Genomic DNA, 288,358 nt, shown 5'->3' with positions numbered 1-288,358 from the left:
TTCAATAATAATAACAATTCTTAATGATAATGGTAATAATAATAATAATATCTAATAATAATACTAATATTAATCATAATAACAAAAATTAAAGTTTTACTACAAGCTAAAATAATAATGATATATAGATTCATTTTTAAATAACAACTTTATTATATCGTTTACTATTTTACAATTAAATCATATATCATTTTATATTTCGAATTGGTATATATATTTATATATATTGATATTTATAAAAGTATCTATTTACAATTGGTTGTTCGTGAATCGTCGAGAACAGTCGAAAGTCAATTGAATATATAAAGACAGTTCAAAAATTTTCGAGATTCAACATGACAGACTTTACTTATCGTGTCGAAATCATATAGAGATTAAGTTTAAATTTAGTCGAAAATTTCCGGGTCGTCATAGTACCTACCCGTTAAAGAAATTTCGTCCCGAAATTTGAATGTGATCGTCATGGCTAGCAATAAGAATGTTTTCATGAAGAATATGAGTTGATAGATAGAGCTTTATCACCATCAAGTAAAAAGGATAAAACAATTCGATTTCGCGATGAATACAAGTGAAGTTATCACAAAAAAAAAATATATGAAACGAACAAATGCAGGTTTGTCTTAATCAGTGACGTAGTCACGGTTGATTTCTGGAATTCAAGGAATTTAAAGAAAATCTTCGAAATCTAAAAGATTTGATTCTTCGGTGAATAAGGAAATTAAGATCTCTATAATTAAATACGGTGATCTGCCTCGATTACTCTGTCTGATATTTCCATTATAAATTAAGCTCTTCCGTTCTATTATTCTCACCATTCCTATACTTTCTTTCTTAGTTCATATATACAAAAGATTGTGAAAATGCTTAATTCCGTTCTAATCCTTGATATTTTTCTAATTAACATTTCTGTCATCCCTCTTTTCAATCTTCCACTAGAAAAATCTGTTTACTTCTACTATTACCTTGGGGTGATACTATTCTTAATTATACCGGGTCTTTATATTGCTATTCGTATTAACATCCGCGGTTTATAACCTCTGTGTTGTTATCGGGCTTTATATTTTCTCTCATATTTTGAAGCTCTTTGCCTTTTTATTATCTTCTCAACCTCTAGTAAAGCGAGTAATAGTCCAAAATTCGTAAGTATGGAGTTTCGAATGATTATAATGTTTTAAGTACGAAGGAACGTATTCTCACGATTTGACTTGCCAAATTACCAGAATTACTGAGAATAGAACTATCAATAATATATTTTCTTGATATGTTTATAAGTTAAGCAGAATGAAAGAGTTATGTAACATGACACATGATAATGGTATGATCTAATGTGAACCATTATCATGTTTCATTAGAAACTCAGCATGACTTACTGTAATATAATCACGTTGGTCAAGCGTCATTATATTATACTAACTCATACTTCAATTCCCAACACTTCTCCAGAAATCATTCATAATTCAAACTCAAATTTTATAGAAGTTTAGAAACTAATATACTTTCTTTTATGATGTAACACAGATAGCACGAAGAGATGAATAATTTCGGACAAGAATATTTATAAAAATATCCTCAGAAATATCGAAGATATTTATGATGATATTTTTAGAATTTCTATGATCGAAGGTTGATGAAGAAAGATTTTTCACAAGATTTAACATGACTTCGGGGCAAGATATACGCTGAAGACCTCATTGGATATAGAATTACCTGGATTCTTTAAATATAGGGTATGATCCTTGTATTTGTCCTTGGTCTCCTTCATGGTTTGCTTAATCCGTTTTTCAGTACCAAATTTTTCTATCGAGTGTTCCCAACACTCCATTCTTTTATCATCACTTTTGGCCATTAAGACCATTTACTACATGCTGATTCGTCAGTATTTTCAAAGTTAACAGCTCTAGATCATTGGTTATCAAACAGAGGGGTTTTAAGATAATTGTGTTTTTAGATGATTAAACGCTGAATTCTGGTAATTGGTATGGCAATTCTCGTTACAAGGTACGGATGAGTTCATGATAAGACTTCAATAGGTAATATAGTGATTTGTTGGAGAGATTTAAGCCAAGGAGCAATGAGATTGCTGGTACGTCTGCTGGTGATGTGGTGGAATATAAAAGGTTCTCCGATAACAATAAAAGAGCACGCATATATATCAAGGTTATAATAAGGTTGTTTCGAATGAAAAGTCGAAGTTGACTTGCTGGAGCTGTGACAAAATTGGCTAATTTTGGAAAGGTAATGTAAAGTTATTTTCGGTAATGTCACGCCAATGGATCTGGCACAGTTTTGAATTCAAAGTATGGCTTTGAAAGATGTAGGAATCTAAAAGTGATGTCTTCTGTTAAATCTTGACTTGGATTTTGATCGGTCAAAATCCGAATTATGAAATTAAATTTGAATGAAAATCGTTGTTCTTTGGTGAACGGATACGTATATGTGCGGATTTGAGCAGTATTACTATTGACCGCTGAATCTGAATTGAAGAATGTACAGTGTAATTTTTAATGTGAAAACTAAATATTCCTCGGGTATTACCTACCCGTTAAAATATTTTCACCATTAATAGTTTGTACAAAAGAACTTTTAATTACAATCTTTATGAAAAAATATGTACATATATATTTTCTTCAGGTGTAATCATGGATTTAATGAGTTAATATGATATTAAACTCATATGATTTTCGGTTTGAGCTAGAATAAGTAATCTCTAAAACTATTAGGAACCACATATTCTTCGCAAAATATTTCTTCAATGAAGTTATGAATCAATACTTCATCGTTAACTATTAGGAATCACATATTCTTCGCAGAATATTTCTTCAATGAAGTTATGGATCAATACTTCATCGTTCATTATTGTTGGTACTACTTGGTATCTATGGTGCGTAAGATGTTGATGTTCGAGGTATAGATTGTGATGTTAAGGTGTGGGATACAGATGTTGTTATGATGGTACTGTTGATGTTGTTGAAGCTGGTAAGTTTTGCACCATATTCTCCAAATTTATTGTTCAAGCGCGAAGCTGGTTGACTTCTTTTATTACTCTGGGATGATTGGTGATTGAAACGAGCGGATGAATAAGGTTTAAAATTGTAGATATTATGTAATCATTGAGAATTATTCTGAAAATGAGAGTGAAAATGGTGGTTCGAACAGGTTTGCCAGTAAGTGCTTCAGGTTCTTTGCCAATAGGGAAATATGGTTGGTGGGAGGGATCACTTCTTCGCATCTCCATTAATTAAGTTTACTTCGTACCCATTCTTAATTCATCCTGAATTTATGATGGTTAATTGGTTGACCCATTCCGGTTACACTGCTTTCGGAGCTCGAGTGGGAATCCATATCGGAATCCGAGGAACTTGAACTGGTTGCAGAATTCATCTTACACGGTTAGATAACGGATTTTCGATATGAATGATTCTCGGATATCGGATGATATTCTAATTACATAAAATACCTAATACCTATATATAGTATAGAGTATCCCGTAGATTACGGAGGGAATTAAGAAAACGTGTCAGACAAAGTCTATTGTGAACGAATATGACTTCATCTGTACAGCATCTATGCAATAATTGCAATAAGACATGTCGAGACTGAAAATGATAGGTAGATATTTTTCGACAAGGAATGATATGCAAAGTTTCTAACATGCATACAAGGTTTAATTCCAGACTTATTAATATATCCTAACAACTACTAGGTCGAAGTCCAGACTCATTAATGCATCCTAACAACTACTAGTTAGACACACTAATGTAAGACCTGGTTCGCTAAGACCACCGCTCTGATACCACATGTCTTACCCCGTCCAAATCCTTCTGAACGAATAAAATAACATCTGGTACCATTGCAATGAATGGACTACTATATGCCATGAATGACTCCAAGTAATGTCTCTTAAATGAGCAAATGCACAGTGGAAGATTTCTTTCATACCTAAGAATAAACATGCTTTAAAGTGTCAACCAAAGGTTGGTGAGTTCATAGATTTATCATAAAACAATAAAATTCATCATTTTGATAGACCACAAGATTTAAATGCTGCATGGTACAAATGGGCCCGAATACTATACCCACCTGTAATGTACATGCGATATCTTTTAAATACAGTACACCTTTCTCGTGTACGAAATCTATTTTTCATAAATCATAGTAACCGTACACATATCTCGTGCACAAAAATAACATACACATAACCTGTGTATAAAATCATTCTCTCGATATATAACATTCACTTTGCTTTCATAGCTTGGCTTGGTAACCGACCTTAACATATAATGCGCATCAATAATATCCCCAAAACATAACATCTCGTCTGTATAATAATCATATAAACTTCGAAGTACTAAACACCACGCCCACTAGCTCTTCTGTCTAGTGAACATTCTGGGTGGGGGTGTCAAACCCGGTAGGTACCTTTAGGATTCGCGTGAATTAAGGCCATACCCGTTTCTAATTCTTAGGTTACCAAGCAATAATAATCAGGGGAAAAATATTCACAACAATTAGTGGCAATTATCACGTCCAACTAATTCAATAATAATCCACAGAACTTCTGTCTGCATAATAATTTATTCGAGGAATGTTTTGCTTGTGTCTATCTCGTCAAACATTTATAAAAGCATTTCATGTATTCGCAGTTCAAAATATATTTCAAAAGCATTTAATAAAGTAGTTGTAAAAACAGCGCATGTATTCTCAGTCCCAAAAATGTAAAGAGTAAAAGGGAGCAAATGAACTCACGCATATAAATATTGTAAAACATTTAATAAAGTATTTGCATGTATTCTCAGCCCAAAAATGAAATGAGTAAAAAGGGATTAAATGAACTCACCATACGATACTTTGTAGTAAAAATATGAATACTACAGAACTGAACAAGGCAGGGTTGGCCTCGGTTTCACGAACCTATATTCAATCGTGTATATTAATACATGTAATGGTAATTGAAAAATTATATATATTATTAATGATTTTATTTGTTATTTTATATTATGTTTTATTAATAACTTAACTAGATATATTTATCTTCATATAGATAATTAACATTTATTACAAAAGTATTAATATGGTTAGGTTTTTATGTCATAAATATATTTTTATATAGAAAATATTCATTTGATATATTAATAATACTAATAGTAATAATGGATAAAATAATACTAATTATGATAATAATTATGATAATTCTATTAATAATAATAATAATGATAATTTTAATATTACTGATAAAAATAGTACTAGTAATAATAATGTTTGTAAAGATAATTGTTTAATGGTAATACTAATAATTATGATATAAATTTTAGTAATAATAAGTAATCTGATAATAATAATAATAATAATAATAATAATAATAATAATAATAATAATAATAATAATAATAATAATAATAATAATAATAATAATAATAATAATAATAATAATAATAATAATAAGTAATCTTAAAAAAAATGCCCAAGTCCGGGTTTGAACCCGCGACGTCCCGCTAACCCGATAACATCCTTAATCATCCAAGCTAATCCATTTTTTCTAATCACCATTTATCATCAACCGTTTCCTTCACTGAATCGTCTAATCCCATCGACTTATCATTATCTAATCGTCATATAACTTCATCACCATGTGACTATTATTATTATTATTATATCATTATCATCTTCAAATCGTAATTATCATTCTAATGAATCATACGATATCATCGTACGATCTTCATTATCATTATCACCCATCGTACGTCCTAATCATTATCATCACTATACTATCATATCATCTTTTTACTTCTATCATCATCGTTCTCGAATCAATAATCATCATCTCCATTACCAATATTAACATAATCAATAAATCATTTTATCATCCTTTTCTAACTTAATTTTCATCACCATTTCGATCACCATATATCATCATAAAACTTAAACTATCCTTATCATGTATTCTTTATTACCATTACCTCCCAACCTGATTATCTACGTCTCTTAAACATTGTAAAGTTGGTTGTTGACGTTGATTAAGAAAACAGAAATTCATAGATTGCAAATCGTGGCCTATGTTGCCTCAATAACTCCATAGTGGCCCGATACAAAACAGGCTTGTTGGCCCAACAACAAAATAAAAGCTTCACGACCCAAAATAGTAAAACATGAATTGAACCTGGCCCAACGATGTAATAATATTCGGTATCCAGGTATACTTAAGAAGTAGAAGTCGAAATTTATAGAAAGATAAAAGGTTTCAGTAATATCATCATTGTCTTTTTCTGTATTCGCTAATCCTTTTATAATCCCTTCATCCTAATAAACTAACATTATCATCGACCCACCATTATAACCAAAGTATCAATGACATTCGATAAAATGATTGTGTTGATTTGTTTTTCATCGAATAGGAACCTGTGGCATAAAAGTTTAACAAGTCGTGGCCCATCAATTCATCCCCATTAATAAAGTCATGCCAAAGATCTTGTGATTTGAATTTGGAACAAACGAATCGGTATTAGATTAGGAACAAAGTAAGTAGCCACCTAATCACTTTCATACCCTCACTTTTATCCCTTTCTTTTTCTTCTATAATGTCATCAACCACTACCCAACTTTATGAAATTGCCTCTTAGCATTTGTGTCCCATTATTTTATGCGATAGTGGGTAATGAGGCCCCATAATCATTCTGTTTTAAATCACTAGTTGTAATTCTAATCAATTTATATCTTCATAATAATCAAGTGGGTCATGTTATGGTGACTTTCGATCAATAAAAAACAAACAGCCGTGTATATATACCTGATTAAAGAAAACAAGATAGCTGCACAAGTAATCCTTATCTTTTATCACTAAAGGTCGTGGCATAAATAAAGGAAAACAGTTGCAGCAGATAATGATGGTAGTGATCGTGAGTTGTGGCACTTAAACTGTACAACGTTTGATGATGGTTTAGTGTGATGGAACTGCAGTTCAAAAGTGGTATTTGAGTTGATATTTGAAGACAAAACAACTCGTTAGCAGTAGTAACGTAAATATGAAAGTGATGGGTTGTTGGTGGTTTGTGGTGTTGATTATGTGGTGATGGTTGCTGTCGTGAGCAAGTCCAAATAAATAAAAGAGAAGATGGTTCACAACTGTAGAAGGGTTCAAGTGACGGTAGTAATATGAGTTTGTAGCGGTGCTCGATGGTTGTTACAAGGGTTTGGTGAAACAAAAATAGAAAAAGGAAATCATAACAGGTTATAGTTTTTATACAGAGATGGAGGAAATATTATATATATACACGTTGTTTTTCGTTGGGTGTTCGAATAGTACAAGAGAAAATGAAGGTGGCGTACTATGGTTGTTTCATGGTCTCGGGTGTGATGAAGTCGAACAGGAACAACTAGCAACGCTAGGGTGTTTGGTTTGTAAATGAAAGCAAAACAGAAAGATAGATGTGCATGTGGGTTTTTGTTCTTGATTACGAACGAGAACGGTACTAGTATATGGGTGAGGATTCTGGTTTTAACACGTTATAATTATAGTAGTATTGTGGAGTTAGTAAAGGTGATTTGATCAGTTTTGCTGGCATTGAGATATTTATGCCATCAGGTATAATTTCACAGACAGGAAGGACAGATGAAATAGCAATTGATATGGTAAGCCTAAATTAATCTCTGTTGTTTTGTAGTGTAATGGAAGTTGACAGGTTCATCCATCAAGAACAGAAGAGAAAGAAAAGATTAAAACAGTTAGATATGTGTAACAGATTTGATTGTATTATTATTGAATTCGATGCTTAAACAAGAATAAAGACAGGAGAAAGAATGAAAAGTAGGAATTGAAATTCAACAAATTTGTACGAATGAAGTTGATGTCTAACAGATTCTTATTTTGTAATTAAGAGTTGGGTCACAGAATCAAATAGACTAAAAGCAGATAGTTGGATTCCATTTTATCTGTATTATGTATTATTATTAATATAAAATAATAATAAAAAAATAATAATATTAATAATAATATTAATAACAATAATCATAATCATAAGATAATAATAATAAAAATGTCAATAACAATATTATTAATGTAAAAAAATGTATTATTTTCTAATAAAATAATATTTTAAAATAATAATAACAATTCTTAATGATAATGGTAATAATAATAATATCTAATAATAATACTAATATTAATCATAATAACAAAAATTAAAGTTTTACTACAAGCTATAATAATAATGATATATAGATTCATTTTTAAATAACAACTTTATTATATCGTTTACTATTTTACAATTAAATCATATATCATTTTATATTTCGAATTGGTATATATATTTATAAATATTGATATTTATAAAAGTATCTGTTTACAATTGGTTGTTCATGAATCGTCGAGAACAGTCGAAGGTCAATTGAATATATAAAGACAGTTTAAAATTTTCCGAGATTCAACATGACAGACTTTACTTATCGTGTCGAAATCATATAGAGATTAAGTTTAAATTTAGTCAAAAATTTCTGAGTCGTCACAACCAAAGCCATAAGGTGGACTTTGGACTGGTCTTTTAGTAGAAGACCTTTCAGATCCTTTTTCGGTTGGCTTGAAAAGATCCATTTTGTTCGCTTGATGAGAGTTAGGCATCCTAACATTAGGAAAGAGATTTTGATCAGTTTTAAGATAAGGTTGTAAAGCATATGTTTTAAGATTCAAGGCAATCCTAAGTGCTTTAAAGTCTACGGCAGGAAAGGTTATAGTTTCCTAGATTACTAAGGCACCCTAGCTAACAAGTAAGGCACACATAAAGATGCAATCCTGATTCTCTATTGTAACATCCCACCTTTTTCCGTTAAATCATTTTAATGCCCGTCCTTTTTTTATATAATACATTTCGTATCTAGATTCGTATCTTCCATTGACTAGCGTTTTAATATTTTCATTATTTAATTATAAAATCTCTCATTTACTCTAGCGTATTTAAAATAATTCATTTGGTTAATTCACGCACCTGCTTTCAAACTGGAGGGACTGAGGTTGCCAAAGGACCAAAGTGGTAACTAGGTCAAAGGGTCAAACCCTCCTCCCCACCACTCATTCAAATTTCTTTTTTCGTTTCCATTTTTCTCTCATTTACTACTTCCATCTTTCACCATTTTCATCTTCAACAAAGATTCATCATCTAAATCTAAATCAAGAAGCTAACATCAAAACAAATCGTACTTTTGGAATCCTCTCTTCATCCTCTACGTTTTGGTACCAATTTCACTACTTGGGGTAAAGTTTCTAAAAACTCTAGATTTCTCAATTTCGTTTTATAAAATTGAAATGGTGTTAATTAGTGTCTATGGCTCAAGTCTAACATGAATATGTGATTGGTTTGTTCGATTTTATTGTTTTGAGTAACTAGCATGAACACTTGAAATGGGTGTGTTTAATCTTGAGTTTTGGATGATTAAATGTTGTTTAAATGTTAAAGTTCATGTATTAAATGTGTTACTAGCATCGTTAGCTTCTTTTTGGTATGTAGGTTGACTTGGAAAAACATCACTAACATGATTATTGATTTTGCGATTCTTGGTTAGGGTTTGATAGCTTTTAAAATGAAATTTTGATGATTTGAATGCTATGAAATATTGTTAGTAAGTGTTTAGTTGCATTGTATGTGTAATTACCTTCGAAACGGCATATCATATGTGTAAATTGGATTTCCGAATCATCTTATGCATTTTATGAACTTGAAACTTTGATAATGAACTTTTAACAATCATTCGATAGGGATTTTGTTATTGTAAATGATGAATTGGATTGATGATATGTGCTTAGTTGTATTACTCGTTAAAATACCTTTCCAACGATATATGATATGCGTTTTGAGTGTTTACGGTTCATAAATTGTGGTTGAAAGAGTTTTGGTTCGTGCACTTGAAAATTTCAGCACTCAGGTTGCACAAGTGTGCAAGAAATTGTGCATTTGTGCAGATTAGTGCATTTCGTGCTCAGCATTTTGTTCACGCTTACTAGCAACTCCAATTAACATGAAACTTGGCCAACATGCTTATATATGACTACTTATTGATGTGAACAATAGTCGGATACTTGACCGACCCCATTGACTTTGACTTTGACCAAAGTTTGACTTTTAGTCAAACTTAACCAAATACTTATGCAATCGTTCTAATCTTCTTTTTTACTTGATTCTTGCATGAAACTTGACAACGCGATTCACATGCTATATTAATCAAGTCGTAACGAGCCATAGGACTAATTGAACACATTTCGCCCGACCTTGTGTCGTAATCAGTTAATTGATACAACTTACTTGTTTAGGTCAAGACTAAACAACTTTTATGCACACGTTTACTTTTTGAAGTACATTTATACTCGTGCATTTAAGGTGAGATCATAGTCCTACCTTTTCAACAACGTTTATTCTTTAAATCGTGGGCTGAGAAACATATACGTTGTTTACATTCTGTACTACTTACTTTTATACTTTGAACACAAGTACGGAAACAAACATTCCACAGCGAGTTAGAATAAAAATCCTCAATTCGATTATTATTAGTTACACTTGCAGGGTTTAAGCGAGAACTTATATTTTGTGCCCATACGGGTTTGACAAACCCTTATTCGGACGGTTCGCTACCGTTATGCGGATGAAATATATTTTTGAGAAACAGTGTACGTTCTAACACTATTGTGATGGGGTTCTATGTAAGGAATGTTAAGTCTTGATAATTGGGTGCTCGCGAACATACTTTTGGAATGCAAACGATTGGGATAATCAACTTTATGGAAATACTAAATCTTGTGGTTTAAAATATAACGTTTACAAACACCTATGATTTCACCAACGTTTTTCGTTGACAGTTTTCTATATGTTTTCTCAGGTTCGTACTTGGCTACTTGATACATGCTTTCGCACACTTTGATTACTTGCTTGGAGTCAAGCATACATGCATACGCTAGTGATAGCACTTTTGGATTCAAACTTAAAGCATATATACTTACGCTATTTATAGCAACCGTGATTTTAAACTAATTATGTCGCAAGTTATTTCATTTATACTTTATAACGTTTCTAAACTTAAACTTGGTGTCGAACCGTTTGGTAAACTAAACTTTGTATGTCTTGTACGTTTCAAATGAATGCGACATAATTTTGGTCAAACGCATCTCATTTAGGGACTATGACCACGTTACGGGACCTAAGTTAACGGCACCGTCAATGATGATTTTTCGGGTCGTTACGGATGGTATCAGAGCTGGTTTAACCTTAGCCGTAAAGGTAGTCATGCGCGCCGGCTGTCACGCCAGACACCCAAACGGACTATGCTTTTTGGCGGGTTAATTGTAGAGGGGGTTCTCACAGTGTAACCTGTGACAAAGCATTGGCTCTTATCCCTTGCGGTCCCTTTGTAGGAGGGTTGGCAGTTTGGTAGAAATGTGGGCGGTAAAATCAGTGTCTGAGGTACGCTCAGTGGTCACCAAGAGGTTAGCTGGAAAGGCACTGAGTGGGTTTCTACCCCATCTGTCGTTACAGATGGTATTAGAGCGTTGGTTGTAGGGAACTAGGATATGCATTAGTGTGTCTGACATAGTCGTTAGGACGCATTGGTGAATCTAGACTACAACCGGATAGTTAACCATTGCATTCTGACTTGCATTTACTATAGATAGCACTTACTTGACTACTTGTGCATATATGCTTGAATCATTCTTAGGCAACCTTTTTAATGGTACCAAATTTTCATCATACGAATCGGTATTCTGCCACTTTCTGGTAACCCATGTTAATTTCAAGATTCATACATGTAAGGATGACAATGACTTCATTAGTCACACTAGTTCGGGAACTTGGTCTCCCAGATTGTTATTCGCCACCGTCTCAACTTACTATCGGTGTCACACCGGTGTTCCTTACTATCTACCACTTCTTGTTACTACCATCACTACTCTAGATGAGTATCGTCATCGCTACTTATCATTACGGTTATGTACTACTTGTTATCATAATTCGTTACTCCTTTCGTACCTAAAGACATTATTGTTTGACTTGAACCGCATTGACGTGAACAATTGTTTATACACTTCCCTCGAGAAACGCTTCTTCAAGATTTGCACTAATTCTTTCGATTCAATACGAGTCACGTTAGAGACGTCGTTACACTTTGTTCATTTTAAAACTTCACGATCACACTAACTTAGTTCTATGGAGTGATGTGAGAATGGAGGTATGAGATAGCGTAATATAACGACACTCTATCAATGTGGTTATATTATGGTAAGTCATACCAAAGTTCTAATGACTTGTGATGGTGATTGGACTCGATCAACCTAATCACCACCATGTGCCATGTACACGACTTCATTTTTCTTGTTGGACATCCAAAAACTCCGAGAATATCGATGTCGACCATACCAAGGACACACCTTTGGCTATTGCGAAACCATATTGATGCTTCTGAATAAACGACTAATTCTTTCAACCTCAAAATACATGTTATACGTGTACACTACCTCGCTTTCGCACAATTTTATCGACGAACTACAGAATGCTTGATATACTTACATCGAGGCAGAAATTTCTCTCGCATTACACTCGTACTTCTGTATAAGGAAATCTTTTATCTAAATTCTCAATGGAGAGAGAGAGACTCTTCACGTTATACTAAGTATTCGCCACGAGGGTGAATAGTCCTAACGAACGTTTTCAGAAACTGATAAGAAACTTGCTCTAACAAATGTCTTCAAGTCCTAACAAACTTATTCAAACATATTTTAAAGAGATTCTATCTCGGCACGGCGTGCCATTGCCATTTAAATTTCGGATCGAGATACTTGTTTCACTTCTATATTTCAGAGTGCCTTACAAGAAACCTCGGGGACCCATTTAAACATGTGTACCGCGTATCATCTGCAAACCGACAGACCGAGCAAACATACGATTCAAACCTCGAAAACCATAATACGAATTTATGTTATCGACTTCAAATTTACTTGGGAAAAGTCCTTGCCTTTAACCGAATTCTCTTACAACGATAGTTATCACACGAGTATTAACGCCGCACCTTTTCGAAACTTATATAGATGCAATTATCGTTTTCTTAATTGTTGAACCGAAGTAGGTGACAAGCAAACCACCGGACCCGAACTCATTCATGAAATAACTGTTATGATCGTTCAATTCCAAGAAGGGCTCAAGACGGCCCGTAGTCGCCAAAAGAGCTACGCCGATGTTAGACATAAACCTCTCGAATTCCTAGTGGGTGACCGCGTAATGTTAAAAGTCGCACCTTGAAAAGGTGTAATCCATTTCGGGAAACGTAGAAAGCTAAATCTGCAATATTTTGATCCTTTGAAAATCTTGGAGCGTATTGGACCCGTTGCTGACCGTTTCGAACTCCAAACTCGACAGAATTTCGTTCATTCTAGATTCCTTGTATCAAACTTAAAGAAGTGTCTTGCCGAACGAGAACTTGATATTCCTTTCGATGAGCTTAATATCGATGAAAAACTTCACTTCATGGGAAAACCGGTTGAAATCATGAATCGTGAAACCAAACTTTAAAACAACATAAAATCTCGATCGTCAAAGTTCTTTGGAATTCCTAAGGAAGTACCTTCACTCATTCGTAGAATTGGCAACGCAAGATTTCGAGGAAGAAACAACGACTACTACTTCCAATTAAATTTCGGGACGAAATTTCTTTTAATGTGTAGGTAATGTAATATCTCGCCTTTTTCCGTTAAATCATTTTAACGCCCGTCTTTTTTTTATATAATACATTTTGTATCTAGATTCTTATCTTCCGTTGACTAGCGTTTTAATATTTTCGTTATTTAATTATAACATCTCTCGTAGACTCTAGCGTATTTAAAATAATTCATTTAGTTAATTCACACACCCGCTTTCAAACTTGAGGGACTAAGGTTGCCAAAGGACCAAAGTGGCAACTAGGTTAAAGGGTCAAACCCTCCTCCCTACCACTCATTCCATTTTCTTTTTTTCCATTTTCTCTCATTTACTACTTCCATCTTTCACCATTTTCATCTTCAACAAAGATTCATCATCTAAATCCAAATCAAGAAGCTAACATCAAAACAAATCATACTTTTGGAATCCTCTCTTCATCCTCTACGTTTTGGTACCAATTTCACTACTTGGGGTAAAGTTTCTAATAACTCTAGATTTCTCAATTTCGTTTTATAAAATTGAAATGGTGTTAATTAGTGTCTATGGCTCAAGTCTAACATGAATATGTGATTGGTTTGTTCGATTTTGTTGTTTTGAGTAACTAGCATGAACACTTGAAATGTGTGTGTTTAATCTTGAGTTTTGGATGATTAAATCTTGTTTAAATGTTAAAGTTCATTTATTAAATGTGTTACTAGCATCGTTAGCTCGTTTTGGCATGTAGGTTGACTTGGAAAAACATCACTAACATGATTATTGATTTTGCGATTCTTGGTTAGGGTTTAATAGCTTTTAAAATGAACTTTTGATGCTTTGAATGCTATGAAACATTGTTTTTAAGTGTTTAGTTGCATTGTATTCGTAATTACCTTCAAAACGGCATATCATATGTGTAAATTGGATTCCCGAATCATCTTATGCATTTTATGAACTTGAAACTTTGATAATGAACTTTTAACGATCATTCGACGGGGATTTTGTTATTGTAAACGATGAATTGGATTGATGATATGTGCTTAGTTGTATTACCCGTTAAAATACCTTTCCAACGATATATGATATGCGTTTTAAGTGTTTACGGTTCATAAATTGTGGTTGAAAGAGTTTTGGTTCGTACACTTGAAAATTTTAGCACTCAGGTTGCACAAGTGTGCAAGAAATTGCGCATTTGTGCAGATTAGTGCATTTTGTGCTCAGCATTTCGTTCACGCTTACTAGCTACTCCAATTAACATGAAACTTGGCCAACATGCTTATATATGACTACTTATTGATGAACAATAGTCGGATACTCGACCGACCCCGTTGACTTTGACTTTGACCAAAGTTTGACTTTTAGTCAAACTTAACTAAATACTTATGCAATCGTTCTAATCTTCTTTTTTACTTGATTCTTGCATGAAACTTGACAACGTGATTCACATGCTATATTAATCAAGTCGTAACGAGCCATAGGACTAATTGAACACATTTCGCCCGACCTTGTGTCGTAATCGGTTAATTGATACAACTTACTTGTTTAGGTCAAGACTAAACAACTTTCATGCACACGTTTACCTTGTGAAGTACATTTATACTCGTGCATTCGAGGTGAGATCATAGTCCCACCTTTTCAACAACTTTTATTCTTTAAATCGTGGGCTGAGAAACATATACGTTGTTTACATTCTGTAATACTTACTTTTATACTTTGAACATAAGTACGGAAACAAACATTCCACAGTGAGTTAGAATAAAAATCCTCAATTCGATTATCATTATTTACACTTGCAGGGTGTAAGCGAGAACTTATATTGTGTGGCCATACGGGTTTGACAAACCCTCATTCGGACGGTTCACTACCATTATGTGTCATACCCCGTCCTAATCCTTCTGGACGAAGTCACCAACATCTGGTTCCATTGCGATGATCGACTCCAAATAATGTCTTTACAACGAGCAAATGCACAGCAAAAGATTTTCTTTCATACCTGAGAATAAACATGATTTAAAGTGTCAACCAAAAGGTTGGTGAGTTCATAGGTTTATCATAAAACAATAAAATTCATTAATCATGCATGGTACAAATGGGCCCGAATCCTATACCCACCTGTAATGTACATGCGATATCTTTTAAATACAGTACACCTTTCTCGTGTACGAAATCATCTTTCATAAATCTTAGTAACCATACACATATCTCGTGCACAAAAATAACATACACATAACCTTTGTATAAAATCATTCTCTCGATACATAACATTCATATCAATTGGTGGCAATTATCATGTCCACATAATTCAATGAGTGCAATTATCATGTCCACATAATTCAATGGTGGCAATTATCAGGTCCACATAATTCAATGGTGGCAATTATCATGTCCACATAATTCAACAATAATCCGTAGAAGTTCTGTCTACATAATAATTCATTCGAGGAATGTTTTGCTTGTGTCTATCTCGTCAAACATTTACAAAAGCATTTCTTGTATTCGCAGTTCAAAATATATTTTAAAAGCATTTAATAAAGCAGTTGTAAAAACAACGCATGTATTCTCAGTCCCAAAAATGTAAAGAGTAAAAGGGAATCAAATGAACTCACCTAATGTATTTTGTAGTAAAAATACATATGACTATTTTGAACAAAGCAGGGTTGGCCTCGGATTCACGAACCTATATCAATACTACATATATTAACACATATTATAATATTTAAATAAGTTTAATATTATTAATATACTTGTTACATTAATAATTTTTATGTTATGTTTAATAAATAAATTAATTTTAATTATTTTATATATTTTAGTATTTATATATCGGATTCTTAATAAAGTATTTTAATTAGAATTATTATATAATATATGTTATTCATTATACATATTATACATTTATGCTTAAAATAAAATTACTATTTATATATATATGATTATGTTAAAAATATGTTTTTATATAACTAATACTTTATTTGATAAAATAATATCAATAATAGAAAGTTGTAATATTAATAATGCTAAAATAATAATAATAATACTAATAATAATAATAATAAAAGAGACTACCTTCAAGTCAAGACAATCTTAAAAGAAATAAATGTCATAGCCTAGGCTCGAACTCGCAACCTCCCAAGACCCCAACACCACATCAAACCACCCTTCCACTTCTATTTTTCTGATTAGATTTGAAGACAGATTTTATTTAACCCGCTTGGCCAATCTTTTTCGGCCCAACAGCAGGAAAGTTACGGCCCAACAACAATCATAAAATGGGAATCTTAGCCCAAGCGTTCAATACAGTCTTAAAAAAAAAATATATGTAGTGGCCTAGATTCGAACTCACTATCGCTCGTCTACTCCAAAACTCCTTAACCACTGAACCGTTCTATTCTTTCTATTTTAATTTCTACACCATTTCTTATATAGCTCGTATTTAGTTTCCTCTTCCATCTTTATTTCACTATTGTGATTCATTATCTTCATTCTCCTAACGAATCATCATCATACCGACACCATCAACATAATAATAACACATCATCATCGTGCATGTATCATGTATCATCATTTAATACCATATATCATAAACTTATCTTAACCTCATAAAATTATCATCATCGTCATTTGTTGCAGGTTTGAGTTTTGATCTTCTTGGGTTTCGATTGCACAAAGAAACCAAACGTATCCTCGAATAATTGTGGGCTGGGTTTCGGTTTGTATATCAAAACAAAAATAATGGTACTAGTGGTGTATGGCTTGGTGATTATACAGAAGACGTAATGCAGCAGCAGCCCACTGGAAATTGAATTAACTTAACTCACAAATAGCTTGGATCTTGGCCCAAGAACATGGCTCACGCACAATACAGAAAAACAGTAGCCAACAACATTACTGCTCATTAATATATTTTTTTTTTCTTAAAGAAAGCTAGTGGATTTCCTTTGTGCTGGTCGGCCAATTGGAAAAAGTAATAGCCTCCACTTTGATAAAGCTTTGATCCTAGTCTTCCCTTTTATGGTTGGCAATAGAATAAATACGTGCTCTTCATTCCCTTAACATAATACCTTCATTTTTTTTTAAACTTACCACAGCATTATGAAAATCGAAATAGAAACACTAGTAGTTGAGCTTTTCGTTTGGGCAAGAAAATATGCAGAAAGTTTGTGAGTTGCGATGTTCTTTATGAGACAGGAAAAGAAAATAGATGCAATAGTAGCTGAAGGGCTTATGTAGAGTTGATGAATCGGTTTCATGGTAATTTGGGTGGTTTGATTCAAGGTCGAAGATAATGGTGATAAGGTGACGGTTGATGATGATTTGAGGTGGTGTTGGAGTGGTAATATTGAAGTGGGTTTAACAAAAGTGGTGGTCACTGGTTTGATCTAAGAGATTACATAAACAAGAACTAAAGATAGGGATGGTTCGTGTGTCGGTTAAATGGTGGTACTTGACCACAAGAGAGAAGCAGAGAAACGAATACAGGGGTGATGTTCAAAGATAATCCAATGTGAAAGATGGTGGTTGATTGTTGTAGTTGATTCTCGATTCTAAAACAGAAACAAAGATGAGAAATGGGTGCGTGTAGGTGTAACTCATGTAATGTATACATATGTATATATAAATATAGAGAAGGAGTAGTTTGATTGTTCTTTGATATTGTTAAGAGCCAAAATAGAAGAAACAGAAGAAACGAGTGGTCGACAGAGATATTCGAAACCAAAAGAAGAAAACAAGAAATTTAAAAGTGGATAGGGACTCTTAACAAATTTTGTTCTTATTATGGTTTAATTTGTATTGGTATTAATTTAAAATAGGAACGAATCATATGCAGTTAGATTGGTACATTAACTGAATCTACAATATTTTGTGAGTTTATAGAATTTATATTAATAACTAATATATATATATAATTATATTAATAATATTAACTCTATGAATATTAATAATAATAATTGATATTAATATTTATTAATAATAATATTAATAATGATAATAAATATGAAGATATTGATAATATGATAATAACAATAAAGCTAATAATGATAATAAATAAAATGATAATAATAATATTATTAATGATAATAATAATTTTAATACAATAGCAATATCACAATTTATACATCTCAAATTTCATATCTATATGTATATGTATTAATAATACAAATATTGATATTTATATTAATATTAATAGTAATAGTAATAATGAGAGTAACTAGAACAATTATATATTTTTTATAATCTGTAATCAAACTTATTATTTTAATATATATAATAACATATATTGAACATTTATTCATATATTGCGATATAGTAATAATTATATATTGAAATCATATAGATATTTATTTTAATTATAACTTATATATATATATATATATATATATATATATATATATATATATATATATATATATATATATATATATATATATATATATATATATATATATATATATATATATATATATATATATATATATTTACATTTTATATACACACAATTGTTCGTGAATCGTCGGGAATAGTCGAAGGTCACATGCAGTTATGAAATAGTTCAAAAATTTTGAGACCCAACATTATAGACTTTGCTTATTATGTTGAGATCATAATGAGATTAAGTTTAAATTTGGTCGAAAATTTCTGGGTCGTCACAGTACCTACCCGTTAAAGAAATTTCGTCCCGAAATTTGAGTGAGGTGGTCATGGCTAACAATAAAAATGTTTTCATGATGAATAGGAGTTGATAAATAGAGTTTTATTACTGTTGGGTAATATGGATAAGATAATTCGATTACTTGAAAAGTACGAGTGAAGCTATCACAAAATAGTGAAATGAATGAAATACAGATTCGTCTTAACTTTTGACGTAGTCATGGTGGAATTTAGAAAATAAGGTGCGTCTTAACTTTTGACGTTGTCTTGGTTGAATTCTGGAATTCAAGGGATTTAAAAGAAGATCTTCGAAATCTAAAAGATTTGATTCTTCGGCGAATAAGGAATATTAAGATCTCTATAATTAAATACGGTGATCTGTCTCGATTACTTTGTCTGATATTTACATTATAAAATAAGCTCTCCCGTTCCATTATTCTCACCATTCATATACTTTCTTTCTTACTTCATATATCCAAAAGATTGTGAAAAATGCTGAATCCAGTTCTGATTCTTGTCCTTATCCTTACTATCTCAACAATCATTCTCCTTTTCCAACTTCCACCAGAAGATTCTGCTTACTTCTACTTCGCCCTTGGGGTTATAGTATTTTTAATTCTCCCGTGTCTTTATGTTGCTATACACATTGATATACACGGTTTGTGATTTCTGTGTTTGTGATAGGCTTTATATTTTCCTTTATATTTCGGAACTCCATGCTCTTGTTTTCTCTTCCCGACTCCAAGTCAAGCGAATAATGGTCCATAATTTGTAGATATAGAGTTTTGAATGATTATAATGTTCTAAGCAGGAAGGAACGTGATAGCACAATTTGATTTGTCAAATTACCAGAATTACTGACGATAGAATTATCAAGAATATATTTTCTTGATATGTTCAGAAGTTAAGTAGAATGAAAGGGTTATGTAACATGGCACGTGATGACGTTATGATTCTGTGAATCTTCACGTCCCATTAGAAACTCAGCATGACTTACTGTAATATAATCACGTTGATCAAGTGTCATTATATTATACTAACTCATACTTCAGTTCCCAACACTACTTCAGAATTCATTCATAGTTTATACTTAGCTTTTACAGAAATTTCCAATATAACGTATTACAGATAGCATGAAGAGGTATATAATTTCGGATGAGAATATTTATGAAAATATCCTCAGAAATATCCAAGATATTTATGATGATATTTTGGAATTTCTAAGTTAAATAGTTGATGAAGAAAGATTTTCCGCAAGATTTTAACATGACCTCGGAGCAAGATATTCTCTAAAGATTTCATCGGATCCAGAATTACCTGGATTCTTTGAATATAGGGTTTGGTCCTTCTATTTGTCCTTGGTCTCCTTCATGGTTAGCTCAATCCATTTTTCAGTGCCAAATTTTCTATCGAGCGTTCCCAAAACTCCATACTTTATCATCAAACTCTTGGCCATTTAAGCCATCTACAATTTTACTATTTCGTCTTCATTTAATGCAGCCATATTTGAATTGTCGGTTATCAATTTGAGGTGTTTTTAGGAGAATTGTGTTTTTAGATGATTAAACGCTGATGGTACTATGGTGGAATATGAAAGGTTCCCCGGTAACAATAAAAGAGCATGCATATATATCAAGGTTATAATAAGGTTGTTTTGACTGAAAAGTCGAAGTTGTCTTGCTGGAGCTGTGACAAAATTGGCTATTTTGAAAGAGAACTGCAAAGTTATTTTGGGTAATAATAACACTAAAGGAATTAGCACAGATACGTGTTTAAACGTTTAGTCAGGTTTCGAAAGTTTTTTGGATGCATAACTATATGCATGAGTTCTTCCTTTTGTAGATAACGTGTGGTTGGATCGTCCTCTCGATTGAGGTGTTTTCAAGAATCATGAAAGGTTTGAACGCAGATTGTAATCGCAAAGATACAAATGAGGTTTATGATGAAATCAAGTGACAAACTTGAAGAATTGTTTAGTTTCATATTTTATAATCAATATTTTAATTCATTTTAATTGTCCAATGTTGGTAGCCCTCAGTTGATAGTCCACAGTTAGCAATTCAATAATTCATATATAGTTTAATATATAACATTCGAATTAATTAATACGTATCGTGACCCATGTACATGTCTCAGACTCGATCACAACTCAAACTATATATATTATTGTAGAATCAACCTCAACTCTGTATAGCTAACTCCAGCATTACTGCATATAGAGTGTCTATGGTTATTCCAAATAATATATATAGATGCGTCGATATGATATGTCAAAACCTTGTATACGTGTCCCGATATTTAAAGTGCGTAAAATAAATAACAGAAATTAAATGACGATAAATAAAGTGCGTAAAGTAAATAACAGAAATTAAATGACGATAAATAAAATTGCAAGAATATAAATTACGATAATTAAATTGCGATAAATAAAATGTAATCAATTAGCTAGGAGCAGTTAGCTAGGAACAGTTAGCGTGGATTCTTAACAATTTTTTTTTTTTCATAGTTAATTTATTTGTTTCTAACAAATTTTATTTTGTCCAATGTTTTCTTCATTATGCCACTTGTTGGATTCTGATAGGTCAAAATCCAAATATAAAATTGAATGAAAATGGTTATTCTATGGTGAACGGATTCGTATTTTTGTAGATATAAGTAGGATAGTAAATGAATGTTGAATCAGATTTGAAGAATATACCGTGTAGCTTATTAATGTGAAATTTAAATATTCCTCGGGTATTACCTACCCGTTAAAATATTTTCACCATTAACAGTTTGTACAAAATAATTTTTAAATACAATCCTTATGAAAATATATATACATATATATTTTCTTCAGATGTAATCATGGATTTAATGAGTTGATATAATATTAATCTCATTTGATTTACCGTTAGAACAAGAGTATATAATCTCTAAAATATTAAAGATTATATAATCGCCATGTCGAACGAAGATAAATGATGTAGAACGATTCGTAGAACGATAATTATACTCGAGGTACAGAATGAGATGTTGAGGCGTGTGATGTTGAAACTTAGGTTGTTGGTGGTACTGGTATTGATGTTGATGGTACTGTTGGTGCTGATGATATTGCTGAAGCTGGTACGTTTTGCACCATATTTTCCAAGAATACAACTCGGGCGCGAAGCTCGTTGACTTAATATATTATTCCGGGATGATTGTCGGTAGGAACGAGCGAATGAATAAGGTTTAAAATCTGAGTTGTGATATAGTCGTGGCGAGATACTCTGGAAATGAGAGAGAAAATGGTGTTTCGGACTGGTTCGCCGTTAAGTGCTTCAGGTTCTTTGCCAAGAGGGAAATTTGGTTGATGGAAAAGATCACCTTCTTCTCATCTCCATTGAATCAGTCAACTACGAACCCAGACCTAATTCGTTCAGAATTGATGATGGTTGATTGGCTGATCCATTCCGGTTACACTGCCTTCGGAGCTTAGGTGAATATCCATATCGGAATAGTTGTTGGAATAACTATCGAAATAGCTACCGAAATCTGAGGGACTCGAAATAGTTGAGGGATTCACCTCGTACGATCAGATGAAGGATTTTCGATAAGAAATAGATTATAGGATGTAGATTAGTACCCTGTAATACATAATTTACATATGCATATATAATACTAAAATCCCATAAGTTACGGAGGAATCTACGGAAGCTGTCAGGCAAAGGTAACAATAACAGATATGCTAAGATACGAATTTATCTATACACTGTCTATGCAATAGGGGCAGTAAGATGTGTCTAGACTTTAAGGATGATAAGCAATTAATTTTTGACACTAAATGATAAGCAAAACTTTTGACATGCAGACACGGTCGAAGTCCAGACCCACTAATGCATCTAAACAACTATCAGTTAGATACACTAATGCAAGACCTGGTTCGCTAAGACCACCGCTCTGATACCACATGTCATACCCCATCCTAATCCATCTGGACGAAGTCACCAACATCTGGTTCCATTGCGATGATCGACTCCAAATAATGTCTTTACAATGAGCAAATGCACAATGGAAGATTTCTTTCATACCTGAGAATAAACATGCTTTAAAGTGTCAACCAAAAGGTTGGTGAGTTCATAGGTTTATCATAAAATAATAAAATTCATCATTTTGATAGACCACAATATTTAAATCATGCATGGTACAAATGGGCCCGAATCCTATACCCACATGTAATGTACATGCGATATCTTTTAAATACAGTACACCTTTCTCGTGTACGAAATCATCTTTCATAAATCTTAGTAACCGTACACATATCTCGTGCACAAAAATAACATACACATAACCTGTGTATAAAATAGTTCTCTCGATACATAATATTCATATTAATTGGTGGCAATTATCATGTCCACATAATTCAATGGTGGCAATTATCATGTCCACATAATTCAATGGTGGCAATTATCATGTCCACATAATTCAATGGCGGCAATTATCATGTCCACATAATTCAACAATAATCCGCAGAACTTCTGTCTACATAATAATTCATTCGAGGAATGTTTTGCTTGTGTCTATCTCGTCAAACATTTATAAAGGCATTTCATGTATTCGAAGTTCAAAATATATTTCAAAAGCATTATTAAAGCAGTTGTAAAAACAACGCATGTATTCTCAGTCCTAAAAATGTAAAGAGTAAAAGGGAATCAAATAAACTCACCTAATGTATTTTGTAGTAAAAATACGTTTGACTATATTGAAAAAGCAGGGTTGGCCTCGGATTCACGAACCTATATCAATACTACATATATTAACACATATAATAATATTTAAATAAGTTTAATATTATTAATATACTTGTTACATTAATAATTTTTATGTTATGTTTAATAAATAAATTAATTTTAATTATTTTATATATTTTAGTATTTATATATCGGATTCTTAATAAAGTATTTTAATTAGAATTATTATATAATATATGTTATTCATTATAAATATTATACATTTATGCTTAAAATAAAATTACTATTTATATATATATATATATATGATTATGTTAAAAATATGTTTTTATATAACTAATATTTTATTTGATAAAATAATATCAATAATAGAAAGTTGTAATATTAATAATGCTAAAATAATAATAATAATAATACTAATAATAATAATAATAATAATAATAATAATAATAATAATAATAATAATAATAATAATAATAATAATAATAATAATAATAATAATAATAATAATAATAAAAGAGACTACCTTCTAGTCAAGACAAGCTTAAAAGAAATAAATGTCATAGCCTAGGATCGAACTCGCAACCTCCCAAGACCCCAACACCACATCAAACCACCCTTCCACTTCTATTTTTCTGATTAGATTTGAAGACAAATTTTATTTAACCCACTTGGCCAATCTTTTGTGGCCCAACAGCAGGAAAGTTACGGCCCAACAACAATCATAAAATGGGAATCTTAGCCCAAGCCTTCAATACAGTCTTCAAAAAAATATATATATATATGTAGTTGCCTAGATTCGAACTCACGATCTCTCGTCTACCCCAAAACTCCTTAACCACTGAACCGTTCTATTCTTTCTATTTTAATTTCTACACCACTTCTTATATAGCTCGTATTTAGTTTCCTCTTCCATCTTTATTTCACTATTGTGATTCATTAACTTCATTCTCCTAACGAATCATCATCATGCCGACACCATCAACATAATAATAACACATCATCATCGTGCATGTATCATGTGAAATGTCTCGTTCTTATTAATTAAAAACGTTCCATATTAATTGATTTCGTTGCGAGGTTTTGACCTCTATATGAGACGTTTTTCAAAGACTGCATTCATTTTTAAACAAACCATAACCTTTATTTCATCAATAAAGGTTTAAAAAGCTTTACGTAGATTATCAAATAATGATAATCTAAAATATCGTGTTTACACACGACCATTACATAATGGTTTACAATACAAATATGTTACAACAAAATAAGTTTCTTGAATGCAGTTTTTACACAATATCATACAAGCATGGACTCCAAATCTTGTCCTTATTTAAGTATGCGACAGCGGAAGCTCTTAATAATCACCTGAGAATAAACATGCTTAAAACGTCAACAAAAATGTTGGTGAGTTATAGGTTTAACCTATATATATCAAATCGTAACAATAGACCACAAGATTTCATATTTCAATACACATCCCATACATAGAGATAAAAATCATTCATATGATGAACACCTGGTAACCGACATTAACAAGATGCATATATATAAGAATATCCCCATCATTCCGGGACACCCTTCGGATATGATATAAATTTCGAAGTACTAAAGCATCCGGTACTTTGGATGGGGTTTGTTAGGCCCAATTGATCTATCTTTAGGATTCGCGTCAATTAGGGTGTCTGTTCCCTAATTCTTAGATTACCAGACTTAATAAAAAGGGGCATATTCGATTTCGATAATTCAACCATAGAATGTAGTTTCACGTACTTGTGTCTATTTTGTAAATCATTTATAAAACCTGCATGTATTCTCATCCCAAAAATATTAGATTTTAAAAGTGGGTCTATAACTCACTTTCACAGATTTTTACTTCGTTGGGAAGTAAGACTTGGCCACTGGTTGATTCACGAACCTATAACAATATATACATATATATCAAAGTATGTTCAAAATATATTTACAACACTTTTAATATATTTTGATGTTTTAAGTTTATTAAGTCAGCTGTCCTCGTTAGTAACCTACAACTAGTTGTCCACAGTTAGATGTACATAAATAAATCGATAAATATTATCTTGAATCAATCCACGACCCAGTGTATACGTATCTCAGTATTGATCACAACTCAAACTATATATATTTTGGAATCAACCTCAACCCTGTATAGCTAACTCCAACATTCACATATAGAGTGTCTATGGTTGTTCCGAAATATATATAGATGTGTCGACATGATAGGTCGAAACATTGTATACGTGTCTATGGTATCTCAAGATTACATAATATACAATACAAGTTGATTAAGTTATGGTTGGAATAGATTTGTTACCAATTTTCACGTAGCTAAAATGAGAAAAATTATCCAATCTTGTTTTACCCATAACTTCTTCATTTTAAATCCGTTTTGAGTGAATCAAATTGCTATGGTTTCATATTGAACTCTATTTTATGAATCTAAACATAAAAGTATAGGTTTATAGTCGGAAAAATAAGTTACAAGTCGTTTTTGTAAAGGTAGTCATTTCAGTCGAAAGAACGACGTCTAGATGACCATTTTAGAAAACATACTTCCACTTTGAGTTTAATCATAATTTTTGGATATAGTTTCATGTTCATAATAAAAATCATTTTCTCAGAATAACAACTTTAAAATCAAAGTTTATCATAGTTTTTAATTAACTAACCCAAAACAGCCCGCGGTGTTACTACGACGGCGTAAATCCGTTTTTACGTTGTTTTTCGTGTTTCCAGGTTTTAAATCATTAAGTTAGCATATCATATAGATATAGAACATGTGTTTAGTTAATTTTAAAAGTCAATTTAGAAGGATTAACTTTTGTTTGCGAACAAGTTTAGAATTAACTAAACTATGTTCTAGTGATTACAAGTTTAAACCTTCGAATAAGATAGCTTTATATGTATGAATAGAATGATGTTATGAACATCATTACTACCTTAAGTTCCTTGGATAAACCTACTGGAAAAGAGAAAAATGGATCTAGCTTCAATGGATCCTTGGATGGCTCGAAGTTCTTGATGCAGAATCATGACACGAAAACAAGTTCAAGTAAGATCATCACTTGAAATAAGATTGTTATAGTTATAGAAATTGAACCAAAGTTTGAATATGATTATTACCTTGTATTAGAATGATAACCTACTGTAATAAACAAAGATTTCTTGAGGTTGGATGATCACCTTACAAGATTGGAAGTGAGCTAGCAAACTTGAAAGTATTCTTGATTTTATGAAACTAGAACTTTTGGAATTTATGAAGAACACTTAGAACTTGAAGATAGAACTTGAGAGAGATCAATTAGATGAAGAAAATTGAAGAATGAAAGTGTTTGTTGGTGTTTTTGGTCGTTGGTGTATGGATTAGATATAAAGGATATGTAATTTTGTTTTCATGTAAATAAGTCATGAATGATTACTCATATTTTTGTAATTTTATGAGATATTTCATGCTAGTTGCCAAATGATGGTTCCCACATGTGTTAGGTGACTCACATGGGCTGCTAAGAGCTGATCATTGGAGTGTATATACCAATAGTACATACATCTAAAAGCTGTGTATTGTACGAGTACGAATACGGGTGCATACGAGTAGAATTGTTGATGAAACTGAACGAGGATGTAATTGTAAGCATTTTTGTTAAGTAGAAGTATTTTGATAAGTGTATTGAAGTCTTTCAAAAGTGTATAAATACATATTAAAACACTACATGTATATACATTTTAACTGAGTCGTTAAGTCATCGTTAGTCGTTACATGTAAGTGTTGTTTTGAAACCTTTAGGTTAACGATCTTGTTAAATGTTGTTAACCCAATGTTTATAATATCAAATGAGATTTTAAATTATTATATTATCATGATATTATCATGTATGCATATCTCTTAATATGATATATATACATTAAATGTCTTTACAACGATAATCGTTACATATATGTCTCGTTTAAAAATCATTAAGTTAGTAGTCTTGTTTTTACATATGTAGTTCATTGTTAATATACTTAATGATATGTTTACTTATCATAGTATCATGTTAACTATATATATATCCATATATATGTCATCATATAGTTTTTACAAGTTTTAACGTTCGTGAATCACCGGTCAACTTGGGTGGTCAATTGTCTATATGAAACATATTTCAATTAATCAAGTCTTAACAAGTTTGATTGCTTAACATGTTGAAAACATTTAATCATGTAAATATCAATCTCAATTAATATATATAAACATGGAAAAGTTCGGGTCACTACAGTACCTACCCGTTAAATAAATTTCGTCCCGAAATTTTAAGCTGTTGAAGGTGTTGATGAATATTCTGGAAATAGATGCGGGTATTTCTTCTTCATCTGATCTTCACGCTCCCAGGTGAACTCGGGTCCTCTACGAGCATTCCATCGAACCTTAACAATTGGTATCTTGTTTTGCTTAAGTCTTTTAACCTCACGATCCATTATTTCGACGGGTTCTTCGATGAATTGAAGTTTTTCGTTGATTTGGATTTCATCTAACGGAATAGTGAGATCTTCTTTAGCAAAACATTTCTTCAAATTCGAGACGTGGAAAGTGTTATGTACAGCCGCGAGTTGTTGAGGTAACTCAAGTCGGTAAGCTACTGGTCCGACACGATCAATAATCTTGAATGGTCCAATATACCTTGGATTTAATTTCCCTCGTTTACCAAATCGAACAACGCCTTTCCAAGGTGCAACTTTAAGCATGACCATCTCTCCAATTTCAAATTCTATATCTTTTCTTTTAATGTCAGCGTAGCTCTTTTGTCGACTTTGGGCAGTTTTCAACCGTTGTTGAATTTGGATGATCTTCTCGGTAGTTTCTTGTATAATCTCCGGACCCGTAATCTGTCTATCCCCCACCTCACTCCAACAAATCGGAGACCTGCACTTCCTACCATAAAGTGCTTCAAACGGCGCCATCTCAATGCTTGAATGGTAGCTGTTGTTGTAGGAAAATTCTGCTAACGTAGATGTCGATCCCAACTGTTTCCGAAATCAATAACACATGCTCGTAGCATCTCTTCAAGCGTTTGTATCGTCCTTTCGCTTTGCCCATCAGTTTGTGGATGATAGGCAGTACTCATGTCTAGACGAGTTCCTAATGCTTGCTGTAATGTCTGCCAGAATCTTGAAATAAATCTGCCATCCCTATCAGAGATAATAGAGATTGGTATTCCATGTCTGGAGATGACTTCCTTCAAATACAGTCGTGCTAACTTCTCCATCTTGTCATCTTCTCTTATTGGTAGGAAGTGTGCGGATTTGGTGAGACGATCAACTATTACCCAAATAGTATCAAAACCACTTGCAGTCCTTGGCAATTTAGTGATGAAATCCATGGTAATGATTTCGGGTTGTTGAAGTAGACCTGATGGTTTCTGATGCTCAGCTTTGACCTTAGAACACGTCAAACATTCTCCTACGTATTTAGCAACATCGGCTTTCATACCCGGCCACCAAAAATGTTTCTTGAGATCCTTGTACATCTTCCCCGTTCCAGGATGTATTGAGTATCTGGTTTTATGAGCTTCTCTAAGTACCATTTCTCTCATATCTCCAAATTTTGGTACCCAAATCCTTTCAGCCCTATACCGGGTTCCGTCTTCCCGAATATTAAGATGCTTCTCCGATCCTTTGGGTATTTCATCCTTTAAATTTCCCTCTTTTAAAACTCCTTGTTGCGCCTCCTTTATTTGAGTAGTAAGGTTATTATGAATCATTATATTCATAGATTTTACTCGAATGGGTTCTCTGTCCTTCCTGCTCAAGGCATCGGCTACCACATTTGCCTTCCCCAGGTGGTAACGAATCTCAAAGTCGTAATCATTCAATAATTCAATCCACCTACGCTGCCTCATATTCAGTTTTTTCTGATTAAATATGTGTTGAAGACTTTTGTGGTCGGTATATATAATACTTTTGACCCCATATAAGTAGTGCCTCCAAGTCTTTAATGCAAAAACAACCGCGCCTAATTCCAAATCATGCGTCGTATAATTTTGTTCGTGAATCTTCAATTGTCTAGACTGTAGTGACCCGAACTTTTCCATGTTTATATATATTAATTGAGATTGATATTTACATGATTAAATGTTTCCAACATGTTAAGCAATCAAACTTGTTAAGACTTGATTAATTGAAATAGGTTTCATATAGACAATTGACTACCCAAGTTGATCGGTGATTCACGAACGTTAAAACTTGTAAAAACTATATGATGACATATATATGGATATATATATATAGTTAACATGATACTATGATAAGAAAACATATCATAAAGTATATTAACAATGAACTACATATGTAAAAACAAGACTACTAACTTAATGATTTTTAAACGAGACATATATGTAACGATTATCGTTGTAAAGACATTTAATGTATATATATCATATTAAGAGATATTCATACATGATAATATCATGATAATATAATAATTTAAAATCTCATTTGATATTATAAACATTGGGTTAACAACATTTAACAAGATCGTTAACCTAAAGGTTTCAAAACAACACTTACATGTAACGACTAACGATGACTTAACGACTCAGTTAAAATGTATATACATGTAGTGTTTTAATATGTATTTATACACTTTTGAAAGACTTCAATACACTTATCAAAATACTTCTACTTAACAAAAATGCTTACAATTACATCCTCGTTCAGTTTCATCAACAATTCTACTCGTATGCACCCGTATTCGTACTCGTACAATACACAGCTTTTAGATGTATGTACTATTGGTATATACACTCCAATGATCAGCTCTTAGCAGCCCATGTGAGTCACCTAACACATGTGGGAACCATCATTTGGCAACTAGCATGAAATATCTCATAAAATTACAAAAATATGAGTAATCATTCATGACTTATTTACATGAAAACAAAATTACATATCCTTTATATCTAATCCATACACCAACGACCAAAAACACCTACAAACACTTTCATTCTTCAATTTTCTTCATCTAATTGATCTCTCTCAAGTTCTATCTTCAAGTTCTAAGTGTTCTTCATATATTTTACAAGTTCTAGTTACATAAAATCAAGAATACTTTCAAGTTTGCTAGCTCACTTCCAATCTTGTAAGGTGATCATCCAACCTCAAGAAATCTTTGTTAAATACAGTAGGTTATCATTCTAATACAAGGTAATAATCATATTCAAACTTTGGTTCAATTTCTATAACTATAACAATCTTATTTCAAGTGATGATCTTACTTGAACTTGTTTTCGTGTCATGATTCTGCTTCAAGAACTTCGAGCCATCCAAGGATCCGTTGAAGCTAGATCCATTTTTCTCTTTTCCAGTAGGTTTATCCAAGGAAATTAAGGTAGTAATGATGTTCATAACATCATTCGATTCATACGTATAAAGCTATCTTATTCGAAGGTTTAAACTTGTAATCACTAGAACATAGTTTAGTTAATTCTAAACTTGTTCGCAAACAAAAGTTAATCCTTCTAACTTGAATTTTAAAATCAACTAAACACATGTTCTATATCTATATGATATGCTAACTTAATGATTTAAAACCTGAAAACACGAAAAACACCGTAAAACCGGATTTACGCCGTCGTAGTAACACCGCGGGCTGTTTTGGGTTAGTTAATTAAAAACTATGATAAACTTTGATTTAAAAGTTGTTATTCTGAGAAAATGATTTTTATTATGAACATGAAACTATATCCAAAAATTATGGTTAAACTCAAAGTGGAAGTATGTTTTCTAAAATGGTCATCTAGACGTCGTTCTTTCGACTGAAATGACTACCTTTACAAAAACGACTTGTAACTTATTTTTCGACTATAAACCTATACTTTTTCTGTTTAGATTCATAAAATAGAGTTCAATATGAAACCATAGCAATTTGATTCACTCAAAACGGATTTAAAATGAAGAAGTTATGGGTAAAACAAGATTGGATAATTTTTCTCATTTTAGCTACGTGAAAATTGGTAACAAATCTATTCCAACCATAACTTAATCAACTTGTATTGTATATTATGTAATCTTGAGATACCATAGACACGTATACAATGTTTTGACCTATCATGTCGACACATCTATATATATTTCGGAACAACCATAGACACTCTATATGTGAATGTTGGAGTTAGCTATACAGGGTTGAGGTTGATTCCAAAATATATATAGTTTGAGTTGTGATCAATACTGAGATACGTATACACTGGGTCGTGGATTGATTCAAGATAATATTTATCGATTTATTTCTGTACATCTAACTGTGGACAACTAGTTGTAGGTTACTAACGAGGACAGCTGACTTAATAAACTTAAAACATCAAAATATATTAAAAGTGTTGTAAATATATTTTGAACATACTTTGATATATATGTATATATTGTTATAGGTTCGTGAATCAACCAGTGGCCAAGTCTCACTTCCCGACGAAGTAAAAATCTGTGAAAGTGAGTTATAGTCCCACTTTTAAAATCTAATATTTTTGGGATGAGAATACATGCAGGTTTTATAAATGATTTACAAAATAGACACAAGTACGTGAAACTACATTCTATGGTTGAATTATCGAAATCGAATATGCCCCTTTTTATTAAGTCTGGTAATCTAAGAATTAGGAAACAGACACCTTAATTGACGCGAATCCTAAAGATAGATCTATTGGGCCTAACAAACCCCATCCAAAGTACCGGATGCTTTAGTACTTCGAAATTTATATCATATCCGAAGGGTGTCCCGGAATGATGGGGATATTCTTATATATGCATCTTGTTATTGTCGGTTACCAGGTGTTCACCATATGAATGATTTTTATCTCTATGTATGGGATGTGTATTGAAATATGAAATCTTGTGGTCTATTGTTACGATTTGATATATATAGGTTAAACCTATAACTCACCAACATTTTTGTTGACGTTTAAAGCATGTTTATTCTCAGGTGAATATTAAGAGCTTCCGCTGTTGCATACTAAAATAAGGACAAGATTTGGAGTCCATGTTTGTATGATATTGTGTAAAAACTGCATTCAAGAAACTGATTTCGATGTAACATATTTGTATTGTAAACCATTATGTAATGGTCGTGTGTAAACAGGATATTTTAGATTATCATTATTTGATAATCTACGTAAAGCTTTTTAAACCTTTATTTATGAAATAAAGGTTATGGTTTGTTTTAAAAATGAATGCAGTCTTTGAAAAACGTCTCATATAGAGGTCAAAACCTCGCAACGAAATCAATTAATATGGAAAGTTTTTAATCAATAAGAACGGGACATTTCAGTTGGTATCAGAGCGTTGGTCTTAGAGAACCAGAAAATTTGCATTAGTGTGTCTTATCGAGTTTGTTAGGATGCATTAGTGAGTCTGGACTTCGACCGTGTTTTCTTTAAAAATGATTGCTTAACATTTTTGTTGGAAACTATATATTTTTAACATATGAATATTATGTGATATATTAATCTCTTAACGTGTTTGATATTATGTGATAGATGTCTACCTCTAGAACAAGTTCCATTGACTCACTTAATAATAATGAAGAGTCAAATGTAAATTGGAATAATTTGTGGACTGATTCACAAGTTCCCGAAGAGGAACCGGAAGAAGAGTCGGAACCGGAAGAAGAATCGGAACCGGAAGAAGAATCGGAACCGGATGAAGAAATAGAACCGGTGGGGGAAATAATAAAACGGTTAAGTAAAAGAAAATCCTCAACCAACCGACCAAAGTTAATTATGGTCAATGGTGTTTCCGTCAAGGAAGCAAAATATTGGGAGGATTACCAATTCTCCGATGAATCGGATTCCGACGAGAATTCTGATGATGTTATAGAAATTACCCCAACTGAATTTAAAAAGGCAAAAGAAAATAATAAGGGAAAGGGCATAAAAATAGAGAAATCTAATTCCAACACCGATGAACTTTATATGTATCGTCAACCCCCGAAGTCCTTAAGTTGTAACAATGACCCGGGAACCTCTAAACCACCAGGTTTTTCTAAACCAATGTGGACAACGACGGCTCGTATTAGGGGAACATCATATATCCCTAGAAACTTGGCAAAACGAACCAAAACCGAAGAAGAAGAAACGAGCGAGTCGGAATAAGATAGTTGTATTCGTGTGGTGTAATATATGTAATATAGTGTTCTTATGCTTTATGATATATGTAAAAATTGCTTGTATTAATAAGTATTTTTTTATGAATCTAACTCTTGTCTATTTTACAGTTTAAAAACACAAAATGGATAGACAACCCAATATTTTAAGAGACCTACCCGGAGACATGATTGATGAAATCTTGTCTAGAGTCGGCCAGAATTCTTCGGCACAACTATTTAAGGCGAGATCAGTTTGTAAGACATTCGAAGAACGTTCCAAGAATGTCTTGGTTTATAAGAGACTTTCGTTTGAAAGATGGGGGATATCACATTGGGAAACCCATAAGTTACGATGTGTTTACTTTGACGCATATATTGCGGGGAACCCAAATGCTATTTTACGCAACGGGTTAAGAAATTATTTTGACTCAATATATCCGAATATTGGACTTCGTGATTTAGAAAAAGCGGCTAACATGCAACATAAAGAAGCATGTTATGCTTACGGGTTAGTAATGTTCGCTTCTCACCAAAGTGAGAACAAGAACATCGGGCTACAACTATTAAACAAAACGTTTCCACAAGTGACGGAGTCGGTAATTGGGGTAAGAAATGAGGTTTTTAGATTATTACGGGACTGTTGGACATTACGTAACCCTCGTCCCTTTGATGACGTTACAACACGCTGTCTTATCAACGGCCATAACGGTTATGTTGCACAAGACCAAGGATGGGAAGTAGTCCTAGTAAAACCAGAATGCATGACTTGTTTCTGGACGTATGAATTACGTGTCTTTATTGCCTTTGCTGAACGACTTGTGTACTAGCTAGAATTGTCTTCACAACTATCTTGTATCAAAGTTATTGTGTGCTATATTTCATGCTTTATGTAAAATAAGCGGTATTGTAAGTTTGTAAAATATTGTATAAAAGTTTGAACGCGAAATATTATTATAATCAGTTTTTCATATAGAATTGTAGTAGTTGAATTGTATATTAGCTACTAAGTATGAACTTAACGGGTAGGTACTACCCGAATTTAAACTTATAAAATGCTAATATGAAGAAAAAGCTTTTATAAATGAGTTCATATTATGCTACGAAATACTATTAACTACTCTTAATATTCTGTATGATTAACTTGTTCCATTTAACTATTTTGAAGGAAATGGCACCGACTACTCGACACACCGTGAATATGAATGAAGAGGAATTCCGTACTTTTCTAGCTTCAAACATAGCCGCAGTACAGGCTGCGCTACATACCAACAATAACCTTGGATCTAGCAGTACAGGAAATCGTGTAGGATGCACCTACAAAGAATTCACTGCCTGCAAACCTTTGGAATTTGATGGAACCGAAGGACCGATCGGATTGAAACGGTGGACCGAGAAGGTTGAATCGGTGTTTGACATAAGTAAGTGTACTGAAGAGGACAAAGTGAAGTACGCTACGCATACCTTCACAGGTTCTGCGTTAACATGGTGGAATACCTATCTAGAGCAAGTGGGACAAGATGATGCGTACGCACTACCGTGGTCAGCATTCAATCACTTGATGAACGAGAAGTACCGTCCCAGAACCGAGGTCAATAAGCTCAAGACAGAACTTAGAGGGTTACGAACCCAAGGATTTGATATTACCACGTACGAAAGACGATTCACAGAATTGTGCCTATTGTGTTCGGGAGCATTCGAAGATGAGGAAGAGAAGATCGACGCGTTTGTGAAAGGATTACCGGAAAGAATCCAAGAAGATATAAGTTCACACGAGCCCGCCTCCATACAACAGGCATGTAGAATGGCTCACAAACTAGTGAACCAGATTGAAGAAAGAATTAAAGAACAGACTGCTGAAGAGGCCAATGTGAAGCAAGTCAAAAGAAAGTGGGAGGAAAACGGTGATAAGAATCACCAATACAACAACAACAGCAATTACAACAATAATCGCAACAATTATCCCAACAATCGCAACATCAATCGCAACTACAACAAACGGCCCAACAACAACAACAACAACAACAACAACAGCAACTACAACAATCATCCCAACAACAATAATAACCGCAACAACAACAACAATCAGAAGCAGCTATGCCAAAGGTGTGAAAAGAATCACTCGGGGTTCTGCACCAAATTTTGCAACAAGTGTAAAAGAAATGGTCATAGCGCGGCGAAGTGTGAGGTCTACGGACCAGGGGTTAATAGAACGAAAGGAATAAATGGTGTCGGAACGAGTAATGGCGGAGCAAGTAGTGTCGGAGCAAGTTATGCCAATGTAGTTTGTTATAAATGTGGAAAACCAGGCCACATTATTAGAAATTGCCCGAACCAGGAGAACACGAATGGACAAGGCCGTGGAAGAGTTTTCAATATTAATGCGGTAGAGGCACAGGAAGACCCGGAGCTTGTTACGGGTACGTTTCTTGTTGACAATAAATCTGCTTACGTTTTATTTGATTCGGGTGCGGATAGAAGCTATATGAGTAGAGATTTTTGTGCTAAATTAAGTTGTCCATTGACGCCTTTGGATAGTAAATTTTTACTCGAATTAGCAAATGGTAAATTAATTTCAGCAGATAATATATGTCGGAATCGAGAAATTAAACTGGTTAGCGAAACATTTAAGATTGATTTGATACCAGTAGAGTTAGGGAGTTTTGATGTGATAATCGGTATGGACTGGTTGAAAGAAGTGAAAGCGGAGATCGTTTGTTACAAAAATGCAATTCGCATTATACGAGAAAAAGGAAAACCCTTAATGGTGTACGGAGAAAAGGGCAACACGAAGCTACATCTTATTAGTAATTTGAAGGCACAAAAACTAATAAGAAAAGGTTGCTATGCTGTTCTAGCACACGTCGAGAAAGTACAAACTGAAGAAAAGAGCATCAATGATGTTCCCATTGCAAAAGAATTTCCCGATGTATTTCCGAAAGAATTACCGGGATTACCCCCACATCGATCCGTTGAATTTCAAATAGATCTTGTACCAGGAGCTGCACCAATAGCTCGTGCTCCTTACAGACTCGCACCCAGCGAGATGAAAGAACTGCAAAGCCAATTACAAGAACTTTTAGAGCGTGGTTTCATTCGACCAAGCACATCACCGTGGGGAGCTCCTGTTTTGTTTGTCAAGAAGAAAGATGGTACATTCAGGTTGTGTATCGACTACCGAGAGTTGAACAAACTTACCATCAAGAACCGCTACCCACTACCGAGAATCGACGACTTATTTTATCAACTACAAGGCTCGTCTGTTTATTCAAAGATTGACTTACGTTCCGGGTATCATCAAATGCGGGTGAAAGAAGATGATATTCCAAAGACTGCTTTCAGAACACGTTACGGTCATTACGAGTTTATGGTCATGCCGTTTGGTTTAACTAATGCACCAGCTGTGTTCATGGACCTTATGAACCGAGTGTGTGGACCATACCTTGACAAGTTTGTCATTGTTTTCATTGATGACATACTTATTTACTCAAAGAATGACCAAGAACACGGTGAACATTTGAGAAAGGTGTTAGAAGTATTGAGGAAGGAAGAATTGTACGCTAAGTTTTCAAAGTGTGCATTTTGGTTGGAAGAAGTTCAATTCCTCGGTCACATAGTGAACAAAGAAGGTATTAAGGTGGATCCGGCAAAGATAGAAACTGTTGAAAAGTGGGAAACCCCGAAGACTCCGAAACACATACGCCAGTTTTTAGGACTAGCTGGTTACTACAGAAGGTTCATCCAAGACTTTTCCAGAATAGCAAAACCCTTGACTGCATTAACGCATAAAGGGAAGAAATTTGAATGGAATGATGAACAAGAGAAAGCGTTTCAGTTATTGAAGAAAAAGCTAACTACGGCACCTATATTGTCATTGCCTGAAGGGAATGATGATTTTGTGATTTATTGTGATGCATCAAAGCAAGGTCTCGGTTGTGTATTAATGCAACGAACGAAGGTGATTGCTTATGCGTCTAGACAATTAAAGATTCACGAACAAAATTATACGACGCATGATTTGGAATTAGGCGCGGTTGTTTTTGCATTAAAGACTTGGAGGCACTACTTATATGGGGTCAAAAGTATTATATATACCGACCACAAAAGTCTTCAACACATATTTAATCAGAAACAACTGAATATGAGGCAGCGTAGGTGGATTGAATTATTGAATGATTACGACTTTGAGATTCGTTACCACCCGGGGAAGGCAAATGTGGTAGCCGATGCCTTGAGCAGGAAGGACAGAGAACCCATTCGAGTAAAATCTATGAATATAATGATTCATAATAACATTACTACTCAAATAAAGGAGGCGCAACAAGGAGTTTTAAAAGAGGGAAATTTAAAGGATGAAATACCCAAAGGATCGGAGAAGCATCTTAATATTCGGGAAGACGGAACCCGGTATAGGGCTGAAAGGATTTGGGTACCAAAATTTGGAGATATGAGAGAAATGGTACTTAGAGAAGCTCATAAAACCAGATACTCAATACATCCTGGAACGGGGAAGATGTACAAGGATCTCAAGAAACATTTTTGGTGGTCGGGTATGAAAGCCGATGTTGCTAAATACGTTGGAGAATGTTTGACGTGTTCTAAGGTCAAAGCTGAGCATCAGAAACCATCAGGTCTACTTCAACAACCCGAAATCCCGGAATGGAAATGGGAAAACATTACCATGGATTTCATCACTAAATTGCCAAGGACTGCAAGTGGTTTTGATACTATTTGGGTAATAGTTGATCGTCTCACCAAATCAGCACACTTCCTACCAATAAGAGAAGATGACAAGATGGAGAAGTTAGCACGACTGTATTTGAAGGAAGTCGTCTCCAGACATGGAATACCAATCTCTATTATCTCTGATAGGGATGGCAGATTTATTTCAAGATTCTGGCAGACATTACAGCAAGCATTAGGAACTCGTCTAGACATGAGTACTGCCTATCATCCACAAACTGATGGGCAGAGCGAAAGGACGATACAAACGCTTGAAGACATGCTACGAGCTTGTGTTATTGATTTCGGAAACAGTTGGGATCGACATCTACCGTTAGCAGAATTTTCCTACAACAACAGCTACCATTCAAGCATTGAGATGGCGCCGTTTGAAGCACTTTATGGTAGAAAGTGCAGGTCTCCGATTTGTTGGAGTGAAGTGGGGGATAGACAGATTACGGGTCCGGAGATTATACAAGAAACTACCGAGAAGATCATCCAAATTCAACAACGGTTGAAAACCGCCCAAAGTCGACAAAAGAGCTACGCTGACATTAAAAGAAAAGATATAGAATTTGAAATTGGAGAGATGGTCATGCTTAAAGTTGCACCTTGGAAAGGCGTTGTTCGATTTGGTAAACGAGGGAAATTAAATCCAAGGTATATTGGACCATTCAAGATTATTGATCGTGTCGGACCAGTAGCTTACCGACTAGAGTTACCTCAACAACTCGCGGCTGTACATAACACTTTCCACGTCTCGAATTTAAAGAAATGTTTTGCTAAAGAATATCTCACTATTCCGTTAGATGAAATCCAAATCAACGAAAAACTTCAATTCATCGAAGAACCCGTCGAAATAATGGATCGTGAGGTTAAAAGACTTAAGCAAAACAAGATACCAATTGTTAAGGTTCGATGGAATGCTCGTAGAGGACCCGAGTTCACCTGGGAGCGTGAAGATCAGATGAAGAAGAAATACCCGCATCTATTTCCAGAAGATTCGTCAACACCTTCAACAGCTTAAAATTTCGGGACGAAATTTATTTAACGGGTAGGTACTGTAGTGACCCGAACTTTTCCATGTTTATATATATTAATTGAGATTGATATTTACATGATTAAATGTTTCCAACATGTTAAGCAATCAAACTTGTTAAGACTTGATTAATTGAAATAGGTTTCATATAGACAATTGACTACCCAAGTTGATCGGTGATTCACGAACGTTAAAACTTGTAAAAACTATATGATGACATATATATGGATATATATATATAGTTAACATGATACTATGATAAGAAAACATATCATAAAGTATATTAACAATGAACTACATATGTAAAAACAAGACTACTAACTTAATGATTTTTAAACGAGACATATATGTAACGATTATCGTTGTAAAGACATTTAATGTATATATATCATATTAAGAGATATTCATACATGATAATATCATGATAATATAATAATTTAAAATCTTATTTGATATTATAAACATTGGGTTAACAACATTTAACAAGATCGTTAACCTAAAGGTTTCAAAACAACACTTACATGTAACGACTAACGATGACTTAACGACTCAGTTAAAATGTATATACATGTAGTGTTTTAATATGTATTTATACACTTTTGAAAGACTTCAATACACTTATCAAAATACTTCTACTTAACAAAAATGCTTACAATTACATCCTCGTTCAGTTTCATCAACAATTCTACTCGTATGCACCCGTATTCGTACTCGTACAATACACAGCTTTTAGATGTATGTACTATTGGTATATACACTCCAATGATCAGCTCTTAGCAGCCCATGTGAGTCACCTAACACATGTGGGAACCATCATTTGGCAACTAGCATGAAATATCTCATAAAATTACAAAAATATGAGTAATCATTCATGACTTATTTACATGAAAACAAAATTACATATCCTTTATATCTAATCCATACACCAACGACCAAAAACACCTATAAACACTTTCATTCTTCAATTTTCTTCATCTAATTGATCTCTCTCAAGTTCTATCTTCAAGTTCTAAGTGTTCTTCATATATTCTACAAGTTCTAGTTACATAAAATCAAGAATACTTTCAAGTTTGCTAGCTCACTTCCAATCTTGTAAGGTGATCATCCAACCTCAAGAAATCTTTGTTAAATACAGTAGGTTATCATTCTAATACAAGGTAATAATCATATTCAAACTTTGGTTCAATTTCTATAACTATAACAATCTTATTTCAAGTGATGATCTTACTTGAACTTGTTTTCGTGTCATGATTCTGCTTCAAGAACTTCGAGCCATCCAAGGATCCGTTGAAGCTAGATCCATTTTTCTCTTTTCCAGTAGGTTTATCCAAGGAAATTAAGGTAGTAATGATGTTCATAACATCATTCGATTCATACGTATAAAGCTATCTTATTCGAAGGTTTAAACTTGTAATCACTAGAACATAGTTTAGTTAATTCTAAACTTGTTCGCAAACAAAAGTTAATCCTTCTAACTTGAATTTTAAAATCAACTAAACACATGTTCTATATCTATATGATATGCTAACTTAATGATTTAAAACCTGAAAACACGAAAAACACCGTAAAACCGGATTTACGCCGTCGTAGTAACACCGCGGGCTGTTTTGGGTTAGTTAATTAAAAACTATGATAAACTTTGATTTAAAAGTTGTTATTCTGAGAAAATGATTTTTATTATGAACATGAAACTATATCCAAAAATTATGGTTAAACTCAAAGTGGAAGTATGTTTTCTAAAATGGTCATCTAGACGTCGTTCTTTCGACTGAAATGACTACCTTTACAAAAACGACTTGTAACTTATTTTTCCGACTATAAACCTATACTTTTTCTGTTTAGATTCATAAAATAGAGTTCAATATGAAACCATAGCAATTTGATTCACTCAAAACGGATTTAAAATGAAGAAGTTATGGGTAAAACAAGATTGGATAATTTTTCTCATTTTAGCTACGTGAAAATTGGTAACAAATCTATTCCAACCATAACTTAATCAACTTGTATTGTATATTATGTAATCTTGAGATACCATAGACACGTATACAATGTTTTGACCTATCATGTCGACACATCTATATATATTTCGGAACAACCATAGACACTCTATATGTGAATGTTGGAGTTAGCTATACAGGGTTGAGGTTGATTCCAAAATATATATAGTTTGAGTTGTGATCAATACTGAGATACGTATACACTGGGTCGTGGATTGATTCAAGATAATATTTATCGATTTATTTCTGTACATCTAACTGTGGACAACTACTTGTAGGTTACTAACGAGGACAGCTGACTTAATAAACTTAAAACATCAAAATATATTAAAAGTGTTGTAAATATATTTTGAACATACTTTGATATATATGTATATATTGTTATAGGTTCGTGAATCAACCAGTGGCCAAGTCTCACTTCCCGACGAAGTAAAAATCTGTGAAAGTGAGTTATAGTCCCACTTTTAAAATCTAATATTTTTGGGATGAGAATACATGCAGGTTTTATAAATGATTTACAAAATAGACACAAGTACGTGAAACTACATTCTATGGTTGAATTATCGAAATCGAATATGCCCCTTTTTATTAAGTCTGGTAATCTAAGAATTAGGGAACAGACACCTTAATTGACGCGAATCCTAAAGATAGATCTATTGGGCCTAACAAACCCCATCCAAAGTACCGGATGCTTTAGTACTTCGAAATTTATATCATATCCGAAGGGTGTCCCGGAATGATGGGGATATTCTTATATATGCATCTTGTTATTGTCGGTTACCAGGTGTTCACCATATGAATGATTTTTATCTCTATGTATGGGATGTGTATTGAAATATGAAATCTTGTGGTCTATTGTTACGATTTGATATATATAGGTTAAACCTATAACTCACCAACATTTTTGTTGACGTTTAAAGCATGTTTATTCTCAGGTGAATATTAAGAGCTTCCGCTGTTGCATACTAAAATAAGGACAAGATTTGGAGTCCATGTTTGTATGATATTGTGTAAAAACTGCATTCAAGAAACTGATTTCGATGTAACATATTTGTATTGTAAACCATTATGTAATGGTCGTGTGTAAACAGGATATTTTAGATTATCATTATTTGATAATCTACGTAAAGCTTTTTAAACCTTTATTTATGAAATAAAGGTTATGGTTTGTTTTAAAAATGAATGCAGTCTTTGAAAAACGTCTCATATAGAGGTCAAAACCTCGCAACGAAATCAATTAATATGGAACGTTTTTAATCAATAAGAACGGGACATTTCATAGACGCATAAGCAATCACCTTCGTTCGTTGCATTAATACACAACCGAGACCTTGCTTTGATGCGTCACAATAAATCACAAAATCATCATTCCCTTCAGGCAATGACAATATAGGTGCCGTAGTTAGCTTTTTCTTCAATAACTGAAACGCTTTCTCTTGTTCATCATTCCATTCAAATTTTTTCCCTTTATGCGTTAATGTAGTCAAGGGTTTTGCTATTCTGGAAAAGTCTTGGATGAACCTTCTGTAGTAACCAGCTAGTCCTAAAAATTGGCGTATGTGTTTCGGAGTTTTCGGGGTTTCCCACTTTTTAACAGTTTCTATCTTTGCCGGATCCACCTTAATACCTTCTTTATTCACTATGTGACCGAGGAATTGAACTTCTTCCAACCAAAATGCACACTTTGAAAACTTAGCGTACAATTCTTCCTTCCTCAATACTTCTAACACCTTTCTCAAATGTTCACCGTGTTCTTGGTCATTCTTTGAGTAAATAAGTATGTCATCAATGAAAACAATGACAAACTTGTCAAGGTATGGTCCACACACTCGGTTCATAAGGTCCATGAACACAGCTGGTGCATTAGTTAAACCAAACGGCATGACCATAAACTCGTAATGACCGTAACGTGTTCTGAAAGTAGTCTTTGGAATATCATCTTCTTTCACCCGCATTTGATGATACCCGGAACGTAAGTCAATCTTTGAATAAACAGACGAGCCATGTAGTTGATCAAATAAGTCATCGATTCTCGGTAGTGGGTAGCGGTTCTTGATGGTAAGTTTGTTCAACTCTCGGTAGTCGATACACAACCTAAATGTACCATCTTTCTTCATGACAAACAAAACAGGAGCTCCCCACGGTGATGTGCTTGGTCGAATGAAACCACGCTCTAAAAGTTCTTGTAATTGGCTTTGCAGTTCTTTCATCTCGCTGGGTGCGAGTCTGTAAGGAGCACGAGCTATTGTTGCAGCTCCTGGTACAAGATCTATTTGAAATTCAACGGATCGATGTGGGGGTAATCCCGGTAATTCTTTCGGAAATACATCGGGAAATTCTTTTGCAATGGGAACATCATTGATGCTCTTTTCTTTAGTTTGTACTTTCTCGACGTGTGCTAGAACAGCATAGCAACCTTTTCTTATTAGTTTTTGTGCCTTCAAATTACTAATAAGATGTAGCTTCGTGTTGCCCTTTTCTCCGTACACCATTAAGGGTTTTTCTTTTTCTCGTATAATGCGAATTGCATTTTTGTAACAAACGATCTCTGCTTTCACTTCTTTCAACCAGTCCATACCGATTATCACATCAAAACTCCCTAACTCTACTGGTATTAAATCAATCTTAAATGTTTCGCTAACCAGTTTAATTTCTCGATTCCGACATATATTATCTGCTGAAATTAATTTACCATTTGCTAATTCGAGTAAAAATTTACTATCCAAAGGCGTCAATGGGCAACTTAATTTAGCACAAAAATCTCTACTCATATAGCTTCTATCCGCACCCGAATCAAATAAAACGTAAGCAGATTTATTGTCAATAAGAAACGTACCCGTAACAAGCTCTGGGTCTTCCTGTGCCTCTGCTGCATTAATATTGAAAACTCTTCCACGGCCTTGTCCATTCGTGTTCTCCTGGTTCGGGCAATTTCTAATAATGTGGCCCGGTTTTCCACATTTATAACAAACTACATTGGCATAACTTGCTCCGACACTACTTGCTCCGCCATTACTCGTTCCGACACCATTTGTTCCTTTCGTTCTATTAACCCCTGGTCCGTAGACCTCACACTTCGCCGCGCTATGACCATTTCTTTTACACTTGTTGCAAAATTTGGTGCAGAACCCCGAGTGATTCTTTTCACACCTTTGGCATAGCTGCTTCTGATTGTTGTTGTTGTTGCGGTTATTATTGTTGTTGGGATGATTGTTGTAGTTGCTGTTTTTGTTGTTGGGCCGTTTTTTGTAGTTGCGATTGATGTTGCGATTGTTGGGATAATTGTTGCGATTATTGTTGTAATTGCTGTTGTTGTTGTATTGGTGATTCTTATCACCGTTTTCCTCCCACTTTCTTTTGACTTGCTTCACATTGGCCTCTTCAGCAGTCTGTTCTTTAATTCTTTCTTCAATTTGGTTCACGAGTTTGTGAGCCATTCTACATGCCTGTTGTATGGAGGCGGGCTCGTGTGAACTTATATCTTCTTGGATTCTTTCCGGTAATCCTTTCACAAACGCGTCGATCTTCTCTTCCTCATCTTCGAATGCTCCCGGACACAATAGGCACAATTCTGTGAATCGTCTTTCGTACGTGGTAATATCAAATCCTTGGGTTCGTAACCCTCTAAGTTCTGTCTTGAGCTTATTGACCTCGGTTCTGGGACGGTACTTCTCGTTCATCAAGTGCTTGAATGCTGACCACGGTAGTGCGTACGCATCGTCTTGTCCCACTTGCTCTAGATAGGTATTCCACCATGTTAACGCAGAACCTGTGAAGGTATGCGTAGCGTACTTTACTTTGTCCTCTTCAGTACACTTACTTATGGCAAACACCGATTCGACCTTCTCGGTCCACCGTTTCAATCCGATCGGTCCTTCGGTTCCATCAAATTCCAAAGGTTTGCAGGCAGTGAATTCTTTGTAGGTGCATCCTACACGATTTCCTGTACTGCTAGATCCAAGGTTATTGTTGGTATGTAGCGCAGCCTGTACTGCGGCTATGTTTGAAGCTAGAAAAGTACGGAATTCCTCTTCATTCATATTCACGGTGTGTCGAGTAGTCGGTGCCATTTCCTTCAAAATAGTTAAATGGAACAAGTTAATCATACAGAATATCAAGAGTAGTTAATAGTATTTCGTAGCATAATATGAACTCATTTATAAAAGCTTTTTCTTCATATTAGCGTTTTATAAGTTTAAATTCGGGTAGTACCTACCCGTTAAGTTCATACTTAGTAGCTAATATACAATTCAACTACTACAATTCTATATGAAAAACTGATTATAATAATATTTCGCGTTCAAACTTTTATACAATATTTTACAAACTTACAATACCGCTTATTTTACATAAAGCATGAAATATAGCACACAATAACTTTGATACAAGATAGTTGTGAAGATAATTCTAGCTAGTACACAAGTCGTTCAGCAAAGGCAATAAAGACACGTAATTCATACGTCCAGAAACAAGTCATGCATTCTGGTTTTACTAGGACTACTTCCCATCCTTGGTCTTGTGCAACATAACCGTTATGGCCGTTGATAAGACAGCGTGTTGTAACGTCGTCAAAGGGACGAGGGTTACGTAATGTCCAACAGTCCCGTAACAATCTAAAAACCTCATTTCTTACCCCAATTACCGACTCCGTCACTTGTGGGAACGTTTTGTTTAATAGCTGTAGCCCGATGTTCTTTTTCTCACTTTGGTGAGAAGCGAACATTACTAACCCATAAGCATAGCATGCTTCTTTATGTTGCATGTTAGCCGCTTTTTCTAAATCATGAAGTCCTATATTCGGATACATTGAGTCAAAATAATTTCTTAACCCGTTGCGTAAAATAGCATTTGAGTTCCCCGCAATATATGCATCAAAGTAAACACATCGTAACTTATGGGTTTCCCAATGTGATATCCCCCATCTTTCAAACGAAAGTCTCTTATAAACCAAGACATTCTTGGAACGTTCTTCGAATGTCTTACAAACTGATCTCGCCTTAAATAGTTGTGCCGAGGAATTCTGGCCGACTCTAGACAAGATTTCATCAATCATGTCTCCGGGTAGGTCTCTTAAAATATTGGGTTGTCTATCCATTTTGTGTTTTTAAACTGTAAAATAGACAAGAGTTAGATTCATAAAAAAATACTTATTAATACAAGCAATTTTTACATATATCATAAAGCATAAGAACACTATATTACATATATTACACCACACGAATACAACTATCTTATTCCGACTCGCTCATTTCTTCTTCTTCGGTTTTGGTTCGTTTTGCCAAGTTTCTAGGGATATATGATGTTCCCCTAATACGAGCCGTCGTTGTCCACATTGGTTTAGAAAAACCTGGTGGTTTAGAGGTTCCCGGGTCATTGTTACAACTTAAGGACTTCGGGCGTTGACGATACATATAAAGTTCATCGGGGTTGGAATTAGATTTCTCTATTTTTATGCCCTTTCCCTTATTATTTTCTTTTGCCTTTTTAAATTCAGTTGGGGTAATTTCTATAACATCATCGGAATTCTCGTCGGAATCCGATTCATCGGAGAATTGGTAATCCTCCCAATACTTTGCTTCCTTGGCGGAAACACCATTGACCATAATTAACTTTGGTCTGTTGGTTGAGGATTTTCTTCTACTTAACCATTTTATTATTTCCCCCACTGGTTCTATTTCTTCTTCCGGTTCCGATTCTTCTTCAGGTTCCGATTCTTCTTCCGGTTCCGACTCTTCTTCCGGTTCCTCTTCGGGAACTTGTGAATCAGTCCACGAATCATTCCAATTTACATTTGACTCTTCATTATTATTAGGTAAGTCAATGGGGCTTGTTCTAGAGGTAGACATCTATCACACAATATCAAACATGTTAAGAGATTAATATATCACATAATATATACATGTTAATAATATATAGTTTCCAACGAAAATGTTAAGCAATCATTTTTAAAGAAAACACGGTCGAAGTCCAGACTCACTAATGCATCCTAACAAACTCGATAAGACACACTAATGCAAATTTTCTGGTTCTCTAAGACCAACGCTCGGATACCAACTGAAACGTCCCGTTCTTATTGATTAAAAACGTTCCATATTAATTGATTTCGTTGCGAGGTTTTGACCTCTATATGAGACGTTTTTCAAAGACTGCATTCATTTTTAAACAAACCATAACCTTTATTTCATCAATAAAGGTTTAAAAAGCTTTACGTAGATTATCTAATAATGATAATCTAAAATATCGTGTTTACACACGACCATTACATAATGGTTTACAATACAAATATGTTACAACAAAATAAGTTTCTTGAATGCAGTTTTTACACAATATCATACAAGCATGGACTCCAAATCTTGTCCTTATTTAAGTATGCGACAGCGGAAGCTCTTAATAATCACCTGAGAATAAACATGCTTAAAACGTCAACAAAAATGTTGGTGAGTTATAGGTTTAACCTATATATATCAAATCGTAACAATAGACCACAAGATTTCATATTTCAATACACATCCCATACATAGAGATAAAAATCATTCATATGATGAACACCTGGTAACCGACATTAACAAGATGCATATATATAAGAATATCCCCATCATTCCGGGACACCCTTCGGATATGATATAAATTTCGAAGTACTAAAGCATCCGGTACTTTGGATAGGGTTTGTTAGGCCCAATAGATCTATCTTTAGGATTCGCGTCAATTAGGGTGTCTGTTCCCTAATTCTTAGATTACCAGACTTAATAAAAAGGGGCATATTCGATTTCGATAATTCAACCATAGAATGTAGTTTCACGTACTTGTGTCTATTTTGTAAATCATTTATAAAACCTGCATGTATTCTCATCCCAAAAATATTAGATTTTAAAAGTGGGACTATAACTCACTTTCACAGATTTTTACTTCGTCGGGAAGTAAGACTTGGCCACTGGTTGATTCACGAACCTATAACAATATATACATATATATCAAAGTATGTTCAAAATATATTTACAACACTTTTAATATATTTTGATGTTTTAAGTTTATTAAGTCAGCTGTCCTCGTTAGTAACCTACAACTAGTTGTCCACAGTTAGATGTACATAAATAAATCGATAAATATTATCTTGAATCAATCCACGACCCAGTGTATACGTATCTCAGTATTGATCACAACTCAAACTATATATATTTTGGAATCAACCTCAACCCTGTATAGCTAACTCCAACATTCACATATAGAGTGTCTATGGTTGTTCCGAAATATATATAGATGTGTCGACATGATAGGTCGAAACATTGTATACGTGTCTATGGTATCTCAAGATTACATAATATACAATACAAGTTGATTAAGTTATGGTTGGAATAGATTTGTTACCAATTTTCACGTAGCTAAAATGAGAAAAATTATCCAATCTTGTTTTACCCATAACTTCTTCATTTTAAATCCGTTTTGAGTGAATCAAATTGCTATGGTTTCATATTGAACTATATTTTATGAATCTAAACAGAAAATTATAGGTTTATAGTCGGAAAAATAAGTTACAAGTCATTTTTGTAAAGGTAGTCATTTCAGTCGAAAGAACGACGTCTAGATGACCATTTTAGAAAACATACTTCCACTTTGAGTTTAATCATAATTTTTGGATATAGTTTCATGTTCATAATAAAAATCATTTTCTCAGAATAAAAACTTTAAAATCAAAGTTTATCATAGTTTTTAATTAACTAACCCAAAACAGCCCGCGGTGTTACTACGACGGCGTAAATCCGGTTTTACGGTGTTTTTCGTGTTTCCAGGTTTTAAATCATTAAGTTAGCATATTATATAGATATAGAACATGTGTTTAGTTGATTTTAAAAGTCAAGTTAGAAGGATTAACTTTTGTTTGCGAACAAGTTTAGAATTAACTAAACTATGTTCTAGTGATTACAAGTTTAAACCTTCGAATAAGATAGCTTTATATGTATGAATAGAATGATGTTATGAACATCATTACTACCTTAAGTTCCTTGGATAAACCTACTGGAAAAGAGAAAAATGGATCTAGATTCAATGGATCCTTGGATGGCTCGAAGTTCTTGAAGCAGAATCATGACACGAAAACAAGTTCAAGTAAGATCATCACTTGAAATAAGATTGTTATAGTTATAGAAATTGAACCAAAGTTTGAATATGATTATTACCTTGTATTAGAATGATAACCTACTGTAAGAAACAAATATTTCTTGAGGTTGGATGATCACCTTACAAGATTGGAAGTGAGCTAGCAAACTTGAAAGTATTCTTGATTTTATGAAACTAGAACTTTTGGAATTTATGAAGAACACTTAGAACTTGAAGATAGAACTTGAGAGAGATCAATTAGATGAAGAAAATTGAAGAATGAAAGTGTTTGTAGGTGTTTTTGGTCGTTGGTGTATGGATTAGATATAAAGGATATGTAATTTTGTTTTCATGTAAATAAGTCATGAATGATTACTCATATTTTTGTAATTTTATGAGATATTTCATGCTAGTTGCCAAATGATGGTTCCCACATGTGTTAGGTGACTCACATGGGCTGCTAAGAGCTGATCATTGGAGTGTATATACCAATAGTACATACATCTAAAAGCTGTGTATTGTACGAGTACGAATACGGGTGCATACGAGTAGAATTGTTGATGAAACTGAACGAGGATGTAATTGTAAGCATTTTTGTTAAGTAGAAGTATTTTGATAAGTGTATTGAAGTCTTTCAAAAGTGTATAAATACATATTAAAACACTACATGTATATACATTTTAACTGAGTCGTTAAGTCATCGTTAGTCGTTACATGTAAGTGTTGTTTTGAAACCTTTAGGTTAACGATCTTGTTAAATGTTGTTAACCCAATGTTTATAATATCAAATGAGATTTTAAATTATTATATTATCATGATATTATCATGTATGCATATCTCTTAATATGATATATATACATTAAATGTCTTTACAACGATAATCGTTACATATATGTCTCATTTAAAAATCATTAAGTTAGTAGTCTTGTTTTTACATATGTAGTTCATTGTTAATATACTTAATGATATGTTTACTTATCATAGTATCATGTTAACTATATATATATCCATATATATGTCATCATATAGTTTTTACAAGTTTTAACGTTCGTGAATCACCGGTCAACTTGGGTGGTCAATTGTCTATATGAAACATATTTCAATTAATCAAGTCTTAACAAGTTTGATTGCTTAACATGTTGAAAACATTTAATCATGTAAATATCAATCTCAATTAATATATATAAACATGGAAAAGTTCGGGTCACTACATCATGTATCATCATTTAATACCCTATATCATAAACTTATCTTAACCTCATAAAATTATCATCATCGTCATTTATTTCAGGTTTGAGTTTTGATCTTGTTGGGTTTCGATTGCACAAAGAAACCAAACGTATCCTCGAATAATGGTGGGCTGGGTTTCAGTTTGTATATCAAAACAAAAATAACGGTACTAGTGGTGTATGGCTTGGTGATTATACAGAAGACGTAATGCAGCAGCAGCCCACTGGAAATTGGATTAACTTAACTCACAAATAGCTTGGATCTTGGCCCAAGAACATGGCTCACGCACAAAACAGAAAAATAGTAGCCAACAACATTGCTGCTTATTTATTTATTTACTTGTGATTATTGTTATTAATATATTATTTTTTTTAAAGAAAGCTAGTGGATTTCCTTTGTGCTGGTCGGCCAATTGGAAAAATTAATAGCCTCCACTTTGATAAAGCTTTGATCCATGTCTTCCCTTTTATGGTTGGCAATAGAATAAATACGTGCTCTTCATTCCCTTAACATAATACCTTCATTTTTTTTTTAAACTTATCACAGCATTATGAAAATCGAAATAGAAACACTAGTAGTTGAGCTTTTCGATTGGGCAAGAAAATATGCAGCAAGTTTGTGAGTTGCGATGTTCTTTATGAGACAGGAAAAGAAAATAGATGCAATAGTAGCTGAAGGGTTTATGTAGAGTTGATGAATCGGGTTCATGGTAATTTGGGTGGTTTGATTCAAGGTCGAAGATAATGGTGATAAGGTGACGGTTGATGATGATTAGAGGTGGTGTTGGAGTGGTAATATTGAAGTGGGTTTAACAAAAGTGGTGGTCACTGGTTTGATCTAAGAGATTACATAAACAAGAACTAAAGATAGGGATGGTTCGTGTGTCGGTTAAATGGTGGTACTTGACCACAAAAGAGAAGCAGAGAAACGAATACAGGGGTGATGTTCAAAGATAATCCAATGTGAAAGATGGTGGTTGATTGTTGTAGTTGATTCTCGATTCTAAAACATAAACAAAGATGAGAAATGGTTGCGTGTAGGTGTAACTCATGTAATGTATACATATGTATATATAAATATAGAGAAGGAGTAGTTTGATTGTTCTTTGATATTGTTAAGAGCCAAAATAGAAGAAACAGAAGAAACGAGTGGTCGACAGAGATATTCGAAACCAAAAGAAGAAAACAAGAAATTTAAAAGTGGATAGGGACTCTTAACAAATTTTGTTCTTATTATGGTTTAATTTGTACTGGTATTAATTTAAAATAGGAACGAATCATATGTAGTTAGATTGGTACATGAACTGAATCTCCAATATTTTGTGAGTTTATAGAATTTATATTAATAATTAATATATAATTATATTAATAATATTAACTCTATTAATATTAATAATAATAATTGATACTAATATTTATTAATAATAATATTAATAATGATAATAAATATGAAGATATTGATAATATGATAATAACAATATAGATAATAATGATGATAAATAAAATGATAATAATAATATTATTAATGATAATAATAATTTTAATATAATAGCAATATCACAATTTATACATCTCAAATTTCATATCTATATGTATATGTATTAATAATACAAACATTGATATTTATATTAATATTAATAGTAACAGTAATAATGAGAGTAACTAGAACAATTATATATTTTTTTAATCTGTAATCAAACTTATTATTTTAATATATATAATAATATATATTGAACATTTATTCATATATTGCGATATAGGAATAATTATATATTGAAATCATATAGATATTTATTTTAATTACAACTTATTTATATATATATATATTTACATTTTATTTACACATAATTGTTCGTGAATCGTCGGGAATAGTCGAAGGTCACATGTAGTTATGAAATAGTTAAAAAATTTTGAGACCCAACATTACAGACTTTGCTTATCGTGTCAAGATCATAATAAGATTAAGTTTAAATTTGGTCAAAAATTTCCAGGTCGTCACATTATGCGGATAAAATATATTTTTGAGAAACAGTGTACGTTCTAACACTATTGTGATGGAGTTCTATGGAAGGAATGGTAAGTCTTGATAATTGGGTGCTCGCGAATATACTTTTGGAATGCAAACGATTTGGATAATCAACTTTATGGAAATGCTAAATATTGTGGTTCAAAATATAACGTTTACAAACACCTATGATTTCATCAACGTTTTTCGTTGACAGTTTTTCTATATGTTTTCTCAGGTTCATACTTGGCTACTTGATACATGCTTCCGCACACTTTGATTACTTGCTTGGAGTCAAGCATACATGCATATGCTAGCGATAGCACTTTTGGATTCAAACTTAAAGCATACATACTTACGCTATTTATAGCAACCGTAATTTTAAACTAATTATGTCGCAAGTTATTTCATTTATACTTTATAACTTTTGTAAACTTAAACTTGTTGTCGAACCGTTTGGTAAACTAAACTTTGTAAGTCTTGTACGTTTCAAATGAATGCGACATAATTTTGGTCAAACGCGTCTCATTTAGGGACTATGACCACGTTACGGGACCTATGTTAACGGCGCCGTCAATGAAGATTTTGTCGGGTCGTTACATCTATAACGGCCTGGTTATGCTCTGATACCAATCTATCACACCCCCAATTAGGGCCTGGGTGAATGTGACATTAATATCAAACAAACCAACATATTATAATATACAAGAACAATACTAAATGATAAAAACAAACTTTGTTGAGTACGCAGCGGAAAATGAATGTCATTACAATAATGGAAATTACAATAAAGTAATTGTTTTAAATGCAAGAATAATAAATGCAATATCTCTTGATCGTAAGTCTAAGTAGCATCACATAAACAGTAAGTAATTCAAGCTTGATCAGTCGGCACCTGAGACAAACATGCTAAAGTGCCAACCAAAAAGGTTGAGTGAAGTTCATAGGTTTAAAAAAATGTTTAACCATTGTTTTAGACCACAAGATTTAGTTTATAAAGTTGATCTCGTAGGGATCAAAAAGTTATGCCAGTTCGTGATATTTAGACTAAACGTTCAAGTTTGCCCCAATGACAAGTTGTGTCTGTCCTTGTTGGTTTAATTTCATTATTAAGTAATACAATGACTTGGTCAAATGTATTGGGGACGTTACTCCCGATAGGCCTACCCCCAATAATTAAGCATGCATTCAACGAACAATTAAAAATATCACTGTAGGGACTTAGTCGGACATAGCTGGGTATATGTAAGACCCAAATATTTATTGTACATAATGTATTTATGGTGTACGATGCGTGTATGAAGTGTATGCAGCATGTACGTGTTGCTTGCTCGAACGTCGAAGGAAACTGGACGTTGTCTAAAGTGACAAGGTGTGTACATATCTTTTCAAACCCAAATAAAGTTTGAGTTAATGTTTCAAAGCCTTACCATTGGAAAGAAAATCTTATTACGTTTCCAACGATATTTGATTCATCGAAAATGGAGCTACGGTCAAAAAGTTATGGCCAAAACAAGAAACTGAAAACTGACCTGAAGGTTGGAGCGGCGCTCCACCTTATGGCGCGGCACTTCGATCGCGTCAGAAGAAATTTTTAGCTTTTTTTAAAGGTTTAAATGAGGGGTACTTTGGTCTTTTCAATTGGGGTCGGTTTAGGGTCACCAAAACTGATCTAGAACTCCATTGGAGCTCATTTCTCACCCACACAAACACTCTCATCCATATCTAGAGAGAGAGGAAAGGTTCTAGAGTGTGAGAGCTTGAATTGGAGAAGAAGGAGTTGGATTCTCACCAAAGCTCGGGTTTTAAAGTTGTTCATCTCGCTCCTAGTTATGTTTTGGTAGTATTGGTAAGTTCTAACTCCGAATTTCATTTGTTAGATTTGATATTCAAGTTAGGGTTTGAGATTGTTAGTTCTAAAACCCATTTGGTTGATGAAGAGGGTTTATGGAAACTTACTATTTTGATATTTGGCGGGTTTTGGGTTGGTTAATGATTTAACCATGTTTAAGACTTGTAAATGGTGTATAATCACTAGTGTTAGTGATTATTGGTGTTTTAGAAACCATTAGGGTTCTTATGGTTGACTAATTTTGACTAGAGTCAAAATTAGGGTTTGTTGATGATTATGACTCAATTTCCGATTTAATAAGGTTTATAAACTTAAAATGGATTAAGTTGAAGCATAGAACCAAGTAAAATATGTTTTGGTGTCAAAACTTGCTAATGGCGTGATATTAACTTCTTATGGGTCAAATTAGGGTTTAAGTGTCATTTTGGGCAAGATAGGTGTTTAACACCTATGATTGGGTTTGATTGGCATATTATGACCATTCTCACTTGTGTTAGTGATTATTGGTTAGTTTGGCCGCGGTTTGTGCTTGGAAGTGCATTTGGGTCGAAATTGCAGTAGTTGTCAATTTGGGTTGATTTGTATATCCATCCTAATTGTGTTACTTGTTATGTGATAAATGGATTAGGTACATTCCATCGGCAATTGCGGATTATTCGGTAGCATTCTTCAAGGCGACAAGGTGAGTGTTAATATCCTATATGCATATGTATGTATAGGATGGGTGCGGGTCGGGTGAAGGGGTTCTCGCTTATAGAGCTCGCTTCTCGTATAGGTGGAATTGTTGAACTTGTGTATGTAGTGACCCGAACTTTTCCATGTTTATATATATTAATTGAGATTGATATTTACATGATTAAATGTTTCCAACATGTTAAGCAATCAAACTTGTTAAGACTTGATTAATTGAAATATGTTTCATATAGACAATTGACCACCCAAGTTGACCGGTGATTCACGAACGTTAAAACTTGTAAAAACTATATGATGACATATATATGGATATATATATATATAGTTAACATGATACTATGATAAGTAAACATATCATTAAGTATATTAACAATGAACTACATATGTAAAAACAAGACTACTAACTTAATGATTTTTAAACGAGACATATATGTAACGATTATCGTTGTAAAGACTTTTAATGTATATATATCATATTAAAGATATTCATACATTATAATATCATGATAATATAATAATTTAAAATCTCATTTGATATTATAAACATTGGGTTAACAACATTTAACAAGATCGTTAACCTAAAGGTTTCAAAACAACACTTACATGTAACGACTAACGATGACTTAACGACTCAGTTAAAATGTATATACATGTAGTGTTTTAATATGTATTTATACACTTTTGAAAGACTTCAATACACTTATCAAAATACTTCTACTTAACAAAAATGCTTACAATTACATCCTCGTTCAGTTTCATCAACAATTCTACTCGTATGCACCCGTATTCGTACTCGTACAATACACAGCTTTTAGATGTATGTACTATTGGTATATACACTCCAATGATCAGCTCTTAGCAGCCCATGTGAGTCACCTAACACATGTGGGAACCATCATTTGGCAACTAGCATGAAATATCTCATAAAATTACAAAAATATGAGTAATCATTCATGACTTATTTACATGAAAACAAAATTACATATCCTTTATATCTAATCCATACACCAACGACCAAAAACACCTACAAACACTTTCATTCTTCAATTTTCTTCATCTAATTGATCTCTCTCAAGTTCTATCTTCAAGTTCTAAGTGTTCTTCATAAATTCCAAAAGTTCTAGTTTCATAAAATCAAGAATACTTTCAAGTTTGCTAGCTCACTTCCAATCTTGTAAGGTGATCATCCAACCTCAAGAAATCTTTGTTTCTTACAGTAGGTTATCATTCTAATACAAGGTAATAATCATATTCAAACTTTGGTTCAATTTCTATAACTATAACAATCTTATTTCAAGTGATGATCTTACTTGAACTTGTTTTCGTGTCATGATTCTGCTTCAAGAACTTCGAGCCATCCAAGGATCCATTGAAGCTAGATCCATTTTTCTCTTTTCCAGTAGGTTTATCCAAGGAACTTAAGGTAGTAATGATGTTCATAACATCATTCGATTCATACATATAAAGCTATCTTATTCGAAGGTTTAAACTTGTAATCACTAGAACATAGTTTAGTTAATTCTAAACTTGTTCGCAAACAAAAGTTAATCCTTCTAACTTGACTTTTAAAATCAACTAAACACATGTTCTATATCTATATGATATGCTAACTTAATGATTTAAAACCTGGAAACACGAAAAACACCGTAAAACCGGATTTACGCCGTCGTAGTAACACCGCGGGCTGTTTTGGGTTAGTTAATTAAAAACTATGATAAACTTTGATTTAAAAGTTGTTATTCAGAGAAAATGATTTTTATTATGAACATGAAACTATATCCAAAAATTATGGTTAAACTCAAAGTGGAAGTATGTTTTCTAAAATGGTCATCTAGACGTCGTTCTTTCGACTGAAATGACTACCTTTACAAAAACGACTTGTAACTTATTTTTCTGACTATAAACCTATACTTTTCTGTTTAGATTCATAAAATAGAGTTCAATATGAAACCATAGCAATTTGATTCACTCAAAACGGATTTAAAATGAAGAAGTTATGGGTAAAACAAGATTGGATAATTTTTCTCATTTTAGCTACGTGAAAATTGGTAACAAATCTATTCCAACCATAACTTAATCAATTTGTATTGTATATTATGTAATCTTGAGATACCATAGACACGTATACAATGTTTTGACCTATCATGTCGACACATCTATATATATTTCAGAACAACCATAGACACTCTATATGTGAATGTTGGAGTTAGCTATACAGGGTTGAGGTTGATTCCAAAATATATATAGTTTGAGTTGTGATCAATACTGAGATACGTATACACTGGGTCGTGGATTGATTCAAGATAATAGTTATCGATTTATTTCTGTACATCTAACTGTGGACAACTAGTTGTAGGTTACTAACGAGGACAGCTGACTTATTAAACTTAAAACATCAAAATATATTAAAAGTGTTGTAAATATATTTTGAACATACTTTGATATATATGTATATATTGTTATAGGTTCGTGAATCAACCAGTGGCCAAGTCTTACTTCCCGACGAAGTAAAAATCTGTGAAAGTGAGTTATAGTCCCACTTTTAAAATCTAATATTTTTGGGATGAGAATACATGCAGGTTTTATAAATGATTTACAAAATAGACACAAGTACGTGAAACTACATTCTATGGTTGAATTATCGAAATCGAATATGCCCCTTTTTATTAAGTCTGGTAATCTAAGAATTAGGGAACAGACACCCTAATTGACGCGAATCCTAAAGATAGATCTATTGGGCCCAACAAGCCCCATCCAAAGTACCGGATGCTTTAGTACTTCGAAATTTATATCATATCCGAAGGGTGTCCCGGAATGATGGGGATATTCTTATATATACATCTTGTTAATGTCGGTTACCAGGTGTTCACCATATGAATGATTTTTATCTCTATGTATGAGATGTGTATTGAAATATGAAATCTTATGGTCTATTATTATGATTTGATATATATAGGTTAAACCTATAACTCACCAACATTTTTGTTGACGTTTTAAGCATGTTTATTCTCGGGTGATTATTAAGAGCTTCCGCTGTCGCATACTTAAATAAGGACAAGATTTGGAGTCCATGCTTGTATGATATTGTGTAAAAACTGCATTCAAGAAACTTATTTTGTTGTAACATATTTGTATTGTAAACCATTATGTAATGGTCGTGTGTAAACAGGATATTTTAGATTATCATTATTTGATAATCTACGTAAAGCTTTTTAAACCTTTATTGATGAAATAAAGGTTATGGTTTGTTTAAAAATGAATGCAGTCTTTGAAAAACGTCTCATATAGAGGTCAAAACCTCGCAACGAAATCAATTAATATGGAACGTTTTTAATCAATAAGAACGGGACATTTCAGTTGGTATCCGAGCGTTGGTCTTAGAGAACCAGAAAATTTGCATTAGTGTGTCTTATCGAGTTTGTTAGGATGCATTAGTGATTCTGGACTTCGACCGTGTTTTCTTTAAAAATGATTGCTTAACATTTTTGTTGGAAACTATATATTTTTAACATATGAATATTATGTGATATATTAATCTCTTAACGTGTTTGATATTATGTGATAGATGTCTACCTCTAGAACAAGTCCCATTGACTCACCTAATAATAATGAAGAGTCAAATGTAAATTGGAATGATTCATGGACTGATTCACAAGTTCCCGAAGAGGAACCGGAAGAAGAGTCGGAACCGGAAGAAGAATCGGAACCGGACGAAGAATCGGAACCGGAAGAAGAATCGGAACCGGTGGGGGAAATAATAAAACGGTTAAGTAAAAGAGAATCCTCAACCAACCGACCAAGGTTAATTATGGTCAATGGTGTTTCCGCCAAGGAAGCAAAATATTGGGAGGATTACCAATTCTCCGATGAATCGGATTCCGACGAGAATTCCAATGATGTTATAGAAATTACCCCAACTGAATTTAAAAAGGCAAAAGAAAATAATAAGGGAAAGGGCATAAAAATAGAGAAATCTAATTCCAACCCCGATGAACTTTATATGTATCATCAACCCCCAAAGTTCTTAAGTTGTAACAATGACCCGGGAACCTCTAAACCACCAGGTTTTTCTAAACCAATGTGGACAACGACGGCTCGTATTAGGGGAACATCATATATCCCTAGAAACTTGGCAAAATGAACCAAAACCGAAGAAGAAGAAACGAGCGAGTCGGAATAAGATAGTTGTATTCGTGTGGTGTAATATATGTAATATAGTGTTCTTATGCTTTATGATATATGTAAAAATTGCTTGTATTAATAAGTATTTTTTTATGAATCTAACTCTTGTCTATTTTACAGTTTAAAAACACAAAATGGATAGACAACCCAATATTTTAAGAGACCTACCCGGAGACATGATTGATGAAATCTTGTCTAGAGTCGGCCAGAATTCCTCGGCACAACTATTTAAGGCGAGATCAGTTTGTAAGACATTCGAAGAACGTTCCAAGAATGTCTTGGTTTATAAGAGACTTTCGTTTGAAAGATGGGGGATATCACATTGGGAAACCCATAAGTTACGATGTGTTTACTTTGACGCATATATTGCGGGGAACCCAAATGCTATTTTACGCAACGGGTTAAGAAATTATTTTGGCTCAATATATCCGAATATTGGACTTCGTGATTTAGAAAAAGCGGCTAGCATGCAACATAAAGAAGCATGTTATGCTTACGGATTAGTAATGTTCGCTTCTCACCAAAGTGAGAACAAGAACATCGGGCTACAACTATTAAACAAAACGTTTCCACAAGTGACGGAGTCGGTAATTGGGGTAAGAAATGAGGTTTTTAGATTATTACGGGACTGTTGGACATTACGTAACCCTCGTCCCTTTGACGACGTTACAACACACTGTCTTATCAACGGCCATAACGGTTATGTTGCACAAGACCAAGGATGGGAAGTAGTCCTAGTAAAACCAGAATGCATGACTTGTTTCTGGACGTATGAATTACGTGTCTTTATTGCCTTTGCTGAACGACTTGTGTACTAGCTAGAATTATCTTCACAACTATCTTGTATCAAAGTTATTGTGTGCTATATTTCATGCTTGATGTAAAATAAGCGGTATTGTAAGTTTGTAAAATATTGTATAAAAGTTTGAACGCGAAATATTATTATAATCAGTTTTTCATATAGAATTGTAGTAGTTGAATTGTATATTAGCTACTAAGTATGAACTTAACGGGTAGGTACTACCCGAATTTAAACTTATAAAACGCTAATATGAAGAAAAAGCTTTTATAAATGAGTTCATATTATGCTACAAAATACTATTAACTACTCTTAATATTCTGTATGATTAACTTGTTCCATTTGACTATTTTGAAGGAAATGGCACCGACTACTCGACACACCGTGAATATGAATGAAGAGGAATTCCGTACTTTTCTAGCTTCAAACATAGCCGCAGTACAGGCTGCGCTACATACCAACAATAACCTTGGATCTAGCAGTACAGGAAATCGTGTAGGATGCACCTACAAAGAATTCACTGCCTGCAAACCTTTGGAATTTGATGGAACCGAAGGACCGATCGGATTGAAACGGTGGACCGAGAAGGTCGAATCGGTGTTTGCCATAAGTAAGTGTACTGAAGAGGACAAAGTGAAGTACGCTACGCATACCTTCACAGGTTCTGTGTTAACATGGTGGAATACCTATCTAGAGCAAGTGGGACAAGACGATGCGTACGCACTACCGTGGTCAGCATTCAAGCACTTGATGAACGAGAAGTACCGTCCCAGAACCGAGGTCAATAAGCTCAAGACAGAACTTAGAGGGTTACGAACCCAAGGATTTGATATTACCACGTACGAAAGACGATTCACAGAATTGTGCCTATTGTGTCCGGGAGCATTCGAAGATGAGGAAGAGAAGATCGACGCATTTGTGAAAGGATTACCGGAAAGAATCCAAGAAGATATAAGTTCACACGAGCCCGCCTCTATACAACAGGCATGTAGAATGGCTCACAAACTAGTGAACCAGATTGAAGAAAGAATTAAAGAACAGACTGCTGAAGAGGCCAATGTGAAGCAAGTCAAAAGAAAGTGGGAGGAAAATGGTGATAAGAATCACCAATACAACAACAACAGCAATTACAACAATAATCGCAACAATTATCCCAACAATCGCAACATCAATCGCAACTACAACAAACGGCCCAACAATAACAACAACAACAACAACAGCAACAACAACTACAACAATCATCCCAACAACAATAATAACCGCAACAACAACAACAACAATCAGAAGCAGCTATGCCAAAGGTGTGAAAAGTATCACTCGGGGTTCTGCACCAAATTTTGCAACAAGTGTAAAAGAAATGGTCATAGCGCGGCGAAGTGTGAGGTCTACGGACCAGGGGTTAATAGAACGAAAGGAACAAATGGTGTCAGAACTAGTAATGGCGGAGCAAGTAGTGTCGGAGCAAGTTATGCCAATGTAGTTTGTTATAAATGTGGAAAACCGGGCCACATTATTAGAAATTGCCCGAACCAGGAGAACACGAATGGACAAGGCCGTGGAAGAGTTTTCAATATTAATGTGGCAGAGGCACAGGAAGACCCGGAGCTTGTTACGGGTACGTTTCTTATTGACAATAAATCTGCTTACGTTTTATTTGATTCGGGTGCGGATAGAAGCTATATGAGTAGAGATTTTTGTGCTAAATTAAGTTGTCCATTGACGCCTTTGGATAGTAAATTTTTACTCGAATTAGCAAATGGTAAATTAATTTCAGCAGATAATATATGTCGGAATCGAGAAATTAAACTGGTTAGCGAAACATTTAAGATTGATTTGATACCAGTAGAGTTAGGGAGTTTTGATGTGATAATCGGTATGGACTGGTTGAAAGAAGTGAAAGCGGAGATCGTTTGTTACAAAAATGCAATTCGCATTATACGAGAAAAAGGAAAACCCTTAATGGTGTACGGAGAAAAGGGCAACACGAAGCTACATCTTATTAGTAATTTGAAGGCACAAAAACTAATAAGAAAAGGTTGCTGTGCTGTTCTAGCACATGTTGAGAAAGTACAAACTGAAGAAAAGAGCATCAATGATGTTCCCATTGCAAAAGAATTTCCCGATGTATTTCCGAAAGAATTACCGGGATTACCCCCACATCGATCCGTTGAATTTCAAATAGATCTTGTACCAGGAGCTGCACCAATAGCTCGTGCTCCTTACAGACTCGCACCCAGCGAGATGAAAGAACTGCAAAGCCAATTACAAGAACTTTTAGAGCGTGGTTTCATTCGACCAAGCACATCACCATGGGGAGCTCCTGTTTTGTTTGTCAAGAAGAAAGATGGTACATTCAGGTTGTGTATCGACTACCGAGAGTTGAACAAACTTACCATCAAGAACCGCTACCCACTACCGAGAATCGATGACTTATTTGATCAACTACAAGGCTCGTCTGTTTATTCAAAGATTGACTTACGTTCCGGGTATCATCAAATGCGGGTGAAAGAAGATGATATTCCAAAGACTGCTTTCAGAACACGTTACGGTCATTACGAGTTTATGGTCATGCCGTTTGGTTTAACTAATGCACCAGCTGTGTTCATGGACCTTATAAACCGAGTGTGTGGACCATACCTTGACAAGTTTGTCATTGTTTTCATTGATGACATACTTATTTACTCAAAGAATGACCAAGAACACGGTGAACATTTGAGAAAGGTGTTAGAAGTATTGAGGAAGGAAGAATTGTACGCTAAGTTTTCAAAGTGTGCATTTTGGTTGGAAGAAGTTCAATTCCTCGGTCACATAGTGAACAAAGAAGGTATTAAGGTGGATCCGGCAAAGATAGAAACTGTTGAAAAGTGGGAAACCCCGAAAACTCCGAAACACATACGCCAGTTTTTAGGACTAGCTGGTTACTACAGAAGGTTCATCCAAGACTTTTCCAGAATAGCAAAACCCTTGACTGCATTAACGCATAAAGGGAAGAAATTTGAATGGAATGATGAACAAGAGAAAGCGTTTCAGTTATTGAAGAAAAAGCTAACTACGGCACCTATATTGTCATTGCCTGAAGGGAATGATGATTTTGTGATTTATTGTGATGCATCAAAGCAAGGTCTCGGTTGTGTATTAATGCAACGAACGAAGGTGATTGCTTATGCGTCTAGACAATTGAAGATTCACGAACAAAATTATACGACGCATGATTTGGAATTAGGCGCGGTTGTTTTTGCATTAAAGACTTGGAGGCACTACTTATATGGGGTCAAAAGTATTATATATACCGACCACAAAAGTCTTCAACACATATTTAACCAGAAACAACTGAATATGAGGCAGCGTAGGTGGATTGAATTATTGAATGATTACGACTTTGAGATTCGTTACCACCCGGAGAAGGCAAATATGGTAGCCGATGCCTTGAGCAGGAAGGACAGAGAACCCATTCGAGTAAAATCTATGAATATAATGATTCATAATAACCTTACTACTCAAATAAAGGAGGCGCAACAAGGAGTTTTAAAAGAGAGAAATTTAAAGGATGAAATACCCAAAGGATCAGAGAAGCATCTTAATATTCGGGAAGACGGAACCCGGTATAGGGCTGAAAGGATTTGGGTACCAAAATTTGGAGATATGAGAGAAATGGTACTTAGAGAAGCTCATAAAACCAGATACTCAATACATCCTGGAACGGGGAAGATGTACAAGGATCTCAGGAAATATTTTTGGTGGCCGGGTATGAAAGCCGATGTTGCTAAATACATAGGAGAATGTTTGACGTGTTCTAAGGTCAAAGCTGAGCATCAGAAACCATCAGGTCTACTTCAACAACCCGAAATCCCAGAATGGAAATGGGAAAACATTACCATGGATTTCATCACTAAATTGCCAAGGACTGCAAGTGGTTTTGATACTATTTGGGTAATAGTTGATCGTCTCACCAAATCAGCACACTTCCTGCCAATAAGAGAAGATGACAAGATGGAGAAGTTAGCACGACTGTATTTGAAGGAAGTCATATCCAGACATGGAATACCAATCTCTATTATCTCTGATAGGGATGGCAGATTTATTTCAAGATTCTGGCAGAAATTACAGCAAGCATTAGGAACTCGTCTAGACATGAGTACTGCCTATCATCCACACACTGATGGGCAGAGCGAAAGGACGATACAAATGCTTGAAGACATGCTACGAGCATGTGTTATTGATTTCGGAAACAGTTGGGATCGACATCTACCGTTAGCAGAATTTTCCTACAACAACAGCTACCATTCAAGCATTGAGATGGCGCCGTTTGAAGCACTTTATGGTAGAAAGTGCAGGTCTCCGATTTGTTGAAGTGAAGTGGGGGATAGACAGATTACGGGTCCGGAGATTATACAAGAAACTACCGAGAAGATCATCCAAATTCAACAACGGTTGAAAACCGCCCAAAGTCGACAAAAGAGCTACGCTGACATTAAAAGAAAAGATATAGAATTTGAAATTGGAGAGATGGTCATGCTTAAAGTTGCACCTTGGAAAGGCGTTGTTCGATTTGGTAAACGAGGGAAATTAAATCCAAGGTATATTGGACCATTCAAGATTATTGATCGTGTCGGACCAGTAGCTTACCGACTTGAGTTACCTCAACAACTCGCGGCTGTACATAACACTTTCCACGTCTCGAATTTGAAGAAATGTTTTGCTAAAGAAGATCTCACTATTCCGTTAGATGAAATCCAAATCAACGAAAAACTTCAATTCATCGAAGAACCCGTCGAAATAATGGATCGTGAGGTTAAAAGACTTAAGCAAAACAAGATACCAATTGTTAAGGTTCGATGGAATGCTCGTAGAGGACCCGAGTTCACCTGGGAGCGTGAAGATCAGATGAAGAAGAAATATCCGCATCTATTTCCAGAAGATTCGTCAACACCTTCAACAGCTTAAAATTTCGGGACGAAATTTATTTAACGGGTAGGTACTGTAGTGACCCGAACTTTTCCATGTTTATATATATTAATTGAGATTGATATTTACATGATTAAATCTTTCCAACATGTTAAGCAATCAAACTTGTTAAGACTTGATTAATTGAAATATGTTTCATATAGACAATTGACCACCCAAGTTGACCGGTGATTCACGAACGTTAAAACTTGTAAAAACTATATGATGACATATATATGGATATATATATATATAGTTAACATGATACTATGATAAGTAAACATATCATTAAGTATATTAACAATGAACTACATATGTAAAAACAAGACTACTAACTTAATGATTTTTAAACGAGACATATATGTAACGATTATCGTTGTAAAGACATTTAATGTATATATATCATATTAATAGATATTCATACATGATAATATCATGATAATATAATAATTTAAAATCTCATTTGATATTATAAACATTGGGTTAACAACATTTAACAAGATCGTTAACCTAAAGGTTTCAAAACAACACTTACATGTAACGACTAACGATGACTTAACGACTCAGTTAAAATGTATATACATGTAGTGTTTTAATATGTATTTATACACTTTTGAAAGACTTCAATACACTTATCAAAATACTTCTACTTAACAAAAATGCTTACAATTACATCCTCGTTCAGTTTCATCAACAATTCTACTCGTATGCACCCGTATTCGTACTCGTACAATACACAGCTTTTAGATGTATGTACTATTGGTATATACACTCCAATGATCAGCTCTTAGAAGCCCATGTGAGTCACCTAACACATGCGAGAACCATCATTTAGCAACTAGCATGAAATATCTCATAAAATTACAAAAATATGAGTAATCATTCATGACTTATTTACATGAAAACAAAATTACATATCCTTTATATCTAATCCAAACACCAACGACCAAAAACACCTACAAACACTTTCATTCTTCAATTTTCTTCATCTAATTGATCTCTTTCAAGTTCTATCTTCAAGTTCTAAGTGTTCTTCATAAATTCCAAAAGTTCTAGTTTCATAAAATCAAGAATACTTTCAAGTTTGCTAGCTCACTTCCAATCTTGTAAGGTGATCATCCAACCTCAAGAAATCTTTGTTTCTTACAGTAGGTTATCATTCTAATACAAGGTAATAATCATATTCAAACTTTGGTTCAATTTCTATAACTATAACAATCTTATTTCAAGTGATGATCTTACTTGAACTTGTTTTCGTGTCATGATTCTACTTCAAGAACTTCGAGCCATCCAAGGATCCATTGAAGCTAGATCCATTTTTCTCTTTTCCAGTAGGTTTATCCAAGGAACTTAAGGTAGTAATGATGTTCATAACATCATTCGATTCATACATATAAAGCTATCTTATTCGAAGGTTTAAACTTGTAATCACTAGAACATAGTTTAGTTAATTCTAAACTTGTTAGCAAACAAAAGTTAATCCTTCTAACTTGACTTTTAAAATCAACTAAACACATGTTCTATATCTATATGATATGCTAACTTAATGATTTAAAACCTGGAAACACGAAAAACACCGTAAAACCGGATTTACGCCGTCGTAGTAACACCGCGGGCTGTTTTGGGTTAGTTAATTAAAAACTATGATAAACTTTGATTTAAAAGTTGTTATTCAGAGAAAATGATTTTTATTATGAACATGAAACTATATCCAAAAATTATGGTTAAACTCAAAGTGGAAGTATGTTTTCTAAAATGGTCATCTAGACGTCGTTCTTTCGACTGAAATGACTACCTTTACAAAAATGACTTGTAACTTATTTTTCCGACTATAAACCTATACTTTTCTGTTTATATTCATAAAATAGAGTTCAATATGAAACCATAGCAATTTGATTCACTCAAAACGGATTTAAAATGAAGAAGTTATGGGTAAAACAAGATTGGATAATTTTTCTCATTTTAGCTACGTGAAAATTGGTAACAAATATATTCCAACCATAACTTAATCAATTTGTATTGTATATTATGTAATCTTGAGATACCATAGACACGTATACAATGTTTCGACCTATCATGTCGACACATCTATATATATTTCGGAACAACCATAGACACTCTATATGTGAATGTTGGAGTTAGCTATACAGGGTTGAGGTTGATTCCAAAATATATATAGTTTGAGTTGTGATCAATACTGAGATACGTATACACTGGGTCGTGGATTGATTCAAGATAATAGTTATCGATTTATTTCTGTACATCTAACTGTGGACAACTAGTTGTAGGTTACTAACGAGGACAGCTGACTTAATAAACTTAAAACATCAAAATATATTAAAAGTGTTGTAAATATATTTTGAACATACTTTGATATATATGTATATATTGTTATAGGTTCGTGAATCAACCAGTGGCCAAGTCTTACTTCCCGACGAAGTAAAAATCTGTGAAAGTGAGTTATAGTCCCACTTTTAAAATCTAATATTTTTGGGATGAGAATACATGCAGGTTTTAAAAATGATTTACAAAATAGACACAAGTACGTGAAACTACATTCTATGGTTGAATTATCGAAATCGAATATGCCCCTTTTTATTAGATTTTAAAAGTGGGACTATAACTCACTTTCACAGATTTTTACTTCGTCGGGAAGTAAGACTTGGCCACTGGTTGATTCACGAACCTATAACAATATATACATATATATCAAAGTATGTTCAAAATATATTTACAACACTTTTAATATATTTTGATGTTTTAAGTTTATTAAGTCAGCTGTCCTCGTTAGTAACCTACAACTAGTTGTCCACAGTTAGATGTACAGAAATAAATCGATAAATATTATCTTGAATCAATCCACGACCCAGTGTATACGTATCTCAGTATTGATCACAACTCAAACTATATATATTTTGGAATCAACCTCAACCCTGTATAGCTAACTCCAACATTCACATATAGAGTGTCTATGGTTGTTCCGAAATATATATAGATGTGTCGACATAATAGGTCGAAACATTGTATACGTGTCTATGGTATCTCAAGATTACATAATATACAATACAAGTTGATTAAGTTATGGTTGGAATAGATTTGTTACCAATTTTCACGTAGCTAAAATGAGAAAAATTATCCAATCTTGTTTTACCCATAACTTCTTCATTTTAAATCCGTTTTGAGCGAATCAAATTGATATGGTTTCATATTGAACTCTATTTTATGAATCTAAACAGAAAAAGTATAGGTTTATAGTAGGAAAAATAAGTTACAACTCGTTTTTGTAAAGGTAGTCATTTCAGTCGAAAGAACGACGTCTAGATGACCATTTTAGAAAACATACTTCCACTTTGAGTTTAACCATAATTTTTGGATATAGTTTCATGTTCATAATAAAAATCATTTTCCCAGAATAACAACTTTTAAATAAAAGTTTGTCATAGTTTTTAATTAACTAACCCAAAACAGCCCGCGGTGTTACTACGACGGCGTAAATCCAGTTTTACGGTGTTTTTCGTGTTTTCAGGTTTTAAATCATTAAGTTAGCATATCATATAGAAATAGAACATGTGTTTAGTTGATTTTAAAAGTCAATTTAGAAGGTTTAACTTTTATTTGCGAACAATTTTAAAATTAACTAAACTATGTTCTAGTGATTACAAGTTTAAATCTTCGAATAAGATAGCTTTATATGTATGAATCGAATGATGTTATGAACATCATTACTACCTCAAGTTCCTTGGATAAGCCTACTGGAAATGAGAAAAATAGATTTAGCTTCAAAGGATCCTTGGATGGCTTGAAAGTTCTTGAAGCAGAATCATGACACGAAAACAATTTCAAGTAAGATTTCCACTCGAAATAAGATTGTTATAGTTATAGAAATTGAATTAAAGTTTGATTATGATTATTACCTTGTATTAGAAAGATAACCTAATGTAAGTAACAAAGGTTTCTTGATCTTTTATGATTACTTGGAATGGATTTAGAAAACTTGGAAGTAAACTTGCAATCTTGGAAGTATTCTTGATTTTATGAAACTAGAACTTTTGGAATTTATGAAGAACACTTATAACTTGAAGATAGAACTTGAGAGAGATCAATTAGATGAATAAAATTGAAGAATGAAAGTGTTTGAAGGTATTTTTGGTCGTTGGTTTATGGATTAGATATAAAGGGTATGAAATTTTGTTTTCATGTAAATAAGTCATGAATGATTACTCATATTTTTGTAATTTTATGAGATATTTCATGCTAGTTGCCAAATGATGGTTCCCACATGTGTTAGGTGACTCACATGGGCTGCTAAGAGCTGATCATTGGAGTGTATATACCAATAGTACATACATCTAAAAGCTGTGTATTGTACGAGTACGAATACGGGTGCATACGAGTAGAATTGTTGATGAAACTGAACGAGGATGTAATTGTAAGCATTTTTGTTAAGTAGAAGTATTTTGATAAGTGTCTTGAAGTCTTTCAAAAGTGTATGAATACATATTAAAACACTACATGTATATACATTTTAACTGAGTCGTTAAGTCATCGTTAGTCGTTACATGTAAGTGTTGTTTTGAAACCTTTAGGTTAACGATCTTGTTAAATGTTGTTAACCTAATGTTTATAATATCAAAAGAGATTTTAAATTATTATATTATCATGATATTATGATGTACGAATATCTCTTAATATGATATATATACATTAAATGTCATTACAACGATAATCGTTACATATATGTCTCGTTTCAAAATCATTAAGTTAGTAGTCTTGTTTTTACATATGTAGTTCATTGTTAATATACTTAATGATATGTTTGCTTATCATAATATCATGTTAACTATATATATAACCATATATATGTCATCATATAGTTTTTACAAGTTTTAACATTCGTGAATCACCGGTCAACTTGGGTGGTCAATTGTCTATATGAAACCTATTTCAATTAATCAAGTCTTAACAAGTTTGATTTCTTAACATGTTGGAAACACTTAATCATGTAAATAACAATTTCATTTAATATATATATAAACATGGAAAAGTTCGGGTCACTACAGTACCTACCCGTTAAATAAAATTCGTCCCAAAATTTTAAGCAGTTGGAGGTGTTGACGTATCTTCTGGAAATAAATGCGGGTATTTCTTCTTCATCTGATCTTCACACTCCCAGGTGAACTCGGGTCCTCTAAGAGCATTCCATCGAACCTTAACAATCGGTATCTTGTTTTGTTTAAGTCTCTTAACCTCACGATCCATTATTTCGACGGGTTCTTCAATGAATTGAAGTTTTTCATTGATTTGGATTTCGTCCAACGAAATAGTGAGATCTTCTTTAGCAAAACATTTCTTCAAATTTGAGACGTGGAAAGTGTTATGTACAGCCGCGAGTTGTTGAGGTACCTCTAGTTGGTAAGCTACTGGTCCGACACGATCTATAATCTTAAATGGTCCAATGTACCTTGGATTTAGTTTCCCCCGTTTACCAAATCGAACCACGCCTTTCCAAGGTGAAACCTTAAGCATAACCATTTCTCTAATTTCAAACTCTATATCTTTTCTTTTACTGTTCGTGTAGCTCTTTTGTCGACTCTGGACGGTTTTCAATCTTTGTTGAATTTGGATGATTTTCTCGGTAGTTTCTTGTATTATCTCTGGACCCGTAATCTGTCTATCCCCCACTTCACTCCAACAAATCGGAGACCTGCACTTTCTACCATAAAGTGCTTCAAACGGCGCCATCTCAATGCTTGAATAGTTGCTGTTGTTGTAGGAAAATTCTGCTAACGGTAGATGTCGATCCCAACTGTTTCCAAAATCAATAACACAAGCTCGTAGCATGTGTTCAAGCGTTTGTATCGTCCTTTCACTCTGTCCATCAGTTTGTGGATGATAGGCAGTACTCATGTCTAGACGAGTTCCTAATGCTTGCTGTAATGTCTACCAGAATCTTGAAATAAATCTGCCATCCCTATCAGAGATAATAGAGATTGGTATTCCATGTCTGGAGATGACTTCCTTCAAATACAGTCGTGCTAACTTCTCCATCTTGTCATCTTCTCTTATTGGCAGGAAGTGTACTGATTTGGTGAGACGATCAACTATTACCCAAATAGTATCAAAACCACTTGCAGTCCTTGGCAATTTAGTGATGAAATCCATGGTAATGTTTTCCCATTTCCATTCCGGGATTTCGGGTTGTTGAAGTAGACCTGATGGTTTCTGATGCTCAGCTTTGACCTTAGAACACGTCAAACATTCTCCTACGTATTTAGCAACATCGGTTTTCATACCCGGCCACCAAAAATGTTTCTTGAGATCCTTGTACATCTTCCCCGTTCCAGGATGTATTGAGTATCTGGTTTTATGAGCTTCTCTAAGTACCATTTCTCTCATATCTCCAAATTTTGGTACCCAAATCCTTTTAGCCCTATACCGGGTTCCGTCTTCCTGAATATTAAGATGCTTCTCCGATCCTTTGGGTATTTGATCCTTTAAATTTCCCTCTTTTAAAACTCCTTGTTGCGCCTCCTTTATTTGAGTAGTAAGGTTAGTGTGAATCATTATATTCATAGATTTTACTCGAATAGGTTCTCTGTCCTTTCTGCTCAAGGCGTCGGCTACCACATTTGCCTTCCCCGGGTGGTAACGAATCTCAAAGTCGTAATCATTCAACAATTCAATCCACCTACGCTGCCTCATATTCAGTTGTTTCTGATTAAATATGTGTTGAAGACTTTTGTGGTCGGTATATATAATACTTTTGACCCCATATAAGTAGTGCCTCCAAGTCTTTAATGCAAAAACAACCGCGCCTAATTCCAAATCATGTGTCGTATAATTTTTCTCGTGAATCTTCAATTGTCTAGACGCATAAGCAATCACCTTCGTCCGTTGCATTAATACACAACCGAGACCTTGCTTTGATGCGTCACAATAAATCACAAAATCATCATTCCCTTCAGGCAATGACAATATAGGTGCCGTAGTTAGCTTTTTCTTTAATAATTGAAACGCCTTCTCTTGTTCATCCTTCCATTCAAATTTCTTCCCTTTATGCGTTAATGCAGTCAAGGGTTTTGCTATTTTGGAGAAATCTTGGATGAATCTTCTGTAGTAACCAGCCAATCCTAAAAATTGACGTATATGCTTCGGAGTTTTTGGGGTTTCCCACTTTTCAACGGTTTCGATCTTTGCCGGGTCCACCTGGATACCTTCTTTGTTCACTATGTGACCGAGGAATTGAACTTCTTCCAACCAAAATGCACACTTTGAAAACTTAGCGTACAGTTTTTCTTTCCTCAATACTTCTAACACCTTTCTCAAATGTTCACCGTGTTCTTGGTCATTCTTTGAGTAAATAAGTATGTCATCGATGAAAACAATGACAAACTTGTCAAGATACGGCCCACACACTCGGTTCATAAGGTCCATGAACATAGCTGGTGCATTAGTCAATCCAAACGGCATAACCATAAACTCGTAATGACCATAACGCGTCCTAAAAGCAGTTTTTGGAATATCATCCTCCTTTACTCGCATTTGATGATATCCAGAACGTAAATCGATCTTCAAATAAACCGACAAGCCTTGTAGTTGATCAAATAAGTCGTCAATTCTCGGCAGTGGATAACGGTTTTTGATGGTAAGTTTGTTCAACTCTCTGTAGTCAATACACAACCTAAATGTACCATCCTTCTTCTTGACAAACAAAACAGGAGCTCCCCATGGTGATGTGCTTGGTCGAATGAAACCACGTTCTAATAGTTCTTGCAGTTGGCTTTGCAGTTCTTTCATCTCGCTGGGTGCGAGTCTATAAGGAGCACGAGCTATTGGTGCAGCTCCTGGTACAAGATCTATTTGAAATTCAACAGATAGATGTGGAGGTAGTCCCGGTAATTCTTTCGGAAATACATCGGGAAATTCTTTTGCAACGGGAACATCATTGATGCTCTTTTCTTTAGTTTGTACTTTCTCGACGTGTGCTAGAACAGCATAGCAACCTTTTCTTATTAGTTTTTGTGCCTTAAAATTACTAATAAGATGTAGCTTCATGTTGCCCTTTTCTCCGTACACCATTAAGGGTTCTCCTTCTTCTCGTACAATGCGAATTGCATTTTTATAACATACGATCTCTGCTTTCACCTTCTTCAGCCAGTCCATGCCAACTATTACATCAAAACTCCCTAACTCTACTGGTATCAAATTAATCTTAAATATTTCGCTACCCAGTTTAATTTCTCGATTCCGGCATATATTATCTGCTGAAATTAATTTACCGTTTGCGAATTCGAGTAAAAATTTACTATCCAACGGCGTCAATGGACAACTTAATTTAGCACAAAAATCTCTACTCATATAGCTTCTATCCGCACCCGAATCAAATAAAACGTAAGCAGATTTATTGTCAATAAGAAACGTACCCGTAACAAGCTCCGGGTCTTCCTGTGCCTCTGCCGCATTAATATTGAAAACTCTTCCGCGGCCTTGTCCATTCGTGTTCTCCTGGTTCGGGCAATTTCTAATAATTTCTAATAACTTGCTCCGACACTACTTGCTCCGCCATTACTCGTTCCGACACCATTTTTTCATTTCGTTCTGTTAACCCCTGGTCCGTAGACCTCACACTTCACTGCGCTATGACCATTTCTTTTACACTTGTTGCAAAATTTGGTGCAGAACCCCGAGTGATACTTTTCACACCTTTGGCATAGCTGCTTCTGATTGTTGTTATTGTTGCGGTTGTTATTGTTGTTTGGATGATTGTTGTAGTTGCTGTTGTTGTTGTCGTTGTTGTTGTTGTTGTTGGGCCGTTTTTGTAGTTGCGATTGATGTTGCGATTGTTGGGATAATTGTTGTGATTATTATTGTAATTGCTGTTGTTGTTGTATTGGTGATTCTTATCACCGTTTTCCTCCCACTTTCTTTTGACTTGCTTCACATTGGCCTCTTCAGCCGTCTGTTCTTTAATTCTTTCCTTAATCTGGTTCACTAGTTTGTAAGCCATTCTACATGCCTGTTGTATGGAGGCGGGCTCGTGTGAACTTATATCTTCTTGGATTCTTTCCGGTAATCCTTTCACAAACGCGTCGATCTTCTCTTCCTCATCTTCGAACGCTCCCGGACACAATAGGCACAATTCTGTGAATCGTCTTTCGTACGTGGTAATATCAAATCCTTGGGTTCGTAACCCTCTAAGTTCTGTCTTGAGCTTATTGACCTCGGTTCTGGGACGGTACTTCTCGTTCATCAAGTGCTTGAATGCTGACCACGGTAGTGCGTACGCATCATCTTGTCCCACTTGCTCTAGATAGGTATTCCACCATGTTAACGCAGAACCTGTGAAGGTATGCGTAGCTTACTTCACTTTGTCCTCTTCAGTACACTTACTTATGGCAAACACCGATTCGACCTTCTCGGTCCACCATTCTATATTTTTCCAATATTAAATGCCCAAACAATATAATTAAAACTTAATGATTAAACTTTAATCAACAATTGTTAAGTATTAAGAGTTAGAAAACATATTAATTAACTTTGTGCAATAATTGACAAGTTAATAAAAGATGAAAATAATAAACTGTTAGTCGACACTCACTGCTAATTAAAATTTATGCATTTATGTAATATTATAACTAATAACCTATAAGTAATAAATAAAAATTGACATTGATATAAATAATAAAACAATTGGGAACTAAATATATACAAGTCATGAATTAGTAAAAAGAAAATAATACTTATCATGTAGTAAATGTAAAAATAATAATAGTAATAATAATGAGACTAAAGAATCTTAAACAATTACATCCTTATGTTGACTAAAAATAAAGTATAAACTAGTACATCCTTATGTTGACTAACACTCTAATACTTGCACTATATAAACACTCCTAGACTCCTAGTTTCTCATTCACAAATCACACCAAAATCCTCTCTCAAAAACAATCTCTCCCTCTCCCTCTCTTATAGTATTCGGATCTTCAAGCTTGTTCTTGGTGTTCTTCAAGAATCTTCAAGGAGTTCTTCAAGATTTTCAAGGCTTTGATCTTCCATCTTCATCGTGTTCATCTTTTCTTTGTTAATTATCTTGAATCTTCAAAGGTATAACATAAACCCTAAACTATTTACATAAACTTTAATCTTTGTTAATTCATATTCATATTATAAACTTGTTATTCATAAGTATATACATAAACACACCTAGATTTATATATACATATATACATGTAAAAAAAAATATTTTTATATATATACAAATTATATATACATATACATATTAAAACCTTAAACACTAATACTACTTATACTAGTACTTAACATGTATACACTATTACTATTACTAGCACCTATAACCTACTACTTATATTGTAGCACAAAAACATTTTGGGATATGTATTAGAGATGTATAGATCTTCGAACTTTCTTGACGAATGGTTTCTATGAGATTCTAGGCAGAGGGTTTGGATTTCCGATTTAAAGGGTCCTATGGCTCAAGCCCCTAGATCTAAATTAGCCATTCAAAGGGAAAGGGGTGATTGGAAGCTTATCTAATACGGCAAGTATCCTAAAATGGAAAACACTCATAAAAGTAGAAACTCTCTAGTCATAGAAACTTAGTAAAATAAGAAACTTTCTAAAAATAGAAACTTTATAAAAATAGTAACTTACTAGGAATAGAAACTTAGTAAAACAAACTATACTTAAACACATACTTAAACTTAAACATGGGCAAAACACTTAACTACTCTTAAATGTCAATAGGTTGATTTTCCTGCTCACTCGTTCAACTCTTTATTCCGAGGAATAACTCTCTCTCTACTTACTAAGGTGAATTCATAGCCCCACTCTTTATTGCTAGCAAACTTATTTAACTTATTTGGGGTGAGACACATGCTGCTTTTACTATTTACAATTTAGACACAAGTACCAACTGCTAAAACTATGCTATACCCGGCTACGTCCGACTAAGTCCCTACAGTGATATTTTTAAGTGCTGCGGCATGCTTATTTATTGGGGGTAGGCCTATCGGGAGTAACGTCCCCGATACATTTGACTCAGTCTTTGTATTACTTGATAATGAAATTTAAACCGACAAGGACAGACACAACTTGTCATGGGGCAAACTTGAACGTTTAGTCTAAATATCACGCACTGGCATAACTTTTGGATCTGCGAGATCTACTTTTTGATCCTGCGGGAGATCAACTTTACAACTAAATCTTGTGGTCTAAAAACAACGATAACTACTTTTGTTAAACCTATGAACTTCACTCAACCTTTTTGGTTGACACTTTAGCATGTTTTGTCTCAGGTGCTGTTTGATTCAAGCTTTCTTATCTACTACTTATGTGATGCTACTTGGACTTAGGATCAAGAGATATCGCATTTATTACTTCTGCATATGAACAATTACTTTATCGTTATTTCCATTATTGTAACGACATTTCATTTTCCGCTGCGTACTCAATAAAGTTAAATTTTCTCATTTAGTATTGTTCTCGTATTATAATATGTTGGTTTATTTGATATTAGTAACGTTTCTTCCAGACCCTATTGGGAGGACGTTACAGATTGGTATCAGAGCATAACCAGGCTGTTATAGAGAACCAGGATTGCATTTTTATGTGTGCCTTACTTGTTAGCTAGGGTGCCTTAGCAATCTAAGAAACTATAACCTTTCCTGCCTTAGACTTTAAAGCACTTAGGATTGCCTTGTAATCTTAAAACATATGCTTTACAATCTTATATTTAAAACTGATCAAAAATCTCCTTTCTAATGTTAGGATGTCTAATTCTTACCAAGCGACCAAAATGAATCTTTTCAAGTTAACCGAAAAAGATACTGAAAGGTCTTCCACTGAAAGACAAGTCCAAAGTCCACCTTATGGCTTTGGTGGTCCTCTCTCACCAAACTATAGTCCGGATACTTTACCTAATTCTCCCAGTTACCACCCGACTCCAAGATCGGAAAGTAAAGGGAAACGCCCTGCTAATTTCAAAGAAGATGGCCCGTCAAAGAAAAGATCCCGATCTCCTTCCTACGATGAAGTTGATGCCAAGTACGAGCTCATGAATCTGCGAAAAACTACCGATGACCTAATTCGCCGTATTGCAAGGATCGATGTTCAAATGAAGGAAAAAGACCTAGCGATCAAGAAGCTCATGGAAGAAAATGCTGAACTAAAGAAAGAGATAAAGTTGGTGAAGTATGAAGGTGATAGAAATACCCGATGGGGAAAGCAATCTCTCTCCTACCTAAGAGAAGATGTTGACCTTAGATTGAAGATGGAGGAAAACCGCGTGAATAATCAACTTTCTATAAGGGACCACAAGTACCATGTAATCAACAATGAAGTTTCTAATCTTTATGATAATCTCGAGTTCCTGCATGAGAAACAAAAGGCGAAGAATGAGAAAGTTGAGAAGTTTATGAAGAAGGTTGAGGACGAGAAGAAGGAATATGAAGACTACTTCAATCTTAATATTTCCTAGTTATCTTTCCAAATTCTTATCCATGTAAAGGCTATGCCTTAACTATTCCTATTTTCAACTCGTGTAATAAAGGCTTATTTAATGCCTCGTTCTTAATAAAATAAAGTGTTTTGTTAATATCATATTCATCTTTATCTCGCTTAAAATTTTTTCAAACTTATGACCTATCAGATTTATCAAACTTCTTTACACCCTTATGTAGTGAAGAATCATGGTTCACCCAACTACACCAACTTTTACCACGATGTCTGACTATGTCCATTTCCTAACTTTCACGACTTCCATAACTTTCAAAGATATGAAGGTTGACCAAGTCTATAAAGACTGCAACTTAAAACTAGATAAGTTGGTAACTGTTTTCATGGATGACATTTCGATCTACTCCAAGAGTGAGAAGGAACATGAGCAACATTTGAAAATTCATTCTTGAACTCTTAAGAAAAAGAACAACTCTACGCAAACTTTTCCAAGTACAAGTTTTGGCTTAAAACCGACATGTTGTCGATCGAGCTAAGATTACTGCTATCCTTAACACACTATAAATCATCATTGATCACATATCCTGACCTTATGAAGTGATCTTGAAATGGAAATATGAATTAGTGAAATATAATGACGGTGGCCAACGTGATTATATTCTGGTAATTCATAGGAATATTCCAATATCATGACATATGGAATAAAAAGTGAATCAAGGAAAAAAATTCTCAAACTATCTGTTCAAAAACCCAAGGAAAAAAATTCTCAAACTATCTGTTCAAAAACCCAAATGCAAGGGTATTAAGGGTGAAAAATGATCATCTCAATATTTGTAGATATACGAAAATCTATCTCATACTCATTTAACGATCTTTCATATACCACAAAGGATGTGAACAATCAAACCTTGAGATTTTACGTTCATTATCCTAAATGAATACCCCCTGATCATTGATACTTAATTATCACTTGTTATATCCAAATCCTCTCTATTAATACACTTTTGGTGTAAATTTATATATGACATTCAAAAACCCACTTGAACCCTCAAACATCGATATTACAAACAACATGTCCAATATTACATTATCTATGTGGAGATGACGAATATCTCATATGCATAACCTTTTGAAGAAGGGAACCTCCATACGTGTATCGTTTTGACTATTATAGTCAAGAAACTTTTGCACTCGTGCATCTACTTATAATAGACTACTTGGCACCATGCAAGTAATGGTGTCATACTCAAACAATAATCGATCATTGTCAACTCGAAAATCAAAGGTGAAATACACTATCTCAAGTTGTGGCTGGAGCTAACCTCATCACATACTGCTGTAACAACTGAAATGATTCCATCATACTTTAACTCATCCTCCTCTCAGACCAACTAAGGCTAAATTCAGACGATCATTACATAGTTGATAGTCACTGCTATAGCATTTGTTTATACTTGTCTCTGCGACTGCCAGATTATTTATGCCGAGATCTCGAACTCTCACTATCACTCGAACGATTCAAAGTTTGCAAATCTTATTTGATGTTCCTTCATACATAACTCTAAATCCGAGGGATTTACTCAATTGATGATAATCACATTATCATCCTTCTTACTTCAACGCTAACATTCCGAGTCCAAAGACTCACGCCCTGATAAAAGCCAATTCATTAGTTTTCACTACCTCGAAACAATTATTACACAATTATCTCCGGAATTTTAAAATCTTCAATCAATTTTTCTCAAACAGATAAACTCTTAAATACAAGTACCCTGTTTTCCAAAGATTTCTTACACGAGTCTTTATTTTCAAACTATCTTGGAATTTATAAAAAATGATTTTTTCACTTATGCGATTTATAAAATCTTATACATAAATTTAACTTTACGTACTTTGACTAGTACATATTAAATAAATACTTTCGTTTCTACAAATTTTTACTTTGATTAAATCGAAATTACTTTACAAATTTTACGAAACCCTAGTTTTACTATGGACATCATTTCGTCACCTTCTCTAAAAATTACTTTCACTAACTATAAAAACACTTTCGCATTTGTATCAATTTACCTTTGTTTTATCAAATTAAATATTCTTTTAATCAACTCTTTTTCGTATTGGTCAAATTATTTCACGTAAATAGTACGTGATGTACATAACTCAAGTCTTACTAATAGCTCCGCTTCGTTTATATTGTTATATCGAATGTCACAACTTTTCAAAAATTACTTTGGCTCATTATTAAAACTTTCGTATTTCTCTCCAATGTGTTTGGATCACCTTTATTCTCATTCTCCATGCAAGAACGAGACTTACCTCTTTACATACGTCATCTCTTCCTTGCTATACTAATCATTAAGAAGTTTCTACTTCCAGTATTTCATGGATAAACTACAATGCACTCGTAAACATCAATTCTACGATCTTTCGAACAAAGAAGCAGAGGTTCCTTCATCCTATAAACAATGATTAACATTTATTCGAATCCGCGTTTAAACTCGTAAGTAAATAATAGACCGACTAGCCATTTGTGCGAAAACACTTTTCTTACTCTGGAGGAGTTACCTTAAACATTTATGAAGATACTCTACACATTTCTTCCTTCTTGGATTGCAACTAGATGTTATTCTAGTCAAGTCTAGATCTATGATTCGACATGAAGCTGAAATCATAAATCTTGAAGCTACATTCTGAAATTATAGTATCCTGAGGTCAATGGATCCTCAACTAATGTCTCATTTATCTATTAGACATCTCTTGAAAACTAAAGGTATCATGGTTACTTTTTGCAACTTGAAGCTGGTACTATCCCTAACAAGCACCAGCCATACATCAAACTACGTAACTGAAATCTTTACGTACTCTACTCTATTTTATCTGCCCTACTATTGCGGCATAAACACTCAAAATCTTAATGAGCTCAACGATACATTTCATGCTGATATAGCATCATCTTTCCTTTTAAAGGAAAACTAGTCAAACAACACTCTTGTTATTCCTTGGAAAATCTCCGCACCTAATGCACTTTGTAAACGACCTAATAAGGTTAAGGATCATGAGATCAAACATGTAAACAAAACAATATACTTATTGTTAACACTCATTGGAATTCACGAAAGGGCCCCGATTGTACTAGGGAACGTGAAAATCAAACTCTATTAAAATCCGTTGGGATTCGCGTAGCAGCCCCTAACATACATGGGAATGCGAAGACCAAACGATACGGAAATACCTCTATCTCTTCTCAACTACTGATGCAAACGAGAGCTTTACCTAAAACTTCGGGACGAAGTTTCTAATAACGGGGAGCTACTATAACGACCCTCATTTTTCCATTCTATATTTTTCCAATATTAAATGCCCAAACAATATAATTAAAACTTAATGATTAAACTTTAATCAACAATTGTTAAGTATTAAGAGTTAGAAAACATATTAATTAACTTTGTGCAATAATTGACAAGTTAATAAAAGATGAAAATAATAAACTGTTAGTCGACACTCACTGCTAATTAAAATTTATGCATTTATGTAATATTATAACTAATAACCTATAAGTAATAAATAAAAATTGACATTGATATAAATAATAAAACAATTGGGAACTAAATATATACAAGTCATGAATTAGTAAAAAGAAAATAATACTTATCATGTAGTAAATGTAAAAATAATAATAGTAATAATAATGAGACTAAAGAATCTTAAACAATTACATCCTTATGTTGACTAAAAATAAAGTATAAACTAGTACATCCTTATGTTGACTAACACTCTAATACTTGCACTATATAAACACTCCTAGACTCCTAGTTTCTCATTCACAAATCACACCAAAATCCTCTCTCAAAAACAATCTCTCCCTCTCCCTCTCTTATAGTATTCGGATCTTCAAGCTTGTTCTTGGTGTTCTTCAAGAATCTTCAAGGAGTTCTTCAAGATTTTCAAGGCTTTGATCTTCCATCTTCATCGTGTTCATCTTTTCTTTGTTAATTATCTTGAATCTTCAAAGGTATAACATAAACCCTAAACTATTTACATAAACTTTAATCTTTGTTAATTCATATTCATATTATAAACTTGTTATTCATAAGTATATACATAAACACACCTAGATTTATATATACATATATACATGTAAAAAAAAATATTTTTATATATATACAAATTATATATACATATACATATTAAAACCTTAAACACTAATACTACTTATACTAGTACTTAACATGTATACACTATTACTATTACTAGCACCTATAACCTACTACTTATATTGTAGCACAAAAACATTTTGGGATATGTATTAGAGATGTATAGATCTTCGAACTTTCTTGACGAATGGTTTCTATGAGATTCTAGGCAGAGGGTTTGGATTTCCGATTTAAAGGGTCCTATGGCTCAAGCCCCTAGATCTAAATTAGCCATTCAAAGGGAAAGGGGTGATTGGAAGCTTATCTAATACGGCAAGTATCCTAAAATGGAAAACACTCATAAAAGTAGAAACTCTCTAGTCATAGAAACTTAGTAAAATAAGAAACTTTCTAAAAATAGAAACTTTATAAAAATAGTAACTTACTAGGAATAGAAACTTAGTAAAACAAACTATACTTAAACACATACTTAAACTTAAACATGGGCAAAACACTTAACTACTCTTAAATGTCAATAGGTTGATTTTCCTGCTCACTCGTTCAACTCTTTATTCCGAGGAATAACTCTCTCTCTACTTACTAAGGTGAATTCATAGCCCCACTCTTTATTGCTAGCAAACTTATTTAACTTATTTGGGGTGAGACACATGCTGCTTTTACTATTTACAATTTAGACACAAGTACCAACTGCTAAAACTATGCTATACCCGGCTACGTCCGACTAAGTCCCTACAGTGATATTTTTAAGTGCTGCGGCATGCTTATTTATTGGGGGTAGGCCTATCGGGAGTAACGTCCCCGATACATTTGACTCAGTCTTTGTATTACTTGATAATGAAATTTAAACCGACAAGGACAGACACAACTTGTCATGGGGCAAACTTGAACGTTTAGTCTAAATATCACGCACTGGCATAACTTTTGGATCTGCGAGATCTACTTTTTGATCCTGCGGGAGATCAACTTTACAACTAAATCTTGTGGTCTAAAAACAACGATAACTACTTTTGTTAAACCTATGAACTTCACTCAACCTTTTTGGTTGACACTTTAGCATGTTTTGTCTCAGGTGCTGTTTGATTCAAGCTTTCTTATCTACTACTTATGTGATGCTACTTGGACTTAGGATCAAGAGATATCGCATTTATTACTTCTGCATATGAACAATTACTTTATCGTTATTTCCATTATTGTAACGACATTTCATTTTCCGCTGCGTACTCAATAAAGTTAAATTTTCTCATTTAGTATTGTTCTCGTATTATAATATGTTGGTTTATTTGATATTAGTAACGTTTCTTCCAGACCCTATTGGGAGGACGTTACAGTTTCAATCCGATCGGTCCTTCGGTTCCATCAAATTCCAAAGGTTTGCAGGCAGTGAATTCTTTGTAGGTGCATCCTACACGATTTCCTCTACTGCTAGATCCAAGGTTATTGTTGGTATGTAGCGCAGCCTGTACTGCGGCTATGTTTGCAGCAAGAAAGGTATGAAATTCCTCTTCGCTCATATTCATGGTTTGTCGAGTAGTTGGTGCCATTTCCTTCAAAATAGTCAAATGAAACGAGTTAATCATATAGAATATCAAGAGTAGTCAATAGTATCTCGTAGCATAATATGAACTCATTTATAAAAGCTTTTTCTTCATATTAGCGTTTTATAAGTTTAAATTCGGGTAGTACCTACCCATTAAGTTCATACTTAGTAGCTAATATACAATTCAACTACTACAATTCTATATGAAAAACTGATTATAATAATATTTCGCGTTCAAACTTTTATACAATATTTTACAAACTTACAATACCGCTTATTTTACATAAAGCATGAAATATAGCACACAATAACTTTGATACAAGATAGTTGTGAAGATAATTCTAGCTAGTACACAAGTTGTTCAGCAAAGACAATAAAGACACGTAATTCATACGTCCAGAAACAAGTCATGCATTCTGGTTTTACTAGGACTACTTCCCATCCTTGGTCTTGTGGAACATAACCGTTATGGCTTTTGATAAGACAGCGTGTTGTAACGTCGTCAAAGGGACGAGGGTTATGTAATATCCAACAGTCCCTTAACAATCTAAAAACCTCATTTCTTACCCCAATTACCGACTCCGTCACTTGTGGGAACGTTTTGTTTAATAGTTGTAGCCCGATGTTCTTGTTCTCACTTTGGTGAGAAGCGAACATTACTAAGCCGTAAGCATAACATGCTTCTTTATGTTGCATGTTAACCGCTTTTTCTAAATCACGAAGTCCTATATTCGGATATATTGAGTCAAAATAATTTCTTAACCCGTTGCGTAAAATAGTATGTGGGTTCACCGCAATATATGCGTCAAAGTAAACACATCGTAACTTATGGATTTTCCAATGTGATATCCCCCATCTTTCGAACGAAAGCCTTTTATAAACCAAGGAATTCTTGGAACGTTCTTCGAATGTCTTACAAACCGATCTCGCCTTAAATAGTTGTGCCGAGGAATTCTGACCGACTCTAGACAAGATTTCATCAATCATGTCTCCGGGTAGGTCTCTTAAAATATTGGGTTGTCTATCCATTTTGTGTTTTTATACTGTAAAATAGACAAGAGTTAGATTCATAATAAAAAAAAATACTTATTAATACAAGCAATTTTTACATATATCATAAAGCATAAGCACACTATATTACATATATTACACCACACGAATACAACTATCTTATTTTGAGTCGCTCGTTTCTTCTTCTTCGGTTTTGGTTCGTTTTGCCAAGTTTCTAGGGATATATGATGTTCCCCTAATACGACCTGTCGTTTTCCACAACGGTTTAGAAAAACCTGGTGGTTTAGAGGTTCCCAGGTCATTGTTACAACTTAAGGGCTTCGGGGGTTGACGATACATATAAAGTTCATCGGGGTTGGAATTAGATTTCTCTATTTTTATGCCCTTTCCCTTATTATTTTCTTTTGCCTTTTTAAATTCAGTTGGGGTAATTTCTATAACATCATCGGAATTCTCGTCGGAATCCGATTCATCGGAGAATTGGTAATCCTCCCAATATTTTGCTTCCTTGGCGGAAACACCATTGACCATAATTAACCTTGGTCGGTTGGTTGAGGATTTTCTTTTACTTAACCGTTTTATTATTTCCCCCATCGGTTCTATTTCCTCCTCCGGTTCCTCCTCTTCCAGTTTTGATTCTTCTTCCGGTTCTGATTCTTCTTCCGGTTCTTCTTCGGGAACTTGTGAATCAGTCCAATATATATTTGACTCTTCATTATTATTAGGTGAGTCAATGGGATTTGTGCTAGATGTAGACATCTATCACACAATATCAAACATGTTAAGAGATTAATATATCACATAATATATACATGTTAATAATATATAGTTTTCAACAAAAATGTTAAGCAATCATTTTTAAAGAAAACACGGTCGAAGTCCAGACTCACTAATGCATTCTAACAAACTCAATAAGACACACTAATGCAAATTTTCTGGTTCTCTAAGACCAACGTTCGGATACCAACTGAAATGTCCCGTTCTTATTGATTAAAAACGTTCCATATTAATTGATTTCGTTGCGAGGTTTTGACCTCTATATGAGACATTTTTCAAAGACTGCATTCATTTTTAAAACAAACTATAACCTTTATTTCATAAATAAAGGTTTAAAAAGCTTTACGTAGATTATCAAATAATGATAATCTAAAATATCCTGTTTACACACGACCATTACATAATGGTTTATAATACAAATATGTTACATCGAAATCAGTTTCTTGAATGCAGTTTTTACACAATATCATACAAACATGGACTCCAAATCTTGTCCTTATTTTAGTATGCAACAGCGGAAGCTCTTAGTATTTACCTGAGAATAAACATGCTTTAAACGCCAACAAAAATGTTGGTGAGTTATAGGTTTAACCTATATATATCAAATCGTAACAATAGACCACAAGATTTCATATTTCAATACACATCCCATACATAGAGATAAAAATCATTCATATGGTGAACACCTGGTAACCGACATTAACAAGATGCATATATAAGAATATCCCCATCATTCCGGGACACCCTTCGGATATGATATAAATTTCAAAGTACTAAAGCATCCGGTACTTTGGATGGGGCATGTTGGGCCCAATAGATCTATCTTTAGGATTCGCGTCAATTAGGGTGTCTGTTCCCTAATTCTTAGATTACCAGACTTAATAAAAAGGGGCATATTCGATTTCGATAATTCAACCATAGAATGTAGTTTCACGTACTTGTGTCTATTTTGTAAATCATTTATAAAACCTGCATGTATTCTCATCCCAAAAATATTAGATTTTAAAAGTGGGACTATAACTCACTTTCACAGATTTTTACTTCGTCGGGAAGTAAGACTTGGCCACTGATTGATTCACGAACCTATAACAATATATACATATATATCAAAGTATGTTCAAAATATATTTACAACACTTTTAATATATTTTGATGTTTTAAGTTTATTAAGTCAGCTGTCCTCGTTTGTAACCTACAACTAGTTGTCCACAGTTAGATGTACAGAAATAAATCGATAAATATTATCTTGAATCAATCCACGAACCAGTGTATACGTATCTCAGTATTGATCACAACTCAAACTATATATATTTTGGAATCAACCTCAACCCTGTATAGCTAACTCCAACATTCACATATAGAGTGTCTATGGTTGTTCCGAAATATATATAGATGTGTGGACATAATAGGTCGAAACATTGTATACGTGTCTATGGTATCTCAAGATTACATAATATACAATACAAGTTGATTAAGTTATGGTTGGAATAGATTTGTTACCAATTTTCACGTAGCTAAAATGAGAAAAATTATCCAATCTTGTTTTACCCATAACTTCTTCATTTTAAATCCGTTTTGAGTGAATCAAATTGCTATGGTTTCATATTGAACTCTATTTTATGAATCTAAACAGAAAAAGTATAGGTTTATAGTCGGAAAAATAAGTTACAAGTCGTTTTTGTAAAGGTAGTCATTTCAGTCGAAAGAACGACGTGTAGATGACCATTTTAGAAAACATACTTCCACTTTGAGTTTAACCATAATTTTTGGATATAGTTTCATGTTCATAATAAAAATCATTTTCCCAGAATAACAACTTTTAAATAAAAGTTTGTCATAGTTTTTAATTAACTAACTCAAAACAGCCCGCGGTGTTACTACGACGGCGTAAATCCGGTTTTACGGTGTTTTTCGTGTTTCCAGGTTTTAAATCATTAAGTTAGCATATCATATAGATATAGAACATGTGTTTAGTTGATTTTAAAAGTCAAGTTAGAAGGATTAACTTTTATTTGCGAACAAGTTTAGAATTAACTAAACTATGTTCTAGTGATTACAAGTTTAAACCTTCGAATAAGATAGCTTTATATGTATGAATCAAATGATGTTATGAACATCATTATTACCTCAAGTTCCTTGGATAAGCCTACTGGAAATGAGAAAAATAGATCTAGCTTCAAAGGATCCTTGAATGGCTTGAAAGTTCTTGAAGCAGAATCATGACACGAAAACAATTTCAAGTAAGATTTCCACTCGAAATAAGATTGTTATAGTTATAGAAATTGAATTAAAGTTTGATTATGATTATTACCTTGTATTAGAAAGATAACCTACTGTAAGTAACAAAGGTTTCTTGATCTTGGATGATTACTTGGAATGGATTTAGAAAACTTGGAAGTCAACTTGCAATCTTGGAAGTATTCTTGATTTTATGAAACTAGAACTTTTGGAATTTATGAAGAACACTTAGAACTTGAAGATAGAACTTGAGAGAGATCAATTAGATGAAGAAAATTGAAGAATGAAAGTGTTTGTAGGTGTTTTTTGTCGTTGGTGTATGGATTAGATATAAAGGATATGAAATTTTGTTTTCATGTAAATAAGTCATGAATGATTACTCATATTTTTGTAATTTTATGAGATATTTCATGCTAGTTGCCAAATGATGGTTCCCACATGTGTTAGGTGACTCATATGGGCTGCTAAGAGCTGATCATTGGAGTGTATATACCAATAGTACATACATCTAAAAGCTGTGTATTGTACGAGTACGAATACGGGTGCATACGAGTAGAATTGTTGATGAAACTGAACGAGGATGTAATTGTAAGCATTTTTGTTAAGTAGAAGTATTTTGATAAGTGTCTTGAAGTCTTTCAAAAGTGTATGAATACATATTAAAACACTACATGTATATACATTTTAACTGAGTCGTTAAGTCATCGTTAGTCGTTACATGTAAGTGTTGTTTTGAAACCTTTAGGTTAACGATCTTGTTAAATGTTGTTAACCCAATGTTTATAATATCAAAAGAGATTTTAAATTATTATATTATCATGATATTATGATGTACGAATATCTCTTAATATGATATATATACATTAAATGTCGTTACAACGATAATCGTTACATATATGTCTCGTTTCAAAATCATTAAGTTAGTAGTCTTGTTTTTACATATGTAGTTCATTGTTAATATACTTAATGATATGTTTGCTTATCATAATATCATGTTAACTATATATATAACCATTTATATGTCATCATATAGTTTTTACAAGTTTTAACATTCGTGAATCACCGGTCAACTTGGGTGGTTAATTGTCTATATGAAACCTATTTCAATTAATCAAGTCTTAACAAGTTTGATTGCTTAACATGTTGGAAACACTTAATCATGTAAATAACAATTTCATTTAATATATATATAAACATGAAAAAGTTCTGGTCACTACAGATACTCACCTAGAGTAGTGATGGTAGTAACAAGAAGTGGTAGATAGTAAGGAACACCAGTGCGACACCGATAGTAAGTTGAAATGGTGGCGAATAACAATCTGGGAGACAGAGTTCCTGAACAAGTGTGACTAATGAAGTCGTCATCATCCTTACGCGTATGAATCTTGAATTTACGTGTGTTACCAGGAAGTGGTAGAATACGGATTCGTATGATGAAAGTTTGGTACCATTAAGAAGTTTGCCTAAGAATGATTCAAGTATAATGCACAAGTAGTCAAGCAAGTGCTATCTATAGCAAATGTATGTCAGAATGCAATGGCTAACTATCCGGTTGTAGTCTAGATTCACAAATGCGTCATAACGACTCTGTCAGACACACTAATGCACATCCTAGTTCCCTATAACCAACGCTCTGATACCATCTGTAGCGACCCGACAAAATCGTCATTGACGGCACCGCTAACTTAGGTCCCGTTTCGTGGTCGTAGTCCCTATATGAGACTCGTTTGACCAAAATTATGTCGCGTTCTTTTGAAACGTATCATGCTTACAAAGTTTAGTTTACAAAACCTTTCGACAACAATTTTAAGTTTACAAAAGTTACAAAGTGTAAATGAAATAACTTGCGACATAATATAAGTTGAAAATCACGGTTGCTATAAATAGCGTAAGTATGTAAACATTTGTTTGAATCCAAAGGTGCTATCACTAGCGTATGCATGTATGCTTGACTCCAATCAAAGTAATCAAAGTGTGCAGAAGCATGTATCAATTAGCCAAGTATGAACCTGAGAAAACATGTAGAAAACTGTCAATGAAAAACGTTGGTGAGATAATAAATGTATTTGTAAAAGTATGTTTTTAAATCACAAGGTTTAGTATCAAAGCGTATACATCTACAAAGATGTGTTTGTATCAAAGCGTATACATCTCGAAAGATGTTGTTTGTAAACCATAAGATTTAGTATAAAGTGAATATCAAGCGTATACATCCCAAAAGATGTTTTCTGTATCACGAGCACCTAATTACCAAAACTTAACTGAATCTTACCTCTGCATAATAGTGTTAGAACCTACACTATATCCCGAAAATACGTTTCATCCCTTAGATGAGGGTTCGTAAAACCCGCATGGCCACACAACATAAGTTCTCGCTCACACCCTACAAGTGTAACTAATGGTAATTGGACTTGAGGATTTTTGTTCTAACTCGTATGCATCTTTGCTCTTGTATTCGTATTTGTGTTCAAAGTATGAAAGTATAAACCGTATAAAATGTATATAAAGTATATGTTTCTCAGCCCACGATTTAAAAGTATAAAAGTATTTGAAAGGGTGAGACTATGATCTCACCTCGAGTGCACGAGTATAAATGTACTTCACAAAGTAAACGCGTGCATGAAAGTTGTTTAGCCTTGACCTAAACAAGTAAGTTGTATCAATTAACCGGTTACGACAAAAGGTCGGCGAAATGTGTTCAATTAGTCCTATGGCTCGTTACGACTCGAATAGTATAGCATGTGAATCACGTTGTCAAGTTTCATGCAAGAATCAAGTATAAACGAAGATTAGAATGATTGCATAAACGTTTGTTTAAGTTTGACTAAAAGTCAAACTTGGTCAAGTCAAAGTCAACAAGAAGTCAACATGTTCGGGTCGGGTCCCGAACTATTTTTCTGTGCTAATTATACATATATAAGTATGTTAGAACAAGTTACATGTGAATCGGAGGTCCATAGTATAGCAAACATTTTGCGTGAAATTGAAAAGTGGGACAGATCCTGGAACACGGCAAACGCCACGCCACGACCCAGGATTGCCGCGCCGTGGCAATTAACGTGAGCTGGTACCTGGTCTGCTGAATTTGTTCAAGTCTCAAAACAAAATACAATTAAACGCAACTTGCAAACTGTAAACACTTAGGACTCGTATCTTATATCGTTGGGAAGCTCTTTTGATAAGGAATACAACTAACTACTTTTCACCAAGTAAAAACATCAATTACAATAACCGAAATCTCGTCAAGTGATCATTATAGGATTATTTTCAAAGTTTCAAGTTCATCAAATGCATTTTAAGTTTCGGGAATCCAATTCACACATATGATATGCCGTTTTGAAGGTAATGAAACATACATTACAACTATACATTTACAATTTACATTTCATGGCATTCAAAATATCAAAAGCTCGTTTTATGTCTATCAAACCCCAACCAAAATCCACAAAAATCAATATTCATATTTTTGAAGTTTTCTTAATCAACCTACGCATCAAAACGAAGCTAGTGATACTAGTAACACAATGAAAACATGAACTTTAACAATTTGACAATATTAACTCATCCAAAATCAAAGATGAAGCACACCCATTTTCAAGTTCATGCTAGTTACTCCAAAATAACAAATCGAGCAAACAAAACATATATTCATGTTATACTTGAGCCATAGACACTAACTAACACCATTTCAAGTATATAAAATGAATTTAGAGAAATCTAGAGTTTTTAGAAAGTTACCCAAACGAGATGAAATTGGTACCAAAATGTAGAGGATGAAGAGAGGATCATGAAAATGTAATTTGTTTTGATTTTTGCTTCTTGATCCGGATTTAGATGATGATTTTGTGAGTTGGGTGTTTAAGTTCTAAAAATGGAAGTATGAAGAGAGAAAGAGGATAAAGAGATAAGAAGGTGGGTGGAAATGAATGGGTGGATGAGGTGGGTTGACTAGTTGACCTAGTCAACTAGTTTGCCCACTTGGCACCTCGGTCCCTCAAGTTTCGAAGCGGGTGCGTGAATTAACCAAACGAATATTTTATAAACGCTCAAGTAAACGAGTGATGTTATAACTAAATAACGAGAATATTATGAACGTTTGTCAACGGAATCTACGAATATAAATAACGAAAGATATTATTAAAAAAAAAAGATAGTGTTAAAAATAAATTAAACGGAAAAACGCAGGATGTTACAAGTTCCCTAATTCTTAGGCCAGCAAGCTAAAAGGGGCATATTCGATTTCGATCATTCAACCATAGAATGTAGTTTCAATTACTTGTGTCTATTTCGCCAAACATTTATAAAAGCGCATGTATTCTCAGTCCCAAAAATATATATTGCAAAAGCATTTAAAAAGGGAGTAATGAAACTCACAAAACTGTATTTCGTAGTAAAAATACATATGACGTCATTAAACAAGTGCAAGGTTGGCCTCGGATTCACGAACCTATTATAATTATATATATATTTACATGTTGGTCAATATCTGTCTAACAATTTAGGTCAAGTCATAGTGTACCACTATCCTAATGCTCGAGTCTAATATGCAAAAGTCAACAAAAGTTATTTTGACCAAAATGACTTCCAAAATCTATACATGATTATTATATAGTTTAAATATAGTCATTTTATACATTTAAATATTTTTAACAGATTTTATTAGAGGAAAAATATAATTCATTTATTAATAAATAAAATTTTATATTAAAATATAATATACTTTTATATATCTTAATTAATAAAATTTATAAAGTTCATTTAATATCATAAAAATAATTAATGTAATTAAATTACACGTAGTAAAATATCTTTGTATCACATTTTTATTTGATAAAATAATATCGATAATAACAATAGTATGTAAAAGTTGTATTATTTTGTAATAATAATAATTATTATTCTATTAATAATAATAACAATATTTATATTTACTAAAAATGATATTATGATAAAATGATAATTTTATTAATAATAATACTAAAATGATAATAATAATGATATTTTATATTAACAATGATATTCCTATTAATGATAATTTTTGTAAAAAAAAAATGATAGTTTTAATATTAATAATACTTTTAATAATAATAATGATGAAAATGATATTTTTATATAAATCAATAACTTACAATATTTTTATTTCATCATGATACATATACTCAATGTTTCCTAATCGATTTGTTTAATAGTTTTTAAATCCTCTTTTATATCGCATTCATAATAATGATAATAATCGCAATCATATTAATTAGATAATTCGAATATTAGTTTTAAAACTAATGATACTAATAAGTATTGTAATAATATTAATAACAATACTAGTAATTATAATAATAATGATGATAATATTAATAATAATTTTTGATGATAATAACAATAATAATAATAATAATAATAATAATAATAACAATAACAATTTTTAAATAATGATACATATATTAATAATGATAATATTAATAATAATAATAATAATTATTATTATTATTATTATTATTATTATTATTATTATTATTATTATTATTATTATTAGATAATAATAATAATAACGGCGATAATAACGACGATAGTAATAATAATCATTTTAACAATAATACTAAAATTCAGTTGACTATAACTTCTAATCCGTTCATCGAAACTATTTGATATCTAAATGAAAAGTTCTTAATTTTTCGCAAGCTTCCCAACGACATGCATATCATATACCTTATCTTAGTAGCATATGTATCAAATTTCAGGATTCAACATAACCTATCTAGCGACCATATCAAACGTACAAGCATGCATAATCCTATATAGTCGAGCACTAGTCAGGGATACACTAATAATATATAAAAGTTAAGTTATGAGTGCTCACGTATCAATATTGTGCTTCAATATTGTAGGAAAGGTACATAGATGCAACGGAGATGATAAACACTAGTTTGACCTCACGAGCATACTCCCGAACCATACCCATAACCTCCATAGCTATAACTCATAATTTCCTTAGCCTTATCCCGCTCGAAAAACAATTTCGAAATCACTCAGACAGCACTCCGTCGTAATATTTTATGTATACTAATAATATCTTGAAATAATACGGAGTAAATATATATATGTAAATCGATTGAGAGAGTTTAGAGAAAAATATTTTCAAGTTTCTATGAAATAATAAAACCTATTGAATTCTATTTATAATAGATTTTTGAATTATTAAAGTGAATTATTAAAGTATGAATTATTAAAGTGAATTATTAAAGTATGAATTATTAAAGTGAATTATTAAAGTATGAATTATTAAAGTGAAATATTAAAGTATGAATTATTAAAGTGAATTATTAAAGTATGAATTATTATAGTTAAAGTAAAGTAAAAATAAAGTAAAGGTAAAGGTAAAGTATAGTAAAACTATAATATGTATAATACGCGTATGAATATATATAATATTAATTTAAATCGTGATATATATTTAATAAAATAAAATATAAATATCGTTATCTTTTTCATACTGGTTAAGTAATGAGTTGTCAAAAATGGTTCTAGATATTTATAAAAGTTATATACGTTTTAATAATAAAGTTCTTTTTAAACTGAAAACGTTTTTGTACATTTGAAACTAATCAAATAAATATGATAATGTTGTTTTCCAAAACTAAATATATTTAAGAGTCATTTTGTTAAAAGGTTAAAATAATAGAAATCATTATATCATAAAACATTTTTAGAAAAGTAGAATCATATATATTCATAATAGGTTTCAAGTTTTTAAATTACAGTCTGTTGGCGAAGCATAGGATAAAGTCCAAAGGTTAAATAAATGTATGAAATCATCTTAATGAAAAAAAATGTTGAGTTACTTAACTTGTCGATATCCAACATCTAAGTTATTTACACTCCATGTTCTTACTTTCATACTAAATAAAATGAAAGTTAACATAGTTATCTTATCAAGGTTACAAGGAAAATATTATAAAACATGAGTTGGAAATTAAACAGGAATTTCCTCTAACCCTTGTCTAGTTCCCGTTAATTGACACATTTGTTCTTACTTATAAATCACTTTACCATTTTCTAAATGTTGTCAAAAAGAATAGATTTCTTAAATCACAGTGGACCTCATAACATAGACCCTTAATCATATCACAATGTATCTGATAAATCAATCATTTGATATTATCTTCTAATTTCATCGATAAACATATTGAAACAAATACGTTCATGTAAAGTATTATACGTTTAATACTTTGTAAATATTCTCAAGTTATTATATATATATATATATATATATATATATATATATATATATATATATATATATATATATACATATCTATTTATATGTAACAGTTCGTGAATCGTCGGAATTTGGTTGAGGTTATAATGAATGTATGAATACGGTTTAAAATTCTTGAGATTTAACTTAACAAATTTTGCTTATCGTGTCGGAATAATATAAAGATAAAGTTTAAATTTGGTTGGAAATTTCCGGGTTTTCACAGTACCTACTCGTTAAAGAAATTTCGTCCCCGAAATTTGATCGAGGTCGTCATGGATAATAATAAGAATGTTTTCATTACAAATATGAGTTGATAAATAAAATTTTTATCATCATTGGGTAATATGGATAAAACAATCCGTTTATGTGAAGAGTTTGAGTGAAGTTTTCACAAAAGAGTGAAATGAGTAAAAGTAAGTTTCGTCATATCTTTTGACGTAGATGGGTTGATTTCCGGAGTTCAAGAGATTTGGAGAAAATCTTCGTAATAAGATTTGATTATTCAGTAATTAAGGAAATTAGGATCCGCTTTAAATGTGATCATCTGTTTTGATTACTCTGTCGGATATTTTACTATAAATCCACCCCCTTCGTTTCTTTACAACTCACACCTTTTATTTTTCCTTCCTCAACTCATACTTTAAAGCATTCGTCAATATGCTTCATCCAGTTCTGCTTCTTGATAAATTCCTAACTTTCATATATGTCATTCTTCTTTTTCATCTACCGCGGAAGAATCTAATTACTTCAATTATACTCTTGGTTTTATAGTGTTTTTAGTTCTCCTGTATCTTTACATTGCTATATGCATCGATATATACGGTTTATAGTTTCTGGGTTGTTGTTGGGTTTTATATCTTCCCTTATATTTCGATGTCCCTGCTTCTGTCTTCTATAATCATTGTCATCTCCAGTTAATGCTCTCTTTTATTTGCTGCGATTTATACCCCAATTTTTATTTCGGAGTTTTGTCCTTTCGTTTCTTCTTCTTGAGATTAAGCACCGCTTGTAATGGCCCAGAATTCGCAGATATGAATTTCTAAATGAACATTGTTAATGTTCTAAGAAGGAAATTGTAATGACACAATCTTGACTTGTCAAATTACCAGAATACCTCAGAAAAGGCCGAATCATCAAGAAATATTTTCTTGATATTTTAGAGGTTAAAGAGAATACAAGAGTCGTGTAACATAGCACATGATGACGTTTTGATCTGTGAATTATCACGTTCCATTTAGAAACTCAGAATGAATTACTGTAATATAATCACGTTGATCAAGTATCATTATATTATACTAACTCATGCTTCAGTTCGCAACACTACTTCAAAAACATTCATACTTTACACTCAAAGATTTCAGATGTTTAGAAACTAAAACAGTTTCCTTTAAAATGTGATACAGATAACGCGAGAGGATAAATGATTTCAGATAAGAATGGATGTGAAAATATCTTCAGAAATATGGAGGATATTTATAATGGAAGATACGGTAATATTTTAGAATATTTAAGATAAAAGAATGATGAAGAATATTGTCCGCAAGGGTTTTGGAGTAAGGAGTAAGGTATTCGTTAATGGCTTCAGCAGATACTGAATCATTTGGATTCTTTGAAGGCATGTTTAGTCTTTGTGATTTGTCCATAGCATCCTTCATACTTTTCTCAATCTGTTTTCCAGTTCCAAACCTTCTCTTTTTCTAAGCTTTGCCAACACACTATTCTTTAGCATCAAACTTTTTACTATTAATGTCATTTATAGTTTTTGCTGCTTCATCAGCATTTCGAGAACTATTCCGCAGTTCGGGGTGTTTTTCAGAAACTTCACATTCGAAGTATGTAACTCTAGGAGATAGACTTTATATGTACACATATATCTGTTGGCGTAGACATGCTGCGAGATTTCAAAATACTGATTGCTGATTCCAGTAATTGGCATGACAATTCTTGTTACAAGATGCGGATGAGTAAATCGTGGGGTTTCAATATAATGATTTTTCAGAAAGTCAAAGATTAGTTGTTGGTAAGTTTGTTACTAATGTGATGGAACATAAACGGTTTCCCGGTAACGATGGCAAAAGAGCAACGTATATATCAAGGTTATAATAAGGCTGTTTCGACTGAAAAGTCGAAGTTGACTTGCTGGAGCTGTGAAAAAACTGACTACTTTGGAGGGAAATTGAAAAGTTATTTTAGCTAATAAATGCCAAAGGGTCTGACACAGATACGTGTCGAAATATGACTTTGGTTTCGAGATCTTTTCAGGTACCTAACTGTGGGTAATATGTGGTTGAATCATCATCTTGATTGCTCATTATTTGAAGTGTCTTCAGGAATTTCAGAGGGTTTGAACACAAATTGTAATTGTTAATATACACATGATGTTCTAGCACAGTTTAAAGTCAAAGTATAGCTTTGAAAGATGTAAGAATCTAAGAGTGATGATTTCGGTTATATCTCGAATTGAATTCTGAGATTTCAAAAATCAGAATATGTAATTAGATTTGAATGAGTATGGTTGTCTTGATTTCTATACCAGAATGTATATTGTCGTGAAAGTAGGGAGTATAGTTGATGATTTGCTTAATCAGATTCAAAGAATGTAACATATTAATTGTGAATTTATATATCTCTCAGGTATTACCTACCCGTTAAAAGAAAATTTTCACAATTAATATTTTGTACTAAAGAATTTTTATTACAGTCTTTATGAAAATGTGTATATTTTCTTCAGATGTAACATAGATTTAATGAGTTAATATTAAATTAAACTCATTTAATTTACAGTTGAAACTAGAATTAAGCAATCCTTTAAACTTTAGAAATTACAAAAGTATTTCTTCAATATAATTGAAATTATGAATTAATACTTTGATTGATGTTGGTGTTCGTGGAATTCTTGTGAACTTCGCAAGGTACGAATGATGTTGTCTGAAAAGTTTCGAGTACAACGATGATGAAAGTATAAAATCAAACATATATTTGAATAATACACTTGATCTATTATGAAATAGAATTCATTGAATTGAAATAGTGATTGTAGTTATCGATGGTTAATTTGCTGACGAAAAATGTACATCATAGCATATTAGTAATATGAATTAACCGAGTAGTTAAGATTCACATATAATAGCTTAGTACAAAAATACTTATTATGGTTTAAAAATTTATATATATATAAGATATACATATAAATCCTTCAGTGGAAATGAGTTAATACTTCATAACTCGTTGGTATGACATACTTGTTGTTGATTTATAATGATGTCCACGGTGATTCTTGAACTATCGGAGCTGGTGATATTATAGGTGTTGCTAGTGCTGATGATGCTGACGGTACTGACGGTGCTGGTGATGCTAACGGTACTGTTGATGCTGCAAATAAAACAAGTCCAACTTGTAAATCATGCATCATTCTTGTCAGAGTTTCTATTCTTCCTTCTATCATTTTGGTTCATTCATCTGATTTTCTGGTTAAGGTTAGAATAGATAATCTATAAGACTTTAGAGATTACATAATCGCTGTAGAACATTTCTCCAATGAAGTTATGAATCAATACTTCATCGTTTATTGTTGTTAGTACTCCTTGGTATCTATGATGAGTATGATGTTGATGCTCGTGGGACAGATTGTAAAGTTGAGGTTTACGACGCGGTTGTGGTTGGAGGTCACTACAAGAAATATGAATATATAAGACCCCTATAAGTGTCCTAAAATGTGCCGTTTTAGGACCTTTCACATGAAAGGACGTCCCGAAATGGCGTCTTCTATAAGACGGTTGTATAAAGTGAAAAGGGTTCTAAAACTGATATATGATTATAAGACCTTTGTTTGAGTCATATAAACAACATAGAAAGGGTCCTTATAGAGTGACATACTAGGACACTTTATAATATTTTGAGATGCACAAAAGGGTCTTTAAAACACTATATACGACACTAAATTTGTATTGTTAGACCATATTAGGACCCCAAAAAGTGTTCTAATATAAAAATAAATTATGTTAGTACTAATAAAAGGGTCCTAAGATATATATATATATATATATATATATATATATATATATATATATATATATATATATATATATATATATATATATATATATATATATATATATAACTATTTAAGTACCAAAAAAAGAGTCGTATTATAAAAATATAGTACGTTAGTACCAAGAAAAAAGAGTCCTAATATAAAGGTAATTTACATTAGCACCAATAAAAGGGTCGTAAAATACCAACGAAGCATTGCTTCAATGGTACCGCAGTTACACTTGTGTACTCGCAGGGCTAGAGGTCTCGGGTTCGAGCCTCGTCACCCGCTCTAGGAATTGAAATATATTCCTTGAAGGTGGCCCAAAGGGAAGGTTTTACCGACCCGCTCCGGGACTAAGATCCGGCCCGCCTGCCCCTCGGGATGGTTAAAGGGTCGGATCCTCAGAGTGTGGTTCGGGTTTCCTGCCCGAAAGCGCTTGTGTGTGTGCAAATGATGACTAGGCTTCGGTCCGGACTGATGCAAGCTTGCCTTTCAAAAAAGAAAAAAATTGTCGTAAAATATCGATGTACTACTTACGACCACAAAAAGGAGTCCCAATATAGCTAGATGTTAATTTAGTACCTCAAAAAGTGTTCTAACAAGTCATATATATATATATATATATATATATATATATATATATATATATATATATATATATATATATATATATATATATATATTCTAGAAATGAATTTGGAAATCAAATTAATTAAAAATTTCATTAAATATCAAAAAGGATTTAATACATAGTATTGTTGCAAATAGCACTACACATATGTAACTTAAACAATATAATTTTCAACATAAGAGTAATGTAACAATTGGCGATTAATGAAAAGCATCAAGTCATGAGGCATAAGTTCGAGGTCTTCATTAAATCTTCTCAATCGAAAGGTGATAATAATATACTTGAATCCATGACTCTTAGACACATGTGAAAACTGCCACTTGAAACTGCGCTCTATAGTCAGTAATCTGCATAAACAAAAATGAATTACCATTAAATACAATACAATTTCCATAGGCCACAAATTTTAGAAACATAGAGAAATTACTTTGTAAAACAGATGTAAACGTCCTTTTTGTGAAAATGAATATAAGTAATGATAGTCAAAAGACTACAGGTGTACAATTCAGGTGACCTTTTTAAACAGATATAACCTTCAAATAAAGTCAACTTGTATCAGTATAAATACATATTTACTGATCAAATTGGTCATATATCGCAATGGGTCCAGATTGAACAATTCAATAACATATATATGGGTTTAGATTGCAGAAGTCAGTAAACTGATCATATTTTAAGTTGTTCTGCATGCATACTGCACCGTATAATGAAATGTCCCGTTCTTATTGATTAAAAACATTCCATATTAATTGATTTAATTGCGAGGTTTTGACATCTATATGAGACATTTTTCAAAGACTGCATTCATTTTAAAACAAACCATAACCTTTATTTCATCAATAAAGGTTTAAAAAGCTTTACGTAGATTATCAAATAATGATAATCTAAAATATCCTGTTTACACACGACTATTACATAATGGTTTACAATACAAATATGTTACAACGAAATAAGTTTCTTGAATGCAGTTTTTACACAATATCATACAAGCATGGACTCCAAATCTTGTCCTTATTTAAGTATGCGACAGCGGAAGCTCTTAATAATCACCTGAGAATAAACATGCTTAAAACGTCAACAAAAAAAATGTTGGTGAGTTATAGGTTTAACCTATATATATCAAATCGTAACAATAGACCATTTCAGATTTCATATTTCAATATACCTCCCATACATATGGTGAACACCTGGTAACCGACATTAACAAGATGCATATATATGAATATTCCCATCATTCCGGGACACTCTTCGGATATGATATAAATTTCGAAGTACTAAAGCATCCGGTACTTTGGATGGGGTTTGTTAGGCCCAATAGATCTATCTTTAGGATTCGCGTCAATTAGGGTGTCTGTTCCCTAATTCTTAGATTACCAGACTTAATAAAAAGGGGCATATTCGATTTCGATAATTCAACCATAGAATGTAGTTTCACGTACTTGTGTCTATTTTATAAATCATTTATAAAACCTACATGTATTCTCATCCCAAAAATATTAGATTTTAAAAGTGGGACTATAACTCACTTTCAAAGATTTTTACTTCGTCGGGAAGTAAGACTTGGCCACTTGTCGATTCACGAACCTATAACAAATATGTACATATATATCAAAGTATGTTCAAAATATATTTACAACACTTTTAATACATTTTGATGTTTTAATTTTATTAAGTCAGCTGTCCTCGTTAGTAACCTACAACTAGTTGTCCACAGTTAGATGTACAAAAATAAATCGATATATATTATCTTGAATCAATCCACGACCCAGTATATACACATCTTAGGCTAGATCACAACTCTAAGTATATATATTTTTAGAATCAACCTTAACCCTGTATAGCTAACTCCAACATTACTGCATATAGAGTGTCTATGGTTGTTCCAAATAATATATATACATGGGTCGATATGATATGTCAAAACATTTGCATACGTGTCTATGGTATCCCAAGATTACATAATATATTAGAATACATGTATAATACAATATAAGTTAGCTAGGATATGATTTGTATATAATTGTTAATATTTCCCGTAGCTACAAAAATAAAAAAATATCCAATCTTGTTTTACCCATAACTTCTTCATTTTAAATCCGTTTTGAGTGAATCAAATTGCTATGGTTTCATATTGAACTCTATTTTATGAATCTAAACAGAAAATATATAGGTTTATAGTCAGAAATATAAGTTACAAGTCATTTTTGTAAGAGGTAGTCATTTCAGTCGAAAGAACGACGTCTTGATGACCATTTTGAAAAACATACTTCCACTTTGAGTTTAACCATGATTTTTGGATATAGTTTCATGTTCATAAGAAAAATCAATTTCCCATAAGAACAACTTTTAAATCAAAGTTTATCATAGTTTTTAATTAACTAACCCAAAACAGCCCGCGGTGTTACTACGACGGCCTTAAATCCGGTTTTACGGTGTTTTTCGTGTTTCCAGGTTTTAAATCATTAGGTTAGCATATCATATAGATATAGAACATGTGTTTAGTTGATTTTAAAAGTAAAGTTAGAAGGATTAACTTTTGTTTGCGAACAAGTTTAGAATTAACTAAACTATGTTCTAGTGATTACAAGTTTAAACCTTCGAATAAGATAGCTTTATATGTATGAATTGAATGATGTTATGAACATCATTACTACCTCAAGTTTTCTGGATAAATCTACTGGAAATGAGAAAAATAGATCTAGCTTCAAAGGATCCTTGGATAGCTTGAAAGTTCTTGAAGCAGAATCATGACACGAAAACAAGTTCAAGTAAGATTTCCACTTGAAATAAGATTGTTATAGTTATAGAAATTGAATCAAAGTTTGAATATGAGTATTACCTTGTATTAGAAAGATATCTTACTATAAATAAGAAAGATTTCTTGAGGTTGGATGATCACTCTACAAGATTGAAAGTAAGTTAGCAAACTTGGAAGTATTCTTGATTTTATGAAACTAGAACTTGTAGAATTTATGAAGAACACTTAGAACTTGAAGATAGAACTTGAGAGAGATCAATTAAATGAAGAAAATTGAAGAATTAAAGTGTTTGTAGGTGTTTTTGGTCGTTGTTGTATGGATTAGATATAAAGGATATGTAATTTTGTTTTCATGTAAATAAGTCATGAATGATTACTCATATTTTTGTAATTTTATGAGATATTTCATGCTAGTTGCCAAATGATGGTTCCTACATGTGTTAGGTGACTCACATGGGCTGCTAAGAGTTGATCGTTGGAGTGTATATACCAATAGTACACACATCTAAAAGCTGTGTATTGTACAAGTACGAATACGGGTGCATACGAATAGAATTGTTGATGAAACTGAACGAGGATGTAATTGTAAGCATTTTTGTTAAGTAGAAGTATTTTGATAAGTGTCTTGAATTCTTTCAAAAGTGTATGAATACATATTAAAACACTACATGTATATACATTTTAACTGAGTCGTTAAGTCATCATTAGTCGTTACATGTAAGTGTTGTTTTGAAACCTTTAGATTAACGATCTTGTTAAATGTTGTTAATATTATGATATCAAAAGAGATTTTAAATTATTATATTATCATGATATTATGATTTACGAATATCTCTTAATATGATATATATACATTAAATGTCGTTACAACGATAATCGTTACATATATGTCTCGTTTCAAAATCATTAAGTTAGTAGTCTTGTTTTTACATATGTAGTTCATTGTTAATATACTTAATGATATGTTTACATATCATAATATCATGTTAACTATATATATAACCATATATATGTCATCGTATAGTTTTTACAAGTTTTAACGTTCGTGAATCACCGGTCAACTTGGGTGGTCAATTGTCTATATGAAACCTATTTCAATTAATCAAGTCTTAACAAGTTTGATTGCTTAACATGTTGGAAACACTTAATCATGTAAATAACAATTTCATTTAATATATATATAAACATGGAAAAGTTCGAGTCACTATAGTACCTACCCGTTAAATAAATTTCGTCCCGAAATTTTAAGCAGTTGGAGGTGTTGACGTATCTTCTAGAAATAAATGCGGGTATTTCTTCTTCATCTGATCTTCTCGTTCCCAGGTGAACTCGGGTCCTCTACGAGCATTCCATCGAACCTTATAAATTGGTATCATGTTTTGCTTAAGTCTTTTAACCTCACGATCCATTATTTCGACGGGTTCTTTGATGAATTGAAGTTTTTCGTTGATTTGAATTTCATCTAATGAAATAGTGAGATATTCTTTAGCAAAACATTTCTTCAAATTTGAAACGTGGAAAGTGTTATGTACAGCCGCGAGTTGTTGAGGTAACTCAAGTCGGTAAGCTACTGGTCCGACACGATCAATAATCTTGAATGGTCCAATATACCTTGGATTTAATTTCCCTCGTTTACCAAATCGAACAACACCTTTCCAAGGTGCAACCTTAAGCATGACCATCTCTCCAATTTCAAATTCTATATCTCTTCTTTTAATGTCGGCGTAGCTCTTTTGTCGACTTTGGGCGGTTTTCAACCGTTGTTGAATTTGGATGATCTTCTCGGTAGTTTCTTGTATTATCTCCGGACTCGTAATCTGTCTATCCCCCACTTCACTCTAACAAATCGGAAACCTACACTTTCTACCATAAAGTGCTTCAAACGGCGCCATCTCAATGCTTGAATGATAGCTGTTGTTGTAGGAAAATTCTGCTAATGGTAGATGTCGATCCCAACTGTTTCCGAAATCAATAACACATGCTCGTAGCATGTCTTCAAGCGTTTGTATCGTCCTTTCGCTCTGCCCATCAATTTGTGAATGATAGGCAGTACTCACGTCTAGATGAGTTCCTAATGCTTGCTGTAATGTCTGCCAGAATCTTGAAATAAATCTGCCATCCCTATCAGAGATAATAGAGATTGGTATTCCATGTCTGGAGATGACTTCCTTCAAATATAGTCGTGCTAACTTCTCGATCTTGTCATCTTCTCTTATTGGCAGGAAGTGTGCTGATTTGGTGAGATGATCAACTATTACCCAAATAGTATCAAAACCACTTGCAGTCCTTGGCAATTTAGTGATGAAATCCATGGTAATGTTTTCCCATTTCTATTCCGGGATTTCAGGTTGTTGTAGTAGTCCTGATGGTTTTCTGATGTTCAGCTTTGACCTTCGAACACGTCATAAATTCTCCAACATATTTAGCAATATCGACTTTCATACCTGGCCACCAAAAATGTTTCTTAAGATCCTTGTACATCTTCCCGTTCCAGGATGTATTGAGTATCTGGTTTTATGAGCTTCTCTAAGTACCATTTCTCTCATATCTCCAAATTTTGGTACCCAAATTCTTTCAGCCCTATACCGGGTTCCGTCTTTCCAAATATTAAGATGCTTCTCTGATCCTTTGGGTATTTTATCCTATAAATTTCCCTCTTTTAAAACTCCTTGTTACGCCTCCTTTATTTGAGTAGTAAATTTAGTGTGAATCATTATATTCATAGATTTTACTCGAATGGGTTCTCTGTCCTTTCTGCTCAAGGCGTCAGCTACCACATTTGCCTTCCCCGGGTGGTAATGAATCACAAAGTCGCAATCATTCAACAATTCAATTCACCTACGCTGCCTCATATTCAGTTGTTTCTGATTAAATATGTGTTGAAGACTTTTGTGGTCGGTATATATAATACTTTTGACCCCATATAAATAGTGCCTCCAAGTCTTTAATGCAAAAACAACTGCGCCTAATTCCAAATCATGCGTCGTATAATTTTGTTCGTGAATCTTCAATTATCTAGACGCATAAGCAATCACCTTCGTTCGTTGCATTAATACACAACCGAGACCTTTCTTTGATGCATCACAATAAATCACAAAATCATCATTCCCTTCAGGCAATGACAATATAGGTGCCGTAGTTAGCTTTTTCTTCAATAACTGAAAGGCTTTCTCTTATTCATCCTTCCATTCAAATTTCTTCCCTTTATGCGTTAATGCAGTCAAGGGTTTTGCTATTCTGGAAAAGCCTTGGATGAACCTTATGTAGTAACCAGCTAGTCCTAAAAATGGGCGTATGTGTTTCGGAGTTTTCGGGGTTTCCCACTTTTCAACAGTTTCTATCTTTGCTGGATCTACCTTAATACCTTCTTTGTTCACTATGTGACCGACGAATTGAACTTCTTCCAACCAAAATGCACACTTTGAAAACTTAGCGTACAATTCTTCCTTCCTCAATACTTCTAACACCTTTCTCAAATGTTCACCGTGTTCTTGGTCATTCTTTGAGTAAATAAGTATGTCATCAATGAAAACAATGACAAAATTGTCAAGGTATGGTCCACACACTCGGTTCATAAGGTCCATGAACACAGTCGGTGCATTAGTTAAACCAAACGGCATGACTATAAACTCGTAATGACCGTAAAGTGTTCTGAAAGCAGTCTTTGGAATATCATCTTCTTTCACCCGCATTTGATGATACCCGGAACGTAAGTCAATCTTTGAATAAACAGACGAGCCTTGTAGTTGATCAAATAAGTTGTCGATTCTCGGTAGTGGGTAGCAGTTCTTGATGGTAAGTTTGTTTAACTCTTGGTAGTCGATACACAACCTGAATGTACCATCTTTCTTCTTGACAAACAAAACAGGAGCTCCCCACGGTGATGTGCTTGGTCGAATGAAACCACGCTCCAAAAGTTCTTGTAATTGGCTTTGCAGTTCTTTCATCTCGCTGGGTGCGAGTCTGTAAGGAGCACGAGCTATTGGTGCAGCTCCTGGTACAAGATCTATTTGAAATTCAACGGATCGATGTGGGGGTAATCCCGGTAATTCTTTCGAAAATACATCGGGAAATTCTTTTGCGACGGAAACATCATTGATGCTCTATTCTTCAGTTTGTACTTTCTTGACGTGTGCTAGAACAGCATAGCGACCTTTTCTTATTAGTTTTTGTGCCTTCAAATTACTAATAAGATGTAGCTTCGTGTTGCCCTTTTCTCCGTACACCATTAAGGGTTTTCCTTTTTCTCGTATAATGCGAATTGCATTTTTGTAACAAACAATCTCTACTTTCACTTCTTTCAACCAGTCCATACCGATTATCACATCAAAACTCCCTAACTCTACTGGTATCAAGTCAATCTTAAATGTTTCACTAACCAGTTTAATTTCTCGATTCCGACATATATTATATGCTGAAATTAATTTACCATTTGCTAATTCGAGTAAAAATTTACTATCCAAAGGCGTCAATGGACAACTTAATTTAGCACAAAAATCTCTACTCATATAGCTTCTATCCGCACCCGAATCAAATAAAACGTAAGCAGATTTATTGTCAATAAGAAACGTACCCGTAACAAGCTCCGGGTCTTCATGTGCCTCTGCCGCATTAATATTGAAAACTCTTCCACGGCCTTGTCCATTCGTGTTCTCCTTGTTCGGGCAATTTCTAATAATGTAGCCCGGTTTTCCACATTTATAACAAACTACATTGGCATAACTTGCTTCAACACTACTTTCTCCGCCATTACTTGTTTCGACACCATTTGTTCCTTTCGTTCTGTTAACCCTTGGTACGTAGACCTCACACTCGCCGCGCTATGACCATTTCTTTTACAGTTGTTGCAAAATTTGGTGCAGAACCCCGAGTGATACTTTTCACACCTTTGACATAGCTGCTTCTGATTATTGTTGTTGTTGCGGTTGTTATTGTTGTTGGGATGATTGTTGTAGTTGCTGATGTTGTTGTTGTTGTTGTTGTTGTTGTTGTTGGGCCGTTTGTTGTAGTTGCGATTGATGTTGCGATTGTTGGGATAGTTGTTGCGATTATTGTTGTAATTGTTGTTGTTGTTGTATTGATGATTCTTATTACCATTTTCCTCCCACTTTCTTTTGACTTGCTTCACATTGGCCTCTTCAGCCGCCTGTTCTTTAATTCTTTCCTCAATCTGGTTCACTAGTTTGTGAGCCATTCTACATGTCTGTTGTATGGAGGCGGGCTCGTGTGAACTTATATCTTCTTGGATTCTTTCCAGTAATCCTTTCACAAATGCGTCGATCTTCTCTTCCTCATCTTCAAACGCTCCCGGACACAATAGGCACAATTCGGTAAATCGTCTTTCGTACGTGGTAATATCAAATCCTTATGTTCGTAACCCTCTAAGTTCTGTCTTGAGCTTATTGACCTCGGTTTTGGGACGGTACTTCTCGTTCATCAAGTGCTTGAATTCTGACCACGGTAGTGCGTAAGCATCATCTTGTCCCACTTGCTCTAGATAGGTATTCCACCATGTTAACGCAGAACCTGTGAAGGTATGTGTAGCGTACTTCACTTTGTCCTCTTCAGTACACTTACTTATGGAAAACAACGATTCGACCTTCTCGGTCCACCATTTCAATCTGATCGGTCCTTCGGTTCCATCAAATTCCAAAGGTTTGCAGGCAGTGAATTCTTTGTAGGTGCATCCTACACGATTTCCTGTACTGCTAGATCCAAGGTTATTGTTGGTATGTAGCGCAGCCTGTACTACGGCTATGTTTGCAGCAAGAAAGGTATGAAATTCCTCTTCGCTCATATTCATGGTTTGTCGAGTAGTTGGTGCCATTTCCTTCAAAATAGTCAAATGAAACGAGTTAATCATATAGAATATCAAGAGTAGTCAATAGTATCTCGTAGCATAATATGAACTCATTTATAAAAGCTTTTTCTTCATATTAGCGTTTTATAAGTTTAAATTCGGGTAGTACCTACCCGTTAAGTTCATACTTAGTAGCTAATATACAATTCAACTACTACAATTCTATATGAAAAACTGATTATAATAATATTTCGCGTTCAAACTTTTTTACAATATTTTACAAACTTACAATACCGCTTATTTTACATATAACATGAAATATAGCACACAATAACTTTGATACAAGATAGTTGTGAAGATAATTCTAGCTAGTACACAAGTCGTTCAGCAAAGGCAATAAAGACACGTAATTCATAAGTCCAGAAACAAGTCATGCATTCTGGTTTTACTAGGACTACTTCCCATCCTTGGTCTTGTGGAACATAACCGTTATGTCCGTTGATAAGACAGCGTGTTGTAACGTCATCAAAGGGACGAGGGTTACGTAATGTCCAACAGTCCCGTAACAATCTAAAAACCTCATTTCTTACCCCAATTACCGACTCCGTCACTTGTGGGAACATTTTATTTAATAGTTGTAGCCCGATGTTCTTGTTCTCACTTTGGTGAGAAGCGAACATTACTAACCTGTAAGCATAACATGCTTCTTTATGTTGCATGTTAGCTGCTTTTTCTAAATTACGAAGTCCTATATTCGGATATATTGAGTCAAAATAATTCCTTAACCCGTTGCGTAAAATAGCATTTGGGTTCCCCGCAATATATGCGTCAAAGTAAACACATCGTAATTTATGGATTTCCCAATGTGATATCCCCCATATTTCGGACGAAAGCCTTTTATAAACCAAGGCATTCTTGGAACATTCTTCGAATGTCTTACAAACTGATCTCGCCTTAAATAGTTTTGCCTAGGAATTCTGACCGACTCTAGACAAGATTTCATCAATCATGTCTCCGGGTAGGTCTCTTAAAATATTGGGTTGTCTATCCATTTGTGTGTTTATATTGTAAAATAGACAAGAGTTAGATTCATAAAAAAAATACTTATTAATACAAGCAATTTTTACATATATCATAAAGCATAAGCACACTATATTACATATATTACACCACACGAATACAACTATCTTATTCCGACTCGCTCATTTTTTCTTCTTCAGTTTTGGTTCGTTTTGCCAAGTTTCTAGGGATATATGATGTTTCCCTAATACGAGCTGTCATTTTCCACATTGGTTTAGAAAAACCTGGTGGTTTAGAGGTTCCCGGGTTATTGTCACAACTTAAGAAATACGGGTGTTGACGATACATATAAAGTTCATCGGGTTTGGAATCAAATTTCTCTATTTTTATGCCCTTTCCCTTATTGTTCTCTTTTGCCTTATTAAATTGTGTTGGGGTAATTTCTATAACATCATCGGAATCCTTGTCGGGATCCGATTCATCGGAGAATTGGTAATCCTCCCAATACTTTGCTTCCTTGGCGGAAACACCATTGACCATAATTAACTTTGGTTGGTTGAGGATTTTCTTCTACTTAACCATTTTATTATTTCCCCCACTGGTTCTATTTCTTCTTCCGGTTCCGATTCTTCTTCCGGTTCCGATTCTTCTTCCGGTTCCGACTCTTCTTCCGGTTCCTCTTCGGGAACTTGTAAATCAGTCCACGAATCATTCCAATTTACATTTGACTCTTCATTATTATTAGGTGAGTCAATGGGACTTGTTCTAGAGGTAGACATCTATCACATAATATCAAACACGTTAAGAGATTAATATATCACATAATATTCACATGTTAAAAATATATAGTTTCCAATAAAATTTGTTAAGCAATCATTTTTTAAGTAAACACTATCGAAGTCCAGACTCACTAATGCATCCTAACAAACTCGATCAGACACACTAATGTAAAATTCTAGTTCTCTAAGACCAACGCTTAGATACCAACTGAAATGTCCCGTTCTTATTGATTAAAAACGTTCCATATTAATTGATTTCGTTGCGAGGTTTTGACCTCTATATGAGACGTTTTTCAAAGACTGCATTCATTTTAAAACAAACCATAACCTTTATTTCATCAATAAAGGTTTAAAAAGCTTTACGTAGATTATCAAATAATGATAATCTAAAATATCATGTTCACACACGACTATTACATAATGGTTTACAATACAAATATGTTACAACGAAATAAGTTTCTTGAATGCAGTTTTTACACAATATCATACAAGCATGGACTCCAAATCTTGTCCTTATTTAAGTATGCGACAGCGGAAGCTCTTAATAATCACCTGAGAATAAACATGCTTAAAACGTCAACAAAAAAATGTTGGTGAGTTATAGGTTTAACCTATATATATATATATATCAAATCGTAACAATAGACCACAAGATTTCATATTTCAATATACATCCCATACATAGAGATAAAAATCATTCATATGGTGAACACCTGGTAATCGACATTAACAAGATGCATATATATGAATATCCCCATCATTTCTGGATACCCTTCGGATATGATATAAATTTCGAAGTAGTAAAGCATCCAGTACTTTGGATGGGGTTTGTTAGGCCCAATAGATCTATCTTTAGGATTCGCGTCAATTAGGGTGTCTGTTCCCTAATTCTTAGATTACCAGACTTAATAAAAAGGGGCATATTCGATTTCGATAATTCAACCATAGAATGTAGTTTCACGTACTTGTGTCTATTTTGTAAATCATTTATAAAACCTGCATGTATTCTCATCCCAAAAATATTAGATTTTAAAAGTGGGACTATAACTAACTTTCACAGATTTTTACTTCGTCGGGAAGTAAGACTTGGCCACTGGTCGATTCCCGAACCTAAAACAAATATGTACATATATATCAAAGTATGTTCAAAATATATTTACAACACTTTTAATACATTTTGATATTTTAAGTTTATTAAGTCAGCTGTCCTCGTTAGTAACCTACAACTAGTTGTCCACAGTTAGATGTACAGAAATAAATCGATATATATTATCTTGAATCAATCCACGACCCAGTGTATACACGTCTCAGGCTAGATCACAACTCAAAGTATATATATTTTTGGAATCAACCTCAACCCTGTATAGCTAACTCCAATATTACTGCATATAGAGTGTCTATGGTTGTTCCAAATAATATATATACATGGGTCGATATGATATGTCAAAACATTTGCATACGTGTCTATGGTATCCCAAGATTACATAATATATTAGAATACATATATAATACAATATAAGTTAGCTAAGATATGATTTGTATAGAATTGTTAATATTTCCCGTAGCTACAAAAATAAAAAAATATCCAATCATGTTTTACCCATAACTTCTTCATTTTAAATCCGTTTTGAGTGAATCAAATTGCTATGGTTTCATATTGAACTCTATTTTATGAATCTAAACAGAAAAATTATAGGTTTATAGTCGGAAATATAAGTTACAAGTCATTTTTGTAAGAGGTAGTTATTTCAGTCGAAAGAACGACGTCTTGATGACCATTTTGAAAAACATACTTCCACTTTGAGTTTAACCATGATTTTTGGATATAGTTTCATGTTCATAAGAAAAATCATTTTCCCAGAAGAACAACTTTTAAATCAAAGTTTATCATAGTTTTTAATTCACTAACCCAAAACAGCTCGCGGTGTTACTACGACGGCGTAAATCCGGTTTTACGGTGTTTTCGTGTTTCCAGGTTTTAAATCATTAAGTTAGCATATCATATAGATATAGAACATGTGTTTAGTTGATTTTAAAAGTCAAGTTAGAAGGATTAACTTTTGTTTGCGAACAAGTTTAGAATTAACTAAACTATGTTCTAGTGATTACAAGTTTAAACCTTCGAATAAGATAGCTTTATATGTATGTATCGAATGATGTTATGAACATCATTACTACCTCAAGTTTTCTGGATAAAGCTACTGGAAATGAGAAAAATGGATCTAGCTTCAAAGGATCCTTGGATGGCTTGAAAGTTCTTGAAGCAGAATCATGACACGAAAACAAGTTCAAGTAAGATTTCCACTCGAAATAAGATTGTTATAGTTATAGAAATTGAATCAAAGTTTGAATATGAGTATTACCTTGTATTAGAAATATATCTTACTGTAAATAAGAAATATTTCTTGAGGTTGGATGATCACTCTACAAGATTGGAAGTAAGCTAGCAAACTTGGAAGTATTCTTGATTTTATGAAACTAGAACTTGTAGAATTTATGAAGAACACTTAGAACTTGAAGATAGAACTTGAGAGAGATCAATTAAATGAATAAAATTGAAGAATGAAAGTGTTTGTAGGTGTTTTTGTTCGTTGGTGTATGGATTAGATATAAAGGATATGTAATTTTGTTTTTATGTAAATAAGTCATGAATGATTACTCATATTTTTGTAATTTTATGAGATATTTCATGCTAGTTGCCAAATGATGGTTCCCACATGTGTTAGGTAACTCACATGGGCTGCTAAGAGCTAATCATTGGAGTGTATATACCAATAGTACATACATCTAAAAGCTGTGTATTGTACGAGTACAAATACGGGTGCATACGAGTAGAATTTTTGATGAAACTGAACGAGGATGTAATTGTAAGCATTTTTGTTAAGTAGAAGTATTTTGATAAGTGTCTTGAAGTCTTTCAAAAGTGTATGAATACATATTAAAACACTACATGTATATACATTTTAACTGAGTCGTTAAGTCATCGTTAGTCGTTACATGTAAGTGTTGTTTTGAAACCTTTAGGTTAACGATCTTGTTAAATGTTGTTAACCCAATGTTTATAATATCAAATGAGATTTTAAATTATTATATTATCATGATATTATGAAGTACGAATATCTCTTAATATGATATATATACATTAAATGTCGTTACAACGATAATCGTTACATATATGTCTCGTTTCAAAATCATTAAGTTAGTAATCTTGTTTTTACATATGTAGTTCATTGTTAATATACTTAATGATATGTTTACTTATCATAATATCATGTTATCTATATATATATAACCATATATATGTCATCGTATAGTTTTTACAAGTTTTAACGTTCGTGAATCACCGGTCAACTTGGGTGGTCAATTGTCTATATGAAACCTATTTCAGTTAATCAAGTCTTAACAAGTTTGATTGCTTAACATGTTGGAAACACTTAATCATGTAAATAACAATTTCATTTAATATATATATAAACATGGAAAAGTTCGGGTCACTACATATAACATATCTTAACTATATATAAGGTGTACATACTGTATCGAATAACATACGTTGCCTATAGCAACAAATATATAAGGTTGACTAACAAGGGGTTTCGTTTAAGGTGAAAGCTGACTGACTTAAAGACTAAGGTCACTCTAAAATATTACTGTATTTGTTTCAACATATGTTTGAGGTTGTTCGCAAGCAATACCCGATCTCATCCTACACGGCTACGCCTTTGATTATTCCATCTTATAATTGATTCTCTCCTGTATGTTCTTTTGTATATGATTTCGGTATCGTTTCTTAATAGCCTATCTAATTTTTCGTTAAAGGAATCAACATAACATTCATATCACAAATCTTTATTATGAGTATTTCATGCTTTTGATTTCATAGCTAGTACGTTGAAAGTTAAAAAAATAAGCAAATCATACCAATTGAAAGATTTAAGTCAGCAAATGCATAACAAGAGTTAAACTAAGGAAGACTCACAAAACAAATTGCAAATTCACGAGGCATGATCAATGAACCATGTTTGTTGGCCACAAGTCAACGTGGTCAAGGTAGCTTCTTTTAGTAACCTACTGAATGAAAATTCAATACATAAAGCAGATCAAATATTAAACCCTACCACCCAAAAATATAACTTTTAACATGTACCTGAGATCGAAAGTAAATTCACACCAAAAATTAAACATACACTCTAATAACTTACATACATCTAAGCGACATAGCCTCATGTTATAATCGCTGAACTGCAGAACCCCTTTTTTGTTGACGGATTATTTGCAGAACCAAGAATGTTACAAAAAAGCTAAAGCTAGTGACTATGAGAAGATGCATACGCTGTAAGGAGATGCATTATAGAAGTTGCATTTGAATTGCATTTGGTATAATTTATTTGTAAGGCAAAATAGAACTTGCATTATAGAAAAACGTAAAAAAATTTGTCAAGAACAACATATATAACAAACAAAGCCATTGCAAGCATTATAGAATGGTTGTTATTGTGTCCATGACTCAGTTGTGTAGGGTAATAGTGAGTATAAATAACAATAACAAACCTGAAAAGCATGAATTTGTTGAATGTAGTATACCAAATGAAGTGACTGATTATGTATACATTGTAGGGCATGAGTCCAACGTCTCAAAGCTTCATCAATATCAACTGTGGGCTGACCTCGTCCAGTTCGATCATCATATTGGTACTTTTCTGGATCACCAGAAGAAGTTTGAGTACTTTTATCCACGGCTGCAAGAAGAGACGGTACAGAGATACGGTATCTAACAAGCAAACAGGGAAATTTCATGAACAAATGCCGTAAACAGACCCTAAAAGAAGTGGCATATGAGAACTGACATCATGTATAGCTACCTATGTTCTCGATGTGCTATCAGCTCTTCGATAGGGCCTGAGGCAAGAACTTCGTTCTTACCTGCATCAGAACATAATCGAAATTAAACTAAAAACACAAAACATAAGAAGCAAAATTAAACCTAAATTATGTAATAAAACAAGTAATAGCTTATAAAATTGAATCAACATGAAGAGATTACCTGATTAAACAAGCAAAACCTTTATCAACCAAAACCCTAAGTTTGCAAATTGCGTATTGCCCAAATCAACAACCAAGTAAAAAAAAACCATATACAGTAATAACTAGTGCAGAGACCCGTGAAATCACGGGATTATTAAGAAAAAATTGTTGAATGATCAATGTAACAATGTTTAAACAGCCACAATCAAAACCATAGTCTCAAAATACAATTATACAAACCTTAACAACTCAATTAAAAAACTATAACAATAACAATCATTTTAGCACTTCTCTTCTAATGGCTACATTAGCTTATGTAGTATTGAAACTATCAAATATAGACATATCTTACTTGCAATACTTATTAAGATAATGACTTGACAAAGTGACAATCCACCCATATAGAGATTTAATTTAAACTTAGAGTACTTTAGATACAGCAAAACTACAAACATATATGCTCAAACACATATTAAATAAGTAGCAACAAAAATCAAAGTTTATCACTGAAATTAAAACCACACCTAGGCAAAAGCAATAAAAACATATGGCAATCTTGAATTTCTAACCCAAAGTTTATAAAACCTTTTAAATCCAGTTGAAAACTACATACCTTTCATTTCTAAAAACAAAAGTTTATAATCCATTGTGTTATTCAAACATGTGTTCAAATCCATAGCCTGTAAACAATCACATCACACTATATATTATATAATATAGTAACGAAAGGTATGTAGTTTTTAGCTATATATTATCATTTCTCGATCCAGTTTGATGTAAATATTTAGGCTGCAGTATGCAATGAAATTAGAGTTTAGGCAACTTTTAACTGTTTAACCCATTTGACCTGTTTAAAATAAAGCACAACCAAGAAGAATTGTTCATGTGTAAACGGGTCAAAACTGCCACGTCTATTATTACCTGTCACTTTTTCTCTGTTTTCATCCACTTTTTCTCTATTTTCTTCCGTAGGTGCAATTGATGATGGCCATGAGTCAACGTTTGAGTTAAATGCATGTGTTTCATAACCTTGAATTAGTCGGGTCACAAGGGCTGCTTTAGTCGGGTCATAAGTTGCTTATCAACCAACTCCAAAATTCGTACATTATATACTGATATTTGTTATGCTTGAACATAAAAAGAAATATAAACAACGTGAGATTTTGATGTTGTGGCAGAACTCTTCATTTATATGGGTAAAAATCATACATCACTTGATATTCATTTTAGGTACTTGACCAAACACATTTCCATTGAAGATTTTTATATGCAACCTGCACATAATTTAACAATGCAACACGGAATTTATGCCTACATTTTAGTATAATAAAGTCATAAACCTTGCACTATTCACACTAAAATTTTAAAAATAACCACGATCAACTTAGTAAATGTGTCAAATAGAGTTTATATCACACTTCTGTAGTAAAGTTAATCTAAAACATAAATGGGTTTATATCCATCATCCAAATCAGAAGGTTATATGCACACATGTTACTTCACTATAACTAATATGTATTACTAAATTCATATTTAGAATAATAGTTTACTTGGAAAAATAATTTTGTTAAGCACCATAACAACAAAATACATGAATACCTTCAAGAAAACCCATTAAAGGACCCACATACACACCATATAAAACTATTTTCACAATAAATCATAATCAAACTCTGAATAAATATGTTCCTAAAAAAGGAATTAACTTTACCAAGTAACCTAGACGTTCAGGATAAGATGAAGTTATGGAAATCATGTAATAAGATGCAATGACTGGTGATGGTTTAAATGAAAAAATAAAAGAAATTAATAATATGAGAGATGATGCTTTTAAAAGAAAATAATATCAGAGATTATTTGTATTCGACAATGGAAAAGATATGAGTTGTATTGGACAATGAAGAGAGCATGAATGGATTAATTACTCCAGCACTAAGCATGCAAACTTACCCTCACCTTGGGAATGAAATACAAATTCAAATGTAGGATTCATACTTGACCCAAGATTTCTTACTTGGGGAATTACAAACAATTTCAAAAAAGGAATTAACATGTCATCCTTAAGTTTTTCAATTCAGATACATATAGCAATGAAGCAATGAAGCAATTTCAAATTACTTACAGTCAGATACATATAGTAATGAAGCTCATCCACAGACTCGTTGAACTAAGTTTTTCAATTCAAGAACCTGCAATAATCGAATCATCTATCCATCATTAGCAGGCAATACAACATTTTATCGAACACTTTTCGTGCAATTCCATAAACTGTGATTAATGTCTTAATGATGGTTACCTTCTTTTGGTTTTTACCTGAAAGCTAACAGGATTCATGAATAATGCATTATGTCTTTCAAGCATTCTGAAACCAACAAAAAAATCCAAGGAACTTATTGGTTTTCTAAGAGAATTCGTTGCTTCTTAAAAAAAAAAATTAACAAAGAGTTGTTTAATCATTACCTGAAATTTTCCATCCATTTTAGCAACAAATCCATTGAAACCCTAATTTTAGCAAAACACATCCAAGTTTCATTAAATCAAAATCATGTTACACAAAACCAAAATTAAAGCTAACTTAACTTACAAATCTCAAATACATATGTTAATAAATATATAGAGTTGCTACATTATTAATTAAACACAACCTTACCAACTCAAACAAATTGTTGAAAAATATGAAGAGCTGCTATGTCTTCATATTCATCTTCAATGTCAAGAAATTATAAAGAGCTGCTACGTAACAACTCGATCTTGCCGTTAATGGTGACGGTGATGGTGTCGGAGATGGTGGCGGGTGTAGATGGAAGTGGTGGTGGTTTGTTCTTTAAGGGCTTTGAAAGTGACGGAAGTTGTAGATGCAGTCGCAGTGGTGTTGCTTGTAGATGATGGCGGAGATGGTGGCAGTGCAAGCGGTGGTGGTTTGTTGTGAGGGTTTTGAAATCAGTTTTAGGGTTAGGGAATTGATTGATTTTGGTTAGAGTTCAAGAGAAAGTGAACTGGAGAAGAATGAGAAAAAGATGCTTTATCTGGGGCAGTGAAAAATTTGGAAGCTCTAGGTGACTTCCCGTGAAAATATTGATATTTTCAATAGGCACGCGTTAATTTTTTTTTATTTATTTATTCTGTAAATTTCAATTTACAATTAAGGGTTTAAATAATTTGAAATGTAAAATGTAAACTTTAAATGTAAGTTTGGTGGGAAAAATTTCACCTTCAATTTTTTTTGATGTAAATGTCCTTTTTAGTTTGTTTCATATGACTTTCATATCAAGTGTCATTTGAAAACATATGATAATAGTACCCAAAAATTTATATGTCATATCAATTAGTTTTTAGGACACCACTTTGTAAACATAAATCTTAGTGCAACCCATTTTTCAAATGTCCAATAAAAACATATTATAGTAGGACCCCTATAAATCATGTGTCATATAGCCATTGGACTTTAGGACACAACTGTGTAAGCGTATCTCATAAAGGAGCTTAATTTCTAGGTGTCCTATTAAAACATAGGATAATATGACCATAAAAACTCATGTGTCACATTAAATAGCTTTTTAGGACACCACTGTAAAACCGTATAGTTCTTTAGGACACCATTGAAAAAGCGTAAAGCTTTTTAGGACATCACTTTATAAGTGTATAGGTTTATAGGACATCTTATAGCTTATTAGGACACCTCATTATAAGCGTATCTCATACTAGGACCTCAAATATTTAACTGTCCCAATAAATGGCTCGTTAGGACCCTAATTTACGAGGGTCCTAGGGAAAGGGTCCTATAAACTCAGTTTTCTTGTAGTGGGTGGTAATGGTACTGTTGGCATTGATTATGGTGGTACTGGTTATGCTACTGGTTTTTGTAACCTTTGCACCATATTCTCCAAAGCCACTACCCGAGCGCGAAGCTCGTTGACTTCTTCTATTACACCGGGGTGATTGTCGGTTCGGACGAGCGGATAAATAAAATCTAGAATTTTATGTAGTATATAATCGTGACGAGATACTCTGGAAATGAGAGAGAAAATGGTGTTTCGGACAGGTTCGCTGGTAAGTGCTTCAGGTTCTTTGCCAAGAGGACAATGTGGTGGATGGAAAGGATCATCTTCTTCTTGTCTCCAATGATTAAGGAGGCTACGAACCTATCCCCAATTCATCTAGAATAGATGATGGCTAATTGGTTGATCCATTCCAGTCACACTGCTTTCGAAGCTTGAGTGGGATTCCATTTCGGAATCCGAGGGACTTGAACTAATGACGAATTCCATTTCGTACGATTGAATAAAGGATTTTTCGATATGAAATGATTTTTCGGCTATCGGATGGTATTCTAATTACATAGAATATCTATATATATATAGCAAAAGATTTCGTAGATACGGAGGAATTTACGGAATATGTCAGGCAAAGTTTACAGTAACAGATACGCTAAGATATGTATTAGCGGATACGCTAAGATATGAATTTTGTCTATATACTATTAATGCAATCAATGCGATAAGATGTGTCTAGACTAAGAATGATAAGTAGGTAATTTCCGACAAAAATGATAAGCAAACCTTTTTGACATGCAGCTAAGGTCGAAGTCCAGACGCACTAATGCATCCTAACAACTATCAGTTAGACACACTAATGCAAGACCTGGTTCGCTAAGACCACCATTCTGATACCAACTGAAAGGAACCGTTCATATACATTATAAACAATTCACAATAGTTGATTACATCGCGAGGTATCTGACCTCTATATGATACATTTTACAAACATTGCATTCGTTTTAAAAGACAAACTTTCATTACATCAAAAGTTGATAGATTGTATACCATTTCATAATATTCAACCTATAAATGACCTATACTGTCATTTACTTAATAATAATCTATATTGAACTCAACGACTTGAATGCAATGTCTTTTGAAATATGCCATGAATGACTCCAAGTAATATCTATAAAATGAGCAAATGCACAGCGGAAGATTTCCTTAATACCTGAGAATAAACATGCTTTAAAGTGTCAACCAAAAGGTTGGTGAGTTCATTAGTTTATCATAATCGATCATTTCCATAATTTTAATAGAATACAAGATTTTCATTTTCATTTCTCATAAATATACATCTCATATCAGGCATTTCACAAACTGCATAGAGATAAAAATCATTCATATGGTGAACACCTGGTAACCGACATTAACAAGATGCATATACAATATCCCCATCATTCCGGGACACCCATCGGACATGATAAAATTGAAGTACTAAAGCATTCCAAATTCCAGAATGGGGGTTGTTAGTTCCCGTAGCTCTACCTTTAGGATTCGCGTCAATTAGTGGCCAGTTCCCTAATTCTTAGGCTACCAAGCTAAAAGGGGCATATTCGATTTCAATCATTCAACCATAGAATATAGTTTCAATTACTTGTGTCTATTTCGTCAAACATTTATAAATGCGCATGTATTCTCAGTCCCAAAAATATATATTGCAAAAGCATTTAAAAAGGGAGTAATGAAACTCACAATACTGTATTTCGTAGTAAAAATACATATGACGTCATTGAATAAGTGCAAGGTGAAGGGACCCGTCCTAATCCATCTGGACGAATACGTTACATTTGGTTACATCGCGAGGTACTTGACCTCTATATGATACATTTTACAAACATTGCATTCGTTTTTAAATGACAAACTTTCATTTCATCGAAAGTTGATGCCATGCATACCATTTCATAATATATCCAACTATAATTGATTTAATAATAATCTTATTGAACTCAATGACTAGAATGCAATGTCTTTTGAAATATGCCATGAATGACTCCAAGTAATATCTCTAAAATGAGCAAATGCACAGCGGAAGATTTCTTTTATACCTGAGAATAAACATGCTTTAAAGTGTCAACCAAAAGGTTGGTGAGTTCATTAGTTATCAAAATCAATCATTTCCAATAATATAATAGACCACAAGATACTTATATTTCAAAAACAATATGTGCAGGTCTGCTCACTGCTGGAAAATCATTCATACGATATATAAACACCTGGTAATCGACCTTAATAAGATGCATATAGAATATCCCCCGCATACCGGCATTCCGCACGGTCATGCAAAAGCATACAAATAGGCCACTCTTTTAAATATGATGGTTGTGTACACCTCACAACCAGATCATATCTTTTAAAGTTGGTAGTTGTATACCTATTTCGAAGTACTAAAGCAGTTCAAATTCTCTGACTGGGGCTTGTGAGTGCCCATAGATCTATCTTTAGGATTCGCGTCAATTAGGGTGTCTGTTCCCTAATTCTTAGATTACCAGACTAAAAAGGGGTGATATCCGGTGTACTCGTAACTCAATCGTATAATGTTTTTAAGTACTTGTGTCTATTTCGTCAAACATTTATAAAAGAAGCGCATGTATTCTCAGTCCCAAAAATATATATTGCGAAAGCATTTAAAAAAGGGGTAATGAAATATATTGTATTTCGTAGCAATAATGCAAATGATGGCACTGAACAAGTGCAAGGTTGGCCTCGGATTCATGGACCTATATCTTCATGTGTATATTAATACATATACTTGCAATCGAACAATTATATATATTATTATTAGTGATATAATTTTTATATTATATATTTATATATCTCATTATTACTATATAAAAATATAACTTTTGTTATGTTATATATATCAAATACTTTATATGTATATACTTCATTCATTTGTTAAAATGAAAATTATATTAATACTAAAATAAAATTAGTAGTGATTAAAATAATGATAATGATAATACTAGTGTTAATAATAATGATAATGAAAATAATTATTTTAATAAAGTTGATAATGATAAAGTAAAATGATAAAAATAATATTTTTAACAACGATAGTAATTTAAATACTAAAGATAGTTTTAATAGAAATTTTAATGATCGAATTAATAGTAATACTAATAATGTTGTTTAGACGATAATTCTAGTACTAACATTAATAATAATGATACTTATTAATAATGATAATGATATTAATAATTTTAATAAAAGTGATAGATTTAATATAATAATACTTTTAATAATATTGATAATAATAATACTGATAAATATAAAATGATACCAGTAATTCTTATTGATAATACTTAGTTGTAACAATAATATTAATATTATTAATTTTATTAGTGATAATAATAATTTACATCATAATAACAATATTATTAATAATGATAATAACAATCAATAACAATAACAATATCATAACAATAATAATAACAATAATAATAATAAAGATAATGATAATAACAATAATAATAATATCAAATAAGAAAAATGAAACTACCTTTAAAAAGGTCTCCTAAAAAGAAATGCCTCCGTCCGGGCTCGAACCCATGACCTCTCGTATAACACAAACATCACATAACCACCCATCCATTTGCGTTTTTCTGATTGTATTTAAAACCGAATTGATTTAACCCATTTTTATTTATCTCCTCTTCATCATTCTTGCTATGTCTCGTAGCCCAGCAGGAACACGAGTTGGGTCAGCCCAAAAGGACACCCCAACAACACAACTCATATATGGCCCGATCTGAACAGGGTGTAGCCCAACAGAATAATCAAATTGATCGTGGGGTTATAAGGTGGATAAATGTCGGCCATTCGGAAAAAAAAATATAGCAGCCACGTTCTTCATTATCGTTTTTATATTCATCATCCTCACTACGATCTTACATCACCATCATGGTAATCATTATCATTTAATCGTATATCATCACTGTATGACCATAGTTACCGTAGCTTCATCATCTTCACAGGAACAAAACGTATATAGCTGCAGTATGTTTTTTTAATGGTGTTCGATCATGTAATCAGTAAACAGAAAGCAGGAGTTGGTTGTTGTGGTGTTGTTTCATCGAGCAGTTACCATACGGTTTGGTTGTAGGTGGGTTGCGTTCAATTGGGTCTCGTTGGTTTAGTAATAAAGGAAACAAGAACGAATAGTTGTGGTAATTTGAAGGATGTTGGATATTTTCGAATGACATAGGAGTATAGCAGCAGATTTTAGTGGTTTCTCAGCTTGATGATAGACAAAAAAATATGGTACGAGATGGTGATGCAACGAAGAAGAAAAAGGAAGAGAGAGAGAGAGAGAGGAAGAGAGAGAGATATGGACGTGGTGATGGTGGTTGGGCTGTGGTGGTTCACGGAGGTAACTTATGATGGTGTTCTATGGTGGTTAAATGGTGATGGAGGCTGTGGAGTAAACAGAAATAGAATTAATGATGATGTTGAAGAAGGTGATAAACGGTGGTCGATGGATTTGAAAAGTGGCTTGAGTTACAATACAGAAACAATCATAGTAATGCAAGGAAACATAAGCATAGTAGCTCACAGGTTGTTTCAATCGTGGTTTTCATGGGTTTGATCTTAAGAGGCTTAATCGAAAACAAGAAGAAAGAAATAAAAAAAAATATATGTGTATACCGAGCAGGTGTTTCCATGATGAAGGTGTAGGTGGTTATTTGTAGTAAAGGTGGTGGAAGGTTAAATGTGATCGAAGACCGTGATTAAAACAAGGTGGTGATGATATGGGTGGTGTTCTTAGTTCATCGAAACAGTAGACAGAATGGTTGCAGCATCAGCCTTGTTCGACAGGATCCATAACGAGTTTAAATAGTTTAGGTTGCAAAGACGATGGTGACGTTATCTTTGATGATTAACTAGGAGGATGAAGGTGGTTGTGAGAAGTGATGATGCTAGTTTAAAATGGGTTTATGGTTTGTCTCGGTTTATCAGCTCAACAAGGAAGTAGTAGTTTGTATGAACTATGGTTTTAGCTTTTGGGGTGATCTTAACAACCGAGTGAAAGTATGAAACAAATTAGTAAGGTTGATTCATGCATATATCCTACACATAATTATAATATAATAATACAAATAAAGTAACAATAATAATTATAATATAGCATAGTAATAAGAACATGTGAATCAAAAATCATTAGACGGCTACTTTTTAATTTTAATCTGCCTACAATTTACACGGGGTACTATATCGTACTCCGTTGTTTAATCAGTGGCGGATAAAAGTCTTCGGAAAAATCTCAAATTTTTAGATCGACTATAGTTATTTATTTTGGTCATTATGGTATAAGATTCAGTCATTAATTTAATAAATAAACATTACATCAACTGTCCCTCTCATTTATGGGTAAAATATAAAAAAAATCTAAAATTTAACAAACAGCTCCTAAATACATTTTTAATAAGTCTATAATTTATAGAACTCATTTTCGGATCACCGTTTATTTTAAAATCACACAAGTTCTTTTATAACTTGTTTATTATCAATTGAATGATAATTGAGTGCTACTATCATTTTCCAAATAAATTCGAAACTATGTATATATATTCAATACACATTATATAGATACATTTAAGTTATAATATCATATATTACTTTATTAATTCAAATAACTAAATTTTGTAATATTACAAATTACCATTATATATATAATATATATTTAAATATATATATTTCTATTTATAAATAAACGTTCATGAATCCTCGGGAATAGTCGATGGTCAACTGAATATATGAAACAGTTTAAAACTTTTGAGACTTAGTTTAACAAACTTTTCTTATCGTATCGAAATCATAAAAAGATTAAGTTTAAATTTAGTCGGAAATTTCCGGGTCGTCACAGTACCTACCCGTTAAAGAAATTTTGTTCTGAAATTTGAGTGGGATCATCATGGCTAACAATAAGAATGTTTTCCTGACGAATATGAGCTGATAAATAGAGTTTTATCATCATTGAGTAATATAGATAAAACAATTCGATAACTCGAAGCGTACTAATGAAGCTATCACTAAATAGTGAAATAAAGAAATAGAGATTTGTCTTATCTTTTGACGTAGCCACTGTTGAATTCCGAAATTCAAAGGATTCAAAAAAAATCTTCGAAATCTATAAGATCTGATTCTTCGGGATTTAAGGAAATTAGGATCTCTTTAATTTAATACGATGATCTGTCCCGATTACTACGTCTGATATTTCCATTATAAATTTACCTTTTCCGTTCCATAAGTTTTCACCACTTCTATACTCAATTCCCAAAATTAAAAAGATTTTGAAAATGTTTAATCTAGTTCTGATCCTTGTCTTTATCCTTACTATCGCAACAATCATTCTCCTTTTCCAACTTCCACTGGAGGAATCTATTTTCTTCTACTTCGCCCTTGAAGTTATAGTGTTTTTAATTCTTCCGTGTCTTTATGTTGCGATAAACATTGACATACACGGTTTGTAATTTATGTGTTGTTGTTGGGCTTTATATTCTCTCTTATATTTCGGAGCTCTTTACCTTTTTATCCTCTTTTCGACTCTAAGTACAACAAGTAATGGTCCAGAATTCGTAGGTATGGTGTTTCGAATGAACGTGGCTAATGTTCTAAGAGAAAATTTGTGATAGCACGATCTTGATTGGTTAAATTACCAGAATTTAAGAGTAAAGACTGAACTATCAAGAAAATATGTTATTGATATGTTTAGAGATTAGATTGAATGTAAGAGTCATGTAACATGGCACATGATGACGTTATGGTCTGTGAATCATCACGTTTCATTAGAAACTCAGCATGACTTACTGTAATATAATCACGTTGATCAAGTGTCATTATATTATACTAACTCATGCATCAGTTCCCAACACTACTTCAAAAATATTCATAATTTAAATTCAAAGATTTACAGAATATAGAAACTAAAATAGTTTCCTTTTATGAGATAACACATATAGTGCGGAGAGATAATTAATATCGGACGATAATATTTATGATGATATCTTCAGAAATATTGAGGATATTTACAATGAAAGATACGATAATATCTTAGAATTTTAGATTCACAGTGTGATGAAGAAATTCATTCACAATGATTTAGAGCGATTAAGGAGTAAGGTATTAACTAAAGATTTCATCAGAAACAGAATCATCAGGATTCTTTAAATACAGGGTTTGGTCCTTGTGTTTGTCCTTGGTCTCCTTCAGGGTTTGATTAATTCGTTTTTCAGTATCAAAATCTTTGAACTTTTTCAATATTTCGAGTATTGATTCGCAGACTAGGTGCTTTTTAGAATTTCAAAATTGAAGATCAAAATTTCCAGGAGTTACACGTTATATGTATATATAACTGTTGAAGTGAAAACGCTTGCGAGATTTGAGATTGATGATTGATGATTCCCGATTGTTGGTATGGCAATTCTAGTTACAAGATGTGGATGAGTATATGATAGGGTTTTGATGAACAAATATAATGGTTCTCCAGAGAGACTTAAGCCAATGAGAAATGAATTTGCTGGTAAGTTTACTGCTAATGTGATGAAAATAAACAATTCTCTGATAATGATTGATAATGCTAAAAACGAACATATATTTCATAGCATTATTCCTCAAGAAAGACAAGCTTTTAGTTGCAATTGTTCTATTTACAAGTGATATTCGTTTAAATAATAAAAGGTGAAGACAAAAGACAGATTCGACGAATTGAAGACGCAAACGACCAAAAAGCTCAAAAGAACAAAAGACAATCAAAAAGGTTCCAATTATTGATAAGAAACGTCTCAAAATCACAAGAGTACAAGATTCAAAACGCAAAGTACAAGATATTAAATTGTACGCGAGGACGTTCGAAAATCCGGAACCGGGACCAGAGTCAATTCTTAACGCTCGACGCAACGGACTAAAAATTACAAGTTAACTATATATATAAATATAATATAATATATAATTAATTATATTAATTATATATATATTATATATATATATTTAAAACCGTCGGCAGCAGGAAACTCCAAGGGTGTAAACTGTAAATACCTCTCCGCGACTCGCGGAGTTTTAAGGGTATTTGGCCGCGAGTCGCGGAGCCCCAAAAATCAAGTCTGGCTATAAATCAACCCGAATTCTGATCAAAATCATCATCATTTTTTCTTCTCATTCATACGAAGTAATATATATTTATATTTTTAATTTATATTTTAATTTTAATTATAATTCTAATAATAAGGGTATGTTAGCGAATGTTGTAAGGGTGTAAGTCGAAATTCTGTCCGTGTAACGCTACGCTATTTTTAATCATTGTAAGTTATGTTCAACCTTTTTATATTAATGTCTCGTAGCTAAGTTATTATTATGCTTGTTTAAAACGAAGTAATCATGATGTTGGGCTAATTACTAAAATTGGGTAATTGAGCTTTGTACCATAATTGGGGTTTGGATAAAAGAACGACACTTGTGGAAACTAGGCTATGGGCTATTAATGGGCTTTATATTTGTTTAACTAAATGAAAGTTTGTTAATGTTAATATAAAGATTTACAATTGGGCGTCCCTATAAATTACCATATACACTCGATCGGACACGATGGGCGGGGTATTTATATGTACGAATAATCGTTCATTTAACCGGACACGGGAATGGATTAATAGCCACTAGAATAATTAAAACAGGGGTGAAATTACATTCAAGGGTAATTGGTGTAATTGTTAACAAAGTAGTAAAACCTTGGTTTACACGCAGTCGATAACCTGGTGTATTCATTAAACAAAGTATTAAAACCTTGTTACAATTCGAATCCCCAATTAGTTGGAATATTTATCTTCGGGTATAATAATAATTTGACAAGGACACTTGCAATTTATATTTATGACTGATGGACTGTTATGGACAAAAACCAGACGGACATATTGAATAATCCAGGACAAAGGACAATTAACCCATGGGCATAAAACTAAAATCAACACGTCAAACATCATGATTACGGAAGTTTAAATAAGCATAATTCTTTTATTTCATATTTAATTTCCTTTATTTTATATTTAATTGCACTTCTAATTATCGCACTTTTATTTATTTTATTTTATCGCACTTTTAATTATCGTACTTTTTAATTATCGCAATTTAATTTTATCGCATTTTTATTATTCGCAATTTCATTATCGTTATTTACTTTACGCTTTAATTTAAAGTCTTGTATTTATTTTATATTTTACATTAGGTTTTAACTGCGACTAAAGTTTTAAAATCGACAAACCGGTCATTAAACGGTAAAAACCCCCCTTTATAATAATAATATTACCTATATATATATTTGTATTTTTATAAAAGTTAACTAATATAGCGTTGAGCTTTGTTTAAAGATTTCCCTGTGGAACGAACCGGACTTACTAAAAACTACACTACTGTACGATTAGGTACACTGCCTATAAGTGTTGTAGCAAGGTTTAAGTATATCCATTCTATAAATAAATAAATATCTTGTGTAAAATTGTATCGTATTTAATAGTATTTTCCTAGTAAAATAATAACTATTTTATATACACCTCGCACTTCATCAAGTATTTTTGGCGCCGCTGCCGGGGAATTATCTTAAAAGCCGGAAGCGCAACGCTAATATATAAAAAAAAAAAAAAAAAAAAGATTTTTATCTACTTTTATTAAAAGTCGTTTTTGTAAAATTACGTTTTAAATATTCAAAAAAGAAAAACAAAAATATAAGTATTTTTAAGATTTTGTTAAATATTTAAGTTTTATAAGTTTCTTTATTTTTATTTTAGTTTATAAAAATATAAGTTTTAATTTTAATATCTTTTATTTAATTAAAAAAACAGAAAACAAAATAAAAAGAAAAAAAAAAAAAATAAAGAAAAACGCGTAAAAGTGAAACCTGTCAGCTCAAATTCTGAACCCCGCGACTCGCGGGGTTTTCTTCTCTTTTTTCCGCGACTCGCGGAGGGCTTCTGACACACGGACAAAAACCCTAAAACCGCATTAATTACGGGATTTTAATTATTATTATTATTATTTAACTTAATTATTATTATTATTATTATTATTAATTTTAGTTTTATTTTTTACTCTTTACTTTATATTTATGTATTTTGTTTAATTAGTTTTATTAAAATTGTAAAATTAGTAGTTTTATTAAATAATAATATAAAAATAATATTTTTATAAAAATTGTACTTTTTACAACTTTTTGTATATTTTTATATTTTGTACCTTTTTAATCGTTGTAGCGTAACTTTTGTATTTTTAGCTCATATTTAATTTTAAACTTAGTTTTAGCTATAGTTATTTTTACTCCTAGATTTTTAGGCTTTGCCGTAGAATTCCTTAAGTGCTTTTTCTTTAGACTAAGATTTAGGTGCTTTAGAATTTTGCGACGCCTTTTTAAGTTTTAGTTTCTTTTTAAGTTATTTCCATTTGGGATTTAGTTTTTCCTGTAAGCTTTAATATTTTTAGACCTTTTACTATGTATCAATTATCATTCCAATTAGTAATTTCAATTTGCGATTATAATTTTAAGTTAGTTGTAGTAATAAGGTTAAATTAGTTAAGTTTTTTTAAGTTTTTATAAGTTTCTTTTATTTTTCCGTCACCTTTTATTTTTCAACCATTTTTCTTTTTCGACCTTTTGCGACGAACTCTTTTTCTTTCTTATTTCTCGCCATTCTAGTTTTTAGGACTTAGATTTTTATTCTACTTCTTATCTAAATTTCTTAAAATTACGAAAATTTATTTTAAGTGGTTAAATTGATAGACATCAAAATTTTCTGGTTCGTAGTAATAGTTGGATTTGTACGTGGACCGGGTTATTGGAGCCAAACAGTCCTCAATTATATTGAGACCAAACGAATCCTGCCCCTCTGCTGCATCTTTTGGCTATTCGAAACGTGGGCAAAATCAGAAAAGTCTATTGATTGGATAACTTATTATAATTTTTCTTTCCTTTTTAAAACTAATAGGATATTCAGTGAATGCACCGAGCAAGACGTTCACCACCTTTTGTACGTTCACCACCTGTAACTCGATCAAGACATCGTTTAACAAATATAACCGCCGTTGATTTTTCTTTAGAATCGTCATCCAGTCGACCAAGTACTTCAGTTCAAATTTCCGATAATCCAGTTTTTGAAACAAACCTAACAATTGAGAATCCAGAAAATATTCAGGAACGGTTCATAGATCCTGAACCATTAAACTTTCCTCCGGAACCACCAATCATTCAAACAGAGATTGTTGAGGAACGAACTATTAAATCAGAACCATCTAGTGATACCGAGTCAACAAATTCAATTATGGAGAATCTGGAACCTTTAAGTATGGAAGACCGAATGAGAGCTAAACACACTGGCCAAGGTCACGCAATTACTCATCCAGACATTAATGCGCTAGATTATGAAATCAAAGGACAAATTCTACACATGGTGACTAATCAATGCCAATTTAGTGGTGCACCGAAGGAAGATCCAAATGAACATCTACGTACCTTTAATAGGATCTGCACACTATTTAAAATCCGAGAAGGGGAGGATGAACAGATATATCTCATGTTATTTCCCTGGACTTTAAAGGGAGAAGCCAAAGATTGGTTGGAATCGTTACCTGAAGGGGCGATCGATACATGGGATGTTTTAATTGATAAATTTCTTAAACAATTTTTTCCTGCATCTAAAGCAGTAAGACTTCAAGCAGAAATTGTTACGTTCACACAGAAGCCAAATGAAACTCTATATGAGGCGTGGACAAGATATGGAAAGTTGTTAAGAGGATGTCCGCAACATGGTTTAGACACCTGTCAAATAGTACAAATATTTTACCGAGGATGCGACATCACTACAAGAAAAGACATAGATATAGCAGCTGGTGGTTCTATTATGAAGAAAACCGAAACTGATGCTTACAAAATTATTGATAACACTGCTTCCCACTCACATGAGTGGCACCAAGAAAAAGATATCATTAGATCATCTAAAGCAGCTAGAGCCGATTCTAGCCATGACTTAGATTCCATTTCCGCAAAGATAGATGCTTTCGAGAGACGAATGGAAAAGATGACTAAAGATATTCATGCTATACGAATTAGTTGTGAGCAGTGTGGAGGACCACATTTGACAAAAGATTGTCTCAGTATTGAATTAACAATGGAACAAAGAGAGAATATTTCATACATAAACCAAAGGCCTGGAAATAATTATCAGAATAATTATCAACCGCCAAGACCGATTTACAATCAAAACCAGAATTATAACCGAAATATTCCATACAACAACCAACAAGGTCCTAGCAATCAACAAGTATCCAATAATACTTACAATCAGCAAAGACCGAATTTTCAAAACAAACCACCACAACAAACCGATGATAAAAAGCCAAATTTAGAAGATATGATGACGAAGCTAGTTGAAACTCAAACGCAGTTTTTCACATCTCAAAAACAAACCAATGAACAAAATGCTCAAGCATTTAGAAATCAACAAGCTTCTATTCAAAATCTAGAACAAGAAGTGAGTAACCTAGCAAGGTTAATAGGTGAAAGAAAACCGGGAAGTTTACCTAGTGATACAAATGCTAACCCCCGGAATGAAACAGCTAAAGCTATTACCACAAGAAGTGGTACAACACTTAAACCACCTGAAATACCTGTAACTTCTGATGAAACTATTCCTACTCCACAAGAACCACAACCTGATCAAGATAAGGAAAAAGAACCGGTAGTTGAAAAGGTTAATGAAGATAACACAGTTAAGGATAAACCTTATGTTAAACCATACCAACCACCACTTCCTTATCCGAGTAAAATGAAGAAAGAAAAACTTGAAGCCGAGCAATCCAAATTCTTGGATATGTTTAAACAGATAAATGTAAATCTTCCTTTCATTGATGTGATTTCAGGAATGCCTAGGTATGCTAAATTCTTGAAAGATCTAATCACGAATAGAAAGAAAATGAAAGAACTCTCGGCTGTTACTATGAATGCTAATTGTTCAGCAGTGCTGTTGAATAAGATACCAGAAAAACTATCTGATCCAGGAAGTTTCACAATTCCATGTTTTCTGGGTAGTCTTAGTTCAATAGAAGCATTGGCAGACTTAGGTGCTAGTATAAATCTAATGCCGTATTCACTATACGCTAAACTAGACCTTGGAGAATTGAAACCAACCAGAATAAGCATACAACTAGCCGATAGATCAATAAAATATCCTAGAGGGATAATGGAGAACATGCTAGTTAAAGTTGGTACTTTAGTATTTCCAGTAGATTTTGTTGTTTTGGACATGGAAGAAGATTCTCAAGTTCCTCTCATATTAGGAAGACCATTCTTAAACACGGCTAAAGCAATGATAGACGTGTTCGGTAAGAAACTGACCCTAAGTATAGAGGATGAGAGTGTTACCTTTTCAGTTGATAGAGCAATGCAACAACCACAATCTGCAGATGATACATGTTATTATATTCAAACTATAGATGCACATGCAGAATTATTAGAAGAATTTCCAGAATTACAAGGAACAGGAGAATGTTCTTTAGGAGAAGGAAATGAACCAATTGATGAAGCCGAAATGTTAGCTACACTTATAGCTAATGGATATGAACCAACAACAGAAGAAATTCAAATGCTAAAAGAAGAAGACAGATATCGATATAAATCATCGATAGAAGAACCTCCGAAATTAGAGTTAAAGCCACTTCCAAACCATTTGGAATACGCTTATTTACATGGTGAATCTGAATTACCTGTAATAATATCGTCTTCTCTTACTGAAAATGAGAAATCACAACTCATTTCTGTGTTGAAAGCTCATAAACCAGCCATTGCATGGAAGATTCATGATATTAAAGGAATAAGTCCTTCGTATTGCACACATAAAATCCTTATGGAAGAAGGTCATAAAACGTATGTGCAACGCCAATGAAGACTAAATCCTAATATGCAAGATGTAGTTAAGAAAGAGATTATTAAACTGCTAGATGCAGGTTTGATATATCCAATTTCTGATAGTCCATGGGTAAGCCCAGTTCAATGCGTGCCTAAGAAGGGTGGCATGACTGTTATCACAAATGAGAAAAATGAGCTTATTCCTACTAGGACTATAACAGGATGGCGTGTATGTATTGATTATAGAAAATTAAATGACGCCACCAGAAAAGATCACTTTCCCTTACCTTTCATAGATCAAATGTTGGAAAGATTAGCCGGAAATAGTTACTATTGTTTTCTAGATGGATTTTCCGGATATTTTCAAATTCCAATAGCACCCGAAGACCAAGAGAAAACCACATTCACGTGCCCTTATGGTACTTTTGCTTACAAACGCATGCCATTTGGACTTTGTAACGCCCCTGCAACCTTTCAAAGGTGCATGATGGCGATTTTTCACGACATGATAGAAGAATGCATGGAAGTATTCATGGATGACTTTTCAGTCTTCGGTGATACATTTAAATCATGTCTAGTTAATCTGGAACGAATGCTAATTAGATGCGAAAAATCAAATCTAGTACTTAATTGGGAGAAATGCCATTTCATGGTTAAAGAAGGCATCGTTCTTGGACATAAAATTTCAAAAGAAGGAATTGAAGTGGATAGAGCTAAAGTAGATGTAATTGCTAAACTTCCACATCCCACCAATGTTAGAGGAGTTAGGAGTTTTCTAGGGCATGCCGGTTTTTACCGACGTTTCATAAAAGATTTTTCTAAAATTGCCACTCCTATGAATAAACTCCTAGAAAAGGATGCGCCATTCATCTTTTCAGATGAATGTATCAAATCTTTTAATATTCTTAAAGAAAAACTCACTAATGCACCGATCATGATAACACCAAATTGGAATCTACCATTTGAACTAATGTGCGATGCAAGTGATTTTGCAATGGGAGCCGTTTTAGGACAAAGGATTGAAAAACGATTTCAACCTATATATTATGCTAGTAAGACGTTACAAGGAGCACAAACGAACTATACAACTACTGAAAAAGAACTCCTTGCTATTGTCTTTGCTTTTGACAAATTTCGATCATATCTCGTTCTAGCAAAAACGGTGGTCTATACCGACCATTCTGCTCTTAGATACCTATTTTCAAAACAAGATGCTAAACCAAGATTAATCCGATGGATCTTACTCTTACAAGAGTTTGATATTGAAATCCGAGATAAAAGAGGAGCAGAAAATCTCGCCGCTGATCATCTTTCTCGTCTTGAAAATCCCGAATTAGAAGTTCTGAATGAATCGGCCATACAAGACAACTTTCCTGATGAATATCTATTGAAGATAGATTATAAAGAAATCCCATGGTTTGCAGACTATGCAAACTACTTAGTTTGTGGATTCCTTGAAAAAGGATTATCGTACCAAAGACGAAAGAAATTCTTCAGTGATATAAAACACTATTTCTGGGAAGATCCACATCTGTTTAAAAGTTGTCCCGATGGAATAATACGCCGATGTGTATTTGGAGATGAAGCTAGTAAAATTTTAAACCATTGTCACACAGGACCAACAGGAGGGCATTATGGGCCTCAACTAACAGCAAGAAAAGTTTATGAAGCTGGATTCTATTGGCCTACAATTTACAAAGACGCACACCTTCTTTGCAAATCCTGTGATGCATGTCAAAGGGCCGGAAAAATAAGTCAACGTGATGAAATGCCACAAAATGTCATCCAAGTATGTGAAGTATTTGACATTTGGGGTATTGACTTTATGGGTCCATTTCCAAAATCTCATAATAATCTATATATACTCGTAGCCATTGATTATGTATCTAAATGGGCGGAAGCACAAGCTCTCCCAACTAACGATGCACGAGTTGTAGTAAACTTTTTAAAACGTCTTTTTGCAAGGTTTGGAACACCGAAAGCTTTAATAAGTGATCGGGGTACTCATTTTTGTAATAATCAACTTGAGAAAGTTCTTAAAAGATATGGAGTAACTCATAAAATCTCCACCGCATATCATCCACAAACAAGTGGACAAGTTGAAAATACCAACCGAGCTTTAAAACGTATTCTAGAGAAAACCGTAGGATCAAATCCGAAGGAATGGTCCATTAAATTGGAGGATGCACTCTGGGCTTTTAGAACAGCCTACAAAACTCCAATTGGAACCACACCTTTTAGACTTGTTTATGGAAAAGCATGTCATCTTCCAGTAGAAATTGAACACAAAGCATTTTGGGCTTTGAAGACATGTAATCTTGATTTACATGAAGCCGGACGTCTACGATTAAGTCAACTAAACGAATTAGAAGAATTAAGACATGAAGCATACGAGAATTCGTTAATCTATAAAGAAAGAACGAAGAAATGGCATGATAAAAGAATCAGAAGTTCAAAAGAATTTAAAGAAGGAAACAGAGTTCTTCTTTTCAATTCACGATTCAAGCTATTTCCTGGAAAATTGAAATCAAGATGGTCTGGACCATTCATAGTCAAAAGAGTTTTCCCATACGGAACGATAGAATTAATAAATTCAAATGGGATTGAATTTAAAGTTAATGGTCACAGAGTTAAACATTACATACAGGGTCCGATGGAAGTCGACAACGAAGTTAATCACAATTTCAATACCACAGCTAACTAAGTATGGGGAGAATCAAGTCTTTAAAGGATAATATATATTTCTGTTAGAGTTAGATTGTCTGTTTTCGTGTAATTCTCGAAAATGGAACACGTATGGTCTTTCCCTAGCAGACCCTAAAGAACTAGTCTTCTCCCCCCATTCTGAATTTTTATTTTTTTTAGGTTTTTACAAAATGAAGACTGCCTGTGAACTAAACCATGATCTAATGCTACACGCTTTGATCACTAAACGTAATAATGACATACTCCCGAGTGAAATAGTATCAGTAATCAGAGAAAGAATGGACGGAGTTAGAAAAGGATCCAGATGCGAAGATAATAAGTTACAATTTGGTAAAGGAAAATCAAAATCCGCAGCGAAAAGAAGAGCACGACACCTAGAAAAATGTCACAAATGCGGAAAATGGTCACATGGAGGTAAATGTTCAAATAATCAAACCTATTCAAATACCGAATTTGTTACTTTATGCAGAGAAGGACCGTTCATGTGTTTAGAAGAAAAGACAATGAATGCTCGAGGTTACGCCTATGCAGCCATGGAAGACCAATTAAACCGACTATCTTATGAATATAATAGATCATATAACTAAGAAATCTATTTCACAGGTATGTCTGTACAGTTTTTATTTTTATTTTTATTTTTAACCTTTTGATAATAAACGCTAATTTGTTCGCTAAAAAGTATTAAATTGGTATTAAATAAAATTAGGTTTGGCGACCGAAATTATTGATATCATTCAAAAATTTATTACATCACTGCGAAATTTAACGTTTATTCTTAAGGTATAAATATCTTTAAACAATCAACCCAAAATATTTCAAAAATTCGTCATGAGTTAAATTAGGTCTTGGAACCGAAATTACTTTACCGAAAAGAGGGGCGCATATTTTTGATAATATTTGATTGATAAAAGTGGGATAAAAAGACAAAAAGATTTTTAATTTATTTTTACCATGTTTTTAAAATTAATATTTAAACCTTAATTTAATATTGTAAACTTTATAAAAACAATATATTTAAAATTGTAAATATTTAAAAAATTAATATAAGTTTGGTATGAATTTATAATATGAATTTTTAAATTAAGTTTGGTGTGAATTTTTAATTTTTAAAATATGAAATTTTAATTTTATGCATTTCAAATTTTAAGTTTGGTATGAATTTTTAATTTTTAATATTAATTATGAATTTTATATTTATGTTGTGTGAATTTAAAAAACAAAAATTTACTTTATCTCATTAAGTTAAAAATATGATTTTTAAAATTCGTCGTAAGTTGAAGACTAGGTCTTTGAACCGAAATTGCTTTACCCGAGGGAGGGACGAGAACTTTTATTATCATTATTTTTAATCTTATTGATTTAAAGTATGCCAAAAAACATTGAAAAAACCCAAAAATCTTAGCTTTTAAAACAATCGCTACAAAAAGATAAATTTTAAAATTTTGTCGAGGGACGGACTAGGACATCGATCCGAAACGACCTCGTCCTAAATAACAAGGGAAACAAAATTTTAAAATTAATTTCTTAATTGTTTTATAAGTTTAAAAAAAAAAAAAAAAAAAAAAAAAAAAAAAAAAAAAAGGGTAAACTCCGCGACTCGCGGAGTTTTAAGTGAAAACCTCCGCGACTCGCGGAGGGACAAAAATACAGAAAAAAAAAATAAAAGGAACGAGCTGGAACAGAATAACACACACACACATACTGCACTTCGAAAAAACCCGAGAAAACCCACGAAAATCATCCCAAAAACTCGATTTTTCACCGTTAATCTTCAAATTTTTCACTACAATCATGTTGAGGAGGATCTTATCTAAGAATTACTCAAGAAAACAGGTACAATTACACCCCAAATCACCTTTAAATCCGAATTTTAGTGTGTTCTTGAGCATATTTTCATAATTTGAATTTTGTTAATTTTTAGTGTAATTAGTGTTAAATTGTTAGTATATTATGCATGTATAACCTAGATTGATGCTTGTTAACATCATTTGAAGCCAAAAACTTCAAAATCTTTAGAATCTAGGGTTTGTGTTCTTGAGCAATTTGGGGCTTTTTGATATAAACAGGTTATGGCCGATTTTTGTCATGAATTGTTGCTAAATTAAGTAGTGTAACATGTCTAGGTAGTTAAATGATCCAAACTTTGAGCCTAAACATGATTTTGAGAATTAAAGTGGACTTTTTCAAGTCCAAAATTCATGAACTTGATTTTTGAAAGATAATGCCATTTGAGACTTGTTTATTTGCTAATAATGATTATTTTGACATGTTATTTGAGTTGAATGCTTATGAACTTGGCGAAAATTTTCGTATATGCTTATTTGAAAAAGTGTAGATTTGATAAAAAATGTGAAAATAAGCTTAAGTTTGATATAAATTAATAATGTCATTGTAATTATTTTGATTGATGATTTTGCTGACACTAATGCATATTTGGATGCACAAAATTTGTGTTTGATGTGTTTTGCAGAATGAAAGGGGTGAATCTTCATCCCAAGCCCGCCATGCTCCTGCTGAGAACTTGGAACAACAGGAGGTAGATAACTACTACAAGCAGGATGTACCTCATCCAGTCATGACCTTTTCAGATATGCACTTGGAACAGTTGCACCCGAACCTGCGATTTGACAGACTTTGGATAGATTATCCAAAATATCAACGGGGTTTGCATACTCTTCATTCCAAGGTTGTTGAGGTACCGAGGGTCATAGAATGGGGACCCTTAGAAGCTGTAGAATTGGCCGGGCCAATTAGGGAATTACTGGTACAGAGGTATGGTAATTCTTCTTTTAATGACTGGATATGTTTATTCACCATACGCAGACCTGTATATAAAGTATGGTGTGAAGAGTTGTTATGTAGTATAGAGTTGAATGATCGGGTAGCTAGTTTAACCGATCGTTCTTTTATTAGATTTTTGTTAGGCGGTTCGATGCGCCACATGTCTTTACTAGACATGGCTCAGGCTTTACGTATATACACGCCTGAGGAATTAGCGTCTGCCGATTGTAGAGGATTGATACTAAACGGTAGGAAAATAGATGAGAATTTTGATACACACGGTGTGTGGAGTCAAATGACAAGCCATCACCGTTTTAAAGGGGGAAACTACTCTTATTTGGATATAGATAGAGCCGAATTAAGAGTAATACATAGGTTTTTAGCTAATTCGATTACACAAAGGGGTAAAAACAAAGAAAAGGTAAATGAACAAGATTTGTTTTACCATATGTGTATTCGAGACCCACACAGCGCTGTAAGTATACCATATTGTGTGGGTTATTATTTATCAGCTATGGTTCGAGGGATGCGTCCACATAGCATAATAGGAGGTGGTATTTTTATTACTTTGATTGGTGAATATCTCGGTGTGGATATAAGTCGGGGGGGATTATTAGTAGAAGAGCCAGAACCCCGCGACACTATAGGTTTAAATGTATACCATGGTGCGAAAGTGTTGAAGCGGCGAAATAACGCCGCAGTACGATACAATGGTAGACATCCACAGGTAGAGAGAAACCAGGAACAAGGTAATGTAGGAGGGGGGCAAGAAATACATAGGTTTATAGCTTCTCAGGAATACGAAAATGCTAGACAGAGAGCATTTGAAGATTGGCAAGTTCATCAGAACCAGATCATAGCACATTGCCAACATATAGGTAGAAACTATATTCCTACACCGAAACCCGTCTTCCCTCCTTGGTCGATAGAGATGCAGCCACCATATCCTACGTATGACCCTGCCGAAGCATTCTATAGCACTTATGGTTATGCGTGGAACCCCTATTGGTACCAATATCATCCTTAGTTTACTTATTTTATTTTTTATTATTTTGTAATTTGTAATTATTGATACATTTAATATTTTTGTTTATATTGTAATCATTTTTATAATTTCTAACTTTTATTCTTAGATTTTAATAATTTTTGAATGTGGGGTAATAAACCAAACTTCAAAAATATGTATATATGTTTGCAGTTTATCTTATGTACACAACAGGGTAAAACAACGCGTTTTCAAAGACTGGCATTAAGTTCAGCAAAAGCAAGTAATTTTGACGACAATGATGCAACATGTATGTGAAATAACAACAAGACGGAATGAACAAATGACGTGCACCATTTATCATTCAGCAAACAAACGCCAATATATTTGGAAACTTTGGTAAAAATTTAATCATTTTCACACAAATCACCCTCAATAATTTAAATTGTTACTGATTTCTTGCAAATGAGGGCATTGCAAGATCTTAAGTGTGGGAAGGGATTAAATTCTTTCGGATTTTAAAATTTTTATATTAAACACTTGGTTACCATTAAAAATACTAGTAAAGCAGTAGTTGTATTAGAATCTAGTGCTCTCTGATAAAAAAGAACAGCCCTAGTCTTATATACTGACTACCCAATTCTAGTAAAATTTTTCAAAATTTTCAATTAAATGAATTAAAATCATGTTTATACACATTTATGAACGATAAAACTAGGTTTTAACACCGAAATTATTGTTACCTCGGAAAGGACATAAATTGAGAAACAAACTAAAATGTTAAAATTCATTTAAAATGGAATAGAGGACGATAAAAAGAAAAATAAAAAGCCAAGTGTGGGAAAATTTACCAAATTATTTTAAACATATGTCACATATATCTGTAACAAATAACTGAAAATACTTTTGCTTTGGACTAAACTAAACTGTTTTACCCGATGAAAGAAAAGAAGAGATGGATCTACACGATGAATCAATTCCATCATTAAAAGGAAGTAAAGTCTTCCGAAAAAGACACGCGCTTCTTGATTTAGGTCATGAAGTTGTCGTTCAGACCAGCTGTAGGTTGACGAAAAATCTAGAAAAGTCATCACTAAAATCAGCAGGAAATCCACGGACCTCAGCATTAAACAGGGTCGCCAAGTGGTCAGATTTATCCTAACCATGAGAAGGATTTATCTCGTACAATGAGGAGGCACCGTGCAAATTAGCTGGATAAGACTAATGAATCAGATCCCCAGAAAGGATAATCTCCTTAAAGATTAAAAATCAGCTTTTAAGATTGATATTACTCAATCCTAGAGATTGACCTTAAAGATTGAGAATTACAAACTCATGGAGTTCAATGATATCTAAACTCGAGCTTGAACGAGAAAATATTTTGATCAAAATTATAAACCGATTTGTTTTCTGAAAACCCTATTTTCAATGCGTTCATTACCATTGAACGTAAAATCCTAGGAATTCACCTGGAATTCATTAGGTCACCTGAACTAAATCAGGTGTCAACCGTAAGAACGGTGGTTGCATAACATGGTCAAAGACAGGACCTTGTGCCAGACCGACAAATTATAAGGGTGAGCTTTACTATTGCTCCTACCAAGGATAGTAATTGCGTCCGACACGTTATAGACCATAATCAAAAGCATGTCACGGGACATTGCCTTAAACAGTTGCTTGTTCAACGCTTTCCTTTACAACCGGACGGTAGTTTACCGAAAGGTAATATACGGAACAAGTAAACTGGACGTGTTGCTTTCCAAATACAAGGTTAGCAAGTGGGTGACACAAAACCGCAAGTTTTGAGCTAAAATTTTCAAATCTGAAACCCACCAAACCCACAAAAATATTTTGCAAACACCGGTAAAGGGTTATTCCGGAAAACTTATCTAGGGTAAAAACTAGATTTCAAAAGATCAAATGTTTTCATAAAGATCCAATTTCCTTAATGGATCTAAATTTTTATAGTCATATGGGACTGTAAACCATATCGTTACTACCATTGTTTATACCGCCATATAGAAATCACTGATGTACAAAGTGTGAAGAATAAAGAAGTGATTCTAGTATTTCAAGACAATATTGCTTGAGGACAAGCAACGCTCAAGTGTGGGAATATTTGATAATGCTAAAAACGAACATATATTTCATAGCATTATTCCTCAAGAAAGACAAGCTTTTAGTTGCAATTGTTCTATTTACAAGTGATATTCGTTTAAATAATAAAAGGTGAAGACAAAAGACAGATTCGACGAATTGAAGACGCAAACGACCAAAAAGCTCAAAAGAACAAAAGACAATCAAAAAGGTTCCAATTATTGATAAGAAACGTCTCAAAATCACAAGAGTACAAGATTCAAAACGCAAAGTACAAGATATTAAATTGTACGCGAGGACGTTCGAAAATCCGGAACCGGGACCAGAGTCAATTCTTAACGCTCGACGCAACGGACTAAAAATTACAAGTTAACTATATATATAAATATAATATAATATATAATTAATTATATTAATTATATATATATTATATATATATATTTAAAACCGTCGGCAGCAGGAAACTCCAAGGGTGTAAACTGTAAATACCTCTCCGCGACTCGCGGAGTTTTAAGGGTATTTGGCCGCGAGTCGCGGAGCCCCAAAAATCAAGTCTGGCTATAAATCAACCCGAATTCTGATCAAAATCATCATCATTTTTTCTTCTCATTCATACGAAGTAATATATATTTATATTTTTAATTTATATTTTAATTTTAATTATAATTCTAATAATAAGGGTATGTTAGCGAATGTTGTAAGGGTGTAAGTCAAAATTCTGTCCGTGTAACGCTACGCTATTTTTAATCATTGTAAGTTATGTTCAACCTTTTTATATTAATGTCTCGTAGCTAAGTTATTATTATGCTTGTTTAAAACGAAGTAATCATGATGTTGGGCTAATTACTAAAATTGGGTAATTGAGCTTTGTACCATAATTGGGGTTTGGATAAAAGAACGACACTTGTGGAAACTAGGCTATGGGCTATTAATGGGCTTTATATTTGTTTAACTAAATGAAAGTTTGTTAATGTTAATATAAAGATTTACAATTGGGCTTCCCTATAAATTACCATATACACTCGATCGGACACGATGGGCGGGGTATTTATATGTACGAATAATCGTTCATTTAACCGGACACGGGAATGGATTAATAGCCACTAGAATAATTAAAACAGGGGTGAAATTACATTCAAGGGTAATTGGTGTAATTGTTAACAAAGTAGTAAAACCTTGGTTTACACGCAGTCGATAACCTGGTGTATTCATTAAACAAAGTATTAAAACCTTGTTACAATTCGAATCCCCAATTAGTTGGAATATTTATCTTCGGGTATAATAATAATTTGACAAGGACACTTGCAATTTATATTTATGACTGATGGACTGTTATGGACAAAAACCAGACGGACATATTGAATAATCCAGGACAAAGGACAATTAACCCATGGGCATAAAACTAAAATCAACACGTCAAACATCATGATTACGGAAGTTTAAATAAGCATAATTCTTTTATTTCATATTTAATTTCCTTTATTTTATATTTAATTGCACTTCTAATTATCGCACTTTTATTTATTTTATTTTATCGCACTTTTAATTATCGTACTTTTTAATTATCGCAATTTAATTTTATCGCATTTTTATTATTCGCAATTTCATTATCGTTATTTACTTTACGCTTTAATTTAAAGTCTTGTATTTATTTTATATTTTACATTAGGTTTTAACTGCGACTAAAGTTTTAAAATCGACAAACCGGTCATTAAACGGTAAAAACCCCCCTTTATAATAATAATATTACCTATATATATATTTGTATTTTTATAAAAGTTAACTAATATAGCGTTGAGCTTTGTTTAAAGATTTCCCTGTGGAACGAACCGGACTTACTAAAAACTACACTACTGTACGATTAGGTACACTGCCTATAAGTGTTGTAGCAAGGTTTAAGTATATCCATTCTATAAATAAATAAATATCTTGTGTAAAATTGTATCGTATTTAATAGTATTTTCCTAGTAAAATAATAACTATTTTATATACACCTCGCACTTCATCAATGATGACGAAAGGCAAACTTATATATCGAGGTTATAATAAGGCTAATTCGAATGAAAAGTCGAAGTTGACTTGCTGGAGCTGTGACAAAACTGGCTATCTCGAACAAAAGTTGCAAAGTTATTTTCGGTAATAATAACGCTAAAGGAATTAGCACAGCTACGTGTTAAATGTTTACTCAGTTTCCGAGAGTTTTTCAGGTGCATAACTATATTCATCAATCTTTTCTTTCGTAGATGAAGTACGGTTGGTTCATCATCTCGATTGAGGTGTTTTCAAGAATCATGAAAGGTTTAAACGCAGATTGTAATCGTCGAGATACAAATGAGGTTTAAGATGAAATCAAGTGGAAAACTTGAAGAATTGTTTAGTTTCATATGTTATAATCAGTATTTTAATTCATTTTAATTGTCCAATGTTAGTAGTCCACGGTTAACAGTCCAATAATTCATATATAGTTTAATATATAATATTCGAATTAATTAATACGTATCGTGACACATGTACATGTCTCAGACTCGATCACAACTCAAAGTATATGTATTATTGTAGAATTAACCTCAACTGTGTATAGCTAACTCAAGCATTATTGCATATAGAGTGTCTATGGTTATTCCAAATAATATATATAGTTGCGTCGATATGATATGTTAAAACCTTGTATACGTGTCCCGATATTTAAAGTGCGTAAAATAAATAACAGAAATTAAATGATGATAAATAAAATGGAGAGAATATAAATTGCGATAAATAAAATGTAATCAGTTAGCTAGGAACAGTTAGCGTGGATTCTTAATAAAAATTTTCTCATAGTTAATTTGTTTGTTTCTAACAAATTTTATTTTGTCCAATGTTTTCTTCATTATGCCACTTGTTGGATTCTGATAGGTCAAAATCCAAATATGAAATTGAATGAAAATGGTTATTCTGTGATGAATGGATTCGTACTTCTATGGTTGTAAGTAGGATAGTAAATGACTATTGAATCAAATTCGAAGAATGTACAGTGTAATTTATTAATGTGAAATCTAAATATTCCTCCGGTATTACCTACCCATTAAAATATTTTCACCATTAACAGTTTGTACGAAGGAATTTTTAATTACAATCTTTGTGAAAATATACTTACATATATATTTTCTTCAGATGTAATCATGGATTTAATGAGTTAATATAATATTAAACTCATTTGAATTACCGTTAGAACAAGAATATATAATCTCAAAAACATTAGAGATTACATAATCGCCATGTCGAACGAAGATAAATGATGTAGAACGATTCGCCGATTGATGATTATGCTCGAGGTACATAATGAGATGTTGAGGTGTGTGATGTTGAACTTGGGTTGTTGGTGGTACTGGTATTGATGTTGGTGCTGGTGATGTTGATGAAGCTGGTAAATTTTGCATCATATTCTCCAAATTGATTACTCGAGCGCGATGCTCGTTGACTTCTTCCATTACTCCAGAATGATTGTCGGTTGGGACGAGCGGATGAATAAGATCTAGAATTTTAGATAGTATATAATCATGACGAGATACTCTGGAAAGGAGAGAGAAAATGGTATTACGAACAGGTTCGCCGGTAAGTACTTCAGGTTCTTCGCCAAGAGTGCAGGTTGGTGGGTGGAAGGGATTACCTTCTTCTTTTCTCCAATGATTAAGTAGGCTACCAACCCATCAGATGATTTGGGGATGGATGATTAGTTGATTCATTCTGGTGATGCTGCTTTCGGAGCTTAGGTGAACATCCATATCGGAATAGCTGTCGGAATTCGAGGAATTTGAACTGGTGGCGAATTCCACTTCGTATGATTGAATAAAAGATTTTTCGATATGAAATGATTTCTGGCTATCGGATGGTATTCTAATTACATAGAATATCTATATATATAGAACAAACGATTTCGTAGATTGCGGAGCAATTTACGAAATATGCCAGGCAAAGTTTACAATAACCTATACGCTAAGATATAAATTAACAGATACGATTAGATATGAATTTTGTCTATACACTATTCATGCAATCAATGCAATAAGATGTGTCTAGACTAAGAATGATAAGCAGGTAATTTTTAACACGAAATGATAAGCAAAACTTTTGACATGCAGACACGGTCGAAGTCTAGACCCACTAATGCATCAAAGGAACTATCAGTTAGACACACTAATGCAAGACATGGTTCACTAAAACCAGCGCTCTGATACCAACTGAAGGAACCCGTCCTAATCCATCTGGACGAATAATTACATTTGGTTACATCGCGAGGTACTTGACCTCTATATGATACATTTTACAAACATTGCATTCGTTTTTAAAAGACAAACTTTCATTTCATCGAAAGTTGATGGCATGCATACCATTTCATAATATATCCAACTATAATTGACTTAATAATAATCTTGTTGAACTTAATGACTCGAATGCAACGTCTTTTGAAATATGCCATGAATGACTCTAAGTAATATCTCTAAAATGAGCAAATGCACAGCGGAAGATTTCTTTAATACCTAAGAATAAACATGCTTTAAAGTGTCAACCAAAAGGTTGGTGAGTTCATTAGTTATCAAAATCAATCATTTCCAATAATATAATAGACCACAAGATACTCATATTTCGAAAACAATCTGTGAAGGTCTGCTCACTGCTGGAAAATCATTCATACGATATATAAACACCTGGTAAACGACCTTAATAAGATGCATATAGAATATCCCCCGCATACCGGCATTTCGCACGGTGTAACGACCCGGATTTTTCCGATCGTTTTATACTTATGAGATTAATATTTACATAAATTAAACCTTACCAACATGATAAGCAATCTAAATTGTTGAGACTTATGTTTTTGAAAAGAGTTTTACACAACGTTTGACCGTCCAAATTGACCGATGATATCACGAACTATATAACATACGATAATTATACGTTTGTGTATATATATGTATTTATATATATTTAACATGATCTAAGGATGTTTTAACATCTCATTGTGTACTAATAACAATGAGTTATAAGTATATTTTGAAACTACTAACTTAAGTTTTCAAAACGATAACTATACGTAACGTTCTTCGACATAAATACTTAAAACTTAAAATGCTTATACATATATTGTATAGATATGTATTTAATCACTTTTAAAGGGCTTACATACATAAAACAATATAAGTATATTTACAAAAGATAGCTATTTTTGAATCCTCGTTCCGTTTTCTCAAGATTTCTATACGTACATCTAGGGTATATGTACCCGTATCATACCCAGCTTCTATACGTATTTACTATTGGTATATACATATCAAATCAACATTCTAATCAACACCTAATCAGACCTTGTTCATGCCCTCAAGGAGAGGTAATTAGAATTGGAAGCTAGCATAGATTTTTATACAAAATAACAAAATTAGGAATCTTTTCTTTCTTTATAAACTAAAAACGTTTTTATGAATGAACACCATTTCTTCACCCCATTTTCTCATACTTACACTCCCATTTCTCTCTCAAAATACTCTTAACTTCATACTTGATCATCTCTAATCATTTTTCCCATCATTTAGCTTCAAAAACAACCCTTAATCATCATAAGAAAAACCATACAAGAACACTTCAATAATCCTTCCAAAAATACAAGTTTACTTCTAACCTTTCAATCCCACTCCACCACTCTTTTGATTCCAAGATTTTTCTCATCTTTTCCAGTAGCTTTATCCAAGTAACTTGAGGTAGTAACCTTATTCATAACCTTATTTGATTCATATTTATATAGCTATCTTATTTTGTGTTGTAAAATTTTAACAACAAGAACATAGTTTGAATGATTTCAAACTTGTTTACAAACTAAATAGATCCTTCTAACTTAACTTTTAAAACACTTCAAGACCTGTAATATATCATATGGATATGCTAACTTAACAAGATACAACTTGATTTTACAAAGAACACCTTAAAACTGAATCTACATCGTTGGAGTGCAACCGGGACTGTTTTGGGTTGGATAATTAAAAACCATCTTAAACTTTGAATTGGAAGTTTATGTTCTGGAAAAATAATATTTTTTATTAATATGTTAACACATAAAAATTTCATGGTTTAACTCAAAGTGTAAGTTTTTTTTTAGAAAAATGATCATTAAATGTTGTTTTTATGATGGATAATGATCACTTTCATAAGTTTCACCAAAGTTTGACCTATAACCTGTGATTTTGAATACAAACTAAGGTATTTTCAGTTCATATTCTTAAAATTTGACTCGATCCAAGGAAGTGTCAAGTTGAACCAACAAAAACGGAGTTGTAATGAAGAAACTACGACTAAAACAAGATTGGGTATCCGAAGCTAGTTTAGCTACGAAAATATTTGGAGAAAAAGTAAATTAATCATATCTTTTCTAATTAATATGATATTTTATATATAATTACTTATGATTTGATTTTATATATTTCAGGACCACCCGTAAACAACACGAGAAGATTAATCATAAGACCTCATGATTGTACGCAACACGTCATTTGGCAACACGGTACTTTATGTACGCAACACGTCATTTGACAACATGGTACCATGGGTCGAGATTAATTCTGATCAATACGAATACGATGGGGTCTTTTATTTAAGCAACTAATTGTGGACCACTAACATCGGACTGCTAACTATGGACTAAGAAAATATTAAAAGTATTAAAAGTATATATATGTGTAACGATTACTTAAAAAGAAAATATGTTGATATATTATATATATGGTTAGGTTCGTGATATCTATCGGAGACCAAGTCGAGTTAAATACCTTCAAGGAAAAGGTGAGTATATAGTCCCACTTTTAAACTCTAAATATTTCGGGATGAGAATACATGCATTTTATGATTTACGTTATGGACACAAGTGATTAAAATTATATATTCTACGTTGAGTTGTACCACTGGCATATTTCCCTGTAACTTGGTAACTACTATTTACATGCGGTATTGTAAACGCGAATCCTGTTGATAGATCTATCGGGCCTGATAACCCCAACTGGACTGGACGACCAGTATTCAACGGTTGCACAGTACTTCGTTTCGGTAACTACACTTGGTACGGTGTAGTAAGATTTCATAATAAAGGGAATATGCGACGTTGATTAAATGTTAAGTATGGTTATCAAGTGCTCAACAACTAAGAATATTTTTTTTATTAAAACGTTTATATATGAAATCTTGTGGTCTATATTTATAACGCTGCCGGCATTAAACCTATATCTCACCAACTTTATGTTGACGTTTTAAGCATGTTTATTCTCAGGTGATAACTAAAAGCTTCCGCTGCAACATGTTGAATTTAAGCAAGATCTTGAGTATGCATATTTGTGTCAAAAATAAAACTGCATATCGGAGGATTTGTAATGTAAAATATGTTGGAGGTCGTATTGTTATTATCACATGTAAAGTTTGTAAGTCTAAGATTATCGCTAAACGATAATCATTATTAAGTTGTTTAAACCTTGTATTTGTAATAAAAAGCTATGGTTTGTATTGTAAAAACGAATGCAGTTTTTGAAAAATGTCGCATATAGAGGTCAATACCTCGCGATGAAATCATATGTTATTGTATTCGTCCTTATGGATAAGGTCGGGTTATGACACACGGTCATGCAAAAGCATACTAACAGGCCACTCTTTTAAATATGATGGTTGTGTACACCTCATAAACAGATCATATCATTTAAAGCTGGCGGTTGTATACCTATTTCAAAGTACTAAAGCAGTTCAAATTCTCTGACTGGGGCTTGTGAGTGCCCATAGATCTATCTTTAGGATTCGCATCAATTAGGGTGTCTGTTCCCTAATTCTTAGATTACCAGACTAAAAAGGGGTGATATCCGGTGTGCTCGTAACTCAATCGTAGAATGTTTTTAAGTACTTGTGTCTATTTCGTCAAACATTTATAAAAGAAGCGCATGTATTCTCAGTCCCAAAAATATATATTGCGAAAGCATTTAAAAAGGGAGTAATGAAACTCACTATACTGTATTTCGTAGCAATAATGCAAATGACGGCACTGAACAAGTGCAAGGTTTTGGAACGAAATAAAATTGGAACGACGTTGGTTCCTGGAATACACGCCATGGCCATCTGTTTCAATTTCTTTGGTTTTGGATGCTGGTGCAATTAGTCCAGAGGTTATGCCTGAATGGTTTATGGGTTCAATCTTGTTGCTAAATATACTTTGGTGAGCGTTTTCTTTCCTAATAGCAGCACAAGCTCCTTCAACTGTTGGAAGGAGTTCGATTCGAAGCAACTCCCTTTTTATATTATCATGTTTATGATCCAGAGCATTTAAGAATTGAAATAATTTTTTCTCTGCTCTAATGTTGTTGTATTTGATAATATCATTTGGGTGTTTCATGGGATTTGGATCCCTTGTCTCAATTTCTCCCCATATTCCTTGTAGCTTTAACCAGAGATCTTCTATTGACTTTCCCTCTTATTTGATGTTGTTTGCTTTGACATGTAGGTCAAATGTTTGTAGTTTATCCTTGCCTGAACTTTACGTTGTGATTAAGGCATTCCATAATAACTTTGGAGTTGGGAATTGAGTAAGATTGCTTGCAATCTGTGGTTCAATGTTCTGGATAATCCAGGAAAATACAAACAGATCATCCTGGTTCCATTTTTGATTATTGATTGCAGGTGGGTCTTCTGTGAGATGATTAAGGAGGGTCTCGGATTTGCCTCCGATGGCAACCTTAATCACCCTAGACCACAATGAAAAATTGGAATTATTGAGGTTAACATTGATTTTTAATGAATCTGGTAACCTCTGTGCTTGATTCTCATTACTGGACTGAAGTAACCTAGCCAATTGGCTGGTTAGTTCAGTGATAAGTTGGCTGTTGGGATTGCTGTCTTCTCCAGACATTGTTGGCTATTTTGAAGAAACAATGGATCGAATATGATGAAAAAAAAGATGTTAACTGATCCAGGATCATTAACAATGTTCTGATTCCATGTTCGAATTAAAAATAAGAACAAAATGAAAAAGTATTGAACGTTTTATTGATTTGTATGAATTGATAAAGCTGAATTGGTGCTTTTTTTACATTTACAAAGGATCCTTTATATACAGATACAGGCCAACGGCTATATGCCTACAAATCGAATGTATTTTCTATATTTGGAAGGCTGGCTGGCTGATCTTCTTGTAGCTGTATCCTTGCTGTCATTTGAGAGAAATGATGATACTTTTCTGATCCCAAAAATACAATATTTACATAGTTTTATTTCTAACAAATACCCCCTGTAAGTTTCCCCCAAATAAATAAAATAAATAAATAAAAACCTCAAATAATACCGAATAAATAAAAAAAAGAAAAAGAAAAGACATAATTCATACCACCTTCCCTCTCTTCATCTTTCTTCCCTCTCTCTTCACCTAACTCCTTCTTCTCTATCATCAATCACCTACAAAAACAAAAACAAAAAAAAAAACAAATCAAAAGCTAAAAAATAAAAATAATACGGAGTGAAAGAAGAAAAAAGAGAAGAAAAAAATACAGCGTTACACAGGAAACAGTGGCCACCGTTAAACGCATTTAACGCCGATTTAACGGCGGGGTGGAGTGGTGTTTGCCACCGTCCCCGCCGTTAAATCATGGTAACGATGGTTTTAAAGCTCGACTCCTGGTGCTTTTAACCTTTTCAACATATATAAAACCGTCTATTGATTATTAACTAGTTATAATATAATATCGACTATCGACTATATAGAGTAAATAAAAATAAATATTTCACTATATACAAATTGTCACCCGTTTTTTTAAGTTTTTATTCTTATTGACAGTTCGTTTGCTACTCATTTTATAATATAATTTACATACTCATATCATCTGATGGCATTGGTTAAATGGTTGTTAGGATTTTTGGCTTGAAAAGGGACGAGGGTTCAATTTTTCTCTCTACCCATTTTCTATTTTTTTCCCAAATTGATACACATGGTTGTGATCTATCTTCCTCTTTTTTCTTACGCTATACACATGTTTTCCACTTTCTCTTTTCTATTTTCCTTTTCTAATTTATGTTCTGATTTTAATTTAAACTCTATGCTGTTTTCCACTTTCTCTTTTCTATTTTCCTTTTCTAATTTATGTTCTGATTTTAATTGAAACTCTACGCATGCATTGGCAGTTCCAGGATCAGAACTCAATGTGGTTCCGAATTATTCAATACTAATTATATTTTAATGCTATTTTAATGGTTATTTACCATCAACAAACTACAAATTCGAAAAATATATGTGATCCGAATAGTTAAATTTAGTGGTGTCCTATACAAATTAAAGAAAAAAGTTTAAATTTGTAAAATATACAGGGTCATGTAGTTAAATTTTGTGATGTTTTATATAATTTTGTTGGCGTATCTAAGATTATTATTAGACATTAGTCTTATTGAAACTTAGTTACTAAGAAAACTTAACTATTAAGTATTCTTAGCTATTAAATATTCTTATTTATTAAGTATTCTTAATTATTAAGCATTCTTAGTTATTAAGTATTCTTATCTATTAAGGATACTTAGATATTTAGTTTTCTTACTTGTTAAGAAATTATCGGTATTCGTGATACTTACCTCCTAAGATTTCTTAGAGGTTAAGTAAGTCACTTTATGTAAGCCTATAAATAAGAGTGTAATCAAGAGTTGAAAAACATAACCAACCTTCAAATTATATCTATTCTACACTTCCATTATTTATTCTAATCTACTTAGCAACAAAGTCTTGCTATTTTAATCTTTAGCAACAAAGTCTTGCTACCTTAATCTTTCAAGTATAGATTTCTATTATATTATTGAACATTTACAGTGGTATCAGAGCTCTCTTCTTAAGGGGCTGTTTTATTCACGATAAAAAAATTTTAAACTAGACATGGCATCTAGTTCAACTGCTCCAGCAATTCCATTATTTAATGGATTGCACTATTGTTACGACCCGGAAAATTTTGACTAATTTTGAACCAAACTCACGATACGATTTCATATTTTGACACGTTAAGAAAAGTCTGTTAGGTTAAGTCTCAAAAATTTTGAACTGTTTCATATATTCAATTGGCCTTCGACCATTCCCGACTATTCACGAACAACTATTTGTAAATAGATACATACATATATTAATTTGAAATATAATTTGAAATAAATTACTATTTAACTGCTAGAAATAAATATGTAAAAATTGTTATAATATTATTATTAATATTATTATTATCATTAATAATATTAATATTATAATTAGTGATATTATTAGTATTATTAATAATATTATTATTATCATTTTTATTATGATTATTATTATTAAAATTATCATTTTTATGATGATTAGTATCATTATTATTTATTATTATTATTAATATGATTATTATTATTTAAATTATTGATATTATTATCATTATTATTAATTTTATTATTATTATTAGTACTTGTATTATTATTAATATTATTAATAATATAAATATTAATTTATAATAATTATATACGAATTATATAAAGAAGGAATCAAATTCAGTTTCATGTTTCAATCACACTGTATCACTTTTGTTTCCTGTCTCTAAACTAAATTACAAATCGAATTCGATCTCAAATATTATACAGAATCTGTTACGCATCACTATCTGATTGAATTCTGTATTTTATTTTTATCTTCCTAATTGATCCTGTCAGACTGAAGAAAATTCTGTCTACCACAATCATGCTATAAAACAATATTGAATCAAAAATATCTACGACACCATGTATTAATCACTCTATATAATATATAAGACCGTGCATGATCTGATAAGAATCAACATTAATATAATAATTCTGTTAGATACAAATTGTTAGATATTGAAATCAGAATGTAGTACGAATCGGTTAGCCATCGCTTTCCTTTCTTTTACTTTCTGTATTCTTCTTCTTGATTGATTCTTCTTCTCGATCTCAAATCACACTATAATACAATTGTCTTTCAAATCTTGTTACACTCGATCGCAATTCAATACAAACTGAACCCAATCAATAAAATAAAACAAATTTGGATAGAAATCAGTAACAGAAAAATGTACAAATTTGTTAACTGTCATAATCTGACTATTTCTTTTTGTTTTCTTCTTCTTGGTTGAAGAACCCCGTCTGCGTCTCGATACATGTTGACTGTCCTTCTTTCTCCTGCTCAAGATTCTTGAACGACCTCAATTAAACACTACAAAACAACTTCAATCGAATTTTGTTAGCCATCGATTTCATCTTTTTATTTTCTTCTTTCTGAATGAAGAATCTTTCGACCACTACCATTACACAACAATCGATCATATCAAATGTACAAATTCAATTATTCGAATTACATTATTATAATCATACATATATATTATATTCATATATAAATATTGACATACTTATAGATAAGTGAAGAACAAAACTCAAAACTCACTCTCCATCGAGCTCAAACACCACTTCTCTTCACTATCAATTTTGTTTCATGCTTGATCACCACCATACCACCACCATTTTCTTCGTGTAACCCACGCGTTAATTATCTGTTTCTTCTTCTTCTTCAAACACCATGAAACCCGCCATCTTTAAATCCATTTAACCATCATCAACCTATATAATTTTTCTTTTTCTTCGTCTCCTATTTGAATCACAAAAACCGCCACACCAACATGAAACCCATTTGTAACTACACTATAATACGTTTTTAATTTTCTTTTTGTGTCGAGTTCAAACGCAAACCAAAAAACAAACACCAAAGCTACAGCAAATTCTGCTGCTTCGATATCTCGTGTTTTCTATTTCAGCTTGAAAATTTTCATCAAACCACCATACTACTGCTGCTGCGATTAATTTGTTTCTGTTTTAAACAATATTTTTTGTTCCCACTTCCTATTCGAAATTAACACGCACAACCACAATATATATATATATATATATATATATATATATATATATATATATATATATATAAATATATATATAAAGAGAACGCAGTCCACACAAAATATAAAATTACAAAGAGATAAAGGTTTATCATTATTGGGGAAATTATTAATTTGAGGGACCTATGTCAACTCAAATACCACCGAAAGTTCATATTGTGATCAGCATGTATTTGTTTTGTTTACTCAAAATTCTCGATTGACCCAAGTTGCCATAATTATTGAGGTGAAATGAAGGTTTCAGTGGGAACATGGTGGGGACAATCAAATACCAACTCACAAATCATATATACCCACTATCTTGGTTCGGTTTATTTTATTTATTTTATGTAGACATTTGCATTTGTGGAATGATGAAACATGCTGTTTTTGACTAGTAAAGAAAAGTGGAAGGAGGTCATATTGATGCAGATGTGTTCTAACATTCTATTTTTTTCTCTGTTCGAATCCACCCACCAGCTCTTGTTGTCACGACCCGGAAAATTTCGACTAATTTTGAACCAAACTCTCGATATGATGTAATATTTTATGCAAAGTCTGTTAGGTTGAGTCTCAAAAATTTTGAACTGATTCATATATTCAATTGACTTTCGAGCGTTCCCGACGATTCACGAACAACTGGTTGTACATATATATATATATGTATATATATAATAATTTGAAACATGTTAATGTAATATTATAGATTACGTAAATATTAGGTTTGTATAATATATATATATATATATATATATATATATATATATATATATATATATATATATATATATATACTTTTATTTTCTTAACCTCAGATTTAATATCCGTGTATATTACTTGAGACTGAAAACAAGTAACCAATAGACTTTTTATGACTAGTTTTACAAGGGTTAAGACCATTGTATATACATAAATGCTATTTTAAAATATGATATATTTTTTTTCTGAAAACTTTTAACCGTCACGGTTTAACAATGGAGTGATATAGATAAAATCTCTTTAAGGGGTTTTTAATTATATTTATATGAAATTGTGTATGTTGAAAATAGATGATCATTGTCTTAAATCTATCGATATTGATTCATCTCTTAATTTCCTTCCTAGGCCCACCGATGTCTTATATGGATAGATATTTATTAGAGATAAGTTAGTAATTGAAATATTGATATATGATATATTAGACTTATGAAAAGGAGGTAATAGTGTCGGTCAGATGAATACAAATTAAATTGAAACTGTGAGCTGTGTGTCAATTACATAAAGTAGTGGTTAATAAAATTATTATTATTGCTTTCCTTCCACATGTTAAAATTCAATTACATAATATATATGTATATATCTCTGCCATTTTCAAGTATGAACTCACATACACAATTTCTATTTTTCTATTTGGCCAGCACCATACAAAAACTGTCATATAAATATATATATATATATATATACTTACATGAAACCATTACTATCTTAAAACAAAACCAAACCAACCATCCATTCTTTCTTTCTTGTTTTTGTGAACCAACACGACACCATCTCCAACATCACTCAAATGACTACTCACAAACACTAACCCTTATTAAAACCACTGCTATCAACCCATTGTTATGCTTCACTTTCTTGTTCGAGTACCATGACCACCACCCTAAAAATTTAAACCTTTGAATACTAATAACCGAAGCTTTTTGTTCCTACTGGTACATGGCCATATCACCACTAGAAACCCAGGACGATTAGTTGTTGTTGTCGATAAACATGAAACCACGAAAAGATGGCTGTACAGCTACTTTTCGCTTCAATTTTTCCTGTCTTATGTTCGCCCAACATCGAACCAAAACTTGCAACTACTTGTGGTCGTTAATGATCACTGCTACTGTTTGTTGTTTGGCCAAACTCCACACAAAACCACCACCATTACAAACTCCTTCTCCGGTTTGATCCTTTATGTTCTTGCTATTATTTCCGTTTCTTATTCTATCGTTTCAACCCATCACACTCAACCCACCATAAAAACACACTACACTACCATCTTTATCGATCACTCATCACTATTGTTGCAACCGTAAACCGTCACTTACACACTGTCACTTTATTTGCTGATGTGACTAAACGAAAGAGATGAAGCATGAGCGAATTTTTATATTGAATGAGGGGGATTAGGTGCATAAAATGATAACAATTATGGAAGTTGTTAAAGGCGTTTGTCTTCTCTTATTATTCTCTGATGGCCGACAAAGACAAGCAACCTAATCCCACTCAAATGCCACTAGTTGCTGTAATGTGTTATTACTTTAAAAAAAAAAGAAAAAAAAAGAAAAATAATCATAGAAGATCGGATCTTTATTTTATTATGTTGGCCGTAAGTTTCCTCCTATGATTGGGCTGAATGCTACTTTGTTGGGCCGTTTCTGTTTTTCTTTTGGGCTGAACGGTATTAATGAAGGTTAATGAATAATGAGTTGGTTATAGCCCTAATGATCTCTATCTCTATATATAATAATAATAATAATAATAATAATCTTTGATAATATATCAGTATATATGATACGTGATGATATACGATTATGATGGCGACCAAGATCGATGATAGTTATGATTAGGTAATAATATTAAGATGGTAGCAGTTAACGATAATGATGTTAATGGGATTAGGAAATGATGATATTAGGATACCGTATGAGAATGAAAAGGAATAACGAGGGATGATAAGTTTATGTTATGTTGGTTTTTATGGAGAAATAGATGAGAAATGTGATGATGTTATATTATGATAGCAACGAGGATGATTAGGGTGAAATCATAAATGATATAGATGATAATTATGATGTGACGATGAACACGATTATAATTATGATTAGGGTTATGAAAATATAAGAATGATGATGATGATAAGAAGATAATGAGATGATAGATGATGATAATAATAGGAAAATAAAGATGATGATAATAAACGAATTATTATGATGATGATGTTATAAGAATGATGATGAATGATAGTATTAGTTAAAAATAATGATGATGGAAATATGAACTAGATGATAAACGTTCCATACGAGTTAAACAACAAAAAGGACGCGAGTTATTACAATAAATAACTGGCAGATCATTGGTATGGGAGTATGTTCGGGTTAGCGGGATGTCGTGGGTTCAAACCCGGGCTTGGGCATTTTTTAAGGGCTACTCCCATGAGGTAGTTATTTATCCATTATTATTATTATTATTATTATTATTATTATTGTTATTATTATTAGCATTATCAAAATTATTATTAATACTATCATTATTATTATTTCGAAATTAATATTATTATTTTCATATTATCAATATTATTATCATAATAACTATTATTATTATTATTGTGAAATAAAACAACTTTTAGTTATTATTATTATCAATATTATTTTGTCTAATAACTATTAGTTATATAAAGCTATATTTACTACATATAACAAAACTATATTAATATTTTAATAATAAATATTAATAAATGTAACTTATTAGGGTTTTAATGAAACACTTAATTAAGATAACAATTATATCACTATTAATATGTAAATTCGTTCGATTACAGTTATATGTGTTAATATGTATATATATAAATGATATAGGTTCGTGAATCCGAGATCAACCCTACACTTGTTAAATGTCGTCATATGTATTTTTACTACAAAATACAATAGGTGAGTTTCATTTGCTCCCTTTTTAATTGCTTTTGCAATATATATTTTGGGCTGAGAATACATGCGCTGCTTTTATAAATATTTATGAAATAGACACAAGTACTTAAAATATATTCTACGTTGAGTTGTACCACTAGCATACTTCCCTGTAGCTTGGTAACTACTATTTACATGGGTATTGTAAACGCGAATCCTGTTGATAGATCTATCGGGCCTGACAACCCCAACCGGACTGGACGACCAGTATTCAACAGTTGCACAGTACTTCGTTTCGGTGATTACACTTGGTACGGTGTAGTAAGATTTCATAATAAAGGGAATATGCGACGTTGATTAAATGTTAAGTATGGTTATCAAGTGCTCAACAACTTAGAATATTTTTATTAAAACGTTTATGTATATGAAATCTTGTGGTCTATTACTATTACGGAAATAATTGATTATGATAAACTAATGAACTCACCAACCTTTTGGTTGACACTTTTAAGCATGTTTATTCTCAGGTACGAATTAAGTCTTCCGCTGTGCATTTGCTCAATTTAAGGACATTACTTGGAGTCGATCATCGCAATGGGACCAAATGTTGATGGCTTCGTCCAGGTGGATAAGGACGGGTTGTTACAGGTGGTATCAGAGCATTGGTCCTAGCGAACCAGGTCTTGCATTAGTGTGTCTAACTGATAGTTGTTAGGATGCATTAGCGAGTCTGGGCTTCGACCTTAGCTGCATATTATAAGTATTGTATATCATTCCTAGTGGAAAATTTCCTGCTAATCATTCCTAAGTCTAGACACGCCTTACTGCCTTTATTGCATAGATAGTGTATAGACAAATTTATATCTTAGCGTATCTATTACGGTAAACTTTGCCTGATATCTTCCGTATACTTCTCCGTAATTTAAGGGATCCTGGTACTATATATATCTAGGCATATTATGCATTGAGAATACCATCCAACTATCATTTGCTAACACTAAGCTTTTCATACCAAAAATCTTTTCTGTGATCGCGTACGATGGCCTCTACGAATCGACCAAGTTCTCCTGACTCCGAAGATAGCGTGACGGGAGCGCACCAACCGATCAACTACCGTGATTTCTTTAGAAAGTGGGGATGGGTTCGCGAAATACTTACCCTATGGAAAAATGAAGAAGGTACTCCATATCACGAGACGAACTTACCACCTAACGTCGGAGTGCTCGACCCGCTCACCGGCGAACCTGTTCGCAACACCGTTTATACCCTTTTTGCAAGAATTTTTCGTCTTGAGGCTACCATTAATGGAACTAGAGAAGATATCCGACCTCTACCTCACACTGATAACCAACCAGGGTTAGTAGAAGAAGTTAAAGAACTCCGAGCTTGAGTGTTAACTTTAGAGAGCATGGTACACAATTTGCAAGCACTAGCAGTATCATCAACACCAGTAACATCACCAGCCTCAGCACCAACAGCACTAGTACCACCAACAACAACATCCGCGTCACCAGCTTTGACATTTCATTCTGTACCTCGAGAATAATCATCGTTCTACATGACGTTCTATATCATTTATCTTAGTTCGACATAGTGATTATGTAACCTCTAATGTTTTAGAGATTATATATTCTTGTTCTAACGGTAAATCAGATGAGTTAATATCATATTAACTCATTAAATCCATGATTGCATCTGAAGAAAATATATATGTATATATGTTTTCATAAAGATTGTAATTAAAAATTCTTTCGTACAAAGTGTTAATTGTGAAAATATTTTAACGGGTAGGTAATACCCGAGGAATATTCAGATTTCACATTAATAAGTTACACTGTACATTCTTTAAATCTGATTTAACAGTCAATTACTATCCTACTTGCATTCATCGATATACAGATCCGTTCACCACAGAATAACCATTTTCATTCAATTTCATATTCGGATTTTGAACTATCAAAATTCAACAAGTGGCATAATGAAGAAAACATTAAACAAAAATAAAATTTGTTAGAAACAAACGAATTAACTAATTGAAATATTGTTAAGAATCCACGCTAACTGTTCCTAGCTAACTGTTTACATTTTATTTACCGCAATTTAATTATCGCAATTTACATTCTCGCAATTTATATTCTCGCAATTTTATTTATCGTCATTTAATTTCTGTATTTATTTTTCGCACTTTAAATAACGGGACACGTATACAAGGTTTCGACATATCATATTGACCCATTTATATATTTATCTTGGAACAACCATAGACACTCTATATGCAAATGATGGAGTTAGCTATACAGGGTTAAGGTTGATTCCAAAATATATATATAGTTTGAGTTGTGATCAATACAGAGACCGGTACACGGGTCACGATACGTATTAATTAATTCGAATATTATATATTAAACTATATATGAATTATTGGACTGTCAACTGTGGACTATCGACTGTGGACTAACAACATTGGACAATTAAAATGAATTAAAATATTGATTATAATATATGAAACTAAACAATTCTTCAAGTTTGCCACTTGATTTCATCTTAAACCTCATTTGTATCTTGACGATTTCAATCTACGTTCAAACCTTTCATTATTCTTGAAAACACCTCAATCAAGAGGATGACCCAACCGCACTTCATCTACGGAAGGAAGGATTTATGCATATAGTTATGCATCTGAAAAATTCTCAGAAAGTGAGTAAACGTTTAACACGTAGCTGTGCTAATTCCTTGGCGTTGTTATTACCGAAAATAACATTGCAATTCTTTTTCAAATTAGCCAATTTTGTCACAGCTTCAGCAACTTCATTACTCATTAAGTCTTTCCGAAGAACCATTATATTTGTTCATTAAAACCTATTCATATACTCATAACGAGAATTGCCATACCAGTTACCAAGAATTCGCAATCAGTATTTCGAATCTCGCAATGTTTCTACATCAACAGTTATAACCTTTAGAATTATGATCTTCCATTCTGAAATTTTGAAAAGCACTCTAGACTACGAATCAGTTCTTTGAGTTTAGAAAAAGCTGAACGAAGTAGCAAACAATGTACATGGTCATAATGGCCAAAAATTGATGATAAAGAATGGAGTGTTGGGAACACTCAATAGAAAATTGGTACAAAAAAAACGGATTGAGCAAACCATGAAGGAGTCTATAGACAAATCACCAGGATTAAACCTATACTTAACGAATCCAGACGATTCAGTATCTGACGAAATCTCTAGCGAATATCTTGCTCCTTAATTAGTCTAAATCCTTGCGAACGAATTTCTCCATCATCTTCTGATCTTAAATATTTTAAATTCTAAGATATCATCGTATCTTTCGTTATAAATATCTTAGATATTTCTGAAGATACCTTCATAAATATCTTTATTCGAAATTATCTATCTCTTCGTGCTATTCGTGTTACGTCATAAAGGAAACTATTTTAGTTTCTAAATTTCTTTAAAATTCGAGTTTGAATTATGAATGATTTCCTAGAGAAGTGTTGGGAATTGAAGCATGAGTTAGTATAATATAATGACGTCAGGCCAACGTGATTATATTAGAGTAAGTCATGCTGAGTTTCTAATGAAACGTGATGATTTTCAGTACCATCATCATGTGCCATGTTACACGACTCTTTCATTCTACTTAATTTCTAAGCATATCACGGAAATATTTCCTTGATATTTATGTTCTTCCGTAATTCCAACAGTTTGCTAATAAATCGTGCTATTTCATTTTCTTTCTGAATAGAAGATTTCCTTAAAATCCTTGAAATCAACCGTGACTACGTCAAAAGTCAAGACGAATCTTTATTTCTCATTTCACTCTTTTGTGATAGCTTCACTCGAACGCATCACATGATCGAATCGTTTTATCTATATTAATCAATAATGATAAAACTATAATTATCAACTCATATTCGTCATGAAAACATTTTTATTGTTAGCCATGACGACCTCAATCAAATTTCGGGACGAAATTTCTTTAACGGGTGGGTACTGTCACGACCCGGAAAATTTCGACTAATTTTGAACCAAACTCTCGATATGATGTAATATTTTATGCAAAGTCTGTTAGGTTGAGTCTCAAAAATTTTGAACTGATTCATATATTCAATTGACTTTCGAGCGTTCCCGACGATTCACGAACAACTGGTTGTACATATATATATATATGTATATATATAATAATTTGAAACATGTTAATGTAATATTATAGATTACGTAAATATTAGGTTTGTATAATATATATATATATATATATATATATATATATATATATATATATATATATATATATATACTTTTATTTTCTTAACCTCAGATTTAATATCCGTGTATATTACTTGAGACTGAAAACAAGTAACCGATAGACTTTTTATGACTAGTTTTACAAGGGTTAAGACCATTGTATATACATAAATGCTATTTTAAAATATGATATATTTTTTTTCTGAAAACTTTTAACCGTCACGGTTTAACAATGGAGTGATATAGATAAAATCTCTTTAAGGGGTTTTTAATTATATTTATATGAAATTGTGTATGTTGAAAATAGATGATCATTGTCTTAAATCTATCGATATTGATTCATCTCTTAATTTCCTTCCTAGGCCCACCGATGTCTTATATGGATAGATATTTATTAGAGATAAGTTAGTAATTGAAATATTGATATATGATATATTAGACTTATGAAAAGGAGGTAATAGTGTCGGTCAGATGAAAACAAATTAAATTGAAGCGGTGAGCTGTGTGTCAATTACATAAAGTAGTGGTTAATAAAATTATTATTATTGCTTTCCTTCCACATGTTAAAATTTAATTACATAATATATATGTATATATCTCTGCCATTTTCAAGTATGAACTCACATACACAATTTCTATTTTTCTATTTGGCCAGCACCACACAAAAACTGTCATATAATATATATATATATATATATATATATATATATATATATATATATATATATATATATATATATATATATATATATATATATATATATATATATATATATATATATATATATATATATATACTTACATGAAACCATTACTATCTTAAAACAAAACCAAACCAACCATCCATTCTTTCTTAATTGTTTTTGTGAACCAACACGACACCATCTCCAACATCACTCAAATGACTACTCATAATCACTAACCCTTATTAAAACCACTGCTATCAACCCATTGTTATGCTTCACTTTCTTGTTCGAGTACCATGACCACCACCCCAAAAATTTAAACCTTTGAATACTAATAACCGAAGCTTTATGTTCCTACTGGTACATGTCCATATCACCACTAGAAACCCAGGACGATTAGTTGTTGTTGTCGATAAACATGAAACCACGAAAAGATCGCTGTACGGCTACTTTTCGCTTCAATTTTTCCTGTCTTATGTTCGCCCAACATCGAACCAAAACTTGCAACTACTTGTGGTCGTTAATGATCACTGCTACTGTTTGTTGTTTGGCCAAACTCCACACAAAACCACCACCATTACAAACTCCTGCTCCGGTTTGATCCTTTATGTTCTTGCTATTATTTCCGTTTCTTATTCTATCGTTTCAACCCATCACACTCAACCCACCATCAAAACACACTACACTACCATCTTTATCGATCACTCATCACTATTGTTGCAACCGTAAACCGTCACTTACACACTGTCACTTTATTTGCTGATGTGACTAAACGAAAGAGATGAAGCATGAGCGAATTTTTATATTGAATGAGGGGGATTAGGTGCATAAAATGATAACAATTATGGAAGTTGTTAAAGGCATTTGTCTTCTCTTATTATTCTCTGATGGCCGACAAAGACAAGCAACCTAATCCCACTCAAATGCCACTAGTTGCTGTAATGTGTTATTACTTTAAAAAAAAAGAAAAAAAAAAGAAAAATAATCATAGAAGATCGGATCTTTATTTTATTATGTTAGCCGTAAGTTTCCTCCTATGATTGGGCCGAATGCTACTTTGTTGGGCCATTTCTATTTTTCTTTTGGGCTGAACGGTATTAATGAAGGTTAATGAATAATGAGTTGGTTATAGCCCTAATGATCTCTATCTCTATATATAATAATAATAATAATAATAATCTTTGATAATATATCAGTATATATGATACGTGATGATATACGATTATGATGGCGACCAAGATCGATGATAGTTATGATTAGGTAATAATATTAAGATGGTAGCAGTTAACGATAATGATGTTAATGGGATTAGGAAATGATGATATTAGGATACCGTATGAGAATGAAAAGGAATAACGAGGGATGATAAGTTTATGTTATGTTGGTTTTTATGGAGAAATAGATGAGAAATGTGATGATGTTATATTATGATAGCAACGAGGATGATTAGGGTGAAATCATAAATGATATAGATGATAATTATGATGTGACGATGAACACGATTATAATTATGATTAGGGTTATGAAAATATAAGAATAATGATGATGATAAGAAGATAATGAGATGATAGATGATGATAATAATAGGAAAATAAAGATGATGATAATAAACGAATTATTATGATGATGATGTTATAAGAATGATGATGAATGATAGTATTAGTTAAAAATAATGATGATGGAAATATGAACTAGATGATAAACGTTCCATACGGGTTAAACAACAAAAAGGACGCGAGTTATTACAATAAATAACTGGCAGATCATTGGTATGGGAGTATGTTCGGGTTAGCGGGATGTCGTGGGTTCAAACCCGGGCTTGGGCATTTTTTAAGGGCTACTCCCATGAGGTAGTTATTTATCCATTATTATTATTATTATTATTATTATTATTGTTATTATTATTAGCATTATCAAAATTATTATTAATACTCTCATTATTATTATTTCGAAATTAATATTATTATTTTCATATTATCAATATTATTATCATAATAACTATTATTATTATTATTGTGAAATAAAACAACTTTTAGTTATTATTATTATCAATATTATTTTGTCTAATAACTATTAGTTATATAAAGCTATATTTACTACATATAACAAAACTATATTAATATTTTAATAATAAATATTAATAAATGTAACTTATTAGGGTTTTAATGAAACACTTAATTAAGATAACAATTATATCACTATTAATATGTAAATTCGTTCGATTACAGTTATATGTGTTAATATGTATATATATAAATGATATAGGTTCGTGAATCCGAGATCAACCCTACACTTGTTAAATGTCGTCATATGTATTTTTACTACAAAATACAATAGGTGAGTTTCATTTGCTCCCTTTTTAATTGCTTTTGCAATATATATTTTGGGCTGAGAATACATGCGCTGCTTTTATAAATATTTATGAAATAGACACAAGTACTTAAAATATATTCTACGTTGAGTTGTACCACTAGCATACTTCCCTGTAGCTTGGTAACTACTATTTACATGGGTATTGTAAACGCGAATCCTGTTGATAGATCTATCGGGCCTGACAACCCCAACCGGACTGGACGACCAGTATTCAACGGTTGCACAGTACTTCGTTTCGGTGACTACACTTGGTACGGTGTAGTAAGATTTCATAATAAAGGGAATATGCGACGTTGATTAAATGTTAAGTATGATTATCAAGTGCTCAACAACTTAGAATATTTTTATTAAAACGTTTATGTATATGAAATCTTGTGGTCTATTACTATTACGGAAATAATTGATTATGATAAACTAATGAACTCACCAACCTTTTGGTTGACACTTTTAAGCATGTTTATTCTCAGGTACGAATTAAGTCTTCCACTGTGCATTTGCTCAATTTAAGGACATTACTTGGAGTCGATCATCGCAATGGGACCAAATGTTGATGACTTCGTCCAGGTGGATAAGGACGGGTTGTTACAGGTGGTATCAGAGCGTTGGTCCTAGCGAACCAGGTCTTGCATTAGTGTGTCTAACTGATAGTTGTTAGGATGCATTAGCAAGTCTGGGCTTCGACCTTAGCTGCATATTATAAGTATTGTATATCATTCCTAGTGGAAAATTTCCTGCTAATCATTCCTAAGTCTAGACACGCCTTACTGCCTTTATTGCATAGATAGTGTATAGACAAATTTATATCTTAGCGTATCTATTACGGTAAACTTTGCCTGATATCTTCCGTATACTTCTCTGTAATTTAAGGGATCCTGGTACTATATATATCTAGGCATATTATGCATTGAGAATACCATCCAACTATCATTTGCTAACACTAAGCTTTTCATACCAAAAATCTTTTCTGTGATCGCGTACGATGGCCTCTACGAATCGACCAAGTTCTCCTGACTCCGAAGATAGCGTGACGGGAGCGCACCAACCGATCAACTACCGTGATTTCTTTAGAAAGTGGGGATGGGTTCACGAAATACTTACCCTATGGAAAAATGAAGAAGGTACTCCATATCACGAGCCGAACTTACCACCTAACGTCGGAGTGTTCGACCCGCTCACCGGCGAACCTGTTCGCAACACCGTTTATACCCTTTTTGCAAGAATTTTTCGTCTTGAGGCTACCATTAACGGAACTAGAGAAGATATCCGACCTCTACCTCACACTGATAACCAACCAGGGTTAGTAGAAGAAGTTAAAGAACTCCGAGCTCGAGTGTTAACTTTAGAGAGCACGGTACACAATTTGCAAGCACTAGCAGTATCATCAACACCAGTAACATCACCAGCCTCAGCACCAACAGCACTAGTACCACCAACAACAACATCCGCGTCACCAGCTTCGACATTTCATTCTGTACCTCGAGTATAATCATCGTTCTACATGACGTTCTATATCATTTATCTTAGTTCGACATAGTGATTATGTAACCTCTAATGTTTTAGAGATTATATATTCTTGTTCTAACGGTAAATCAGATGAGTTAATATCATATTAACTCATTAAATCCATGATTGCATCTGAAGAAAATATATATGTATATATGTTTTCATAAAGATTGTAATTAAAAATTCTTTCGTACAAAGTGTTAATTGTGAAAATATTTTAACGGGTAGGTAATACCCGAGGAATATTCAGATTTCACATTAATAAGTTACACTGTACATTCTTTAAATCTGATTTAACAGTCAATTACTATCCTACTTGCATTCATCGATATACAGATCCGTTCACCACAGAATAACCATTTTCATTCAATTTCATATTCGGATTTTGACCTATCAAAATTCAACAAGTGGCATAATGAAGAAAACATTGGACAAAAATAAAATTTGTTAGAAACAAACGAATTAACTAATTGAAATATTGTTAAGAATCCACGCTAACTGTTCCTAGCTAACTGTTTACATTTTATTTACCGCAATTTAATTATCGCAATTTACATTCTCGCAATTTATATTCTCGCAATTTTATTTATCGTCATTTAATTTCTGTATTTATTTTTCGCACTTTAAATAACGGGACACGTGCACAAGGTTTCGACATATCATATTGACCCATTTATATATTTATCTTGGAACAACCGTAGACACTCTATATGCAAATGATGGAGTTAGCTATACAGGGTTGAGGTTGATTCCAAAATATATATATAGTTTGAGTTGTGATCAATACTGAGACTGGTACACGGGTCACGATACGTATTAATTAATTCGAATATTATATATTAAACTATATATGAATTATTGGACTGTCAACTGTGGACTATCGACTGTGGACTAACAACATTGGACAATTAAAATGAATTAAAATATTGATTATAATATATGAAACTAAACAATTCTTCAAGTTTGCCACTTGATTTCATCTTAAACCTCATTTGTATCTTGACGATTTCAATCTACGTTCAAACCTTTCATTATTCTTGAAAACACCTCAATCAAGAGGATGACCCAACCGCACTTCATCTACGGAAGGAAGGATTTATGCATATAGTTATGCATCTGAAAAATTCTCAGAAAGTGAGTAAACGTTTAACACGTAGCTGTGCTAATTCCTTGGCGTTGTTATTACCGAAAATAACATTGCAATTCTTTTTCAAATTAGCCAATTTTGTCACAGCTTCAGCAACTTCATTACTCATTAAGTCTTTCCGAAGAACCATTATATTTGTTCATTAAAACCTATTCATATACTCATAACGAGAATTTCCATACCAGTTACCAAGAATTCGCAATCAGTATTTCGAATCTCGCAACGTTTCTACATCAACAGTTATAACCTTTAGAATTATGATCTTCCATTCTGAAATTTTGAAAAGCACTCTAGACTACGAATCAGTTCTTTGAGTTTAGAAAAAGCTGAACGAAGTAGCAAACAATGTACATGGTCATAATGGCCAAAAATTGATGATAAAGAATGGAGTGTTGGGAACACTCAATAGAAAATTGGTACAAAAAAAAAACGGATTGAGCAAACCATGAAGGAGTCTGTAGACAAATCACCAGGATTAAACCTGTACTTAACGAATCCAGACGATTCAGTATCTGACGAAATCTCTAGCTAATATCTTGCTCCTTAATTAGTCTAAATCCTTGCGGACGAATTTCTCCATCATCTTCTGATCTTAAATATTTTAAATTCTAAGATATCATCGTATCTTTCGTTATAAATATCTTAGATATTTCTGAAGATACCTTCATAAATATCTTTATTCGAAATTATCTATCTCTTCGTGCTATTCGTGTTACGTCATAAAGGAAACTATTTTAGTTTCTAAATTTCTTTAAAATTCGAGTTTGAATTATGAATGATTTCCTAGAGAAGTGTTGGGAATTGAAGCATGAGTTAGTATAATATAATGACGTCAGGCCAACGTGATTATATTAGAGTAAGTCATGCTGAGTTTCTAATGAAACGTGATGATTTTCAGTACCATCATCATGTGCCATGTTACACGACTCTTTCATTTTACTTAATTTCTAAGCATATCACGGAAATATTTCCTTGATATTTCTGTTCTTCCGTAATTCCAACAGTTTGCTAATAAATCGTGCTATTTCATTTTCTTTCTGAATAGAAGATTTCCTTAAAATCCTTGAAATCAACCGTGACTACGTCAAAAGTCAAGACGAATCTTTATTTCTCATTTCACTCTTTTGTGATAGCTTCACTCGAACGCATCACATGATCGAATCGTTTTATCTATATTAATCAATAATGATAAAACTATAATTATCAACTCATATTCGTCATGAAAACATTTTTATTGTTAACCATGACGACCTCAATCAAATTTCGGGACGAAATTTCTTTAACGGGTGGGTACTGTCACGACCCGGAAAAATTCGACTAATTTTGAACCAAACTCTCGATATGATGTAATATTTTATGCAAAGTCTGTTAGGTTGAGTCTCAAAAATTTTGAACTGATTCATATATTCAATTGACTTTCGAGCGTTCCCGACGATTCACGAACAACTGGTTGTACATATATATATATATATATATATATATGTATATATATAATAATTTGAAACATGTTAATGTAATATTATAGATTACGTAAATATTAGGTTTGTATAATATATATATATATATATATATATATATATATATATATATATATATATATATATATATATATATATATATATATATATATATATATATATATATATACTTTTATTTTCTTAACCTCAGATTTAATATCCGTGTATATTACTTGAGACTGAAAACAAGTAACCGATAGACTTTTTATGATTAGTTTTACAAGGGTTAAGACCATTGTATATACATAAATGCTATTTTAAAATATGATATATTTTTTTTCTGAAAACTTTTAACCGTCACGGTTTAACAATGGAGTGATATAGATAAAATCTCTTTAAGGGGTTTTTAATTATATTTATATGAAATTGTGTATGTTGAAAATAGATGATCATTGTCTTAAATCTATCGATATTGATTCATCTCTTAATTTCCTTCCTAGGCCCACCGATGTCTTATATGGATAGATATTTATTAGAGATAAGTTAGTAATTGAAATATTGATATATGATATATTAGACTTATGAAAAGGAGGTAATAGTGTCGGTCAGATGAATACAAATTAAATTGAAACGATGAGCTGTGTGTCAATTACATAAAGTAGTGGTTAATAAAATTATTATTATTGCTTTCCTTCCACATGTTAAAATTCAATTACATAATATATATGTATATATCTCTTCCATTTTCAAGTATGAACTCACATACACAATTTCTATTTTTCTATTTGGCCAGCACCACACAAAAACTGTCATATAAATATATATATATATATATATACTTACATGAAACCATTACTATCTTAAAACAAAACCAAACCAACCATCCATTCTTTCTTTCTTGTTTTTGTGAACCAACACGACACCATCTCCAACATCACTCAAATGACTACTCACAATCACTAACCCTTATTAAAACCACTGCTATCAACCCATTGTTATGCTTCACTTTCTTGTTCGAGTACCATGACCACCACCCCAAAAATTTAAACCTTTGAATACTAATAACCGAAGCTTTATGTTCCTACTGGTACATGGCCATATCACCACTAGAAACCCAGGACGATTAGTTGTTGTTGTCGATAAACATGAAACCACGAAAAGATCGCTGTACAGCTACTTTTCGCTTCAATTTTTCCTGTCTTATGTTCGCCCAACATCGAACCAAAACTTGCAACTACTTGTGGTCGTTAATGATCACTGCTACTGTTTGTTGTTTGGCCAAACTCCATACAAAACCACCACCATTACAAATTCCTGCTCCGGTTTGATCCTTTATGTTCTTGCTATTATTTCCGTTTCTTATTCTATCGTTTCAACCCATCACACTCAACCCACCATCAAAACACACTACACTACCATCTTTATCGATCACTCATCACTATTGTTGCAACCGTAAACCATCACTTACATACTGTCACTTTATTTGCTGATGTGACTAAACGAAAGAGATGAAGCATGAGCGAATTTTTATATTGAATGAGGAGGATTAGGTGCATAAAATGATAACAATTATGGAAGTTGTTAAAGGCGTTTGTCTTCTCTTATTATTCTCTGATGGCCGACAAAGACAAGCAACCTAATCCCACTCAAATGCCACTAGTTGCTGTAATGTGTTATTACTTTAAAAAAAAGAAAAAAAAAGAAAAATAATCATAGAAGAGCGGATCTTTATTTTATTATGTTGGCCGTAAGTTTCCTCCTATGATTGGGCCGAATGCTACTTTGTTGGGCCGTTTCTGTTTTTCTTTTGGGCTGAACGGTATTAATGAAGGTTAATGAATAATGAGTTGGTTATAGCCCTAATGATCTCTATCTCTATATATAATAATAATAATAATAATCTTTGATAATATATCAGTATATATGATACGTGATGATATACGATTATGATGGCGACCAAGATCGATGATAGTTATGATTAGGTAATAATATTAAGATGGTAGCAGTTAACGATAATGATGTTAATGGGATTAGGAAATGATGATATTAGGATACCGTATGAGAATGATAAGGAATAACGAGGGATGTTAAGTTTATGTTATGTTGGTTTTTATGGAGAAATAGATGAGAAATGTGATGATGTTATATTATGATAGCAACGAGGATGATTAGGGTGAAATCATAAATGATATAGATGATAATTATGATGTGACGATGAACACGATTATAATTATGATTAGGGTTATGAAAATATAAGAATGATGATGATGATAAGAAGATAATGAGATGATAGATGATGATAATAATAGGAAAATAAAGATGATGATAATAAACGAATTATTATGATGATGATGTTATAAGAATGATGATGAATGATAGTATTAGTTAAAAATAATGATGATGGAAATATGAACTAGATGATAAACGTTCCATACGGGTTAAACAACAAAAAGGACGCGAGTTATTACAATAAATAACTGGCAGATCATTGGTATGGGAGTATGTTCGGGTTAGCGGGATGTCGTGGGTTCAAACCCGGGCTTGGGCATTTTTTAAGGGCTACTCCCATGAGGTAGTTATTTATCCATTATTATTATTATTATTATTATTATTATTATTATTATTGTTATTATTATTAGCATTATCAAAATTATTATTAATACTATCATTATTATTATTTCGAAATTAATATTATTATTTTCATATTATCAATATTATTATCATAATAACTATTATTATTATTTTTGTGAAATAAAACAACTTTTAGTTATTATTATTATCAATATTATTTTGTCTAATAACTATTAGTTATATAAAGCTATATTTACTACATATAACAAAACTATATTAATATTTTAATAATAATTATTAATAAATGTAACTTATTAGGGTTTTAATGAAACACTTAATTAAGATAACAATTATATCACTATTAATATGTAAATTCGTTCGATTACAGTTATATGTGTTAATATGTATATATATATAAATGATATAGGTTCGTGAATCCGAGATCAACCCTACACTTGTTAAATGTCGTCATATGTATTTTTACTACAAAATACAATAGGTGAGTTTCATTTGCTCCCTTTTTAATTGCTTTTGCAATATATATTTTGGGCTGAGAATACATGCGCTGCTTTTATAAATATTTATGAAATAGACACAAGTACTTAAAATATATTCTACGTTGAGTTGTACCACTAGCATACTTCCCTGTAGCTTGGTAACTACTATTTACATGGGTATTGTAAACGCGAATCCTGTTGATAGATCTATCGGGCCTGACAACCCCAACCGGACTGGACGACCAGTATTCAACGGTTGCACAGTACTTCGTTTCGGTGACTACACTTGGTACGGTGTAGTAAGATTTCATAATAAAGGGAATATGCGACGTTGATTAAATGTTAAGTATGGTTATCAAGTGCTCAACAACTTAGAATATTTTTATTAAAACGTTTATGTATATGAAATCTTGTGGTCTATTACTATTACGGAAATAATTGATTATGATAAACTAATGAACTCACCAACCTTTTGGTTGACACTTTTAAGCATGTTTATTCTCAGGTACGAATTAAGTCTTCCGCTGTGCATTTGCTCAATTTAAGGACATTACTTGGAGTCGATCATCGCAATGGGACCAAATGTTGATGACTTCGTCCAGGTGGATAAGGTTGTTACACTTGTCTTCTTAAAATTTTTCTGATAAACGTGGGCTTGAAAATCCAAATGGTTGGGCTGCCATATTTCGACTGTATTTTGGGCCTTGTTTCACAAACTCTATTTGGGCCGTAAAAGCCACTTGGCTGCTACTCTTTTTCTTGTTTATCTTTTCCCTTCGTGATCGATATTGGTAATAGACTAATGGTGATGAAGTATGATTATGATAGATAAGATAAAAGATGATGATAATAACCGAAGTAATGATATGGAGATGATGAGTTGTGCCGTTAGATAATGAAGATGGCAAGATGATTGTAGATGATAGATAATACGGTAATGATACTATATTTATGGTGATGATGCAAGATGATAACAGTTTGGTATGGGTTAAATTAATTAATCACGGGAGTTATTACTACAAACAGTATAATGGTTCATTGGTTTGTGTGGGTTGTGTTAGACAAAGGGTCCTGAGTTCGAACCAAGGCTGCTGCAAATCAAATGTTTCTTTAACATTTTTTTTAAAACGAACACCAACAGCCCTTTTAAATTGATGAAAACAACCGGGTGTTATGGGATTGGACAATTATTGGGCTAATGTTGGGCAGTGTTTCCTTGTCTATTTCGGTTGGGCTAAATTATCTAGTGGGCCGAGTTCTTGTACGAAATCCAAAGAAGGAAGCAGGAATAATATAGGTTAAATAAGTTTAACAGATAAATTAAACAGAAATGAATGGGCAGTGGAATGGTTAGTCGTGTTTGTGTTAGACGAGAGGTCTCAGGTTTGAGCCCGGTCTGAGGCGTTCTTTTTTGTTAGAAAAGCTTTGAGGTAGTTATTTTCTTTTTATTATTTCCTTATTATTATTATTATTATTATTATTATTATTATTATTATTATTATTATTATTATTATTTCATTATTAGTATTAGTTTTAACATTAATATTATTATTATCATTATTATTGTTAATATTATTTTTATAAAAATTACCATTATTACTACTATCATTACCATTTTTTTAAATGATTATTAGTTATTGTTATTATTATCATTATAAAGATATTACAACATTTCAATTATCAGTATTATTTTATCAAATAAATATTAGTTACATGAAAATATATCTAACACATATAACCTAACTCTATTTTTATAATAAGCAAGATATATAAAATAAATATATATAACTATTAATAGAACACATAAATCATTAAAATAACAGATATATCACTGATAATTATTTTGTTCGATTACCATTACATATGTTAATATACATAATTGAATATAGGTTCATGAATCAGAGGCCAACCTTGCATTGTTCAGTTCAGTCTCATGCATATTTTTACTACAAAATATCGTATTGTGAGTTCATTTGCTCCCTTTTACTCTTTATATTTTTTGGGGACTGAGAATACATGCGCTGTTTTTACAACTGATTTATTAAATGCTTTTGCAATCTATATTTTTGGACTGAGAATACATGAAATGCTTTTATAAATGTTTGACGAGATAAACACAAGCAAAACATTCCTCGAATGAATTATTATGCAGACAGAAGTTCTGTGAATTATTATTGAATTAGTTGGACGTTATAATTGCCACTAATTGTTGTGAATATTTTCTCCTGATTATTATTGCTTGGTAACCTAAGAATTAGAATCGGGTATGGCCCTAATTCACACTAATCCTAAAGGTAGCTACCGGGTTTAACACCCTCACCCAGAATGTTCATTAGACGGAAGAGCTAGTGGGCGTGGTGTTTAGTACTTCGAAGTTTATTATTATTATACTGACGAGATGTTCTATTTTGGAGATATTATTGATGCACATTATATGTTAAGGTCGGTTACCATGTTGAGCAATAAAATCGAAATGAATGTTATGTATCGAGAGAATGATTTTATACACAGATTATGTGTATGTTATTTTGTACACGAGATATATGTACCGTTATAAAGAATTGTTGACAAATGGTTTGGTACACGAGATAGGTGTACTGTATTTGAATCTTGTGGTCTATTAAAATGATGAATTTTATTGTTTACGATAAACTTATGAACTTACCAACCTTTTGGGTGACACTTTAAAGCATGTTTATTCTCAGGTATGAAAGAAACCTTCCGCTGTGCATTTGCTCATTTTAAAGATAGTACATGGAGTCGTTCATGGCATATAGAGGTCAGAACCTCGCAATGGGACCATCTGATAAAGACTTCATCCAGGTGGATTAGGACGGGTCACTACAGGTGGTATCAGAGTAGTGGTCTTAGCGAACCAGGTCTTGCATTAGTATGTCTAACTGATAGTTGTTTAGATGCATTAGTGGGTCTGGACTTCGACCGTGTCTGCATGTCAAAAGTTTTGCTTATCACTTCATGTTGAAAATTACTTGCTTATCATCCTTAAGTCTAGACACGTCTTAATGCCTCTATTGCATAGATAGTGTGTAGATAAATTCGTATCTTAGCGTATCTGTTACTGTAAACTTTGCCTGAAAGCTTCCAAAAATTCCTCCGTAATCTATGGGATCTTCTTACGATATATAGGTATTCTATGTAATTAGAATATCATCCAATATCTGAAAATTATTCCATATCGAAAACCCTTTATCTAACCGAACAAGATGGAACTCGCATCTAGTTAAATTCCTCGAAATCCGACAGCTATTCCGATATGGATTTCCACTCGTGCTCCGAAAGCAGTGTAACCGGAATGGATCAACCAATCAGCCATCATCAATTCTGGATGAATTGGGGCTGAGTTCGTAGTCGACTGAATCAATGGAGATGAGAAGAAGGTGATCCCTTCCATCAACCAAATTTCCCTCTTGGCAAAGAACCTAAAGCACTTACCGGCAAACCTATCCGAAACACCATTTTCACCCTCACCTACAGACTATCTCGCCATGATTATATGATCTCACAAATTCTAAACCTTATTCATCTGCTCATTCTGACCGACAATCATCCTGGAGTAATGGAAGAAGTCAACGAGCTTCATGCTCGAGTAATCAATTTGGAAAACATGGTGCAAAACTTACCTGCTTCAGTAACATCACCAGCACCACCAGTACCACCAACAACCTAAGTTTCAACATCACACGTCTCAACATCTCATTCTATACCTCGAGTATAATCTTCGTTCTACATCTTGTTATACATCGATTATCTTCATTCTACGTACCGCTCTATCTCATTTATCTTCGTTCGACATGGCGATTATGTAATCTCTAATGTTTTAGAGATTATGTACTCTAGTTCTAACAGTAAATCAAATGAGATTAATATCATATTAACTCATTAAATCCATGATTACATCTAAAGAAAATATATATATTTAGGTATATTTTCATAAAAATTGTAATTAAAAATTCTTTTGTACAAACTGTTAATGGTGAAAATATTTTAACCGGTAGGTAATACCCGAGGAAAATTTAGATCTCACATTAACAGTTACACTGTACATCCTTCAGTTCCGATTCAATAGTCATTTACTACCCTACTTACAACCACAGATATACGTATCCGTTCACTCACAAATAACCATTGTTATTCCAATTCAATTTCATATTCGGATTTTGACCGATCAGAATCCAAGTCAAGATTTGACAAGTGGCATAAAGAAGAAAATAATAGACAAAATAAAACTGATTAGTAATCAATTAATTAACTATGTAAAATTTCTTCATCATCTTCTGATCTCGAATATTTTAATTTCTAAGGTACCATCGTATCTATTGTTATAAATATCTTCGATATTTCTGAAGATACCTTCATAAATATCTCTGTCCGAAATTATCTATCCCCTCGTGCTATCTATGTTACATCATAAAAGAAACTAGTTTAGTTTCTAAATTTCTTTAAAATTCGAGTTTAAATTATGAATGATTTCTGGAGAAGTGTTGGGAGTTGAAGCATGAGTTACTATAATATAATGACGCCCGACCAACGTAGTTATATTACAGTAAGTCATGCTGAATTTCTAATGGAACATGATGATGGTTCACAGATTTCACCCTCATCATGTGCCATGTTACATAACTCTTTCATTCTAATTTACCTCTGAACTTATCAAGAAAATATATTCTTGATAGTTCTATCTTCAGGGATTCTTGTAATTCGACAAATCCAATCGTGCTAATACATTCCTTTCTGCTTGGAATATTATAGTCATTCAAAACTCTATACCTACGAATTCTGGACCATTATTCGTTTAACTTGAAGTAGGATGAGAATGGTGACAATAAGGAAATAAAGAAGGTGAATTTATAGTGAAATATCAGACAGAGCAATCGAGGCAGATTACCGCATTTAATTAAAGAAGATCCTAATTTCCTTATTCACCGAAGAACCGAATCTTATATAGATTTCGAAGATTTTCTCTAATTTCCTTGAATTCCGGAATTCAACAATGACTACGTCAAAAGTTAAGACGAACCTCTATTTCTTCATTTCAATCTTTTGTGACAACTTCACTCATACGCTTCACATGATCGAATCGTTTTATCCAGATTACATAATGATGATAAAATTCTATTTATCAACTCATATTCGTCATGAAAATATTTTTATTGTTAGCCATGACGACCTTGATCAAATTTCAGGAAGAAATCTCTTTAACGGGTAGGTACTGTGATGACCCGGAAAATTTTGACTAATTTTGAACCAAACTCACGATACGATTTCATATTTTGACACGTTAAGAAAAGTCTGTTAGGTTAAGTCTCAAAAATTTTGAACTGTTTCATATATTCAATTGGCCTTCGACCATTCCCGATGATTCACGAACAACTATTTGTAAATAGATACATATATATATTAATTTGAAATATAATTTGAAATAAATTACTATTTAACTGCTAGAAATAAATATGTAAAAATTGTTATAATAATAATATTATTATTATTATTATCATTAATAATATTAATATTATAATTAGTGTTATTATTAGTATTATTAATAATATTACTGTTATCATTTTTATTATGATTATTATTATTAAAATTGTCATTTTTATGATGATTAGTATCATTATTATTTATTATTATTATTAATATAATTATTATTAATTGAATTATTGATATTATTATCATTATTGTTAATTTTATTATTATTATTAGTACTTGTATTATTATTAATATTATTAATAATATAAATATTAATTTATAATAATTATATACGAATTATATAAAGAAGGAATCAAATTCAGTTTCATGTTTCAATCACACTGTATCACTTTTGTTTCCTGTCTCTAAACTAAATTACAAATCGAATTCGATCTCAAATATTATACAGAATCTGTTACGCATCACTATCTGATTGAATTCTATATTTTATTTTTGTCTTCCTAATTGATCCTGTCAGACTGAAGAAAATTCTGTCTACCACAATCACGCTATAAAACAATATTGAATCAAAAATATCTACATCATCATGTATTAATCACTCTATATAATATATAAGAACGTGCATGATCTGATAAGAATCAACATTAATATAATAATTCTGTCAGATACAAATTGTTAGATATTGAAATCAGAATGTAGTACGAATCGGTTAGCCATCGCTTTCCTTTCTTTTACTTTCTATATTCTCTTTCTTGATTGATTCTTCTTCTCGATCTCAAATCACACTATAATACAATTGTCTTTCAAATCTTGTTACACTCGATCGCAATTCAATACAAACTGAACCCAATCAATAAAATAAAACAAATTTGGATAGAAATCAGTAACAGAAAAATGTACAAATTTGTTAACTGTCATAATCTAACTATTTCTTTTTGTTTTCTTCTTCTTGGTTGAAGAACCCCGTCTGCGTCTCGATACATGTCGACTGTCCTTCTTTCTCCTGCTCAAGATTCTTGAACGACCTCAATTAAACACTACAAAACAACTTCAATCGAATTTTGTTAGCCATCGATTTCATCTTTTTATTTTCTTCTTTCTGAATGAAGAATCTGTCGACCACTGCCACTACACAACAATCGATCATATCAAATGTACAAATTCAATTATTCAAATTACATTATGATAATCATACATATATATTATATTCATATATAAATATTGACATACTTATAGATAAGTGAAGAACAAAACTCAAAACTCACTCTCCATCGAGCTCAAACACCACTTCTCTTCACTATGAATTTTGTTTCATGCTTGATCACCACCATACCACCACCATTTTCTTCGTGTAACCCACGCGTTAATTATCTTTTTCTACTTCTTCTTCAAACACCATGAAACCCGCCATCTTTAAATCCATTTAACCATCATCAACCTATATAATTTTTCTTTTTCTTCGTCTCCTGTTTGAATCACAAAAACCGCCACACCAACATGAAACCCATTTGTAACTACACTATAATACGTTTCTAATTTTCTTTTTATGTCGAGTTCAAAAGCAAACCAAACAACAAACACCAAAGCTACAACAAATTCTGCTGCTTCGATATCTCGTGTTTTCTGTTTCAGCTTGAAAATTTTCATCAAACCACCATACTACTGCTGCTGTGATTAATTTGTTTTTATTTTAAACACCATTTTTGTTCCCACTTCCTATTCGAAATTAACTCGAACAACCACTATATATATATATATAAAATATAGAACGCAGTCCACACAAAAGTTCATATTGTGATCAGCATGTATTTGTTTTGTTTACTCAAAATTCTCGATGTGTGACGACCCGGGAATTTTTGACCAAATTTAAACTTTTATTCTTATATGATTTCGACACGATAAGCAAAGTCTGTAATGTTGAGTCTCAAAAAGTTTGAACTGTTTCATATATTGAAATGACCTTCGACTGCTCCCGACGATTCACGAACAATTGTGTGTAAACAAATATGTAAATATATATATATATATATATATATATATATATATATATATATATATATATATATACATACATATATATATGTATATATATAAATATAAACATAAGTTTAAAAGTATACATTAATTCGATATGATAGAATACAGTTTAATCATCTGAATGGAGAAGGTGAAATCAGATACAAAACAAGTAAGATGTCGTTACAATGAATCATTAGAATTAAAGATGTAAAATAATATACAAAATAAATTAATATTAAAATGAATAAAGGTGTATATATATATATATATATATATATATATATATATATATATATATATATATATGAATATGATTTCTATCATCAAGGATTTGGTGTATATTGTAATATATTATATAACATATTATTTAATTATTAAATACAAGTTAAAATAGGGTTGTTGTATTAATATTCTTACCTTCATAAATATTAATATTAATATCAACATATTTTTTTGATACATTTGATTGTTATTATTTTTATTGATAAAGTTATTGTTACCATTACTAATAACATTATTATTATAACTAGAATTAAAAATTGTAATTTTAAATATTATTGTGACCATTATTATTATTATTATTTGTAAGTGTTATTACTATTATCATTAAAAATTGTTATTGTTATTTTTATTATAGTTATCATAATTATTATTATAAAAAAATAAATACAACTTACTATTATTATCAGAAGTAATATCATGATTATCATTTTATAATTATTATTATTATTATTTATATTTATTATTACTATTAATATAATTATTATAAATAGATCTAGGTAATATTATTATTATAAATGTATTAAATAATTATTAATATTAATCAAAACCGCGAATAAGTGTATCAGCTATCCCTTTCCACTTTAATTTTTTTTCTTCATTCCACTGTACATCCGTGAACTGCATCAGGAACCCTACAACAACAAAATCGATCCATGTTCCCTGCTTGATCATTCGAATATCATCATTATTATTATCGTTTATACACACCTAATACCTGAAATTAATCGATAATGAAATCAAAATTAAAGAATCGTGTTCGGTTTTCCTCTTCATGAACCAGTTCAGTCAACAGGTCTCTTCCAAATCAATTATTAGAATCTAAAGATGCAATTGTGTTAGGAAACGTTCAATTGATCTATCTGTAAATTTCCAGCCTCTAATCCCACAAATTGATTGTAAATTTGAAGAGTCAAACTTTTGTTCTAAAAGGTCAAAACGAACCTTTCATTCGAATTGGAGTTTTGTAGATTGTTTCAGGTTCAAAATTTGGGTGTCGAATATTTGAGGAGTGATTTATAATAACTCTTATGTTGGGTTTAAAGTCTAAAACGATCACAATTGAGAAATCAGTGTTTGAGCTTTCTTCGATTTCCTGTTGCTGCTGCTTTCATGTTATATTTTTTTATTGTGTTTGTTAAAACAATTCCCAATTTCTGGTTAAACCTAAGTCGATTAAAAATACTTAGTTTGTTCAATCAATTGATTGTGTGATGGTTTTTCCCTCTGGTCGATTTACGTTTTGGAGAAGAAGATGAAGGACAGCTAATACGGTTTATTTATTTATCTGTTTGGGTTAAATCAGAAAGAAATAGAAAGACGAATGGTTTGTGTGGTTGGTTCGTTATCGAGAGGTCTCGGGTTCGATCCCTGCTCGCGACTTTTTTTTAAAAGGAGGCTTTCTAAAGGTAGTTTTCATATCAAATTATTATTAGTATTATTACTATTATTGTTATGTTATTATTATTACTTATTAGAAATATGGTATTACTAATGATTATCATTATTATTAATAACATGATTACTAAAATTATTATCATTAATATGGTTTGTGTTATTATCATTATTAATATTATTAATATTAACATTATTATTATTAGTATTATTATTATTATTATTATTATTATTATTATTATTATTATTATTATTATTATTATTGTTATCATTATTATTATTGTTATTACTATTATTATTATTATTATTATTAGGATTATTAATATTAGATTAGATAATAACATTTTAATTATCATTATAATTAAAATTATTATTGGAATTACTACTATTATCATCGTGATTATTATTAACAAGTATTATTATTATTATTATTGTCATTATAATTACTAATATAAGCATTAATATTATTATTATTGTTAATATTATTGAAATTACAAGAGTTATTAATATCATTATGACTATTAACATGTAACATTTTTATTCATTTTTAATTGTATTATCATTATTATTAGTATTATCATTTCTCAAAGTTATTATTTTTAACAAAGGTATTTTATTAAAATTATCGTTTTCATCACTATTATAAGTATTATTATCATCAAAACTATTATTATTATTATTATTATTATTATTATTATTATCAATATTTCTATTAATATTATTATCATTTTATAAGTGTTAAAGATATTATCATTAACAAAAGTACTATTAATAAGGATTATCATTATTAGAATTATTAACATTAAAAATTATTATAATTATAATCAAATACAACTTTTATTCACTATTATTAATATTATATATTATCATGTATACAAAATATACTTAAAAGTAACATTACATATAAGTATGAATTAATGATATTAACAATCTTTATATAGATATCCATATATAACAAGTTAAGTATTTTTAACTATATAAATAATAACCATTTTTAAATATATATATATATAAATCAAATATCTAGTATATATAAATGTTATAATATATGAAATTGTTCGATTACGAATACATGTATTAATGAATACACAAATGATATAGGTTCGTGAATCCGAGGCTAACCCTTCATTGTTCAGTTGTTCAATATCGTCATATGTATTTTTACTACAAGATACATTATAGTGAGTTTCATTTGCTCCCTTTTTAAATGCTTTTGCTATATATATTTTTGGGACTGAGAATACGTGCGCTGCTTTTATAAATGTTTTACGAAATAGACACAAGTACTTAAAATTACATTCTATGGTTGGATTATTAAACCGAATATCGCCCTTCAAGTCTGGTAATCTAAGAATTAGGGAACAGACACCCTAATTGACGCGAATCCTAAAGATAGATCTATTGGGCCCAACAAGCCCCATCCAAAGTACCGGATGCTTTAGTACTTCAAAATTTATATCATGTCCGAAGGAGAATCCTGGAATGATGGGGATATTCTTATATGCATATTGTGAATGTCGGTTACCAGGTGTTCAATCCATATGATTGATTTTTGTCTCTATGCATGGGACGTATATTTATGAGAACTGAAAATGAAAATCTTGTGGTCTATTAAAATGATGGAAATGATTATTTATGTTTAACTAATGAACTCACCAACCTTTTGATTGACACTTGTAAGCATGTTTATTCTCAGGTATTAAAGAAATCTTCCGTTGTGCATTTGCTCATATAGAGTCATTACTTTGAGTCATTCATGACATATTTCAAAAGACGTTGCATTCGAGTCGTCGAGTTCATCAATATCATTATTAAGTCAATTATAGTTGGATGTATTATGAAATGGTATGCATGTCATCAACTTTCAATGAAATGAAAGTTTGTCTTTTAAAAACGAATGCAATGTTTGTAAAATGTATCATATAGAGGTCAAGTACCTCGCGATGTAACCAACTATTGTGAATCGTTTATAATCAATGTGGACTTCGTCCGGATGGATTAGGACGGGTCTTTACAGTTGGTATCAGAGCGATGGTCTTAGCGAACCAGGTCTTGCATTAGTGTGTCTAACTGATAGTCATTAGGATGCATTAGTGAGTCTGGACTTCGATCGTGTCTGCATGTCAAAAGTTTTGCTTATCATTTTTGTCGAAAATCATCTGCTTATCATCCTTAGGAAATTACCTACTCATTATTCTTAGTCTAGACACGTTTTACTGCATTGACTGCATGAATAGTGTATAGACAAAATTCATATCTTAGCGTATCTGACAATTCATTTCTTAGCGTATCTGCTACTGTAGACCTTGCCTGATATCTCTCGTAAATTATGCAATGAGAATACCATCCAACTATCAACTGCTGTCACTAAACTCTTCATACCAAAAATCTTTCCTGAGATCGCGTAAGATGGCCTCTACGAATCGACCAAGTTCCTCTGACTCCGAAGACAGCGTTACAGGAGCACACCAACCAATCAACTACCGTGATTACTAGAGAAAATGGGGGTGGGTTCGTGACATACTCACCCTATAGAAAAGAGAAGAAGGTACTCCATATCATGAATCGAATCTACCACCTAACCTTGGAGTACTAGACCCGCTCACCGGCGAACCCGTTAGCAAAACCGTTTATATCCTTTTTGCAAGAATTTTTCATCTTGAGGCTACCATTAACGGAAATAGAGGAGATATCTGACCTCTACCTCACACTGATAACCAACCAGGGTTAGTAGAAGAAGTTAGAGAACTCCGAGCTCGAGTATTAACTTTAGAGAGCATGGTACACAATTTGCAAGCACCAGCAGTATCACCAACACCAGTAACATCACTAGCCTCAGCACCAACGGCACCAGTACCACCAACAACCCAAGTTTCAACAATCCATGCCTCAACATCTCATTCTGTAACTCGAGTATAATCAACGTTCTACGAATCGTTCTACATCAATTACCTTCATTCGACATGGCGACTATGTAATCTTTAATGTTTTAGAGATTATATATTCTTGTTCTAACGGTAAATCAATTGAGTTTAATATCATATTGACTCATTAATTCCATGATTACATCTGAAGAAAATATATATGTATATATGTTTTCATAAAGATTGTAATTAAAATTTTTATTGTTCAAACTGTTAATGATGAAAATATTTTAACGGGTAGGTAATACCCGAAGAATATTTAGATTTAGCATTAATAAGTTACACTGTACATTCTTCGAATCTGATTCAACGATCATTTAATATCCTACTTACAACCACCGATATACGTATCCGTTCACAGCAGAATAACCATTTTCATTCAATTTCATATTTGGATTTTAATCTATCAGAATCCAACAAGTGGCATAATGAAGAACACATTTGACGAAATAAAAATTTGATAGAAACAAACAAATTAACTATGAGAAATTTTGTTAAGAATCCACGCTAACTATTCCTAGCTAATTGTTCCTAGCTAACTGATTACATTTAATTTATCGCAATTTAATTATCGCAAATTACATTCTCGCAATTTTATTTATCGTCATTTAATTTCTGTTATTTACTTTAAGCACTTTATTTATCATTATTTAATTTCTGTTATTTATTTTACGCACTTTAAATATCGGGACATGTATACAAGGTTTTGACATATCATATCGATGTATTTATATATATTATTTGGAATAACCATAGACACACTATATGCAGTAATGATCTAGTTCTCTATACAGGGTTGAGGTTGATTATACAATAATATATATAATTTGAGTTGTGATCGAGTCTGAGACATGTACACGGGTCACGATACGTATTAATTAATTCGAATATTATAAATTTAACTATATATGAATTATTGGACTGTTAACTGTGGAATATCGACTGTGGACTATCAAGATTGGACAATTAAAAATGAATTAAAATATTGATTATAACATATGAAACTAAACATCTCTTCAAGTTTGCCACTTGATTTCATCTTAAACCTCATTTGTATCTTGACGATTACAATCTGTGTTTAAACCTTTCATGATTCTTGAAAACACCTCAATCGAGAGGATGAACCAACCGCACATCATCTACGGAAGGAAAGATTGATGCATATAGTTATGCACCTGAAAACTCTCGGAACCTGAGCAAATATTTAAAACATAGCTGTGCTAATTCCTTTGGCGTTATTATTACTGAAAATAACTTTGCAATTCCTTTTCAAATTAGCCAATTTTGTCATAGCTCCAGCAAGTCAACTTTGACTTTTCATTCGAAACAACCTTATTACAACCTTGATATATATGCGTGCTCTTTTATTGTTACCAAGAGAACCTTTTATATTTCACCATATTACCAGCAGAAGTACCAGCAACCTTGTTGTTTCTTGGCTTAAATCTCTCTGATAAATCATTATATTTATTCATTGAAACCCTATCATATACTCCTCCGCATCTTGTAACGAGAACTGCCATACCTATTACCGGGAATCAGCAATCAGTACTTTGAAAACTCACAGCATATCTACATCAACAGTTATATGTATAACATTTATCTCCGAGAATTATGATCTTTCATTCTGAAATTCTGAAAAGCACTCAGTCTACAAATTAATACTCTGAATGTTGAAAAAGCTGAATGAAGCAGCAGAAACCGTAGACAACCGTAACGACCTTAATCATTCATAAGTTTGATGATAAAGAATAGTATGTTGGAAAAGCTACAAAAAAAGTTGGAACTGGAAAATGGATTGAGCAAACTACGAAGGAGTCTCTGAACAAAACACAAGGACTAAACTTGTACATTAAGAATCCTGATGATTCTGTTTCTGATGAAATCTTTAGCGAATACCTTGCTTTTGACTCCAAACTCTTGCGGACAAATTTTCTTCACCATCCTTTGATATTAGAAATTCCAAGATATCATCGTATCTTTCATTATAAATATCCTCCATATTTTTGAAGATATTTTCATAAATATTCTTATCTAAAATCATTAATCTCTTCATGCTATCAGTGTTACATAATATAGAAACTGTTAGTTTCTATATTCTGTAAACTCTCGAGCTTAAAATATAAAGGTTATTGAAGTAATGTTGGGAACTGATGCATGAGTTAGTATAATATAATGACACTTGATCAACGTAGTTATATTACAGTAAGTCATGCTGAGTTTCTAATGAAACGTGATGATGGTTCACAGTAGATTATACCATCATCATGTGTCATGTTACATAACTCTTTCATTCTACATAACCTCCGAACATATCAAGAAGAATATATTCTTGATAGTTCTATCGTCTGTATTTTTGATAAATTTGAAAATCAAATCGTGCTATCACGTTCCACCCTGCTTAGAACATTATAATCATTCAAAACTCTATATCTACAAATTCTGGACCATTATTCGCTTGACTTGGAGTCGGGAAGAGAAAACAAGAGCATGGAGCTCCGAGAAAAAAAAAAGCCGATCACAAACATAGGAATTACAAACCGTGTATATCAATGTTTATCGTAACATAAAGACACGGGAGAATTAAAAACACTATAACCCCAAGGGCGAAGTAGAAGAAAACAGATTCCCCCGGTGGAAGTTGGAAAAGGAGAATGATTGTGGCGATAGTCATGATAAGGACAAGGATCAGAATTGGATTAAGCATTTTCACAATCTTTTGAATTTGGGAATTGAGAATAGGAATGGTAAAAGTAATGGAGCGGAAGAGTTTAATTTATAATGGAAATGCCATACAGAGTAATCAAGTCAGATCTCCACATTTAATTAGAGAGATCCCGATTTCCTTATTCGCCGAATAATCAGATCTTATAGACTTCCAAGGATTTTCTTTTAAATCCCTTGAATTCCGGAATTTAACCCTGACTCTGTCAAAAGTTAAGACGCACCTTATTTTCTAAATTCAACCATGACTAGTCAAAAGTTATGATAAAAACTTGCCTTTCTCATTTCACCATTTAGTGATAGCCTCATTCGTACTCTTCGAGTAATCGAATTGTCTTATACATATTACTCAATGATGATAAAACTCTATATATCAACTCATATTCGTAATGAAAACATTCTTATTGTTAGCCATGACCACCTCACTCAAATTTCGGGACAAAATTTCTTTAACGGGTAGGTACTGTGACGACCTGGGAATTTTCGACCAAATTTAAACTTTATTCTTATATGATTTTGACACGATAAGCAAAGTCTGTAATGTTGAGTCTCAAAAAGTTTGAACTGTTTCATATATTCAAATGACCTTCGACTGCTCCCGACGATTCACGAACAATTGTGTGTAAACAAATATGTAAATATATATATGTGTATATATATAAATATAAATATAAGTTTAAAAGTATACATTAATTCGATATGATAGAATACAGTTTAATCATCTGAATGGAGAAGGTGAAATCAGATACAAAACAAGTAAGATGTCGTTACAATGAATCATTAGAATTAAAGATGTAAAATAATATACAAAATAAATTAATATTAAAATGAATAAAGGTATATATATATATATATATATATATATATATATATATATATATATATATATATATATATATATATATATATATATGTATATATATATATATATATATATATGAATATGATTTCTATCATCAAGGATTTGGTGTATATTGTAATATATTATATAACATATTATTTGATTATTAAATACAAGTTAAAATAGGGTTGTTGTATTAATATTCTTACCTTCATAAATATTAATATTAATATCAATATATTTTTTTTTGATACATTTGATTGTTATTATTTTTATTGATAAAGTTATTGTTACCATTACTAATAACATTATTATTATAACTAGAATTAAAAATTGTAATTTTAAATATTATTGTGACCATTATTATTATTATTTGTAAGTGTTATTACTATTATCATTAAAAATTGTTATTGTTATTTTTATTATAGTTATCATAATTATTATTATAAAAAAAATACAACTTACTATTATTATCAGAAGTAATATCATGATTATCATTTTATAATTATTATTATTATTATTATATATATTTATTATTACTATTAATATAATTATTATAAATAAATATAGGTAATATTATTATTATAAATGTATTAAATAATTATTAATATTAATCAAAACAGATTATAAAGATATAAATTACGCGAATAAGTGTATCAGCTATCCCTTTCCACTTTAATTTTTTTTCTTCATTCCACTGTACATCCGTGAACTGCATCAGGAACCCTACAAAAACAAAATCGATCCATATTCCCTGTTTGATCATTCGAATATCATCATTATTATTATCGTTTATACACACCTAATACCTGAAATTAATCGATAATGAAATCAAAATTAAAGAATCCTATTCGGTTTTCCTCTTCACGAACCAGTTCAGTCAACAGGTCTCTTCCAAATCAATTATCAGAATCTAAAGATGTAATTGTGTTAGGAATCGTTCAATTGATCTATCTGTAAATTTCCAGCCTCTAATCTCACAAATTGATTGTAAATTTGAAGAGTCAAAGTTTTGTTCTAAAAGGTCAAAACGAACCTTTCATTCAAATTGGAGTTTTGTAGATTGTTTCAGGTTCTAAATTTGGGTGTCGAATATTTGAGGAGTGATTTATAACAACTCTTATGTTGGGTTTAAAGTCTAAAACGATCACAATTGAGAAATCAGTGTTTGAGCTTTCTTTCAGTTCCTGTTGCTGCTGCTTTCATGTTATATTTTTTTATTGTGTTTGTTAAAACAATTCCCAATTTCTGGTTAAACCTAAGTCGATTTAAAAACACTTAGTTTGTTCAATCAATTGATTGTGTGATGGTTTTTCCCTCTGGTCGATTTACGTTTTGGAGAAGAAGATGAAGGACAGCTAATTCGGTTTATTTATTTATCTGTTTGGGTTAAATCAGAAAGAAATAGATAGACGAATGGTTTGTGTGGTTGGTTGGTTATCGAGAGGTCTCGGGTTCGAGCCCTGCTCGTGACTTTTTTTTAAAAGGAGGCTTTCTAAAGGTAGTTTTCATATCAAATTATTATTAGTATTATTACTATTATTGTTATGTTATTATTATTACTTATTAGAAATATGGTATTACTAATGATTATCATTATTATTAATAACATGATTACTAAAATTATTATCATTAATATGGTTTATGTTATTATCATTATTAATATTATTAATTTTAACATTATTATTATTAGTATTATTATTATTATTATTATTATTATTATTATTATTATTATTATTATTATTATTATTATTATTATTATTATTATTATTATTATTGTTAGTATTATTATTATTGTTATCGTTATTATTATTGTTATTACTATTATTATTATTATTAGGATTATTAATATTAGATTAGATAATAACATTTTAATTATCATTATAATTAAAATTATTATTGGAATTACTACTATTATCATCGTGATTATTATTAACAAGTATTATTATTATTATTGTCATTATAATTACTAATATAAGCATTAATATTATTATTATTATTAATATTATTGAAATTACAAGAGTTATTAATATCATTATGACTATTAACATGTAACATTTTTATTCATTTTTAATTGTATTATCATTATTATTAGTATTATCATTTCTCAAAGTTATTATTTTTAACAAAGGTATTTTATTAAAATTATCGTTTTCATCACTATTATAAGTATTATTATCATAAAAACTATTATTATTATTATTATTATCAATATTTCTATTAATATTATTATCATTTTATAAGTGTTAAAGATATTATCATTAACATAAGTACTATTAATAAGGATTATCATTATTAGAATTATTAACATTAAAAATTATTATAATTATAATCAAATACAACTTTTATTCACTATTATTAATATTATATATTATCATGGATACAAAATATACTTAAAAGTAACATTACATATAAGTATGAATTAATGATATTAACAATCTTTATATAGATATCCATATATAACAAGTTAAGTATTTTTAACTATATAAATAATAACCATTTTTAAATATATATATATATATATATATATATATATATATATATATATATATATATATATATATATATATATATATATATATATAAATCAAATATGTAGTATATATAAATGTTATAATATATGAAATTGTTCGATTACGAATACATGTATTAATGAATACACAAATGATATAGGTTCGTGAATCCGAGGCCAACCCTGCATTGTTCAGTTGTTCAATATCGTCATATGTATTTTTACTACAAAATACATTATAGTGAGTTTCAATTGCTCCCTTTTTAATGCTTTTGCTATATATTTTTGGGGCTGAGAATACATGCGCTGCTTTTATAAATGTTTTACGAAATAGACACAAGTACTTAAAATTTCATTCTATGGTTGGATTATTAAACCGAATATCGCCCTTCAAGTCTGGTAATCTAAGAATTAGGGAACAGACACCCTAATTGACGCGAATCCTAAAGATAGATCTATTGGGCCCAACAAGCCCCATCTAAAGTACCGGATGCTTTGGTACTTCGAAATTTATATCATGTCCGAAGGAGAATTCCGGAATGATGGGGATATTAGTATATGCATATTGTGAATGTCGGTTAACAGGTGTTCAATCCATATGAATAATTTTTGTCTCTATTCATGGGACGTATATTTATGAGAACTGAAAATGAAAATCTTGTGGTCTATTAAAATGATGAAAATGATTATTTATGTTTAACTAATGAACTCACCAACCTTTTGGTTGACACTTGTAAGCATGTTTATTCTCAGGTATTAAAGAAATCTTCCGTTGTGCATTTGCTCATATAGAGACATTACTTGGAGTCATTCATGACATATTTCCAAAGACGTTGCATTCGAGTCATCGAGTTCATCAATATCATTATTAAGTCAATTATAGTTGGATGTATTATGAAATGGTATGCATGTCATCAACTTTCAATGAAATGAAAGTTTGTCTTTTAAAAACGAATGCAATGTTTGTAAAATGTATCATATAGAGGTCAAGTACCTCGCGATGTAACCAACTATTGTGAATCGTTTATAATCGATGTGGACTTCGTCCGGATGGATTAGGACGGGTCTTTACACGATGGACCCAAGTTGCCATAATGATTGAGGTGAAATGAAGGTTTCGGTGGGAACATGGTGGGGACAATCAAATACCAACTCACAAATCATATATACCCACTATATTGGTTCGGTTTGTTTTATTTATTTTATGTGGACATTTGCATTTGTGGAATGATGAAACATGCTGTTTTCGACTAGTAAAGAAAAGTGGAAGGAGGTTATATTGATGCAGATGTGTTCTAACATTCTATTTTTTTCTCTGTTCGAATCCACCCACCAGCTCTTGTCTTCTTAAAATTTTTCTGATAAACATGGGCTTAGAAATCCAAATGGTTGGGCTGCCATATTTCGGCTGTATTTTGGGCCTTGTTTCACAAACTCTATTTGGGTCGTAAAAGCCACTTGGCTGCTACTCTTTTTCTTCTTTATCTTTTCCCTTCGTGATCGATATTGGTAATAGACTAATGGTGATGAAGTATGATTATGATAGATAAGATAAAAGATGATGATAATAACTGAAGTAATGATATGGAGATGATGAGTTGTGCCGTTAGATAATGAAGATGGCAAGATTATTGTAGATGATAGATAATACGGTAATGATACTATATTTATGGTGATGATGCAAGATGATAATAGTATGGTATAGGTTAAATTAATTAATCACACGAGTTATTACAACAAACAGTATAATGGTTCATTGGTTTGAGTGGGTTGTGTTAGACAAAGGGTCCTGAGTTCGAACCAAGGCTGCTGCAAATCAAATGTTTCTTTTACATTTTTTTTAAAACGAACACCAACAGCCCTTTTAAATTGATGAAAACAACCGGGTGTTATGGGATTGGACAATTATTGGGCTAATGTTGGGCCGTGTTTCCTTGTCTATTTCGGTTGGGATAAATTATCTAGTGGGCTGAGTTTTTGTACAAAATCCAAAGAAGGAAGTAAGAATAATATAGGTTAAATAAGTTTAACAGATAAATTAAACAGAAATGAATGGGCAGTGGAGTGGTTAGTCGTGTTTGTGTTAGACGAGAGGTCTCAGGTTTGAGCCCGGTCTGAGGCATTCTTTTTTGTTAGAAAAGCTTTGAGGTAGTTATTTTCTTTTTATTATTTCCTTATTATTATTATTATTATTATTATTATTATTATTATTATTATTATTATTATTATTATTATTATTATTATTATTATTATTATTATTGTTATTATTGTTATTATTATTGTTATTATTATTATTATTATTATTATTATTATTATTATTATTATTATTATTTCATTATTAGTATTAGTTTTATCATTAATATTATAATTATCATTATTATTGTTAATATTATATTTATAAAAATTACCATTATTACTGCTATCATTACCATTTTTTTTTTTAAAAAATGATTATTAGTTATTGTTATTATTATCATTATAAAGATATTACAACATTTCAATTATCAGTATTATTTTATCAAATAAATATTAGTTACATGAAAATATATCTAACACATATAACCTAACTCTATTTTTATAATAAGCAAGATATATAAAATAAATATATATAACTATTAATAGAACACATAAATCATTAAAATAACAGATATATCACTGATAATAATTTTGTTCGATTACCATTACATATGTTAATATACATAATTGAATATAGGTTCGTGAATCAGAGACCAACTTGAATTTTTCAGTTCAGTCGTATGCATATTTTTACTACAAAATATCGTATTGTGAGTTCATTTGCTCCCTTTTACTCTTTATATTTTTTTTGGGACTGAGAATACATGCGCTATTTTAACAACTGATTTATTAAATGCTTTTGCAATCTATATTTTTGGACTGAGAATATATGAAATGCTTTTATAAATGTTTGACGAGATAAACACAAGCAAAACATTCCTCGAATGAATTATTATGCAGACAGAAGTTCTGTGGATTATTATTGAACTAGTTGGACGTTATAATTGCCACTAATTATTGTGAATATTTTCCCCTGATTATTATTGCTTGGTAACCTAAGAATTAGAATCGGGTATGGCCCTAATTTACCCGAATCCTAAAGGTAGCTACCGGGTTTAATATCCCCACCAGAATGTTCACTAGACGGAAGAGTTAGTGGGCGTGGTGTTTAGTACTTCGAAGTTTATTATTATTATACAGACGAGATGTTCTATTTTGGGGATATTATTGATGCGCATTATATGTCAAGGTCGGTTACCATGTTGAGCAATAAAATCGAAATGAATGTTATGTATCGAGAGAATGATTTTATACACAGGTTATGTGTATGTTATTTTGTACACGAGATATGTGTACGGTTATAAAGAATTGTTGATAAATGGTTTCGTACACGAGATAGGTGTACTGTATTTGAATCTTATGGTCTATCAAAATGATGAATTTTATTGTTTACGATAAACTTATGAACTCACCAACATTTTGGTTGACACTTTAAAGCATGTTTATTCTCAGGTATGAAATAAACCTTCCGCTATGTGTAAAGACCCGTCCTAATCCATCTGGACGAATACATTACATTTGGTTACATCGCGAGGTACTTTACCTCTATATGATACATTTTACAAACATTGCATTCATTTTTAAAAGACAAACTTTCTTTACATCAAAAGTTGACGGCTTGCATACCATTTTATAATATATCCAACTATAATTGACTTAGTAATAATCTCGATGAACTCGGCGACTCGAATGCAACGTCTTTTGAAATATATCATAAATGACTCCAAGTAATATCTCTAATATGAGCAAATGCACAGCGGAAGATTTCTTTCATACCTGAGAATAAACATGCTTTAAAGTGTCAACTAAAAGGTTGGTGAGTTCATTAGTTTATCATAATCATTCATTTTTATCATTTTAATAGACCACAAGAATTTCATTTCCAGTTCTCATAAATATACGTCCCATGCATAGAGACAAAAATCATTCATATGGTGAACACCTGGTAACCAACATTAACAAGATGCATATAAGAATATCCCCTATCATTCCGGGAAATCCTTCGGACATGATAAAAATGAATTCGAAGTACTAAAGCATCTGGTAGTTTGGATGGGGTTCGTTAGGCCCAATAGATCTATCTTTAGGATTCGCGTGAATTAGTAGATCGATTTACTAATTCTTAGGTTACCAAGCAAAAGGGGTATATTCGGCTTCGATCATTCACCCATATAATGTAGTTTCAATTACTTGTGTCTATTTCGTAAAACATTTATAAAAATTGCGCATGTATTCTCTGCCCAAAAATATAAAGGGTAAAAAGGCAAATGAAACTCACCATACTGTATTTTGTAGTAAAAATACATATGACGATACTGAACAACTGAATAATGCAGGGTTGGCCTCGGATTCACGAACCTATATTATTTGTGTATATATTAATACCCATAATTGTGATCGAATATATATATATATATATATATATATATATATATATATATATATATATATATATATATATATATATAACCTATTAATGATATCATTTTTGTATTACTAATATATTTATATTTCATATATTTCTTTTATATAATAAAATATTTTATTATGTTATATGTGTTAACTATGGTGTTGTATAACAAAAAATCATTTGATAAAATAATATTAATAATAATAAATAAAAAGATGTATTATTTTATAATAATAATATTAGTACTTATACTTATTAATGATGATAATAATAATTATGATTCTAAAAATAGTAATACTTATATTGGTTGTTAATAAATATAATAATAATAATGATAACTAATACTTAGATGACAGAATTTATAATAATAAATAGATTAATAATGTTAATAATAATAATAATAATAATAATAATAATAATAATAATAATAATAATAATAATAATAATGGTTATATTACTTATAATCATGGTAATAACAATAATAATTATAATAGTATTAATAACTAGTAATAATAACATTAATAAATAATAAAAATAATATTAATAAAAATATTAATAATAATAAAAATAATAACATTAATAATAATAATAATAATAATGGAAATAAAAGTAAGAGTGTATACCAAACGAGAATCGAACCCGAGACCTCCCGCTCATGCACAAACACATCAACCATTCGGCCAATTCAGTTTTTCTGAATTATGCTTTAACTAAGTCCATATAACTCTTTTATCTCGGCCCAACAGCAAAACAACCACAGCCCAACACACTTCTCGGCCCAACACACTTCTCGGCCCAATAGAAAAATCCAACTTCCAATTTCTGTTCTCGCTAACACTTTCATCTATTATTTATTTATTTAAAAAAATAAAAACGACATCATCATAAATCAATCATCATCAATTTATTTTCTCACAACCATTATCATGATTGAATATCATCACGATCATTAACTCATCATGTCATCATCTAAATTACATAACATCATCTTCCTCATTCTTAAGTCATCACTAACATGATCATTATACTTAATATCCTAATATCCTAATCATCAGCCATCTAAACCGTATTCTTGGCCAACTAAACGTAACCCAAGCCAAAAGTATGGCAGTTCATCCATTCCTTTAATAGCCGAATTGAATCATGGTCCAACAAGAAAATCATTGAAAGGACCCGTTCATATACATTATAAACTATTCACAATAGTTGATTACATCGCGAGATATTTGACCTCTATATGATACATTTTACAAACATTGCATTCATTTTTAAAAGACAAACTTTCTTTACAACGAAAGTTGATGGCATGCATACCATTTCATAATACATCCAACTATAATTGACTTAATAATAATCTTGATGAACTCAACGACTCGAATGCAACGTCTTTCGAAAAATGTCATGAATGACTCCAAGTAATATCTCTAAAATGAGCAAATGCACAGCGGAAATTTTTTTTCATACCTGAGAATAAACATGCTTTAAAGAGTCAACCAAAAGGTTGGTGAGTTCATTAGTTTATCATAAATAATCATTTCCATCATTTAGTAGACCACAAGAATTTCATTTCCAGTTCTCATAAATATACGTCCCATGCATAGAGACAAAATTCATTCATATGGATTAAACACCAGGTAAACGACATTAACTAGATGCATATAAGAATATCCCCTATCATTCCGAGACATCCATCGGACATGATATAAAACAACATCGAAGTACTAAAGCATCCGCTACAACGGATGGGGTTTGTTAGGCCCAATAGATCTATCTTTAGGATTCGCGTCAATTAGTAGACTGGTTTACTAATTCTTAGGTTACCAAGCAAAAGGGGCATATTCGGCTTCGATCATTCAACCATATAATGTAGTTTCGATTACTTGTGTCTATTTCGTAAAACATTTATAAAAGTAGCGCATGTATTCTCAGTCCCAAAAATATATATTGCAAAAGCATTTAAAAAGGGAGCAAATGAAACTCACAATACTGTATTTTGTAGTAAAAATACATATGACGATATTGAACAATGCAGGGTTGGCCTCGGATTCACGAACCTATAACATTTATATATATTAACACACATATTTGTAATCGAACTAATTCATATATTATATTTTAAATTATATATTTTATATAATTAATTTGTGTATATATTTTGTGTATCACTTAATTATTATTATTATATAAAAGTAACATTTTGTTTAAGAATATAAAAGTATGTAATATTAGTATAGATATGTAATAAATATTTTATATAAATAATATTTGTTGTAATAATACTAATAGTGATAGTAATAATAATAATGATTTTAATAAGTATGATATTTTTAATAAAATGATAATAAAAAAAATGATACTTTTAATATTAATGATAATGATGTTAAAAATAATAATAATGTTAATAAAAATGAAAATACTTATAATACTAATAATAATGATAATAATAGTATAGTAATAATTCTAATAATAATACTAATTATAATGATAATTAAAAATGTTAATACTTAAAATAATATTAATAACCCGAATAATAATAATAATGATAATAATAATAATAATAATAATAATAATAATAATAATAATAATAATAATAATAATAATAATAATAATAATAATAATAATAATAATAATAATAATAATAATAATAATAATAATAATAATAATATTTCATTTAAAACATAACTTAATTATAATTTTAATCGTTTTCATATTTGTATCCATACTTGAAACTATATCTATAATTATATTGCTTAATATTATTTAGCTCCTGATCAAAATCATAATCTCATTAAATATTTAAAGACAATATTAAACGTAATGGATTAAGGGTTATACCCTCTGTGTAAATTGAACGAGAGACGAGCAATGGTTGCACTTCCGCCCGATATAAATTGAACAACACTTAATAAGTACAAAGTGAACGGTTTCTTGGGCCATAGGAGTATTTTAGCAGTCCATTAGGAGTAACCATTTGTTGGGCCTTATAAGAATTTAAGCCCATAAAAAAAACTCGATGGCCTGTATCATATACATCCGGTCCTTCTGATTACCCTGGATCATTTCATTCCTCCTGTTAGTCGATACCTCATTTTTCTCAAGACCAAATTCCACCAAAATTGAGTCACCAGATCGATGAGCTTGTTTCCTATATCCACGGTTAAAGAGGTTTGTGAAGGAAATCAAGGTTAGGAACAATAACAAACTCTAATTTTGTTAATCATAGTGGCAGTGGTGATGATGAACATAAATTCAGAAACTGAAGTTTAATTCGGTTCAGGTATGGATTCTTTCATGAAAAGTGTTTAGAATTCTCCCATAGCATACTCGTAATTAATCATTTGTTTCAGATACACCTTATAATTCATGAATTGAAAAGGTTGACCGAAAGCTTTATATGTTGACTTTGAGATCTGGATTCTTGAAGTGTAAATTAATTGAGGTTAATACCTCACAAGGCACAAATAATCATCCAAGAATCAAAGTAAGTCATTAACTTAATTTAATATTAAATTGTTTGGCTTTTGGGGTTTGAATTCGAATAGAAACAGGTACACTAGTAGTAAGTAGTTGTAGTCTGTTGACAATCAGAATAAAAGTGAACAGATGTAGATGGTTTGCGAATGTTTACAACAGGTACAGAAAAGAAATAATCAGTAAAACTTGCAGGTGATTGGGGTTGAGTGGAGAGCAGAAGAGAATAGCAGCCTTAGTTTATAACAAGCCATGTTTGCAGGTTTGATTATTGCAGGTACAGCAGCAGGAGCAGCAATGAGTAACAGAGATTTTTGCAGCAGGTTGTCGAATAGAGGTATATGTAACAATTTATGATGACAGGGGTGATTGATTGCAAGTTAAAACGGAACTAGGTAGCAGCAGCATAGTGGTAGCAATAAACATGATGGTTTGATGTTTGTAATTGAATGTTTGCAGGGTCTGTATAAAGGATGAGAGTAGTAGAAGAGAAAGACAAGGTGGCTGTAGGAGGTGGTGATTGTGTGTTGATTGATGATGGCCGGGGATGGTAGCAAGCACCATAATAGCACCACGAGAGCTTTTGGGTCTCGCTTGCAAGCTGTAAACAGCAACACAGAAGCCAGAAAGTAGAAATGAAAATGAAATGGGTTTCGGTTACTAGAATTAAGAGAGAGAGATGTGAGACAGAGGAGAGATAGTTAGATGATTGTAGGGTGTTTCTTATGGTGGTGACCGGATGATGGATGAGGGTAGTCAAGGTGGTGAGTGTTGGAACCACGATGGTGATCGATTGTTGTTGGTGATTCGAGATGGTTGTCGGGAAAGAAGTAAGAAGGCGGAGGATGCCGGGTTGGTGTTATGTTCATGTGTGTGATTGATCATAAATATAATTGTGGGTTTGTGATGATCTATATATGATGTATGATTATGGTTTAATATCAAGAATATAAGGAAGTGGCAGTGAATCGATGGGTTGTTGTTGGTTGGTTTCACAACAAGAATAGAGATATAGATAGATGGCCTATACTTGTATGTGGTATATACTATAGAGTTGTGATGGCTTATGTTGATAAACAAAACAATTATTATCACAATGTTAATTCAACTTGGGAACCATTTGATTGAAACGAGTAGGTGCATTATTAGAGAAAAAGCAAACACTAAATAATTAAATACAATTAGGAGAAGAAAAACATGGGGTTTTTATTTGTGTGTTAGTACAAAATGTGTATATATTAATATGATACCGTAAGCATGTGTTATTATGTTTCATAAAGTAAAACATTTATAATATATATAAATGGGCTTGGTGATGATTCTTCCATATAATCATATATATAAAATAAAAGTGGAACAAGTGGTGGATTATGTGGTATAAGTCAATCATCAAACATAAAGGAACGGGTATTTGATGTGGGGTTCGTACTAGATACTTTAAATGAATCTTAAGATTGCAAGTGTTTTGTTTGAGTGCATGAATATCAATATATCTATATATGTATTAGAAGAATTAGCAAGTGGATCAATTGAATGGAAATAAAGGAATAACAATATCATAAATTAAACATGCAAGGATATATATTAGCAGTCTCATTACTGGATTAATGTGCCAATAGTTTCAATTTACTTGATAATGCTAAAAACGAACATATATTTCATAGCATTATCCTTCCAATATGTAAAGCTTTTAGTTAATATTGTTCTATTTTTATGTAATAATCGTTTAAATAAATAAGTGCGAAGATGAAAGACAAAAATGATGATTTGAAGACGCAAATGACCAAAAAGCTCAAATGTACAAGTTACAATACAAGTGGTTCAATTTATTGATGAATAATGTCTAAAAATGACAAGATTACAAGCCGCGAAATGCAAAGTACAAGATATCTAAGCATACGAAAAAGCGTTTGAAAATCCGGAACCGAGACATGAACCAATTATCAACGCACGACTCAACAGAGCTAAAATTACAAGTTAACTATGCTCAAGAATATAATATAATATTTAAATAATTCATAATAAGAATAATAATAAATAATAAAAAGTTATTAATTGAGCATAGTTAAAGGATCATAAGTGAAAATATTTCAATCAATAATTCAATTCAGTGAATTGAATTATCGTTAGCTACCTTTCCAGCTAACTTTCCACCTTGCTACAGTAATTCATTTTGCCTATAAAATGGAATTCATGGAGGCACCAATAGATACATCTTCACCTCTTCATACTCTTTCTTTCTTTCTTATGTAATTTATATTTATATTTATAATATTAAGTTTAATTTAAGATTAATAATAATTGGGTTATTGTAAGAAATGTTTTACGGGTTTTAAAGTCGAAACTCTGTCCGTGTAACGTTACGCGATTAATCACCACTGTAAGCTATGTTCTTCCTTTTTAAATTAATGTATCGTAACTAAGTTATTATTATGCTTATTTGAGCCGAAGTAATCGTGATGTTGGACTAAATATTAAGATAGGGTTATTGGATTTTGTACCATAATTGGGGTTTGGACAAAAGACCGACACTTGTGAAAATTGGACTATTGACTATTAATAGATGGGGGGTATTGTCTAATTGAGTGACAACTCATTGGAGTCTGTCGAACCTATCTTCAAATTAATTAACCTAATAATTAATAATGATTATGGTTGTCCCATTTAGTGACGTTCATATGGAATCTGTTATAATCATTTAATTAATCAATTGGGTTGGGTAATTGATTATTCATTCCGATCAAGTGGATGAATTAATATTCATAAACTAATTAAAATAGGGGTGGATTACATACAGTGATAACTGGTGTAATTGTTGACAGAAGTGATAACTGCGTCACAGTTTAAATCCTTAATCAGTTGGAAAATTTGACTTCGGGTATAAGGGTAATTTGACGAGGACACTCGCACTTTATATTTATGACCGATGGACTATTATGGACAAAAACCAGATAGACGTATCAAATAAACCAGGACAAAGGACAATTAACTCATAGTAATAAATTAAAATCAAAACGTCAAACATCATGATTACGGAGGTTTAAATAAGCATAATTCCTTTATTTTATATGTGATGACCCGGAAATTTCCGACCAAATTTAAACTTAATATGTATATGATTTCGATACGATAAGCAAAGTCTGTAAAGTTGAGTCTCAAAATTTTTGAACTACTCCATAAAATCAATTACCCTTTGACTATTCCCGACGATTCACGAACATTTGTGTGTAGATAACATGTATATATATAAAAATAAATATAAATATGTATAAATATAATATAGTTAAGTGGATTCTTAATAAAAAATAATAATTAGAATAAATAAGTTAATATTAAATTAATACATATACATACATATATAACTACACATATATTATTATGAATCCATATATATATAACTTCTATTTATAGTATTTAACATATGGTGATATTAAATATCCAATAAGTGTTATTATATAATATAGTTTACAGTTAATATATTATACGTTAAAACATAAATGTTATATTATTATCACTACGTTCATTATTATTATTAATGTTAATATTAATATTAATATTTAAACTATTAATATTATTGAATCTAATATGAGATACAAATATATATACAGTTAATATGTACTAGTTGTTATATTATTATTATTAGAATTATCATTAATAATAATATTATTATTATTATCAATTTCACTAAAATTATTATTACTGTGACTTATCATTATTATTATTATTATTATTATTATTTTTATTATTATTATTATTATTATTATTATTATTATTATTATTATTATTATTATTATTATTATTATTATTATTATTATTATTATTATTATTATTATTATTAGTATTATATGAAACTTGTTACATGTAATTACTAGTATTATTATGATTATTACTTATTGTTACATTGTCATATTATCTTTATCAATATTATTATTAATATGATAGAAAATAATACAACATATAATTATTATCAATAATATAATTATTATCATTTATATGATTATTAGTATCATTGTAGATTTATTATTATTATTATTATTATTATTATTATTATTATAATTAACATAATTATATTTATAAATCAGTGTTACTAAATCAGATAATACAAGGTTTGTCAACTATATGGAATCCGATATATTCATGAATCAGTTAGCCATCCCTATCATATATATATATATATATTTTTCTTCTGTATTTGAAAGGACCCGTCCTAATCCACCTGGACGAAGTCATCAACATTTGGTCCCATTGCGATGATCGGCTCCAAGTAATGTCCTTATATTGAGCAAATGCACAGCGGAAGACTTAATTCTACCTGAGAATAAACATGCTTTAAAGTGTCAACCAAAAGGTTGGTGAGTTCATAGGTTTATCATAACAATCATTTCAATATGTTAATAGACCACAAGATTTCATAATCATAAACATAATACACTCGCAAGTGTATGTAAAGCATTCTAAGTGGTTGAGCACTTGGTAACCATACTTAACATTTAATCAACGTCGCACATTCCCTTTAATATGAAATCTCACTACACCGTACCAAGTGTAGTCACCAAAATGAAGTACTGTGCAACCGTTGAATACTGGTCGTCCAGTTCAGTTGGGGTTGTCAGGCCCGATAGATCTATCAACAGGATTCGCGTTTACAATACCAATGTAAATAGTAGTTACCAAGCTACAGGGAAATATGCCAGTGGTACAACTCAACATAGAATATATTTTTAAGTACTTGTGTCTATTTTGTAAACATTTATAAAAGCAGCGCATGTATTCTCAGCCCAAAAATATATATTGCAAAAGCAATTAAAAAGGGAGCAAATGAAACTCACTTTTTCCTTGAAGGTATTTAATTCGACTTGGTCTCCGATAGATATCACGAACCTAACCATATATATAATATATCAACATATTTTCTTTTCAAGTAATCGTTACATATATATATATATATATATATATATATATATATATATATATATATATATATATATATATATATATATATATATATATATATACATACTTTTAATACTTTTAATATTTTCTTAGTCCGTAGTTAGCAGTCCGATGTTAGTGGTCCTCAATTAGTTGCTCAATAAAATAAATAAAGACCCTATCGTATTCGTATTGATCAGAATTAATCTCGACCCATGGTACCATGTTGTCAAATGACGTGTTGCGTACATAAAGTACCGTGTTGTCAAATGACGTGTTGCGTACAATCATGAGGTCTTATGATTAATCTTCTTGTGTTGTTTACGGGTGGTCCTGAAATATATAAAATCAAATCATAAGTAATTATATATAAAATATCATATTAATTAGAAAAGATATGATTAATTTACTTTTTCTCCAAATATTTTCGTAGCTAAACTAGCTTCGGATACCCAATCTTGTTTTAGTCGTAGTTTCTTCATTACAACTCCGTTTTTGTTGGTTCAACTTGCCACTTCCTTGGATCGAGTCAAATTTTAAGAATATCGACTGAAAATACCTTAGTTTGTATTCGAAATCATAGGTTATAGGTCAAACTTTGGTGAAACTTATGAAAGTGATCATTTTCCATCATAAAAACAACATTTAATGATCATCTTTCTAAAAATACTTACACTTTCAGTTAAACCATGAAATTTTTATGTGTTAACATATTCATAAGAAATATCATTTTTCCAGAACATGAACTTCTAATTCAAAGTTCAAGATGGTTTTTAATTATCCAACCCAAAACAGCCCCCGGTTGCACTCCGACGACGTAGATTCAGTTTTTAAGATGTTCTTTGTAAAACCAAGTTATATCTTGTTAGGTTAGCATATCATTATGATATATTACAAGTCTTGAAGTGTTTTAAAAGTCAAGTTAGAAGGATCTATTTAGTTTGCGAACAAGTTTGAAATCATTCAAACTATGTTCTTGTTGTTAAAATTTTATACCACAAAATAAGATAGCTATATGAATATGAATTGAATAAGATTATGAACAAGGTTACTACCTCAAGTTACTTAGACAAAGTTACTGCAAAAGATAAGAAATAATCTTAGAATCAAAGAGTGGTGGAGTTAGATCAAAAGGTTGGAAGTAAACTTCTTCAAATGGGTGGTTATTTTGATATGTTCTTGAAAGAGTTTTCTTATGGTGTTTAAGGCTTGTAATTGAAGCTAAATGATGGGGAAAATGCTTGGAGATTATCAAGTATGAAGTTAGGAGTATTTTGAGAGAGAAATGAGGGTATAGGTATGAGAAAATGGAGTGAAGAAATGGTGTTCATTTATAAAAACGTTTTTAGTTTATAAAGAAAGAAAAGGATTCCTAATTTTGTTTTCTTACTAATAATTCATACTACTTGACAAATCCTAGTTACCTCATATCTAGGGTAGTAATAATATTGATTAGGATATTGATTTGATGTGTATATACCAATAGTAAATACGTATAGAAGCTGGGTATGATACGGGTACATATACCCTAGATATACGTATAGAAATCTTGAGGAAACGGAATGAGAATTCAAATATAGCTATCTTTTGTGAATATACTTATATTGTTTTATGTATTTAAGTCCTTAAAAAGTGATTAAATACATTATATATACGATACATGTATAAGCATTATAGATTATAAGTATATATATCAAAGAATGTTACGTATAGTTATCGTTTTGAAAACTTAAGTTAGTAGTTTCAAAATATACTTATAACTCATTGTCATTAGTACACAATGAGATGTTAAACCATCCTTAGATCATGTTAAATATATATAAATACATATATATACACAAACGTATAATTATCGTATGTTATATAGTTCGTGATATCATCGGTCAAATTGGACGGTCAAACGTTGTGTAAAACTCTTTTCAAAAACACAAGTCTCAACAATTTGGATTGCTTATCATATTGGTAAGGTTTAATTTATGTAAATATTAATCTCATAAGTATAATTTGGTCGGAAAATTCCGGGTCATTACAGTATTTGATTCTCGTGTCTGCTAAAAGCAGATGTATCGAATATTATCACAAGAAAACAACAAATTATACTGCAGCAATTATTCACTTAATCCCATTACATTCGTTTATTTAACTGTTAGTAATTGATGCTACTCAAAAATCAAACAGAAATATCAATTATACTCCATTATCTCTGTTCTTGGTTCGTTTTAGCAATCGCCCAAATTCAAAACAAATTTGAAAAAGTAATAGTGCAATGTTGTTAGGAATCCATCACTCATGCTACCTGCAAAATCCCAACTTCCAACTCCTCATAACCACATCGAATTTTTGAGTCAAAGTTTGAATTACAAAAAGTCAAATATTTTGTTCATACGAAATTCGTGACTTTGTTGATGTTTCTGTTAAAATTGAGGATTCACAAAGATTATAGAGGCGATTTGAAATGTATCTTGTGTTGAAACCTTTTGCTAAAACGTACTCAAAACCTCAATCAATTTTTTTTCCTTAACCGCGACAGCAGCAGGGACTTTTTATTTATTTTTTTTCTTTTTTCGCGTTTTCAATAATAATAACTAATTTGGTTTATCATATTTCGGTTAGAAAGTTTAAAGAACAAATTCTATTGCTTGTTGTTAAATTGTTTGGATTGATTTTGGTCGATGATAATTCTGTGAGGAAGAAGAAAGATTAGCAAAGTAGTCGGGTTATAAAGTTTGATTTGTCTTATAATTCAGAAAAAGTGAAACAGTTCAGATGGTTAGAGTGTTGTGCCAGTAAGTGAGAGGTCTCGGGTTCGAGCCCGGTGGATGGCATTTTTTTGTATTTCGACTAGTTTAAGGTAGTTTCCATTTTTTTTTAAAATTATCATTATTATTATTGTTATTTTTATTATTACCACACATATAATTAATTATTATTATTACTTCCATATTTATAAGTATTATAATTACTACTATCGTTAGTATTAGTATATGAGTATTATTTATATAATTATTATTAATTTTATCATTTTATGTATCGTTACTAATATGATGATTAATATTGTTGATGTTATTGTTAAGTATTATAACTATTATTATTAATAATAACAAATTTATATTTAAAGGTATTAAGAATGATATTAACATTAGTATATTTATAAGTATTACTGAGATTATTATAAACTATATCCTTTATATATTATTATTAACACTATTATAACTTTTATGAAAATATAAAACCTATTAGTATTTTCGTTAATACTAGTATTAGTATCATTTTAAAATTATAAGTATTATTAGTATTGACGTAAGTATTATTACTAATATTACCACTTTTGTTAACATGAATATCAATAACAAGTACTATTATTATTGAAAATTAATATAATTATTATCAAAAGTATCGTTACTTTAAATCTATATGTTATTAAAAACTATTATTAATATAATCATAAATATTGTTAGTCCTATGAAAAATTATTATTATTATCAGTATAATTATTCTAGTGTTATTATAACTAGTCTTTTGTAAACAATAGAGTAATTACATAAAAGTATATTTAATATACATAACTTAACTATAATAATAATTTTATATACAAAATGAATACATTTAATTAAATAATGAAATATATATAAGTTGTTAATATAAAAATTATATCACTAATAATAATATAGATATTTATTCGATTACGATTATATATTAATGAATACACAAATGATATAGGTTCGTGAATCCGAGGCCAACCCTGCATTGTTCAGTTGTTCAATATCGTCATATGTATTTTTACTACAAAATACTGTACTGTGAGTTTCATTTACCTTTTTACCCTTTATATTTTTGGGCTAAGAATACATGCACAATATTTATAAATGTTTTACAAAATAGACACAAGTACGTGAAACTACATTCTATGGTTGAATTATCGAAATCGAATATGCCCCTTTTTTATTAAGTCTTGTAATCTAAGAATTAGGGAACAGATACCCTAATTGACGCGAATCTTAAAGATAGATCTATTGGGCCTAACAAACCTCATCCAAAGTACCGGATGCTTTAGTACTTCGAAATTTATATCATATCCGAAGGGTGTCCCGGAATGATGGGGATATTCTTATATATGCATCTTGTTAATGTCGGTTACTAGGTGTTCACCATATGAATGATTTTTATCTCTATGTGTGGGATGTGTATTGAAATATGAAATCTTGTGGTCTATTAAAATAATAGAAATGATTGTTATGATAAACTAATGAACTCACCAATCTTTTGGTTGACACTTTAAAGCATGTTTATTCTCAGGTATGAAAGAAGTCTTCCGCTGTGCAATTGCTCATTTTAAAGATATTACTTAGAGTCATTCATGACATATTTCAAAAGACGTTGCATTCGAGTCGTTGAGTTCATCAAGATTATTATTAAGTCAATTATAGTTAGATATATTATAAAATGGTATGCATGCCGTCAACTTTCAATGTAATGAAAGATTGTCTTTTCAAAAACGAATGCAATGTTTGTAAAATGTATCATATAGAGGTCAAGTACCTCGCGATGTAATCAACAGTTGTGAATCGTTTATAATCGATATGGATTTCGTCCGGGTGGATTAGGACGGGTCGCTTCAGTTGGTATCAGAGCGGTGGTCTTAGCGAACCAGGTCTTTCAGTAGTGTGTCTAACTGATAGTTGTTTAGATGCATTAGTGAGTCTGGACTTCGACCGTGTCTGCATGTCAAAAGTTTTGCTTATCATTTCGTGTCGAAAATTACTTGCTTATCATCCTTAAAGTCTAGACACATCTTACTGCCTCCATTGCATAGATAGTGTATAGACACATTCATATCATAGCGTATCTACAAATTCATATCTTAGCATATCTGTTACTGTAAACTTTACCTAACATGTTCCGTAGATTCCTCCGTAACTTATGGGATTTTTGTATTATATATGCATATGTAAATTATGTATTGCAGGGTACTAATCTATATCCTATAATCTATTTCTTATCGAAAATCCTTCATCTGATTGTACGAGATGAATCCCTCAATTAGTTCGAATTCCTCGGATTCCGACAGCTATTCCGATATTGAGTTTCACCTAAGCTCCGAAAGCAGTGAGACCGGAATGAATCAACCAAATCAGCCATCCCCAATTCATCTGATGTGTTCGTAGTCGACTTAATCAATGGAGACGCGAAGAAAGCGATCCCTTCCACCAACCGAATTCACCTCTTGACAATGAACCTGAAGCGTTTACCGGCGAACCTGTTCGAGACACCATTTTCTCTCTCATTTCCAGAGTATCTTGTCACAATCATATACTATCTCAGATTTTAAACCTCATTCATCCGCTCGTCCAAATCGACAATCATCCCGCTATAATAGAAGAAGTCAACGAGCTTCGCGCGTGAGTTGTAGCCTTGGAAAATATAGTGCAAAATGTACCAGCTTTAACAACATCACCGGCATCAACAGTATCACCAATATCAATACCAGTACCACCAACAACCCAAGCTTTAACATCACATGCCTCAACATCTCATTCTGTACCTCGAGTATAATCATCGTTCTATGTATCGTTCTACATCAATTATCCTCATTCTTCATGGCAATTATGTAATCTCTAAAGTCTTAGAGATTATTTATTCTAGCTCAAACTGAAAATCAAATGAGGTTAATATCCTATTAACTCATTAAATCCATGATTGCATATGAAGAAAATATATATGTATATATGTTTTCATAAAGATTGTAATTAAAAATCCTTTTGTACAAAATGTTAATGATGAAAATATTTTAACGGGTAGGTAATACCCGAGGAACATTTAAATTTCACATTAATAAGTTTCACTGTACATTCTTCGAATCTGATTCAACAGTCATTTACTATCCTACTTACATCTACCGATATACGAATCCATTCACCACAGAATAACCATTTTCATTCAATTTCATACTCGGATTTTGATTTATCAGAATCCAACAAGTGGCATAATGAAGAACCCATTTGACGAAATACAATTTGATAGAAACAAACAAATTAACTAAGAAAAATTTTGTTAAGAATCCACGCTAACTGTTTCCAGCTAACTGTTCCTAGCTAACTGATTACATTTTATTTATCGCAGTTTATTTATCGCAATTTAATTATCGCAATTTTATTTATTGTCATTTAATTTTCTGTTATTTACTTTACACACTTTATTTATCATCATTTAATTTCTGTTATTTAATTTACGCACTTTAAATATCGGGACATGTATACAATGTTTTGACATATCATATCGACCCATCTATATATATTATTTAGAATAACCATAGACACTCTATGTGCAGTAATGATCGAGTTCTCTATACATGGTTGAGGTTGATTCTATAAAAATATATATAGTTTGAGTTGTGATCGAGTCTGAGACATGTACACGGGTCACGATACGTATTAATTAATTCTAATATTATATATTAAGCTATATATGAATTATTGGACTGTTAAATGTGGACTATCAACTGTGGACTACCAACATTGGACAATTAAAATGAATTAAAATATTGATTATAACATATGAAACTAAACAATTCTTCAAGTTTGCCACTTGATTTCATCTTAAACCTCATTTGTATCTCGATGATTACAATATGCGTTCAAATCCTTCATAAATTCTTGAAAACACCTCAATCTAAAGGATGAACCAACCACAAATCATCTACGGAAGAAAAGATTGATGCATATAGTTATGCACCTAAAAACATTCGGGACCTGAGTAAATGTTTAACATGTATTTGTAATAGCACCTTTGGTATTGTTATTTTCAAAAATAACGATGTAATTCCTTTTCAAATTAGCCAAATTTGTCGCAGCTCCAACAAATCAACTTCAAGTTTTCATTCAGATTAGCCTTAGTATAATCATGATATATAAGTTGCCTTTCATCATCATTACCGGAGAACCTCTTATATTCTGCCACATTAGCAGTAACTTACCAGTAACTTTATTGATCTTTGAGTTTCCGAAAAATCATTATATTCATTAAAACCCTATCATGTACTCATCCGTACCTCATAACGAGAATTTTCGTACCAAATACCGAGAATCAGCAATCAGTATTTTGAAACCTCGCAGCATATCTACATCAACAGTTATATGTAAACATATAACATTTATCTCTTAGATTTATGATCTTTCATTCTGAAATTCTGAAAAGCACCCAGTCTACAAATCAAAACCACAAATTCTGAAGGAAAAAAAAAACTAAATACAGCAGCAAAAACTGTACACGACCTTAAGCGTCGAAAGTTTGATGAAAAAGAATGGAGTATTGGAAACACTCAATAGAAAATTTTAGTACCGAAAGGCGGACTATGCGAAACTATGAAGGAAACCGTGGACAAATCACAAAGAATAAGTTTGACTTCAAAGAATCCAAAAGATTCAATGCCTGCTGAAGTCTTTAGCGAATATCTTGCTCCTTACTCTAAACCCTTGCGGACAATAGTCTCCATCATCCTTTGATCTTACATATTCTAATATATTATCGTATCTTTCATTATAAATATCTTCAATATTTCTGAATATATTTTCATAAATAATCTTATCTGAAATCATTAATCTCTTCATGCTATCAGTGTTACATCATATAGAAACTGTTAGTTTCTATATTCTGTAAACTTTCGAGCTTAAAATATGAATGTTATTGAAGTAATGTTGGGAACTGATGCATGAGTTTGTACAATATAATGACACTTGATCAACGTGATTATATTACAATAAGTCATGCTGAGTTCTAATGGGACGTGATGATTCACAGATCATAACGTCATCATGTGCCATGTTACATAACTCTTCCATTCTGCTTAACTTCTGAACATATCAAGAAAGTATATTCTCGATAGTTCTGTTCTCAGTGATTCTGGTAATTTGACAAATCAAATCATGCGATTTCGTTCTTTCTTGTTTAGAACATAAGTTCATTCGAGGTTACATACTTATGAATTCTGGACCGTTACTCGCTTTACTAGAGGTCGAGAGGAGAATAAAAAGGCAGAGAGCTTCAAATTATAAGAGAAAATATAAAGCCCAATAACAACACGGAGGTCACAAACCATGGATATTAATAAGAATAGTAATATAAAAACACGGTATAATTAAGAATAGTATCACCCCAACGTAATAGCAGAAGTAGACAGATTTTTCTGGTGGAAGATTGAAAGAAGGATGACAGAAATGATAATTAGGAAAATAACAAGGATTAGAACGGGATTAAGCATTTTCATAATTTTTTTGGATGTATGAACTAATAAAGAAAGTATAGGAATGGTAAGAATAATGGAACGGAAGAGCTTAAATTTATAGTGGAAATATCAGACGGAGAAATCGAGGCAGATCACCGTAATTAATTAAAGAGATCCTAATTTCCGTATTTGCCGAAGAATCGAATCTTTCAGATTTCGAAGATTTTCTTCAAATCCCTTGAATTCCAGAATTCAATCAAGACAACGTCAAAAGTTAAGACGCAATTCATTTTTTGAAATTCAATCGTGACTACGTCACCGGTTAAGTCGAATCTTCAATTACTCATTTCACTCTTTTGCGATAGCTTCACTCGTATTCTTAGAATAATTGAATTATTTATCATTATTATTCAATGATGATAAACCTCTAATTATCAACTCATATTGGTCATGAAAACATTTTTATTGTAAGCCATGACCACCTCACTCAAATTTCGAGACGAAATTTCTTTAACGGGTAGGTACTGTGATGACCCTGGAATTTCTGACCAAATTTAAACTTAATCTGTATATGATTTCGATACGATAAGCAAAGTCTGTAAAGTTGAGTCTCAAAATTTTTGAACTACTCCATAAAATCAATTACCCTTTGACTATTCCCGACGATTCACGAACATTTGTGTGTAGATAACATGTATATATATATATATATAAAAATAAATATAAATATGTATAAATATAGTATAGTTAAGTGGATTCTTAATGAAAAATAATAATTAGAATAAATAAGTTAATATTAAATTAATACATATACATACATATATAACTACACATATATTATTATGAATCCATATATATATATATATATAACTTCTATTTATAGTTATTAACATATGGTGATATTAAATATCTAATAAGTGTTATTATATAGTATAGTTTACAGTTAATATATTATACGTTAAAACATAAATGTTATATTATTATCACTACGTTCATTATTATTATTAATGTTAATATTATTATTAATATTTAAACTATTAATATTATTGAATCTAATATGAGATACAAATATATATACAGTTAATATGTACGAGTTGTTATATTATTATTATTAGAATTATCATTAATAATAATATTATTATTATTATTATCAATTTCACTAAAATTATTATTATTGTGACTTATCATTATTATTACTCTTATTATTATTATTATTATTATTATTATTATTATTATTATTATTATTATTATTATTATTATTATTATTATTATTATTATTATTATTATTATTATTATTATTAGTATTATATGAAACTTGTTACATGTAATTACTAGTATTATTATGATTATTACTTATTGTTACATTGTCATATTATCTTTATCAATATTATTATTAATATGATAGAAAATAATACAACATATAATTATTATCAATAATATAATTATTATCATTTATATGATTATTAGTATCATTGTAGATTTATTATTATTATTATTATTATTATTATTATTATTATTATTATTATTATTATTATTATTATTATTAACATAATTATATTTATAAATCAGTGTTACTAAATCAGATAATACAAGGTTTGTCAACTATATGGAATTCGATATATTCATGAATCAGTTAGCCATCCCTATCATATATATATTTTTTTTCTTCTGTATTTGATTCTCGTGTCTGCTAAAAGCAGATGTATCGAATATTATCACAAGAAAACAACAAATTATACTGCAGCAATTATTCGCTTAATCCCATTACATTCGTTTATTTAACTGTTAGTAATTGATGCTACTCAAAAATCAAACAGAAATATCAATTATACTCCATTATCTCTGTTCTTGGTTCGTTTTAGCAATCGCCCAAATTCAAAACAAATTTGAAAAAGTAATAGTGCAATCTTGTTAGGAATCCATCACTCATGCTACCTGCAAAATCCCAACTTCCAACTCCTCATAACCACATCGAATTTTTGAGTCAAAGTTTGAATTTCAAAAAGTCAAATATTTTGTTCATACGAAATTCGTGATTTTGTTGATGTTTCTGTTAAAATTGAGGATTCACAAAGATTATAGGGGCGATTTGAAATGTATCTTGTGTTGAAACCTTTTGCTAAAAAGTACTCAAAACCTCAATCAATTTTTTTTCCTTAACCGCGATAGCAGCAGGGACTTTTTATTTATTTATTTTTTTTCTTTTTTCACGTTTTTAATAATAATAATTAATTTGGTTTATCATATTTCGGTTAGAAAGTTTAAAGAACAAATTCTATTGCTTGTTGTTAAATTGTTTGGATTGATTTTGGTCGATGATAATTCTGTGAGGAAGAAGAAAGATTAGCAAAGTAGTCAGGTTATAAAGTTTGATTTGTCTTATAATTCATAAAAAGTGAAATGGCTCAGATGGTTAGAGTGTTGTGCCAGTAAGTGTGAGGTCTCGAGTTCGAGCCCGGTGGATGGCATTTTTTTTGTATTTCGACTAGTTTAAGGTAGTTTCCATTTTCTTTAAAAATTATCATTATTATTATTATTAATGTTATTATCATTATTATTATTGTTATTGTTATTGTTATTATTACCACACATATAATTAATTATTATTATTACTTCCATATTTATAAGTATTATAATTACTACTATCGTTAGTATTAGTATATGAGTATTATTTATATAATTATTGTTAATTTTATCATTTTATGTATCGTTACTAATATGATGATTAATATTGTTGATGTTATTGTTAAGTATTATAACTATTATTATTAATAGTAACATATTTATATTTATAGGTATTAAGAATGATATTAACATTAGTATATTTATAAGTATTACTGATATTATTATAAACTATATCCTTTATATATTATTATTAACACTATTATAACTTTTATGAAAATAATAAAACCTATTAGTATTTTCGTTAATACTAGTATTAGTATCATTTTAAAATTATAAGTATTATTAGTATTGACGTAAGTATTATTTCTAATATTACGACTTTCGTTAACATGAATATCAATAACAAGTACTATTATTATTGAAAATTAATATAATTATTACCAAAATTATCGTTACTTTAAATCTATATGTTATTAAAAACTATTATTAATATAATCATAAATATTGTTAGTCCTATGAAAAATTATTATTATTATCAGTATAATTATTCTAGTGTTATTATAACTAGTCTTTTGTAAACAATAGAGTAATTACATAAAAGTATATTTAATATACATAACTTAACTATAATAATAATAATTTTATATACAAAATGAATACATTTAATTAAATAATGAAACATATATAAGTTGTGAATATAAAAATTATATCACTAATAATAATATAGATATTTATTTGACTACGATTATATTTTAATGAATACACAAATGATATAGGTTCGTGAATCCGAGGCTAACCCTGCATTGTTCAGTTGTTCAATATCGTCATATGTATTTTTACTACAAAATACAGTACTGTGAGTTTCATTTACCTTTTTACCCTTTATATTTTTGGGCTGAGAATACATGCGCAATATTTATAAATGTTTTACAAAATAGACACAAGTACGTGAAACTACATTCTATGGTTGAATTATCGAAATCGAATATGCCCTTTTTATTAGGTCTGGTAATCTAAGAATTAGGGAACAGACACCCTAATTGACGCGAATCCTAAAGATAGATCTATTGGGCCTAACAAACCCCATCCAAAGTACCGGATGCTTTAGTACTTCGAAATTTATATCATATCCGAAGGGTGTCCCGGAATGATGGGGATATTCTTATATATGCATCTTGTTAATGTCGGTTACCAGGTGTTCACCATATGAATGATTTTTATCTCTATGTATGGGATGTGTATTGAAATATGAAATCTTGTAAATAATAGAAATGATTGTTATGATAAACTAATGAACTCACCAACCTTTTGGTTGACACTTTAAAGCATGTTTATTCTCAGGTATGAAAGAAGTCTTCCACTGTGCAATTGCTCATTTTAAAGATATTACTTGGAGTCATTCATGACATATTTCAAAAGACGTTGCATTCGAGTCGTTGAGTTCATCAAGATTATTATTAAGTCAATTATAGTTAGATATATTATAAAATGGTATGCATGCCGTCAACTTTCGATGTAATGAAAGATTGTCTTTTCAAAAACGAATGCAATGTTTGTAAAATGTATCATATAGAGGTCAAGTACCTCGCGATGTAATCAACTGTTGTGAATCGTTTATAATCGATATGGATTTCGTCCGGGTGGATTAGGACATGTCGCTTTATTATATCTCATCGTACTTTCATTTATCGTCATTTTATTTATCGTACTTTAAGTTATCGCACTTTTATTTTTACGCTTTATTTATATTTTTAATTATTGCACTTTTATTTGTTGTCATTTACTTTACTCTTTAAAATAAGTTATATTTATATTTAATATTTTGCATTAGGTTTTAACTGTGATATAAGTCTCAAAATCGACAAACCGGTCATTAAACGGTAAATCCCCCCAAAGTTACCTATAATTACTATATATTACTAAATCTAGTTTAACTACTTAATTAACTAATTTGACATAGTAAGACACCCAATAATAGTGTCCACGGATCGACCTCACGGACTTTACCTTAGCTATATTATTACACGATAGGTATACTTGCCTTTTGTGTTTTAGTTTAATTTAGGTGATTTCCTGTAGTAAATAAATATAAAACTGATAGCCGTTTCATACACACCCTCTAGAACACATCAAGTTTTTGGCGCCGCTGCCGGGGACACTTTTTGTATCTTCACGGGGTATTTAAGTTTTTTTTAGTTTTTGACTGATTAAAGATATATTTATTTAAATATAATAATTTAATAAATATAATAATCTTGAAATAAAATATAATAATATAATAATAATTTTGAATCAAATTTGAATCGTAAAGTTTTAAAAAGTCGTATTTATTAAATACTTCAGGGGTATATTATGTAACTTATAATTAATAATTTGTATCATATCGCTTTCATGTGAATAGTAAATTAATTAATTTCGTTTCATTTACTATTCAATGAATAGTAAATGAATTAAAAAAACAATTAAATAGTTTATGCTTTTCTATTTTTTTAAGTTAAAAAAATTAAAATAAAATCAAAAAATCAAAAAAAATAAAAAATTTAAAAAAAATAATAATAATAAAAATCTCGTTTTTTTAAAAAATAAGAATAAAATAAAGAAATATTTTTTTTAAAAAAAATATTTTTTTAAAAAAAATATTTTTTTTAAAAAAAAATATTAAAACGTAAAAAAAATAAAATAAAATAATATTTAAAGAAAAATAAAAAATATTATTAATTTCGTAAAAAAAATATATTAAAATTGTTAAAAAAAATTTTAAAAATATAAAAATAAAATTTTTATTAAAAAAAAAAATTTTAAAAATTAATTAAAAAAATATATTTTTAAGATTTTGTCTATAAAATTAAAAAAAAAAAATTTAAGTTTTATTACCTTTAGATTTTTAGACTTTAGTCACAACTTTTAGTATTAAGTTTAGTTTTGCCATAGTTATTTTTATACTTTTAGATTTTTAGGTTTTGCCGTAAAATCCCTTAAGTGCTTTTTCTTTAGACTAAGATTTAGGTGTCTTAAAATTTTGCGACGCCGTGTTAAAATTTTAGTATCCTTTTAAGTAATTCCCGTTTTTCGTTTAGAATCCCTTTTTAATTTTCGACGCGCTTCAATTTTCTTATTTTTCGACCTTTTATTTTTCGACATTTTTCGACGCACTCTTTTTCTTTCTTATTTCTCGACGCTCTAGTTTTTAGGACATAAAAATTGTTTTAAGTGGTTAAATTGATAGACATCCAAAATTTTCTGGTTCGTAGTAATAGTTGGATATGTTAGTGGCGAGTTGTGGGCTTCCGATTTAAAGGGTCCTGGCTACCTGCTGCATCTATTGGCTATTCGAAACGTGGGCAAAATCAGAAAAGTCTATTAATTTGATAACTTATATAATTTTTATCTTTTATAACTAATAGGATATTCAGTGAATGCACCGAGCAAAACGTTCACCACCTTTCATACGTTCACCACCTGTAACTCGATCAAGACATCTAGCCAACAGTGTCGCCGTTGATTTTTCTTTAGAATCGTCATCCAGTCGACCAAGTACTCCAATTCAAATTTTTGATAATCCATTTTTTGAACCAGACCTCACAATTGAGAATCCGAAGGATATTCAGGTACAATTCAGAGATCCTGAACCACTAATCATTCCTCCTGAACCACAAATCACTCATCCAGAGATTGTCGAGGAAGAAACCATTAAATCAAAATCCCTTAGTGATTCAGATTCAACAAATTCAATCATGGAAAATCTGGAACCTTTAAGTATGGAAGACCGAATGAGAGCTAAACGCACTGGCCAAGGTCACGCAATTACTCAACCAGACATTAATGCTCCAGATTATGAAATCAAAGGACAAATCCTACACATGGTAACTAATCAATGCCAATTTAGTGGTGCGCCGAAGGAAGATCCAAATGAACATCTTCGTACCTTTAATAGGATATGTACTCTATTTAAAATCCGGGAAGTAGATGATGAACAGATCTATCTCATGTTATTTCCCTGGACTTTAAAGGGAGAAGCCAAAGATTGGTTAGAATCGTTACTTGAAGGGGCGATTGACACATGGGATGTCTTAGTTGAAAAATTTCTTAAACAATTCTTTCCGGCATCTAAAGGTTGTAAGACTTCAATGAAAAATTGTTACGTTCACGCAGAAGCCAAATGAAACTTTATATGAGGCATGGACAAGATTTGGAAAGTTGTTGAGAGGATGTCCGCAACATGGTTTGGACACTTATCAAATAGTACAAATATTCTACCAAGGTGTCGACGTTGCTACACGAAAAGACAACGACATAGCAGCTGGTGGTTCCATTATGAAGAAAACCGCAACTGAAGCTTACAAAATTATTGATAACACTACCTCCCACTCGCATGAGTGGCATCAAGAAAAAGATATCGTTAGATCATCTAAAGCAGCTAGAGCCGATTCTAGCCATGACTTTGATTCCATTTCTGCAAAGATAGATACTGTCGAGTGACAAATAGAAAAGATGACTAAAGATATTCACTCAATACGAATTAGTTGTGAGCAGTTGGAGGACCACATTTGACAAAAGATTGTCTCAGTATTGAACAAAAAATGGAACAAAGAGAGAATGTTTCATACATGAACCAAAGGCCGGAAAATAATTATCAAAATAATTATCAACCGCCAAGGCCAAACTTTAATCGAAATCAAAACATTCTTTACAATCCAAATGGACCTAACAATAACTCGTATAACCAACAAGGTCCAAATAACCAACCAACTCAAAACAACACTTTCAATCAACAAAGACCTGGTTTGTATAAACCACCACAACAAACCGAAGAGAAAATCTCAAATCTGGAAGAAATGGTACAAAAGCTAGTTGAATCTCAAACAAAATTTATAACATCTCAAACCCAAACAAATGAGAGGTTTGATCAGTCATTAAGAACTCAACAAGCTTCCATTTTGAATCTAGAAAAACACGTAGGTACTCTTGCTAGCATGATGAGTGAGAGGGAACAAGGAAAGCTACTGAGTGATACTGAAGTAAATCCTCGGAATGAGAATGTTAATATGGTATCAACGAATTCTGAAAAACCATCATCAGAAGATGGGAAGGTTTTCGATGTGAGTAACAATGAAGAAGTTACAACACCACCACCACCACCACCCGAGTATGTAAAGCCAGTGGTGGCACCCTACAGACCACACATCCCGTTTCCAAGAAAAAGAGTTGAGGATGAGCAAGTAATAGGTAATAAAGTTTGTGATACCTCTGGAAAGAAGAAGAAGAATAAGAAAGTGCAAGAAACAAAAACCGTAAAGATAAACCCGATGAAGACAGTTCCACCAAAACCTCCACCCAGGTTAGGTAATCCGGGTGAATTTATTGTTCCTTGTCTACTTAGTGATTGTGTCATGTATGATGCACTAGCAGATTTAGGTGCGAGTATAAGTGTTATGCCTCTTTCATTATATAAGAGATTAGGAGTAGGTGAGTTAAGTCCAACGGAAATGAGTGTTCGACTCTTTGATCAAACTATTAAACACCCAGTTAGAATTGCTGACAACCTACCCGTTCAAGTGGGTAATTTAACCTTTTTAGTCGAATTTATTGTCATTGACATAGAAGAGGACTCAAACATTCCTCTAATTTTAGGTCGACCATTCTTAGCGTCCACCGGGACGTTATTTGATGTAAGAGAGGGTAGAATGACACTTAGTAATGATGAAAAATCGATCACCTTTGTGAGTCGAAAGGCTAAATCTGTACCAACCAAAAACATTGAACCAACAAAAACGATTGGTAAGAACCATGTTGTTTTACCAACTCCAACGGTAGTGCTTAACAATAATAAAATGCCTAAGTGTGGGGAAAATGAAGTAACGCCTAATGATGACCTGATAACAAAGAACCCCGTTGTTGATACGAAATTAAATGACTCCGTTATTAATAGTTCAATAAAGAAACTTATTAAACAGATTCACGATGCCAGAACCAAGGGGAACTTTAAGTTATGTAACCAGTTTGTATCCAATCTATCGCCTAAAGAAAAGGCGAAACTAGTTGAATTTGTGGATATTACACAGGAATCCGACCATTGGCTTAAAGCAAAAGTCACAGATATGCAAGTTGATTATGGTCTAAGAGAAATTGACAATGAAGTTAATCACAATTTCAAAACCACAGCTACCTAAGTGTGGGGAGATTCAAATGTTCTAAGAAATAATGCTGTCTAGAGTTATTTGTTCTGTTCTCATGTAGTTCCGAGAATGGAATCTGATTGGTCTTTTCCACTAGCAGACACTAAAGAACTAGTTTTCTTCCCCCCATTCTGAATTTTTGTTTTGTAGGTTTTGTATTAAATTAATACGCATTTTTTTTAAATTTATGTTATGTGTGAATTTAAAAACAAAATTTCCTTTATTTCATTAATTTTAAAAAATGATTTCTAAAATTCATCGTAAGTTGAAGACTATGTCATGGAACCGAAATTGCTTTACCCAAGGGCGGGGCGACAAATTTTGTTATCATTATTTTTATTAATCTAAAGTATGCCAAAAAAAAATATTAGATTTTATAAATCTTTGAACGTGGAGTTATATACCAAACTTCAAAAATATGTATATATATATTTTTATTTTATGTCATATACAAAACAGGGTAAAACAACGCACTTTCAAAGGTACTAATTTTGACGACAAGACGTAAAATATCAAATGTGATATAAAATAATAGGTTTGCAAACTCGGTATTTATAATCATTTTTCTACACTAATCACCCTCATGAATTTAAATTTTTACTGATTTCTTGCAAATGAGGGCATTGCAAGATCTGAAGTGTGGGGAAGGGTTATAAATTCTCTCGGGTTTACACTTGGTTTAATTGCCAAATTTTTTGAAAATTTTAAAAATTTTCAACTAAATGAATTCAAAATCATGTTTATACATATTTATGAACGATGAAAACTAGGTGTTAATACCGAAATTATCGTTACCTCAGAAAGGACATAAATTGAGAAACACCCTAAAACGCTTGAATTCATTTAAAATGGAATAAAGGAGAATAAAAAGGCAAAGAAAAAAACTAAGTGTGGGGAGAATGTACCAAGTTATTCAATAAAACTATCTATCACATGTTTCTGTAAAGTTTATTGCAGGTGCTTTTGTTTTGGACTAAATTAACTGTTTTACCCGTAATATTATAATAAAGATAAAAGATAAAAGAAAAGATGGATCTACACGATGAATCAATTCCATTATTAAAAGGAAGTAAAGTCTTCTGAAAAAGAAATGCGCTTCTTGATTTAGGTCAGGAAGTTGTCGTCCAGACCAGTTGTAGGTTGACGAAAAATCTAGAAAAGTCATCTCTAAAATCAGCAAGAAATCCACGGACCTCAGCATCAAACAGGGTCACCATGTGGTCAGACTTATCCTAACCATGAGAGGATCTGTCTCGTAAAATGGGGAGAGTGCCGTGCAAATTAGCTTGATAAGACTAATGAATCAGACCCCTAGAAAGGATAATCTCCTAAAAGATTAAAAATCAACATTTAAGCCTGATATTACTCAATCCTTGAGATTGACCTTAAAGATTGAGAATTACAAACTCATAAAATTCGATGATATCTAAACTCGAGCTTGAACGAGAAAATATTTTGATCCAATTAAAACCGATTTATTTTCTGAAAACCTATTTTTAATGCGTTCATTACCATTGAACGTAAAATCCTAGGAATTCACCTGGAATTCATTAGGTCACCTGAACCAAATCAGGTGTCAACCGTAAGAACAGTGGTTGCATAGCATGGTCGAAGATAGGACCTTGTGCCAGACCGAAAAACTATAGGGTGATCTTTACTATTGCTCCTACAAAGGATAGTAATTGCAACCGACACGATATAGACCATAATCAAAAGCATGTCACGGGACATTGCCTTAACAGTTGCTTGTTCAACGCTTTCCTTTACAACCGGAAGGTAGTTTACCGAAAGGTAATATACGGAGCAAGTATACTGGACGTGTTGCTTTCCTAATACAAGGTTAGCAAGTGGGTGACACAAAACTATAAGTTTTGAGCTAAAATTTTCAAATCTGAAACCCACAAAACCCACAAAAACAATTTGCAAACACCGGTGAAGGGTTATTCCGTAAAACTTATCGAGGGTAAAAGCTAGATTGAATTTTCAAAAGATCAAATGTTTTCATAAAGATCCAATTTCCTTAAAGGATCTAAATTTTCATAGTCATGTGGGACTGTAAACCACATTGTTACTATCATTGTTTATACCGCCATATCAAAATCACTGATGTATAAAGTGTGAGAATAAAAAAGTGATTCGAGTGAAGTGTGATTTAATTTCAAGTTCTGTATTGCTTGAGGACAAGCAACGCTTAAGTGTGGGGATATTTGATAATGCTAAAAACGAACATATATTTCATAGCATTATCCTTCCAATATGTAAAGCTTTTAGTTACTATTGTTCTATTTTTATGTAATAATCGTTTAAATAAATAAGTGCGAAGACGAAAGACAAAAATGACGAATTGAAGTCGCAAATGACCAAAAAACTCAAATGTACAAGATACAATCCAAGTGGTTCAATTTATTGATGAATAATGTCTAAAAATGACAAGAGTACAAGCCGCGAAACGCAAAGTACAAGATATCTAAGCATACGAAAAAGCGTTTGAAAATCCGGAACCGAGACATGAACCAATTTTCAACGTACGACTCAACGGAGCTAAAATTACAAGTTAACTATGCTCAAGAATATAATATAATATTTAAATAATTCATAATAAGAATAATAATAAATAATAAAAAGTTGTTAATTGAGCATAGTTAAAGGATCATAAGTGAAAATATTTCAATCAATAATTCAATTCAGTGAATTAAATTATCGTTAGCAACCTTTCCAGCTAACTTTCCACCTTGCTACAGTAATTCATTTTGCCTATAAAATGGAATTCACGGAGACACCAATAGATACACCTTCACCTCTTCATACTCTTTCTTTCTTTCTTATGTAATTTATATTTAAATTTATAATATTAAGTTTAATTTAAGATTAATAATAATTGGGTTATTGTAAGAAATGTTTTACGGGTTTTAAAGTCGAAACTCTGTCCGTGTAACGCTACGCGATTAATCACCACTGTAAGCTATGTTCTTCCTTTTTAAATTAATGTATCGTAACTAAGTTATTATTATGCTTATTTGAGCCGAAGTAATCGTGATGTTGGACTAAATATTAAGATGGGGTTATTGGATTTTGTACCATAATTGGGGTTTAGACAAAAGACCGACACTTGTGGAAATTGGACTAATGACTATTAATAGATGGGAGGTATTGTCTAATTGAGTGACAACTCATTGGAGTCTGTCGAACCTATCTTCAAATTAATTAACCTAATAATTAATAATGATTATGGTTGTCCTATTTAGTGACGTTCATATGGAATCTGTTATAATCATTTAATTAATCAATTGGGTTGGGTAATTGATTATTCATTCTGATCAAGTGGAAGAATTAATATTCATAAACTAATTAAAACAGGGGTGGATTACATACAGTGATAACTGGTGTAATTGTTGACAGAAGTGATAACTGCGTCACAGTTTAAATCCTTAATCAGTTGGAATATTTGACTTCGGGTATAAGGGTAATTTGACGAGGACACTCGCACTTTATATTTATGACCGATGGACTATTATGGACAAAAACCAGATAGACGTATCAAATAAACCAGGACAAAGGACAATTAACTCAGAGTAATAAATTAAAATCAAAACGTCAAACATCATGATTACGGAAGTTTAAATAAGCATAATTCCTTTATTTTATATCTCATCGTACTTTCATTTATCGTCATTTTATTTATCGTACTTTAAATTATCGCACTTTTATTTTTACGCTTTATTTATATTTTTAATTATTGCACTTTTATTTGTTGTCATTTACTTTACTCTTTAAAATAAGTTATATTTATATTTAATAATTTGCATTAGGTTTTAACTGTGATATAAGTCTCAAAATCGACAAACCGATCATTAAACGGTAAATCTCCCCAAAGTTACCTATAATTACTATATATTACTAAATCTAGTTTAACTACTTAATTAACTAATTTGACCTAGTAAGACACCCAATAATAGTGTCCACTGATCGACCTCCCGGACTTTACCTTAGCTATATTATTACACGATAGGTATACTTGCCTTTTGTGTTTTAGTTTAATTTAGGTGATTTCCTGTAGTAAATAAGTATAAAACTGATAGCCGTTTCATACACACCCTCTAGAACACATCATTACTATATAAACTTATATATAATTATTTATTTATTTACAACCATTGTTCGTGAATCGTCGGGGCTTGGTCGAAGGGTAATTGAATATATAAGACCGTTCAAAATTTTTGAGACTTAACATTACAGACTTTGCTTATCGTGTCGAAATCATATAAAGATTAAGTTTTAATTTACTCAGAAATTCCCAGGTCGTCACAGTACCTACCCGTTAAAGAAATTTCATCCCGAAATTTGAGTGAGATGGTCATGGCTAACAATAAAAATGTTTTCATGACGAATATGAGCTGATAAATAGAGTTTTATCATCATTGAGTAATATGGATAAAACAATTCGATTATTTGAAGAGCACGAATGAAGCTATCACAAAAGAGTGAAATGAGTAAATGAAGGTTCATCTTAACCGGTGACGTAGTCACGGTTGATTTCCGGATTTCAAGGGATTTAAAGAAAATCTAGGAAATATATAAGATTTGATTCTTCGGCGAGTAAGGAAATTTAGATCTCTATAATTAAATACGGTGATCTGCCTCAATTACTCTGTCTGATATTCCCATTATAAATTAAACTCTTCCGTTCCATTATTCTCACCATTCCTATACTTTCTTTCTTAGTTCATACATCCAAAAGATTATGAAAATGTTTAATCCAGTTCTAATCCTTGATATTTTCCCAATTATCATTTATGTATTCCTTCTTTTCAATCTTCCACCAGAAAAATCTGTTTACTTCTACTATTGCCTTGGGGGTGATATTATTCTTAATTATACCGTGTCTTTATATTGCTATTCATATTAATATCCATGGTTTATAACTTACGTGTTGTTATTGGGCTTTATATCTTCTCTTATATTTTGGAGCTCTTTGCCTTTTTTATTATCCTCCCGACCTTTAGTAAAGCGAGTAACGGTCCAGAATCCGTAGATATGGAGTTTCGAATGAACTTAATGTTCTAAACAGGAAAGAACGTAATAGCACGATTTGATTTATCAAATTACCATAATCAAGAGAAAAGATAGAACTACCAAGAAAATATGTTCTTGATATGTTTATAGATTAGATAGAATGTAAGAGTCATGTAACATAACACATGATGACGTTAGGTTCTGTGAATCATCACGTCCCATTAGAAACTCAGCATGACTTACTGTAATATAATCACGTTGATCAAGTGTCATTATATTATACTAACTCATGCTTCAATTCTCAACACTACTTCAAAATCATTCTTAATTCTAACTCTAAGTTTTCAGAGATTTAGAAACTAAAACAGTTTCTTTTATGATGTAATACAGATAATGCGGAGAGATAATTAATATCGGACAAGAATATTTATGAAGATATCTTCAGAAATATTGAGGATATTAATAAAGAAAGATACGATGATACCTTAGAATTTTAGAATCAAATTGTGATGAAGAAATTCATTCACGAGGATTTAGAGCGATTAAGGAGCAAGATATTCGCTAAAGATTTCATCAGAAACATAATCATCAGGATTCTTTATGTACAAGTTTAGTCCTTGTGATTTGTCCATGGCCTCCTTCATGGTTTGCTCAATCCGTTTTCCAGTTCCAAAACTTCTCTTTTTCTGAGCTTTGCCAATACACTAATCTTTATCATCAAACTTTTTACTGCTAAGGTCGTCTACAGTTTTTGTTGCTTCATCAGCATTTCGAGAACTAGTTCGCGGTTAAGAGTGTTTTTCAGAAACTTCACATTCGAAGTATGTAAGCCTTAGAGATAGACGTTATATGTATAACTGTTGGCATCAACATGCTGCGAGATTTCAAAATACTGATTGCTAATTCCCAATGATTCGTATGGCAATTCTCGTTACAAAAGGCAGATGGGGTTTTGATAAATGTAATGACTTTTCGGAAAATCTCAGATCATTACGGTTGCTGATAAATTTACTGCTTCTGTGGCGAGATATGAAAGGTTCCCCGGTAACAATGGCGAAAGGGTAACATATATATCAATATTATGATAAGGCTACTCCGAATGAAAAATTGAAGTTTTCTTGCTAGAGCTGTGATAGAATTTGCTACTTTGCAAAGGAATTGCAAAGTTATTTTTGCTAATAAATTCCAAAGGATCTGACACAGATATGTGTTGAGTTATACTTTGGTTTCGAGAGCTTTTTAAGTACATAACTGTGGGTAATATGTGGTTGAATCATCATCTCGATTATTCATTATTTGAAGTGTCTTCAGAAATTTTCGAAGGGTTTGAACACAGATTGTAATCGTTAATATACATTTGATGTTCTAACACAGTTTTGAAGTCAATGTATAGCTTTGAAAGATGTAAGAATCTAAAAGTGATGGTACCAGTTATATTACATATGGAATTCTGAGGTTTCAAAATAAGAATATGTACTTGGGTTTGAATGAGTATTGTTGTTTTGATTGCTATGAAATAATGTATATTATTGTGAAAGTAGGAAGTATAGTTGATTATTTGCTTAATCAGATTCGAAGAATGTAACATATTAATTGTGAATATATATATATATATATATATATATATATATATATATATATATATATATATATATATATATATATATATATATATATATATATATATATCTCGGGTATTACCTACCCGTTAAAAAAAAATTCACAATTAATATTTTGTACAAAAGAATTTTATTACAGTCTTTATGAAAATATATATGTATATATTCTCTTCAGATGTAACATAGATTTCAATGAGTCAATACTAAATTAAACTCATTCGATTTATGATTGAAACCAGAATTGAATAATCCCTTGAAGGCTTTAGAGATTACATAAGTATTTCTTCAATAATATTGAGATTATGAATCAATACTTCGTTATTTGTTGAGATGTGATGTTGGTTTTCGTTAAATTCTTGTGAACTTCGCAAAGTACGAATGATGTTATCTGAAAAGTTTCGGTTACATCAATGATGAAGTGTAAAATCAAATATATACTTGATTTATTAGGAATTGGAATTTGTTGAATTGAGACAGAGATTTTAGTTAACGATGGTTAAGTCGCGGGCGAGGGACGTACATTATTGCATATTTATAATATGAATTAACCGCGTAGTTAAGATTCACACACAATAGCTTAGCACGGAAAGATTTATTTTTATTTCAAAATATATATATATATGAAATATACATATAATTTCTTCAGAGGGAATGAGTTAATTCTTCATAACTTGTTGATATAATATACGCGTTATTGATTCGTAATGATGTCCACAATGATTCTTGAACTAACAGATTTTGTGATGTTATAGGTGTTGTTGATTCTGATGTTGACTGTATTGACGATGCTGGTGACGCTGACGGTACTGTTGATGCTGTTGGTAAAACAAGTTTAGCTTGTTAATCACACACCATTTTTGTCAGAGTTTCTACTCTTCCTTCTATTATTTTGGTTCGCTTAACTGATTTATGGTTAGGGCTAGATTAGATAATCGCTAAGACTTTAGAGATTACATAATCACCACGGAATGTTTCTCCAATGAAGTTATGAGTTAATACTTTGTTAATTATTGTTGTTAGTACTCTTTGGTATCTATGGTGCGTATGACGTTGATGCTCGTGGGACAGATTATGAAGTTGAGGTTTACGACGCGGTTGTGGTTGGAGGTGGTAATGGTACTATTGGCGTTGATGATGGTGATACTGGTTATGCTGCTGGTGCTGCTGCTGGTGTTTGTAATCTCTGCACCATATTTTTCAAAGCCACTACCCGAGCGCGAAGCTCATTGAATTCTTCTATTACACCGGGTGATTGTTGGTTCAGACGAGTGGATAAATAAAATCTAGAATTTGATGTAGTATATAATCGTGACGAGATACTCTGGAAATGAGAGAGAAAATGGTGTTTCGGACAGGTTTGCCGGTAAGTGCTTCAGATTCTTCGTCAAGAGGGCAATGTGATGGATGGAAAGGATCGCCTTCTTCTTGTCTCCAATGATTGAGGAGGCTACGAACCCATCCCCAATTCATCCAGAATAGGTGATGACTGATTGGTTGATCCATTCCGGTCACACTGTTTTCGGAGCTTGAGTGGGATTCCATTTCAGAATCCGAAGAACTTGAACTAACGGCGAATTCCATTTCGTACGATTGAATAAAGAATTTTTCGATATTAAATGATCTTCCGGCTATCGGATGGTATTCTAATTACATAGAATATCTATATATATAGAGCAAAAGATTTCGTAAATTACGGAGGAATTTACAGAATATATCAGGCAAAGTTTAAAGTAACAGATACGATAAGATATGATTTAGCAGATATGCTAAGATATGAATTTTGTCTGTACACTATTCATGAAATCGATGCAGTAAGACGTGTCTAGACTAAGAATAATAAGCAGGTAATTTCCTAAGGAAAATAAGCAGATGATTTCTGACTCAAAATGATAAGCAAAACTTTTGACATGCAGACACGGTCGAAGTCTATACTCACTAATGCATCCTAATGACTTATCAGTTAGACACACTAATGCAGACCTGGTTCGCTAAGACCACCGCTCTGATACCAACTGAAAGGACCCATTGATATATATTATAAACGATTCATAATAGTTGATTACATCACGAGGTATTTGACCTCTATATGATACATTTTACAAATATTGCATTCGTTTTTAAAAGACAAACCTTCTTTACAACGAAAGTTGACGACATGCATACCATTTCATAATACATCAAAATATAATTGACTTAATAATAATCTTGATGAACTCAACGACTCGAATGTAACGTCTTTCGAAAAATGTCATGAATGACTCCAAGTAATATCTCTAAAATGAGCAAATGCACAGCGGAAGATTTCTTTCATACCTGAGAATAAACATGCTTTAAAGAGTCAACCAAAATGTTGGTGAGTTCATTAGTTTATCATAAACAATCATTTCCATCATTTTAATAGACCACAAGAATTTCATTTCCAGTTCTCATAAATATATGTCCCATACATAGAGACAAAAATCATTCATATGGATTGAACACCTGGTAACCGACATTAACTAGATGCATATAAGAATATCCCCTATCATTCCGGGACATCCATCGGACATGATATAAAACAACATCGAAGTACTAAAGCATCCGTTACAATGGATGGGGTTTGTTAGGCCCAATAGATCTATCTTTAGGATTCGCGTCAATTAGTAGACTGGTTTACTAATTCTTAGGTTACCAAGCAAAAGGGGCATATTCGGCTTCGATCATTCAACCATATAATGTAGTTTCGATTACTTGTGTCTATTTCGTAAAACATTTATAAAAGAAGCGCATGTATTCTCAGTCCCAAAAATATATATTGCAAAAGCATTTAAAAAGGGAGCAAATAAAACTCACAATACTGTATTTTGTAGTAAAAATACATATGACGATATTGAACAATGCAGGGTTGGCCTCGGATTCACGAACCTATAACATTTATATATATTAACACACATATTTGTAATCGAACTAATTCATATATTATATTTTAAATTATATATTTTATATATTTAATTTGTGTATATATTTTGTGTATCACTTAATTTTTATTTTATAAAAGTAACATTTTGTTTAAGAATATAAAAGTATGTAATATTAGTATAGATATGTAATAAATATTTTATATAAATAATATTTGTTGTAATAATACTAATAGTGATAGTAATAATAATAATGATTTTAATAAGTATGATATTTTTAATAAAATGATAATAAAAAAATGATACTTTTAATATTAATGATAATGATGTTAAAAATAATAATAATGTTAATAAAAATGAAAATACTTATAATACTAATAATAGTGACAATAATACTATAGTAATAATTCTAATAATAATACTAATTACAATGATAATTAAAAATGTTAATACCTAAAATAATATTAATAACCCTAATAATAATAATGATGATAATAATAATAATAATAATAATAATAATAATAATAATAATAATAATAATAATAATAATAATAATAATAATAATAATAATAATAATAATAATAATAATAATAATAATAATAATAATAATAATAATATTTCATTTAAATCATAACTTAATTATAATTTTAATCGTTTTCATATTTGTATCCATACTTGAAACTATATCTATAATTATATTGCTTAATATTATTTAGCTCCTGATCAAAATCATAATCTCATTAAATATTTAAAGACAATATCAAACGTAATGGATTAAGGGTTATACCCTCGGTGTCAATTGAACGAGAGACGAGCACTGGTTGCACTTGCACTCGATATAAATTGAACAACACTTATTAAGTACAAAGTGAACGGTTTCTTGGGCCATATGAGTATTTTAGCAGTCCATTAGGAGTAACCATTTGTTGAGCCTTATAAGAATTTAATCCCATAAAAAAAAAACTCGATGGCCTGTATCATATACCACTACAAGAAAAATGCTCCTATAGGACCCCCAAATTGGTCATATAAAGCCACTTTATAGGACCTTTGGGCTTGATAGGACCTACCAATGGGGGTTGTATCTAACGCGGTCGTATAAAGTATTGAAATTAAAATGTGTCCTAAAAGGTCATAAGATTATGAAACCAATGATCAGGTCCTATAATATAATTAACAACCACAAAGAAAGGTCCTTAAAATACATATTAGGAGTCACTTTTTGAAAATGAGACATACACAAGGTGTCCCAAAAAGTAAAAATATATGATATAAGTACCAACAAAAGTGTCCTAATAAAAAGTTATAATTCGTAAGTACCAAAATAATGGTCCTATTGTAAAAAAATAATACATTAGTACCAATAAACAAAGTCCTAATCTAACGATACACTAGTTTGATACCAAAGGAAAAAGTCCTAATATGCACAAATGTAACCTGTTAGGACCTTACAAAGGGTTCTATTAACCTATTAGGACGCTATTTACGGTCTTATAATAGAATTTCTAAATCCTACAACATATAAGGACTTTATTAAAAAAAGGTCATAAAAACATATTAGGATTCTTAAAAAAGGTCCTAATATATGAAATAAGTTACTGAAACCCATGAATGAGGGTCCTAATATGTTCATGAAACCCTTCTTAAAGTCCTAATAGGTTAGGCTATTAGGACCCACAAGACCCTATTGGGACAGGAGTGTGGGAGAACTTTAAAAATAAGGGTCTTATAAAGGTCCTATAATAGGACCTTTCAGTAAGTTCTAAAAGGCCTTTTTTCTTGTGGTGTAAGGTCCTATCAACATAATAGGACCCTTAAAAAATGGACCTATTATCCCTAATATGTTATGGAACCTTTTTCGAGGGTCTCATTATATACATAATTACAACAAAAAGGGTCCTTAAAAGCACATGTTACGACTTTAATTGAAGGTACTAATATATATATATATATATATATATATATATATATATATATATATATATATATATATATATATATATATATATATATATATATATATATATATATATATATATATGCACACAATTTTCTGAAAATAAATATAGATATTCAAATAATGAATTTTATTAAACATCCAATAAAAACATATGCACACAATTTTCTGAAAATAAATATAGATATTCAAATAATGAATTTTATTAAACATCCAATAAAAACATAATATTGTTTCAAATAGCACTAAACATAAATAACACAATATATTATCCAACAAAAAAAAATCTGACAATTAATAAAAAGTATTCAAATCATGAAGCATAATGTAATGACCCGCACTTTTTCGATCGTTCTATACTTATAAGAATAATATTTACATAAATTAAACCTTACCAACATGATAAGCAATCCAAATTGATGAGATTTATGTTTTTGAAAAGAGTTTACACAACGTTTGACCGTCTAGTTTGACCGATGATATCACGAACTATACAATATATGATAATTATACGTTTGTGTATATATATGTATACATACATATTTAACATGATCTAAGAATGTTATAATATCTTATTTTGTATTAATAACAATAAGTTATAAGTATATTTTGAAACTACTAACTTAAGTTTTCAAAACGATAACCATACGTAACGTTAATTGACATAAATACTTATGACCTATAATGTTTATACATATATCGTATAAGTAATGTATTTAATCACTTTTTAAGGACTTAAATACATAAAATCATATAAGTGTATTCACAAAAGATAGCTATATTTGAATCCTCATTCCATTTTTCACAAAATTTCTATACGTATATCTAGAGTACATGTACTCGTATCATACCTAGCTTCTATACGTATTTACTATTGGTATATACACATCAAATCACCACCAACCAGCCCTTGTTCAATGCCTTATGTATAAGGTAATTGCTTTTGTATGATTGTTTGACAAATACACAAGATTACAAGCTAAAAATTTTGTCTTCATACCCCCCTTTGTCACGTTTTTAAAGGGTCTTCATGGATCCTCATTTTGATTCATTTTAACTTCAATTATCTTAGCTAAAACACACACTCTTTCTTAACCCTTAAACTCCATAACCATTCAGCAAGAAACCATGAAGATCTAGCCATAGAAACAAGCCTTAATCACCATAAGAAAACCCTTACAAAAACACTTCAAGAATCCTTTCCAATAACACAAACTTACTTCCAATCTTTCATCCAATTCCATCACCCTTTTGGTTCTAGATTTTTACTTCTCTTTTACAGCAATCTTGTCCAAGTAACTTAAGGTAGTAACTTTGTTCATAACCTTATTCGATTCATATATATATATATAGCTATCTTATTTTGTGGTATAAAATTTTAACAACAAGAACATAGTTTGAATGTTTTCAAACTTGTTTGCAAACTAAATAGATCCTTCTCACTTAACTTTTAAAATACTTCAAGACCTGTAATATATCATAAATATATGCTAATTTAACAAGGTATAACTTGGTTTTTCAAAGAACACCTTAAAAACTGAATTTACGACGTCGGAGTGCAACCGGGGGCTGTTTTGGGTTGGATAATTAAAAACCATCTTAAACTTTGAATTGGAGGTTTATTTTCTGGAAAAATGATTTTTACTATGAATATGATAACACATAAAAATTTCATGATTTAACTCAAAGTATAAGTATTTTTAGAAAAATAATCATTTAAGGTTGTTTACATGATGGAAAATGATTAACTTCATAAGTTTCACTAAAGTTTGACCTATGACCTGTGATTTCGAATACAAACTAAGGTATTTACAGTTCATAGTCTTAAAGAGGGACTCGATCCAAGGAAGTGGCAAGTTGAATCAACGAAAACGGAGTTGTAACGAAGAAACTATGACCAAAACGAGATCGGATATCTAAGACTAGTTTAGCTACGAAAATAATTGGAGAAAATTAAATAAATCACATCTTTTTAAAATAACATGATATTTTATATATATGTACTCATAATTTAATTTTATATGGTTCAGGATCACCCGTAAACAATACGAGAACATTAATCATAAGATTCCCATGATTGTACGCAACACGTCATTTGACAACACCGGTACTTTATGTACGCAACACGTCATTTGACAACACCGGTACCGTGGGTCAAGATTAATCTCGACCAATACATATACGATGGGGGTTTTATTTATTTCATTGGGGGTTTATTAAACACCTAAAAATGAACCATTAAAATTGAATTACTAACATCGGACTGCTAACTACGGACTAAGAAATTATTAAAAGTATTAAAAGTATAACAAGTATATATATGTGACGATTGTTTTAAAAGAAAAGGTATTGATATATTATATATGGATAGGTTCGTGATATCAATCGGAGACCAAGTCAAAATTACATATCTTCAAGACGAAAGTGAGTATATAGTCCCACTTTTAAACTCTAAATATTTCGGGATGAGAATACATGTATTTTATGTTTTACGTTATGGACACAAGTAACTGAAAAATATATTCTACGTTGAGTTGTACCACTGGCATACTTCCCTGTAGCTTGGTAACTAATATTTACAGCGGTATTGTAAACGTGAATCCTGTTGATAGATCTATCGGGCCTGACAACCCCAACCGGACTGGACGACCAGTATTCAACGGTTGCACAGTACTTCGTTTCGTGACTACACTTGGTACGGTGTAGTAAGATTTCATAATAAAGGGAATATGCGACGTGATTAAATGTTAAGTATGGTTACCAAGTGCTCAACCACTTAGAATATTTTTATTAAAATGTTTATATATGAAATCTTGTGGTCTATATATATATATATTGCTGCCGGCATTAAACCTATATCTCACCAACTTTATGTTGACGTTTTAAGCATGTTCATTCTCAGGTGATAATTAGAAGCTTCCGCTGCAACATGTTGAATTTAAGCAGGATCTTGCGTACTCATATTTGTGTCAAAAATAAAACTGCATATCCGAGGATTTGTATTGTAAAATATGCTAGAAATCGTGTTGTTATCATCATTTGTAAAGTTTGTAAGTCTAAGATTATCGCTAAACGATAATCATCTTTATTTTGTCTAAAGCTTGTATCAAAATAAGAATTATGGTTTGTAATGTAAAATATATGCAGTTGTTCTTTTAAAAATGTCGCATATAGAGGTCAATACCTCGCAATGAAATCATACGTTATCTAACACGTTCTTATGGTTAAGGACGGGTTATGACATGTGGTATCAGAGCGGTGGTCTTAGCGAACCAGGTTTGCATTAGTGTGTCTAACTGATAAGTCGTTAGGATACATTAGTAAGTCTGGACTTTGACCGGGTCTAATTTTTAAAAACCATTGCTTATCATTGTTGGTTAAAATTTATATGTAAATATTATGTAGTACTAATGGGTTAGTTGTTGTGTGATAGATGTCGGGCTCAAAACTTATTATCACATTCAGCGACTCCGAATCAGAATCTTCAGATGGCGTTTTAGTCATTAACCTATCCGATGACGAAAATAATATCTTTGGGGAAGACTCACAAATTCCGGATGAACCAACTATAGGGAACCCGGAAAGTGAACCCGAGGAGGAAAGTGAACCCGAGGAGGAAAGTGAACCCGAGGAAGAAATACAGGAAATTACGAAAGACAAGTTCGAATTAGGAAAGAAACGAAAGGCTAATGAATTAGAAAATTCAAATCCCGAGTTTAGTGAGGATGATGTGGCACCAACTCCACTAGACACTACCACCCCTATTCCCGCTATTCCAATTCGTTCTATCCCGGCATCCAGTTCTTCAGTCCCACAGCCAAAATATAGGCAGACAGCCAGGATAAGCGTTAAGCGATTCTTTGAACCTAAACGTCCTAGAAAATAGACCAAACGATGCGCTGCCGTATTAAACCATGGGATCATATAATGTTTTGTATAATATTATTAGTGTGGTTTGCTTAATGTTCGATGTAAGATAAGCATATGTAAAATAGTGAAGTGTGAAATGCAATAATTTTCCATGGTTAAGTATTATTTGGGTGGTAGTAAATGATTTTCGTACTAAGCTATTAAGTATGAACTTTAACGGATTATGGCGCGATTGAACCGAATGACGGAACAAGAAATCCAGGAACTCATCAATCAGCGAGTGAATGACAGAATGTTATGGGTCGAGGCTGCAAGAGGTGCTGCAGTTAATCCAAATCCTCATGTGGGGTGCACTTACAAAAATTTTCAAGCTTGCAAGCCCTCATCATTCAGTGGAACAGAAGGACCGATCGGTTTAACCCGGTGGATAGAAAAGATGGAGACTGTGTTTAAAATCAGTGGTTGTGTTAAAAAGGACATGACCAAGTATGCATCGTGCACTTTACAAGATAGTTCACTCACGTGGTGGAAAAATTTTGTGAAGGCTGTAGGAGGAGATGTAGCTTATGATACTCCATGGGAAGAATTCAAAACAATGTTAATCAACGAATATTGTCCAAGGAACGAGGTTAGGAAGTTGGAAGATGAATTACGAAGTCTGAAGGTTATTGGTACTGAAATCACCAACTACAATCAGCGATTCATGGAATTAGTTTTGCTATGTCCTGAATTGGTTCCAACCGAAGAACGGAAAATTGAAATGTACAAAGATGGTTTGCCCAAAAAGGTCAAGGCAAATGTTACAGCATCGAAACCTAAGACAATTCATGAAGCTATAACCATGGCAAATGAGCTAATGGATCAGGTCATCATGGATAAGAAAGCATCCAATACTGATGTGAAGGTATCAGGTAACAAAAGAAAGTGGAATGGAAATTATGATCGAGGTAACCAACAACAATCTTTTAAGAAACAAGAAACCACGCAAGGTGCAGGTAGTGGTTCAAGCTTTGGTTACAAAGGACAAAATCCTTTATGCAACCGATGCCACAAACATCACTCTGGCTACTGTAATGTGGTATGCAACAAATGTAATCGAAAGGGTCATCTTGCTGAAGATTGTAGGGCTCTCGTTACAAATACAAATGGTACCAAGACTCCTGCCACCAATGCAAATAGAACTGCTTTGGCTACCATTACTTGTTATGGGTGTGGAAAACAAGGTCACTATAAGAGCCAGTGTCCGAATCCAGAGAAGAATAATGGATCTGCACGTGGAAGAGCATTTGTTATTAATGCTAGAGAGGCGTGTGAAGACCCGGAGCTTGTTACGGGTACGTTTACCATTAATAACTTATCAGCATCTATTATATTTGATACTGGTGCCGATAGAAGTTACGTGTGTAGAAATTTTTACACTAAATTGAATTGTTCATCATTACCTCTAGATGCTAAGTACATGATTGAGTTAGCTAATGGTAAACTAATTAAAGCCGATAAAATTTGTCGTGATTGTAAAATAAATTTAGCCGGAGAAACGTTTAAAATTGACTTGATACCCGTAGAATTAGGAAGTTTTGATGTAATAGTCGGCATGGACTGGATGTCCAAAGTAGGAGCTGAAGTTGTGTGTGCCAAGAAGGCAATTCGCATTCCTTGTAAGGATAAAATGCCGGTGATGATTTATGGAGAGAAGGGTAACTCAAAGTTAAAACTCATTAGCTGTTTGAAAGCCAAGAAGTGTTTAGAAAAGGGATGTTATGCTATTCTAGCACATGTTAATAAAGTCGAAAAGAAAGAAAAAGAGAAGTGCATCAACGACGTGCCTGTGGCAAGAGATTATCCTGAAGTTTTTCCGGAAGAGTTGCCAGGATTACCTCCATTTAGATCTGTAGAATTTCAAATAGATTTAGTACCAGGAGCTGCACCAGTGGCTCGTGCGCCATATAGACTTGCACCGTCCGAATTAAAAGAACTTCAAAGTCAGTTAAAAGAATTACTAGACCGTGGATTCATACGACCAAGTACTTCACCGTGGGGAGCTCCAATTTTGTTTGTTAAGAAGAAAGATGGATCTTTTAGGATGTGTATAGATTATTGTGAATTAAATAAGTTAACTATCAAGAATCGGTATCCATTACCGAGAATTGACGACTTATTTGATCAACTGCAAGGATCATGTGTGTACTCGAAAATTGACCTAAGATCGGGCTATCATCAATTACGCGTCAAAGAAGAAGATATACCGAAAACTGCTTTTCGGACACGTTACGGTCATTACGAATTTTTGGTCATGCCGTTTGGATTGACGAATGCGCCAGCTGTATTCATGGACCTCATGAATCGAGTTTGTAGTCCATATTTAGATAAGTTTGTTATTATTTTCATTGATGACATTCTTATCTATTCCAAGAGTGAGCAAGAGCATGAGCAGCATTTAAGGTTGATATTAGAGTTGTTGAGAAAAGAACAGCTATACGCTAAATTTTCTAAGTGTGCTTTCTGGTTGAAAGAAGTGCAATTTCTTGGTCACGTTGTTAGTAGCAAAGGAATTCAGGTTGATCCAGCTAAAATTGAGGCCATTGAAAAATGGGAGACTCCTAAAACACCAATGCAGATACGCCAATTTTTGGGTTTAGCCGGTTATTATAGAAGGTTTATTCAAGATTTTTCCCGAATAGCTAAGCCGTTGACAGCGTTAACGCAAAAAGGGAATAAATATGAATGGACTTCTGAGCAGGAGAGTGCATTTCAATTACTGAAAAAGAAGTTGACTACGGCGCCTATTTTATCGTTACCTGAAGGGAACGATGATTTTGAAATATATTGTGACACTTCGCGACAAGGTTTTGGTTGTGTTCTTATGCAACGGAAGAAAGTTATTGCATACGCATCCCGACAATTGAAGATTCACGAGCGGAATTATACGACGCATGATCTAGAATTGGGAGCAGTCGTGTTTGCATTGAAGATGTGGAGACACTACTTGTATGGGGTTAAATTCATTGTGTTTACTGATCATAAAAGTCTTCAACATATTTTTGATCAGAAACAGTTGAACATGAGGCAACGTAGGTGGGTCGAGTTAATAAATGACTATGATTGTGAAATTCGTTATCATCCCGGGAAGGCGAACGTGGTGGCCGATGCTTTAAGCAGAAAGGAACGAGAACCAATTCGAGTTCGAGCGATGAACATAAAAATTCGCATGAATCTCAACTCGCAAATCAAAGAAGTTCAACGAGAAGCACTTACTAAAGAAAACATAAGAAATGAAATAATGAAGAAGTATGAGAAGCAACTCGTTATACGGGAAGACGGAATTCGATATTTTGCAAATCGTATTTGGGTACCGAAGTTGGGTGGATTAAGGAAGTTGATATTGAACGAGGCACATAAGACAAGATACTCGATACATCCCGGAGTCGGAAAGATGTATCAAGATCTTAAGACACATTATTGGTGGCCTAATTTAAAGACAGACGTTGCAACATATGTTGGGGAATGTTTAACTTGTTCTAAGGTCAAAGCAGAACACCAGAAGCCGTCAGGGTTACTTCAATAACCAGAAATCCCAGAATGGAAATGGGATGGTATTACCATGGATTTCATCACGAAGTTACCAAAGACTGCCTGGGGATACGACACCATTTGGGTAATTGTTGATCGTCTTACCAAATCTGCACATTTCTTGCCTATAAAGGAAACGGATAGAATGGAGAAATTATTACGATTATATATAAAGGAAATAGTTTCAAGGCATGGAATACCTATTTCCATTATATCTGATCGTGATAGTAGATTTACCTCAAAGTTCTGGCAATCACTACAGGAGGCACTAGGAACTCGTTTGGATATGAGCACCGCATATCATCCGCAAACTGACGGGCAGAGTGAAAGAACAATTCAGACTCTTGAAGACATGCTCAGGGCATGTGTGATCGATTTTGGAAACGGATGGGATAAGTATTTACCGTTAGCAGAATTCTCATATAATAATAGTTATCATGCGAGCATTAAAGCTGCACCATTCGAAGCACTGTATGGAAGGAAGTGTAGATCTCCTATCTGTTGGAATGAAGTAGGAGATCGACAATTAACTGGTCCCGAGATCATACACGAAACGACTGAGAAGATAGTACAAATCAAGGAGAGATTGAAAACAGCCCGTAGTCGCCAAAAGAGCTACGCCGATGTTCGAAGGAAACCATTAGAGTTTCAGATCGGTGACATGGTTATGTTAAAGGTGTCACCTTGGAAAGGTGTAATACGTTTTGGAAAAAGGGGTAAACTGAACCCAAGATATGTAGGCCCGTTCAAGATCATCGAACGCATTGGACCGGTAGCTTATCGACTCGAGTTACCGCAACAACTCGCCGGAGTACATAATACCTTTCACGTCTCAAACCTTAAGAAGTGTCTTGCAAAGGAAGATTTCACCATTCCTCTTGAAGAAATCCATGTCGACGAGAAACTACAATTCGTCGAAGAACCAATCGAAATCATGGACCGTGAAGTTAAACAGCTCAAGCAGAGCAACATACCGATCGTTAAGGTTCGTTGGAATGCTCGAAGGGGTCCCGAGTTTACTTGGGAACGAGAGGATCAGATGAAACAAAAGTATCCACACTTGTTTCTCGATGACGCAAAATAGGTACAATTTTAAAATTTCGGGACGAAATTTATTTAACGGGTAGGTACTGTAATGACCCGCACTTTTTCGATCGTTCTATACTTATAAGAATAATATTTACATAAATTAAACCTTACCAACATGATAAGCAATCCAAATTGATGAGATTTATGTTTTTGAAAAGAGTTTACACAACGTTTGACCGTCTAGTTTGACCGATGATATCACGAACTATACAATATATGATAATTATACGTTTGTGTATATATATGTATACATACATATTTAACATGATCTAAGAATGTTATAATATCTTATTTTGTATTAATAACAATAAGTTATAAGTATATTTTGAAACTACTAACTTAAGTTTTCAAAACGATAACCATACGTAACGTTAATTGACATAAATACTTATGACCTATAATGTTTATACATATATCGTATAAGTAATGTATTTAATCACTTTTTAAGGACTTAAATACATAAAATCATATAAGTGTATTCACAAAAGATGGCTATATTTGAATCCTCATTCCATTTTTCACAAAATTTCTATACGTATATCTAGAGTACATGTACTCATATCATACCTAGCTTCTATACGTATTTACTATTGGTATATACACATCAAATCACCACCAACCAGCCCTTGTTCAATGCCTTATGTATAAGGTAATTGCTTTTGTATGATTGTTTGACAAATACACAAGATTACAAGCTAAAAATTTTGTCTTCATACCCCCCTTTGTCACGTTTTTAAAGGGTCTTCATGGATCCTCATTTTGATTCATTTTAACTTCAATTATCTTAGCTAAAACACACACTCTTTCTTAACCCTTAAACTCCATAACCATTCAGCAAGAAACCATGAAGATCTAGCCATAGAAACAAGCCTTAATCACCATAAGAAAACCCTTACAAAAACACTTCAAGAATCCTTTCCAATAACACAAACTTACTTCCAATCTTTCATCCAATTCCATCACCCTTTTGGTTCTAGATTTTTACTTCTCTTTTACAGCAATCTTGTCCAAGTAACTTGAGGTAGTAACTTTGTTCATAACCTTATTCGATTCATATATATATAGCTATCTTATTTTGTGGTATAAAATTTTAACAACAAGAACATAGTTTGAATGTTTTCAAACTTGTTTGCAAACTAAATAGATCCTTCTCACTTAACTTTTAAAATACTTCAAGACCTGTAATATATCATAAATATATGCTAATTTAACAAGGTATAACTTGGTTTTTCAAAGAACACCTTAAAAACTGAATTTACGACGTCGGAGTGCAACCGGGGGCTGTTTTGGGTTGGATAATTAAAAACCATCTTAAACTTTGAATTGGAGGTTTATTTTCTGGAAAAATGATTTTTACTATGAATATGATAACACATAAAAATTTCATGATTTAACTCAAAGTATAAGTATTTTTAGAAAAATAATCATTTAAGGTTGTTTACATGATGGAAAATGATTAACTTCATAAATTTCACTAAAGTTTGACCTATGACCTGTGATTTTGAATACAAACTAAGGTATTTACAGTTCATAGTATTAAAGATGGACTCGATCCAAGGAAGTGGCAAGTTGAATCAACGAAAACGGAGTTGTAACGAAGAAACTATGACCAAAACGAGATCGGATATCTAAGACTAGTTTAGCTACGAAAATAATTGGAGAAAATTAAATAAATCACATCTTTTTAAAATAACATGATATTTTATATATATGTACTCATAATTTAATTTTATATGGTTCAGGATCACCCGTAAACAATACGAGAAGATTAATCATAAGATTCCCATGATTGTACGCAACACGTCATTTGACAACACCGGTACTTTATGTACGCAACACGTCATTTGACAACACCGGTACCGTGGGTCAAGATTAATCTCGACCAATACATATACGATGGGGGTTTTATTTATTTCATTGGGGGTTTATTAAACACCTAAAAATGAACCATTAAAATTGAATTACTAACATCGGACTGCTAACTACGGACTAAGAAATTATTAAAAGTATTAAAAGTATAATAAGTATATATATGTGACGATTGTTTTAAAAGAAAAGGTATTGATATATTATATATGGATAGGTTCGTGATATCAATCGGAGACCAAGTCAAAATTACATATCTTCAAGACGAAAGTGAGTATATAGTCCCACTTTTAAACTCTAAATATTTCGGGATGAGAATACATGTATTTTATGTTTTACGTTATGGACACAAGTAACTGAAAAATATATTCTACGTTGAGTTGTACCACTGGCATACTTCCCTGTAGCTTGGTAACTAATATTTACAGCGGTATTGTAAACGCGAATCCTGTTGATAGATCTATCGGGCCTGACAACCCCAACCGGACTGGACGACCAGTATTCAACGGTTGCACAGTACTTCGTTTCGTGACTACACTTGGTACGGTGTAGTAAGATTTCATAATAAAGGGAATATGCGACGTGATTAAATGTTAAGTATGGTTACCAAGTGCTCAACCACTTAGAATATTTTTATTAAAATGTTTATATATGAAATCTTGTGGTCTATATATATATATATTGCTGCCGGCATTAAACCTATATCTCACCAACTTTATGTTGACGTTTTAAGCATGTTCATTCTCAGGTGATAATTAGAAGCTTCCGCTGCAACATGTTGAATTTAAGCAGGATCTTGCGTACTCATATTTGTGTCAAAAATAAAACTGCATATCCGAGGATTTGTATTGTAAAATATGCTAGAAATCGTGTTGTTATCATCATTTGTAAAGTTTGTAAGTCTAAGATTATCGCTAAACGATAATCATCTTTATTTTGTCTAAAGCTTGTATCAAAATAAGAATTATGGTTTGTAATGTAAAATATATGCAGTTGTTCTTTTAAAAATGTCGCATATAGAGGTCAATACCTCGCAATGAAATCATACGTTATCTAACACGTTCTTATGGTTAAGGACGGGTTATGACACATAAGTCCCAAGTCATCATGCAATCTTCTCAATTAAGAAGTACTACCTGCAAAAAAAAAAACATTCATCATGTATACTGTTTGCAAGCATGTAAAGATATAAACAACTAAAAGGTACAAGGGTGCGTGTTACTGAGTTTTAGGTGTTAGTTTGTATTCTTTGAAATTTTAGCAGTTTTGTACTTATAGTACAAAAGTTATAGTACTTACAGTCTAAGATACGGTTCAAACATACAGTTTTAATGTTCTTATAGCATTCATGTAGAAATTTAGTATTAAAGAATTATTACAAAATATAGTTGTTATAAAAGATGGATAGTGTCATACATATCACAAACTGTAGCTATATAGAGTACAATATACAAAAGTCTGGTAGAGCAATTGTCCAAGCTTTGTAGATTGATCAAAAGCTTGTTAGTAAAGGCTACCTAAAGATGCAGTTGTCGATTGGTCTGCAGTCAGCTTTTTAACACTCTAGCGGTGAATTTTTTTTAACGGATTAAGTTGGTAGCAGTTTCCATCAATAATGAATTACAAATAGCAAAGTGCGTGTACCTGGATTTGTCTTTTGGTTTTGGTTCGTGATCCGGACATTTGAAATCAGTAGGTGTACCTAGCAGCTTCTTATATTCGTGTATAGGTGTGTGTGTGTGTGTGTATCAGTAGGGTCAGCATATGTATATTCATTTAAATTCGTGTATAGGTGTGTGTGCTTGCCTTTCAAAAAAAAACCAAAAAAAAAAATCATAATACTAAATACTTACCACCTGCAGCATTTTCAACAGCTCAACCATCGCTGACCTGTAATTTGAAGATCCTAAAAGTTAACGGAAGTTAACGAGACCTGATGGGTCAAATCAGTAAATTAAAACCAGAGGTGACATATCGACCCATGACCCATCTACTTACGAATTGGAGGATTCAGGTTGTGTTGTCACTCTAATGGGTTAAATCAGTAAAAAGATAAAACAGTACAACTAGGATGAAAAGGTGTCTATAGGTGCATTGGTCAAAAGTTGCCCAATGTGTCCTTTTACTACATAGAGTAATATAGAAAGATATCAAAATACTACCCATTTTGACCCGTTACCGAAACAAGTCCGACTCACCCATTTTTGTAACATTTAGAGAAAAAGTGTGTTGATTTTTGGGGGAAATCATACCTGCAATGGATGGTCATTGACTCCTTGATGTCATAAGATTCAAATTTTGCTGCAAAGATGGATATCTGCCAAATTCCGAACCTCTGAATTCACTTTTGGTTAGATATTGTTCATGAATGTATGTCAGATTTTGAAGGACCGGGGAAAATGATGGAGCTTTTGGCATCAATGCAATAGCTTCTTCAACAGGAAGGTAACAAAATGGACATGCTGACAAGCAGTAAAAGTAGAAAACTTTATAAAAAAAAAATAAACTAATTCACGAAAATTGAATGAGATTTGAAAAACTTACGACGTGGGCCCGTTCTTTTCTTGTTTGGTGGTGGAGGTGGCAATGTAAATGTTTCACATGGATGGCCATGAGGAAGGGCGTATCCAGTGAAATAAACAGGAGATGGTGGTAGTGGCGGCGGTGGTGGTAATGGTGGAGGTGGTGATGATGGTAGTGCAGGTGGTGATGATGGTGGTCGTGGTGGTGGTGGTGGTAGCAGCGGTGGTACTGGTGGTGGTGGTGGTGGTGGTGACATGGTGATGATAATTTTTTTCTCATGATTTAAAGTAAAATTCGATTCTTGATTCAATAACGAAGAATTAATAGCTTGAACTGTTTCATCATCAACGCGCATAGGTAAAACTGTTGGGATGGAATTGTTCTTATTTTCTATATTTTGGCTATTCTGAGCTTGTGTAACATCACCTGCAACCAAACATGAACCCTTAATTGGTCAGAGCCATCTAAAGTAAGGTCAAGATTAACCAAAATGCAGCAAGTATTGGTGCTAAAGGATATTGAGCTGAAAATATTAATAGAAAAGTAGATTATATCAAATTTTAAGGAACTGTACAAAATGCACCATAAAATTCAAGGAACTGGAACTAATTTTGGCTCAGAATCAATTCAATTCAAATGAAGTAATTATTACAGTAATAAAACTGAATTGCTTCTGTAAACCTAGAAAATTCTTTGAATCATTAGTAAAAAATGTACAAAATGCAGTGAAGCTAAAAGGACGGTTAGAAACAACAACAATGAATTATTACTACATTTCATAAAACAAATTGTGCTAAGAAAGGAACAATAATTACACACCCAGTATTACATCCTTTCTGTCAAGAACACATGAATACATGCACACCACATATAGAATAGAACAACATTGACATTTAATGAAAACAATTATATAGAACATGTCAAACCTTGTAAATCCAATGTGGACTTTCTGGACGAAATACCATACCAACAACAAGTACAATGGATGAAATAGTAGATAACCTGCATATAAGCCACCAGAACACATAGACTCAAAATGCTAAAATAAAAGTTATTTGTGGTGTTTTATCTGCTGCTACGACTACCATCAGATTATATATGTGCTCATCTAACACCATACACAATTAAAACTTAAAGATAATGGTCACCAATTGATCATCTAGTCATAAGTTTTAGGCAATAGCAATGTCTGAAAACATGACATTAAAGTGTACCCATTTTGAGCAGCTGACCCAAAGCTACTGGTAGGGGTGTTCAAACGGTTGGGTTTCGGTTTAGTAAAGTTATATGGTTTGGTTTATTTGGTTTTTGAAAAATAATACAAATACCCAATACCCAAACCGAAACCGAAACTATAGAAACCCAATCCAAATCAACAGAATAACAATCGGGTTAATCGGTTTGGGGTCCATAAATCTAATGAACACCCCTACCTACTGGTTGCCCATTTCACCACCAACAACAAAAAACCCGAAATAGCAGACATTTCAAACTACAATACAGCTTAATTTATCAAAAAAAAAAAAAAACGTGCAAATAATATAAAAGGATAGCGAATGCAACATAAAGTTCAAAAAGGATAGCAGATCTTTCATCGATTGCCTGAAACTCCCAAAAGATTGTGTACATATAAGTGACGACAAAATCATGCGATTATACCCTCATCCATCACTCTGATTGCACACACAGAGGCGACTTTATGTTAGGACCCGCGGGGTCCTGTGACCCCACTAGTTTTTCGAAATTTATCGACTAAAATTTAATAGTTTGGACTACTAAAATATTTGAAATTAGCCCACTTATCATTTTATAGTATGAGCCATTATTTAATGTGAAATATAAATATTGGTTGGAGTATAGCATAAAGAAAGAAGCGGTATTCTGTTTGTGTTGTTATCTATTTCAATTCGAGATAAAAGCTCAAGGGGGAGCAGATACTTATGTTAAAGGTGGATTTCAGGCATGGAATAAGAAAGAACGCTTAGATGTACATAGTGATAGCAAGCCACATAATATAGCTATCGAAAAATGTCAAAGTTTGATGAACCATAAACAGTCCATCACTTCAGCTTAGATGTACATAGTGATAGCAAGCCACATAATATGCAACTTAGAGAGCTCAACAATCGTTTCAATGAGGTGAACACAACATTACTTATTTCTATGGCTTCGTTGAACCCAAATAAGTCATTTAAAGCATTCCAAGTGGAAGATCTTATGAGAATGGCCGATTTCTATCCTTCCGAGTTTCCAAAACACGAGCTTGGATTTCTTAGAGGTCAACTTATGAATTATATTAATGATGTACGCGGTGATAAAAGGTTTAGTGATTTGAAAGGGATTGGGCACCTAGCAAAGATGATGGTTGAAACAAACAAGAGTATAATATATCCGAATGTATATCTTCTTTTGAAACTTGCGTTGATTTTGCCTGTTGCAGCATCTACAATGGAGCGTGCCTTTTCAGCAATGAAGTTAATAAAGAACGATTTGCGAAACAAATTGGGAGATCAATTTATGAATGATTGTTTACTTGCGTACATTGAGAAAGATGTGCTAGATGGTATAAGCAATGATGCAATCATGGATGAATTTTATCGTATGAAACCTCGTAGACAAAATTAAAAGCTTACCTTTAGTATTTAGGGATTGAATATATGATATTTTTTGTGTAGAGTAAGGGGTAATTTTTGTGGAAATGTTAATTTTCTTTTTGTATAAATGATATTCTTTTGCATAATGGTTGTTGTAATGACAATAGTAATAGATATGAACAACTTTTTATATTTTGTTGAGTATTATCCAATTTTATGTTTGTGTGTGACCCAACTCGACCCGACCCGATATGATCCGACAGACTCAATTTATTGAATAAAATTTTTAGGACCCCATTGGATTTTGATCCTAGAATCGCCACTGTGCACACATGGAGCAAAAATTGGAAACCCTAAGTTTAAAATTGAACTACTGGGATGTAACGAGATCAGCAGATAACAGAGAGGGAAAGTACTAAAAAACCCTAATAGATTGCAGTTGACGGTGGGAAGTATTTTATAAAATTAAAATGTTTGGATCCAAATACTATGAAATATGAAACGCGGGTTTGGTGAGAGGGAAGTATTTTCTAAGTTTAAAATTTTTGGATCCAAATAATATGAAATGTACAGGTTTTGTGGGAAGTATTTTTTAAGTTTAAATTTTTTGGAATATAACTGCCGCTAGAATTTTATATGTTTGTGGACTTTTTCTTATGTTAGGGATATTCTATTCTATAATTAAAGGAAGTAATAAAATAATAATATAATAGTTGCAATAGAAATAGATAAATGCCATAAATATTGTAGACAATATACGGTCAATGTTATGAAAATATGAGATGTACATTACTCCGTATATTTTTTGTTTGATATTAAGGGATGTTAGTGTTATTTAAGTTTGTTTTTTTTCGGCGAGAAAAAACGAATACTATATTAACTAGGCTCATTCATCGAAAGATGAAAAAGCCAAACAAGAATACAATGATACAACGTCATGGTTCAAAATTAAAAAGGAAAAGAAAATCTAACCGCTAGCTACACTCAAATCAACTTTAAGATTAAGGGTGCCCATTAAATTGCCATTATCATTACCACTCACATTAACAAACGGAACTTTTTGCAACAAAAACATCTCGAGAAGTCTCGAGGTTATCCCGAAAAATCAACTCCGACTCATTAACAATAGCATAAGAAACTTCCGGTACATTCTCTTGAGCATCAACTTCATCGATAACTTCTCTAAGGATGTTCGAACGAATGACTAAAGTAATCAAATCTTGAACCACTGATAATCTTTAATGAACCACTGATTTAGTATATGAAATTTATGTAAGATTAATCGATAATCTTATTTTACATGTACATATCGTTTTTATATAATATACATCTCACATATTTAAACAATGAATTTATAATTGAGATATATGGATGGCGATATACTAATATTTTAAAAGATAACTAAGTGTACACCTGCGAATTTGTGGAATTAAAAATTAAATGGTAATTATAAATAGTAATCAATATGATGGTCTTGTGGTGGTCTTGTGGTGGTCTAGTAGTTGTCCGGTGGTGGTTCAGTTGTCCAGTGGTTATCTGATCGTGTAGTGGTTGTCCACTAGTCCGGTGGCGGTTCGGTTGTCCAGTAGTCCGTTGGTGGTCTGGTGGTTCGGTTGCCTAGAGGTGGTCTCGTGGCCAGGTCATCCGGCGGTGGTTCGGATTTTAGGTGGTGGTCTTTAGGTCTGAAGATGGTGTGGTGATCATTCATAACTAACGGGTCGAATAACACCTTTAAATCTTCCAACTTAGCAAGGTGACGACAAGATGTTTAAGGATTAATATAGTGTTTTGACTCTGAATGGTTAAACACTTAATGCAACAGTATGCAGCATCGGATGTCCGTTAGTCTAGTAATGGTTTGTTGGTGATTCGGTGGTGTTCAGTTGATTCGATGGTGGTTTGGTTGTGGTTCAGTTGTTCGTTGGTGGTCCGGAGGTAGTTCGGTTGTCCGATGGTGATTCAGTTGTCCACTAGTGGTCGGAGATGTGGTGGTTCAATTGTACACTAGTGGACATGTGGTGGTTCGGTTATTCGGGGGTGGTTCAATTGTGCACTGGTGGACGTGCGGTGGTTCAATTGTCCGGTGGTGGTCCATGTAGTGACCCGAACTTTTCCATATTTATATATATTAATTGAGATTGATATTTACATGATTAAATGTTTCCAACATGTTAAGCAATTAAACTTGTTAAGACTTGATTAATTGAAATATGTTTCATATAGACAATTGACCACCCAAGTTGACCGGCGATTCACGAACGTTAAAACTTGTAAAAATGACATGACGATATATATATGGATATACATATGCTTAACATGAGATTATGATAAGTAAGTATCTCCATAAGTATATTAACAATGAGTTACATACATATAAACAAGACTACTAACTTAAGGATTTCGAAACGAGACATATATGTAACGATTATCGTTGTAACCACATTTAAATCAATATATATCATATTAAGATATATTAATATATCATAATATCATGATAATATAATAATTTAAAATCTCATTTGATATTATAAACATTGGGTTAACAACATTTAACAAGATCGTTAACCTAAAGGTTTCAAAACAACACTTACATGTAACGACTAACGATGACTTAACGACTCAGTTAAAATGTATATACATGTAGTGTTTTAATATGTATTTATACACTTTTGAAAGACTTCAATACACTTATCAAAATACTTCTACTTAACAAAAATGCTTACAATTACATCCTCGTTCAGTTTCATCAACAATTCTACTCGTATGCACCCGTATTCGTACTCGTACAATACACAGCTTTTAGATGTATGTACTATTGGTATATACACTCCATTGATCAGCTCTTAGCAGCCCATGTGAGTCACCTAAAACATGTGGGAACCATCATTTGGCAACTAGCATGAAATATCTCATAAAATTACAAAAATATGAGTAATCATTCATGACTTATTTACATGAAAACAAAATTACATATCCTTTATATCTAATCCATACACCAACGACCAAAAACACCTACAAACACTTTCATTCTTCAATTTTCTTCATCTAATTGATCTCTCTCAAGTTCTATCTTCAAGTTCTAAGTGTTCTTCATAAATTCCAAAAGTTCTAGTTTCATAAAATCAAGAATACTTTCAAGTTTGCTAGCTCACTTCCAATCTTGTAAGGTGATCATCCAACCTCAAGAAATCTTTGTTTCTTACAGTAGGTTATCATTATAATACAAGGTAATAATCATATTCAAACTTTGGTTCAATTTCTATAACTATAACAATCTTATTTCAAGTGATGATCTTACTTGAACTTGTTTTCGTGTCATGATTCTGCTTCAAGAACTTCGAGCCATCCAAGGATCCATTGAAGCTAGATCTATTTTTCTCTTTTCCAGTAGGTTTATCCAAGGAACTTAAGGTAGTAATGATGTTCATAACATCATTCGATTCATACATATAAAGCTATCTTATTCGAAGGTTTAAACTTGTAATCACTAGAACATAGTTTAGTTAATTCTAAACTTGTTCGCAAACAAAAGTTAATCCTTCTAACTTGACTTTTAAAATCAACTAAACACATGTTCTATATCTATATTATATGCTAACTTAATGATTTAAAACCTGGAAACACGAAAAACACCGTAAAACCGGATTTACGCCGTCGTAGTAACACCGCGGGCTGTTTTGGGTTAGTTAATTAAAAACTATGATAAACTTTGATTTAAAAGTTGTTATTCAGAGAAAATGATTTTTATTATGAACATGAAACTATATCCAAAAATTATGGTTAAACTCAAAGTGGAAGTATGTTTTCTAAAATGGTCATCTAGACGTCGTTCTTTCGACTGAAATGACTACCTTTACAAAAACGACTTGTAACTTATTTTTCCGACAATAAACCTATACTTTTTTGTTTAGATTCATAAAATAGAGTTCAATATGAAACCATAGCAATTTGATTCACTCAAAACGGATTTAAAATGAAGAAGTTATGGGTAAAACAAGATTGGATAATTTTTCTCATTTTAGCTACGTGAAAATTGGTAACAAATCTATTCCAACCATAACTTAATCAACTTGTATTGTATATTATGTAATATTGAGATACCATAGACACGTATACAATGTTTCGACCTATCATGTCGACACATCTATATATATTTCGGAACAACCATAGACACTCTATATGTGAATGTTGGAGTTAGCTATACAGGGTTGAGGTTGATTCCAAAATATATATAGTTTGAGTTGTGATCAATACTGAGATACGTATACACTGGGTCGTGGATTGATTCAAGATAATATTTATCGATTTATTTCTGTACATCTAACTGTGGACAACTAGTTGTAGGTTACTAACGAGGACAGCTGACTTAATAAACTTAAAACATCAAAATATATTAAAAGTGTTGTAAATATATTTTGAACATACTTTGATATATATGTATATATTGTTATAGGTTCGTGAATCAACCAGTGGCCAAGTCTTACTTCCCGACGAAGTAAAAATCTGTGAAAGTGAGTTATAGTCCCACTTTTAAAATCTAATATTTTTGGGATGAGAATACATGCAGGTTTTATAAATGATTTACAAAATAGACACAAGTACGTGAAACTACATTCTATGGTTGAATTATCGAAATCGAATATGCCCCTTTTTATTAAGTCTGGTAATCTAAGAATTAGGGAACAGACACCCTAATTGACGCGAATCCTAAAGATAGATCTATCGGGCCCAACAAGCCCCATCCAAAGTACCGGATGCTTTAGTACTTCGAAATTTATATCATATCCGAAGGGTGTCCCGGAATGATGGGGATATTCTTATATATGCATCTTGTTAATGTCGGTTACCAGGTGTTCACCATATGAATGATTTTTATCTCTATGTATGGGATGTGTATTGAAATATGAAATCTTGTGGTCTATTATTATGATTTGATATATATAGGTTAAACCTATAACTCACCAACATTTTTGTTGACGTTTTAAGCATGTTTATTCTCAGGTGATTATTAAGAGCTTCCGCTATCGCATAGTTAAATAAGGACGAGATTTGGAGTCCATGCTTGTATGATATTGTGTAAAAACTGCATTCAAGAAACTTATTTTGTTGTAACAAATTTGTATTGTAAACCATTATGTAATGGTCGTGTGTAAACAGGATATTTTAGATTATCATTATTTGATAATCTACGTAAAGCTTTTTAAACCTTTATTGATGAAATAAAGGTTATGGTTTGTTTTAAAAATGAATGCAGTCTTTGAAAAACGTCTCATATAGAGGTCAAAACCTCGCAACGAAATCAATTAATATGGAACGTTTTTAATCAATAAGAACGGGACATTTCAGTTGGTATCCGAGCGTTGGTCTTAGAGAACCAGAATTTTGCATTAGTGTGTCTTATCGAGTTTGTTAGGATGCATTAGTGAGTCTGGACTTCGACCGTGTTTAGTTGAAAAATGATTGCTTAACAAATTTTGTTGGAAACTATATATTTTTAACATGTGAATATTATGTGATATATTAATCTCTTAACGCGTTTGATATTATGTGATAGATGTCTACCTCTAGAACAAGTCCCATTGACTCACCTAATAATAATGAAGAGTCAAATGTAAATTGGAATGATTCGTGGACTGATTCACAAGTTCCCGAAGAGGAACCGGAAGAAGAGTCGGAACCGGAAGAAGAATCGGAACCGGAAGAAGAATCGGAACCGGATGAAGAAATAGAACCGGTGGGAGAAATAATAAAACGGTTAAGTAAAAGAAAATCCTCAACCAACCGACCAAGGTTAATTATCGTCAATGGTGTTTCCGCCAAGGAATCAAAATATTGGGAGGATTACCAATTCTCCGATGAATCGGATTTCGACGAGAATTCCGATGATGTTATAGAAATTACCCCAACTGAATTTAAAAAGGCAAAAGAAAATAATAAGGGAAAGGGCATAAAAATAGAGAAATCTAATTCCAACCCCGATGAACTTTATATGTATCGTTGTCATAACCCGTCCTTAACCAATAGAACGTGTTAGATAACGTATGATTTCATTGCGAGGTATTGACCTCTATATGCGACATTTTTAAAAGAAACTGCATATATTATACATTACAAACCACAACCGTTATTTTTGTTACAAGCTTTAGACAATAAAAAGATGATTATCGTTTAGCGATAATCTTCGACTTACAAACTTTACAAATGATAATAACAACACGGTTTCTAGCATATTTTACAGTACAACATCTCGGATATGCAGTTTTATTTTTGACACAAACATGCGTACGCAAGATCCTGCTTAGATCCAACATAATGCAGCGGAAACTTCTAATTATCACCTGAGAATAAACATGTTTAAAACGTCAACATAAAGTTGGTGAGATATAGGTTTAGTGCCGGCAGCAATATATATATATATAGACCACAAGATTTCATATATAAACAGTTTAATAAAAATATTCTAAGTGGTTGAGCACTTGGTAACCATACTTAACATTTTCACGTCGCATATTCCCTTTAATATGAAATCTTACTACACCGTACCAAGTGTAGTCACAAAACGAAGTACTGTGCAACCGTTGAATACTGGTCGTCCAGTCCGGTTGGGGTTGTCAGGCCCGATAGATCTATCAACAGGATTCGCGTTTACAATACCGCTGTAAATATTAGTTACCAAGCTACAGGGAAGTATGCCAGTGGTACAACTCAACGTAGAACATATTTTTCAGTTACTTGTGTCCATATCGTAAAACATAAACTACATGTATTCTCATCCCGAAATATTTAGAGTTTAAAAGTGGGACTATATACTCACTCTTGTCTTGATGATATATATATTTTGACTCGGTCTTCCGGTTGATATCACGAACCTATCCATATATAATATATCAATATGTTTTCATTTTAAAACAAACGTTATATATATATATACTTGTTATACTTTTAATATTTTGAATATTTCCTTAGTCCGTAGTTAGCAGTTCGTTGTTAGTAATTCAATTTTAATGGTTCATTTTTAGATGTTTAATATACCCGCAATGAAATAAATAAAACCCCCAACGAAATAAATAAAACCCCATCGTATATGTATTGGTCGAGATTAATCTTGACCCATGGTACCGGTGTTGTCAAATGACGTGTTGCGTACATAAAGTACCGGTGTTGTCAAATGACGTGTTGCGTACAATCATGGGATCTTATGATTAATCTTCTCGTGTTGCTTACGGGTGATCCTGAACCATATGAAATTGAATTATGAGTACATATATATAAAATATCATGTTATCTTAGAAGTATGTGATTTTATGTAAATTTTTCCAATGAATCCCGAAGTTGAAAATGTCTAGGATAGCCAATTTTGTTTCGGTCATAGTTTCTTCGTTACAAGTCCGTTTTCGTTGATTCAAATTGCCATCTTCTTGGATCGAGTTCTTCTTTAAGACTATGAACTGTAAATACCTTGGTTTGTATTCAAAATCATACGGCATAAGTGAAAGTTTAGTGAAACATATGAAGTTAAACATTTTGTTACAACAAAATCATTTAATGACCATTTTTCCAAAAATACTTATACTTTGAAAAACCAAGTTTTACCTTGTTAAATTAACATATAAATAAGTTATGTTACATGTCTTGAAGTATTTTAAAAGTTAAGTTAGAAGGATCTATTTAGTTTGCAAACAAGTTTGAAACATTCAAACTATGTTCTTGTTGTTAAACTTTTGTACCACAAAATAAGATAGCTATATATATATGAATTGAATAAGGTTATGAACATAGATTCTACCTCAAGTTCCTTGGATAAGTTTGCTGTAAAAGAGGAGTAAGAAGCTAGAATCAAAAGGGTGATAGAAGTGGATGAAAGATTAGAAGTAAGTTGGTGTTCTTGGAGGGTTTTCTTGAAGTGTTTTTGTATGGTTTTCTTATGGTGTTTTAGTATGGTTTTTGAAGCTAGATTTTCATAGATGTGAGCTGAGATGATTAAGGGGTTTAAGGCTCATAAGTGTGTGTGTTTTAGAGTTAGTGATCTAGTGAAGAAAATGGAAATGAGCATGTATATATATACACATTTAAAAACGTGATATATAGATACATGATATGTATAACTTTGTTTTGTTACAAATAAGTCTTGATAAATGACTAAAGATGGTTCCCACAAGTTGTTATCATGTCCCTTAATCATTCATGGCTGATCATTGGTATTTCCTATTGGTATATACCAATAGTAAATACATCTAGAAGCTAGGTATGATACGAGTACAAATACTCTAGGTATACGTATAGAAATTTTGTGAAAAATGGAATGAGGATTCAAATATAGCTATCTTTTGTGAATACACTTATATGGTTTTATGTATTTAAGTCTTTAAAAGTGATTAAATACATTACTTATACAATATATGTATAACATTATAAGTCTTAAGTATTTATGTCAAATAACGTTACGTATAGTTATCGTTTTGAAAACTTAAGTTAGTAGTTTCAAAATATACTTGTAACTTATTGTTATTAATACAAAATGAGATATTAAAACATTCTTAGGTCATGTTAAATATGTATATATACATGTATATACACAAACGTATAATTATCATATATTGTATAGTTCGTGATATCATCAGTCAAACTAGACGATCAAACGTTGTGTAAAACTCTTTTCGGAAATATAAGTCTCGACAATTTGGATTGCTTATCATGTTGGCAAGGTTTAATTTATGTAAATATTAATCTTATAAGTATAGTATGATCGAAAAAGTGCGGGTCGTTACATTACCTCCCCGTTAAATAAATTTCGTCCCGAAATTTTAAAATTGTACATATTTTGCGTTATCGAGAAACAAGTGTGGATACTTTCGTGTCATCTGATCCTCGCGTTCCCACGTAAACTCGGGACCTCTTCTAGCATTCCAACGAACCTTAACAATCGGTATATTGCTCTGTTTGAGCTGTTTAACTTCACGGTCCATGATTTCAATTGGTTCTTCGACGAATTGTAGTTTCTCGTCGACATGGATTTCTTCAAGAGGAATGGTGAGGTCTTCCTTTGCAAGACACTTCTTAAGGTTCGAGACGTGAAAGGTATTATGTACTCCGGCGAGTTGTCGCGGTAACTCGAGTCGATAAGCTACCGGTCCAATGCGTTCGATGATCTTAAACGGGCCTACGTACCTTGGGTTCAGTTTACCCCTTTTTCCGAAACGTATTACACCTTTCCAAGGTGACACCTTTAGCATAACCATGTCCCCGACCTGAAACTCTAATGGTTTCCTTCGGACATCGGCGTAGCTCTTTTGGCGACTGCGGGCTGTTTTTAATCTCTCCTTGATTTGCACTATCTTCTCAGTCGTTTCATGTATGATCTCGGGACCAGTTAAATGTCGATCTCCTACTTCATTCCAACAGATAGGAGATCTACACTTCCTTCCGTACAATGCTTCGAATGGCGCAGCTCCAATGCTCGCATGATAACTATTATTATACGAGAATTCTGCTAACGGTAGATATTTATCCCATCCGTTTCCAAAATCGATCACACATGCCCTGAGCATGTCTTCGAGAGTCTGAATCGTTCTTTCACTCTGTCCATCGGTTTGTGGATGATATGCGGTACTCATATCCAACCGAGTTCCTAGTGCCTCCTGTAGTGATTGCCAGAATTTTGAGGTAAATCTACTATCACGATCGGATATAATGGAAATAGGTATTCCATGCCTTGAAACAACTTCCTTTATATACAATCGTAATAGTTTCTCCATTCTATCCGTTTCCTTTATAGGTAAGAAATGTGCAGACTTGGTGAGACGATCAACAATCACCCAAATGGTGTCGTATCCCCAGGCAGTCTTTGGTAACTTCGTGATGAAATCCATGGTAATACCATCCCATTTCCATTCTGGGATTTCTGGTTGTTGAAGTAACCCTGACGGCTTCTGGTGTTCTGCTTTGACTTTGGAACAAGTTAAACATTCCCCAACATATGTTGCAACGTCTGTCTTCAAATTAGGCCACCAATAATGCGTCTTAAGATCTTGGTACATCTTTCCAACTCCAGGATGTATCGAATATCTTGTCTTATGTGCCTCGTTCAATATCAACTTCCTTAATCCACCCAACTTCGGTACCCAAATACGATTTGCAAAATATCTAATTCCGTCTTCCCGTATAACGAGTTGCTTCTCATACTTCTTCATTATTTCATTCTTTATGTTTTCTTTATTGAGTGCTTCTTGTTGAACTTCTTTGATTTGTGAGTTGAGGTTCATGCGAATTTTTATATTCATTGCTCGAACTCGAATTGGTTCTCGTTCCTTTCTGCTTAAAGCATCGGCCACCACGTTCGCCTTTCCGGGATGATAACGAATTTCACAATCATAGTCGTTTATTAACTCGACCCACCTACGTTGCCTCATGTTCAATTGTTTCTGATCAAAAATATGTTGAAGGCTTTTATGATCAGTAAACACAGTGAATTTAACCCCATACAAGTAGTGTCTCCACATCTTCAATGCAAACACGACTGCTCCCAATTCTAGATCATGCGTCGTATAATTTCGCTCGTGAATCTTCAATTGTCGGGATGCAAATGCAATAACTTTCTTCCGTTGCATAAGAACACAACCAAAACCTTGTCGCGAAGCGTCACAATATATTTCAAAATCATCGTTCCCTTCTGGTAACGATAAGATAGGCGCCGTAGTTAACTTCTTCTTCAGTATTTGAAATGCGTTCTCCTGCTCCGAGGTCCATTCGTATTTCTTCCCTTTTTGCGTTAATGCTGTCAACGGCTTAGCTATTCGGGAAAAATCTTGAATAAACCTTCTATAATAACCGGCTAAACCCAAAAATTGGCGTATCTGCGTTGGTGTCTTAGGAGTCTCCCATTTTTCAATAGCTTCAGTTTTTGCTGGATCAACCTGAATTCCTTCGCTATTAACAACGTGACCAAGAAATTGCACTTCTTTCAACCAGAAAGCACACTTAGAAAATTTAGCATATAGTTGTTCTTTTCTCAACAATTCTAATATCAACCTTAAATGCTCTTCATGCTCTTGCTCACTCTTGGAATAGATAAGAATATCATCAATGAAAACGATAACAAACTTATCTAAATACGGACTACAAACTCGATTCATGAGGTCCATGAATACAGCTGGCGCATTCGTCAATCCAAACGGCATAACCAAAAATTCGTAATGACCATAACGTGTCCGAAAAGCAGTTTTCGGAATGTCCTCTTCTTTGACGCGTAGTTGATGATAGCCCGATCTTAAGTCGATTTTCGAATACACACATGATCCTTGCAATTGATCAAATAAGTCATCAATTCTCGGTAGTGGATACCGATTCTTGATAGTTAACTTATTTAATTCACGATAATCTATACACATCCTGAAAGATCCATCTTTCTTCTTAACAAACAAAATTGGAGCTCCCCACGGTGAAGTACTCGGTCGTATGAATCCACGGTCCAGTAATTCTTTTAACTGACTTTGAAGTTCTTTTAACTCGGACGGTGAAAGTCTATATGGAGCACGAGCCACTGGTGCAGCTCCTGGTACTAAATCTATTTGAAATTCTACCGATCTAAATGGAGGTAATCCCGGCAATTCTTCCGGAAAAACTTCAGGAAAATCTCTTGCCACCGGCACGTCGTTGATGCACTTTTCTTTCTTTTCGACTTTATTAACATGTGCTAAAATAGCGTAACATCCCTTTTCTAAACACTTCTTGGCTTTCAAACAGCTAATGAGTTTTAGCTTTGAATTACCCTTCTCTCCATAAATCATCACCGGTATTTTATCCTTACCAGGAATACGAATTGCCTTCTTAGCACAAACAACTTCCGCTCCTATTTTGGACATCCAGTCCATGCCGACTATTACATCAAAACCTCCTAATTCTACGGGTATTAAGTCGATTTTAAACGTTTCTCCGGCTAGATTTATTTCACAATCACGACAAATTTTATCGGCTTTGATTAGTTTACCATTAGCTAACTCAATCAAGTACTTAGCATCTAGAGGTAATGATGAACAATTCAATTTAGTGTAAAAATTTATACACACGTAACTTCTATCGGCGCCAGTATCAAATAAAATAGATGCTGATAAGTTATTGATGGTAAACGTACCCGTAACAAGCTCCGGGTCTTCACGTGCCTCTCTAGCATTAATAACAAACGCTCTTCCACGTGCAGGTCCGCCATTCTTTTCTGGATTCGGGCACTGACTCTTATAATGACCTTGTTTTCCACACCCAAAACAAGTAACGTTAGCCAAAGCAGTTCTATTTGCGTTGGTGGCAGGAGTCTTGTTACCATTTGCATTTGTAACGAGAGCCTTACAATCTTCAGCAAGATGTCCCTGTCGATTGCATTTGGTGCACAACACACTACAGTAACCAAAGTGATGTTTGTGACATCGGTTGCATAAAGGACTTTGTCCTTTGTAACCAAAGCCTGAACCGCTACCCGCACCTTTCGTGGTTTCTTGTTTCTTATAAGGTTGTTGTTGGTTACCTCGATCATAACCTCCATTCCACTTTTTCTTGTTCCCCAATACCTTCACCTCAGTATTGAATGCTTTCTTGTCCAAAATGACCTGATCCATTAGCTCGTTCGCCATGGTTATAGCTTCATGAATTGTTTTAGGTTTCGATGCTGTAACGTTTGCCTTGACCTTTTTGGGCAAACCACCTTTGTACATTTCTATCTTCCGTGCTTCGGTTGGAACCAATTCAGGACATAGTAAAACCAATTCCATGAATCGCTGATTGTAGTTGGTGATTTCAGTACCAACCACCTTCAAACTTCGTAACTCATCTTCTAACTTAATAACCTCATTCCTTGGACAATACTCGGTGATTATCATTGTTTTGAATTCTTCCCACGGAGTATCATAAGCTACATCTCCTCCTACAGCCTTCACATAATTTTTCCACCACGTGAGTGCACTATCTTGTAAAGTGCACGATGCGTATTTGGTCATGTCCTTTTCAACACAACCACTGATTTTGAACACAGTTTCCATCTTTTCTATCCACCGGGTTAAACCGATCGGTCCTTCCGTTCCACTGAATGATGATGGCTTGCAAGCTTGAAACGTCTTGTAGGAGCATCCTACACGAGGATTTGGATTAACTGCAGCAGCTCTTGCAGCTTCGACCCATAGCATTCTATCGTTCACTCGCTGGTTGATGAAGTCCTCGACTTCTTGTTCCGTCATTCGATTCAATCGCGCCATTTCCTAATGAAAGAAAATAATTATTCACATGGAATATTATAGATGTAGTGTGTATTTATAGTACATTTATAGCTTGTTAATAATATGAACCAGGTATTATTATAAAAGCCTTTTCTTCTTATTAGCGTTTTATAATTATATCTAGGGTAGTACCTACCCGTTAATGTTCATACTTATTAGCTTAGTACAGAACCAATTACTACAATCTAAATAATACTTAACCATGGAAAATTATTGCATTTCATACTTCGCTATTTTACATATGCTTATCTTACATCGAACATTAAACAAACCACACTAATAATATTATACAAAACATTATTTGATTCCATGGTTTAATTCGGCAGCGCATCGTTTGATCTATTTCCCAAAACATTTATGTCCAGGGAATCCCCCAACGCGAATCCTAGCTGTCTCCCTACGTTTTGGCTGAGGAGCCGAAGAACTAGATGCGGGGATAGCACTAATAGGAATAGCGGGGATAGGAGTGGTAGTGTTGAGTGGAATTGGTGCCACATCATTCTCATTAAACTCGGGATTTGGATTTTCTAATTCATTAGCCTTTCGTTTCTTTCCTAGTTCGAACTCGTCTTTTGTAATTTCCTGTATTTCTTCCTCGGGTTCACTTTCCTCCTCGGGTTCACTTTCCTCCTCGGGTTCACTTTCCTCCTCGGGTTCACTTTCCGATATTTCTATAGTTGGTTCATCCGGAAATTGTGAGTCTTCCCCAAAAATACCACTTTCGTCATCGGATATGTTAATGACTGAAACACAATCTGAAGGTTCTGATTCGGAGTCGCTGAATGTGATAATAAGTTTCGAGCCCGACATCTATCACACAACAACTAACCCATTAGTACTTACATAATATTTACACATAAATTTTAACCAACAGTGATAAGCAATGTTTTTTTTTTTTAAAATCAGACCCGGTCAAAGTCCAGACTTTACTAATGTATCCTAACGACTCTCGGTTAGACACACTAATGCAAACCTGGTTCGCTAAGACCAACGCTCTGATACCACATGTCATAACCCGTCCTTAACCAATAGAACGTGTTAGATAACGTATGATTTCATTGCGAGGTATTGACCTCTATATGCGACATTTTTAAAAGAAACTGCATATATTATACATTACAAACCACAACCGTTATTTTTGTTACAAGCTTTAGACAATAAAAAGATGATTATCGTTTAGCGATAATCTTCGACTTACAAACTTTACAAATGATAATAACAACACGGTTTCTAGCATATTTTACAGTACAACATCTCGGATATGCAGTTTTATTTTTGACACAAACATGCGTACGCAAGATCCTGCTTAGATCCAACATAATGCAGCGGAAACTTCTAATTATCACCTGAGAATAAACATGTTTAAAACGTCAACATAAAGTTGGTGAGATATAGGTTTAGTGCCGGCAGCAATATATATATATAGACCACAAGATTTCATATATAAACAGTTTAATAAAAATATTCTAAGTGGTTGAGCACTTGGTAACCATACTTAACATTTTCACGTCGCATATTCCCTTTAATATGAAATCTTACTACACCGTACCAAGTGTAGTCACAAAACGAAGTACTGTGCAACCGTTGAATACTGGTCGTCCAGTCCGGTTGGGGTTGTCAGGCCCGATAGATCTATCAACAGGATTCGCGTTTACAATACCGCTGTAAATATTAGTTACCAAGCTACAGGGAAGTATGCCAGTGGTACAACTCAACGTAGAACATATTTTTCAGTTACTTGTGTCCATATCGTAAAACATAAACTACATGTATTCTCATCCCGAAATATTTAGAGTTTAAAAGTGGGACTATATACTCACTCTTGTCTTGATGATATATATATTTTGACTCGGTCTTCCGGTTGATATCACGAACCTATCCATATATAATATATCAATATGTTTTCATTTTAAAACAAACGTTATATATATATATACTTGTTATACTTTTAATATTTTGAATATTTCCTTAGTCCGTAGTTAGCAGTTCGTTGTTAGTAATTCAATTTTAATGGTTCATTTTTAGATGTTTAATATACCCGCAATGAAATAAATAAAACCCCCAACGAAATAAATAAAACCCCATCGTATATGTATTGGTCGAGATTAATCTTGACCCATGGTACCGGTGTTGTCAAATGACGTGTTGCGTACATAAAGTACCGGTGTTGTCAAATGACGTGTTGCGTACAATCATGGGATCTTATGATTAATCTTCTCGTGTTGCTTACGGGTGATCCTGAACCATATGAAATTGAATTATGAGTACATATATATAAAATATCATGTTATCTTAGAAGTATGTGATTTTATGTAAATTTTTCCAATGAATCCCGAAGTTGAAAATGTCTAGGATAGCCAATTTTGTTTCGGTCATAGTTTCTTCGTTACAAGTCCGTTTTCGTTGATTCAAATTGCCATCTTCTTGGATCGAGTTCTTCTTTAAGACTATGAACTGTAAATACCTTGGTTTGTATTCAAAATCATACGGCATAAGTGAAAGTTTAGTGAAACATATGAAGTTAAACATTTTGTTACAACAAAATCATTTAATGACCATTTTTCCAAAAATACTTATACTTTGAAAAACCAAGTTTTACCTTGTTAAATTAACATATAAATAAGTTATGTTACATGTCTTGAAGTATTTTAAAAGTTAAGTTAGAAGGATCTATTTAGTTTGCAAACAAGTTTGAAACATTCAAACTATGTTCTTGTTGTTAAACTTTTGTACCACAAAATAAGATAGCTATATATATATGAATTGAATAAGGTTATGAACATAGATTCTACCTCAAGTTCCTTGGATAAGTTTGCTGTAAAAGAGGAGTAAGAAGCTAGAATCAAAAGGGTGATAGAAGTGGATGAAAGATTAGAAGTAAGTTGGTGTTCTTGGAGGGTTTTCTTGAAGTGTTTTTGTATGGTTTTCTTATGGTGTTTTAGTATGGTTTTTGAAGCTAGATTTTCATAGATGTGAGCTGAGATGATTAAGGGGTTTAAGGCTCATAAGTGTGTGTGTTTTAGAGTTAGTGATCTAGTGAAGAAAATGGAAATGAGCATGTATATATATACACATTTAAAAACGTGATATATAGATACATGATATGTATAACTTTGTTTTGTTACAAATAAGTCTTGATAAATGACTAAAGATGGTTCCCACAAGTTGTTATCATGTCCCTTAATCATTCATGGCTGATCATTGGTATTTCCTATTGGTATATACCAATAGTAAATACATCTAGAAGCTAGGTATGATACGAGTACAAATACTCTAGGTATACGTATAGAAATTTTGTGAAAAATGGAATGAGGATTCAAATATAGCTATCTTTTGTGAATACACTTATATGGTTTTATGTATTTAAGTCTTTAAAAGTGATTAAATACATTACTTATACAATATATGTATAACATTATAAGTCTTAAGTATTTATGTCAAATAACGTTACGTATAGTTATCGTTTTGAAAACTTAAGTTAGTAGTTTCAAAATATACTTGTAACTTATTGTTATTAATACAAAATGAGATATTAAAACATTCTTAGGTCATGTTAAATATGTATATATACATGTATATACACAAACGTATAATTATCATATATTGTATAGTTCGTGATATCATCAGTCAAACTAGACGATCAAACGTTGTGTAAAACTCTTTTCGGAAATATAAGTCTCGACAATTTGGATTGCTTATCATGTTGGCAAGGTTTAATTTATGTAAATATTAATCTTATAAGTATAGTATGATCGAAAAAGTGCGGGTCGTTACAATCGTCAACCCCCGAAGTCCTTAAGTTGTAACAATGACCCGGGAACCTCTAAACCACCAGGTTTTTCTAAACCAATGTGGAAAATTACGGTTCGTATTAGGGGAACATCATATATCCCTAGAAACTTGGCAAAACGAACCAAAACTGAAAAAGAAGAAATGAGCGAGTCGGAATAAGATAGTTGTATTCGTGTGGTGTAATATATGTAATATAGTGTGCTTATGCTTTATGATATATGTAAAAATTGCTTGTATTAATAAGTATTTTTTTTTTATGAATCTAACTCTTGTCTATTTTACAGTATAAAAACACAAAATGGATAGACAACCCAATATTTTAAGAGACCTACCCGGAGACATGATTGATGAAATCTTGTCTAGAGTCGGTCAGAATTCTTTGGCACAACTATTTAAGGCGAGATCAGTTTGTAAGACATTCGAAGAACGTTTCAAGAATGCCTTGGTTTATAAAAGGCTTTCGTTCGAAAGATGGGGGATATCACATTGGGAAATCCATAAGTTATGATGTGTTTACTTTGACGCATATATTGCGGGGAACCTAAATGCTATTTTACGCAACGGGTTAAGAAATTATTTTGACTCAATATATCCGAATATTGGACTTCGTGATTTAGAAAAAGCGGCTAACATGCAACATAAAGAAGCATGTTATGCTTACGGATTAGTAATGTTCGCTTCTCACCAAAGTGAGAACAAGAACATCGGGCTACAACTATTAAACAAAACGTTTCCACAAGTGACGGAGTCGGTAATTGGGGTAAGAAATGAGGTTTTTAGATTGTTACGGGACTGTTGGACATTACGTAACCCTCGTCCCTTTGACGACGTTACAACACGCTGTCTTATCAACGGCCATAACGGTTATGTTCCACAAGACCAAGGATGGGAAGTAATCCTAGTAAAACCAGAATGCATGACTTGTTTCTGGACGTATGAATTACGTGTCTTTATTGCCTTTGCTGAACGACTTGTGTACTAGCTAGAATTATCTTCACAACCATCTTGTATCAAATTTATTGTGTGCTATATTTCATGCTATATGTAAAATAAGTGGTATTGTAAGTTTGTAAAATATTGTGTAAAAGTTTGAACGCGAAATATTATTATAATCAGTTTTTCATATAGAATTGTAGTAGTTGAATTGTATATTAGCTACTAAGTATGAACTTAACGGGTAGGTACTACCCGAATTTAAACTTATAAAACGCTAATATGAAGAAAAAGCTTTTATAAATGAGTTCATATTATGCTAAGAAATACTATTAACTACTCTTAATATTCTGTATGATTAACTTGTTCTATTTGACTATTTTGAAGGAAATGGCACCGACTACTCGACACACCGTGAATATGAATGAAGAGGAATTCCGTACTTTTCTAGCTTCAAACATAGCCGCAGTACAGGCTGCGCTACATACCAACAATAACCTTGGATCTAGCAGTACAGGAAATCGTGTAGGATGCACCTACAAAGAATTCACTGCCTGCAAACCTTTGGAATTTGATGGAACCGAAGGACCGATCGGATTGAAACGGTGGACCGAGAAGGTCGAATCGGTGTTTGCCATAAGTAAGTGTACTGAAGAGGACAAAGTGAAGTACGCTACGCATACCTTCACAGGTTCTGCGTTAACATGGTGGAATACCTATCTAGAGCAAGTGGGACAAGACGATGCGTACGCACTACAGTGGTCAGCATTCAAGCACTTGATGAACGAGAAGTACCGTCCCAGAACCGAGGTCAATAAGCTCAAGACAGAACTTAGAGGGTTACGAACCCAAGGATTTGATATTACCACGTACGAAAGACGATTCACAGAATTGTGCCTATTGTGTCCGGGAGCATTCGAAGATGAGGAAGAGAAGATCGACGCATTTGTGAAAGGATTACCGGAAAGAATCTAAGAAGATATAAGTTCACACGAGCCCGCCTCTATACAACAGGCATGTAGAATGGCTCACAAACTAGTGAACCAGATTGAAGAAAGAATTAAAGAACAGACTGCTGAAGAGGCCAATGTGAAGCAAGTCAAAAGAAAGTGGGAGGAAAACGGTGATAAGAATCACCAATACAACAACAACAGCAATTACAACAATAATCGCAACAATTATCCCAACAATCGCAACATCAATCGCAACTACAACAAACGGCCCAACAATAACGACAACAACAACAGCAACAGCAACTACAACAATCATCCCAACAACAATAATAACCGCAACAACAACAACAATCAGAAGCAGCTATGCCAAAGGTGTGAAAAGTATCACTCGGGGTTCTGCACCAAATTTTGCAACAAGTGTAAAAGAAATGGTCATAGCGCGGCGAAGTGTGAGGTCTACGGACCAGGGGTTAATAGAACGAAAGGAACAAATGGTGTCGGAACGAGTAATGGCGGAGCAAGTAGTGTCGGAGCAAGTTATGCCAATGTAGTTTGTTATAAATGTGGAAAACCGGGCCACATTATTAGAAATTGCCCGAACCAGGAGAACACGAATGGACAAGGCTGTGGAAGAGTTTTCAATATTAATGCGGCAGAGGCACAGGAAGACCCGAAGCTTGTTACGGGTACGTTTCTTATTGACAATAAATCTGCTTACATTTTATTTGATTCGGGTGCGGATAGAAGCTATATGAGTAGAGATTTTTGTGCTAAATTAAGTTGTCCATTGACGCCTTTGGATAGTAAATTTTTACTCGAATTAGCAAATGGTAAATTAATTTCAGCAGATAATATATGTCGGAATCGAGAAATTAAACTGGTTAGCGAAACATTTAAGATTGATTTGATACCAGTAGAGTTAGGGAGTTTTGATGTGATAATCGGTATGGACTGGTTGAAAGAAGTGAAAGCGGAGATCGTTTGTTACAAAAATGCAATTCGCATTATACGAGAAAAAGGAAAACCCTTAATGGTGTACGGAGAAAAGGGCAACACGAAGCTACATCTTATTAGTAATTTGAAGGCACAAAAACTAATAAGAAAAGGTTGCTATGCTGTTCTAGCACACGTTGAGAAAGTACAAACTGAAGAAAAGAGCATCAATGATGTTCCCATTGCAAAAGAATTTCCCGATGTATTTCCGAAAGAATTACCGGGATTACCCCCACATCGATCCGTTGAATTTCAAATAGATCTTGTACCAGGAGCTGCACCAATAGCTCGTGCTCCTTACAGACTCGCACCCAGCGAGATGAAAGAACTGCAAAGCCAATTACAAGAACTTTTAGAGCGTGGTTTCATTCAACCAAGCACATCACCATGGGGAGCTCCTGTTTTGTTTGTCAAGAAGAAAGATGGTACATTCAGGTTGTGTATCAACTACCGAGAGTTGAACAAACTTACCATCAAGAACCGCTACCCACTACCGAGAATCGATGACTTATTTGATCAACTACAAGGCTCGTCTGTTTATTCAAAGATTGACTTACGTTCCGGGTATCATCAAATGCGGGTGAAAGAAGATGATATTCCAAAGACTGCTTTCAGAACACGTTACGGTCATTACGAGTTTATGGTCATGCCGTTTGGTTTAACTAATGCACCAGCTGTGTTCATGGACCTTATGAACCGAGTGTGTGGACCATACCTTGACAAGTTTGTCATTGTTTTCATTGATGACATACTTATTTACTCAAAGAATGACCAAGAACACGGTGAACATTTGAGAAAGGTGTTAGAAGTATTGAGGAAGGAAGAATTGTACGCTAAGTTTTCAAAGTGTGCATTTTGGTTGGAAGAAGTTCAATTCCTCGGTCACATAGTGAACAAAGAAGGTATTAAGGTGGATCCGGCAAAGATAGAAACTGTTGAAAAGTGGGAAACCCCGAAAACTCCGAAACACATACGCCAGTTTTTAGGACTAGCTGGTTACTACAGAAGGTTCATCCAAGACTTTTCCAGAATAGCAAAACCCTTGACTGCATTAACGCATAAAGGGAAGAAATTTGAATGGAATGATGAACAAGAGAAAGCGTTTCAGTTATTGAAGAAAAAGCTAACTACGGCACCTATATTGTCATTGCCTGAAGGGAATGATGATTTTGTGATTTATTGTGACGCATCAAAGCAAGGTCTCGGTTGTGTATTAATGCAACGAACGAAGGTGATTGCTTATGCGTCTAGACAATTGAAGATTCACGAACAAAATTATACGACGCATGATTTGGAATTAGGCGCGGTTGTTTTTGCATTAAAGACTTGGAGGCACTACTTATATGGGGTCAAAAGTATTATATATACCGACCACAAAAGTCTTCAACACATATTTAATCAGAAACAACTGAATATGAGGCAGCGTAGGTGGATTAAATTATTGAATGATTACGACTTTGAGATTCGTTACCACCCGGGGAAGGCAAATGTGGTAGCCGATGCCTTGAGCAGGAAGGACAGAGAACCCATTCGAGTAAAATCTATGAATATAATGATTCATAATAACCTTACTACCCAAATAAAGGAGGCGCAACAAGGAGTTTTAAAAGAGGGAAATTTAAAGGATGAAATACCCAAAGGATCGGAGAAACATATTAATATTCGGGAAGACGGAACCCGGTATAGGGCTGAAAGGATTTGGGTACCAAAATTTGGAGATATGAGAGAAATGGTACTTAGAGAAGCTCATAAAACCAGATACTCAATACATCCTGGAACGGGGAAGATGTACAAGGATCTCAAGAAACATTTTTGGTGGCCGGGTATGAAAGCCGATGTTGCTAAATACGTAGGAGAATGTTTGACGTGTTCTAAGGTCAAAGCTGAGCATCAGAAACCATCAGGTCTACTTCAACAACCCGAAATCCCGGAATGGAAATGGGAAAACATTACCATGGATTTCATCACTAAATTGCCAAGGACTGCAAGTGGTTTTGATACTATTTGGGTAATAGTTGATCGTCTCACCAAATCAGCACACTTCCTGCCAATAAGAGAAGATGACAAGATGGAGAAGTTAGCACGACTGTATTTGAAGGAAGTCATCTCCAGACATGGAATACCAATCTCTATTATCTCTGATAGGGATGGCAGATTTATTTCAAGATTCTGGCAGACATTACAACAAGCATTAGGAACTCGTCTAGACATGAGTACTGCCTATCATCCACAAACTGATGGGCAGAGCGAAAGGACGATACAAACGCTTGAAGACATGCTACGAGCATGTGTTATTGATTTCGGAAACAGTTGGGATCGACATCTACCGTTAGAAGAATTTTCCTACAACAACAGCTACCATTCAAGCATTGAGATGGCGTCGTTTGAAGCACTTTATGGTAGAAAGTGCAGGTCTCCGATTTGTTGGAGTGAAGTGGGGGATAGACAGATTACGGGTCCGGAGATTATACAAGAAACTACCGAGAAGATCATCCAAATTCAACAACGGTTGAAAACCGCCCAAAGTCGACAAAAGAGCTACGCTGACATTAAAAGAAAAGATATAGAATTTGAAATTGGAGAGATGGTCATGCTTAAAGTTGCACCTTGGAAAGGCGTTGTTCGATTTGGTAAACGAGGGAAATTAAATCCAAGGTATATTGGACCATTCAAGATTATTGATCGTGTCGGACCAGTAGCTTACCGACTTGAGTTACCTCAACAACTCGCGGCTGTACATAACACTTTCCACGTCTCGAATTTGAAGAAATGTTTTGCTAAAGAAGATCTCACTATTCCGTTAGATGAAATCCAAATCAACGAAAAACTCCAATTCATCGAAGAACCCGTCGAAATAATGGATCGTGAGTTTAAAAGACTTAAGCAAAACAAGATACCAATTGTTAAGGTTCGATGGAATGCTCGTAGAGGACCCGAGTTCACCTGGGAGCATGAAGATCAGATGAAGAAGAAATGGCCGCATCTATTTCCAGAAGATTCGTCAACACCTTCAACAGCTTAAAATTTCGGGACGAAATTTATTTAACGGGTAGGTACTGTAGTGACCCGAACTTTTCCATGTTTATATATATTAATTGAGACTGATATTTACATGATTAAATGTTTCCAACATGTTAAGCAATTAAACTTGTTAAGACTTGATTAATTGAAATATGTTTCATATAGACAATTGACCACCCAAGTTGACCGGCGATTCACGAACGTTAAAACTTGTAAAAACGACATGACGATATATATATGGATATACATATGCTTAACATGAGATTATGATAAGTAAGTATCTCCATAAGTATATTAACAATGAGTTACATACATATAAACAAGACTACTAACTTAAGGATTTCGAAACGAGACATATATGTAACGATTATCGTTGTAACGACATTTAAATGAATATATATCATATTAAGATATATTAATATATCATAATATCATGATAATATAATAATTTAAAATCTCATTTGATATTATAAACATTGGGTTAACAACATTTAACAAGATCGTTAACCTAAAGGTTTCAAAACAACACTTACATGTAACGACTAACGATGACTTAACGACTCAGTTAAAATGTATATACATGTAGTGTTTTAATATGTATTTATACACTTTTGAAAGAATTCAATACACTTATCAAAATACTTCTACTTAACAAAAATGCTTACAATTACATCCTCGTTCAGTTTCATCAACAATTCTACTCGTATGCACCCATATTCGTACTCGTACAATACACAGCTTTTAGATGTATGTACTATTGGTATATACACTCCAATAATCAGCTCTTAGCAGCCCATGTGAGTCACCTAACACATGTGGGAACCATCATTTGGCAACTAGCATGAAATATCTCATAAAATTACAAAAATATGAGTAATCATTCATGACTTATTTACATGAAAACAAAATTACATATCCTTTATATCTAATCCATACACCAACGACCAAAAACACCTACAAACACTTTCATTCTTCAATTTTCTTCATCTAATTGATCTCTCTCAAGTTCTATCTTCAAGTTCTAAGTGTTCTTCATAAATTCCAAAAGTTCTAGTTTCATAAAATCAAGAATACTTTCAAGTTTGCTAGCTCACTTCCAATCTTGTAAGGTGATCATCCAACCTCAAGAAATCTTTGTTTCTTACAGTAGGTTATCATTCTAATACAAGGTAATAATCATATTCAAACTTTGGTTCAATTTCTATAACTATAACAATCTTATTTCAAGTGATGATCTTACTTGAACTTGTTTTCGTGTCATGATTCTGCTTCAAGAACTTCGAGCCATCCAAGGATCCATTGAAGCTAGATCCATTTTTCTATTTTCCAGTAGGTTTATCCAAGGAACTTAAGGTAGTAATGATGTTCATAACATCATTCGATTCATACATATAAAGCTATCTTATTCGAAGGTTTAAACTTGTAATCACTAGAACATAGTTTAGTTAATTCTAAACTTGTTCGCAAACAAAAGTTAATCCTTCTAACTTGACTTTTAAAATCAACTAAACACATGTTCTATATCTATATGATATGCTAACTTAATGATTTAAAACCTGAAAACACGAAAAACACCGTAAAACCGGATTTACGCCGTCGTAGTAACACCGCGGGCTGTTTTGGGTTAGTTAATTAAAAACTATGATAAACTTTGATTTAAAAGTTGTTATTCAGAGAAAATGATTTTTATTATGAACATGAAACTATATCCAAAAATTATGGTTAAACTCAAAGTGGAAGTATGTTTTCTAAAATGGTCATCTAGACGTCGTTCTTTCGACTGAAATGACTACCTTTACAAAAACGACTTGTAACTTATTTTTCCGACTATAAACCTATACTTTTCTGTTTAGATTCATAAAATAGAGTTCAATATGAAACCATAGCAATTTGATTCACTCAAAACGGATTTAAAATGAAGAAGTTATGGGTAAAACAAGATTGGATAATTTTTCTCATTTTAGCTACGTGAAAATTGGTAACAAATCTATTCCAACCATAACTTAATCAACTTGTATTGTATATTATGTAATCTTGAGATACCATAGACACGTATACAATGTTTCGACCTATCATGTTGACACATCTATATATATTTCGGAACAACCATAGACACTCTATATGTGAATGTTGGAGTTAGCTATACAGGGTTGAGGTTGATTCCAAAATATATATAGTTTGAGTTGTGATCAATACTGAGATACGTATACACTGGGTCGTGGATTGATTCAAGATAATATTTATCGATTTATTTCTGTACATCTAACTGTGGACAACTAGTTGTAGGTTATTAACGAGGACAGCTGACTTAATAAACTTAAAACATCAAAATATATTAAAAGTGTTGTAAATATATTTTGAGCATACTTTGATATATATATATATATATATTGTTATAGGTTCGTGAATCAACCAGTGGCCAAGTCTTACTTCCCGACGAAGTAAAAATCTGTGAAAATGAGTTATAGTCCCACTTTTAAAATCTAATATTTTTGGGATGAGAATACATGCAGGTTTTATAAATGATTTACAAAATAGACACAAGTACGTGAAACTACATTCTATGGTTGAATTATCGAAATCGAATATGCCCCTTTTTATTAAGTCTGGTAATCTAAGAATTAGGGAACAGACACCCTAATTGACGCGAATCCTAAAGATAGATCTATCGGGCCCAACAAGCCCCATCCAAAGTACCGGATGCTTTAGTACTTCGAAATTTATATCATATCCGAAGGGTGTCCCGGAATGATGGGGATATTCTTATATATGCATCTTGTTAATGTTGGTTACCAGGTGTTCACCATATGAATGATTTTTATCTCTATGTATGGGATGTGTATTGAAATATGAAATCTTGTGGTCTATTATTATGATTTGATATATATAGGTTAAACCTATAACTCACCAACATTTTTGTTGACGTTTTAAGCATGTTTATTCTCACGTGATTATTAAGAGCTTCCGCTGTCGCATAGTTAAATAAGGACGAGATTTGGAGTCCATGCTTGTATGATATTGTGTAAAAACTGCATTTAAGAAACTTATTTTGTTGTAACATATTTGTATTGTAAACCATTATGTAATGGTCGTGTGTAAACAGGATATTTTAGATTATCATTATTTGATAATCTACGTAAAGCTTTTTAAACCTTTATTGATGAAATAAAGGTTATGGTTTGTTTTAAAAATGAATGCAGTCTTTGAAAAACGTCTCATATAGAGGTCAAAACCTCGCAACGAAATCAATTAATATGGAACGTTTTTAATTAATAAGAACGGGACATTTCAGTCCATTGGGGGTCTGGTGGTCTAGTGGTGGTTTGGTGGTCTGATGGTGGTATGATGCTCCGTCGGTGGTCTGGTGGAGGTCATTTACACTATTGGTGGTCTGTTGCTCCACTGTTGGTATGGGGGTTCAGTGGTTCGGTGTTGGTTTGTTGGTCTGGTTGTGGTCTATTGCTCTAATATCCAAACAATACCAGCGTCGAACCATCATCGAACAACCAGACCACCACCGGGCAACCACACGACCGCTGAAATAGTCCACCATGCCACCAACCGAACCACCACCAAACAACTAAACAGCTACCGAACCGCAACAGGACCAGCATACTGTTACCGAACCAACAGACTGTTACCCGCCTAACAACGGATCACCGGACCACCAACGGACCAACAAACTACCATTGGACCACCGAAAAACTGAACCATTACCTACTGAGAAAATGAACCACCACTGAACCACCACCAGACCACTACCCGACCACCACCCGAACACTAAACCGCAACTGGACCACTAGAGTGCCACCAGACCATCACTGGACCAACATACCACCACCGGACTAACAGACCACTACCGAACTAACAGACCACCACAAGACCACTGCACCAAACCGAACCAACGTCAGGCCACCACTGTATCATCACTGGATAAACATACCACCACCGAACTAATAGACCACTACCGGACTAACATACCACCTCCGGACCACCGAACCACCGAACCAACATCAGACCTAACAATTGATATCCGAGCCACGAAGAGATCACCGAAAACTTTTGAAAAATTTCTGAAAAATTTTGTTACGAACAATTCCAAATTCTTTCGAAAAACACATTCTGATATAAATATTCAAATCAAAATTTCACGCTTAAATCCAAATCAAAAAATCAAATATCACAATCATATTACACAAACACTTATTCATTTCATTCATAATTCATAATTCATATTTCATATTTAGATTATAACATATACGGAGTACATTTCAGATTTATTCGTCAAATAGTCAAATATTCACATTCACAATCACAACATCATCACACCTACAGTACTCGTACTTCTTCACCTTCATGAGCTGAAATTCTCAAATCTTTCATGTGTTGTGTTATTCAGCAAATTGAAGTCAGATATGTGGTCTCAATCAGAATCTTATGCTTCGTTGATCATCATAACACAACAACATCAACAGATTCGAGCTAATTCGATCCGAGTTCTTCGTTCTTAACGAAAAACAAAAATCGAGCAGTTTAGAAACAATTACTCCATCAATTGTTGATCTGAAAGCAGTTTTGGAATCTATATTATTTAATGATGCTTAAAGTTTCATTAAATTACATGGAGATAGATCTCAGATCGTTAATTCAAGAAGTCAGCGTTCGTTCATATCCCCCCAAAAATACTCACCCTCATAGATGGCTAAAGTGTGCGGTGCCGTCCATGAACTATTTGTGTTGCCTGAGGTGATCAATGAGTATGAAGTTTTAGGGTTTCAGTTTTTTCGTCGGTATTTCATTTCACTAACATTAATATGAAGGTTAGGGTTTCATCTTCTTTTTTTGTGTTGTTCTTTTACAGCTTTTCTAAAATATTGTACTCACTTTGACACACTTTTCTGTTCTGATTTTGGTAATATAGGTTCTAAGATATCACTTGGTATTGATTACTTCCAGGTAATCCTTATTATCTTTTTTTTTTTTTTTTTTTTTTTTGTGTTTATTGTATACTATTTTAATTTTATTTCAAGCTGTGTAATTGAGTGTTGTAGCGTTTATTGTATTAATTTGGTTTTTTACTTCTTTTGATTAAACAAAAATTGAAACTGATTGTCATATAGTTGTACTATTTGAACATTAGTGTACTTCATGTATTTCTGTATGATAACGATTATAGAGTTTGTATAGCAATAAAAAAGTCAAGTAGTTCATTTTGGATTTGAGGTGTCATAAGAATTTCAGTTTGCCAATAATGTACAGAAGTTTTAGCCTCTAACTAAACATTATAGGTATGATGGCTTATATCTTAAGAAGTTTTTGACTTGAACTGAAATTGTAATTAACACTTTAATAGCGCGAGGAGATGAATGATCGTGAAGGAATCAGGAAGTGAAGGTTTAAATGGTTTTCGATTTGGTTAATTTTGGTTTACGAAAAGAAATGACGATTAGGGAATGCGTTTCGAGAAACTAAGGAAAGAACGAAATAAAGTGAGAGCAAAGAATACACATTTTTTATACTTTTACTTTGTTTTATTTGCTTCGATTTTTTTTTTACACTATATGGGTTTTTGTGAGGCATAACTATAATGTTTTGGGGCGAAGTTTGAATACTCATTAATTCATTTTCGATTTTGTATTCGTTTTGTGCATATGCTGAAATCTTTGTTTGGTTGCAGCTGTCATGAGTTCTCTTTTGATGAAGGTTTGATGATATCAATATGCCAATATGGAGGTAATTTTGAAACTCATGATGATGGTTTTGTGAATTTTATTGGCTGTGAGGAAAATGTTGTTGATCTTAATGAAAGTATGCAACTCACTGGGTTCAAGCAAGTGGTAGCTGAGATGGGATGATCGTTAAATACTTCTGGCCCGGGAACAAGAAGGCTTTCATTACTGTATCTAAAAATAAGTACTTCTTACCTAAGAATTAATCAAGTGTATATTACGCTTAACTTATTTATCTCTGTACATATGATTGATTAATTTTTTGTATGCTACTTATATGCTTACCTTATTTATATTAACGCTTGGTTCATGTAGTTCACAAAGTATCAAGTTCATATGATGTGTAATTTATTTGTTTCTGTCCATATTGAATTTAATAAATTATTTAGGCCATTATTATTGATCATTCAGCTTATTGATAAGTTGTTCATGTTTGTATGAAATGAATGTTTATGCAGTTAAGCAGAGCTAAAACGTCATGTGTTGGATCACATTTGAGTCAATAATTGGGTGTAATTGAGAAACCTTCAGGTAGCATCGTCTTCTACTCTGAACCTATATTTATTTTTAAATATACATGTTAACTGATTGTTATTGTGTTTGTATATACATGTATCTAATTTCTAATTATATTTATTAGTGCTCTAAATTTGTTGTGAAATTTGAGGTTTCTTTTTTAATTTTCTTTTCGTTCATGTAGTGGTTGTTGTAATTTAAGATCGTTCACACTTTTGATTTGGACAGTAAAATCCTTTGAGTATCTATCACCATGATTTAAAGCATTTTTTGCAACTATGAATGATCCGTGCTTTCTTATCGAAACCAGAAGGAAGAATATAGGCGATTTTTCAATACACTTTAGAAAAAAGACCCTCTAATCTGACACATACGATATTTTTTGTTTGCTTTTAATTGCGTGGTACTATTTGCAGGCACCTGATGGTGTAAGTGGTGATGCATGTTCCACATTTTCAATAAAAAAAAAAAAAGAAAATAAAATGTATTAACAAGTCGTCACTCGGAGATGATAGTTGTGTCACACTTGTTTGGCCAAACCAACCTAAGTGTGTATGTGGAGACTTCTAATTCTGATTATATAGTCTCTGTGATGATGTTGGCCTACAGTTGATTAGATCTTTTAATCATATGGGTATGTTCTTATTGGTTGATCTTTTTTTCCTTTGGAGTAATGAGTTGTGTTAGTTTGTTTTTTGTTTATGACTCTTCATATTTGATATGTAGATGGTGTGTCTCCTATTTGCAGTGTGCCACGTTCGGTATCTACTACATTTGTGCCTCAAGGTATTTTTATCGCTTTTATACTATTCGATCCTTATGGGTTAGATGCGCATATGTTCAGTTATATAAATTTTGTTATTTTGGAAGGTTTCTCGAAGTGAATTGATAGTAAAACTATAGCTAGAATGATGAAAAGCTATGGTTTTGACTATTTGGATGCTTGACCCGTTTGGGTTAAACGGGGTCAATTTGGGAACGAGACTTTGTATGCTACTCCTGTTATGCAGATCAACACTTGGTAACAGCAGAAGTCAACTTTTTGGCTATTTCGCCAAGCCATAACTTTCTAATCGTAAATCCAATTTTTGACAAATATATTGTGTATAGAAAGGTGTGAGAGTATGCTTCTCAATGGTAATGGCCTAAGGGATTATATCAGATTATGTGGGATCCAAAAATCAGCTGAAAAGCGGCCGTTTAAAAAAAAAAAGGCTTTTTCAAGTGTTGGTATTTCTATAGTATTTTAAATAAAATGTTGGCTGAACATACCAACAAGATATCATTTATCTTTTTGTATTGTTTGGATCCTAACCACAGCAAGAATGCATTAGTCAAGTAGTAACCATTTTTTGAGGTCAACATGGGTCAACTCTACGAATTTTTTGGATTTAATGATTTTGAAGTCTTAAGAAACAGGTGCTGCTATTTTTTTTATTATTGACTATTCACATGTATCAGTCAGGAGGGAAAGGTACGAATCATATTTCATTTGTTGATTACTATATTTAATTCGAGTAGTTGTATGTATAAATTAAAGACGTCATTGTTTTTATATGTAGTCTGCTATTGAGAATGCTGAATAAGCACACACTACAACATCAGTTGTGGCGTTTAATTAAAAAAGGGAAGTCGGTTGTCGGTTCTCCCCCTGAACGTCAGGCATTCACTAACCTAACAAATGATTTACAGACACAGAAAGAAATGAGAACGGTTCCGTACAAGATTGTTAAGACTCCAAATGGAGATACTTGGGTTGAGGCAAATGGACGGAAGTATTCTGCAAATAAAATTGGTGCTTTTGTTCTAAACTAAAATAAAGGAAATTGCCGAACCTTATCTTGGAAAGACCATTAACGAAGTTTTAAACGTTACCAGCTTACTTCAGCGATGCTCAAATGGAAGCTAGTAACGATGCGGGGCAAATTAGATGTACAAACGATCATCAATGTGTCAACTGCTGCTGAACTTTCTCATGGATTAAACAACAAAGGTCTCAACGTACAAGCAATATCTCGAATAGAAAACGAGTAGTGCGCAACAACGTGCGCCCGAACCTTTCTCTAGTTATTTAACAAAAGATCAGGATAAAACCAGCTACACCTTATTTCAGGCATCTTGAGCTAGCAAAAGACAACCTCGAAACTCAGGTTCAGCAAAAAAAAAAAAATATATGTAGTTTCAGTCCATATACTAATTTTGAGGTTTCTTGCATTTCTTTGACTTCATGAGAGTGATATAATTAACACATTTTGTATTCTTCATGAGTGTGATCCTAATTTTGAGGTTTCTTGCATGTTTCTCCCTTTGCAACATCTTTGTCGAGTTCTCCATAGTGCCCAAGTCATATGTAATGGGTGCTATGTTCGTGTTGTATCCTAATTTCTCGTGCTAATAAAGTGTTTTGCCTTTCGAAAAAAAAGGAGCAACAATTGGCAAGTATAGAAACGGTAATTTTTATGTTAGTTCATAAAACTGGTTTACATCACTATATCTAATCCTATGTATTGATAAATATCAAAGCTCGTTTAGACAATACAACGAATTCATAATTGACTACGTATGACTTTTCTTTTATTAAAAATACATCTTTTTATTCCGTGTTCATGTATGGTTCTGACCATTATTAGAACTGCATACAAAACATAAAAAATAACTCGAAGAACTAAGCTTATATATAATTACTTAAAACTGAATACAAAATATTATGATTCATGTGTCATCTCTTTAAGTACGACACCGATAAGGAAAGTTACAAATACAAAATCATGTTATTCTAGCAATGTTCATAAGATCACCAAATTCAATTCTTATAAGTCCTTTTTATAATATTAAGACACAAAAAACTCATTCGTCTTATTAAACAATCAACGTCTCCTAGAAACTTAGATTAATATGACCTAAATATAAAGTCTCTTATTATGTTTCGATCTAACATGACTAGGACAAATGAAGGTTATATGATAGTATATTTTATGTAACTTTTATATAAGTTGTCATATTTAATTAACACATAATGCGACATCAAACGGTTAAATGTCTTATAAAGTTCCTTTTTATGATTCACAATTAAAGTGTCCTATGAAATCATATGATACTTTGGACCCCAACAACTCACCCGTCACATTAAAGAATCAAATTGTCTTAAAAATTGACAATGATACGAAATAAATATCACATGTCCTATTAGCTTATGATCTAATACGACTATGACAAATAAATGTCCTATAATAGTTTATTTCTTAACACCTATTTATAAAGTGTCCTATTCAATAAAAAACATAAGGCGACACTAAACCGTAAAATGTCTTATAAAGTTCCATTTTATGATTCACAATTAAAGTGTCCTATGAAATGATATGACAATTAGGACCCCAACAACTCATCCGTCGCATTAAACAATCAAAGTGTCCTAAAAAATTCAAAATGATACGACATAAATATCACATGTCCTATTAGCTTATGATATAATACGACTATGACAAATAAATGTCCTATGATAGTTTATTTCATATGACTCTTTTATAAAGTGTCTTATTAAATGAACACATATTGCGGCACTAAATCGGTAAATGTATTATAAAGTTTCATGTTATGATTCACAATTAAAGTGTCCTTTGAGATCTATGATAATTAGGACCCCAAAAACGCATCCGTCACATTAAAGAATCAACGTGTCCTAAATATTTAAAATGATACAACATACATATCAAATGTCCTATCAGCTGATGATATAATACGACTTTGACAATTAAATGTCCTATTATATTTTATCTTATAAGACTATTTTAAAAAGTGTCCTATTAAATTAACACATAATGCGACACTAAACCGTTAAATGTCTTATAAAGTTCTATGTTATAATTCACAATTGAAGTGTCCTATGAATTACTATGATATTTAGGACCCCAACAACTCATCCGTCACATTACAGAATCAAAGTGTCTTAAATATTTATAATGATACGATATATATTTCACATGTCCTATTATCTTATGATATAATACGACTATGAAAAATAAATGTCCTATGATAGTTTATTTCATATGACTCTTTGATAGAGTGTCCTATTAAATAAATACATATTGCAACACTAAATCGTTAAATGTCTTATAAAGTTCCATTTGATGATTCACAATTAAAGTGTCCTATGAAATCATATGATATTTAAGGCCCCAACAACTCATCCGTCACATTAAAGAATAAAAGTAGCCTAAATATTTATAATGATACGACATATATTTCACATGTCCTATTAGCTTATGATATAATACGACTATGAAAAAAAATGTCCTATGATAGTTTATTTCATATGACCTTTTTATAAATTGTCCTATTAAATTCACACATAATGCGACACTAAATCTTTAACTGTCTTATAAAGTTCCATTTGATGATTCACAATTAAAGTGTCCTATGAATTGGACTATAAAGGTACATTTCATATGACCGTCATATAGTGTGTCTTAATAACATAAATTTATAGGACATAAGTCCCAAAAGTCCTAACATGATACAATTTAATAAGACTCTCGAAAATAATTGGCCTCTAAAGACGTTCATATTAAGTGTCCTATTACATAAACATATAATGAGACTCTATAAAATAAATGTCTTATAAGATCCTCTATTGGGATCTACTTTTTAAGTGTTCTATGAAAATATATGATTATGGGACCTACTCTAAAAACGTATCTCATCATAGGATCCTACTCTAAAAGTGTACCTCATAATAGGACCATACTCTAAAAGCGTAGCTCATAAAAGGACCTAAATATTGTTTGGTCCTATGTAAGTAGCATTTAGGACCATATTTTACTAGGTCCCAGAAAAAAAGGTCATATAGGAGCATTTTTCTTGTAGTGTACATCCGGTCCTTCTGATTACCCTGGATCGTTTCATTCCTCCTGTTAGTCGATACATCATTTTTCTCAAGACCAAATTCCACCAAAATCAAGTCACTAGATCGATGAGCTTGTTTCCTATATCCACGCTTAAACAGGTTTGTGAAGGAAATCAAGGTTAGGAACAATAACAAACTCTAATTTTGTTAATGATAGTGGCGGTGGTGATGATGAACATAAATTCAGAAACTGAAGTCTAATTCGGTTCAGGTATGGATTCTTTCATGAAAAGTGTTTAGAATTCTCCCATAGCATACTCGTAATTAATCATTTGTTTCAGATATACCTTATAATTCATGAATTGAAAAGGTTAACCGAAAGCTTTATATGTTGACTTTGAGATCTGGATTCTTGAAGTGTAAATTAATTGAGGTTAATACCTCACGAGGCACAAATAATCATCCAAGAATCGAAGTAAGTCATTAATTTAATTTAATATTAAATCATTTGGCTTTTGGGGTTTGAATTCGAATAGAAACAGGTACACTAGTAGTATGTAGTTGTAGTCTGTTGACGATCAGAATAAAAGTGAACAGTTGTAGATGGTTTGCGAATGTTTACAACAGGTACAGAAAAGAAATAATCAGTAAAACTTGCAGGTGATTGGGGTTGAGTGGAGAGCAGAAGAGAATAGCAGCCTTAGTTTATAACAAGCCGTGTTTGCAGGTTTGATTATTGCAGGTACAGCAGCAGGAGCAGCAACGAATAGCAAAGATTTTTGCAGCAGGTTGTCGAATAGAGGTATATGTAACAATTTATGATGACAGGGGGTGATTGATTGCAAGTTAAAACAGAACTAGGTAGCAGCAGCATAGTGGTAGCAATAAACATGATGGTTTAATGTTTGTAAATGAATGTTTGCAGGGTCTGTATACAGGATGAGAGTAGTAGAAGAGAAAGACAAGGTGGCTGTAGGAGGTGGTGATTATGTGTTGATTGATGATGGTCGGGGATGGTAGCAAGCAACATAATAGCACCACGAGAGCTTTTGGGTCTCGCTTGCAAGCTGTAAACAGCAACGCAAAAGCCAGAAAGCAGAAATGAAAATGAAATGGGTTTCAGTTACTAGAATTAAGAGAGAGAGATGTGAGAGAGAGGAGAGATAGTTAGATGATTGTAGGGTGTTTCTTATGGTGGTGACCGGATGATGGATGAGGGTAGTCAAGGTGGTGAGTGTTGGAACCACGGTGGTGATCGATTATTGTTGGTGATTCGAGATGGTTGTCGGGAAAGAATCAAGAAGGCAGAGGATGCCGGGTTGGTGTTGTGTTCATGTGTGTGATTGATCATAAATATAATTGTGGGTTTGTGATGATCTATATATGATGTATGATTATGGTTTAATATCAAGAATATAAGGAAGTGGCAGTGAATCGATGGGTTGGTGTTGGTTGGTTTCACAACAAGAATAGAGATATAGATAGATGGCCTATACTTGTATGTGGTATATACTATAGAGTGGTGATGGCTTATGTTGATAAACAAAACAATTATTATCACAATGTTAATTCAACTTGGGAACCAGTTGATTGAAACGAGTGGGTGCATTATTAGAGAAAAAGCAAACACTAAATAATTAAATACAATTAGGAGAAGAAAAACATGGGGTTTTTGTTTGTGTGTTAGTCCAAAATGTGTATATATTAATATGATACTGTAAGCATGTGTTATTATGTTTCATAAAGTAAAACATTTAGAATATATATAAATGGGTTTGGTGATGATTCTTCCATATAATCATATATATAATATAAAAGTGGAGCAAGTGGTGGATTATGTGGTATAAGTCAATCATCAAACATAAAGGAACGGGTATTTGATGTGGGGTTCGTACTAGATTCAGTAAACGAATCTTAAGATTGCAAGTGTTTTGTTTGAGTGCATGAATATCAATATATCAATATATGTATTAGAAGAATTAGCAAGTGGATCAATTGAATGGAAATAAAGGAATAACAATATCATAAATTAAACGTGCAAGGATATATATTAGCAGTCTCATTACTGGATTAATGTGCCAATAGTTTCAATTTACTATATAAAGTTATATATAATTATTTATTTATTTACAACCATTGTTCGTGAATCGTCGGGGCTTGGTCGAAGGGTAATTGAATATATAAGACAGTTCAAAATTTTTGAGACTTAACATTACAGACTTTGCTTATCGTGTCGAAATCATATAAAGATTAAGTTTAAATTTAGTTGGAAATTCCCGAGTTGTCACAATCATAATGGCCCACCATCAACTATAGTTCACGGCTCAGCAATAAATAAAGGAGCTGGATGTCAATATCATTGTTTTCGGTTTCTAACAAGTATCACCATGTCACTTTTCCATTATGCATCATAATCATCCTACTTTAATTATTATCATCATCTTACTCTATATCTACAAAAAATAAAACATCACCTAATGGATACTTTTTGGTCGGCCAAGAGAGGATATCTAATCCCACTTGCTTTTTGTTAAATGCCACTTACTTAAAATTTAATTATGCTCTGTATATATATTGAAGTATTATATATCCAAGTTGCAAACCTTATATGGTGAACATGTTCTCCTCTTTTCTTCTTCGTGAACATAACAGGGACTTAGGGCGAGCAGCAGCAGTTCGTTTCTCATCATCATAAACGTCCTCTTCTGTTTCGTTTTATCATATTTAGATCACAATGATCGTCATATTTATTCGTTGTAACGGGAAGACATAAACAACGTGAGTAGTAGTAATGAAACAAGGTATGTGTGATGGATTTTTGTGGCGGTAAACAGAAGCAACCAGTAGTAGTACTGTAGATGATTTGTTGGGTGGTTCATGGTGGTACTTACGGTGGGGCTAGTAGGTGGAGAGTGGTAGAGTTAGAAGGTTGTTTAGTTGGTGATGGTTCTTGTTGCCGTAATCAAAAGAGAAGAGAAAGAATACAAGGTGGTTTGTGATGGTAGTTACGGTGTTGTTGATGTAGTGGTGATTGTGGGTGTTGCTTCGGGTTGGGTTAGATCAAGCAAGAAACATAAATAGAGATTTGTGTTGTGAGGGTGGTGATGGAGATGGTTTTATTATGATGTCGTAATATTTTGTGGTGGGTTCAAGGTAACAAGGTGGTTATATGGTGGTGTTTGATGGAGGTTGCACATAGAAGGAAACAAGAAGCATGTAACAGTTAATTGTTGGTAATCGATGGTGGTGTGGTGATCTTGATGATTTCACGAAGAAGAAGGAGAGAGAAAGAGGTGGGTGAGTGACGGTTGGCTTGAGGTTGAAGATGGTGTTCATGGTGGTCTATAGTGACAGTTTTACAACAACAACAAGGAATAGTTGTAGAAGTTTCATAATGATCAAGGTGATGGTGTGCATTGGTTTGTCGATCACTAAACAGAAAAGGAGTAGAGGTGAGAATTGGTGGTGATCTCTCATGGTGATTGTCGATGATGGAAGGAGAACAGAAAGGGATCAAGGAAATAGATTGGTTGATCAAGAGTAAATAGATTGGTTGATCAAGTAGTATAAAACGTCGAGCTTACTTGACCCACTTTATCTTTAGTTGTTTGACATTAGATCACAAGAACACAGTAACTTTAAAGCAACTGATTGCTAACTAAATTGGATTGTTTTGATCTTGATTCCAACAATTAGAAGCAGTGATTGCCAATAAAAAACAGTTCGATAATGATTTGATACAGACTTTGGATTTTTATAAACATCGATATGCATTTATCTATATATATAAATATATGTGCATTTATCAGTATTTATATATTTTTAACCGTATATGTATTTATAATTGTATTTCATATATATATATATATTTATATATTTGTAATTAAATAACAAATTCTTAATTTTTATAATTAACTAGTATAGTTATATCAATATTATTAGTAATAATAATAATTTTTATTAATAACAATTATATTATTGATAAAGAGTTTAATAATAAATAATAATGTGATATAATTAATATTAACCATAATGATAGTTTTTAATAGATTTAATTATTAATAATAACAATGATAATAAAATTGATAGTAATAGTCTTATAAATGATATTAATAATAATATTAGTTATAATAATAATATTAATATTAATATTAATAATGATATTAATATTATAATATCTTATAAATATTAAATTTTATAAATATATTTTATACTAAACTTAATACAATATATAATTAATATTAATATTAACAGTAAAATCATGAAAGTAATGATAATAATTTTTAATATAACTACTATAATATAATTTATTAATTATATCGGATTTACTAACTATAATATATTGAATCTTTAATATCTAATAATTACTATATATAACATTACTTGTGTATAGAATTTATAAATATATATAATTACACATATACCTACACAATTGTTCGTGAATCGTCGGAAATAGTCAAAGGTTAATTGAACACATGAACATAGTTTTCAAAGTTTTTGAGATTTCAACATTATAGACTTTGCTTATCATGTCGGAAACATATAAAGATTAAGTTTAAATTTGGTCAAAAATTTCCGGGTCGTCACACTGTGCATTTGCTCATTTTAAAGATAGTACATGGAGTCGTTCATGGCATATAGAGGTCAGAACCTCGCAATGGGACCATCTGATGAAGACTTCGTCCAGGTGCATTAGGACGGGTTACTACTGAAATGTCCCGTTCTTATTGATTAAAAACGTTCCATATTAATTGATTTCGTTGCGAGGTTTTGACCTCTATATGAGACGTTTTTCAAAGACTGCATTCATTTTTAAACAAACCATAACCTTTATTTCATCAATAAAGGTTTAAAAAGCTTTACGTAGATTATCAAATAATGATAATCTAAAATATCCTGTTTACACACGACCATTACATAATGGTTTACAATACAAATATGTTACAACAAAATAAGTTTCTTGAATGCAGTTTTTACACAATATCATACAAGCATGGACTCCAAATCTTGTCCTTATTTAAGTATGCGACAGCGGAAGCTCTTAATAATCACCTGAGAATAAACATGCTTAAAACGTCAACAAAAATGTTGGTGAGTTATAGGTTTAACCTATATATATCAAATCGTAACAATAGACCACAAGATTTCATATTTCAATACACATCCCATACATAGAGATAAAAATCATTCATATGGTGAACACCTGGTAACCGACAATAACAAGATGCATATATAAGAATATCCCCATCATTCCGGGACACCCTTCGGATATGATATAAATTTCGAAGTACTAAAGCATCCGGTACTTTGGATGGGGTTTGTTAGGCCCAATAGATCTATCTTTAGGATTCGCGTCAATTAGGGTGTCTGTTCCCTAATTCTTAGATTACCAGACTTAATAAAAAGGGGCATATTCGATTTCGATAATTCAACCATAGAATGTAGTTTCACGTACTTGTGTCTATTTTGTAAATCATTTATAAAACCTGTATGTATTCTCATCCCAAAATATTAGATTTTAAAAGTGGGACTATAACTCACTTTCACAGATTTTTACTTCGTCGGGAAGTAAGACTTGGCCACTGTTGATTCACGAACCTATAACAATATATACATATATATTAAAGTATGTTCAAAATATATTTACAACACTTTTAATATATTTTGATGTTTTAAGTTTATTAAGTCAGCTGTCCTCATTAGTAACCTACAACTAGTTGTCCACAGTTAGATGTACAGAAATAAATCGATAAATATTATCTTGAATCAATCCACGACCCAGTGTATACGTATCTCAGTATTGATCACAACTCAAACTATATATATTTTGGAATCAACCTCAACCCTGTATAGCTAACTCCAACATTCACATATAGAGTGTCTATGGTTGTTCCGAAATATATATAGATGTGTCGACATGATAGGTCGAAACATTGTATACGTGTCTATGGTATCTCAAGATTACATAATATATAATACAAGTTGATTAAGTTATGGTTGGAATAGATTTGTTACCAATTTTCACGTAGCTAAAATGAGAAAAATTATCCAATCTTGTTTTACCCATAACTTCTTCATTTTAAATCCGTTTTGAGTGAATCAAATTGCTATGGTTTCATATTGAACTCTATTTTATGAATCTAAACAAAAAAAGTATAGGTTTCTAGTCGGAAAAATAAGTTACAAGTCGTTTTTGTAAAGGTAGTCATTTCAGTCGAAAGAACGACGTCTAGATGACCATTTTAGAAAACATACTTCCACTTTGAGTTTAACCATAATTTTTGGATATAGTTTCATGTTCATAATAAAAATCATTTTCTCAGAATAACAACTTTTAAATCAAAGTTTATCATAGTTTTTAATTAACTAACCCAAAACAGCCCGCGGTGTTACTACGACGGCGTAAATCCGGTTTTACGGTGTTTTTCATGTTTCCAGGTTTTAAATTATTAAGTTAGCATATCATATAGATATAGAACATGTGTTTAGTTGATTTTAAAAGTCAAGTTAGAAGGATTAACTTTTGTTTGCGAACAAGTTTAGAATTAACTAAACTATGTTCTAGTGATTACAAGTTTAAACCTTCGAATAAGATAGCTTTATATGTATGAATCGAATGATGTTATGAACATCATTACTACCTTAAGTTCCTTGGATGAACCTACTGGAAAATAGAAAAATAGATCTAGCTTCAATGGATCCTTGGATGGCTCAAAGTTCTTGAAGCAAAATCATGACACGAAAACAAGT

General features: G+C 32.3%; 1 protein-coding gene and 1 long non-coding RNA gene across 3 annotated transcripts; both read left to right on the top strand.

Annotated features, from left to right (window-relative positions):
* The first annotated feature begins 247,075 nt into the window (after nucleotides 1–247,075).
* Nucleotides 247,076–247,597, top strand: LOC139864029 (uncharacterized). The gene has a single exon (XM_071852618.1). The coding sequence runs from the start codon at nucleotides 247,076–247,078 to the stop codon at nucleotides 247,595–247,597; it is 522 nt and encodes a 173-aa protein (XP_071708719.1).
* Nucleotides 247,598–274,805: 27,208 nt separating this feature from the next.
* LOC139861207 (uncharacterized) lies at nucleotides 274,806–279,169 on the top strand. Of its 2 annotated transcripts, XR_011763685.1 has the most exons (7): nucleotides 274,806–275,340; nucleotides 275,442–275,476; nucleotides 276,198–276,433; nucleotides 276,708–276,780; nucleotides 277,492–277,551; nucleotides 277,636–278,239; nucleotides 278,328–279,169. It is a non-coding gene; the product is annotated as an uncharacterized lncRNA (long non-coding RNA). The 2 variants fall into 2 exon arrangements; XR_011763684.1 differs by having other exon boundaries at nucleotides 276,198–276,780.
* The last annotated feature ends 9,189 nt before the right edge of the window (nucleotides 279,170–288,358 follow it).

This window comes from Rutidosis leptorrhynchoides, chromosome 8, assembly GCF_046630445.1.
Source record: "Rutidosis leptorrhynchoides isolate AG116_Rl617_1_P2 chromosome 8, CSIRO_AGI_Rlap_v1, whole genome shotgun sequence".
Lineage (NCBI taxonomy): Eukaryota > Viridiplantae > Streptophyta > Magnoliopsida > Asterales > Asteraceae > Rutidosis > Rutidosis leptorrhynchoides.
This window is presented reverse-complemented; position numbering and strand designations above follow the sequence as displayed.

Coding starts and splice junctions, on each gene's coding strand:
- LOC139864029 (XM_071852618.1), top strand. CDS start 247,076: ATGCAACTTAGAGAGCTCAACAATCGTTTCAATGAGGTGAACACAACA.